A 288,358-nucleotide genomic window follows, 5' to 3' on the forward strand; every position below is an offset into this window, starting at 1 on the left:
ATGACCAAAAGTTGATCTGCATAGGGAACCTGCATATGTCATCTGCATAGGGAACCTGTGTGATATCTTTGGTGATCTCAATTCACTTCCTAATGGATGAGTGTCTACACATCACACATAACCAAGCATTGAATGAGCCATAAACACACCTCTCTCCTTACGCTTTCCTTTGTCACACAACACAATTGCCACAAAGAGAACTCACCCCTCCTTCCGTCAATGCCAATGACATCAGTTCTTGACAGACTTTGGGGGACCACTCTTCATGGAGATATATCCAGGTGGAAGGGGAGTGGGTCAAGATGGAATGGCAGCCCAAATTCAGGAGTCCAAATATTTGCTTAGAGTTTAAAGAAATGTTTTCCTACGGATATGTAATACTGTCCAGAGTTGGATGAAAGACTCAGAGTTCTCTGCCCTGGGTTCCTGAATGAGGAACTCCTTATTGGAGCAGCACAAGAATGAACTCAGGCCTCCATGTTTTCAGGGCACGATGCAAAAACTCACTCTTCATAAAGAGTCTTCTTTCAATAATGAAGTCTCAAAACAAATTTTGAAAAAAGTAAACAAAGACAAGTAAAAGTGGCTGAACCCAGAAGAGCAGGATCGTTTATGATCATACATCATGTACATACTCATACATGATTGTTCCCATTTGTTAAATATCTAGGATTTAACTACAGTGCCTGGAGAGGTTTGCTGCTTGTCACTAGCAAAGTATTGTGAGAGACAGCCCAGGCTGGAGAGATTAGTGGTCACAGCGGTCCCACAGTCCCAGGCTGCACCCCTAGGGATCCCATCACACAGGGAACTCTCTTTAAAGGGTGTTAAAAGTTAAAAGCAAACACTTTTTAAAAAATAGTCTATTTTTAAAATTTTGCTTATATTTCTTATGTTTTCTTTTTTGTTTGTTGTTTCCTCTATTATTTATCACTAAAATACGTTTCCCATGTAAATACGATTGCTCTCTGTAAAACATCCACTTTTCCTTAAGACAGAATTCTTCTTCCTGGGCCTGATCCAACCCCCAGTGAAGTCAATGGAAATACTTCCATGGACTTCAGTGGGGCTTGGATCAGGTTGCAGTTTTTGTTTTGGAAATGATTACTATATAAACAGAGGATTATGAAGTCAAGTGAAGAATTAGCTGCCAGGGCAGATTAATTAAAGAAGAGATACAATTTTTATACAAACGACCATATCCAGGAAGAACTAATATGACAAGCAGAATTGTTTCTTAGCAAAAGGTTTTCCCCAAGTTTTCTAGGAAGTCTCAGCAGTATCTGAAGTTTCTTGCTGACTCGCTCACACTGTTGGCAAAGAGAATTGCTGCGCCAGAAGTCCCCCAGTGCTCATTTGCAGAGTGCGCTAAGATCTACAGCAGGAGGAGCGTGTTGACAGTTTTTATGAATGTGCACTGGAAATTAACAGCTGACAGCCTCCACTGACATCCCTTTCAGACACAAGGAGACAGTAGGTACAGATGATGCATTTCAAATGTACACTTCTTTTCATGATAAAACACTCCCTGACAACACACATCCTTAGAAGCTATTAAGACATAAATTCTGCTCCCAATTGCCACTAGGTTCTTTTCCTCCAAAGATATTATACACAGGGACCTGCCCTTAGCATGAGGAAGTCTGCTTGCCAGGGGTTAGCTTCCCAACTCCGCTGGTCATAGGCAACACCAGCACTCCCCTCTAGGCCTCACAGGCCCTGCTGTCTCTCTCTAGGTTAGCAATAAGTACACTTCAGCCCTTGAGCCCTCCGAGCCTCTCCCTGGAGCGTGCAGCCCCATATCTGCTGGAACCTTGCAGTGTTCAGATTCGCTGCTTCCAAAGATACAGTGCACCCCAGCTAACCAGTTTTACCTCAGACCACCATTCCGCTTAACTGACGGCTCTTAGATTTGTTTATAGTGAAATCAGGTAGAAGTTTATTTAACATAGCACAGAGATGCAAGTAGTAGTAAGAAATAATATTGGAAGCAAATGGTCATATATGGAATAAAATCATAACACACATTCTAGAGCCTCGCCTTAACTAACAAGATACTCTCCTGTCTTGTAGAATATTGCACACTCAAAATCCTTGCAGCATTTTACAGCCAAGCTGGCTGTGATCCGCCTTTCATGGGATAGACGTTGTCAGTTTGCCTCCTAGCTGAAGGATTCTGTCTGTTTCTTTGCCCTCCACAATACACCAATCCCATCCTTTTTCCTTAGTCATAAACAGGACACCCCTTGGTACTTGGTTCATCCTGTGAATTCCCTCTCTGGTAGATTTTGCAATCTCTCCTTTTGCCTGTGAGTCAGTATGCAAATAGGCCTACACCGTGGGGCAGACAATACACAAAATACAAGTGTCCAGATGGAATGAACTACCTTACCTCCAAGACTTTAGAACATAAATTTTAGCATAGATGCTCCTTTGATATTATCCATACACACTTTTTGCAGTGATTATGACTACCAGTGTGTTACTGGCTCTCAGCAGAGACCTCACATACTACGCTGTGGTGAACTATTATGCATATATCTGACCTGGAGATCCCTGTAAAATTCTATCCCCTCCCCCATGTCCTTGCCCTGTTGGCACCAAGAGGTCCCTGGGGCCCAGTGGTTTTTCCATGACAGGTAGGCCTGCAGACCATTGGAACAACTAGCCATCTTATTAGCAATATCATATAATTGTCCACAGCTGTTAGATGCATCCAAACCTAGGTTATTTATCATAGCCAGCACAGCCTCAGCCAGGTTTGCACCTGTGTGGTTCTCATGTGACTGAAACTCAATGAATCACTCCATTATTTGCCCATCTGAGTGGAGAAATCAGAAGAAGAATGTGAGCTGGTCTGTGTGTGCTACAGCAATGCTGAAGAAACAATGACAGAGAAATACTTGGCTTGCTGCAAATCTCTCACTATGGTATTTTAAATTTTCTTTCCCATCAATTCAATGACTTTGTCACCTAGAGTTGAGGACAGGTAGCAGAGCTTAGAAAGGTGGTCAGCCAGACATGGATCAAACTGTAATGGCTCTAAAATCCCTGTGGCAGGGCACTGTCTGTAGTACCCTGGTCACTGAAGTGGCTGCACTACTATGAGGACTACAAACTTGTCAGGTTAATTAGCCGGTTACTGTGGGGGAATTACAGACAGCTGGGTGGTGATTGCTGAGCTAATGAGACAATTGGCTCAGGACCTGGAGGAATATATAACTGGGAGGACAAGGCAGTGAAGGTAGAGCTCACAGAGTAAGCTAGGTGGAGGAAAGCAGCTGTGTTAAAAGCCCCTTCTGCTATATACCTGTAGCATGCCCTGCCCTTGGTGGAAACAGAAGATTAAAGGTCTTTATGATGGAAAAGAAACTCACCTTGTGTGTTTGTGACTAGGAGTCTAGGAAAACAGGCTAGGCAGTGTTGCTCGCTGGATACCTATTGAAGCACTTTGTGACAATCCCCAAATGTTTTCCATTGTTTTTGGATGCTTACACCTCACTCTCACCATCGAAGCCTAGCCCCTGAGCACTTTAAATCTTTATAACTGCCACCACACCCTGAAGAATGTTTCTCTAGTACTGCTGTTCTGAATTAAAGTACCATACCAGAGCAGAGTCAGCCTTACCAAATGAGGGTTTTGTACGTTTAATCCAAGAAGCTAGCCCACAGTTTCAGTGTGTTCTATACCTCCCTTATGCTTCGAAAGTCACTTGGGATGTTTGCAATTGCTGAATCCTTCGGTAAGAGCATGTGATCCACTGGAGAAAAGCTTCTATGCAAAGCAGGAAACATAGCCAGTAGCTGGAGAGTAACTAAGCCAATATCACGCAACCTTCATTGTTGTGCAGACAAAATGAAGAAAGTTCTTTTGGAAATGTTCTTCTCTTCACTGCCATTACCTTCACAGAAGTCAGGAGTTTTCTACATTCATCTTTCTACACACACAGCCAAATCTTTAGCATCCGCAAACCAAACTGGCTGTTGTTGCTTCAGTTTTTCTGCATAGTGCAGGATCTGCAGAAACTTGGTCAGTAGTAGATACACTTACCATTTTTTCTTGCACGGCTACTGTATTTCTATGGTCTTTCCTTCTGCTTGCAAATTTTCAAGGTTGCCGGCTCCATGTTGGTCCCCATCACTTTTTTCAGCCAATTCAGCTTTCTTGCAGGGGTTTCTCTGGATTTTTGAAAAACCCACTAAGCTTAAGTTTCCCAGTTTTTTCTAATAACAGTACTGCTTTCAATTTTTTTGTTTGTTTCTGTTTAGCATCCCCACTTGAGTAGCCTGGTTGGTCTACAAATCCAAGATTTGCAACTCAGGAGCAGTTCGACAATGTCCTTAATGCCAACATGAGCAAACGCAGAGCGGTATGCCCATTAATTTAAATGCTCATTCTGCAGTTCAAGCACATGGGTGTTTGTCTAAAAACAATCAGGCCACTTGTCAAAAACAGACAAGCCATTTTCAAGGGGTGCGTATATCAACTGTGATTAAATAAAAATGGCGAACACTATTTTCTGCTCTTACATTGATGTACACAGGATATAGATATGGTTTTAGTGCCCCATAAATAAAAGAAAATAAAAGAAGATGAAATATGTAAGATCATAATTAAGGGGGTTGTAGTCTTCTGGGGGCTCTAGGCCTGGGTACCGTAAGGCGGTCCATTAATGCAGCCCTGTATATGACATTATAATCCTTGAGCATGGCATCTTGATAGTAATGACTAGGAAATACCTGGGGAAAAATGACCACCACTGGGGATTAGTGTAAGGCCTTTGCGATGTGATTTTAATTAATCTAGGGATATTTTTAGAACATAAGAATGGCCATCCTGGGCCAGACCAAAGGTCCACCCAGCCCAGTATCCTGTCTACTGACAGTGGCCAATGCCAGGTGCCCCAAAGGGAGTGAACCTAACAGGTAATGATCAAGTGATCTCTCTCCTGCCATCCATCTCCACCCTTTGACAAACAGAGGCTAGGGACACCATTCCTTACCCATCCTGGCTAATAGATATTAATGGACTTAACCTCCATGAATTTATCCAGTTATAGTCCTAGCCTTCACAACCTCCTCAGGCAAGGAGTTCCACAGGTTGACTGTGCACTGAGTGAAGAAGAACTTCCTTTTATTTGTGTTAAACCTGCTATTCATTTATTTCATTTGGTGGCCCCTAGTTCTTATATTATGGGAACAAGTAAATAACTTTTCCTTATTCACTTTCTCCACACCACTCATGATTTTATATACCTCAATCATATCCCCCCTTAGTCTCCTCTTTTCCAAGCTGAAAAGTCCTAGCCTCTTTAATCTCTCCTCATATATGGGACCCATTCCAAACCCCTAATCATTTTAGTTGCTCTTTTCTGAACCTTTTCCAATGCCAGTATATCTTTTTTGAGATGAGGGGATCAGATCTGTACGCAGTAGTCAAGATGTGGGTGTACCATGGATTTATATAAGGGCAATACGATATTCTCCGTCTTACTCTCTATCCCTTTTTTAATGATTCCTAACATCCCTTTTGCTTTTTTGACTGCCGCGGCACACTGCGTGGACGTCTTCAGAGAACTATCCACGATGACTCCAAGATCTTTCTCCTGATTAGTTGTAGCTAAATTAGCCCCCATCATATTGTATGTATAGGTGGGGTTATTTTTTCCAATGTGCATTACTTTACATTTATCCACATTAAATTTCATTTGCCATTTTGTTGCCCAGTCACTTGGTTTTGTGAGATCTTTTTGGAGTTCTTCACAGTCTGCTTTGATCTTAACTATCTTGAGCAGTTTAGTACCATCTGCAAACTTTGCCACCTCCCTGTTTACCCCTTTCTCCAGATCATTGATGAATAAGTTGAATGGGATCGGTCCTAGGACTGACCCTTGGGGAACACCACTAGTTACCTTGTCAAAGGCTTTCTGGAAATCTAAGTACACTATGTCCACTGTGATCCAGTGTACTTAGATTTCCAGAATCTAACAGTCTTCTATTAGCAAAATTACATTGGCCAGCTGCTTTGGAGGAGGGTGGAAATGAATTCCTCCTGACATACACACCGTTAATTGCCCCTCCCTGTATAAATAAGTGTTTCATGAGCAGCTTGGACTTTCTTGGTGAAGTCTTTGCCCTGGCCTCAGTACAGCTAACACAAAAGGAGGGCTCTTCAGATTTTGCATCATTCTAAAGGGCTGATCCTTCCTGGTTCTGAGTCAGCTCACACTAAAATCAACAAGAGTGGAAGATGCTCAGTACCTCACAGGATTGGGCCTGGAAGGTGCATTACAGCAATAATTTTACATGCAGCGCACTCTCATAACCCATTGACAGAAAACATCATTTAGCTTTGTTTTCATAAAGCTGGTGGGGATTAAAATTACACTGAGATGGAACTGGTTTGTTTGTCCTGTGATCTTTCCAACGCCATTTCGAGGAGTGTTGGGCTTTAGCCAACGAGCTACTTGTAATGTGCAAAACCAACGATAAGCTAAAAGTATTAAAAATACAGTACAATGGATCTCAAGAAAGATCAATTCTCATACACTGAATAAATAATGGGTCTGACTCTCCCCTGCCTTGTACCTTGTGCAGTCATGTAAAGTAGAGCAAAATACTGCTATGCTGATGTCACCCACTATGCAGAAGTGTAAATGACTGCATACAGGCTCAATATCAGCTTGGTTCCTGCAGAGTAATAATTGTGCATTAGACACCCACATTCCTAACTGGGTATGAAACCTCTACACTGACTACCTGTGGACTGCTCCTTGCATCTATGCATATACTTGCATGCACAGAGTTTGTGGGGCTTGTTTCGTTACAGTTTACTAGGGTGTGTTTTCCCATGTTTTGACTCAGACATAAGATTCTATTTTTTCTTATTGCATGATTACTGACGGACGTTCAGTCCTAATACCAAATGTCAGGGCACAGATGTCTTCATGAAGGACATTTTGCAGAGGTGGCCTCTGATGTTGGGAGCCCAACTACAGAGGGGGAAGTGCTGAGCAACAGGAGTTGTGCACTGGTGAAAATCAAGTTCACGTTATTTCAGATAACTGGACACCCATAAAATAAACCACTGAGAATCAGAGGCTACATGAGACACTTTTGGCCTGGAGAGGTGTGAATTTGGGAGTGGAAGGAAGGAATTTAGAATGAGCAGCGGAGTCAGTTCCAGCAGAAAAGTTTAAACTTGCGAAAAGCTGCATCAGGAAGCAGAAATAGAAAACAGAAGAAGACTGAAAGTATCTCTGAGGAAGTCATCTGCAGGTGCCGATGCACCTGGCCTTGTTCTTACTTTTTGTATTGTGTCAGTTATTGACTGGTGGGAGAGTTTTGAACGTTCACACTTTCCAAATAGCGCTTCATGGCACTCAAAAATCTGTTTCACATCACACCTTGCAACATAATTTAACACAGCACATGTTTCCATGCATAAAATGCTATTTCCCCTAAGCACTTAGTAGAAGCACAACAATAAAATAAAACAATAAAAGCACTTTGCTTAGTTCCTGCAAACACTTCACCATATCCTTAGAGTCAAGTAGTCAAGTGCATGTATAGTACTTTTCATCTCAACAGCTCAGACGTTAATCTTCACATTACCTGATCCCCATCCAATAAGGTAGGCAAGTACAAAATAATTTGACAGTCATTAGAATAAGGGATCTCTGTGGTAAATAAAGGGGCAAATTGTGGAAATATCAAATACCATTGCTGATAACTGTTAGTAAATGTTCACATTTTAACAGCAAATCCTTTAAATTAAAATTTCCATTTAAGCAAAATAAATTTAGAAACCAACTTAATTTGGTGCTGTTGATTTTTTTTTAACCTTGATTTCCTACTTACTGTAATCTGTGGAGTTATGGACAGTGGTTGCCATTAAAGAGTCAACATTTACCAAAAGTGAACGCTGAAAAATCTCCCAGGCTTTTCCTGTTCTAAGTAGAAGAAAATATTGTGGCATTGCACTTACCAGTTCAGTAGTAAACGCCGGGAAATGACACTGCAATTGCGACTACTGTATTTCCATGGAAGAAAGCATGCTCTTAGGTATGGGCATAAGAGAGTGGGAAAGCATAAGCTATTCTCACTTGCAAAGTGATAAGCATCTGAAGAACCTTATAGGTGAAACATCTCTATAGTTACTCATGTGATGGCCTACACAAGCCCACTCTAATTTATAAAGCTGCTCATGTCAATACTGGGTATGAGAATTTTCTCTCCCTCCATTTAGCTATATCTATATGGCCTGCATCACCATGGTACCTGAGCCCCTCCCATGAGTTAAAATATAACAATGCTCTCTTTCTCCTTCCTTCCCTGCCACCAAAAAAGCAGTTACAGATTTAAATGTGTTTTGCTTTTAACGGCTTTGTAAGAACGAGGGGGCTATTGTGGAAATCTAGGGTGAAGAACTGGCATTTTTGGATGTAGCTCTGAAACCAGTGAGGTTTGTGGGTGTTATTTCTGCTAACAGAGGGTTACATACACTTTGTGTGGTTCCTCTGAAGATTATGTCTCCTGTAGTCATGACCCTACCCCTAACCCTATTGGTTGACAGTAGCATTGCTCCCGTGGAACAGCTGCCATGGGAGGCCATTTTGAAGAAAAGCAGAATGCCTGGTGCTCTCATGTAGGTGGCAACACCCAGCATATTCTTGCATTTCACAAATATTTCATAAAACTGGTGGGGTCCAAGCTCTGGTGAGAACAAATGGGAAGATTTATGTGCACAATATACCCCAGCTTTGGCCCCTTCACACCAGGTAAAAGGGCCAGGGCAGCGTAGTGATGCCCTAAAAGCTGTGCCTCCCCTCTAGTGTTTACCTCAATCTGCTAACTTGTGTTAAAATTACCATTGCGTGGTCCATAGTAGCATGCTTTCATGTGCTAGCTAATACCAGTAAGAGCCCACCTTTTTTCCTAGTGCGGATGCACCCTGAGAGGCATAGCACATGCCATGCCTCTCTCACCCCAGGGTCTTTTCTCTAGAAAAAGCATGGAATGAATCAAGAAAGTCTCTGTTATTCTCAGTACATTGACCTTCATGAACTATTCCAGCAATGGGTTTCTGATTGAAAATTCACAATTCTTTTCTTTTTAAAAAGTCGCTGACCTTGCTGCTAGCTCACACCCTTTAGGCACAGGAACATTCAGTTTAACAGGGGGAAGGAGAAGGTGTTGGGTGCAGTGTGAGAACCTAAACAGGATAGAATCCTGTAAGCTGAACTTTATGGTGGTCTTGGTAGGTTACCAAGAAATAGAATCATATCCCCACTGAACTTGAGTTCAAATGGGTTAACTTTCATTAGGCTCAGAAATTTAGCGCAAAACCTTGGTAACTTTAGGGTATATTCTTCCCTTGATATATGCAGTCAAATCACATTAGCATTAATGATTTTCATAATACACTCAGGGGAGAACCCTTTAGCCTTTAATTAGTGTCTTAATTTAAATTAAGAATCAGTGTAAGCATTTTGTCTTGTTTCCAGTGTTTTTATTTCAGTCATCTATACATGGATTTGAAGATTAATTCCCTTTCAGCTATTGTAATAACTCTCTAGTTGCAGAACATAAACTAAATAAAAGTTAACCATATCTACAAAAGCTAATGGTATAAAAAGACAGAAATCTCACAAACCCCCGGTCCATTCAGAAAAACTTAGTTCATGTGGAGATAAAAGTGCTAGCGATAATTAGGGCTGCTAGAAAATTTTCTGTTGAAAAAAAACTGGTTTTCTGACTGTTACAGGGCTGTTACCTCCAGAGTGCTCCTTCATGGGCTGGGGAGGCTCTGCAGCAGATCTGCCTCAGTTTCCCCTTCTCAGCCTGCTTGGGCAGCTGCAGTGACTTGCTGTTGTAACTCAGTGCAGTAATTTGACTCTCTGGCCAAGTCATTAAATAAAAGTCCACCCCCTTCTGGAGCATCCAAGGCCAAAAATAAATTCAAAATAAAGGCTGTCTTACCCAGTTCCTCTCAAGCCCAAATGACTCTAGCGAGCATAAGCATGAGAATGACTGTGTAGCCTGTAGGCCCATGTAGCCTTTGGAGGGAAAGACCCAGGATCCAGTCCCCCTGCAAAGTGAGTATGCTCCAGGCTACACTGATCAAGTTGGTAAGACCAAATGGGACAAATGCCCACTTTTGCCAAAAAAGTTGGGATAGCAAGCACAGGGCTTAAAAAAGGGACTGTCCAGGCCAAAACAGGATGTATGGTTCCCCTACTTAGAGCATGCTCAGGAGAGGTGGCAGAGCCCTGTTGAAATCCCTTCCCCCACCAGGTAGAGGGGGAACTCGAATTGGGGATCCCACACAACCCAGTGCCCTAAGCACTGGGCTAAAAGTTGTGAGGGAGGTCCTCCCCCCGCCCCACTGTTTTGTGTGAGCTTGACTGAGGGGGCCCGATCTGATAGGTGGGCTCTGAGCACACCTACCAGATTGGCCCCCTCAAGTGAGTTAGATGGCTGAACACCTAACTTCCCCAGGTTTGTGAATCACTCTGGGGCTGCGATGGGAGCGAGGTGCCCCGTTTCCCACAGGGAGGCAGCAGTGTGCATGCCCAAGGCACAACTTCTGCCAAGTGAGCTCACAGGAGTTCTGGGCATCTCAATGGGACTTAGGTGCCTAAACAAGGGACTTGGGCACCCCACTCCTTTTTGGACATTCAGGCCTTAGTGCCTTTTGTCTGTACGGTGCCAGCTCTTTAGTTGTTGTTTTAATTATCGTACACACTCTAAGGGATTGTTTTGATTCTGACATTTTATAAACTGTAATAAAGACATGACTGATGTGGGACTGCAGTCTGAAGTCTTTGCTCAGTTCAGGCAAAACTCCTATCAGGCCAAGTTCTTAGGTATTCACTCAGTTTTATTGCAAGCAAACCCAATGTGTCACAGTTACTGGGCTAGCTGCGTAGCTGTCCCTTCTCGGGGTCTCACCGAGCACACCCACAGGTGCACCCCTTCAGGCCTTTACGTCTTCTGGGTCAATCTAGGCCCACTCTTGACCACGACCTAGGTTACAGCCTCCTGGGTACGGACTATGACTGCTTCAGCGGGTACAACAGCATCTGCAGCTGCGAGCCATTTGTTCTGCAGGAACCTGTGACAGCAGGTAGTTGCAGTGAGACAGAAACAAACATCTTTAAAACCAAGCGGGATTTATTCATGTCTCAAAAGTCCCAAGCAGAGAGAGCAAAGGGTAAAACAATAAACGCCTCCTCACATTGGTAAGCTCCCCTCAGCCCCTGGAACTCCACCGCGGGAAGGGAGAAACAGCTTGCAGTGCAGCAGCATGCCCCAGGGCTCTGTCTCAGTCAGACTGTGAGCCTTTTTACTGACATAGCCTGGCCAGCCTCTCTGGGTATGTCTACACTGTGATTAAAAACCCACACCTGGCCCGTGCCAGCTGACTCAGGCTTGCGGGACTCGGGCTGCGGGGCTGTTTAACTGGTGTGTAGATGTCCGGGCTCAGGCTGGAGCCCAGGCTCTAGGACACTGCAATGTGGGAGGGTCCCAGAGCCCAGGCTCCAGCCCACGCTGGAATGTCTACACTGCAATGAAACAGCCCCACAGCCTGAGCCCGATGCACTCCAGTCAGCTGGCATGGGCCAGAGGCAGGTGTCTAATTGCAGTGTAGACATGACATACCCTCTCAGCTCACCCAAACAATTTCCCTTTTGTAGGTCCTTGATCTTTTGGATCTCCTTTGATTCCAGGCTTTAGCCTTGGGAAGAGTAATCTAGTCTCACCTGCATGGATCCCTGCCATTTCTCCTCAAGGAGCCTTATCTTTGCTATAGTTTTGTTTCCTGTGGGTTTCTCCCTCAGCAGCGTCTTTTGATGTAACTCCTGGCAGTCAGATTACTATCAAACAGATAATCTGAGGGTACTTGACATTTATACACATCCCAATTTGTCACCTTAAAATTTGGCCTCATAAGAATTCTCACAGTGGCAAAATAAACTTCAAGAATTTGCCGCCTTTACCTTCCCTGGGTACAATATGCTAAACCTTCTCATGGATGGAGATATGTGGTGGTGCACCTTAAATGTCAAAGGGAAATTACTGGACAGAGCAAACACCCCTAAAACCACTTGGAAGGCACTGTTCATGTTGGAGATAAGGCCAAAAGATCAACATATGCCCCAGAATTTAGTCTCTTAATAGGTTCTGCTTTCAATGTAACTTATGACCCTTGGAACCTGGCCCACATTTTCAAAAGTGGCCACTAATTTTGGGTTGCTCGGTTCTTGTGTTGCCAGTTTCAGACCCCTGGGGCTTGATTTTCAGATGTGCTGAGCAGGGCTGGCTCCGGGCCCCAACGTTCCAAGCAGGTGCTTGGGGCGGCAGTCAGAAAGTGGCGGCAGAGTTTCCGTGGTGGCAGCAATTCGGAGGCAGCTCCTCTGTTCCGCCGGCTGCGGCAGCAATTCAGCAGCAGCTGCTCTCCCTTGTGCCGGCCGCAGCAGCAATTCGGCGGCAACAGGTTTTTTCACTGCTTGGGACGGCAAAAACGGTAGAGCCGGCCCTGGTGCTGAGGCCTGGAACTCCATCTGAAATTAATTCCGCTTCAACTAAATTTCAACGGGGCCTTAGGTGCTCAGCACACCTGAAAAACAGGCCCCCACGCATCTAAGCTGGGCATCCAAAATTAGAGGACACTTGAAAAGTTGGCCCTGCATGTACCTCTTATGTTACCAAAAAGGCTATTTTGCTGTAATTCCAATTTTATTTTTTAATTGAAGACACACAGGCTGGAACTGTTAAATGGCTTATTCATTAAGAAATCTTAATTAGCTTCACACATAAGCACTATCAGTTGTTGGAATTCTTTTCACTAATTAAGTATCCAAAATCCCCTCTGCAGCAATTTCTTAGCGTGGCATGACTAAGGCAGCCAATAGCCAGCACAGCACAACATTTACAGTAGTGTCTTAAACTGCAGACAGTGCAGCCACCTACATAGATGTTTAGTATAAAGGATTGTTAGTGGAAAGTATGGGAGTAAAATTAGACCCTTCCATGATGTTTGAGGAGCCAGATTGTTTAGTGATTAGTAATGGAAGAGAGGGTATGTCTACACAGCATTTTGGAGCAGATGGAAGTGAACCTCCCAATCCGGTCTGACAGACTTGAACTAGAGCTCAGGCTCTGAAGCTTGGGGGGGGTGGATGTGAGTATTTGCTACTATTCCACTACCGTACATATTTATCCTGACTGTCTGGCCTACTACGCCACCAATGTTTCCCAGAACTCCTACATGTGTCAGGATACAAAGTACTCTTCCAAATTTAATTGGAGGCAGAATAATGCCTCAGGGGCTGTACAATTTGAACTGAGAAATAGCTGTGGCAAAAGATGTTTTATTTGGTTTGGGTTTTTTAATGTGGATTCCAGGATTAGGGCAGAAAATGCAATTCCCAGATGACTAAACCACTAAATGAAGTGACATCCAAGTTTGATGGAATTTATTTTAACCATACTTTAACATATCCACGTATTGCAATATAAACAATATACCAGTAAGTACAAAATATTTTGATATAGCACCTTTTATCAATAAAGATCTCAAAACGTTTCACACAGACTATCTGTCCGTTGATAGGGATCACTTAACCCACAACCAAAATTCAGACAGTGAGAGAATGGAGTGAGCTTAGTGAAGCACGACACAGCTGCTTCGGACAGGAAGTGACAAAGTGGCACAACATCATAACCGAGTGAGTGGAGTCTGGGACATCAGTTGTGGAAAGAATGCCATCTTGAGTGGTCATGTAAAACCCAATCCTGTAAGATGTTGAGCATTCTCACCATCCAACTCATAATGTTCTATTAGGTGGATGGGAAAGTTGCCCCTTGAAGCCTCAGGAGCTGCGTAACTAGGGAGGCCTGAGGAGCTTTCATTCCCTAGCAGCCATCAGGAATCAGCTGTTTTCCTGAACAAAGCCCTTAAATCGATGTGGAATGTAATCCGAATTGGGCCAGGGTCGCAGATCAACCATATCACCTCTGAACTTGTGAAAAGGACCAGAGGTCCATCAATAGTCACCAGTGGCCAGGGTCTTGGTTTTACATCTGCATCAAAAATAGAGGCATTATGATCTTGGCACATAAATATAAGTTAAATACAGCTGAACGAAGTAAATAATACTGGTGTACAATTTTGCTTCCATTTCAAGATTTTGTATGCCAGGTTTTGCCTCATAGTAAATATTTGCCAGAAATATAACATCTGAAATTGAGGCACTAAGATGTTAGAGTTTTTTGTTAATATTACTGTACTTATATCTAGCTATTTAAAATCAATGTACAGGTCACTAGTATCTGTTTCTACAGTGCCTAGCACAATAGGGCTCCAGTTTCGGTTGGTGCCTCTAAATGCTATTACAATGCAGTAACAACGATAGGGAGAGAAGTGGAAGGGCCACAGGATCTGCATTTCCATGGATCCAGTGGCCCCAACACCCTGCATACCTGCCTTGGGGCATCTGGAGCTGTGCTGCAATAGCAGCCACAAGGGTCATACATAGCAGCCTCCTGCTCTGGTCACAGATATTGTTGGGCCAGGGAGTGGATGTGATGGGCCCCAGCTTTTCCGAACTCCACCCACTTGGTGTCTGGCTTTATGTAGGTGGAGTGGATTTCACCCTGACATCCTGTTTTACAATCGAGGAAATGTTTCTACCAGATGGAAATATTTTCACACTGTTATTGCTTTAAAAAGTTGAGCCATTATTTCCTTTGCCATTAAAAAAGAGATTGTAGCTCCACCTAGGAGAGTTCTTTGGGCTGGCACATGCTGCATAGTCTATGTTAAATGTCTGCAAGGTCAAGTGGACAAATGAATCCTCTCAACAGGATTCTATGGGATGCATTTCGTGATCTGAGCATGTGTAGAAATCTACTGCCTGACTCCTAAGGTAACCATACAGAATGTAGAAGCATTAGAACACTTTCAGCCACCAACAGTCTATTAAAAAGAAGAGAGATTTCCTCTGTTTTAGACCTAACACATTCTTTTTCGAGGTGAGGAAAAAATGATAAAGCCCTGCTTGAGTCATAAGTCCTTCCCCAAGTCAACCTCATGTTTAATGAAAAGCTAGAATATGTGAGACCTGTGGATACATTTAGCACATTCAATATTTACTTCATAATGAAGATAGAAATACTCTCATTCCAAAATGTAGTTTGGCTGTATAATTGTGTGTCACATTTTATCGGGGCAACACAAATGAAGGCTGACAGTAACCCTTTATTTATATTGCTTTTACTTCTTCCCTTTGTTCAAGTTTCACATTCTGATATGACCAATTCTGTCTGTGTTCGTGGGAAGAGGCCAACATGGAAACCCTTTTAAAAATACCCAGAGAGACTTAGAAACCAGTGTATGGCAAATATTGGGGCTTAAGATTGAGGGACTCCATGGGAGCCAATATGCCTGGGGATTTCCTGTCAACAGACAGAGAATGAGGTGTGCAAGTTCTGAGCTTACACAACCAATAGTAAACAAAAATGGGATGTTTTGAAAACTCAGGCTGCAAAGACAATAAGTGACAACTATATCCTGTGTTAGTTTGTGTGTGGAAATGGCACACGCTATGTGATTATGTACGCAAACCCAAAACAGCCTCCCGAGGTAAAGATGGTCACTAATGACTTGGGCTTCAAGTCACTGAACTAGAAGTGAAAGAGGTTGTAATCTATAACAAAGGTCTCTCCATGTATTCTTTAGCAAACTGGACCTACATTCTTCAACAAGTCCTGTAGCATTTCAATGCTGAGTGTGCTCTCAGTTCCCACTGACTTATACCATACTGCACATACAGCATACAGTCACTTCCCCCCATAACACCTCTTTACAAAGCAAAGCAGTTTTTCTTTTAAAAAGGAATGGACTGATTTGCCAAATGCAGACTATTTTTACTGACTGCAAGTGACGGACTGAACTCTTATTAATATCAGGCTGGGCAACCACTTTGTATTATGGATGGTCATTTATTTATTGTTTTATCATGAGAAATAAAATGCTATTGAGGCGATACCAAAATATGGTGACATTTATAAGATGTATTTATACAGTAGCGAGATACTGTTAATATTTACAAAGAGGTAGGATATTTTCAGAGACCTGCCCAGCAGTTTTCCCCTTAAAAACTTGATTGTCAGACCTCACAGAGATTTTTTTATTTTAAATCAGATGACAAATTATCCAAACTGCTGGGATATAATGCTACCATCATGTTTTCCCCCTCCATGATTGCTAACCCAACTATAATCATGTCTATAATTTCTCCTGAAATCCAGACCATTTGGACAAGGTAGGTAGGTCCATTGCTTGCAATACTTGCCAGAATGAAAGAGAAGCAACTGAAAAAGAAACAACCCTGCATTTTCTTATAAAATGAGATGAAAAAATAAAGAGAGAGAACTGGAAAATTCAAGTGTATTTTCTTCTTTATATTTAAAGCTCTTATTTCAATATATAGCACTTAAACATTTTTTAAATAATTTTTTTGATTTCCTGTTTCATCTCTGGAAACAATTAGAGTAATTTCACTATACATCTGTGCAAATAGAAAATATATAAATGTACTCAAGGCCCATGTCATAAGAAGGTGGTTTCAAGAGTTTCACTTTTACAGCAATTAGTTGGGGTCCCTTTAATTTGTTCCTGGAAGTCGTTTGAGTACTTCCCTGTTAAGCCTTTGAAGTCCTGATGCAAAGAAGATATGGAGCCAAGCACAGACACGTTGTCCTGTACTTCATTTCGTAAACGACGTGGTGACTGTTGTAAAACTCTCCCAAACTGACTGAACAGGGGAGTTGATGTGATCCAGTTCAATAAACTGAAGCCTGACTGGTCAATTGTTGTGTTCCATGGGAACATTTCTTCTACAGACATTGACTCCATCTCTGAAGTGTTGTAATTAATTTCGTGAAATCCCAGGGATTGTTCTTGACTGTTTGCCACTGAGGAGTGTTTATTTCTCCCACATAATAGAGCTCCAGGAGGAGAAGCAGTAACACTCAATCCTGCTGTGTGTTCTGCCCTTGTATTTGATGGGAAAGCTGGGTCATTTCCATGCTGAGATGGTTGTGAAGGCGGGGTTTGGTTGCAGGCCTTAAAACAATCACTAGCATTTGACTGAGGATTCTGTGGGGAATGTTCTGCGCATGGTGGTTTCTGGAGTATGGATTCCTTTTTGATATTCAACCTGTTCAGAATCTGGTTGCGAGTCTCTGGAGGTAATCTATTCAACTGGCGTCCAAGCTGAAGTTGAGTTGGGAAGACTGTCCCCTGAAAGGTTCGGTACAGAAATCTGAAGGAGGAAAAACGTACATATGAAAAGAAATCAAAGAAAGAGGAACTGCTTGAGATTTTATCAAGAGAAAAATGTCCACAGAACAGAATATAACAATTACTTTAACAGAATGAGAGTTTACACAGGCAAGTACCACAGTTAAGTCATTTTCTTTAGATTTGACATTTAAAATAAAAAGATTACCCAAAGATCTCTGAGTACCCTGACAATATGTGATCTACAATAACTACTCACCAGAGATAATAGTAATACACAAGTAATTTGACTCTGCTAACCAGCAGACTTAAAGAATCAAATGAAGATAATAATATACTTCAGCTGGCTGACAATAAAAAAGAAAAATTAGAAAAAAATTAGAAAAGCCCCTTACCCCCAAATCATATTCAGGCACATCCCTTCACCTTTTCTCCCATTCCACCACAAAGTATAAAAGCCACTAACATACACACACACAGGGGGAAGATACTATACCTGGGCAGTAATGCAACTACTGGTGATATAATACAAATCAAGTAAAACACAGGCTCGCCCATCAATTTTTCCATAGTCCAGTAGGGATTGGATGGAGGATAACATATTGGGCAAGAAACATTATAAACGAGAGCGACAATGAAAAATAAAAGGATACTGAAGATACAAGATGACCAGTGGAGCAAAGTCTAGAAGAAACAGCAACAAAAACTGACTTTTAATTTTCTGGTACAAAATCCATGCACAGAATGTATTTACACCAGTCTCATTTCATTAATCCTTATTCACAGATTCATAGATATTAAGGTCAGAAGGGACCATTATGATCATCTAGTCTGACCTCCTGCACAATGCAGGCCACAGAATCTCACCCACCCACTCCTGCGATAAACCTCTCACCTGTGTCTGAGCTATTGAAGTCCTCAAATCATGGTTTAAAGACTTCAAGGTGCAGAGAATCCTCCAGCAAGTGACCCATGCCCCATGCTACAGAGGAAGGCGAAAAACCCTTAGGGCCTCTTCCAATCTGCCCTGGAGGAAAATTCCTTCCCGACCCCAAATATGGTGATCAGCTGAACCCTGAGCATATGGGCAAGATTCACCAGCCAGATACCCAGGAAAGAATTTTCTGTAGTAACTCAGATCCCATCCCATCACAGGCCGTTGGGTCTATTTACCATGAATATTTAAAGATCAATTAATTGCCAAAATCATGTTATCCCAGGATTACAAAGCTGCTCACTGCTCGCTGTTGCAAACCATTTTCATGTTTGGTTGAAATGCTTGATAAAAACAGACAGCGCTGAGGGAATAAAACACGCTTTTCTTGATTTTAAAGAGTGACACACTAAGGAAATAGGTAAAATATCCCAGAAGACTCCTCTATAATTTTCCTGTGGACGACTTACCCAAGTTTTGGTTTCAATAGCCAGATGTAATATGATGGTAAAAAGAGCTATTGTGGTGATGGGGGTTCCCCAGGAGAACAGATCCACCTCTGAGTCATGGTAAGTCTGAAAAGAAGGAAAGGGGCTTTACTCTAATCTGTATTTTCTAATCTGCTCCTCACATTGCATGAAATCGGATGTCTGAATGGATAACTTACGAAAAAAGGGATGAAAAAACAAACTAGACTTTGATAGAGTGCATCAATCATGTTCATCCAAAACATGTGTGGTTGGTACTCCTGTGACATAAAAAACATATAGTAAGAGTCTAACGAAGAAGCCATTTGTTAGTACCAGACAAAACTCTGAATTGAAATGTATTTCTTCCAGTGCTTGTGCAGACAACCTCATCACTCTTCTCCCTTCCCAGGCCAACAAACCCCACCCTCCTGACGGAGTGATTAGTCGGGATTTCCATGACCTGAATTTCTGCCTCTAAAGCATCTTCTTCAGTGAGTTTTTCCACAAGAGGATATAATTTAGAACTAAGCTCCTGATCCAGCACTGACTTGCATATGTGCCTAATTTTATCCATTATAATTAGTCCCATTGACTTCAGTGGAGTTACATACTTGTGTTATTCAAACTTCAACAGATGCTTACATCTTTGCAGGACTGGGGTTTAAGGGCCAGATTTTAAAATGTATTTTGGTGCCTGATTTCAGTGAGGAGTTAGGCACCTACACACATTTAAAAATCTGGCCCTAAGTGTTCTACATATAAAATGAAAGACTATGTATTCAAGAAAGACTATGTATTCAAGAAATATGAAAGTATGCAGCTTACATTGAAAGAAAAATCCACAACAATATTCAATGCATATTTACACAGCAATATAATCACTTCTTAAGAAACAGTACTGAATTTTACTAACACATTAGTATAAACAATTTAACCATTTTTTACATTCACATGAATTATCATACAGAACAACTGGGTATAGAGGAAATCATTTTGTAAATATCAGATCTGCAAAATGCTCATTTATTTTACTAATGTTCTTATTGCGGGTTTACATTTCTTGTGATAATTTTTTTTAATGAATTCATTAAGCTCCTTTTTCCTCTAGCTCATGGTTTCCTAAGCCTAGAAATGAGACTCCCGTAAAACTCTCGTGTTCTTTGGTCTAATTAAACAACATGTAGACAGATTCAATTAAAATCTTTTCCAAAGAGAAGAGTGAGGATATTACTGGCTACCTACAGGCAGGAATAGTTTAGCAAAATGTTATTTGTAAGTCTTTTTAGACAGTTATTCAAGAGCATTCAAAGAACCTCAGAATGGACAATGGTCTCAGCTTTGAGAAAGAATTCTATTGTGAACATGAAATATTTCTCTTGTCAATCTGCTGACTGTTTTGGCAAACTAATCCATCTTTTACACTGGTTTGTCAAATTAAGAAAACCAAATAAAACCTCAAAATCAGCTTAAACTAAATCATAACCTAACTATTTTTGTCCTCTTTTAGTAGGGAAGTAAATAGGGGCATTTATTTTGTGGAACTTTAATTGCAATGTTTTGAGCAGCAGGCCAAAGGATGGAAATATAAAGCCCAGAAACAACAGCCGATAAAAAAAGAGGATCAAGACAAACACACCGAAAATGAGCAGCTCTGAAATTCTCCACCTCTTCTTTCAAGTATAGCATCTAGAAATATTACTAGAAATGTAATGCACCAAGTACTGGGTGCACTGTTGGTTGAGAGAGTCAATGACTCCCTTCAGAGGCCAAGGTGCCAGTTGTCTTTGAGGAACCTGTTGTAAGGCTTCTGATCAAGAAGGCATCTCTTGACAATGATAGTTTTGCTAACCTGAGAAGCCACCCTTCCCCCCTCATGATAAAACTGCAGTTGCAATCAGCAAAAATGGTCTAGCTTGATGGCCTTCTGCCCCTTTCCTTGCAGTTTACACAAAAATGGGCTGCAGACGTGTTTGCCATAAAGGGTTTTTGACTCTGTAACTCACTTCACTACTTGGGCCACCAGATCCCAGATTTGTTAACCTTCTGGGCACACTTCCAGGTTCATCCTTCCCCCCCTTGTGGAAGGGCGGGGATTGAACAAGTTCTTGTTTTTGGTGGGTAAACAGCATGATGTGATGGTAGGAATAGTCCATTTTACTCTATTACACAATATATAAAATGACTTATTTTGTGTTTATATTTGAAATTTGTAACAGCCGCTAATTCCTCAAAGGGTAGGTGCTCAGTATAAATTGGGGAGAAAAGCAAACCCACCAACAAACATAAATCCATATATTTTAAGATACTGTTTACAAAAAGGCTTTTTTCTGGCATATTTAGTTTCTGGCATTTAGATATTTTGGTTAGGATTATTATATGGTATGTCTATGCTGCAATGAAAACACTGAGTCTCAGAGCCCAGGTCAGCTGACTGGGGCTTCTGGGGCTCTGGCTGAAGGCTATAAAATTGCAGTGTAGATGTTTGGGCTTGGACTGGACACCAGGCTTTGAAGCCCTCCCTCCTCGTGGCCAGCTGTGGGTCTTTTATCCCAGTGTAGACGTACACCTAGAAATGCTAACAAGCAAGAAAAACAGTTTCTCAGACTCCCATTCTTTAGCTTTATTTGGTGCAAATGTGTCCTTTGCCACCAAGCTTGGTTTTCATTAAAATTCATGACCATCAGAAAAAATCTTCTGAAAGGCAAAGTTTTTACCTCCATTTTCTGGCCACTTTTGTAGAGGTGAGGTACACCAATTAGCACTTCAGCTGGTATATCCTTATCCAGCACCCCAGTGATCAGTTGTGGAAGAGAAGAGAATAATAAATTAAAGAAGATCAGGTACCACTGATCAATCATTGAAGAGCCAGAGAACCCGCAATAGAACTGGTACCAGAAGAGAAGGGCCACAAACATCTGCAATCAAAACAGCAGGACATGAAGCATAATCAGTCTGGAATTTAAAACAAGCAGGGAAAAAACAGTGTAAATCTCAGTACATCATCTCTCCATGGCTCTGTGAAATCATGTTGACTTTGATTCTGCAAAGACTTGCAAAAGGGCTTAACCTAAAGTAATGAGTAGTCCCTACTGAGGACACCTGACCTTCTATTATTTATTATTCCCATTCCCACTACTCATGCTTAAAGTTAAGCATGTGTATAAGTCTTAACAGGCTTGTGGTCTTAGATATGATTGGGGCTTTGCCTCATATGAAATTAATTTTCAATCCAATTATAACTCTCAAATACAAAATACGGCTAAACATAAATGAATAATGACACCATTTTTGTGTGGAGTTCCACGTATATTTCATGAATGTAGATTTCACTGTGTTGTTTATTACTGTTGTAAAAAGGATCATGTTTCTATTTCAATATCTTGTGTTGGTTTGAGAATTTTCTGGAGACTTAGCTAGCTCACAAAGGCTCTTTTCAAGACTAATGAGAAAACAAACCCACTAACAAACATAAGGAACAAACATAAATCCATATGAAATAAAGCTCCAAGCCTTGGTCCTGCTTACGGTCCTGTTCTCCAGACTTGTTGATTATCCACCAAACAATCACAAAAATTAAAAGCAAATCAACTGAAACTACTTGGCTGGAATTCCTCAAAGGCTTTCCCTGCTTTAACTAGCTAGGAGGGGAGAGGATGTGCCCTCTCCCTTAGCTCCCGTTTGACCCAGCTTTCTCTTCCTTTTATATGCTGCCCCAAACAGCCATATGACCAGCTAGGACCTACCCTGCCGCACCTTGTTAAATCCTGCAGTGTGGTTTTTGCAGCAATCTGGGGCTTAAACTATGAGCTAGATAGGTTCTACTGCTGAATGGAAATTGGCACAGTACAAGCAAATGTAAAAACCTGAGCAGATAGAGATCTAGCAGAATGTATGCAGCACAGTTATCTTGATTCCCTGTGGACAATTCATCAAGAGTGGTCTCCCTGTGAATGAATGCGGTACTTGCATCTTAGAGGAAGTTAGAATTCTCCTTCCCTGAGGGAAGCTACTATATGTCTGACACATTCAGGTCTAGAAATTGGATTTCCCACTGTGGTTTCAGGGTCGGTAGCAACTAGGATTGCTCTTACGGGCTCTGAAGGCAGCAGAAGCAGAGCAACCACAAACACAGATTCTCAAGTTTCATTCAAGCCTGGGGGCAACAGCTTCAGAAAATGTCTGCAGTTGGATGTCTTACTGAATACAGCATGAAAAATAACACTTGTAATTGGGGTGGGGGGTGTAGAGGAATGTAAGATTTTACAAGGATTGAACAAAAATGCAAATGTATAAATTGAATCCTTGCATGCTGATCATTGGAATGTACTTACATATATTTCTTGAGAGTGTTTTGATTTAAAAATAAAATTGCTCTGAGTACACGTCTCTGAAAGTATAATATTCCACTGTCATTGATGAGGTTAAGTATTACCACGGTGATGGGCACAACAGAAATAAATAGATAGGAAGGTGCAGATGTTCAACACATCTCAGGATTAAGCCTAGAAGAGCCTGTGTACACTAGCATTCGGTCAACTTACCAAAAAATGTTGGTAAGTTTCCTGCCATTGCATTACCACAGGTGCCGCTCCACAATGGTAGCAATGGTGGGAGCACTAGCGTAGGCCAACTATTCCAATTTAGCTTGCTTTTTAAGGCTTGGTGAGATCTTTGGAACTTCAGAATTTGGAAGTGTTTACTTTGATTAGTTTTTGAAAGCATGTAAGTATAACCTTCCTGATCAGAACATGCTTAGCATATTTTTATTGTGTCCATGTTAACTCAAAGATCCAGTTCAACCAGTGATTATTTTTATTATTTACCTAGCATGCATGGTGTTCCTATTCTCGTCAGCAATTTGAGCAAAAATACAGTATTGTCCCAAGACAATTAAAAGTTACCCTTGGACTGACACCTGACATGGAATCTTTAGACCAAAAGAAAATTACGAGCAGGGATTATACAGAAGTTGGAAATCAACATTAACTAGACCAGGTGCTACTTGCCCTCTCAATTACACACATGAAGCTATATTCTCACTTTCATTATGTCCTGGAGCATCAGGAGTGCTGTGTCTGGCCTGGCCCTACCCCATCCCACTCTTTCATGATCCCTACTCTCAACAGAGTGAGCAGGCGATGCAAATCCACAATACCTTCATGCCCGTCAATGATTCTTCCGTGCTGAAGGAAGCCTCAGCTGCCTCTTCGAGTATTGTGTGAGTGATGCAAAGGGTCTCAGGCAGGGCTGAGGAGCTGGGTTTCTAATAGCCCAGTATCTAGTAATGGAGTTATTCATTATTGGCACTAGTGTAACTGGGAGGAGATTCAAACCCATACTTCGATATGTATTGCAATGTGCTCCTTTCACGGTGTATTTATTTGGCTGAAGGAAGTAAGGGAAAACCAAAACACTTCTGATATGCTTGGCTGATAGATGGCCCAAATTAGCTCAGATCACTGGGGTCAATTTACAATTTGCACAAACAATTATAAAACAGGATTAGGAAGAGAAAACACACCTACTACTACTTCAGACCAGCACAGGGTGGACTTGGCATTAAAGGCTCCTATATCTAGCCAGCAAAATTTTTGCAAAAGGTACTGCTTGATAAAGAAACTTTTGTTAAGCAGCACGTCTTATTCATGTTACCTAATTTTCACATTCTGCAGCACACTGTCGCTGTCACATAGTGGGGCCTGCTATTCCTGTGAATGGCAGCCAGCTGTCTTTCAACTCTACAAGCTTGTTTGAAGCTTATTTATAAACCATTTGAAGGCTGACCTCATGCTCATTTCACACAAAATAAACCCTGGAAACATGAGGAGCCACAAAACTGTCAAGTCAAACACTTACTGCATTTTTGTAGAAGAAATACAGCACCATATTGGCAATCCGGGAATAACACCAGTGCCCGTGAACAAGCAAGAGCTTTTCCAAATGCCGAAACCTTGGGACTGCAAAGTCACTCGCCATCACCGCCTTCAATGAAAGAAGAGTTGAAATCACCATTGTAAAGTGTCACCTAAGACACACAGACAGTGCGCTGGAGTATCCTGCCAACATCCACAAACAAAGCCAGAGTAACTCCATTAAAGTCCAATGGAGTTGGACTAGTTCCACCCTGGTGTAAGTGAAAGAAGAGACTGGCCCATTGTGTCCTCAATGCTTTCACAAATAGTTATAATTTTACAGTGCCCAAAAGCAAACCAGATGCTTCAGAGAACACACAAAATGACAGTGTGCTTGCTCCTAGAAGATTACTATCTACACTACTACAGATGGTGACATGAGTGACAAACTGTAGGAAGGAAGTGGGGTGAGGAAGGACCAAGGGTTATAGTCGTGTGATTGTACAGATGCTCATAGATCATGGCTGTGAGCTTTTCTCTTTTTAAGAACTACAAAGAAGACAGCATTATTTTGTGCAGAAGAAGGGAGTTTTCAGGAGGGATTTAAATGAGTGAGATAATAATAGGCTACATCACAATTAGTGGAGTTAAAAAAGCAAAACACCCAAATAATTTGTTTTAATTAATTATCATGATCTTGACTTGCAAATGTTTGCCCACCCACGTTCCCCTGAGATCTCAGTATTTGGAGGAAATTTGTTTTAACCATATGCAAGTTCCCTAAATTGTGAGAGATCATTACAGAAGAGGTTCCCCTGAAATTTTAGAACCTGCCAAATCACATCTATGGTATGAATCACCACCATTTCTTTCTATAGCATAGCTACTTTTGACTGGCTAAATTTCAAGTTAAAGTATGCTCAAGATTTAAGATCTCATCATGAATGGAGCAGTATATCAGTTGCGTTATATCCTGCCAGGTCATTGAGCTGGCCACAGATTCCACCAACAGTTGTATTGCTTTTTAAATTTACATTTTGTTTATTGTCTTCTGTTTCCTTCTCCCCTACCCATTTTCTAATTCTATTATGGAATCATGAGGTGAAATTGTTTACTTTTCTTCATTTTATATTTCCACCAAATTATTCCAAAACACATTCTAAAAGTTTTTAAAGGTCTATTTTTGATATGCAGGGAGGAATGGAAAGATAATTTTATCCAATTACACTTGCATGTTTATTTTATCCCAAAATATCAGCTTGGATTTGACGTTTTCATTCTCCTACATCCCCGCCCCCCCACCCAGGTTTTGCATAGGAAAGCATGGTTCGTGCTCCATGCTGCTCCTTCCATAGGATGTGAAAGAAAAATAAATCAGTCAGTTTGCTGTATGAGCGATCCAGATGCTTGACTCCTTTGAAGTATCTGCATGTATACAATTTTGACAGCTGCTTATTGTACAAAGCCATGCATGATTTCCTATGGAACCCTGGGATCAAAGGCAGGGGATCCATAAGCCTTCCCACCATGTGCGAACATTCAGTACAAAATAAACACAAAAAGAGAAATAATCTAGGTGGTTTAATGGAATAACAAGCGAAATGACAAACTTTCAGAGCAGAATGCACTGAAATGGCTAGTGACACTGAAAAACCAGCTGTCTCAGAATTACAAGATCAACTGAAAAGAGGAATTGGAAGGAGGAAAAAGGAGAGACAAAGATAGCGAGAGATGTGGAGTATTATATCTGGGAACTAAAATGATGTTCATGAGAAATCAGGGGTTTGAGTTCACACAGAGATGCTAGGAGCCGATTCAAAGTGCAATGAAGTCAGTGGAAAGACTCCCACTGACTTCAGCAGGCCTTGGAATGGGCCATCCTACAACAGCCTGCTCAGGATTCCATGCTTGTTAGGCTCTATTCAACCCAAATGTCCTCCCATGCTTGTAAAGCCTGCAGAGGCTGTGTGAGGCGCCCAGGCTCAGCATCTTCTGAGTTTACTCCTTACTCTGATCCGGATTACAGAAGAAAGCCCTGTTAAAAAAAAACCTATTTCAGTCTTAGCCCAAGCTTTCATCTTTTACTGCCCTGCCATATATAGCAATCAGGCTGTCGGGAATGATGGACAGAGACACGCGCATGCTGAGTGAATTCCCAAACAATCTCAGCAGGGGCAGCTTCTTCCCAGTTGATTGACAGACAAACAGCGAAAAGGTTTTACATGGACTGCATGACAATCAGGGGTGGGTAAGCCTCCCCTCCCCTCCCAAACGAGCACTCCCTTAACTGTCACTGCAGCTACTCACATTCCAAGGGCTGTAGAGTAAAACTCATATCCGACCTGCATGTCCCAGCAGGGAGAGGAGAGCAGGCCTTGTGCACTACTCAGGCGTATTGTCTGAATAGGTTGGCTTGGAGCACAAGTGGCATATGCAGCCTTCTGAGGCTTATACACTTCAGTGCCACCTATCTTAGCTGCATTAGGTAAATAGATTTGTCCAGCCACACCACAGGATAATTTTATAGGACCAGTGCAGGACATATGAAGAATAAAAGCCAGAGGAAGAAAATGCAAGGAGGGGAAGCCAATTTAATCTTTATTTATTATAGAAATAGGACATAGCTGAGGGTTTTTTTAAATTAATACCTGATTTCGTTAAAAAGTAAATGTGCCAAAAGACCTCTTGTAATTTGAGTTTTATGAGGTGAATGTAAAATGTTTAAGCTCACCACAGATTGGATAAGAAACATATGCTCAAACTCATGCATAAGTGATTTTTACAAATCCCAACTGGTACACCTCAGGGCAGCTTGCAACTTGCTCATTTATTTTTGCTGCCTGTCAAGAGGTAACTTGCTCTCATTGACTGGGAGGCAAGATGCAAGCAGACATACGGAAAACATTCAGTCCAACTTTTTCCTGGGGAAACTTTTCAATAAACAACCCGCATTACCTGCATGCCCTCTGGACCAGAGATCCCCACACCTACGTCTGCCACCTGGATCATACTGACATCATTAGCTCCATCACCTAGTAACAATAGGATGCAACATGGTTTGATATTAATAAAACAGAGATGATTAATGGCAGAAAAACAAAGGAAAAAATAGGTGACTGTAGAGCATCAGTGAGCAAGGATGGCATAGGGATCTGGTTTGAAACACCTGTACTTCATGGAACTACAGTTTCAAAGCCTTAGAAGGGACCACCAAGCCCTTGACGTCTGTCTATCTAGGTTTTTGCTATACGATGCCAAGGAAACATAAACTGAGTACTTCTGTATGAGTGGGTCTCTTTAATGGGACCTGGAATACAGAGGTCATGTCTTTGTTGCATGGATACTCAGAAGTCCATGTGCAGCAGGGAAACAAACTCCTGAAAACATTCCTGCCGCAAACTAACTGACTGGAAGTATTAAGGGACCCTAAAATTGGGCATGAGGCTAGACATAATGAGATAAACTCTGTGACATTAGACTCAGAGTGGGGAAAGGAGGGTTGTGTGAGGAATAAGCAGAGCTTTCTCAATTTAAAGTGCGGGAACCTTGTGGGTGCTGCAGGGTTTTGAACTGGATGACTGACAAAGAGTCCCCACTATCAACCGTACAATGGAAAATGGTTGTGAAGAACTATGTTAGCGTATATGACGTTAATCCCAACTTTGCAACCACTGTAGTGCTGGACAACTGGTGTTCAGCACTGTCACCTACTCATGATCAAAAATTGAGGGCCTTGGGTTTAATCACGATTAGCTGAAATGACACTGAACACAGATTTGTCCTGATCTATACTGCAAAGTGATGGTCAGTGGTGTCAGCTCACTCAATTCTTTACAAAACGTTGCTCTATTCAAGCAACATTGTGGAGTAGACCATCTCCATTTGACCAATTTCTGCAGGAAGTAATCCCAGATGCCACCTTAGAAACTCTATTTTTGTTTGGAATAAATGCTCTTAAGATCTCAGAAGCATTTTCAAACTAAAATTGAAGCTTTTAGGCTTCTAAAGTGTCCAGAAGAAAAGCGAAATTCCAAAGGGGTGTACGCATGTAAATACAGGCTCATTTAAATGGAGACACTTGCCTATTGCCAAGGTCATTGCTTTGAGTTTATCTCTGACTAGTTTTACTACCATGCTTTTTTGCAGTGGGGTAGAGCGACAACACAGAACTGAGCGACATCTCCTGGCTAGTGAAAGAAATTTGTCTCCTAGTGTTTTATCCAGTGCATAAGCCAGAGTCTTTCCATCAATCACTAGGCCCAAGCTGGAATGCACTGAAGATGAAGGTGGAGAGAGAGGGCCAAACCCAACTGTCATGTTTCCAGCAGTCTTGTCTATTGTGTTGTTTGAAAACTTAGACTCTATATATTGCAGACAGTGGTCCAGCAAAGCAGCACTTGTCTCCTGAAATACAATACAAAAATAAATATGTTTAAGTGAAAGTTGCTGCTGTGGGATCATGTAATCAACTTACTGTGCTTGTTATAAATTTAGAAATGGAGAACATTAGAGTCTTCAATATTGATTCCACTTTGACAATTTTTATTTCTATTATTCTTTCCTCCTTCTTTATTCCATCTAAAAACACTTAATTCTTGTTGCAAAAGATACTGCTAGCAATTGATAAAGGGCTTAAAAGCATTTCTGTTTACTTTTCAACCTGCAGTGCTGTCTTACACTAATTTCTTTTAGCTTGTCCTCAGAATAGCAGAATTGACATGTGATATGAGAATCCGTGCTGAGCTAACTATGGTGATGAGCACCACAGAATGCCTATTAATCAAATCATTAATCAGATATTTGTAAATGCCAATTAAGGGTTATTTAACTTATTTTAAAATCTATATCCTAACCAAACTTAATTAATAGAATGTATTACTAACATCTGAACATTTAAGATAAAATGCTACCAGTCTTGTAGCAAAATATTTTTCAAGTGATCAGAAATAAAGAAGTGAGATCACAGGAAATCAATTTACCAGCTAACTCGTTACACTCAAGAATGGAACATAGTTATCTTTTCTTTCCTTTAGAAAGGAATTGTAGTTGGATAGTGTTAGTCTACCTCCAGTTCTGGATCTGAAAGCTGATTTGATCACCACATTAAATTACTTTGGTGCTATCAACCTGGTTCCTTTTATGTTTGACCATATCAGCAAACCCCTTGCTATTGTGTATTTAAGACAAGCTGAGCAATGCCTGACTGTAGCTCGGGTTATCAGTCCATCATGACTATGAGCACTGAAATTCAAACATTTTCCTTATCATCAAATGAAAAAGTCTATGTAGCAGAGTATGAATTACCTAGTATTACAGTCCATTGGCTTGAAAATAATTATTCTCAACAGGCAGTTCATTGTTTTCTCCTTCAAAAACATATGATAGATTGCTTTTGTATTTGCAGTGGGTGCCAATAAGAAACAAGTGAATACTATGTCCTGGCATGTACCTTACGATGGTGTGTCCCAGTGGCTCTCAACCAGGGGTCCAGGGCCCCTTGCGGGGCCACGAGTAGTTTCAGGGGATCCGCCAAGCTGGGTCAGCATTAGACTTGCTGGGGCCCAGGACAGAAAGCTGAATCCCCACCACATGGGGCTGAATCCTGGGGCCCCAAGCCCCGCCACCCGGGGCTGAAGCCAAAGCCTTAGCAACTTAGCTTTGTGGGCCCCCGGTGGCATGGGGCCCCACGGAACTTCCCTGCTTGCTACCCTCTACTGCTGGCCCCGGCTTTTATATGCAGCAAAACAATTGTTGTGGTAAAGGTGGACTGTGAAGCTTTTATAGCATGTTGGGGGAGGCGGTGGGTGGCGGGGGAGAGTACCTCAGAAAGAAAAAGGTTGAGAACCCCTGGTATGTCCTACATTAAAATGTATACCAAAGAAAGGCATTCATTCATATTATGTTGTGATATACATTGATGTGCAGTGGTGCCCTCTGCATATAGTTTCAAGTTGTATCATGATATAAGGCACTAAAATCTGGGAGTATAAATAATTAATAAATATCCACCTACAAATCCTATCCCCAAAATATACATTGAACAGGAAGAAGAAAGATAAAAGAAGAAGAAGAAAGCAATCAACCTTTTAACTGCAGCTGCCAAAATCGTAGCAAAACTAGTTCACATTTGGATTTCAACCTAACATTTAACCATCAGACAAGGATCTGTTTACCAGTGAGTCAGCATTCAAGGTGATGATTTCCTCATCATGATCTAGTAGCTTGCATGCGTAAGCTATATTAATGGCAGTTTCTTGCTTGTCTCCAGTGAGAACCCAAATCTGCAGCCCAGCTTTGCGTAAGTTTGCAATGGTTTCTGGGACACCATCTTGTAAACGGTCTTCAATACCAGTTGCACCTGGACACATGAACGAAGCAAATAAATCAATGTCAAATAAATACTTGGCTACTCAATCTGATACATCATGAGTTTGTCTTAAAATCTGGTTTTGGAAACACCACCAGCCCCCTTCATTGGCAGATAACTCCTCTAACCTAACACATGTAAATGAAATTCTGACCATCATGATCAATAATGACTTCAGCTTTTTTTCAGGCAGCAGAGGGACTGTGAGGAGAGGGGAAGGATGAGGTTGGGGTAAATAACCAACCAGTCAACAGACATCATCATCCAGATTTCAAATCCTAAAATTTTATACCAATATGATTCTGTTGAGTTCATCAGAGTTTAACTGATTTACACCAGTGTAAGCTCGAGGAAAATCAGGCTGATTGTGCCTCAGTTAGGCACAATGTCTCTGGGAGATGAGGGGGAGTTTTACTTCTGCAGCACCTGTTCATAGGGTACAGCACATCTGCTGGTTCGCTGGCTGGTGCTGAGGTCCTGTTGCCTCTCTGAGTACTCTGGGGAGACTAGTTCCAACAGAGGTGCTGGCCTGGAGCCGTCCATGAGGTTACAAGGAATGCTATTGCCTATGCACAGCCACAAGGGGAGAGATGTATCTCGCCCAGCCTCACTTGTGCAATCCTGCAGTGCTTGCCATCGTGCACCGGTATGTAATTAGACTCAAAGTCTCATCTTCCGCCGTTTGAGGTTGTCAGAGGATAACTGGAAGAACAGATTGTTTATTTCTGGCTGGAGTCTGTTTGTACTTCTCCAGCTGTGGTTAACTATGTTTTAATTTAGTATTAAGATGTGTATGTACACCAGCATCAATAGAAGCAGCCGAGTCACATTTGCTTGAAATGATTAAAAACATTAGCACTATTCCAGTTATCTTTGCCAGAGAAAGAAACTAATTGCCTGAAGAAATAATGGATATTTATAATTTGTTGAGCTTTTGATATTTTAGTTAAGTAAATAAATAAAAATACTTAGCCCTTGTACAGTCCTTTACATTTACAAATTTTAACGACATCACAAAATCCCTAGGAAGTGAGTGTTACTGTCCCTTTCTTCAGTTCACGCAGGCCCTAATCGTCCAAACATGCAAGTGCTTAACTTTATGAGGATGGTGTCAGGAATCAGGGCCTGCAGCAAAGCTAATCTCCAGGCAGCCTCATCAGTTTAGCTGGCTTGCAGCAGGCTGCCTGATTGGCCACACCACCTGATTGACTGGAGGGGCCAATGGGCCGCTCTTAAGTCAGCAGCAACAGCAGCTAGCTGGAGGCTCAATCCTCATGCCCACCACTGTGCCTGTTCCAGTGTTAACTTGTTCCTGCTGCTCCTGTCCTGCCCCCAAGCTTTGCCTCTGTCCTGCTCCTGCCTGATCCCCTCCTTGCCTGCTACCCTGCTTGCTCTAGTTCCAGACCACGGGCTTGACCTATGCTCTAGTTTCTGACTACTGGTTCAGGCTCTGACCCTAGACTTGGTTCCTGATGCCCAAGGCTTAAATTCAGCCAGAGCTGTCCAGAGCAGAGCTCTGGTAAATATTTGCAAACCCATGGGGCAGAAGCCCCAAGCCCCTGGCGGCCCCGCAGGGTGGAAGCTCTGAGTCCGAGGGCTCTGGGAAATACTCTTTGAGAATTTAAGCCCTGCTCTAATCACCGTTGCCTGATGCCCACTCTGATCACTAGGCTAGACAATCCTCGCCCCAGTTGCCTGACACATGGGCCGTCTCAATGAAACCACTTGTGTAAAGCATATGCATAAATCTTTGCAGGATGAGCACCACAGAGAGGTTACAACGTAGACCTTTCAAAGTACTCCGTACAGGACCCTGACTCTGCTCTCATTGAAATCAAGGGAAATTTTACTACTGACTTCAATGGGAACAGTTAGGCTGACACACAGTACTTTTTGATAATCCTACCCTAAGTGACTTGCCTGCGGCAACACAACAAGTCAAGCAGAGAGCCCAGGATTAAATGAGTTCCTACTTCCCGGAGTTGTGCTCACCTCAGTCCACTAAACCATAAATACAGTGTTTATGCACATCATTTTGTCGAAATGTTTGGTGCCCCAGAGGGATGAAATATCTCAAGTATTTTCAAGATTCACCATCACTGTAATGAAAATCTGCAGACAGATTGGGCCAAATCCTGCTTTTCTTACTCAGGTCAGCCAAGTTCATTGAAGATAATGGGTCAGGTTCATCCCCAGTTTTACACCATTGGTTTAATTCAAGGGTTCCCAAACTTGGTTCACGGCTTGTTCAGGGTAAGCCCCACAGCTCCCATTGGCAGGGAACGGTGAACTGCAGCCACTGGGAGCTGCGAGCGGCCGTACCCGCGGACTCTCAGGTAAACAAAGTGTCTTGCAGCCCGCCAGGGGCTTACCCTGAACAAGCCACGAACCAAATTTGGGAACCCCTGGTTTAATTGGTATTACATCAGGGATAAAATTGTTACCTAAGCAAGGCAAACAGGATGGGTCTTGTGTTAATTATTATCCCATTCTTTTGCAATGATGCAAGAGACACTCGTGAGAAAATCCAGTAATAACCAATTTCTGTATGCACAGAAATCATTGAAAAGATAGAGCAGAGTTTTAAAATCGAACTTTGAAAATGTTTAACACATTTTAATTTCATGTCCAGCTCTCATGTAGTTACCAAGTAGATGCAGATTTGTCTCTATACGAAGTGCAGATTGAAACAGCAGCTCTTCGCGGTTTTCAATAGACGATTCCGCTTCTAAATGACTTTTTAACCAGTTAGCATATTCTTCTTTGCTTAGAACCTATTTAAAAGGAGAAGGTAAGCGTACATCCAAAAAGATGCAAAAGCATTCATGCATTACTGAGTAAAATGAAAAAAAAAACCCTAATAAATGTTCTTGCTAATGGACTGCAACAAAAAGATTTGTCATTACTCTCCTTAAAAGCAAACTAAGAGCTTCATATACTTACTCTCTTGGCAATACACAAGGTCCGCAGCCCATCTACAGCATACAGATTAAGGTAATTCTGAGTTTTGCTTTGGATTTTTTTTTGATGTTTGCCTCTAGGGTCATCTAGTTAAAAATAAAGGAGAAATTTATGAAAAATAATAGCAATTAAATGGCCTTAGAGAATATAATTGTTTCTTCAGCACTTACTGTACAAAAGCTTAAGAGGCGATACTTTTAAAGAGCTCCTGACGTCTCAGGGGAAACTTTGAAAAGCTTTCTATTTAGAAACAATTCTCTTCACATACTATCTATTTTCTAAATTCCCTCTTTAAAAGTCACGAAGAACAACTATATAACAATAAGATCTTTCCTTATTAAGCATTCATCTGCTCCTCAAGTATTTTGTGACATCATGATAATCTCCATAGCAACCAAGTATGTCATGAACAGAGGTATGATTTCAAATTGGCAATAAACAGAAGCAGATGTGCTATATATCAAAAATCTTATGATTAACCAAATGTTTCCAAATAAATGTGGGTAGAAAAGATATTTAATTATATTTAGAAATAATACTACGTTCTCAAAATGCAGTTGTCAAGAGTTGGAAAGGGATGATATTTTCATCCTCCAGGATCAAGACAGACTCAAGTACAATGTACAATCACAGCAATAACCAATAATAAAAATTAATTGTAATAACAGTGATAAAGCAAGGATCGGCAACCTTTGGCACGTGGCACGCCAGGGCTGGGCCGCTTTGTTTACCTGCTGCGTCCCCAGGTTCGGCCGACCGCAGCTCCCACTGGCTGCAGTTCGCTGCTCCAGGCCAATGGGGGCTGCGGGAAGCGGCGCGGGCCGAGGGATGTGCTGGCTGCCACTTCCTGCAGTCCCCATTGGCCTGGAATGGGAAACCGCGGCCAGTGGAAGCTGCGATCGGCCGAACCTGCAGACGCGGCAGGTAAACAAACTGGCCCGGCTTACCCTGGTGGGCCACGTGCCAAAGGTTGCCGATCCCTGGTGATAAAGTGAACAGAGAAGCAGACAAGAGAAAGCATTTTAGGTTGAAACAATAGAGTGAGGATACTTGAGAAACCTTGATATCTTGAGGCAGCAATTTTTCTATAAACCAAAATAATTTCCGAAAGTCTACAAGTTTTCTAGGTTTATAAGACATATGACTTCAGAGGGACAGGCCTATGCGGTGTTCCTCAAGCAATATTGGTGTTATTGGTACTTCTTGCTTTACATGGTTCACAGTTGTGATTGAAACTGGAGATAAGGGATTGGGAAGGCATGATAGAGTGTAAGCACTTCTTGATAAGTTTGCTCTCACCCAGCAAGGATATTAGCAGGGGGCCTGGAGAATAGGTAACTTTCTAATATCAGATCATATGAGGATAGTGATGATTGTCATATTTATCCAGGGTATGTTATGTCTGTCTTATCTATCTTGGACTTTTATACTGGCACTCAACACCATAGTATCTGAGCACCTTCCAGAAAAAATCAACAGCAAAGTCCCTAGTGAACTTTATGGAGTTTCTGGCCCTTTTTCCTTTTTGTAGTACAGTGGAGTCACATCTTACATGGGGGTTAGGTTCTAAAGTCAGCACGTAAGGCGAAAATCGCGTATTGTCAAAATTACCCTTGAAAATTCCTTACATCACCCATAAAGTACAGTATACTGCACATGATTTTGTGTATACAACCCTGTACAGTAATATGTATAAATGTATAATGTATACAGTAATGTACAGTATATAATAAAGAGTACATATGCAAAATATAATTTTACAGTACTGTATTTTTAATTACAGGGGGTAATTACAGGAGGGGATAATTACAGGGGGTCATCAGGGCTGGATGTCGACCCAGGAGATGGAGGAGACGGAGAGCCTGGGTGACGGAGAGTGAGTCTTAGACGAAGTGGTTGGCTCTGGTTCAGCTCGAGAAGTTGATTGCGTAGGCTCATCTGCTGCTGGTTGTTTTTCCTTGAAAAACATGGTGATTGGCAACTGTCGCTGTTGTTTCTTGAGCTGCTCAAACATTTCTTGATACGGTCTCAAATTGTCCATAATACTACATGTGATTTTGAGGCTTCGTTCCATAGAGGGATCGTATTCAGAAATTAAATCATTCAAGTGTTTCACTGCTTGGAACAATTCAGCAAATTTATGAAGATTCCAACTTGCTGGTTCTTCCTGTTCGTCGTCGTCATCTTTGTCTTCTGTAGATGATTTTATCAGTTCCTCTAACTCTTCGTTAGTCAATGTTTCTCTATGACTCTCAATTAATTCTTCAATTTCTTCCTCAAGGATGTCGACAAAGCCATCACCACCCACTGGCCTGGCCACCTGAATAATGCGTCTCACTTCTTTGTCAATGGTCGGGAAACCCTTAAAATCATTCACACATTCTTTCCATAGGTTTCGCCAACATGCATTGACTGTTTCAGGCTTGATTGCATCCATTGCCTGTTTAATATAAGTGATGCAATCAGCAATGTTGAAGGACTTCCAACACTCCATCACATTAAGATTGGGATCAGCATCCATAGCGCTACATATCCGTGAGAACGTAAGCCTCATGTATGTGGCCTCGAAACAGCGAATCATGCCTTGGTTGAGAGATTGGAGGATGAAGGTGGCATTGGGGGGGAGAAAGACGATTTCAACGTTGTTATGCGCAAACTGGAGTGCCGCAGGGTGGCCAGGAGCATTGTCTACCATCAGCAGCACTTTAAAGTCAAGTCCTTTCTCTTCAAGGTACCGCTTGACCTCCGGAATGAAACTCTTGTGGAACCAATCCAGAAATAATGCTACCGTCACCCAAGCCTTTTCCTTTGATTGCCAGAACACAGGCAGGAGATTTTTGTTCTTGCCTGTTAGGGCATGGGGATTTGCAGCCCTGGAGAGCAAGCCCGGCTTTATTAAATGCCCAGCCGCATTGCCACAAAACAACAGTCACACGGTCTTTAGCTGCTTTGAAGCCAGGGGCTTGTCTTTCTGATTTCGAAGTGTAAGTGCGGTTGGGCATTTCTTTCCAGAAGAGCCCAGTTTCGTCAGCATTAAAAACTTGTTCCGGAAGATAGCCCTTTTCTTTTATGATTTTCTTTAATTGTTTGGGGTAGGCTTTTGCTGCCTCTTCATTGGCAGAAGCAGCTTCACCAGTAGTCTGCACGTTTTTGAGGTTGAAGTGGTTCCTAAAACTGTTAAGCCAACCTTGGCTGGCTTTGAATTCCTTCTCATCAGAAGGCTGTCCCTCTTCGGTGGGAGGCTTGAACAGCGCATAGAGGCTAAGAGCCTTTTCTCGCAATATGTTGCCATCGATAGGCACACGTTTACGGTTCATGTCTTCCAGCCATAAGTTTAATGCCTTTTCAGTCTTCACTAAAGTCTTATCATGCACCTGGCTCGTCACCTTAGCAGTCATTGGAGTACCTGATGCCACGGCTTGATGAATTTCTCTCTCTCAAATCTTGATGGCATGGATGCTAGATTCGTTGCGGTCATATTTATGTGCCATGTTGGAGACCGACATACCGTTTCTCAGTAAGTCCAACACAGCCAGTTTTTCCTCCAGTGTTGGAACAGATCAATGTTTCTTCGGTTGAGCACCAGATGAAGAAGTTGGCTTGCATTTAGGGGCCATGTTGTACGAAAAACACGTACATTATCTTTAAACACTAGAATCACAGTCAATGCAGCGAGATGCTCACACTATGCGAGGCACGCAGGAACTGAGACCGACTGAGGGAACAGCAGATTCACGTCTCCCATCTCATGCTCACTCTGGGGCACACGCTTATTGAGTGGAATGGTGGGCGGAATCACCAGCACTATTTACAGGTATCTTGTTATTTTTCTTTTTTTTTGGCAAGCGCGTATAGTTGAATTTGCATAAGTTAAATGCGCGTATGATGCGACTCACCTATAAATAACTCTGCTTTTCTTTTTGATCTTTTTAATTTCCTTTTTTATTTTTAGGTAGTTGATTTTTTGGGGGTAGACAAAGGTATTATTTTCTTTCAGCATTTCTTTGTTTCAGGGCAGCAGGTCCCTGTCCTAAGCTTCCTAAGCAGTGGCAGTGCACATTATTAACAATGGCTTAGCAGACTTATAGTAGAAATGTTTTTTGTGATTGTTTGCCCAACCTTGCTTAAATCTGGTTTGGCTTCACAACTTCAAGTTTCATGTTTCTTTTAGGAAACAGTTTTGAGGGAATACATATGCATACCAACAACGGAGAAAGTAACTTATCAAAAGATATGTGCTGATACTCAAGTAACTTAAGACAGGTTTCTTTGCCAGCATTCTTGGATTTGGTGTGTATGCAACTCTTTTACAACAATTGGAAAGAGAATTCTTTCAAGGATGTCCAGCCTTTAAATCTGGGGTCACTCTTCTGGTAGTGTTCCAGTTCTCTTATCTGAAAAATCTGTTATAATAATCTTCAACAATTATGTAATCTAAGTTGTTGCACACAAACTGATGGTCTTGTTGGTATTTCAGTAGTATGTTCATGTTAGCTGTTTTATATATAACTATTTTCTCACCTTTAAAGATTGTGCCATCCAAGAGCACAACTCTGTAGTTCCATTAATCTATAATGTTCGGAGTACAACTTTTCTAATGTCTGGACATTCATTCAGTATTACTGGATTCAAAACCTTTATTTGTTCATTTTCAGTTCCAACTTCAATTTCTGTCATTTTCTGGAGTACCATATGTAGCTGCATGCCCACTCATCCACTAGTGTTATGTGAATATTTTCTTGACAGAGTACCTGCAATAGATTTTATCTTTTCCTGGAAGATGGGCAATATCAATATTGTATTTATGCAATCGGAAAGCCATTCCTAGGTGGTTTTGCCAGAGATAGAGATTGCTTCAGGAATTATTCAAAAAGTTCACAAGCTGATTCAGCTGTAACTCAGGGCTGGAGCACACATTTACTGAACTTGCAGCCAAATACAATTACATGTAGTTTCTTTTATACACGTACATAATTATTCTCTGTGGTGTATGAGACTTGCAAAGACATGGCCTTTTGGGAGCAGTCCTGAAACAAGTCCATTTTTAGATGCATCTAGTTTTAGAGAGTCAGCATTTTTTAAAGGAACAAAACATGGAAGCACTGAACCTATTTCATTGTGATAAGGTCTTTTGTATTCTAGAAAGCAACGTTGTTTGCTTGCTTATTCCAGATGAAGTATCTCACTGTAGAAGCCATCACAGTGATGCAGTGATTTTCGATAAGTTTGGTGCAATCTTGGACAGGTGGTTAAAACACACCAAGAACTGTTTCTGTCACTATAAGCTTATGTGGCATTAACTGGATCTGGTTTGATACCACCAGCATGAAGAACAGGTTCAAAATATCTTACTCTTTGGAACACAGAAAATTATTTTCTATGGATGAAGATACATACCTTTTTTATGTGATCTCTCATGTACAGCATGAAGGATTGCATCACATTCCTTATTTTATTGAACAAATAATAGGGAATCAACTATGATAGCTGCAATTCCTTTTAATCCTTCATATGCCTCTCATCAGTCTTGCACTGAAATTCACCTTCTTGTCAGATATAAGTAAGTAAATAAGTAAATGAAAAGGCAGAGAAAAGGAATCTGCTAAAGTTATCAAAAGATATGTGCTGATAAGCAAGTACCCTAAAACAGGTTTCTTTTGCCAGCATTCTTGGATTTGGTCTGTATGCAACTGTTTTACAACAATTGGCAATTATAATTCTTTCAAGGATGTCCAGCACATGTAGCCAAAGGAATCAGCCAAAATCTATGTTGAAAGTTGATAGCTATGATGTCTGTGCAGTTGTCCAATACCTTGACCTCGCATCCACCCACTCAAACAGTACACACTCGTAAATTTATATGTGATGTCTTCAACAATTGGCAAAGGATGACATGTTTGTTTAATTACTCAGAACCAAAGAGAGAGTCAGGTTTGCTTGTTTGAACTTTTTCCATGACCACATATGAGTTAATCAAACCTGTCATTGCTTTATTAATGAGACCTATATGTAATCTAATTCCTGCTCAAGTTGATTACTCAGTTTAAATCAGGGGTTTCAAACTCAATTTACCTTAGGGCCAGTGCCAGTCCTCAAATCATCCCAGTGGGCCAATAATGTCACTGAAGAGGGTGATCAGAAAAGAAAACGTTTATATTGTATTTTTTATTTTGAATTTCTTCAAAAATAATAAAACTGGCGTACAACTTTATACAATGCTTTGCCTGCCAGAGAGTTTTTAGTGTTTTCCAGACACCTGGCAACACTTCAGTTCTGTCAGTTTGTTGATGTTTGGCCTCAGTGACTGAGCAGTTGAAACCTTCAGGATTGCATCAGATAGTTGTGTTCAGCATCTTGACTTGTTTATATTCATTGTGAAAAAAAGTGATGATGACTCTATGGCTGACTCTGCCCGGCGACTAGTGATGGTATCTCTGTCCCTCTCCCCCAGCCAATGGGAGCTGCACCAGACATTGCTGGCAGCATGTCTGCCTGCATCTCTCCTCCGCGGGCTGCAGTGAGGGGGGTTCTCGGGTCGCAGATGGCCCACGGGGAGTCTCAGGCTCAGGCACACGGGGAGTCTCAGGCTTGGAGGGAGGCCATGCTGTCTTGCTGCATCAGGCACTAAACAACAGTCAAGTCGCCATTAATGGCTCTGGCCCTCTGGGCGGGACAGAGCAATAAGCAGTCTCTAGTCCCAGCTTCCTGGCTAGGGCAGACAACAATCACAGTCTAAGGCTCTCACTCTCTGTAAGGGCCAGAGCAATGAGCATGGTCACAGACCTTTGGGCCTAAGGGAGTATTGAAGATAAGGTCCCTGCAGGATGGATCCCCGAGTAAAATTCCATGAATGAAGCTGAACAACCAAGTTAGCATCTGTACCCATGGGCAGATTAATTGATACTTAAGGTCACTCAGAGCAGTTTACTAAAGACAACCTACTTATGGCAGCTGAGCAGAGTGCTGGGAAGGAAGGTAGGGGCAATTACTACACTTTGTTATATTTATGAATCCAAAAGTTACAAAACCTCATGACTCAATTCTGGATATGAGTCTTTATAAAAAAAATATCAAAAATTCTAAAAACAGGGTCAGTTCTGACATCTCCAAGTGCTGTGGTTCAGAGTTGTTCTATTTCTGTGTGCCAATCGGTAGATTTCATCCCTTCCAAACAGCAATTCTCAAAGCTCTCCCTTTATCCCTTTCTGACCAATACCAGAATATTTGTTTTACATTAATAGCAGATTTTTTTTGCAACTGCCTATGTGTGAAAGCAGACTCTTCTTCTCCTAACTTTAATGTCATGGTGAGTTCTATTAAACTTTCCCAGCACTACAAATTCTTTAGTAACATTTTTGGAGGGAAACAAGTAACCTCAGATGCCTTATGTGTATTCCTTGATATCAGTAACTTTATCAGACACTATTCAAGAATACTTTATAATGAGCTAAGGCCAAGTTCTTGAATTTCTGGCTTTGCTGTGACCTATATAGCTGTAAAGCGACAACGAATTGTGACAGATTGAAATCCTGTAATATCCTGGACAAACTTTATTCAATTAAGGTAAACCTTATTGAATTAGGGATAATACCTCTGTGGTCCATTGTATTAAAAATGCAGTTGTGTATTGTTATTGTGGAATTGTATGTAATTCCCCTCAGAGAACGGGGATGCTGATTAATTCCTCTGGTTATCAGCCCTTTGAAGTCACTCCCTGGAGAGGTTCACATATACCAGTTCAAACTGGATTTTTGAGGGTCCAACAAAGAAAGGATTTTTGGATAAATAGCCTAGTTTTAAACAGGCGCAGGGCCTTCTTCCTGCTCCTGTAAATAGACAGGATCCCAGGTCCATGGACGGCCCAATCCTTACAGAAGGGTTGGAAGGACTTGGCCTACTGAGGCCCGATAAAACTGGTTGCTTGTTAGGAGCTGATGCTGTGATGAACTTGAAACCAAACCAAAACCCCTTAGGAGGAGTGTGGAAGGATTGCTCCTGCCAGAGTCCATGTAAGGGGTGGGGTGATCTCTGGTAAGCTTATTAGCAGATAGATAGGTCCTTTATTGCTTTTAATATGTTTTCTCTCTAATCCTTTTTACCTTAAGAACAAAGTAGGCTTTCTTAGAAAGCGCTGTGTAGTAACTTATAACTGTGGGCAGTCACACTGCTAACTCTCTCTGAAGAGGATGCAAGCACATGTGTTTGGCCAGTCTGTCCACGCACGTGACAGTTACTCTGAACTGTGACACTAAATTAACATTTCCTGTAGCTCTTTAATGCAAATTACACGGTATGATCCTTTCACTGGTATTTACTTCAGCAGCCGTCTGTAATGTGAAAGTAACCATAAAGTCAACACTAGTGACATACAGGAAATCTCTGTAATACGTTAGATTTCTGTCCATTCACACTGGGTTAACATTTGAATGTTGTACATAATTAAATGTTGAACACAGTAAATCAGACATCACACATATTGAAAAATCTAGGTCTCAAATAAGTGTATAAGAGACCACCAGATTGTCTTTAAATCCAATTGATTATAATAAAGAGGCATTAAAATTGCGTCTGGTTCAAGCATGTTCACATATTTGAGACTCTGTAACTGAAAAAACACCTTCCAAAAGATAAGCTTCCTGTTCACAGTTAGAAGTCTATTCATCACTAATCATCTGCATCTTTAAAACTAAGACCACTATTAGTAATTACCCAAACAACATTTCTCTTAATACAAAAACATCTGAGTAAGCAAGCAATGTTGGGAAAATGTACTCAATGAAAGGTAAATTGATTTGGCAAGGTCTTGAAAAACATTCACTTAAAATAAGGTTTGCCACTGGGAAAAGCTCATACTGAAATCAATATTACTCACATTTCTTTAGGCAAAGTACCAACAATCCATTATAAAAAGTTACTGGTTATTGAGTTTATAAAAGAAGCAGAGAGGTCCTGCTATAATACGTTTCCGCATACCCGTAAATGATACAGACATGGCTCTGTGCTAGAGAACTGCAATTGGACTTGATGAGATTGAAGTTCTCTAGCACGGTCTAAGAGTTAATTGGAGAAAAAGTAAGTGAGAACTATACCTGAAGAACAGGGCAGAAGAAGATCCATAATAACTGAATCCGCTCCTTTAGTGTAAACATTTATTTCATCTGTAAGGGGATGCCTAACCACCACTGACATTCTTTTTCTGATGGAATCGAAGCCCAGTGTGTGCAAGAGTTCAAAGGTTAACCTTCCCAGATGAGGTAGCTCTACTGATACCTGGTCAGACAGCCTTCCAACCAGAGCACAGTTATATGCCCGAGCTGCGTAGACAAGCGCAGCTTCATCTGGACTCTCTGCCTCATAACGGAGTTCTCCTTCTTCAGGTCCACTCCCGATAGCCGTTCTGCCCTTCTGTGAGCTATATCCATTGTTATTCATCTGCGGAGAGTGTGCCAACTGCTCTTCCAGTTTTAATAAAGTGCTCTCAGTGGATGTAGATGAAAGGATACTAGAACTAAGTCTGGGCATTGATTTACTGGTAGTCAGGCTTGATGAACTGCTGCTGTTAGATCCAGAGGTCAGACGGCTGGGAGTGAATCTTCGAATGAAGTCTTCTATGGTCTTTACGGGTGACTTCAGTTCAAATCTAACTCTAACCTTGAGAAGTAAAAACCAACAACCAAAAAAAGGATATATAAGAAATCTGACATTGTCATTTGATAACTCAAAGCAAGAAGCAAATCTCAGTCAATGGCAAAAAGCTACGACGATCAGAGATGAACAAGTAAGTGAACAAGAATCCCTAGGCTGACACTGTACCAGAAATATTATTGGAACCAGTTTGTATATGCTTCAGAATTTACACTATTGTTGACCCTTCCTTGTGGAACCAATGTTAGAATCGCACCCTAAAAATAATGTTAATATAACTAAAACCTTTGCATTCTATGGGTATGTCTAAGTGTGTAAATTCAGCTTCAGGAGACATATCCCTGCTAGCTCTGATCAAGCTAGCACATTCAAAATAGAAGTTACTCTTGGGGGAATTCTGTGCCGCTGCGTGTGTGCATATTTTTAATTTTTCGCTCAGAAAAAAGCTTCTGCTGGAAAGTTGCTGCAGTTCTGCCTTTTGCCCATCAGAGGGAACTGTGGCGATAGAATAGAGCAGCAGCTCCTGGCCAGCTATGAAGAGAAAGAGGCTGCAGTGCCTTCTCCACAGCACCTGTCAGATCAGGTCAGGAGATGGGGACTATGGGGGGAGATGGGCAGCGTGGGGCTGCTGGGGCATCAGACAGGGGGTCATAAGGGCTAGTGGGGAAGGACAAACTGAGGTAGGGGCTGAATGGGAGTGGAGGCACAGGGCCATGGGGGGGAGGAAGGTGCAAGGCCACATAGGGATGGAGAGAGGGTGCAGAGCTATAGGAGGGAGGAGGATTGCTGAGTGGGGGCACAGACACATGTGGACAGTGGGAGGAGTGCAGTGCCACGTAGGGACGGGGGATGGCTGAGTGGGGGCACAGAGACACATGAGGGCAGCGGGAGGGGTGCAGGGCCACATGGGGATGGTGGGAGTGGGTGTCTGAGTGGGGATGGAGGGACACTTGGGGACAGGGGAAGATGTGCCTGAGTGAATGGGAGAGGCTAGCGGTCAGCCAGGGTCTTCATGGGGGAAACTCCCTAACAATCCACCCCACACCCCAAAAGCTGTTCCATTCTTTTCCACCCATATCCAACAATGTTCCAAGTTCACACCCAGGCTCCTTCCCAGCAATTTCTTCCCTCTCTGTCAGTTCCTCCATTACTCCTGACTGCCCCCAAGCCTTTGCATTGCTCCTGAAGGGTGCAGGAAGTATGGTTCTGTATTGTAGTTTAAATGAATTAATATGTCTAGTAAGGAATCTATTTGTCAGAAAATACATCCTGAATCTTTTGTTGTCTGTATTGTTACAGACATACTTACTGACAGGTATTTTGAAATAAATGACCAAAAATAATTGAAACTAGTGTGTTTTTGACAAATAAAATATGCAAAATTTGAAAATATTGTGTGCAGTATTTTAAATATTTTGTTGCAGAATTTTTAATTTTTTGGCGCAGAATTCCCCCAGGAGTAAGAACTGTGGCCATGTTGGTGTGAGCAGCAGAAGGGGCTACCCACGCCGAGTATGAGCCCATCTGAGACTATAGGTATGTAGTTGGGGCAGCTAGCTCCTCCTGCCACTTGTGATGCTGTGGCTACATCACTATTTTTAGTGCACTAGCTTGATCAGAGCTAACCAGGCATGTCTCCTCCTACTGGGATTTACACATTCCAGCTCTAGTGTTGACGTACCACTTGTGAGTATTCAGTAAAGTTGGTCAAAAAATGTTTCTGGAACACTTCTGTGGGAAAATGCAGCTTTGATGAAGCCTAAATGTTTCATGGGAATGTGTCCATTTCAACATAATTTTTGACCAGGCAAAGTTGAAAGAAATCATTCCAACTTTCTCTTTTATTCTGATAATGTTGAAACATTTTGTTTTGATAAGGTAAAATGTTATATTCCTATATCATTTTAATTCATTTTGTTCAGACTTGTATATTATACTAAAATATTAATTTACAATTATATTATATTCATTATATTTAATGTTATAATGTTTTAACATCAAAACAAAATGTTTCAATGGTTCCTAATTGAAATTCTTTGGAATTTTCATTTTGTGGGAAATTTTGACATTTCTGCTAAGAGAGAAAACAGATTTAGAAATGATAGTATTTCCTGAAGAATGGAAACTCCAGCTTCTGACAAGCTCTAATATTAAGTCTAATTATATTTGTGTGATATGCATTAGATGGTGAGTATTTTGTTCCACTTCTCATTAATAAATGATACAATTTTGTAAGTGCATACGTCTGCCAAATCATCAGCTGTCATAATCTTGCCCAATTTACATTAATTTTCTTTTACATAATTTGCAACATTTAAGAGGAGATTTTGTCAGCACACCCTCTTTATAATATTTTTTAAAAAATAATATAGCCTTCCACAAATGTAGTTGATATAAGCAAATTATTTATAAAGAACTGCCTATGTGCCCCTTATTCCAGGGGACTCTGACAAATTAATCTAAACCATGCCCAGAGATGCAAATTATGTTTATTTAAGAAGTTTCAGTATGTGAACTCAGGAAGGAAAACAGTTTTAGAACGGCTTCAAAATTTGCAGTACATACAAATAATCTGTTGGGGTTAAGAGAAACAGTTGAAATAGACCTTTTAACTAATGCTTGATGTCACCACTAATTTTAAACTTGTATATGTTGTTTTCCTCACTGATTTATGAACTGGTGCCAAGAATTGTATCATAAACATCTCAGTTTCCTTCTAGGAAAGAACTGTTTTATGTCTCCTATTTACACATCTCTGAGATAATCCAGTACAACATAATGGAGACTCACGCTCCATTTTGCCGTCTCTCTAACCTACCTTTTGCCGTGGCTGATCTGGAGAGGTAACAACAACTGTATTGCAAATAGTCAATGCTATGAAAAAGTCAAAGATGTCAGAAAGTTCAGGGGTGAGCTGGGATAATGGTTGTTCGTGGCTTCTCATAACCTCAAGACTTCTTGCACATTCGTTTACTTTTTCTAACAAATTAGGATCCGGAGTGATGTCTTTTTCCTAGAAATACAACAGGAACAGTATTACTATTTTGCAGCTTTGTATATTTTAAAGTCTCAGACTGAACTGATTTTGCCTGATGCATCAGCACCTCTCTGGTGGCCCCATATATTTCTGGAGAATTTCAATTTTTCATTAAATGACACTTCCCCTGTTCTCTTTCCTGCAACCAGACATGCAGAAATTTGTACACTTTTAGGCCTTATGATTGCAACATTAATTTTATGAATGTAAATAGATACAGGGGTGTCTTCCTCTCCCTGATAGACCACCTAAAATTGCTCTAAAAATGATGTGGACTGCCTCCATTAATTTCAATTGATAGTTAATACTGAAGCCTAATAATGACAATTACATTGTAAATAAACTATTGTTAATCCTTTAATTGCTGATCATTGTAACAGAAACATTCAGCTATTTTGGGATTGTGGATGGAAATCGAGTAATGTCCTGACATTCCTTCCTCTTTTCAATCTAACCTGAGAGAATTATTGTAGGCTGCCACTATATATAGACCTATATTACGAAAAACAAGACAACAACAAAACTAAGAGCTAGTTCTGACATCAAAACAGTAAGCTTACCCATTTTGCACCACTAAGAAATTGTTTAGCTCCACTATATTTTAACCACTTTGAACTTGAGAGAAGCCACTGAAATCAAAATGTGGCATGTTTTCCACTGTGATTAAACAGCTATTACATTCCTTTCAGGACAAAGATATGAATTTCCTAGGAAGGCATAATGCTGATTACAGAAAAGATACAAAGTGTGCTTCATAAAGATATGAGCCCTAAAGTGTTGTCTTTATTGGGAATTTACTCGTTTCATCAGTTGTTTCACAACTTGTGAGGTAGCTGCACGACTACAAACCCCACGTGTAGACACTGCAAGCTGTGCGAATGGAGGTTACCACTGCCTAAACCTGGGGTTAGCTCCAGCAGTGCAAATTGCAGCTTTCCTTTTCTACACTTGTGGTTTGCACTAACGCAGCTTCATTGTTGACTGGACATCAACAGCTGGAACCAGGGCAGACTCTCAAATTATACAGGACCTAATTCTTCACTCCATTAAAGCAATTTAACTTTGTCAAAATTCCATTGTCTTCCATGTAAAAACACTGTAACAGAGTAAAGCAGTATGTTCATGCAATATTAATGAGATAGCAATTTGCAGGAGGAAACACATGCACATGACTCGTAAAAACACATGTAGAGATTAGTTATGGAAAAATTATGAGAACATTGTTCCACTTAAATTTTCTGCATATGCAGGAAGCTTTTGTTTGTTTGCTTTTTAATGTACCTTGCTCCATTTAATGATAATCTTGAACCACTTATACTTGAAACTATGGAATGACTTACATTTGCAATTACAGGGTGAATTTGAATATATTAATATCACAGTTTCCAATCCAGTGCTTACTATTCATGCATTTATAAATCACTGCTTCCCAAAAACTTAAGATAAAAAGAAGCGTACATAGACTAATTAGCACTCTTGATTTTAATCCTTAATCTAACATCAATTACTGTAAACAAAGGGATGAAACACATTTTTGTTCTTGAAAATCAAGGAATACCCAAAACAAAGGTTTGAATTTATCTTTCTGAACTTGGAGCCTAGACGGATGACTCTTTATATAAGATCTCTGCATACTTTGTTGTTTTTTTAGCAAAAAAAAAAAAAAAAAAGAAAAGAAAAGAAAAATGTGATGAAAAGGAAAAAGCTAAGATGATGAAAGCCAAGAAAGATGAAAAATACACAATGTGGTACAGATTTCTTCATTTTTTCCCTTTAAAGCACTTGTGACTCTGAAAGATACAAAGCAAAGCACATTTGCTGCTCACAACGAACCATGGGGCTACTGAATGCAGTGTGCTTGGAGAGAATGCTTGCTCTTTTTGCTTCAGCCCTGCTGCCGGTGCGTCGGTGGGATTTCATACTCAGGCTTCTGTGGACAGCCTTAATGCTCTGATGACTGCTGACACTGTTCCGCTGGGATAATGTTCCTCCTTTAGCTGCTGTTTCTTCCTCCTCAGAATCAGCTTCCTGGTACATGGCTAAACGTCTGGCTATTGACAAAAATACACAAAGTGTAAGATTACATGTTTTGTAGGGAAGAAGAGAGAAAGAGAAGTGGTGGCTAAAACTTTCTCTATGTGGTCTAGTTTTAGTATTATATTGCATTTTACTGTAAGAATGAATGATGCTATTATTACAATATAACAAGCTAGTCCTAATTGAACAGCAATATCTTTTGAGTAATGCAGATAAAATAATTAGCAGTTTAATTCAGTACACTGCCTGCCTCATCTTCAGCTCAGTGTGACAAGGCTATTAGGTTCTTCAGTTGCTCACAAATCAATTGATGCCCATTACAAAATCTCCCTCCATAACATTTTTCTTGCCAAAACTATCCAAAAAATTTGCTTTTCAGTTATGGTCTCTGAAGGAAAAAACCTAAACTTTACTGTCCTCCAGCAAAGATAGGGAAATTTTGTCCCATGTATTTCTGCCCACAAAATTTCATAATGAATCAATCTATCTATCTATCTATGGTACTTATAAGGCTCTTAATATCTGAGCACTTCACAATCTTTCCATTTTACAAAGGGGAACTGAGGCACAAAAAGTCTAAGTAACTTGCTCGAGTTCACATAGAAAGTCTGTGGCAGAGCAGGGCCAGGAAGCTAGGTTCCCAAGTTCTAGGCTAATCATTGGACCATCCTCTCTGAATGAAATCCTAAGCAAAACAAGCATGACAGTGCTAGGTAAAAGTACAGTAAATAATCAACTGCAACAGGCCATCAACAATGATTTTTAAAACCTCACTCTATGTGGAGAGTCATAATGTAGCTTATGAACGCTGTAGGATTGAAAACTGCTATGAATCGGGTTATTGCAATGGCTTGATTCTATTAGTTATGTACTGCAGAGCACAAATATTAATTGTACACAGAATTAAGTTTGCTTCAGAGTTTTCCCAGCAAGTTTTCCCATTTTTAAAATCAAATCTTTAATCAACTGTGTAACTACAAAAGTTAATGATGACGATCTACAGGGGCAATTTAATCAGCATAAGGAAGATATCACTGAACAAAAAAATGTGCAAAGCACTCTTGATGTAGCGCACATCTATTTCTAGCAGATTTCATTATTTCTAGGGCTGTCAAAAGATTAAAAATTAATTGTGATAAATCCTCAGATAAAAAAAATAATCACAATTAATCACAGTTATAATCACACTGTTAAACAATAACAGAATACCATTTATACAAATATTTTTGGATGTTTTCTACATTTTCAAATATATTGATTTCAATTACAATAGAATACAAAGTGTACAGTGCTCACTTTATATTATTTTGATAAAAATATTTGCACTGTAATAAAGATAAACAAAACAAACAGTATTTTTTTCAATTCACCTCATACAAGTACTGTTGTGTAATCTCTTTATTATGAAAGTGCAACTTACAAATGTAGTGGGTTTTTTTATATAACTGCATTCAAAAATAAAACAATGTAAAACTTTAGAGGCTACATGTCCATTCAGTCCTACTTCTTGTTCAGCCAATCGCTCAGACAAATAAGTTTGTTTACATTTATGGGAGATAATGCTGCCCGCTTGTTATTTAGTGTCATCTGAAAGTGAGAACAGGCATTTGCATGACATTGTTGGAGCCAGCGTCACAAGATATTTATGTGCCAGATGTGCTAAAGATTCATATGTCCCTTCATGCTTCAACCACCATTCCAGAGGACATGCGGCCATGCTGATGATGGGTTCTGCTTGATAACAATTCAAGGCAGCGCAGACTGACTCATGTTCATTTTCATCATCTGAGACAGATGCCACCAACAGAAGGTTGATTTTATTTTTTGGTGGTTCGGGTTCTGTAGTTTTTGCATCAGAGTGTTGCTCTTTTAAGACTTCTGACAGCATGCGCCACACCTCATCCTTCTCAGATTTTGGAAGGCACCTCAGATTCTTAAACCTTGGGTCAAGTGCTATAGATATCTTTAGAAATCTCATATTGGTACCTTCCTTGTGTTTTGTCAAATCTGCAGTGAAACTGTTCTTAAATTGAACAACATGTGCTGGGTCATAAAATAAGACGGCATAACATGAAATATATGGCAGAATGTGGGTAAAACCCCAGAGCAGGAGACATGCAATTTTCCCCTAAGGAGTTCAGTCACAAATTAAATTAACGCATTATTTTTTTAACAAGTGTCATCAGCATGGAAGCATGTCCTCTGGAATGGTGGCCGAAACAGGAAGGGGCATACAAATGTTTAGCATATCTGGCACGTAAATACCTTGCAGTGCCGGCTACAACAGTGCCATGCAAATGCCTGTTCTCACTTTCAAGTGACACTAAATAATAAGCGGGCAGCATTATCTCCCGTATATGTAAACAAATTTGTTTGTCTGAGCGATTGGCTGAACAAGAAGTAGGACAGAGTGGACTTGTAACCTCTAAAGTTTTACATTGTTTTATTTTTGAATGCAATTATGTAAAAAAAAAATAATCTACATTTGTAAGTTACACTTTCATGATAAAGAGATTGCACTACAGTACTTGTGTGAGGTGAATTTAAAAGTATTATTTCTTTTGTTTATCTTAACAGTACAAATATTTATAATAAAAATAATAATACAAAGTGAGCATTGTATACTTTGTATTCTGTGTTGTAATTGAAATCAATATATTTTAAAAAGGTAGAAAAACATTCAAAATATTTATAATAAATTTAAATTGGTATTCTATTATTAACAGTAATATGAAAACTGCGATTAATTGCAATTAATTTTTTTAATGAAGTTAATTTTTTTTAGTTAATCGCTTCAGTTAAGTGCCATTTATTGACAGCCCTATTTATAACTGATGCAGATCACATTTATACAGTCAACAAGAATCATGGACATTTAGTAGCTGGGCTTTTCTTTCAGTAGATAGGCATTTAGCACTAACATTTATCCATTTTTCAGGTATTCACTGAAAAGACTTCCATTATACTCAGAAACCAAAGTATAATAATGCACAGTATACTGGATGCAGATGCACAGTATCAGTTATGTAACAAAGTCTTCACTTTCTATCAATTCTCTGTTGTAACCAATCAGCCTTTCCAAATGTCATGTACTAAATCACTAATGTACAAGTTCATTATTTTGTGACTTGACATGCAAACAACGTAACATTAAATATTTCCATTAAAACATTAATTGGAAAAAAACCCCTTGCATTACAGTTAACTGATTTCATTGTGGGATTTCTTTTAATACAGCTAAGATTTAAAAAAAAACCAAAACAATCTATAACCCAATGTAATCTTCATAACAATCTTAATCTCTCAGAAAGTAGCCACAGGAGTTAAAATCAGATAGCGCACAATATCTAGATACTACTACTAGCACTATTGGCATTGTATGTCAGTAAAGTTGGGCAAGATTTTTCAGAAGAGTAGTTTATTTGACCAAATATGCAGTTTCAGGAGACCTAAAACTACTCGCTAAAGTTGACAAGAATAGTTTGAGTCATTCACAAAATGGCCAAAAGAGACTTTTTCGATTAATCATAAATTCTAAAACATTTCAGATTCAGTTCAACACAAACTGAATTTTTTTAAAAATTTTTCGGAACTGTCATTAAACCAACCCTCCCCCAGATCAGTTATTTGCCCAGCTCTATAGGTGGTACAGTCCTCTGAAAACCTAAATATACAAAAAGAGACAGATCCTGAGTTACAGCTAAATAGCACTCCGGAAGGTAGAATGCAAGAGTGCCCTTTGTATTTCCCCAATTCAGTACCAGTCAATGTCCCTGGTACAGATTAGAGTATCCTGAAGACTGTGCTAAGGTGCATGGGCAGCCAATGGACCTCGGGGGTCATTCTGCCAGTAATGGATCACTGGAACACAAGGATGCCCAGGTCACGTTGCCTGCACCAGCAGACTCAAGTGGCTTGCTAAAATGGCTTTAGCGCAGTACCGTTTCAGTGCACATTATAATGCTAGATGGAAATGTACTTGTTGCTCTTCACCAACATTTTATTAAAAGTATGAGTATTTTTCAGGGCAAATGCTTACGAGGGACAGTTATGCCAGTTTCAGCTCCAGCGCTCCTCCCAAAGGTAATGCCCCAGTGTGCTCCCCCAAAGCTGAAACCGGGAATGGAGCTGTGGGGAGCCCAAGCCCCGGTGCTCCCTGCGGTACAGAAGCCAGGAATGGAGCCGCGGGGCTGAAGCTCTGAGCTGCAGCGCCCCCTCCTAGATATAAAGCCCTGAGCCCTGGTACTCCCGAGGGTCAGAAGCACTGACCCCGCCCCCCTGCTTGGAGCCCTGACATCCCTCCCTCCCATGGCTGCAGCTTCAATCCCCCTCAGTGGCTGAAGTCTGTAACATCTTGTTCAGAGTTAAGGACATTTCAGAGTTACGGACAATCTCCATTCCCGAGGTGTCCGAAACTCTGAGGTTCTGCTGTACACACCAACGTACTCTGGGAAACATATGCTCATTTTCATTAGCATGTTTTCATCTCAAAGCAGTATTACCAATTCACTTTGCTAACCATCAAAGATACACTTTTACGGCAAGCTTCGGAGCAGCACCCTCAACTCCCAACAGAGTCAATGGGAGTTGTGGGCACTCAGCGTCTCACAGGAACAGGCCCCAGTGGCCTAAGATCTCAGACTCAAATTTGCCACAAGCAATAATCTGTCTTACAGTTGATAATGTGCACTTGAATGGCATGCCCAGGGAATGTCATACTGCTCTGTATTATGCACCTTTGCCCGGGAAAAGGACCAGACAAAATGACTACTTTTATCATTATAAAAAGTTCCGCACAGCTGGTCAAGCTCTTCTCCAACTATACTGGTTAATAACAGGCCACGGCAGTTTTGGTTGAATGCCTGACTTGCAGAGTCTTTCCAAATAAATATGAGATCTTATAATCACATTCAGGAAAAGTTTCTGTTTTGAAAACATCTTACAAAATGCAGGACTCCATGCACAAACCCTGAGCTAATTATTATTTTATTCCAGGCACACAAATCAGAAGCTAAGTGAAAATGCATTACATGGAAAATGTACCAAAGTTGCCTTTGTATTCCTTATCTGTATAATTATTCATTGCTTCTATTTAAAAAAAATCTTTTGTTTATTGAAGAAGCATACAATAAGTGTTTTCCTCAAATGACGTTCAACAAGCTTATCAATATCATATGTATACTGTAGTCATCTCTAGTCTGCACATAAGCAAATGAAAATATTCTATTCCCCAGAGAGATTTTCTTTAGAACGCAATCCTTTAGTCAGTCTTGCAATTTTAAACCTAAGCTTCACCCCTAAACTGAAGTAGATATAAGATCCCAGTCTGAAGCACAGACACCCGATTCTCATCTCACAAGAATTTGTGATCAGCAAATTTCAGCTAATCTTTGTTGGTCCTCCAGATCTACACCAGTGTACACGAGATGAGGCTCAGGTCCACAGAGTGGAATAGGATTTTGGCTGTTTCGTAAACAGTCTTATATTTTGTATGGTAAGTATTAAGAGGTGTTACAAACTAGGATATGTGGTTTAATCTATGCACTATGTTTCATAACTCTCCAAATGTGCAAAACATGTTTCTTTAGAAACACTATGTTCTCTCCCCCCATCCATCCCTCTACCCTCAAGTTCAGAACCTTTCCTATGAACTTTACATCATGAAAGACATTATTGTGGGATGGTTTCCAGTGTCAACAGCTTTTACTCACTGAATACAGATGTCCTGGGACTTTCCGCATGTAGAGGGTTCTTTATTTGGAGTAAATATGTACAGACCTTTCAGAACCACAATAATGTGATTGGGAATATCAAAGTACACAATCACATAGTTCATGTTATATAATCTTTCATATTAAGCAGACTAACAAACACCAAAAAATCAATGCTTTTTCCATAAAGTAAGAATCTCACTTCCGTTATGTTTGTCCTATTCAAATGCAACAATAAAGTGTTTAATATAACTACACTACACTAATAATCAACTAGGGTATTTGGTGAGATTTTTTTTAAAGATTTATTTTTACTTAGCCCTTTGCTTGACCTACTAATATGAAATGACTCTCCATATCATCCTGCGACCTCTACTGGAGTAACACTGTAGCTTCCCTATTAGGATAAAGGAGTCACCCTGGTACGTTGGTAGCTAGACACTGGCAAGAGGTATTCATGAAACACTGGGGGAAGCTCTAGGAGTGATATCTTCCAGGTAAACTGCAATCAGTATTCCCCCTCCTATCAAAGAGATTTTTCAGTGGCTCTGTTTTGTGTCAGGAATACAGCATTAAGAACATTGCCCTGCCACCACTAGCTGAAACAAGGGAAAGATCAAAATTAAACTTATTTAAATTAGTAAAAATGGAGTGGTGACAGTGAATCCTAATGTTAACATGCATATAAATGTGCAACTGTTCATAGTTTTAAGGACATAATAATCAATAAAGACAGTTTCAAGCAGTTACAGCTAGGGATAACAAGATGGTGGTTTTGGAATAATTTGGCCTATAGGAAACAGGCAGGCTAAGATGAAATAAAGGTCACTCCAAAACCCGAAGGGAGAGTTCAATCGAGAATGGCACAGGTTTTCAATCAGGCCCGGCTCTGATTGAGAGATGAGTTCAGTGACTGTGATTGGTTCATAAGAACAGACCAATCAGGGAAGGCGTAAAGATGATTGGTGGATGGTATGCTAATAAGGACTGAGGAAATAACCAATCAGAATAGGCCAAAACCTATATATAAGGCAGAGAGCTGACAGACTTGAGTCAGTTCAGATAAGAGCGGGTGGAGAAGCAGGAAAGGAAGAAGGAAGATCAGAAGAGAGTTGAAATCACAGAAGAAAGGAGGAGGCATGGCAGCAATAGCTAAGAAGTATCCGTGACAGAACCAAAGAACCTTTTGACAGAGCAGAGGGGAAGAAGATGGCAGAGAAACAAGCATGAGGACCATAGTATAAGGAATCAATAGGACATATGAGTGTGTCTGCTTGAGATAATAAAGTTGGATGTCCGTGTATGTGTGTATTTATTACTAAGTACACAGTTTTAATGTTTAAGTAATAACTTGTTGTCAGCATTCTAATTGTGACTGATCACCACATGTAGAATGAAATCACTTTAAAGCTATTTCCAACTGCATAGCATTGCAGCATTGGGTACTTTGATATGCATACCTGTGCTAATGGGATTAGTGTTTTGTTTCTTAATATATGCTTTTCAGGTTGACTGTGTCAGGGAATATTTGCATATTGAATAAAGATTATTTTGTTCTTCGAAGAATTACTGCCTGAGGGTCAATCCTTCGATTGGAAGCCTGTATCCCTGTCCTCCTAAGGGTCAACAGAGTTAGTCTATCCTGGGGAAGTTTTCCAAGGGTCAGAGGGAAACCCTTAGTAAAACCCTGACAATTCCTCTCAGGTGGGCCACCCCCTTTTACCTGCCGAAACAGACAAATTGACTAGTGGGTTACTGATATAGGCAGACCATTGTGAGGGTGCCCGGAGTCTGATTTTGGGGGTAGCATCTGAGACTCCCTACTCCCCACACAGATCAGTGCACGACACTCAGAATAGCCCCCTCCCACCCTGTTGCCACTTCTGAGGTAGGAAAGTGCCAATGTTCCCCCCTTCCTTCCCCTCCAGTTCCTTAAGGCAGACTCACCAAACCTTTTCTTCCCTTAGTGCCTGAGAACTATTTTAATTCTTATGAGAATTTCCCAGGGCATAAGCTAAGAGAAAACTTCCTCTGTGTATTGAAGGCCTCACATTACATCCATGCTGAATGCCATTGTGCTTGTGTATTAGACGGGTTAAAAACACACAGTAAAAATACACCATTAAAACACACAGTTCTAGCTTTGCTGACCCCACTCCCTTCCTCAGGGACAAATTAAACTATTATTTTTTTCACAAAGCAAAAGAAAATGAAATGGGAAAAAACAAATCAGCTACATCAGTGTGTTCAAAACACCCCACCCTGTTAGCAGGTGTTGATCCTGTAGGGAAAGGGTTAAGTGGGCCCTGACACTGATGACTTGTTACCCTGTGTAAACATAAGGGAGGTGAGCAACAACCAACCCTGGGGAAAAGAACCGAGTTGATCTTTATCATCTTTTTAAAATTTTTCTATTAATAAAGTCAAATCCCCAGGATGGATGCAAGGTGAGTTTGGACTGGGCAAATTATGTCTGTAGGTCAGGTAGGGAAAGACATCTGTGTTGGGATATGTAAGGATTAAGTAAAGACCTGGGTAACCGCTAGCATGGTATTAGGGAGGAAGGCACGGGCAGGCACTGTCTCTTTTCTTGATAGATAAAGTGCTATCCCTGTCCTTTCCCTCCTGCTTGTAAAGAATTGATAAGCATTGTAGCTGCATAAGGAATGCGGGTGTCTAAAGAATACCCTTTGTGTAAAGAAGTGTCATCTCCCCCTCCCTTCCTTTCCCAGCTACATAAATGAGCCGGGGTCACGGCCCCTTCCTCCCTTACCTGTGAACTGCTGATTAAGGGAATCTGTGGCTGCAATTACTGCAAAGAAATGTATCTTCAAGGTAAAGATGTCTGTAAAATATGCTTAATGCTGTAAACAGTTAATAGGGGTGGGGATAATTATATTCAGTATATGGGCATTCATATTATTTATATTTATAATTATAAATAAGGATTTGTTGTAGTAAATGTGGGTATTTCCATACTAATTTAGATAAAAGAGCATGATGTAACTAATTCATGCTAACTGCTTGCTTACTTGACAATTGGGTCGAGGGGAACAAATACTGCAATAAAGAAGCCCATTTACTCAATCTGCCTCTGGGTCAGCCTGCTTTTCTTTTCATTCTCTAACACTCTCCTTACAAGAAAAGAACAGTTATGCTGCAAAACTGACATAAAACTGAGACAGTGATCTTGCTGCATGACGTACACCACCCCAGCTGAATCTTCACCAAGAACAGACAGACAACATGCCAAGAGGGATCTCATTTTCCCAAGACAGTGACTAAGAAATCTGGCAAATCCAAATGGAAAATGCTAGGGATTTCACCATTCCCTTCCCTCTGAGCTTCCCTTTCACTCTTCCACTCTCTGGATTCCCTCAACCCCTCCAAGAAATTGGAGGGAGGGAAAAATGCAAAGAATGAAAAATTATGGGTTTTCTGCTTTGTGTGACTGAGCTCTTGGGAATCAAACTTGGGTTTGGACAGTCAATCATTCCATACACAGTGAAAAACTAAAATTAAAAGGATTGGTGACCACATCCCTGGACAAGTCTGCTATAAAATTAAACTTTGGAAAAACATCTGTGGCAGATGACAGGCTGATCATCATTTGGCTGTAGCTAAATCATAACATGTGTGTCACAGACCTAATCAGGTCACTAACTGCTGCAGGGATCTGCAGGTAACCTTTGCACAAGGGCCAGTTTTGAGATGTTAGGTGCCAACTATTTGTGTCATTAATTCCATGGATGTTGGAAGAAGAGCATTCTGGAATCATGTTTTTTATTATAAGATGGGAATTATCTTTTCTTTGGTTGTCTATACAGCTACTTTTAGGCCGCTAGTGTGAACCCCACTAGCCTGAGTCTGTCGACCTGGGCTGGAAGGTTCACTCCAAAATGCGGTGTAGAGATACCCACTGAGACTCTGGCTGGATGACACTGTGAGCCCTATGCTGGCCTCTCTCATGCGCTTGCCCCCCCACACTCAGCCCATCACAGACCCAGACAGCACAAGATGGAAAGTGGCACTACATTTATCTATTCTTCACACTTCAAATCTAAAAGAGGTGCCTCAGATAACACATCTTCATTCAAATTCATTCATCTGACAATAGAGACCAGAGCCAAAGTTCACTGACACCTTGTGCAGACCATCACCTCATTAAGGAGCTCTCCCAGCTCCCAGGCACCAAGAAAGACCTCTAATCCCGATTCAACCACAAAGATCCATGGACTCCACCTAATTCCCAAGCAAGTTAAAGGACAGAGGCACTCCCTTCTACATCACTGAAAATATCACACATGTTTGGGATGGCTTTCAGACAGCCTGGATCTGTTCCCCCTTTGGTGATTTAACCAACAAAGAAGTTAACCAACAAAGAAGTTGCCTGCATTCCCAGAGATCAGTATATTTACTCCTCAAGAAGTACTGGAAACCCGGAAGAAGTCTTGACCCAAGGCCCGTGAATCCAACCAATGCCCTCACAGTTCAGGCAACTGCATCTGTGTGGTCAGCCCTTAATGGTTCAGCCGGGGTACCCACTCTCAAGCTTCCAGCTTCCCAGCTATTGCCTTTCTTGGGTGTCTTCCTCTCTCCTGACCAGGGTATTTCCAGGCTGCATAGTTCCCTGCCTTCACTATGTTATTCCCAGCAGACACAGGATGCGTAAGCTCACCTGTGTGCTTTCTCTTCAGGGAGGGTTAACAGTGTGAATGCCCACAGTCATAAGTTGCCACACAGCTCCTGCTATGCAAGCCTAATTTATTCCTAAGGTAAAAAAGCATTACTGAGAAAACATATTAAAAACAATAAAAGAACCTACCCTAACATGGGCTCTGGCAGGAAAAGCCAGTCCTTCAGTACTCCAGCCAAAGGCTTTCCTTGTGGTTTCAAGTTCATCACAATTTCAGCTCAGAACAAGATCCTGGCCTTATAGGGCCTCACCTTTCCCTAAGGATTGGGGCCCTCCATTGACCAAGGGTCCTGTCCATTTGCTGGATCAGGAAGAAGGGCCTGAGCCTGTTTAAAACCAGGTGCTTTAACCAAAAATCCTTTCTTTGTCCGGAGAATTCCATTAGAATTAGTATATGCATACCTCCCCAGAGGATGGCTTCAGATAATTGGAGAAATTTTACATTAGCATCCCCCTCGTCCAAGAGGAGTTATGTACTATTCCACAATAACAAATACACAATTGCCTATTTAATAAAATGGATTCCAAATGGTATCAAACCTAACTCAGTAAGGTTTAACTTAATTCAATAATCTTAATTCCACAAGGTTGGATCAGAATGTTGCAGGATATTGTCAGTCTGTCACACCTTTCATGGCTCGTGAAAGGGCATCATGAGCAACTGCTGCCACTGCTGACTGAAATAGCCAATGCCTTATTCAGGGAAGAAATCTTTCCCTCCTCCTTTAAACACACAATAGCTTGACCAACACTAAAGAAACCCACTTCGGATATCAGTACTAGCTAACTACTGGCCAGAATCCAATCTCCTGTTCCTGACCAAGTACACAGAGAAGCTAGCTAAAGGCCAACTATATAAGCTCTTCTAATTGAAGCTAGTATCCTAAATCCAGCACAATCTGGATTCAGCCCAGGATGTGGGATGGAAACAGCTTTAGTGACACTGATGCATTATCTCCTGCTGTCAATGGATAGAGAGTAGATTTCCATTCTCATCTTCCTGAACCTCTCTGGAGCTTCTGATATTGTCAACTATTAGATACTGCTGTCCTGCCTTAGAGAAGTCGAAGGGGACCAGGGAAATGTGCTATAATGGTTTAAGTCCTTCCTCGTAGAAAGTTCCCAAAGAGCAGTGATGGAAAATTACACCTCACCACTAGACCTCTCATTTGTGGAGTTCCACAAGAATCAATTCTCTCTCCTGTCCTATTCAACATGCAGCACCAGTGAACTGATCAAATGACAGGGACTTAAGTACTAGCAACATGCAGGTGACACACAATTCTGCCTGTGTCCTTTGCCATCTACAACCACATCATGACCATCAAGATACTTGGACAAAATCAGCTCATGGACGAAGCACAACTGGTTGAAGCTGAATCCAAGCAAGCCAGAGTCTGTAGTTTAGAAGTGTTCCTGGAATTCCCACTAACCCTCAGCTCTCACATAGCAGCATTCCTGAATAATGCTTTCTACCAGCTGATGATGACCTGGGCTTGGTTATACACAACTTTGTCACCTCCCATCTGGACTACAGCAATGAAATATATCTGGACACATCAGCCCTTAGGACACTCCAACTCAGACAGAATGCTGGAGCAGTTCTCAGCAACACAGGCTACTTGAGAACATCACACCTATCCTCTGCTCCCTCTACTGACTTGATATTCTGTGGGAAGCCAAGTTCAAGATTTTAGTCCTTATCTTCAAGGTTCTCCATAGTCTATGCCCAGGATATCTAAAAAGATCTCCTAAAGCTTTGGGATGAAGGTTGTGATTGACAGTTCTGCTTCTCAGGCACAATAGAACTTTCTACCATAAGGGTTAAACTCATCTGTTCTGGAGACAGGATTTTCTCAGGGGCTGGTCGAAACTGTGGAATGAACTCCAAACGGGAAATAAGGATCATCACAAACCTCATCATCTTCCAATTCAAATACAAGGTACATTTCAACCTTGCCTTTCCTAACATAAACACAGGGTAGTGTATACATTAAACCAAAACCCTACCACAACAAAATTCTGCACTGTATATGCCATTTTCACAGTGGGAAGAGGATGAGTGAAAATACACCAAGCACATGTGACAATTGTTACTTATGCTGCTTAATGCACTGCTGGAAGGTGCTCAGATACTGTGGTGATGAGGGCAATATAAGAACCTAAACAGAACAGAAAAAACCCCCAGAACCTTTGGATGAATTTTCAGGGTGTGAACAAAGTTTGTAACAGATCACAGGTCATGGAACAAAGCTGGGAATACCATGCCCAATCTGCCAGATGAGTTACCAGGTAACACCATATTACATTCCTATATAACAAGCTCAAACCAAAACGCTCAGAATAGAACTTCTACTCCAAGTACATTCGCTCCCACAAGGCACCACAACAGAACATGAATTGTGGATTTCAGCATCCAAATCATGACATTGATGTAACAGTTTTAAATCAGATCTTGTAATGAGTCTTACATTTATTTCATCACCTCATGGCCTATTCACAGTTTGGTTTCTAGTGTCAAATTACTATGACTGAAAGAAGTACTATGATTAACAGAAAAAGGCATGGATCTTTAAAAATAATAGATAAGATTATGCAAGGAGGCCAATGGGTTTTGTTTGGTTTTCTGGGTCCTTAGTACTCAATCAGATTTAAACTTGCATATGTGGCCAGACTGGATCTTTTTATAAGTGGCAGATCTGAGAGTTCTCTAAACCTCATTTTAAACCACAACCAGAACTGACAGCTGGACAGCATCAGTTATTAAATACATCCCAAACACAATCTGGTGGGATTTCTGACTTCTGGTATGTATAATGGAAGGGCTTCCTCAAATCCTTTGTATTTAAACCCAGGAGCATAAAGTGTTATAGGCATTCTTAACGACAGGAAAAAAATTGAAGGCAGGATCTTATGTGATCTAAATTAGTGGGTAGTCAGCAGGTGGGAAGACAAGCTATCAGTGGAGTCATTTCACAGAAAGAATGGGGCTGGGAATCAGCCTCGAGAATAGGCACTAAAAAACTTGAGTGAGAACACTTATTTATTGTGTCATTGATCCTGAAAGTGGGGAATAAAAACAATGACAATTATGACCCTTTATACACAGAAAGGCAAAGAATTAGTGCAGGATCACTTTATATAGAGAAGAGAAAATGAAAGATTCAAATACTATGATTAAAGGAATTGTAAACTTAAAAATCACATTTCAATCTGGAAATTTTGCTCCAACTAGAATTACAAGTGAGCATATAGATGCCTATAAATGAGAGAGGGTAAAGAAAGAAACACTACTGTATTTTGTTTGCTTTATGTTTTGATAATTTTGCATATTGTCAGTTTCACTGTTTTGTTTTTATTATTTTCTAACATTTATATTGTAATCCCAAATCACTTACAAAAAGTATGGGTAGACTTGAAAATGATAATTCATTGTAAGATAAAACATTTGACACTTAATTTCTTCTTTACTTACCCACCAAGACCCAAGTATAGGCTTTTGTATTTGTGCTGCATCACCTGATGCAATCTAACCCATAAAATGCTGCTCTTCCTGCACTGTTTTAGTTAACTGTAATGTCATTAACTCTTGGAAGGAACACAATATGCCCTGAAATCAGAGGGTGGCAGATAAACAAGAAGAATGAATAGAAGCAGTACGGTCTAATATTTAGTGCACAGAACTGGGAGTCAGGAAATGTGCTGTAGATTCTAATTCTACCTCTGTCTCTGACTCACTTTGAATGCTTGGGGAAGTTTCAACTGCTCTTTTTCTCTTTTTCTGTAACATAGGGTTAATAATCATATCCTACTATCTCTGTTAGGTGCACTGATTTCTTCCTAGGAAAAGTGGTGCAAGTGCGATATATGATTACTATTTTAAAATATTTTATTTTAAAAGTAAATTCACTCTGTAATTTAAGCCTCCACAATATTCTGTTACTAACTTGGGATCTCATACAATTTTCAATGTCTTTTTTAAGTTTACAGTTAACTTTTAATAAGTCTCTCTTATTCCATTTCTGATGTGTTAGCTGAACTCTCCAAATGGACTTCAAGGAAAGAATAATGTACTGCAGGTTAAAAAACTTAATTACTGCATTTAGAAAGCCAGTACAATATCTATCAAGCATGCAAAGAAATCTGAGAATGTAACATCTTTCAAGTCCCAAAGGATACCGCTTAAATGTTAGGGGGAAAATAGCTTAATACAAATTACACTAAATCGGAAGTCACTTAATAATTTTAAGAGGTTGACGAGATGACACATGGGTGACAACTAAAGGTAACCTCATTCCCTTGTGGTAATGAATTACATTTTAAGACTTCAAAAGTCAGCTACTTCAGAATGTTCTGTTCAGTTACAATATTTGTTTGGCAGCAAAAGAATGTTAACTCAGAGATACCCATCACACTGGGGCACTGAAGTGAACAAGATAAAGCTAAAACAGATGAAATATTATTACAACAGACTGTGCTATTTTGTTAACATGAAAGCCACACTAGGAACCTTGTTCACCTTTCGTTCTTGACACTAATTGAGTATCTTGGAGTGAAGTTAAACATTAAGGGACAAATCCACCAGTGTGGTCCCATTGATATCAATGGTACTATTCATGTGTTTAAAGTTAAGCATGTTCCTAAATGCTTTGCAGGATCAGAGCGTAAACCTACTGTGACAAAGCTCTGTCCTTGTCTCAGTGGGTCCCACGCTTTCTGGCGGATTTCGCTAGCCTCAGAGGCTCACTGTGACCCTCCACATAGCCCTTCTCTCTCTAGAGGCAAAGGTCACATCCTACTGAGCCATTTTCATCATAAACCAGCAAGGGAGGTGAGGAGAAGCAACCCTCCCTCACACAGTCTCTGTTGTCTCCCAGTCTCAGTGATTAATCAGGGAGTGAGAGGGGGAGCCCAGGCCCTCCCTCTACTCCAGGCTCCAGCCCAGGGACCCTAATAGTAGCAGCTATGGTAGCTAACTTTTTTGGAAATAGGACGTGTACAATTCCCTGGGTCACTTCCCCACAGCAGCCCCCACTTCCTCAATATCTACTTCACTGTTACCTCAGGGCCTCCTTCTTTGTGCCTGAAATGGTTTGTACTGCTCAGTTCCTCCAACAGCGTGGCTTCCTCCTACAGCTCCTAACACGTGCGCCCAACTGACTAACTGGGAGGCTTTTAACTAGTTTCAGTTAAAAACTAGTTAAATTTAAATTTAAACTAGTTAAACAGCCCCTAATTGGCTTCAGGTGTCCCAATCAACTTAGCTATCTTCCCTGCCTTCTGGAAAGATCTTAATTGGCCCCCAGGTGTCTTAATTGACTTGGAGCAGCTGCCATTTACTTTCCCTGGTAACAGGGAATTGTTTAGCTTGGGGCTAATATATGTATCTCCCACTACTTTTCTATAGCCATCTGGCCTTGCCCTGTCACACTGCAGAGAATAGCAACCTTGACAACACACTCAAGATCCCAGAGAATTCCTGATAAGATTACAATTCCGAAATGAACAGACAACAAGTTATAGCTAATTTTACAACCATCATTGTGGTGTCTGATGCACATATAATAAATCCTACACAATTAGTTGTTTGTTTTAAGATCATAGTAACTTTTTTGTGTGATTGAAATCAAACTGAAGTAAACCACTGGACAGCAAACAAGGCTCACCATTAGCATCGTGGGAATACTCTATTCCAGAAACAGTGCATCTTCGGAAAACCATCTTATTTTCAGTAAGAGTACCAGTCTTGTCTGAGAATATATACTGCATCTGCCCTAAGTCTTCTGTGATGTTTAAAGCTCGACACTGTAGCTGAGTGTCGGTCTCTTCATCATATAAATCCTTGTCTTGATGAATGAAGAATACTTGGCATACTTTAACTATTTCAATGGATACATACAAAGAAATCGGAATCAGAACCTAAAATACATAAAAACACACTAATTAGGAGAAAATAGGGGCATAAATATTATATTGAATTGATATAATCTAATCAACTTTATGGCAGACTAAAATCACAAAGAGTGTATGTACTATACTGTACCTTAAAGAGTTTAATAGGCTTAGATTCAATATTGTAAAGTAATTAAAATGTTTGCAAAGAGTTTACTTGGACAGATTAGAAAAGCCTATGGTGCAACTGTAGAGCTGAAATCCATAATTATGTCTGGAAATGTGATTATCAAGGCTTGGAGAGAAGCAAACGTTTTCAGGGTAATAAGATGAGCTTGAAAGAAGCTAGGAAAGGAAAAGAAGGGAGGGAGGAGAGGAACATACAGTACAATCAGAATCCTGCAAATACAAAAGAATATCTTGCATCAAAAAATGGATGAATAGCTCCCAAATTTTATCTGTGTAAATAACAGGCTCTCACTAAATCAGCTTTCCAGGAACAGGAGAGGTAAAATGAATGATTGGTGGAAGGTTCTGCAGAGAAAGCAACGTTGTCAGTTGCAGTTTTTGAGCAGCAGTTCAGCTGAATGAAGAACATACTTTGTAATTGCTGAACAAAGTGTTAAGCTAAGAGAGTTTTCCTGAAAAAATTTTTCAGCAGTTTCTTGGGGATTTTCAAAAATCCACAAAAGACATCATTTCTAGTTGAATGTGCCTTGCAGATGTTTTTCAGTGCTGAAATTTCTGGTTATATACAAAATTAGGCTTGGTCAATTAGACTAGTGGGGTGAATCGCAGTCCATATGTAAGTACCAGGTGTGGTTATTTAAACAAAACCTATAGTAAAGGCTGCATACTTAAGTAAATCTGTTCTGAGTTTTCTTTAATAGAAAAAAACCTCTTAATACATTAAAATCACAATGGCAAAGGCCATTATTTAATCCATGCCTCTTCAGTGCAAGATCGTTCCCTTCACTAGTATGCCATTTTCTAGTGCTCTGTCAGTTCTAGTTTTACATGTCCCAAAGACATAGACATCCACACTTCTCTTGACACACCACAGTATTCAACAATATAGCAGATCTCATCATCAGAAGACTTTCTCCCCCCTGCATCCCCCCAGTATTCACCTCCTATGCATAGGCACTGAATGATGACAACTCTAGTCATTTACCTCCTGTATAAATTCTAAATAGTTTGGGGCCATTAAAGGGTTAAATTCCAGCATGAACCTTGTCCTGGTAAGGTACCTGCATTCCAACACCACCAAGGTTTTAAGTAGTCCTCCAAGGTAGGCGGGTGGCTGAGCTTTTGCAGCATGGCATCCCACAGAGTGTGAAGTTTGCTGCTCCCTGACAGGCACCCTCCTCATCTTAACCCATCTTGCTTGTTAAAAAAACAACACACCTGGAATGTTTGGGACGGAACCTCAGCAGGTGTGAATTGTCACAGCTCCACTAAAGGCAATGGAGGGAAGACAATTTGGAGCATCAGTCCACTGATTTTTTTCAGAGCTCTTTTCATTTTGGTCACCATTAGCACATTGATGAGGCTCGTTTATTTTTCTGGCTACATAATATTTTATTCTTCATTTTTCATGCTTTAATTGTATGGTATCTAATTGTATTGTATTTTAAACACTTAATTAGCTCCTCAAGTTCCTTGGTGGGAGAAGTTGTGCTCTCTTTTCTCTATATATAATTATTAAAATCAGTAAACTGTGAACACAGGAACCAGTGTGGACAACATTGTTACCTGAAAAACTATTATCATTGTCAAAAATAAATACACTGCAGCTAGAACTGGGGATAAATAGTTGCCATCAAGCCCGGGAACATCGAAAACTGGTTTCTTCTCACCATATTGCCACACCCATAGGCCATGACCTGCAGAAAAGTTTAAATAGACGAAAACTTAAATGAACATCAAGAAATTAAAAAACCCACAGCATTGGTTTATTTTGTATGCATTTGTCCTTAAAAGTGATCTGCAAAGGAAAAAAAGGGGAGGGGGACTTGTGCCTTTTCCTACTTTGTTATGATTTATGAAAAAGACCTGAAATGTTTGTTTTAATATGCATTTTCTACATTGGAAACTTAAGTCCTGTCTGCCCTGGAAAACACCATGACGACTGGAGAACTAGTGAAAAGGTGGCCATCACAAAAGTCAAAGGAATAGAAGCTGAGCAACTAAGAGGGGAAGAGATTTTAGTCAGACTATTTCAATCTCTTTGTTTATTGTCTTTCTTTGTTAGTTCCTATTTAATGCAAGGAAAGTATTAACCTTTTGGAGCAGTGATGTCTTTACCAAAGATATGGCAGTCCCACCCTTTTAATTAGGGTGTGAGAAAAATTAAACATATCCTCTGAGACATATAACAGGTCCTGCCATCCCAGCCAGGAAAGACCTGAGTTGATATTTCTGATATTCATTTTAAAAATAAGCTGAAAAAACCCAAAACCTTAATACCTACCTCCTCCCCAAAACCTAACAATCTTTCAGGCCCTATTCTTTATATGTCATAAAGCAACAAAAAAGAAGTAAAGCCCATTAAAAAAATCCTTTGTAAGGCACCTCTATCAAGTTTCTAAACTGTCCCTTGTCCCACACTGAAATAACGATAAATAAAAATGACATTGTCTCACTAAATATTTTGCAGCAGTGCAAAGCTTTATATTATTTATGCTCTGATGTGTCTATAGCTATTTTTAATAATCTAGAGTAAAAATGCTAAAAATTCTGCAATTGCAATGGACTATATCAACTTTCTTTTTACTAAATGTTCTGATTTTCAAAAGACCTAGTGATTTTAGATATCACAAATTCCCAACTTATGGAGATATCTTAAAAGGGCTTGGTTTTCAGAAGGTGGGTACTCAGCACTCTGAAAAACCCCGGCCCTTCTCAAGGTGATTCAAGCTGGGCAGCCCAAAACTGAGGACTCCCAGATCTCTAATCACTTTTTCAAATCTTGGCCTCTCATTTTAGTTAATATTTTATAGACAATATTGATAAGAAAGTTATGGGGATACACAACTCATTTTAACAATTGGCAAAAAAGAAACAACAAGAAAAAAACCCACTTCTGTTACTAAGATTCTACTCTAAAACAAATTGGAAATCATTAGGATGAAATGCTGGTTTTGGATATGCGAGGTGCCCATTGAACTCAGTGGGAACAAAGAGCATAATAATAGTTTGGCCCTCAACTTTCATCTTTAAAGAGGGTGTCAACAGCTGCAAAAAGACACAGTTAAGGGTATTAAAATAACACAGAAGTTTTGGTAAAATACATTTAAGGTTGCCAAGACAAATTCCAGAACTTATGTATTACACACAACCAAAACAAAACCCAGACATTACAAAATATGGAATTCAAAAGCAATAGCTAAAGAAATGTTTTGCATACAAACCTTTACACCAAATTCTCAGTCAGAGACCAATACACACACACACTCTAACCAGAACCCAAACAAACTTACCCCTGCCCCTCTATTTTTGTTAGAAATTTTGATGCCAGTAACAATTCCATTGAAGTCAATGGTAGTCTTTTCTTTGACTTGCCCTTTGAATTTGGACTTTATATAATTTTTAATATTATAAGTTTGGATACTTAAGTATGGTGGGTTAATATTGTATATTATGAGTCCCTGTTTTCATCTAATAGAGCTAGGTGAATGGTATTGTACTAGTTATGTTTAATCCGTGTTCATATATTACCTTGGCAACTAAGTATGTGCCAAATTCTGCCACCCTTAGTCATGATGAGTTGATTTCAAAGATACTACTTTTGAAGTAGGGCACGACTCATTGCTACTGAAGGTGGCAGAGCCTGACACAATAGTTGTCTGATTTGGTCTTGTAATGGTATATAGTTGATTGTTATTAAAAGATTACTATTTGGATGTGCTTATGTACTAAGCTGATGTTTCCTACCAAAAACAACAACAACACATTTTACATAGAAAAGAAGTAGCTACATAAATCAAGAGACAGAAGATATACATTTTTGAATTTTTAAAGCAAAGCATGTGACTCTTAGGATAGAGTTTGGTCCTTAACTTTTATTTTTAAAGAGGACTTACCGATGGCTGAAAATAGACACATGACTATAAGTATGAGGACACACCAAAGGACATCAATATTCATCTGTCTTTCAAGCTTACTGCGCTTGTAACGTGGTCCACTGTTATTTAACAAAGCTTTGGTCTCGTGCCCTGCAGAAGCAATTACATTAAACAATATAGATATTTGTTGACAGTCTAAGGGAACTATCAAGTGAACATGTAAAGTCAAAGAGAAAAGCTGTCTTTTACCTGCATAGATTACTATCCCTGTAACCTCTTCTGTGTTCCTAACAGTACATCCACGCAACAAAAGGTTTTCTTTATATAGTGCATCCTTTTTCCCACTTGTATGTACACTGCAAAAGATTTAATAACAGAACTCGACACAGATTATCCCCAAAGCTTAAATAGTCAGATCCCCATACACTGGCCTGACGACAAAGGATTCTGGGATTCACAAGCAGTCTTGACATCACAGGTATTCCACGGAGGATATATTTGGGTCCAATGAAAGGGAAGCGAAGGGGAAGGATGTACGTGCACAAGTGAGAGCAAGATGACTGCACTACGTATTTCTTACTGACTGCTCTATAAAGAAGAAATGGCATGTACTTTATAATTATATACGTTCTAATTGTGGCTGTACTCCTGAGTTGAGTTTTGCACTTAGAGTAGTATAAAGATTATTTTTGAAGAATTCTACAAAATATTTGTATAAGTATCCTCTAGCTCTCTGTTTTTTTTTTTTTCTATTTTCTAACCAGTGAATTTTTCTTTTCCCCTTTCCAATTCTCAATCTCTTGAATTCCCTGGGTCCTTTTGGCCCAGTTCTGTCTCTGGGAACTCTGTGATCCCTTTTTCCTTGCTCTTCTCCATTCCCTCCACAGCCTACTCACCCTTACTCTCTTTGGCCCCCTCACTCTGATCTCCTTACTGCCTGCTAAACAGGATCAAATTAAGAATTCTTGGGGTTCTAGGCACAGAATATCCTGAAGCTCCACCCTGTTATAAAATACTTAAACTTTCCTGAGATGATTAAAAACATGTCATTTAAAGAATTAACAGCATACGGGAACAACACAAGCATCTTCGCCAGACATAAACAATTATATGTTTAGCTAAAAATTAAAAATTCACAGCTAACAGGTTCCCAGAAAACACGGCTGGCTTGATATTGTACGTGAATTTAGACATCAAATGCCCTAGCTATTCCATGCAAGCACTGACAGAGAAAAAAGATAATGAATTCACTACAGGGGAGCAGAGGTGGGTGAGGTAATTGGTTATTGGAGCAACTTCTGCTGGTCAAAGAGACAAGCTTTTAAACAACTTAGAGCTCTTCTTCAGTTGAACAGCTGAGAATCAATAATCTCTGGCTCGTGTCAGCATTTGTGGAAAATAGTTTTCTATCAATATGTGCATCTGAGCAATTGTTAACACTGCTGACTCCAATTACATTTAGGGAATGTGCAGCGCATGGCACATAGTCCTTTGGTGGGTTCTCCGTGACAGATGGGCTTGCGGACTATTGTAACAATCAGTTGTATCACTAGCATTATCATACAATTGCCCACAGCTGTTAAGACACATCCAAACCTAGGTTATTTATTATAGCCAGCACAGCGTTAGCCAGGTTTGCTCCTGTGTGGTTCTCAAGTGGCTGAAACCCAATTATTTGGCGCTCTGAATGAGAAATCAGAAAATGAATGTGAACTGGTCTACAAGCACCACATCAGGTGGTGAATCAACAATTACAGAGAAATACTTGGCTTGCTGCAATTCTCTTACTATGGTGGTTTTAATTTTCTGTCTCATCAATTCAATGAATTTGTCACCTACAGTTGAGGGCAGGTAGGATGGCTTTCCTCTTCTCTCCAAATTTAGCAAGGTGGTCAGCCAGACATGGATCAAATGGTAATATTAGCTCAAAAATCCCCAAATCTCTTCCATAGCTTTTGGATCCTAATACTTCGTCCTGACCACGGAAGCCAAGCCCAAAAGTACTTAAACTTTGTAACTGCCACCACACACTGAAGAATGTCTCTTCAGTACTGCTGTTCTGAACTGAATTGGCATGCCATAGCAGAGTCAACCCTACCATATTGTGTTTTTTTAAAGTTTTAACCAAGCTAGCACACAGGTTCAGTGTTCTGTACCCCTCTTATGTTTGAAAGTTGCTTCGGATGTTTCCCATCCCCAAATCCTTTTGTAAAAGCATACAATGCACTCGAGAAAAGCTTAATTGAAAGCAGTAAACATTTCCAGGAGACGGAGAGTAAATAATCCAATATCATGCAAAAACTTCACCACCGAAGAGACAAAATGAAAAAAGTTCTTCAGTGAACACTCTTTTCTTCTCTGCAATGACCTGCACAGAAATCAGGAAGTTTTCTACATCTGCATTTCTGTGCACAGCTGTACCTCTAGCAATCCCAAACAGTCTCATTGAGTTTCATTGAGTTTTCTCCACAGCGTGGGATATGTGGAAATCTGGATGTTCTTTGTATCCAGGTAAATATAATAAGTCTAAGATATTTCAAATTAACCACTACGTGGTAATAATAGCAGCTTCTAAAAACAACTGCCTGACCACTGAAGCCAAACAGACAAAAAAGTGGGGCATCAGGATATATGAGAAACTCTTAGTAAACAAAACAACGTCTATCCTAGCTGAGTACTTACTGTTTGTTATTTATGTATTGACAAAACCTGCAATTACATCAGAGAAACGGGGAAAATGCTTGGGAGAATGGATTGCCACAAGGGAAATACTAAGAATAAAAAAATAACTTCTTATATCAGTAGCACTGTAACATTGCTAAGGGGGTGGAGGGGGGGAAGAAAAGTCAAATAACTTTTATAGACCTGCTGAGTATGAATGAAATTCCACATAACAGACTCCAGTATCTTAACGCTGCAGAGCAGATGGTGAAGGAAAATTGGAAATATTTTAACTACTGTGCATTCATATAAAGAGCACTGAAAGTAGAATTCTTAATTTTTCAAAACAAATTGGAATGCAGAGCTAATAAAGAGAAATGTTGAGAAACTGAATGCACTAGAATAAAACTAAGATATCTAACTACTGTTGCTGCAGCCTCAAACTTTATTTTTATATTTATTTTTCTATATGTTATTTTATGTAGTACATTTTGCTACCCTTAAGTATGGTACAGTTTAACACCATGTATTGCCAATCCTGAGCATTTAAAAAAAAACCATGAACGAGGGCCCCCCAAATCATGAAATTGGCTAAAACATCGTGATTTTTTTCATTTAAAAATTGGATTCTTTTTATTTGTCTTTGGTTTATGAGCCTTTAAGATGCACTTGGGTCATGTGTTCATGCTTTTCTTCACAACCTTGAGTGCTAGAAACTTATGCTTTTTAAAAACAAATGCTGAGATTCTAACCTTATCACATGCCTTTAGGAGCTGTGGCTTTAAGAACCACACCAAATATCATGAGACTAGCAGTAAAATCACCAGAATTGGCAACACTTAATCTGTGGAAACACTGAGACGACTCTCAGAGTAAGGGGCTACTCAGAGCATTACACAGAAAAAAAGAAAACACACTCCCTCCCTCAAAGAGTTTGCGATCTGATTTAGATGACCAGGTGAGAGAAAGAACCATGGTATTGCCAAGTGTTTAGCAGTGGGAAGGTTTGGATTTTAGATATGTTATAGATACAGCAGTAACAATATCTGGCAAGAGACCAGAACTGAGGAAAGAAGGAAAAGAAACTGGTAAGATTACCTCGAGTTTGCAACTTTGAAGCACAAATGGTTTCTGACACTTTAGTAGAGAATTCCCCTCAGCAGTTCTAAGATAGCAGAACGTTTTCATTTTATTGATTTCTGAGTTACAAAAATTCTGCTTTTGTCCTCTCTCATCACTGTCCCATCCCTTGATCATGGACTTCCTAAGTTTGTGCTCAGCACAATAAGCAGCAATCATTCACTGCCAGCTTAGAAGTCTGAGTATTTGGGATGTATAAAAGATTTATACACTCAAGGGAGAATAATTTGTTAAATTATCCACAATGGACTGCAGTAATCCTACTATTCTGAGTACTATGCCTTCTCTGCTTTTTAAGACCAAATCCTCCTGCACCTTGACTCTGAATTACCAGGATATTGGCTTAAGTTTCCAGTAAAGTGTTCAAATTGTAGTTAACTTCCCTGTTAATACGTGGACTTGTTTTTCACAAATCTACTGGAGAAGTAATAGCTCTGGTTTGTGATTTTATATCCCACACAAGTTCTTTATAGATGTTAATGACAGCGGACTGCAATATATGTACACTGTTCACTACAAACTTGTGTATATGGTTATAACTAGGGCCCTACCAAATTCGCCGTCCATTTTGGTCAACTTCATGATCATAGGATTTTAAAAATTGTAAATTTCATGATTTCAGCTATTTAAATTTGAAATTTCAGGTGTCGTAATTGTAGGAGTTGGCGGGGGGGGGGGTAATCGCAAGGTAATGGTGGGGGGGTGGGGTTGCGGTACTGCTACTCTTACTTCTGTGCTGCTGCTGGCGGTGGAGCTGCCTTCAGAGCTGGGCGGCTGGAGAGCGGCGGCTGCTGACCGGGAGCCCAGCTCTGAAGTCAGCACAGAAGTAAGGGTGGCAATACCGCAACTCTGCTAAAATAATCTTGTGATCCCCCTGCAACTCCCTTTTGGGTCAGGACCCCCAATTTGAGAAATGCTGGTTTCCCCTATGAAATCTGTATAGAATAGGGCAGTGGTGGGCATCATGGTAATCCGCGGGCCGCAAGACCGTTTGTTTACATTGACCATCCGCAGGCACGGCCGCCCACAGCACCCAGTGGCCGCGGTTCGCTGTTCCCATTGGCTGGGAACAGTGAACCGCAGCCATTGGGAGCTATGGGCAGCCGTACCTGAGGATGGTCAATGTAAATAAACGGTCTCATGGCCTGTCAGTGGATTACCCTGATGGGCCGCATGTGGCCCGTGAGCCGCAGATTGCCCACCACTGGTATAGGGTAAAAGCACACAAAAGACCAGGTTTCATGGTGGGAAACCAGATTTCATGGTCTGTGGTACATTTGCGGACACCTAACAGAAATTCCAGATCATAGGCCCTGGTTCTCATACGGCAATTCAATCACCTTGACATCTGTTAGGAGAGCAATACAGCGGTGCACAGACAATCCAGAAAGTTTTTGGAGAGTGTTAGGGGGACAACTTTAGGGTGCAAGTGCTGGAGGAACCAACTAGGGGCAGAGCTCTTCTTGACATGCTGCTCACAAACTGGGAAGAATTAGTAAGGGAAGCAAAAGTGGATGGGAACCTGGGAGGCAGTGACCATGAAAGGCAGTGACCATGAGATGGTTGAGTTCAGGATCCTCACACAGGGAAGAAAGGAGAGCAGCAGAATACAGACCCTGGACTTCAGAAAAGCAGACTTTGACTCCTTCAGGGAACTGATGGGCAGGATCTTCTGGGAGAACAACATGAGGGGGAAAGGAGTCCAGGAGAGCTGGCTGTATTTTAAAGAAGTCTTATTGAGGGCACAGGAACAAACCATCCCGATGTGCAGAAGGAATAGCATATATGGCAGGCGACCAGCTTGGCTTAACAGAGAAATCTTCAGTGAGCTTAAACACAAAAAGGAAGCTTACAAGAAGTGGAAACTTGGACAAATGACGAGGGAGGAGTAAAAAAATATTGCTTGAGTGTGCAGGGGTGTAATCAGGAATGCCAAAGCACAATTGGAATTGCAGCTAGCAAGGGATGTGAAGGGTAACAAGAAGGGTTTCTGTAGATATGTTAGCAACAAGTAGAAGGTCAGGGAAAGTGTGGGACCCATACCGAATGGGGGAGGCAACCTAGTGACAGATGATGTGGAAAAAGCTGAAATACTCAATGCTGTTTTTGCCTCTGTCTTCACAGACACGGTCAGCTCCCAGATTGCTGCACTGGGCAGCACAGTATGGGGAGAAAGGGAGCAGCCCTCGGTGGTGAAAGAACAGGTTAAGGACTATTTAGAAAAGCTGGACATGCACAAGTCCATGGGTCCGGACCTGATGCATCTGATAGTGCTGAGAGAGTTGGCTGATGCGATTGCAGAGCCATTGGCCATTATCTTTGAAAACTCGTGGCGATTGGGGGAGGTGCCGGATGATTGGAAAAAGGTAAATATAGTGCCCATCTTTAAAAAAGGGAAGAAGGAGAATCCAGGGAACTACAGACCGGTCAGTCTCACCTCAGTCCCTGGAAAAATCATGGAGCAGGTCCTCAAGGAATCAATTCTGAAGCACTTAGAGGAGAGGAAAGTGATGAGGAACAGTCAGCATGGATTCACCAAGGGCAAGTCATGCCTGACTAATCTAATTGCCTTCTATGATGAGATAACTGGCTCTGTGTATATGGGGAAAGTGGTGGACGAGATATACCTTGACTTTAGCAAAGTTTTGACACGGTCTCTCACAGTATTCTTGCCAGCAAGTTAAAGAAGTGTGGATTGCATGAATGGATTACAAGGTGGATAGAAATCTGGCTAGATCATCGGACTCAACGGGTAGTGATCAATGGCTCAATGTTTAGTTGGCAGCCAGTATCAAGTGGAGTGCCCCAGGGGTCGGTCCTGGGGCCAGTTTTGTTCAACATCTTCATTCTGGATGATGAGATGGATTGCACCCTCATCAAGTTTGTGGATGATACTAAACTGGGGGGAGAGGTAGACAAGCTGGAGGGTAGGGATAGGGTTCAGAGTGACCTAGACAAATTGGAGGATTGGGCCAAAAGAAATCTGATGAGGTTTAACAAGGACAAGTGCAGAGTCCTGTACTTAGGACAGAAGAATCCCATGCACTGCTACAGACTGGGGACCCATTCGCTAAGCAGCAGTTTTGCAGAAAAGGACCTGGGGATTACAGTGGATGAGAAGCTGGATACGAGTCAACAGTGTGCCCTTGTTGCCAAGAAGGCTAATGGCATATTGGGCTGCATTAGTAGGAGCATTGCCAACAGATCAAAGGAAGTGATTATTCCCCTCTATTCAGCACTGGTGAGGCCACATCTGGAGTATTGAATTATATGGCAACTTTTCCCCATCTTAGTCGTCGCTAAACAAATAGCATTTGCTACTAATTTGCATTTGTACATAACAAAGTAAATCACAGTCATCCACTGGTGTTCTACATACTCTTAGAAAATGACATGGAGGAAACTAAGCCATGGGAGAGAGGAGCTGGGGAAAATACAACACATTTATTTTCCTCCACTTTTCCCTGCCCCATCCTACAAATGATCCACTAACTAGGTACATAGAAAAATGATGAGCTATTTGGACACGGAAATTTAAGGAAAGAAAATTACAAACTAGGGGATGTGCATGGAAAAAATTCAAAACCAGCGCTCTGTAAATTAGATAGGTCTGAGAACTAGCCTTCCCAGGTGAAACACAAATGCTGTGGGTCCACTGGGGAGACGGCTGAGCTCCCATTTCTGTCTCTGCAGGGTTGAACCTTTAACCTGGCACTGGTTCAGCACTGAATTTTCCCCTTCCTGGGACTCACTCCACTATGATTTTCAAGGGAAAGAAGGAAATCTTTCTCTGCGAGTATTTTTTTTTAAATGGTGATTCTTTGAAGCTGCTCAGAAATTTGGAATGTTAGAACTAGACTGCAGGAAAATGGACTAGAGAGCAGAGTGTAGGTGAGATGGTCAAAAGTGCTTGATAAATACAGTATGTTTCATGGCTCTGCAATTTCTCACATGGACATCATCCCAAAATATGTGGCATATAAACACCTAGTGAACATGCACATACCTAGTATGAGAAATGGCTACAGTAGCTGCATTTAATTATTGTTTCAGTACATAATTGAGAAGGTATTTGCATGGAAACAGTCTTGTTTAACAGAGCCTGTCTCCAACTAACTTCTGCCTTTTCCTGTTTGTTTGCCTTGTATCCCATTTGCTAGAGTGGGATCAATAGTGTGATGTATCAATACTGTATCAACACACACAAAAAAAGATAGAAAATGCCTCCTCTCACCTCCAACCCCATGTTTTTCAGATATCCTGAAAAATAAGTTGTGGGGTTGTCATTGTTTTCTCAATAGTTGAAGGGCTATAAACAAATATCCAGCAATCCTGTAAAATGTCGGCATGCCTGTGATTCCTGCTTGCTTTTTGTTGTTGTTTTTGTTTTTTACAAAACTGTTCGTATTGATAAAGATTTCTAAACTGGGCAGAGAAGGGTTTGCATTATCTGGGTCTGAATACTTTGAGCAGCTTTTAATAGTGTATTTCTAATTTTGAACTTGAATTGACTACATGGTAGAAGTCAAACGGATGAAGTCACTTTGTACATTTTCCGGATCTTTGACTGGCTGAGCCTAACCCTTGTGGTCAGGAGGATTAGCACAAGTCAGTTTGACTTATTTACCAGCGAGAGTGTCCGGATAGTGTGTGCGCGCCTTCTAATTCAGCCAAAAGAAAAAAATATCGGAAAATCATGGCATCTCTTACTTTTCCATTGGCTGGAACCTTGAGCTTTCCCTAGCAACTACTCACCAGGGCATATGGGGGTCTGCTTGCCTCAAAGGCCTTTTAATCAGATTCCCAGATGTCGTATGCGGGGGAGCACTACCACCAGAGACCATGCTGACTTTGGGAGGGGAGGCAGTGGCCTTCTTTTTGAAAACAACAGAGAGGAGAGGGGGCCTCTGGAGGGGAGTAGCAGACCACCAGTTTATTCCACGCAAGGTGATAACAACAGATAAAGGGGATGGGGATTTGCTCGCAGGAAGATGTGTGGCAGGTTCTGCTGGGGAAGGCTGATTGCAGCAGGCCACAGAGAAAGAGGCATCAAAACTTTATTCTGAAATGCACTTCTAACTTTTGGATGTCCCCCATCACTAGCTTTACATTGATTTATTTTTTATGATGGCAAAGCTGATTTGCACCGTGGCTTTAGATACATTTGTATGTTGCGAGTTTACAACACTCTCTTATACATACATGAGATTACCAACTCTCATCAGGTGCTTGGGGTGGCATTCAGAATGGGGCGGCAGCCCATGTCCCGTGGTGGCAATTCAGTGGCAGCTCCGCTGCTCTTCCCGCTGCAGCGGCTTTTCGGCGGCAGCTCCACCGCTCTTCTGGGTGCGGCAGCAATTGGGCAGTTTGGGGCGGCAAAATTGGTAGAGCTGCCCCTGACTCTCACTATAGTTGGTGTTTCTTAAAGCCCCAGGCTTCTGGAGTCATGTGATCATGTGAGGTTTTCTGCTTTTATTTAAAATTTAAAAATAATTCTAGCCCCTATAGCTCCAGAGCAAAGCTGTAAAACCAGAAAGCACATACTGCCCCCATGTATTTTTAAAACAAAATCTCAGTATTTTTAGGCAAATTTCATGATTTCTGGGGCCCGAGTCATGATTTTTGGGATCCATAGATGAGCAGAAATTGTGGCCATGATTAAATCAAGTTGTTGAGTGGAGTCGACTGGGTATGTTCAGTGCAGTTTATGACTGCGAGTAAAAAGGTCAGCTTCAGTAATGCTGCACATCCGCAACACTGAGAAAGTTGGGGGGCAGGCCAGCCGCAGTGTATTTTATTGTACTTTTTAATGGCTCATTGTGCCAACTAGTATGCTGATTTGCATACAGTGTACTGACCACCAGTATTGGTAATAAATTGGCATTCGGCTAGGGAACAGGCCAGCTTACTTGTTGCTGAATGTGCTGCTGCATGCAGAATTGTTAGTGTTTCAAAATATGAGAGAAGACTTTCCGGCATGCAGCTTACTAGATGTCTTTCATCACTGAAGTCTTGGTATCTAGAAGCCTCAGCAGTGCCTGTACTGGGATGTGAGGTCTCCTTGCTCCTTGGTCTTGGTGGTGATTTTTCACTTCTCTTGGACGGTCTCTCAGAGCATGGGGTCTTTAAGTTAAGTCGGAGTGCCCGAAGTTGCTCCATGGTCCTGGCTTACCAAAGCTGGAGATGAGGGAGTCACTGGAGTGCTCTGAGTGGCTGAGCCTGAGGTACAGGGGCTGAATCGGACCCCACGGGTCCCAGTGAGCACTCCATGAGGAGCAGTTTCAGTCTGTCTTCTTTCAGCTTCTTTCAGCTTCCTTCTTTCCTTCCTGCTCTTGAAGCTGGAGCAAACCTTATATTGCCGTAAGATGTGGGGTTCTCCAAGGCAGTGGAGGCAGCTAGAATGCCTGTCACTGAGGGGGAAAGACCTGTGGCAGGTCTGGCAGGGCTTTAATCCTGGGGTTTTTGGCACAACCTGCTAGGAAAGGCTGCAAGGAAACAGGGGCCCAAAGGCAAGGAGGCCCTCACCTCAAAGGAAAACTAGAGGGGAACCCACCCCCCAAAACTGTACTATAAAAAAATACTCAAACTAAAAAAACAAACAAGTAAGTAAGTAATACCAGCTCTCATCTTAACATGAACTGTATGTCTTGTGCTACTAGTACAGGGCCACAGTCTCAGCTGGGCTAAACCGACGTAGCTGCAAAGGAGCTATGCTGATTTGCACAAGCTGAAAATCTGTTCCATGGCATTTATAATGCTTCAGATAATGTACAAAGGAGTGTCCATCCTGAACTCATACTCTTTGAAGCTAGGGTGGATAAACAGATTATGAAATCGGGTGAGGGGGGGTGGGGAATCTTATCTATTACTTCCCTGCTTCAGGCATTTATAGCCATGGTGTTAGCTGACCAATACATTCATCTTCAGGAATGGAAGTGAGAGACTTCTAACTCCATCTGAATGGAGAGGCAGGAGTTTTGAATGACTGCCCCAAGACACGGAGCATTCCACAAATAGATGCACCTTACAAAAGAGAACAATTTTAGCAGTTATTCTTGATAAGCAAGAGAAAGCATTCCAAAGTTAAGAAATGCCAGAATTAAAGTTGCTTGTGCAACTCTCATTCATCTCTCTTGTGTGTACACATTGTGATACAGTCTTGGATTACATGATCACATACTATTTTTTCTGTAGAACTGATACCTCTGTAAGTGTACAAGGTGGTCCTGCTCTGGGGATGAATCAGGGTTGTGTAGTGAAGGAGGCTGTTGTCTGTAGGATTCCTGACTCATTTGGTTCAGACGTTGGAAGCTGTGTAGGGAATGAGGTAGGGGACTAGAAGAAGAGAGCCTGGAAGTCAAACGTGTCTTATAGAGAAGGGACTGAAGACTGAAGGTAATTATATGAAATACTCACATGTAACCTCGAAACCTACTTAAGTCATTGTTTGGCTTCTCACATTCAATGACACTGGTGAACTTCAGGGGGTCAAATTCAGAGTCCTGGAATCATAAAAGTGTTAAATATTTAATCTTTTCATTAAGACTTTAATTTAGAAGCATACTTTATTTTATTTTATTTATTTATTTTTTTGCACAATATCCATAATATATTTTGGGTGGGCTTTTTAAAAGCACCTCAATAAAAATGACTTAGCAGCCCAAGTGTCACTGAAAGTCAACGAGACTTGTGCTTCAAAATTCCTTGGGTGCTTTAGAAAGTCTCCCGTTAAAAGGATGATTTCCCACCCCCCCAAGTAAAAGAACACAAGTCTCAAAGGCATGAAATAAACAAAAAGTCAGACGGAGAAGCACATGTATTTTGGGTTGGAGAGGAAAGATCAAATTGGTCTGAGCAGGCTGAAAATATTCAAAGTATCATTACTAGGTTTCAAATACTTCAAATTTAAACAAAGCAACTACAAGTCTGGAACACTATAAGACGATATATTGTGAACTAGGAAAAAGTTAATATGAACTTTCTGAAATGTAAGCAATATTTCTTAATTGCTTTATACCAGCTGAGATATATTAATCCAATAGAGTAATTAGACACCTACAGTAGGATCCTTTTTTCTCCTAGTTAGCACTCAAAACTCTATTTGATACTCTGGCTAATGAGGCTGAAGTTGGCATGTGGTCATTGGACATTTACCAACAGCTACCCGACTATGGTGTTGGAGACAGAATGTTCTATCATAGAGCAATTATGTCATTTAATTAATGAAATGAGATGTTTCCTGTGGATGAGGTATTAAACACATGGTGGATTGAGTTATATCAAAGTGATTTAAATACCCTATCTCAATAATTTAAATCAGCAAGCAGCTTGATTTAAATAATTGATTTTAATCTTGTTTTGCATTTGTAGTTTTTATTTATTTTCCTAAAGAAAAGTTCATTCTCATTGGTTGCCAACCATTATAACATGTTGATTTACAACCAAATACAGCTTTTACATGGGCTTGGAAAGATAATATTTTTATTGGTATATATCAGTAAATGTCAATTTCACCGTACCAATGAAAATCTATTTCTACCGATAACAATCACAATTTACAGATAGGCAAAATAAGAAAAATGCTGCTTGAGAACTTCTTAGAATTTGATTTAGGGATATTTACTTTGTGATATATTCACATATGATAGTGACAATTTGTGTTTTAATGATTATAAAGCTTTAACTTTTTAACATCTGTCATTAAATTATTGTCCAACTCCCCTACCCATAATTTATTAGTTAAGTAAAACTATCTTAAATGTGTCAGATACAAGGGAAAAAAAGTTTAACAAAACATGTTTTGCATTTAAAACTAACTGATTTCTTAAACAAAGGAAATTATTTATTAGGGCTATAGTTGACTATAAATAGTGAATGAATGGACTGTTTCTGGTCAACAAGGGCTAGATTTTTCAAAAATATGTAGGTGTCTAAAGATGCAGATTAAGTGCCTCATGAGATTTTCAAAAGTGCTAAAGTATGACATCATGTGAAGACTGTTACATTTGTGAGAAGCAAGAGAAGAAGCAGGGCTGAGAAGATGGGGTCGAGGACTACAGTGGCATCTCAGGCCACAGAATCAGGTGACAGAGTCACATTTGTATACAGAATTCAACTTGCAATCAAGAAAAACAAATAAGTAACATGAACAATGTGTAACTGTGAGCTGCCAGGAAGCTGCTGGTTCACATATTCCTATAAAGCGAGCATCAAAGAACCTAAGACACAATAGGTGATTTGGGCACATATTGGGAGCCAGGTAGCCAAAATATACAGGCTGAGGAGAATTGTTAGTATTATCTCAAACAGATTGGGCTTTTGAATTTTTTAAGTGTAGTTCATTATGAAAAGTGACTGTAAAATAGCATTATTGGGTTCCGTAGTTATTGTGAATCAATGACTTGTACATCAAATTGGTCAGTTTATGAGTAAAAGTGCCAGACTCTTACATTCACCTGGAATCTAACAGTTAAATCTGGGTTTTTGCCTTCTCTGTCATATCAGTAGAATAATAGTAATATTTGTCTAGAAGAAAGTAATGCTATGTGATATTGTGGAAAAATGTCTTAACCCCACGTTGTAAAATACCCCCTGAATGTTGCGAAATCACAGTTGAAGAGTTTGTCCCCTTGGATAAATGTAGGTTTCAATCCAGCTATGTACTAGAGCATCTACTTAATTTTACATCACTTCAGTGGAGCTACTCAGGCGCTTAATTACTTAAAATCACTATGTAATACATTTAAATATTTTTTTTAAACATTGTTTTCTGAAGTCAATGGAAGTATTCAGGTCTCAAGGTTCCAGGCCAATATAAGATGAGAATACTGCATAAATTACTCATTCAACCCTTTGGCCATGTGTTCCTCTACTACTCCCTTTAACCACCTTCAGAGTGGTGTACACAACTTTTCAGACAGAACTGAGGGTTCACCAGGGAGAATACTCTTAAAAGTCTTCAAACCTGGAAGTCTGAGGTCTGCTTCCGAACACCTCAGTTGTCCCCTATCTCAGGGTGATCTCATTCCTACTTCCAGTGTTCAAGGGTTCACACGATAAACACTACCTTGGCAACTAGCACTATCTGGGAACTCCCCATTATATGCCTTAGCCTCCGATCAGCAGAGAGCATGAGTGGGGACTGGGTGACGTCCCTCCAAGTCAGACTAAGACACATTGGGGAGCAGGCTGGAAATCTTGCACTGCCCATATAATACCTGGTCTGTGGATAAATAGAAAAACCAGTCCACCAGACTGTCAATCCAGCATCATTCACCATAAAAAAAAAAACGTATAACAGAAAACTGAGTTAATCTCTGTCACACACACCAACCCAGCAACATATGAAAATCACTGAAGATATTTCAGTAAAACACATTGTTGTCCTAGCTGCAATTTATATAAAGGGTTAGTGCCAGACCATTTTAAAGTCTAGGGGGTACATCTATACAGCAATAAAAGACCCATGGCACAGCTACAACTGCTCTGAGTCAGCTGACTTGGGCTTGTGGGGCTTGGGTGGTGGGGCTATAAAATTGCAGTGTAGATGTTCAGATTCAGGGGGGGTGGGTCTCAGAGGTTGGGCTCCAGCCTGAGCCCAAACATCTACACTGCAATTTTATACCCCCACAACCCAAGCCCTGCGCCCGAGTCAGCTGACCTGGGCTCTGGGATTAAGCGCCACAGGTTCGTTATCATAGTGTAGACAGACCTTCTGTGTAAACGGAAGGACAAACAATATTTAAGCTGGGTAGGGACTTCACCAACTCATAGGGGTTTCATTATAGCGCACAATAATGTCACTTTTGAGCAGGCTTTAGTTTATTGAGCATACATTTTCATACAGTGCTCTTAAAAAAAAGTCTTAATTCCTTTGATAAATGTCTCTCAGGAAATCCTAGAGACACTTAACACCAAAGGCCAAACTAATCAAATGAAAGCTCTCTGTGGCTGCTGAACTCAGCAAACAGAGTATGGCTCCAAAGCTGTGTAGCTACATTAACTTTTACAGAAATTGCAAGTTTATGGACTGTGTTTCCTTCCTCCCAGGAACACCTGCCAACAAAGCCAACAGCTTTAAAAAAATCCATTTTACATCAAGAACAAAGATCCTGTCAAGATCTGAAAGAAGTAATACGAGCAGACTTCCACATCAGCACCACAAAGCATATTTGTTTTGTCCTGTCTGGTATATAATTTTACTATATGACTCCTTTTTGGAGCTAAAATTATACCTTTCACTGCTGCTTGTATATTTGAGTTCTCTTACAATTCCTTAAAAATATGCCACTATAACCTTTAACCAGCTAGTATCCGGGATAGGGGAAAATCCAATTACAGTAATAGTCTGAGGTAAGCAATTTTGATTTACTGCTAAAGCTCTTTAGCTCATAAATAAATCAAATGGCTTCTTTCTTTGCTTGTGAAATGAAAGTGTAGATACACTGTATTGTATTACAGACGCTGACAGTTTTGACATGAAATTGCCTTTTTGTAAATGAATGAGCAAATACATTAAATACTGCCTGCATGAGGTTGCTTTGGATGCATATAAAGAAGCTACTAAGTTAACACAAGGTTTCATGCTGATCAAAGTTTTGCTCCTTTTTATGTTGGTCCTAATACATCAGCAAGTGAGAGGCAACTGCGTCTATGTTCTTGTATAAGAACAGCAATCTGCAGGTGTTGCTAGGAAAATGAGGCCAAATGAAGACTGCCATCCTCTACCAAAGAGTGTAATTCTTATGCTGTACAAATAAGTATTTTGACTGTATGAGGTTAAATTTATATATTCACATGCAAAAAATCCCCACCAGCCACCCCCTAGTGTTTTCCCTCTCCCAATGGATTTTATTTTCCACCCTTAAAAAACTATTTCATCACAAAAAGGGAGAAGTTGTTTAGCAAGGAATTCTATAAATTCAGATTCATTTAAGCCTGAATACATCGCAAGTCTAGGGTCCCTAAAGCAGCGTATATCAGTCTTCATGGTAGTACTCAGCAGTGGTGTTACGTTAGCACCTACATGCCCTCAACTGAGACCAGAGTCCCATTGTGTTCAGTGCTGTAATCCACTCCTGCTCTGAAGAGCTTACAACCTAAAAAGACTTGGTGAAAGGAAATATTATCCCCATTTTACAGATGGAGAACTAAGACACAGAAGGATCAATGACTTAGCTAGGATCCTGCAGAAAGTCTGAGGCAAAGCCAGAAACTGAACTCAGTTCTCCTAAGACCCAGTTCAGTGTCTTAACCACAGGACAATCCTACAGTCCAGTGTCAACCCTCCGGAGGCTATGTCTGTACTTTGACTGAGGCATGTGATTCTAAGCTTGTTTTAGAAGCTTGGGGTAGCTCAGGAATATAGAATCATAGAATAACAGAGTTGGAAGGGACCTCTGGAGGCCATCTAGTCCAACCTCCTGCCCAGAGCAGGACCAATCCCAACTAAATCATCCCAGCCAGGGTTTTGTCAAGCCTGACCTTAAAAACTTCTAAAGAAGGGGATTCCACCACCTCCGTAGGTAATGCATTCCAATGTTTCACCACCCTCCTAGTGAAAAAGTTTTTCCTAATATCCAATCTAAATCTCCCCCACTGCAACTTGAGACCATTACTCCTTGTCCTGTCATCTCCTATCACTGAGAATAGTCTAGATCCATCCTCTTTGGATCCACCTTTTAGGTAGTTAAAAGCGGCTATCAAATCCCCCCTCATTCTTCTCTTCCGTAGACTAAACAATCCCAGTTCCCTCAGCCTCTCCTCATAAGTCATGTGTTCCAGTCCCCTAATCATTTTTGTTGCTCTTCGCTGGACTCTCTCCAATTTCTCCACATCCTTCTTGTAGTGTGGGGCCCAAAACTGGACACAGTACTCCAGATGAGGCCTCACTAGTGTCGAATAGAGGGGAACGATCACGTCCCTCGATCTGCTGGCAATGCCCCTACTTATACACCCCAAAATGCCATTGGCCTTCTTGGCAACAAGGGCACACTGTTGACTCATATCCAGCTTCTCGTCCACTGTCACCCCTAGGTCCTTCTCTGCAGAGCTGCTGCCTAGCCATTCGGTCGCTAGTCTGTAGCAGTGCATTGGATTCTTCCGTCCTAAGTGCAGGACTCTGCACTTGTCCTTGTTGAACCTCATCAGATTTCTTTTGGCCCAATCCTCCAATTTGTCTAGGTCCCTCTGTATCCTATCCCTTCCCTTCAGCGTATCTACCACTCCTCCCAGTTTAGTGTCATCCGCAAACTTGCTGAGGGTGCAATCCACACCATCCTCCAGATCATTAATGAAGATATTGAACAAAACCGGCCCCAAGACCGACCCTTGGGGCACTCCGCTAGATATCGGCTGCCAACTAGACATGGAGCCATTGATCACTACCCGTTGAGCCTGACAATCTAGCCAACTTTCTACCCACCTTGTAGTGCATCCATCCAGCCCATACTTCTTTAACTTGCTGACAAGAATACTGTGGGAGACCGTGTCAAAAGCTTTGCTAAAGTCAAGGAACAACACATGCACTGCTTTGCCTTCATCCACAGAACCAGTTATCTCATCATAGAAGGCAATTAGATTAGTCAGGCATGACTTTCCCTTAGTGAATCCATGTTGACTGTTCCTGATCACTTTCCTCTCATCTAAGTGCTTCAGAATTGATTCCTTGAGGACATGCTCCATGATTTTTCCGGGGACTGAGGTGAGGCTGACTGGCCTGTAGTTCCCAGGATCCTCCTTCTTCCCTTTTTTAAAGATTGGCACTACATTAGCCTTTTTCCAGTCTTCCAGGACTTCCCCCGATCGCCATGAGTTTTCAAAGATAATGGCCAATGGCTCTGCAATCACATCCGCCAATTCCTTTAGCACTCTCGGATGCAACGCATTCGGCCCCATGGACTTGTGCATGTCCAGCTTTTCTAAATAGTCCCGAACCACTTCTTCCTTCACAGAGGGCTGGCCACCTCCTCCCCATGCTGTGCTGCCCAGTGCAGTAGTCTGGGAGCTGACCTTGTTCATGAAGACAGAGGCAAAAAAAGCATTGAGTACGTTAGCTTTTTCCACATCCTCTGTCACTAGGTTGCCTCCCTCATTCAGTAAGGGGCCCACACGTTCCTTGGCTTTCTTCTTATTGCCAACATACCTGAAGAAACCCTTCTTGTTACTCTTAACATCCCTCGCTAGCTGCAACTCCAAGTGTGATTTAGCCTTCCTGATTTCACTCCTGCAAGCCCGAGCAATATTTATATACTCATCCCTGTTCATTTGTCCAATCTTCCACTTCTTGTAAGCCTCTTTTTTGTGTTTAAGATCAGCAAGGATTTCTCTGTTAAGCCAAGCTGGTCGCCTGCCATATTTACTATTCTTTCTACACATCGGGATGGTTTGTCCCTGTAACCTCAATAAGGATTCTTTAAAATACAGCCAGCTCTTCTGGACTCCTTTCCCCCTCATGTTATTCTCCCAGGGATCTTGCCCATCAGTTCCCTGAGGGAGTCAAAGTCTGCTTTTCTGAAGTCGAGGGTCCATATTCTGCTGCTTTCCTTTCTTCCTTGTGTCAGGATCCTGAACTCGACCATCTCATGGTCACTGCCTCCCAGGTTCCTATCCACTTTTGCTTCCCCTACTAATTCTTCCCGGTTTGTGAGCAGCAGGTCAAGAAGAGCTCCGCCCCTAGTTGGTTCCTCCAGCACTTGCACCAGGAAATTGTCCCCTACACTTTCCAAAAACTTCCTGGATTGTCTGTGCACCACTGTATTGCTCTCCCAGCAGATATCAGGATGATTGAAGTCGCCCATGAGAACCAGGGCGTGCGATCTAGTAGCTTCTGTGAGTTGCCGGAAGAAAGCCTCATCCCCCTGGTCCAGTGGTCTATAGCAGACTCCCACCACAACATCACCCTTGTTGCTCACGCTTCTAAACTTAATCCAGAGACTCTCAGGTTTTTCTGCAGTTTCACACTTGAGCTCTGAGCAGTCATACTGCTCCCTTACATACAGTGCAACTCCCCCACCTTTTCTGGCCTCCCTGTTCTTCCTGAACATTTTATACCCATCCATGACAGTACTCCAGTCATGCGAGTTATCCCACCAAGTCTCTGTTATTCCAATCACATCATAACTCCCTGACTTTGCCAGGACCTCCAGTTCTCCCTGCTTGTTTCCCAGGCTTTGTGCATTTGTATATAGGCACTTGAGATAACCCGCTGATCGCCCCTTGTTCCCAGTATGAGGCAGGAGCCCTCCCCCTCACACGCTCCTGCTTGTGCTTCCTCCTGGTATCCCGCTTCCCCACTTACCTCAGGGCTTTGGTCTCCTTCCCCCGGTGAACCTAGTTTAAAGCCCTCCTCACTAGGTTAGCCAGCCTTGCTCGCGAAGATGCTCTTCCCTCTCTTTGTTAAGTGGAGCCCTTCTCTGCCTAGCACTCCTCCTTCTTGGAGCACCATCCCATGGTCGAAGAATCCAAAGCCTTCTCTCCAACACCACCTGTGTAGCCATTCATTGACTTCCACAATTTGACGATCCCTACCCCGGCCTTTTCCTTCCACGGGGAGGATGGACGAGAACACCACTTGCGCCTAATAAACAGCAGCATAGCCGTGGCAGCATGGGCATGGGCAACATTGACCGAGAGCAAGTATGTGTATACAAGCTGGGAATCACACCCCTCACTCAAAGTGTAGACATAGCATGATTCTGCTGGCAAACCTCTAAATTGTCATCGCTTACGAAGCAAAGCCCATTGCCTGGCCAAGTGAGACAGTTTTATATGTTAAATAATGATGTATATTTGTTATAAAAATGTTCTTGTTCAGTGGTCTGCTCTACTTTACCACATAAGAAATTTGAGTTTGATTTCTGGTTCTGGTCTAGACTCTCCCCAGAATGGCATGAGCTGGCAGGATCCTGGAGGAATGTACTCAACTCCTTGTACGTGGAGATGGGGGGAAAAGAACCTCACATTACACAACTGTGACTTTTCTGGCCACTAGCCAGAGCATCTGGTGTTAATTGGTTAAAAAGGGCATCCCATTCAGTCCTCTCCTTGAAGGATAATAGCTGTGATGGAGGCTTTAAGATTTTTTTTGGGGGGGGGGGGGAGGGAAGATATGCAAGTAGTCAAAACTCTAATTAAAAAGTTTACAAAAATAACAAAAACATACTCAGTGTTGATATATTTGCCCATGTTATTATTGCCTTATACAGTAAGCTACTTCATTTACTGTATAAAATTAATCTAGCATCTTATTAATGTGCAGTCTGAATTACATAACAATGTTAGAGACTAACCAATTTATTTGAGCATAAGCATGATGCATGATGCATCCGATGAAGTGAGCTGTAGCTCACGAAAGCTTATGCTCAAATAAATTGGTTAGTCTCTAAGGTGTCACAAGTACTCCTTTTCTTTTTGCGAATACAGACTAACACAGCTGCTACTCTGAAACATAACAACGTTATTTATCCAAAATATGAAGAATGCACTCTTAGCAGTTGTTTATACATTAAAGTAGTGATCATTTTAAAATGTCTAAACAGCATTAGCATCCACAACAGAATTTATCTACGCTGCTACTTCACAAGGGGGAAAAAAAAAGCCATTTGATCTGTGGTATTTAGGGTAGGGAAAAAGACCAAACAGTAAATCAGAATTTAACAGCTTTGTTTTCCTCATTGACTACTACTATAACTAGTTTTGTTTTCCTCTGGGCAATGTTTAAAGAGAACAAGGATGTATAGTTGCACAAGCCAAACACACTTGGGGACAGATCATGTTCTTACTGAAGTGATCTAATGGAAAATATTATGAGTGATCTGTGCAATATTCAATATTCAGGAAAACAACTTTGATGTTCCTGAGAAGTACTCCACCATTCTTAAGTAGCAATTTGGTCAAAAGATTTTAGCCAGTCATGGGACAATCCACTAACCAAGACAGTTTACACACGTAGAACTTTTATGAGCATTTTTTTTTTCATATACCCCTATGAGTTGGTGAAGTCTTGAGCAGAACATTAAATATTACACAGCTGCCAGAGAGATGTGAACAAGACAGATGGCTGAGTACAAACTTATTGTTTGTATGGCAAGCGAGAGGATTAGCAATGTTCAAATAACCAAGTCCAGAGCAGTGAGCTAGTGAAGAGCTTCTGAAGTGCTTTGATGTAGTGAGTACTCTATTTATTTAGCATGTGCGTAGTTGTCAGGCCAAGTGAAGGCATCTTCAGTGGCGTCATGCAGTTCTTCTAGGCCACCACTGAACCCAGTCAGCAGGCATTCATCGACAACGTGCGTCATCATCTGTGTTGTGTCACAACTGCACAAAGGGCTGTCATGAAGGCCCCAGCGATACAGGCTGAATGCAGAGACCTTGCCCGGTCCGGAACCTGTTCAACAGAGACCATTGGCGATGGGGCAGGTCAAAACCAGATGGACAAACTGTTGGGTTGGCGATGAAGGACTGGTTGGGGATTGTAACAGATATCCATTCCTCTCGCCAGAGTGTTTCCTCCCTAACATCCTGGCATGGCGGATGAGACCATAACGGGCGACGTGACGGCAAATGTGCAGCTGGTGGTTTAAAAAGGTCATTGTGTAGTGGCAGGCTTGAGTTGGCACGTACTTTCTCCAGTAACAACCTCTCGTCTGATATGAGGAGGAGCAATATTTCTCAGAACTGGGAGCCATGGGAGTGGAGTAGGACACAGGGTGCCGGAGATGATCCACATGGATGCATGTAACTGCGTATCCACCAGTTTGGTGTGTGACGATCGGCTCCATACTGGTGTGCAGTACTCCGCCATCAAATACGAGGTGGCAAGAGCTGATGTCCGCAGAGTTGGAGCACGAGCATGACCATGACAAACCTGCCAGTTTGTTAAGAAGATTGTTGTGTGTCTTAACTTTAGCTGCTGTCATCTTCAGGTGGGCATGGTAACTCAGTGTGCGGTCTAAGGTCACACCTAGATAGACCAGTTCTACTTCATGCTTCACCTTCTGACCATTCAGATAAACTTTCAGTTCTTGGAGTAACAGCCGTGTTAGTCTGTATTCGCAAAAAGAAAAGGAGTACTTGTGGCACCTTAGAGACTAACCAATTTATTTGAGCATGAGCTTTCGTGAGCTACAGCTCACTTCATCGGATGCATACTGTGGAAATTGCAGAATACATTATTATATACACACAGAGACCATGAGACAATGGGACACTGAGTTACCATGCCCAATTGTCTCATGGTCTCTGTGTGTATATAATAATGTATTCTGCAATTTCCACAGTATGCATCCGATGAAGTGAGCTGTAGCTCACGAAAGCTCATGCTGAAATAAATTGGTTAGTCTCTAAGGTGCCACAAGTACTCCTTTTCTTTTTTCAGTTCTTGGGTTGTGCTGGCGTGATGAAGATGGAACAAACTGGAGACTGTTTTTATGACACTTGGCTGGAGGCGCCAACTCTACAGTAGTCAGCTAACTTTGTCATGTCCAAGTTTAAGGTGGCATGAAGCTCGTGGAACATCCGGGCCTGGTACTGCAACAGATGTAGTCTGTGTAAATGAACTTTCGTGACTCCGTTGTTGGCAGGTCATTGATGTAAAGGTTGAACAGAGTTGGTGAAGGCACAGAGCCCTGGGTAACCCATTGCTCTGTTGTCTCCAAGCACTCATCTTCTCCCCCACATGGACTCTGAATGGCCTATTGCAGAGGAACAGTTCAACGATGCCTGTGACCCAAGGTAGCAGGACCTGTGATACCTTCACAAGCAGCTCAGTGCGCCATACCGTATCGATGAAAACAGTGCCTGTTTTCAAGTTTCTTTGGAAGCCATTTTCAACAAATGTGGTCAGCATGAGTACTTGGTTGTATGTGCTACCGCCTCAGCGAAAGCCGTCTTGGTCAGGGCTCAAAATTCTCTCCACGTCGGGTAATATGCGCTGTAGGACCAAGCGCTCCAGTGCCTTGAAGCACACTGACAATAATGATATGGGATGATAGTTTGACGCCTGACTTGGATCCTTTCCAGACTTTAGGAGGCCAATGACTTTTGTGGTGCGCCATATCTTTGGTAGCCTTCTTTCACTGATGACTCTGGTGAAGAATTCCACAAGCCAAAGCTAAGCACGGGGGCCAAGGTTTTTCAGGAATTCTGGAGATATGTTGTCATAGCCCGCAGCTGTTCCACACTTGATGCTACCCATTGTCCGTTCCAGCTCTGTTACAGTGAATGGTTCTGGGCAGCTTCTGATCTGGTGTACACATTTAAACTTATGCCATTCGTTCCTCACTTGTCTTCGCACCTGAAGGAGACTAACACTATAAGGCGATAGTTGCGAGGAAAAAGAGCATTTCATGGTTGAAGTAGCTTCCCAAATATGGATCCAGAATTTGACTGAAGGTTAAGAATGTGGAGATCCATAGTTAGCAAAGGCCAGACAGTGGAATGGATTAACTTAACAAGAACCAACCCAAACATTAGCCCAACCTTTGAATAAAAACAGAGACCAAACCTTTAGTGTTTGAAAAAGTTCTGTGTGCAACATAGGCTGTTACCTTATGAACTCTGACTAATTTCATTCTCACAACCCCTCCAAGAGGATATAGTGATATTCTTCCACACCTTGTCCATGTCCTCATAACTCCCCAGTAGTCCATGCTCTCCTCACCTTTGTTTGATACTGTTGCTCAACACCTCTACCAGCCTTTCTGCTGGCTGTCAAATTGCTAAATTAAAATCTCACACGCCGTGTGTTATGCACTATAGAGTGCACAGAATTTTAATTTGACAGCACTAAGGCCCAAGAAAGCTTCCAAAAATAAAGGGGCCTCCTGCTGTTACCACCACAGCCTCCTAGGGTGTGTCTACACTGCCGGTGGCGGCAAGCCTCCCAGCCTGGGTCGAGAGACTTGGGCTTGTGGGGCTCACACTAGTGGCTCTAAACGTAACTGAAGACTGCGCTTGGAATTTGCATCTTGGGCTAGAGCTCAGGCTCTGAAGCCTCGGGAGATGGGTGGGCTTCAGGACTCAAGCTCCACCCCGAGCCATAGCTTCAAAGCAATGTCTACACAGCTGTTTTTAGAGTGCTAACCTGAGTATTCTGACTGGGGCAGAAAAGCTCCTGCGAGCTGTGTAGACATATCCCTAATAGTCAGGGGTGAGGGCTGCTCAGATGACTCATGAGTAGAACTGTTGTTGGGAAACGGAAATACAAGCAGGAAGCAAGGAAAGTGAGTTGTTTAGCCGCCTCCTCACCTCTTAAAAGAAGCTGCTGACAAGAGGGGAGTCCTTGGGCATATGCTCTCCTCCCACAGAGATCTGCCAAAAGGAAAGGGAAGGAGAGAGGAAAGAGAGGGAGAAGGGTCGCTGCCCTCCCATGAAGAGGAGGAGTCAGAGGGTAGGGGTGCAACTAACTCTTCCATGTATTTATGTTTCTCTGATCTTACAGTTCTCCTCTTGGAAACTGTAAGATAGAGAGCTGTGTGCCAGCACCAATGGAAGAGACTTTCTCTCTCTTTCCTGCACAATTTTAAAATGGAACTCTAGAGCCCCAACACCACAAAGCAGTGACTGGTGATGGAAATGTCCTTTATAAATAGTAAATACTAAGATTAATAGGATACCAGAGGTGAATGGTGGAGCCTGATGTACCTATTGCATTTCCATTTCAGAAATGCAATTTAGATAAAAGAGTTTATCTCACGACATTACACAGAAGTGTTTATATAGGCTGATTCTAATCTTATTTTGCAAATGGGTGAAATCTGTAACCTACAGGGAACCTCTGCTTCTGTGAGATTCCAGTCCTCACTGTTGGAGAAAACAGAACTGTCCTAATATGGACAATGAAAATGGAGCATTAGATTGAACTATTACAAGGTACCATTAGTGATGACACCACTGTTACATTTATGTCAGTCTTTCCATTATAGTCTCTAATTTCTAAGTGATATAACTAAGTGGTAACATGCTCTCCAAACCGGAAATTGGCATAAAGTCTTAGCCTGGAATTGTATTTTTTTATCATCATCCTTTATCAGAGACTTGCTGCACTGGTGCTCCTGATGATATCATAGGATTAAGAAAACCTCATCCTCACATAATACCAGAGCCAACTACCTCTATGATAGCTCTTCTGAGGGAGGAGCAGGGGAGATGGGAGGATTAACAATAAATCTATGATTTATAACACTGTAGTTGACATACACCATATAGGAGAGAGTTGGGGAACTTGAGAACCGCTCTGGGTAAATTAACATTTCTGTGATGCTGTTGTCTGGACCCAGCTAAGTGTCTGTTTTACTAATTAACATGGGCTCCTTGTTGCGTAAATGTTGAAGAGCCCACGAGCCATGCTTTAGAAACATAACCTCTCTGCTGCCGCCCCTGTCTTTTTGGAGGAGAAATGGAGCCTGTGAAGCCCTGTTGTGGTTCCATGAAATAGAGGTGGTCCCATGCTGCTGACCTTACCTCTGTGGAATGGGAGGAGCCCCTGCCATTGCCTCTCCGTGTGAGGGTGTGCCTATGGAATGGGGGTGGGGCACTAGGGGCAGTGCCATGGGGAGCTGTGAGTCATGCTACTCCTAGGGCTCCAGAGTGCCTTAGGCCATGTTTACACTAGTTAACTTATAGCGACACAGCCATATCAATGCAGCTGTGCCACTATAAGATTGCTCACGTAGGACTTTAAGGCGACGGGAGAGAGCGCTGTTGTCGACATAATTAAACCACCTCCAACGAGCAGCAGTAGATATCTCGGTGGGAGACAGTGTCCCGCCAACATAGTGCTGGGCACACCAATGCTTCTGTCAGTGTAACTTATGACACTTAGGAGGGTGTTCTTTGTATACCCCTGAGCGACATAAATTATACCAATAAAAGTGCTAGTGTAGACATAGCCTTACTCTGGCTCTGAATTCAAAAATGCTCAGTGTTTGATAAGAAAATATCATATTTGGTAACAGATATTATAAAATGATTTCCCCTTCCCAACAGGCACAGCAGTTAGTATCTAGGATTAAGGAATAACCAACCACGACACTCGGTTTTGTTAAAGAAAGCCATATTTAAATGATGCAACAACCAGGAAAATTTAAAGGAAAGGCCGAAAAACCTGCTCTTAACTTGCTTTAAATTTAAAAAATTTACCCCTTTTGTAGCAGAAAATTAGTTTAACGTTTTTTTTCTCCAGCTTCAAAATGCTTAATTTTTCCATATGAAAAATTGTAATGTAGAGGTGCCAAACTGACCTCCTGGAGAATGAAGTCTCCTGTTTCTCCACAGAGCAGATACATACATGCACAGTAGCATTACACATCCCCCCCTGCCCAGCTTTACCCCTGCACCTTGACCCTGGGCTGAAAGGACCACCTCCAGGAACACGAGGGTATTTCAGTCTCCATGAGTAGGATTTTCAACCCTGGATACTTTAAGTTAGGCCCCATAACCCACATTTAGGCACAAAAATAAAGGTGGCCTATGTCAACTGAAGCTGCCAAGTGCTCAGTACCTTTGAAAAAAAAATCACATCATTTATTTAGGTGCCTCAGGTTAGATGCCCAGGTTTGAAAATTTTGACCTATGCCTACTCAAATCCTTAGCCTCTGTAATGAGACTGCCAATAAATCTTGACAGTAGGAAAAGCGATGTGGACACCTACACACTGGAAACTAGAAGAAGATAATCAACTCATTTCACATCGACCACACAGGAACTGAACTATTCTTCAATCATTTGCATAACTTCCCCTGCCACTATAAAAGTAATCACAAGACAACACCACAAAGGTAGTGAAGGAGTGAAAAAGTGATAAACTATTATATTCACTAAAAATTCTAAAAGTAAACAGATTTATAATCCTTCCACTTGCTAAGGACGCATTTTAAATTTTATACTCAATAAGTTGCTGTTTTACTTTGTCTTGCTAGTTGCTATATCATCTTTTTAGAAATATATTTTTATAATTAGACAAATCCACAATTTTCTCAGAAGTGGTCTCTGAAAGCATTACCTGAAAGGATATGGTACAGCAATAACAAATGGTGTGCTTTTCACCCTGTTTCAACTTTTAAAAAATATATTTGTGTTGCCTTGGAAGGTTTTACTTCTACTGACATGGTGAAAATTAAAAGCCTGCTTTTGAACTGTGATTTTGAATGGGCTTGACATGTTAGCATTTTGCATTGCATAACAAAAAGCCTATATAATAAAGTGTGACATGTCAAGTTTGGGAATTCTGAAAAAGACTTGTTTCACTGAAAGCTAAAAAAAGTCAGTTTTTAGTTTAACTACATTGCAGTACAGAAGATACAAAACAAGGAAGTTGATTTCTCTTTTTTGCATGTTGTGGTTTTTTTTTTTTTAAAAAAACTTTTCCCTATGGTGAATCTAATTTTGGCAATGTGCGTGGGATAGAGCATTAATCTGCTATTTTAACATTCACATATCTGGAATTTTAAAGTAACTTTACTTAGCTCTATGAATTTTTTCAAAAAAGAAAAAAAAAAAAAAGGAGTGCACGGGGAATTACACCAGAAAGTTGCTAGAAATGTTTTCACCATTTGTGCAGCCTGCTCATGTCAATCCAAAGTATTTACATCTCTAAGTAAGACCAGGCATTATGATTAGTCACTCTCCGTCTAATTATTCATTATAATTTAGTATTTTTACTAGTCCTTTCAGATAGGTACACACAGAGCTAGATTGAGGCTGGCCCTCTGTGGATGGATGGAGCGGGTAGGAAAAGGAAAGAGAAGCAAGGATCCTTCTTTTACCCACTTTGTCCCTTCATGGGGTTCAGTCACAATCTCTCAGGGCTATAAAGGCTATCCTCCTTGTGCAAACAGCTTATACCAGCAAAAGTTCTTTTGCCAGTACAGTTAAACTTTCTCCCCAAATAACAAGCTATACTGGCAAAAGCACTCCTTGTGCTGGTGTAAGCTGTGGCTACATCGGGAGTTTAGTTGGCATAGTTATGTTGGTTAGGGGTGTGTTTTTTCCCCCCACATCCTGACACAGCTACTCTGGCAAAACTTTGTAGTGTAGACCTGGCCTCAAACATACAGCTAGTGGCACCAGCAATGCTAGGGTCAGTCTATGTGAGCAGTTGCACTGGTTTAACTTTAGGAGTTACTTTAAACTGGTTTAGTTAAACCAATGCAGACGGCTGTGTGTGGATGCTCTTATTTAGGTTTAAGCCACGTTTATTTCCAGTTTAGCTTAAATTGATTAGGACTTGTAAATTGATTTTTTTACTGACTTAAGTTAAATTGAAACAGGAAAGTTTGAATCCGAAGTGTCCAAGATAAACCAAAATAAATCTGCGTCCACACAGGAATTTTCACTGGTTTAGCAGAACCACTTCATCTAAATCTATTTAATCAAACCAGTACACAACTGTGTGTAGACAAGGTCCAGGTCTTCAGAAAGAAAGAGCAGGGGTTAAGACATGATCCTCTATTGTCCAGGTATGAAGAGGAACACAAGCCAGCTCTTCAAAGGGTGGTGCTGCTGCTCCAATATGCACTCCCCCCAGAGCCTTGTCCTGCGGCTCCTGCTGAATTGAAGCTCTCCACGTACGTCCCACAACATGGCCAGTGGTTTTATGAATCATAATCTGGTGCACAACTTCTAAAAGAGCCTTTGTGGATTTTGTTAGGAACACACTAAATAAAAATATTTAGGTTGTTTCATACTGCAGAATGTAAGTGTTTTTCCATGAGTCTAGATTAATGCTAGCAAAATATTCAAAATCATCCTTATGAAACCTGAAAGGAAGGATTGATCCCTGTAATGAAGGCTGCATCTGCTTAGCCACTCTCAGAAGAGTGGCTGGACAAAATATTTTAAACATATGTACAGCATTGCATAAGCAATTATAGAGGGTGTGGTGGTAAAACAGCCTGCACAGTAATACAGAAAACACATGGATTTTTCTTGCAAAATGTGTCTCCTATTAGGTATGGCACACTCAAATGTTTGCTGTGACATAAAGAACAAATAGGGTGGGTTAGAGCTTAGAAGGAACTTGGAAAAACTTTTCGTGTATCTTGGTGATATACCAAAAAGAGTGCTGGTTGTTCGCTGCTAGAACATTAGGTCACTCAAAACTTGGGTATAGCAAAGTATTCTCATCTTAACTTTTCAATGTGTCTCAATACACACACATTAATCTGATCCATGCCCCCGTATGAAAGAAATCCCCTATTTTTTTTGAGCGAAAGGCAAATTATATGAAAGGAAATTTCCGATTATTTTAAGGTTTTTGAATATACTGATCTCCATAGTATTCAGGTCCTGAGACTACAGTACCTAAATATTAAGGGGGAGAATTTCAAAGGCACAAATGCCTTTGAAAAATCTCTCCCTATATTTTACTTCCCAGAAGAAAAATTAAAAAACGCAACTCGGCACTGAGTATCATGACAAGTTAAAAGAAAAATAAAAAATTCTGAAATATTTCATTTCATGAGCTGCTTTATTCATTTTAACTAGAATTGTTCTCCAAAGATTTGTTTACATAAGATCAGACGTACAGGGACACTGAAATAAAAACTACTGGTTAAGTGCAAATCAGTAAATTTTTTTTAAAAAAAAAAGAAATTGCCTCATAAATTTATGGCAAAATGGGGAAAAAAGATCAGTAAACTCAATTACTGTGCAGTAGCACTTTAAATATTGACTGGTTTCAGGAGAATCATATCTTTAAACTGCAGTTACACAAATGAATTTCTCACCTACTTGCTGGAGTGATTGTTTATTTGCTAGCCTACCTGATATAAATGTATATACCAAAGAGTCACACATTCAAATTTGATTCTTCAAAAGCCAGAGAAATGGCTATACAGCCCATGAAATTAAAACTGTGTACAGCATCAAGGATTGCTTTCACAGTTTGAGTACCAATGGGACGTATGATCATATACAGAAAATATAGGTTTTTAATCACATTTGTTAACATACAATACTAACAATAATGTTCCCAACATACTAGATATCATTCAGATAAATCAAGGCAGAACTGGAATAATTTATATTTCTAGTTATTCCATCATAAAAAATAGGTTCTTGGGATTCACCAGCTGAGAAGACCAATAGACCACCACAAATGCTGCAGAAACAATTCTAGGATCTTCATGAGCCTTCTGCACACGTGTATAGAGTGTGACAAGGCCTGCAAAGTGCGGCATCCTCAGTCTCAGGACCGCCGCTCTAATTGCTTGCTGTGATTCGAAGTACTGCTGACAAGGGACCCATCCAATCTCTACTCTAAGTTGTTCCGGTAAGAGAATGGTGTTTTTCCCGAGCACAGGACTGGCAGCCAGGAATTCTGACCATCTCTAGTTCTGGGAAAGTCACTTACTCTCTGGGCCCTGTATACTCCGTATGGAATGTGTACAGGCCATAAACGGGGTATAGACTGCCCTGGAAGATCACATCTCTTTGCAGGGGAGTTCTCAGACCAATATAGAGCTGGCATAACAGCTCTGCACAGGCTTCTCAGTCTGACCCTGACAAATGAGAGTGTGTTGGGGTCTAGAAGAGGCACAAGCGTAAAGCACTGCAGTCTGGCTAGTCTGTATCGGTGCCATGACTCTTTATGGCACACAACTTAGAGTAGACCTGGCATGCTGTAAATTGCATGGGTCGGGACAAGGTAGGGACTCTTAACTGGGACAGAATTAGGGAGTCATAAAAGTGGCTTTCCCTGCCCATGCCACCTCCTTTCTCCCTCATGCCCAGACAGGAAAGGGTACTAAAGAATTTGGCCTTCTCTCTCAGCTTCCCTTTCTGTAAAATGGAAGTCATAGTACTTCTTGACCTACTTCACACATATTATACAAAATGATATTTTTCTTAAAACATAAATGCTAAGTATTGATATTAAATTTTTCTCAATGCTTGCTACAGGAATGTTAGATCAAATCCTGTGATGTGCTGCTGATATTTTAACAATGGGTTCCCACATCTTGCCCTTGGCTTGTGACGTGTGTGTGCTATAAAGAGGAGGGAGAAAGGACTGCACAATCTATTCATTTGTTTCCCATTTAAACAAGAGTGCTGTGGAATGAGCCAGGGCCACATGGCAAAAGACATATTAGACTAATTTTACTGTACATACGGATAACGTAGCAACATTCAGCTCCAATGAATTAATGGTGTGGGGTGGAGTTCTTATAGGGAATTTGGGGACAGGCTCCCATGGGATTTTTTTTTAAAAAAATGATACTTAACATTTGGTGGAAAAAAACGTGCTCTTCAGAAACGTATTTCTGAGCCCCAAGAATAAACCACCTCTGGCAGGGATGATTCAGCCGGGTCCAGAGAAGGGGTGAACTTCATTTTAGGAACAGAGAACCCACTAGGGTGACCAGACAGCAAATGTGAAAAATCGGGACAGGGGGTGGGGGTGGGGGTAATAGGAGCCTATATCAGAAAATGTCCCAAAAATTGGGACTGTCCCTATAAAATTGTGACATCTGGTCACCCTAGAACCCACCCCAATCTTCCCTGTCGTTTGGTTGTCTAAAAAGTGACTCAGAGGAACTGCCTCTGACATATCACTGTTCGACACTCACCAGGGCAAGTTTTTCAAAGGTTTTAAAGACTCTTCTCATATTAGTGAGACACATATAGTGACGTCACATGCCAGTGGTTTTGGCCAGTACTTTAATAAGGACTGCTAGCATATTGCTGAGGGAATTACAGGATGCTGCAGTTGCCCTAGACTTTGAAATTTCAGGTATGCATGCTGCTGACAACTTAATTGACATGGAAACCAGGACTTGCGTATTTAGCGCTTTCTGAGTTATTCTAGGAGGAGGTGATCATGTGCTGTTTTCTTTGGAGCGCTCTTTCAATATTTGACTTTTGCGGTGGGGCTTTCATTGAATTAAATGGCAGTTTTGTCATTGACTTCAGTCTATATTTGGCACTTACATGGGCCCCATTACTGCAGTATTGGAGCATCTCACAATCACAGCACCCCGTGAGAAATAGAAGTGCTGTTATCACTGTGTTACATATGATTAATAGAGTTGCTAGATTACGGTTGCTAGATTAAGTAAATCTCAAGCTAGTTTTCCAGACATTTCATACAAAGCATCTCCTATTTCTGACCTCCTGGGTTTGTTTATTTGCATGCACAATGTTGTCATGGAGAGATGAATGATAACAAGGGAGCAGTGAGGCAACTTTTGTAGCTCGTGCTCTTGCCGGCTGAAAATACACCATTAAAAACACAAGCATGCTGTACCTTTAAAGCTCGAGGGACATACTGGGACATGGATTTTTAGGTAGAATTTCCAACTGAAAGTGATTTGGCCCACAGACATGAAAAATAGCTGTTCTTTTCTATGTTGAAAACTATCTACAGAAAGAACAGTTAAAAATGTGATAAAAAACCAAAATACAATAGAAGTCATAAAAAAAAGTAACATTTGCCTGCCCCACACAATTACCAAACATCTCCTTTTTCAAATACAGAGAAAGAATGTGCCAATAACTGCATAATGGTATCTGAGGTAACCGTTGGCATATACTAGCAGTTTAACTGTAATTGCAGTGGAGCACCAGTCCTGCTAGAAGAAGAAAGGTTAATTGATTGGTGTGGTTCTGGATTGGTGAAACACTTACTGAGTTTAAACAAACCATTATCTTAAATAAAAATGAAAGATGTTGACTTACCAACTCTAAGAATCTCCTCACTACCTGTCTTTGTTTTAAATTGGTCTCCCCATCCAGGTTAGCAGTTTCTATATGACACAGCCCATCGGGGTCACTTGAAGAGAGCAGCAATATGTCAGCAGGTATGATTTCATTACAACGAAGCTGAACAAAGTCGCCAACTTCTACTTCTTTCCAATATCTGTTCATATATTTCTTTTCATTCCTGACAAAGAGACATGTACAGGAAACACATCAAAACACTGACCAGGTAGGGATATCTCAGTCTAGTCTGTATGGATTTTAGGCTGGACCACAGAGTATTCACGAGAAATCACCAAGGTATTCTCAAATTCTCCCTCTTTAGAAAAATTAGATGGCCACAAAAATGGTGATGAATAGGTCATGTGACTGGATAACAATTATTAAGAACTAGATCACAGGCTAGGCTGTGTGGTTTGGTGGTGGCATAAAAGAGAACAAGTCACCTTCCGTTCAGTCTCTAAATGGCCTACCTACCTCCTGGGCATGAGTACATTGGGGTACACGGGTTCTGTACACCCATTACTCCTACCCTTGACAGATGGGTTGGCCGTGGCTCCTCCTCCATCACAGTGCACCAATCAGTTCAGCTTAACCAGTGCAGGGGTGGGGGTTAGTTACCTGCTATTGATGAAGGCCAGTAATAGATTTGTACCCCACTTCCAGGGGTGAGGGTAGGACAGGAAAGGAATTGGACAGGCCTCTCTGAGGCACAACTCCTTCCTTGCACTGTTCCTGAGGCACCACAGCTATGTGCCACCCTGTATCAGCCCAGTCTAGCCTTCAAAAGAAGTAATGAGAATATTTGCACACATTGTAATGCAAACCTATAAAAAGTCACTAACATCTTTGGGAAATACTGTTAAAGAAATCCAGCATACAAGTGTTTTTCCTCTCCCCACTCACTACTAACAACTGCTATGACTTATAAGGATGAACTTTGTGTAGTGCTGCATGTGAAACTTAGACCCAAGAGCCAAAAATTCACAGCCCAAATGAATTCCAATAAAAAAACCCCCACTAAGCTAGAGTCACCACGGTATCTCTGCTGAAGAATGCAGCCACAAATATAGTGTGGGGAGAGGACATTCTTGTTTCCTTAAAGTGCCCTTTTATAGTGGCACATTAACTATAGTGGCATCTGTTGTACAGTTAATAGTCTCTCTGCCCAGCCATTGTAAACCTTCTATTTTGCAGCCAAATTTCTTTGTCACTTCAAAGATTTATCTAGTTGAAACATTAACATATATGTTATTAATCTAGATCTGCTCATTCAAGCTCTCTATTTTTTTTAAAATGAGTTAATTGGTAACTTTTTTTTGTGAAGAGCAGGGGGAAAAAGGAACAAGTGCCTGCTTAACTAGCTCTAGTTAAAATAAAATGCTTTTAAAAAAAGCATTCGTGTAAATTCTTCCCTTTGGTATTTTAAAAGAAATTTTTAAAAACAGCCAAAATATTAAATTTGCAAAACACCTCTGCAAATGGGAAATAGCTACTTTTGACACTTTCCTAAACTACCAGAACATAACAATTAATGAAATAACACTGCACAGTATCCTAGCTAGTTGCCATTGTTGTTACATTGCAATTGACACTGCCATTATTCTTCCTTGACACCATCTATGCCAACCGAACAGGATTATGAAAGGGAAAAAAAACGTTGCCATTTTATGTACTTTAAATGTATTCCTTAAAAATATGTTTTGCATATGAAGATCCTGAATAGACTTTTAACTAGATCAAAACACAGAAGACCTGCTAACTTTCAGAATTACTGTTAAGGATTATGACCCAGATTTTTTAAAGGTATCGCTGCACTCAGGATTGCAACATCTAACTGGTCCAGGAGCCTAAAATTCATTATCAAAAGGGATTTAAGCATTAGGTGCCATCCCTTTTTAAAATGAAATTTAGGCTTCTCAATCCTAAGCACAGTGACACCTAAATACTTTTAAAAATCTGGACCTATTACCTAATTCATCCTTGTTTTGACTCCATTGGTGTCAGAGTTATACAGCATCTATGTACTTATTTAGTATACACATTGAACAATAAAATGTCAGGTAATGGGGCAGGGATGTATCTTTCTTAGCTGTCCCTTCCCTATGACCAGTTTATAAAAGGAATAATGAAAATTATGGTTGTACCCCCTTTTTAACTAAAGATCACTACAGAATAATAAGAGCTTTAAGTGTAAAACATGATAGCTTAACAAGGGCAGATAATTTTCACATTGGCTGTAGACATATTCAGCATTCCCTCCACGATCAGTCTGAAACTAGCATTTAACTTTTCCTACTAATGAGTATGAATTGCTTTGAAACCAAGAGTGCAGGGATGTAGTACAAATCACTGGATCACAGATCTGAAAGGTTTGTTAGCTATGCAAGCAGTAACTCAAAACACTTTCACATGTGACTGCTACTCTTAATCTTTTTAAATTTAACTGTAGAAGTGAATGAAGTTCAAATGCATTTGTAATGAGTGGTGCTATATAAGTGTTACCAGACTAAAAATCAGACAACAGTCCTGCAGTCTATAGTGCCTAACAACTTTTAATTAATTTTTATTGTTTAAAAAGCATTGCACTTCTAGCATTTCTTAATCTCCCACACACTTTGGCAACTATCACACCTGTATACTATCTGCCACAGGAAGGGTGGAGATCTTGGACTAGAATGCCAAATGTCTCATTAAGGATGGATGTACTGTAAGAGTGTTTGCAACAGAGTAGCTCCCCCTTAATTAGGAACAGAGGAACTGCCATATCAGGTTCATGAAATCTAGTTCCTACCTCTGACACCTTGTATTTAGCTGTGATACTCTGAGTACCTTTCCCAGACCTGAAGAGCTCGGTGTAGCTCAAAAACTTGTCTTTTTCACCAACAGAAGTTGGTTCAATAACAGATATCACCTCACCCACCTTGTCTCTCTAACATATATGGTCTACTCATAGCTCCAGTCATTCTGAGAGCCCCAGTTCAATCCCTCTTTTATATGAAAATCTTCCTATGCCTCTGAGAACACAGTATTCCAGGTGAGGGTGTACCATAGATTTCTACAAAGTGGCATTATAATATGTTGGCATTGTCTTCCATTCATTTTTATACATTCCACCTTTAAAATAAAAAAAAAAAATTACTGCTTCACGTTGAACGTCTATTTTGACTGAACTGTTCACAATGATGCCCAAACCTTTTTCCTGAGCAGTTACCGTTAATTTAGAACACAGTAAGGCGGAAGTATAGTTATTATTCCTTCTTATGTGTATTTGCCAACCATGATTTTTTTGCCATTGTACTGCCCATTTGTGAAATGGATAGGTGCCTCTGAAGTGCCCCCACATCTTCTCTAGTGAATAGTCTAAATTGTGCATCATCTGCAAATTTTGCCACCTTGTTTTTCACTATTTCCCAGCTCAATGAATACATTAAATTAACTGTGCTAAAATAGATCTTGGGCCACCCTTCTGTGACCTCCCATGTAACCTTCTGCCACATTGAAATCTGTCTGCACATTCCTGATGTGTTCTTATCTCATAGCCAAAGTTTCTAATCCATGACAATACTTATGCCTGTCACCCCTGACTTTAACAGCCTCTTGTGAGGAACTTTGTTTAAGCTTTCACAAAGCCCTTGACAAATGTCAGATTGCTCTTGTTTAGCCACTATTTTTGACATGCTCCAATAATTCTAGGGAGGTATCATTTTCCTTTAGCCTATAAACCTGGAGGTGTAGATAAATGCCTCAGAATCTAGGCATTATGATGTACTACTGCCAGGCTATGGTACAGAACAAATGCTGTTACTTGATAGTTAAACGGATGCATTATGGGTGAACTAGTTTCCAATATTTGTACCCAAATATTTTAAAGTGTAGTGGAGGGTCTTCCCCCTCAACAAATGCATAGATAAAAAGCCATTCTCCCTCCCCCTCCACCCGCAATTCTAATTTCCACTGACAAATTTACTCTGAGCAGACTGAAGCTGCTGGCTAGGGATACAAACAGCAGTGACGGAAATCTTTTCACTCCAGCTTTCTTCTGAAGCATAAACGGATACAAAGCAAGCCAGCAATTCCACATTTTTGGGCAGGCCTTTAACTGCAAACATTTGTTTAAGCCTTGTGACATAGGGCCAAAGTCTGCTAGCCCAATTTTATTGGTTTCAACAGGGTTACACCAGCAGAAAATTTAGCCCTGAAAGCTATGGGCATAACTTAAAAGAACAATATTTATCTGCAACAATTAAGTGCAATTATTCCGAAGTATCTCCTGAAAGCTTTTAAACAGCCATGGGAGGCCTGCAACATACTTTCAAACTTGTGTACAACAGAAGTTATCGTAACTGATATCTAAATACTTGTATTACACTGATTGCTCCGGGGTTTGTGCCAGATCTTGGGAACGGCTGTATCAAAAAGTCTTAGGCAAAAGGTAAAAGGTACAGATGACTGTTAAAGTTTTTGTCCCTAGATTTAAACTTAGGTAAATCACAATATTTGATTGGTTTTTGTAAAGGTGTGTTTTAGTTTGTTTTTCAAATTATACCATTCCACTGTTAAAGGTTTAAGAACAGAAGTACCAATGTCTTTCTAGCCCTTACCAAAAATAATTTTGTTTCTCCCTTTTGAGAAATCTCAGATGTTTAGGCAAGACAAGGTAGTTCTTTAGAAGACAGACACTATAATTGCAGACCTATTCAAAATTTAGGAAGAATTCTCCATGTTTTTTCACATCCTTAGGAACTGTTACAAGCAATGTTAGGTAGGAATTTTTAAGTTAAAAATTTGCCTCAACAACTAATTCTCCCAGGCTAAAATCCATTCCATTTGCACAAACCTGAATATGCCAGCTCTAAGGTAGTGGAATGAAGTCTTTGCCAGGGCCAAGGCATGGGACTTTTGTAGAGTCCCTTCCCATTTGCGTTCCCCATTGGCAACTATTCCAGACAATGAGCTGGACCAGTGTGCACAAAACCACCTCATCAGTTGTTCTGAGGGGTCCTGAGCAATGTTCACTCGAATTTTTTTCTATCCATACGCAGAATGGTTTTTCTTATGTGCAACAATGTCGAGGTAATGTGAGGATGTGTCCCACCGGTAGAAACCAAGGTGGATAAAAAAAATCAATGACTAGAATAGAGCTGGACAAGGAGAAGAAGTCTGGAGATAAATGTGAGAAGCGAGGGACATATGCTTGTTTTGTTAAAATATTATATGTTTGCTGCTAAAGGAAAAAAATCCAGAATACATAACATTGTTGTTTTAGTTAAATAAAAAATTTTAAATATCTGTCTGGTGATGTTCTCCTCCTAATACAGCATAGCAAGAAAATCCTCCAAATATTAATGATTAACCTGTTGAATTGGAGATATTTATGAAGTCATTGGGAGGTGAACTATCTGCTTCAGTTACCTTTGGTAAATCAAATCAAACAATCATTCATTTTCTGATATAGCTGTAAAACTAATCTGAAAAGTTTTCAAAATAAATCACTGTTTAAAACTGTATAGTGTGTACCTTCTAAAAATGAAACCTACATCTATCTCTGAGTTGTGAAGAATATGTATTAAGGTTATAACCACCAAGGAGAATGCACTTTTATGCAGAAATCCATGACTAAATCAAGTCTTCCTGACTAGTGATTTAAATCAAATCCACCCTGGTAGAAACAAAAAACCTAGATATAAATCACCCTCACATATTATATAGTGTAGTTTAACCCACCTGTTTTTTTTCATTAATGGTAAGGCAGCATTTTAAACAAGGGCCAAAGTCTGTGCTCCTCACTTGAGCAGAAAGGCCAGCGGGAGTTTTGCTTAACTAACAATGGCAGAATTTGGACCTAGAGGTGAATAAATCAAAAATCTACAATAAGCAGCATATTTAAACCTGGATTGTCACTTTCAAGTTCAACAAATAAAATTCAGTCCACTGCTGTCGGGCAACATCAAATGTTAAATCTGTCATTTGGAAAACAAATCTGGAGTATAATTGTGCAGTGAAGTATTTGTATACAGTATTCGATTAACGTGAAATCTGCAAACAAAATCCAAATCTTTATGTACAAGTTTCATAGCATGCTTTTCTAACAGGTCTCAGCTATCTGAAAATTAGAATCCCTATTAGTCTTCTTTAAAGTGAGTTACACACACACGGAGCATATATTTGAAAGGAAATTACTCCAGTACTAACAGCAGTACATACTCCGTTAAAGTGTTCTCCTCATATTAAAAAATACATAGTACATTTATATTCAAAAGGAGAAAGTTACCTGATTCTAAGACAGTGGATTGTGAAACTACATGGAGCTTATAGAAAGGCAGTATTGACTGTTACATTATTTCAGTCAGTTGCTATTTCTACATATTGAACTGATGGTCAACATTTGCCAACTTATTCAGTACATCAAAGTTCATGGGAGTTTTTGCAACAGGAGCAGGAGTTAGCATATAATGAAGGACCCAAATAGATTAATACCAAACCCCTTTATTTAGGAAGTGTTTTGAGCAAAGTTTAAAGATTCAAAATCAAACAACATAAGTACCCACAAAGATCAGGCTTTCCCTGCAAAAACTTGTAAGAAACCACTTTCTTTGGATGTGCAAGTTGTTTATCTAGATTCTTGAAGATTATCTACAGGTAGCCCTTAATTAGTTTCCAAGTGGAAATGTGTAACTACACAGCAAAGGGCATCTTTTTTTATATTTAAAAAAACCTAATTACATGAGTTTTAAAAAGCACAGACTTGTGCCACTAAAACCTACACAGAAAATAACTGCTGTTTTTTTGGAGAAGCAACAGTTGATTAATCATTTCTTTTTTAGACTATATTGCAGCCGAATTCCTGATAGAGTGAATTGATTGATTTAGAGCAGGGGTCGGCAACCTTTCAGAAGCGGTGTGCCTCGTCTTCATTTATTCACTCTAATTTAAGGTTTCGCGTGCCAGTAATACATTTTAATGTTTTTAGAAGGTCTCTTTCTATAAGTCTTTAATATATAACTAAACTATTGTTGTATGTAAAGTAAATAAGGTTTTTAAAATGTTTAAGAAGATTCATTTAAAAATTAAATTAAAATGCAGAGCCCCCTGGACCGGTGGCCAGGACCCAGGCAGTGTGAGTGCCACTGAAAATCAGCTCGCATGCTGCCTTTAGCACACGTGCCATAGGTTGCCTACCCCTGATTTATAGCAACATTTTAAAAAAAGTACTTGATAACAACTAGGATGTCTCTCCAAGGAATTGTATGAGCAAGCAAGAAAGAAAGAAAAGAGGGAAAAATGCAATGTCCAGAGATGAAGTGCAATTAAAATCAGAATCAAACATGCCTTTGTGTCCAGAGAAGTCGCCCACTGTCTCCCCAGCCACAATACCCCTGAGCCCAGGTTTCCCAGTTCAGGTTCCCTCATGTATCATCTGCCTGGTGTGTTGAAGCAGACCCCGAAGTTGCTGGTGCTATTCACTTGGGGTTGCAGCTGTGCTAATCATGGCCCGGGCAGCTCAGCCGCTTGTCTCCTGGTCCCTTTGTTACTGCCCTGAACTCCTGGCCACTTTGCAGCCATGCACAAGCCTCTGCTCTCCTGGTTCCTGGGGGAGCGGGAGCGAAGATCATCCCCGTCCTGGCAACACAGCACCATGGCCCGAGGGAGGAGGATGGGGAGGGTGTTATGCAAAAAAAATCGGAGGGCAGGGTGCTGTGCAGTGGCCCAGCAAGTCCCGGGGTGGGGAGGAGATGGGGGCCAACCTGGCGTTGAGCCTTCCTGCTGTGGGAAGAGGTGCCCCACCGTTGCCCCCTCCCCAAGAGTCAGTGTAGCTGGCCCTCCCCACTGCGTGGTTCCCCTCCAGTTGCCTGGCCCTGGTTGCCCCCCCCACCCCGCCCCGCCACTCCACAGCCCCTCCCTCCCTGCTCCAAGCACTGCCCTCCAGCAGTCACTGAGGATGTGCGTGCCTGCGTGGCACTTGATGGAGCCCTCATCCTTAACCCACTTCCAATGGGGAGTCCATGTTGACCTGGGTAGGCCTGTGAAAAGATATCTTCAGCAAAGTGCAGGCACCTCTGTGTCTCCAGATAGGAAGCCCTCGGCATGGCCACACAGGGTATGGTTCATTGCAAGGAAAAAGGTGTGTTCTTAACTCGGGTTAGCTAATGTGAGTTAGCTAGCTCAGGTTAGAATGGCAGTAAAGAGAAGGCAACTCAAGTTCTAATCTGGGGTGGCAACTCTAGTTCAACTCCAGGCTCCCCTATAGGCTTGAACTGCCAACCTGGGTTTCCATGTCTTCTCTGTTATTTTAAAGTGAGTTAGCTAACCTGAATTGAGAACATTTTTCCCCCTCAGTGTAGCTACTCTCAGTCAAATGCTGTAACAGGGTGCCACCCACTTTTTGCAAGTGCCTCCTGGTCAGTTAGTCTGTGGTGATCCCTGTAGGTGGTTTCTCAGGTGGGTTTTCAACAACTCAGCCCTCTGGCCGGGTCACACACACAGACTGTATGTGAAACAAAACAGGTCCCCCCGTGGACTGTTTAGGTGGAAGGGGTCTATGTCAGTACCCTTCCATTGGTAACTATGAAGCTCTCCCTGGGCTTACTCATAAAATAGTGCTGGCCCTGGTATGGGGCCATAGGGCTTCCTCCCTGGAGACACTGTCTTCCTGAAACTCTCCCCAACCCCCCAGGCTATCTCCTTATTCAGTCCCACAGCCCCTTCTGGGTTAGCCTTCAAATAGTCCCTCACCCTGACTCAGGGCCATGCTCCCAGGGCTTCGTCCCTGGAGACTCTTCACCCTTCCTGAGCCTTTCTGGCCCCAGCTAGACCATTAAACAGTTCAGTTCCTCTTCCAGGTGTGTGTCCCAGTTCAATAGTCTGGCAACTTCACTAGAGGCTGGTGGGAGGGACCCAGGACCACCCACTACTCCAAGTCCCAGACCAGGGACCCTACAAATAGTAGCTGCTCACTGCATCCCTGTAACTAAACTGCACTTTTATCCATTTGGCCACTTCCCCATGGCCCCAGCACCTTCTCAAATGCTTTATCCTTACTGTAGGACTGAAGTCTTGTACTCAGTCCCAGCAGTCAGTCAGGAGCTCTCTCTTGCTCCCCTGGGCCCCACCAGCAACTGATCTGTCCATGGTCCTGCTGCTCCTTCCACCAGCTAGGAACACAGTCCTCAGTCTCCAGCTCCAGACAGCAACTGACTGACTCTAGCACTGCAGCTTCTTTTATATGGCCCTGCTGGGCCCTGATTGGCTGCTCCCTGCAGCCTCTCTGATTGGCTACTTCCTCCCACAGCCACTCTAGGCAGCCGGGATGACTTCTCTACTGCTCCTTTCTGGGATAGGGTATAGTAGGACCCTGAGGTCTCCAGCTGGGGCCTCTGGGCCTAGCCCACCCCGTCACAGACACAAGCACTAAGCATCCCCCTATGCAGACTTTATGTGGTCTGCAAAGTCTTGTGCGGGCCCTTAACACTCAAATTAATTCCACACCACCCCCATTCCAAGATCACCTGCTGGCTAGTTTTTGAAGCAACAATTGCCTTCACTTTAAAGGAGGTCAGATGTTTTAGGAGGTAGAAAACCAATCCCTAAAGGACAGGATAAAGGGGGGAAACAAAACAAACAAACAAAAACCCACCAAGACACCACTTGGATCAGTTCTGGATACCAACCAGTTCCTTCACCCATTCCCTCTCAGGATGACATCAAATGATGTGGGTCAGGACTAAAAATATTAGGTCCAACTCTGCCATAAAAATCCTTAAAATCCATTTAAATTAATTTGGGTACAAATGCAAAACTGGTGAGAACATTCAAGATATTCTTTTTATTTTTTTAAAAAATTGTTGCGGTAGAAGCTATATTGTTACCTAACAAGTAAAAGAGAAGGTGCCAGATATATAAGGTAAGACAATACCGCAGAAGACAAGCAATATCAGTCATCATTAGAAAATGGTAGGAATATGACAGGTTTAAAACAGTTAAAGAAGTCAAAGCTATCCCTTACCCTAATGTGTTTATTACTTAAGAACAAGCTAAATAGCTACAGACACATGCTGAAAACCATTTAGGTAAGATTACGGTGCTGTGGCAGAATTAATGAAAAACATGTAGTAGAAACTAGAACCAAAGCTGGTTACAGGATGTCCAGAATATGTCTCTGTTCCATAACATCTGTTTCTAGGGTAAGATTCACAAACAGAATCTGAATCTGATACTAATTAGATAGAACAGATGAAGAAAATATACTTCTCTTGAGAAACTTAAGGGCATAAAAAGGGCAGAATCCCTCCATGATAGAAGTTTCTAAATGGATTCCTTACCTTTAATATTATACGGCGAGTCCTTAACATTTTTTCCCTTGTTCATCATCCTCCAAGAATTTACTATCAAGTAGCAATTGGGTAGGTACATAAAAGATGTTAAACTTCTCAAAAGGACAAGGAGTGTGTAAGAATAATAAGGCATAAATGTGCCTTGTAATGAATTTCAAAGCTTCTGTCTTTCTTGTTACAAATCAATCTGAGTTCACTTGCTCTGAAAAACCCTAACCCCCCTGGAACGTCAGCAGCTCAGGTTTTAGAATCTGAGGCAAATGCTGACTTTTTTTGTTTTTGGCAGAGTGCTATCTTCTGTGCTGAAAGCAATCTTACAATTGTTCACTGTAATGAAACATTTGAAATCCGGAATAAATGATTTTTCAGCCAAGAAACTTAGTGTTGAGAAAACAAGATTAAACGTAAAAGCAGAACACTTAATGAGATCTGACATAAACAGAATAAAAAAACCCCACTAGCTTCCAACTACTGACTTTCCACTCAGAGTATTTTTTTAAGTTACAGGAAACATTATAGTTGGATAATAAAATCACCTCAACGTATGTTAGGGTTTATTGTTTTAAGCAATAGAATGTTTTACACTTCTCAATTTATTGCTGCAAATAGAAATAAATGAACATCCTTCTCCCAACAATAAGACAGATTGTGAAGAAAAAATATCTACTGTATGCTTTCATTGTGGCTAGGTGTCACGTTGGTGCTCAAAGGCGTGCCCAATAGATACCATATAGTAAGGTGGGGCAAGTGTAAAAATTGATTGAGGAAATTCAACTGGCTAGGATTTAGTGTCGTGCCCTGTTGGGTGTTGGCCTTGGTGGGTGTTGGCCATGCATTAGTCAACTTCAGGATCAACTACTGCAATGTACAGTATCCTGGTGCTGAAAGTGAATGCCACAAAAAGTTTCAGATGGCATGATACACTGTAGCCCCTCTCCTAAGTAAGGCAGGACAATGAAAACATTTCATACCATTGCTCTACACATGTAGTTCAGGCTCTCTGTCCCCTACCTTTTCTGGTGGAAGGCCTTGAACCTGTTCTTCAGGACTCTGAATAGTCTTTGTCCAGAATGTCTTTGTCCAGAATGTCTTTCGTCTACATGGAGTAGCAATGCATACCAGAGGGGTGTGGTTTCTAAAGCACACCACTGTGTTGTGCACTAACTGGTCTGTGTAGATCCTGCTGGCATGAACTAAAAATTCCATAGTGAACTTCAAGGTAGCTCTGTTTCAAACGATGCTAGATTAACATGCACTAGGGAACTTTTAGTTGTGCCAGCAGGATCTACACAGGCCATTTAGCATGCAACCCACTGGTGCACTTTAGAAAGTCAGGAGAATTGCCTAACATTTTCTATTTAGATCCAGTAACATCAGCGGAGGGCAACAAAAATGATTAGGGGGCTAGAGCACATGACTTATGAGGAGAGGCTGAGGGAACTGGGATTATTTAGTCTACAGAAGAGAAGAATGAGGGGGATTTGATAGCTGCTTTCAGCTACCTGAGAGGTGGTTCCAAAGAGGATGGATCTAGACTGTTCTCAGTGGTAGCAGATGACAGAACAAGGAGTAATGGTCTCAAGTTGCAGTGGGGGAGGTCTAGGTTGGATATTAAGAAAAACTTTTTCACTAGGAGGGTGGTGAAGCACTGGAATGGGTTACCTTAGAGATTTTTAAGGTCAGACTTGACAAAGCCCTGGCTGGGATGATTTAGTTGGGGATTAATCCTGCTTTGAGCAGGGGGTTGGACTAGATGACCTCCTGAGGTCCCTTCCAACCCTTATATTCTATGATTCTATGAACATTTCCATGAGAAGACTGCAAGTTTAAATCCCTGGGGAGACTCTGATTTGAAACATGCACTTCTATTTCCAGCATTTTCACAGCCACAAGACTAGAAGGGGCAGTAAATAGCAGGGCTTTGGAGCTGTGCTCCGGCTTCGCTCCAGCTCCAGGCAAAAACCTGCAGCTCCACTGCTCCGGAGCTGCTCCACGCTCCAGCTCTGGGCTCCGCTCCAAAGCCCTGGTAAATAGCACTGGAACTTGCAAAAATCCTATTCTTCATTGTAGTTGGCAGCAGACTAGGCCTTAACCTTTACTCCAGTGTGATGGAAATCTTTTAAGTTCATTTGAAGACTTGCATTTGTTCAAAGAGGTTGTATATTCTTAAAAATAGAGCTGGCCAAATAACAGTCATGATTGATGTATTTTTTCAATATTTTCCCTCCCATGAATTGAATAATATTTGTGAATACTTTCCCCCCATTATTCAGCCAGGTCTATGCACGGTCTGGTCAAATAATTAGTTAGGTAAATTATTTACAAATTTTCCTCTCACACATCTCAGAAACATTCATGAATTAGTTCTGTTTTTTATTCACTAAGCTCCATTAATAGATCTGAAAACCAAGTGATTCAGCAAGTTGACTAAGTATGCACCCAACTTCAAGCCAGTGAATAGTCACATTGGATAGGCAAATGAACTTAAAAGATTATAGAGGATGTTGTAGAATGACCTATGTGATCCAGATTCAGGAAGTCATAAGAATAAGATTCTTGTATATATGGCAACCAGGATGCTTTTGCAAAGGTGCAGGTCATGACTGTCTGACTGATAAGAAAGATTATGGATTATTATGAGATATGGAAAGCTATCTTTTGGTCTAAAACAACATACTGCCTAGTTAACTGATAGTAAGAGAGTACAAATATGTATATTGACCCCTTACAATGCATATAAATGCTGCTGCTGAAATCATTTTCATTTCTCTTCAATGTTGAATGTCATCCCCACCCCCTGCAGCTGAAGCCAGTGGTTCCCTTTCTGCTACACCAAATTAGTTCTTAAACTGCATTTAAGAAAAAGCAAGGCTGTTACTGAGTTGTGACCACTGCCTATCACTTATCCAATTGTTATCTTGTGTTCTGTTTGTGTGTTGTTGTATCTACCAGTTGTCTCTCATCATACTCTTAGACTGTAAGATCTTTGGGCAAGGGCCACCTTTTTTCCTCTGTATTAGTACAGCACCTACCATAACTGGGTCCTGATCCTTGACTGGAGTTCTGGTAGAAAACCTGACACCTGACAACCCTAAATACAATTAAATGAATGAAAAAACAAATACTTTACTAATGTTACTTTTCCATGTGAACATTTGCTGTAGTCTCCTTGAGGACTTTATTCCATCAGTAGCAGAGGAGGTGGACTGTGTAAATAAAAAGCACAGGGGAGAAGAGAAGCACTTCACTAGACTGTCTAATAAGATGCAATCTACACCATGAAAACCTTTGAGAATCTCCGACCTCCTGTGCTAATCCAGCTACTATGCATGAGCCCCGGGTCAGCATGCTAAAATTCCATATACATACTGCATGACTTCAAACAAAATATTTCAATATTTTTCTAAACAATAAAAAATTAATAACACAAAGAAATGTGCCAGCCCACATTTTGGATTTGGATTTGAATTTTTTTTTGTATAAAAGACAAGACTGTTTGTGTTTTACAGAAAGCCGTCTTAAATCATTTTTTGTTTTAAGATTGTAAAAAAAGCTGCTACTTGGCCAAGACCTTGTTTGAGAACTTTCTGTCCAAAGCCATTTTTAATTTTGAACAGCAGAGTAAGGAGAAAGTTAACAGTGGAAACAATGACACAACCTTAGTCACAGAGGTGGGACTGGTGCTGCCATGGACATCTCAAAATACATTGCCTGACCACAAAGCACTTACCATTTTTGTTAATTGACAACTCCTCCAAAATAAACAGAAAACTGCTTTCTGGATCCTCCACATAAGCAAGCTAATGATCCACGCTCATTTCTAATTTTAATACAATTGGACTTGGCTGTGGCTTTGCCACAATTCCTAGGGACGCAGTCCCTAGCCTCAGTTGCTGTGCTCCCTCAAGAGCAGACTGGGAACCAGACTGAGTGTTGCAGTTTGGTCACTGCTTCCCTCTAGCTTCAGGGCTGAATGAAAGTGCAGAGGCAGTAATCTGTGTCAGCCATATACATGGTGCAGATGACATCCTCTGGCGTGCTTGGTCAGTGCAGCTGAACCAAGTCTCCACCCACAATGCATGGGAGGGGATATAGTGCCCATACAAAGGATGCTCTTCTCCCTCTGGTTCACAGTTGATCCCACTGTGTTATTAAAATGAAAGACCCAGTTTCTTAAATGCAGCATTTATATATACAACACTTGCCTATTGTGACGGTTCAGGAGTGAGCTATATCTGAGCTCTCTCCTACAATTACGCAGTAGGGCTCAAAAACAGAGCTGCAAAACAGAGACCACGGAATGAAATTCCTTAATGTTGTATTGACGCTTAGAAGTCCCCAGAAACCCCAGCATAGGCTGAGCTACAGCAGCAGCGACCCTTTGCAGCTAACTGGCTTGCCTATTCTAAATCCCTGCTCACATCAGAGGCTGAATTTCTCCGAATCAGAACTTTTGGTCTCCTGTTGAAGTTAATGGATGACTTCATAGAATCCTAGAAGATTAGGGTTGGAAGAGACCTCAGGAGGTCATCTAGTCCAACCCCCTGCTCAAAGCAGGACCAACACCAACTAAATCATCCCAGCCAAGGGCTTTAAAAACCTCTAAGGATGGAGATTCCACCACCTCCCTAGGTAATCCATTCCAGTGCTTCACCACCCTCCTAGTGAAATAGTGTTTCCTAATATCAAACCTAGACCTCCCACACTGCAACTTGACACCATTGCTCCTAGTTCTGTCATCTGCCACCGCGGAGAACAGCCTAGCTCCACCCTCTTTGAAACCCCCCATCAGGTAGTTGAATGCTGCTATCAAATCCCCCCTCACTCTTCTCTTCTGCAGACTAAATAAGCCCAGTTCCCTCAGCCTCTCCTCATAAGTCATGTGCCCCAGCCCCCTCATCATTTTCATTGCCCTCCGCTGAACTCTCTCCAATTTGTCCACATCCTTTCTGTGGTGCAATACTCCAGATGTGGCCTCACCAGTGCCAAACAGAGGGGAATAATCACTTCCCTCGATCTGCTGGCAATGCTCCTACTAATGCAGCCCAATATGCTGTTAGCTTTCTTGGCAACAAGGGCACATTGTTGATGCATATCCAGCTTCTCATCCACTTTAATCCCCAGGTCCTTTTCTGCAGAACTGCTGCTTAGCCAGTCAGTCCCCAGCCTGTAGCAGTGCATGGAATTCTTCCGTCCTAAGTGCATGACTCTGCACTTGTCCTTGTTGAACCTCCTCAGATTTCTTTTGGTCCAATCCTCCAATTTGTCTAGATGACGCTGGACCCTATCCCTACCTGCATGTTTATCTACCTCTCCCCCCAGGTTAGTGTCATCTACAGTCTTGCTGAGGGTGCAATCCATCTCATCATCCAGAATGAAGATGTTGAACAAAACCAGCCACAGGACTGACCCCTGGGGCACTCCACTTGATACCAGCTGCCAACTAGACATTGAGCCGTTGATCACTACCTGTTGAGACCGATGATCTAGCCAGATTTCTATCCACCTTATAGTCCATTCATGCAATCCATACTTCTTTAACTTGTTGGCAAGAATACTGTGAGAGCTTGTATTAAAAGCTTTGCTAAAGTCAAGGTATATCACGTCCACCACTTTCCGCATATCCACAGAGCCAGTTATCTCATCATAGAAGGCAATCAGGTTGGTCAGGCATGACTTGCCCTTGGTGAATCCATGTTGACTGTTCCTGATCACCTTCCTCTCCTCCAAATGCTTCAGATTCTTTGAGGACCTGCTCCATGATTTTTCCAGGGACTGAGGTGAGGCTGAGCGATCTGTAATTCCCTGGATTCTCCTTCTTTCCTTTTTTAAAGAGGGGCACTATCTTTGCCTTTGACTTCCTTGACACTTGTTGCTCTCTGTGGACTCTTGGCCATTAATCAACTCTGTGTTCTTACTACTCTTGTCCACCTCATACTCCTCCTCCTTTCCTCTTCCTTGTACTTGTACCCCATGTAACTCTCCTCACTGCTCTGTCCCTCCTAACTCGTTTGCCCCATAATGGAGCTCTGGGATGCTTTAAACAGTTTTATTGTTCTTTTTGTGCATCCTTTGCTTAGATATTTCTAACTATATGAATGTTATCTTGTGACCTGCAAGAGGAATATATGGTTGTAAGAGAAGGAATAAACAAAGGCCTTTTAATGTCTCCTTTCATTCCAGACCTGTCCTCCCTCACATTTCATCTAGATTTGTATTTAACATTTTGAATAAGCCTGTATTAAACTAAAACACTAACAAAGCTTGAAATAAGAGGTAACATGCCAAAAGCTCTCAAAATATATTTAGTATCAAATGTTTCAATTAATCTCCTAATAAGCAACACAGAACTCTACATAGGATGCTACAATGAGTTTTTTTTGTGTCCATTCAGGCAGCTTCTCCTTTCTATAGAGTCAAGGTCCCAGCAAAGTGGGAGCATTAACCTGAGAGTCTCTAAAATCAACATCTCCAAACATGTTTTGGAAATGTTTATTTCTAGCTTTGAGCAAACTAAATGTTTTTTTCAGAACAATTAATGCATCCCTTAGCAATAGGCAAAGGAATAAATTAACTTCCTAATTCATAAAATGAAAAAAGTAAACAACCAATATTTTAGCCATCCACGGAACAGAAAAACTCTAAGGCCAAATCACATTTTATGACCTTTCTGTTAATTTTTAAAGTGATCAAACAAAGGTTTATTTAGTAATAAAGTAGATTTTTGCGTAGTTGAATAAGTTCATATACAGATGAAAAGATCTTTATGTTGACAAAACTTAGAAATTTTCGTGTACAGAACTATAGTAAATCTAGAAGTGTTGTAAAAAGCAAAAGTGTGGCAATTCCAAAGTTATATTAGAAGTCATTATTAGTAAGAACACTTGTTGTGTTGCTGGTGTTCTGATGTATCTAGGACAATGCTTAAAAAAGCTGGACTATTCTAACCATTTGGAGTTAGAATATTGATTATATAATGAACCTGGAAGTTGTTTAAAATTAGAATCAAATTGGGGATAATTTCTTCCTGCATTTGGAAGCAGGATGGAATAAAATTCTCCTCAAATTAAAGTTAAAAGTAAGAAGAAAGTTTCCATAATTACCAAGTTACAAGAATATGAGAAATTTGTAGTCTGTTGCTCAGTGGTCCAAGAACTGAAAAGAGAAAATGAGCCAAAAGACACTTCAAACAATTCTGTCAGTGCATATTTTAATTAATTATGCTAAAGAAGAAAAAATGGATACCTACCTTTTATAACTGTTGTTCTTCGAAATGTGTTGCTCATGTCCATTCCATTCTAGGTGTGCACGTACCCCGTGTGTGACCGCTGGAGATTTTTGCCTTAGCAGTATACGCAGGGTCGGCTGTGGTGCCCTTTTGAGTGCTGTGCTCACGCGTCGGTATATTAGGCACCGCCAGCTCTACGCCCTCTCAGTTCCTTTTTGCTGGCAACTCTGACAGAGGGTCAGGAGGGTGGGTAATGGAATGGACATGAGCAACACATCTCGAAGAACAAGTTACAAAAGGTAGGTAACCCATTTTTCTTCTTCGAGTGCTTGCTCATGTTGATTCCATTCTAGGTGACTCACAAGCAGTATCCCCGGAGGTGAGCTCGGAGTTCATGGTCATGCGGTTTGCAACACTGCTATCCTGAAGCCAGCATTGTCTTGGGCTTGCATGATGAGTTGTAAACATGTGGACAGATGACCAGGTAGTAGCCCTGCAGATATCCTGAATCAGCACCTGGGCCAGGCAGGCCACCGCCGAAGCCTGCGCCCTAGTTGAGTGGGCAGTCATGGTCGTCAGTGGAGGCACTTTTACCAGCTCATAGCAGTAACGGATGCAGGCCGTGATCCAGGATGAAATCCTCTGAGCTGACACTGGGCGACCTTTCATCCTGTCTGCCACTGCAACGAACAACTGCGTTGACTTGCAAAACAGCTTAGTTCTGTCGATGCAGAAGGCAAGTGCCCTCCTGATGTCCAGAGCGTGCAACTTGCGCTCCTTTTCCATTTTATGAGGTTTTGGAAAAAAGACAGGTAAGTATATGTCCTGGCCATTATGAAACTGTGAAACTACCTTGGGCAGGAATGCTAGATGCAGCCACAGCTGGACTTTGTCCTTACAGAACACTGTATAGGGCAGCTCCGAAGTAAGTGGCCAGATCTCAGAGACCCTGCGAGCTGCCTTTATTGCAACCAGGAATGAAATGTTCCAGGAGAGACGAAGGAGAGAGCAGGAAACCAGAGGCTTGAAGCGGGGACCCATGAGCTGTGACAGCATGAGATTCAGGTCGCAGGGAGGGACGGGATCCTGGACGTGCAGGTAGAGATGCTCCAGACCTTTCAAAAACTGGACTGTCATGTTGTGAGCAAAGACCAACCTGCCCTGGATCAGAGGGTGGAAGACCAAAAGAGCAGCCAAGTGGACTTTGACTGAAGACAGGGACAACCCCTAGAGCTTGAGGTGCAGAAGGTAGTCCAGGATCTCCTGCAATGAGGCCAGTTCAGCCCAGTACCTCAATCTGAGGTCCAGCACATGAACCTTTTCCACTTGGCCAGGTAGGTCGCTCTGGTGGAAGGATTTCTGCTACCCAACAAGACCTGTTGGACACGGGCCAAGCATTCCTATTCCTCTGCATTTAACCATGCAGAAGCCATGCAGTCAGGTACAGCGCCACCAGGCTCAGGTGCAGAAGACTGCCCTTGTTCTGGGACAGCAGGTCTTGCCAGAGAGACAGCTGCAGTGGGGAAGCCACTGAAAGGTCCAGCAGCGTGCTGAATCAGTGCTGTCGAGGCCATGCAGGTGCTATTAGGATCACCTTCACCCTGTCCTGTTTGATCTTCATGAGGACTCTGTGGATCAACAGCACTGGTGGGAAGGCATAAATCAGAGCTCCCAACTATGGGAGCAAAAAGGCATCCAAGAGGGAGCTCCTGTCCATTCCCTGGATCAAGCAGAACGTGTGGCATTTCCTGTTCTGACGGGATACAAACAAGTCCACCTGGGGAGTCCCCCATCTCTGGAAGATCACCTTGACCGCCTCCAGGTGGAACAACCACTCATGGCGAGAAGAGAAGATCCTGCTGAGGTGATCTGCTAACACATTCCTGCCCCAGGCAGATGCGCAGCTACCAGATGGATGGCATGCTGCAACAGAAGTCCCAAAGGCGGAGAGCTTCTTGGCAAAGGGCCCATGACCTGGCTCTGCCCAGCCTGTTGATGTAATACATCTCAGCAGTATTGTCCATCAGAACCTGCACCACCATGCCCTTCAGGTGGGATAGGAATGAGTTGAGTTTCCTGACATTTATGTGGAGGGATAGATCGTTCCATGACCAGCGACCTTCATGCTGAGTTTGCCCAGGTGGGCTCTCCAGCCCAGGTCTGAGGCATCGGAAACCAGGGTCAGAGATGGAGATAGGGCTGCGAAGGGAACTCCCTCCAACACCAGCTCAGGGCTCAACTACCAATCCAGGGAAGACAGGATGTGGACCAGCACCCTGACTACCCGGTCTAGATCATGACTGTTGGGGATGTAAACTGACGCCAGCCACGCTTGCAGTGGTTGGAGATGGAGCCAGGCATGCCAGACCATGTACGTACAGGCAGCCATGTGGCCTAACAATCACAGGCAGATGCAAGAAGTGGTGAGCGGGTAATTTTTCCCATAGGATATCAGGCCTGACATGGCCTGAAAAAGCACCCCCGGAAGGAAGGCTCTGGCTCTTGTGGAGTCGAGAACTGCCCCAATGAACTTTATTTGTTGCACTGGTCTTAAGGTCGATTTTTTTTTGTTTACCAACAGGCCCAGGCCGCAGCAGGTGGGAGTAGCAAATTGAGGCTCCACTGTACCTGTTCCCAAGATCTGCCCTTGATGAGCCAATTGTCAAGGTACAGGTAGACCTGAACCCCTCAACACCTCAGTGGCCACTGGCACCATACATTTTGTGAACACACTCGGGGCAGATGAGAGATCAAAGGATAGCACCATGAACTGGAAAAGGTGTCTGCCAGTATAAAACGGAGGAATTGTCTGTGATCTTGGAAGATGGAGATATGGAAATAAGCGTCCTTTAGATTGAGGGCAGTGTACTAGTCTCCCAGATCTAGGGAGGGAATGATGGAAGCCAAGAAGGCCATGTGAAACAAACTTCTTAAGAGACTTGTTGAGGTGCCGCAGGTCCAGAATGAGTCTTAGGCCCCCTTTTGCTTTCGGGATCAGGAAATAATGGGAGTAGAACCCTTTTCCCCTCATGTCCCAAGGGATCTCCTCCACTGCCCCCAGCTGCAAGAGGTTTATGACCTCTTGAATGAGGAGTTGCTTGTGAGAAGAGTCCCTGAAAGGGACGGGGAAGGGAAGCAGGGCAGCCGAGAATTGTAGGGTGTAGCCCTGAGACACAATCTCTAGCACCCAATCGTCTGAGGTGACCCATGACCAGGCTGAATGGTAGGGATGAAGATGGTTGAAGAAAGGACGAGGCAGATCCAGGGAGTTGACTGGGGCGTCACTCTTGAGCACACCCTCAAAATGAGCGCTTCTGGTCCCCATGATGCTTTGCTGGGCCAGGATGCGCAGGCGAGCAGGAGGAAGAAGGACGGTGATGACTAAAACTCATGTATCTATCCCTTCTTCTTGCAGCCCTTGATGATACAGTGACCTATGCCTCCCTCTAGGAGACCTACGTCAAGAGGGCAGAGACCGTGATCGCAGTGCCGGTGACCTAAGATGTTCCACAGAAGACGGAGACCTGGGGTGTGGAGACAGAGAACGTTGTCTCATCTCCTGAGGCGGGCATTGTTCGCCTGCCCTCTGGGAGGCCTTTACAGCTGGCTTTCCCTCACAGGGAGCCCTTGCTGTATCCTGTGACACACGTGGTGCCAGCAGCACTGGTAGAGACCTTTGCTCTCTGGGCACCGGGAGAGCCTGGGAAGACGTTTTACGGTCCTTACCCATAAGGTGACTACACCTAAACTGATTTTGGCCTCCAGGACTGCTCAGCCACTTGCACAGGCCAACTGCAGCCACATCTTCATGTCTGGCACCTCTAAAAGGATGCTGGAATGGTATGACAATACAATGGTCAGTGTGCATGCTGCGATAGATAGACCCTTTGCTACCTTCTAGGTTTAAGGAGATTGTGGGTTGTTTTAATACATTCAATAGGTCAGTTATTAAAGATAATTATTTTGGGGACTTAGGCTAGAATCTGTAGAAAATAAAATCATGCATCAAACAGACATTTGGTGATTGGATTATCAGAGTGTCATCTGACTTAGGGCTTGTCTTCACTACTGGGGAGATCGATGCTGCTGCAGTTGATGCAGCAGGTGAAAACCTGCTAAATTGATGGCAGAGTGCTCTCCGGTCGACTCCGGTACTCCAGCTCCCTGAGAAGAGTAAGGTAAGTCAACCAGAGCGTATCTCCCGTTGACGCAGCACAGTGAAGACACCAGGGTAAGTCGACCTAAGCTAAGTCGACTCCAGCTATGCGTAACTTAGGTTGACTTACCCCAGTAGTAAAGACAAGCACTTAGAGAAGTAGATCCCACAGATAGTGAGGGTGAGGGTTAAAAAGGATCCATATTTTGCTCTGTTAATAGAATTGCACCCATTTAACAGAGAGCAGAATCTGACACAGGTTATGTACAAAACACATACTGGATTTCAGTGAAGAAGCTACTGTGTGAAAATGATCAGAAACAAAATATTAAACCTATATTTTTAATGTGACATAACAGAGACAGAGGAATGTAAACAGTGAGAGAGTTACTTGACCTTAATCATCATGGCAGCAGGGTTTCCCTGTTCCTCAATTCCTCCCCAACAACCCAACCAACAGTGAGGTAAGTTTTTCCATTGAAGACTTTTTTCCAGTAGATAGGACCATAAGCTTCTGTCCTCCACCTGGCCAATATTAGACATGCCACAACATGTCATCATATTTTTTTAGGAAATAGTATCATCAGAAAAACACCTGAATAAAATCCGGCAACCCGGCATGCAGAAAAAGCACGGAATAAGATTTAGGTGCAGAAGATTAGGACTTAATATTTGACCTGAATATAAATCAACCCTTCAAAATGTTTCTTTTTAATATATGGTTAAATATTAACATTTTAGATTCTTCAGTAGAAACTGAGGATTAAAGTCATATTAGAATCAATGGGAATTTTATTATTGATTTCACTGGGGCCAGGATTTCACCCCTGGAATGTAGGCCTTATAATTAGCTGCTGTTATTTTATTTTTTATTTAGGAACAGCCATTTGGTTTAAGACATTGCCACTTTTGCATATCCCTATGACACTCAGAGTAATAATAAACAAATAATAAATAATAATGATATGTAGCACTCATACAGTGCTTTCCATCTGTAGATCTGAAAACACTTTAAAAAAGGAGATAATTATCAATAACCCCATTTTACAAACGGTGAAGCTGAGTCAGAGAGAGATGAAGTGACTTGTGTGAGGTCACCACCTGGCCAGTGACAGAGTTCGAAACAAAACCCAGATCTCCTGAGTTGTAGTTCAGTGTCCTACCCACTAGGCCACACTATAAACAAAATACTTGCAATTTGAGAGTCTCTTGAGCCTGTTCTCTGCCAAATTATTTTGACTTTAGTGCAACAGGTATATTTATTCCTCAGCATTAACTCCCTCTTGTCTGTTGACTTTTAGCTCCATTGTGTATTTCTTTGAAAATGGTATATGATCAGCTTCAGCCAAAATGGGTGACAAGGCATAGAGATTACAACATGCCTACTCACTAGTCATGTGCTACCATGAATTCCTGATTTCAGTCATAGTATACGGAATACGATTAAATATATACTCGCTGATAAACACAAAGCCTTCTGGGTGAATGTGGCTATCTGTGTTGTTGCCTCCAGCACTTTAAGTGAGATGTAGCTTTTAAAGCACTGAAACATTATTTAGTTTGATTACTTTAATGGAAGAGAAGAGGCTGTGATCAATTGAGGAATGCATTTATTTTAGCCCTCGATCCCTTATTCATAAATAGGCAGCTTTCCAGACTTCAATTTTTCACTGTCAGTCTGGAACAAAGTAGTTTTACCAGAGCATGAAAAATGCATGCACTCAGGGTGAGAAGTTTTTCCCAGTCAAGTGAGCTGAGTGGGGCTGGGTTGTTGCTGTCTCCGTCTTTTACGGGACACCGGAAGGAAAGGAAGAGATTAGCCCAAGTGCTGCTGCTCTTGTAACAGGACGAGATAAGGAAGGCAGGGAGCTCAGCTGCCCCGTAATTCTTATTTCTTTTTGAGGATGGGAAAAGGGAGGGAGGGAACAAAGCGACTTGAACCTCTATATTTCATAGGCAGGGAAAGATTATTGTAATATGAATTTATGTATTTAGAGCCAAATTTACACCCACACATACCCATTCCCAAATACTCCCTGCACTGCAACATACAGAACTCACCTAACCCTAGGAGTTGTTTTCAATATTAAAGATAATGGGCTAATTTTAGCAATGATGCACAGGGACACAACTCTACTGACTTTGCTGCTGTGTTATACTAGGGAGGAATTTGACCCAAGAATTGTAACACTGACATTTTGTATACACGGTTTGAGCAGTAATGCAATATAAGTGTATAAAATTCTACTATACACGTGCTTATCCTTTACATTTAAAAATAAAAAGTTTTAAAATGTTCCTTTCCCTCCCTCACACCCGTATACTAAAAGTCATACTTTTAAAGAGTCACTCTTAAAAGGCACAGCACAGAAAACAGCCCAGGAGGATGGTGGGCCCACAAGGGTTCCTTTATGCCTCCTTCCTATCTCTTTGATTCTGGGCTTCTGCAGGGGCTGAAACAGCTGTTGGCATAAGCATCTCTAGAGGCTGCTATGACTGCCTCCTACCCAAGGCTGCCCATGAGCTGCATAGTCTCTGCAGAGCTGAGTAATACAGGCTACTTATGGTAACTCCCAGCCCTGCCCCTTTCACTGAAGTTTACAAAGGAAGGCCGTGTAGATCCACTTTCTCCCCCAGTCTCTTGCTCCTTAATTATGATCCCTTAAACACTATTGGACCTCGGGATACATTTGGCCTCTTTAACTGCACTCCATTTATATTATTCTAATAACATTCATTTAAAAAAAAGAGATTGGACTTTATGAGCCACTAGGTGTGAGGCTTCCTGGATGTTCCCAGGATTCTGTGGCACCTCGCTACCACCTGCCCTGAGCACAAGGAAGTCTTGTGTGTGTCTGCTGGTGGTCAGCTCCCCAACTCTACCAGCTGCAGGCAGCACCAGCACTCCCCCCTAGGCCTGTGCAGGCCCAGCTGTGTCTCTATTGGTTAGCAATAGGAACACTCCAACACCGTCCCCCGACCATCTCTGGAATGTCAGCCCCTGTTCCATTGGGCACTCACAGTATTTAGATTCACTGATGTGCTTCCCTAGAAATATGAGTCCCAGTATATTACAGCAATTTAGGTGAATGTAACATTCAGATTACAAGTTTATATATTCAAAAGAAGTGAGAATGTTACAAGACAGGCCACACACAAGAATATTAACTTGGCTATATTGCACATCCTGTATGTTTTATTGCATGTATTCAATAACAAATGTAATGTTATAGTCAGCTATGATTTTAAAAGGAAAGGCATGGAAGGAAGTTGTCACAACCTGGCCTAGTATCCTTCTGTATTGACATCAGTCTGTTGAGAGGGGACTCAGCAATTGGGTCTCACATGCCTCTCAGCCCCCTGAGGTCTGGGCTGAGTCTAGGGTTGCCAATTTTCTAATCCCTGAACACCCTGCCCCACCCCTTCCCCTGAGGCCCTGCCCCGCCCCGCCTCTTCCTCTGAGGCCCTGGCCCCTACCCCACCTGTCCCCCTTCATCGCTTGCTCTCCACCCCCCACCCCATCTCTCGCTCCCCCATCCCCCAGGACTCACCTGCCGCCTGCAGAGCCGGGCTGGGAGGAGCCAATGCAGAGCTTACCCACCTGGTGAAGCAGGGCATGGCAGGGGTCAGCCCCCAGAGTGAGGGGCTGAGGTGGGGAAATCGGGGCACAGAGGGGTGGGAAGTTGGTCCCTGGAGTGATGGGCTGGGGAGGAGAAATCATGGCATAGCAGGGTGGGGGGGTTGGTCCCTGGAGTGAGAAGGAGCCAGGGTGGTGAAATTGGGGAAACAGCATGGTGTGGGGGGGTCTGTTCCTGGAGTGAGGGGTTAGGGAGAGGAAATTGGGGCACAGTGTGGGGGTTGGTCTCTGGAGCGAGGAGCTGGGCTGTGGAAATCAGGGCACAGCAGGGTGTGTGTGTGTGTGTGTGTGGCGGGGTCTGTTCCTGGAGCGAGGGGCTGGGGAAATCAGGACATTGTGTGGCGTGGCATAGCAGGGATCAGTCCCCGGAGTGAGGGGCTGGGGTGGGGAAATGGGGGCACAGTGGGGTGGGGAAATCAGGACACAGAGGGGTGGGGGGTCGGTCCCTGGAGCGAGGGGCCAGGGTGTGGAAATCGGGGCACAGTGGGGTGTTGGGGGGGTTCATCCCTGGAGCAAGGAGCCGGGGAGGGGAAATCTGGGCACAGTGGGATGAGGGGGTCGGTCTCTGGAGCAAGGGGCCAGGCTAGGGAAATCAGGGCACAGTGGGTTGGGTGCGGGGACAGACAGGTTACCCCACCCCCACTGGATTGTGCTGGTACCTACTTTGGAGCCCGGTCCAGGAGCCAGTCAGTTCTCTGCATCAGGCTGGAGGGGTGGGAAGAGCAGTAGCTGCTAAGCAGAGCCGCTCCTCCAGGCTCCAGCAGCAGCTGCTGCTCTTCCCACCCCCACATGGCGGAGGCCGGCTACTGAAGGTAACCGGACTTTTTGCGCTGGTCAGCACAGCTGCCAGTTTCCCTTTTTGACTGGACATTCTGGTTGAAAACTGGACATTTGGCAATCCTAGCTGAGTCTGGTAATTGTTTCTAGCTCAGGGTGTCTAGGGAACACTTTCAGGTTTAGACCTCTTACCTGAGCCTTTCCATGAGACATGGGACTCCAGCTATCCTAGACTCCAAAACAAATGTCTCAGAACTTCTGAGCCACCAGCCACTTCTACACAGAGCTCCACCTAGACTGCGGGCTCCCGCTCTGAGCTTCAAGTTTAGCTGCTTGAGGGACAACACTGTTTGGAAGCAAGGAACATAGGAATTTCTTGACCATAGTCACTGTACTCTGAAAAAGCTCGAGAGAGGTGCAGATCTGTGCAAAATAACAAAACTTCTGAGACACGCTCTCTCTTTGTCTGATCTCTTTCTGCCTGTGAGTCCGACATTTCTGGCTAGGCAGAATTTGTCCTGTCTCTCCAGCCAGGCCTTTTTACATGAAGTGATGGTCTGCCCTGCCTAGCACAGTCACACAAAGTTTGTGACAAAGCTGGAAATGGAACCTAGATCACCAGACTCCTAGTCCCATGTTTTAACCCCATGCTGACTCCAAATCTGATACTGTGAATGGCAGAGTAGCATATATACAGTATTTTTTTAATTTGAAAATTATATAACAGTTTTAAAGTAGGACAAATTCTGGGCATCTTTTAGTTCTCGATCCTGCAAGCTGCTGAGTATGTTGGCCTGATGTAGCAAAGCTCTTAAAGCATGTGAATTGAACTGATTGAACTCAATAGGGCAACCAGTGCTTAAGGTTAAGCATGTGCTTATATGTGATATTGGATAGGGCCAGAGTGCTCAGTACATCTCCAATCAAAGCCCTTAGGAAAACTGTAACATTTTATCCTGTTAATAAGCCCTGTTTCTATTTATACTTTTACCATCAAGGTTGATTAACAAGATATATGTGTAAATAAAAAAATGCTCTCCTTTCTTAGACATATTTGGGAGCCTCCTTATTAGTTCTCTTCCACCAATCTCCACTTTGCCCTGTTGCAGGTGGGAACAACTGAAGAACACTATTTGGATTAATTTATAGGTAAAGGGTTAGAATGAAAAAAAAAATAGAGAGTCCTTTAGTTTTTGCCTTAAAAACTGACCAGTATTCAAGGCAAGCTTTGTTCAGTATGGTGTCAATACCATTATCACTCAAAATACAATAGAAATCATCTGTGGAAGAGAATTCTTCATTGTCTAAAAGAGCAACACTAGAAACTAGCATCCAAGGATGCATTTGCCAGATCATAAAACATAGAAATACAAGATTTCAGAGTAACAGCCGTGTTAGTCTGTATTCGCAAAAAGAAAAGGAGTACTTGTGGCACCTTAGAGACTAACCAATTTATTTGAGCATAAGCTTTCGTGAGCTACAGCTCACTTCATCGGATGCAGCTGATGAAGTGAGCTGTAGCTCACAAAAGCTTACGCTCAAATGAATTGGTTAGTCTCTAAGATGCCACAAGTACTCCTTTTCTTTTCATAGAAATACAAGTTATCTTTTTTTAAAAAAAAACTAATCCTTAATTTTTCCGAGTAAAGAAGGGTAAAATGCACCAATGTGAGCAAAATAAGATTTATAAGTTGGGATAAATACCTAAAAAAAACTGGATGGAACAAGGGGCAAATCCACACCAGTTATTAAAAAATATTTTGTTTGGGACTGACCCCAATACTAGGAAACATCCTCCACAGTTATGTGAATGATCCTCTCTGTACATATAGTACTAGCTCCAGCAGCCTGAAGGGCTTGCATTATTAATATTGTTTAACTTACAGAGTGTGATATATGACTGAAGAACAATTTTGAGTCAGGTTTCTTCTGATGTCAGTGATCTTGAACAAGAACACATGAACTTCTAAATCTCATTACAGTAGGCATCAGATAAATTAAGCTGAAAATCCCTCTCCCAGGGTGCAATGTACTTAATTCTTTGCCAGGTCCTGACAGTAACAATTAATTTTTAAGTTTTAAACATAAATCTTTTCAGGGACTGGTAATAAAAATAGCCTCAAACTCTTTGGGTGCTGTGATGATCTGTTGTATGTCTAGATTTGATGGAACAGTAACACTTATGATGTAGGTATTGGGATAGAGAATATGCTTCCTCCATGACCTTTTGAATTCTCCTGAAGGATTTGAATTTTCCTGTTTCAAAAAATGGAGACATTTTAATAACATGACTGTCATTGGTTTTCTACATAAATTGGGCACACAGATTTACAGAGAGAAGAACTTACTGATTGAATTGAAATTTAATGATATTTCAATACTTCCTCACATTGACAGCAATCCCCACATTGGGATGGAATTTGAAAGCAATTGTTCCTGATCCAGTTATGTTAGTAAGAATCTATTTTATATATTTCAGAAATTAAAAAAAAAGTGTTGCTACATAGTTAACCAGTGCATTTGTGTTGGCCTATGAAACTAGCAGTATTCCAGCAATAATGCCTACAATTTGGGAAGGCTACTTGTCTTCTCTCCTTAGAACGATGCTATTCAGACCTCAGTGGTTCAGGAGCCAAATTAGCAATCAACATTACCCAAAAGAGCCACAGTAGTGTGAATTCATTGTTTCATTGACTCTAGTACTATATATTCATATTTGAATCATATCATGGGGAAATATTTAGTTTTTATTATATATATAAATATAATTCTCACATCAAAATGACTGACCAAGTATTATTTTATCAACTACAATTGGTTAATAATGTAGTAAAAACATCCTGATTGATTAATAACATAGATTGGTTAATAATTAAATCACACAGTGTTTAAATATCAAGTACTGCAGGAAACACATTAAAGAGCCACTTGAGGCTCATAAGCCGCAGTCTGAGTATCACTGCCTTAGAATCTAACTCGATGGCTCTTTTTTTTATATGCAGCCATTCATTTCCTTCCCCTGTCCAAAATCGTCCACATGCTTTTTCAATATTTAATAAGAACTGGCTTGGTGGCAAACTGGGAATTAATTAAAAGCCTGGGGAGCATGACTATTTTAAATATGTTAATGTCCTTCATTCAACTTTATGCATAAAGTACAGTATTTAACAAGATCACTGCATATTTGTTTTAGTATGGAGACACAGTGGCCTTTAAAAAAAACTGCTGATTTTATTTTTATTGGGAATGTTTTGTCATCAGTTTTAAGGCAAAATACCCTCGTTGAAGTTAATGGAGAAGACTGCCTAACAATTTATGGAAAAGTGTGCCCCAATATTATGATTTATTATTTGCACTGCAGAAGTGACCAGGGGCTCTAGTCAGGACTGGGGCACAGTATAAACACAAACTCAGGGTCTTAATGATTATCCAGCAAATATAAAGAGAATGGAACATATTTTTATTTTTGACCGACAGGGTATATAAATCATATCATCAGCATGTAATGAGACAACATGAGTTTCATTATCTATCACAATTCCTTGAATTTTAGGATAATGGCATAATATGTGAGCCAAGAGTTTAAGTGCCAAGATGAATAACAATGCTGAAAAGAGGCAGACTTTTCTGGTGCCCCATTTTAAATTAAAACTGTCAGAGTTCCCACTGATCAAAATTGAGGATTTTTGTCTCGCATGCCTGGCAGTAATACAGTGATAAAAATTGCCTCGCAGGTCTATTTTTGACAAGATTTTAAACTTGATTACATTTTTTGAAAAGTTAGTAGATGAAAGAAACAGAGGATATAATATTTTTGGACTTCAGTAAAGCTATCAATACAGGGCTTCATGAAAGTTTACTTGAAATGTTAATTTAAATTGACTTGGGTATAAAGAGCACTTTTACATGAATTATAAAACTAGTTGGAGGACTGTCAACATAGCTTAATAATCAATGTCAATCTATCAAGTTGGAGGAGGTGCACAGTGGAGTGCTGTATTAAATACAGTCTTATTCAACATCCTGGCTAATGATCTGGAACACAGGGGTATGTAGCATGCTGATTAAAAACTGGATGAATAAAATTGGGCGGCATTGTAAACACGGCTGAGGAAGAATTGGGTAATTGAGAAGTGTCCTCTGGAATTGTTACTGTAAGTCGAAGTCCAACTGCAGTGTCTCCTGCTCCAGCTATCGTCTCTAAGAACTGTGATCTCTTGGCAATTGAGCTTTCTCCCTAATATGTTACAATACCTTCCGAATGATCTGTGAGGAGGGTAAGTGAGTTTAACGAGTAATTCCATTTTGGGAGACTACAGCAGCCAGTGTATTCCGGGATGTGTGGTTCATTTCTGAAGATGGGGCTCTGCAGGAGTTCAAGAATCAGAGATTTGTTGATGGATTGGAGCCTAATCCTCATTTAGATGCCAACATAAATAGCCTGATTTTCTCACTTCTGAAAATCATGCCACTTATTCAGACACCTAATAAAAATTTAGGATCTTAACTTTAGGCACTTATTTCTGAAACTCTCGGCCATTATATGTACACATGAAGGGTTAAGGACAACCAAGAGATGGAAAGTTAAGGCTGCCACTTCACATTAAATGTTCACAGCTCTCACATTGGTTTTGGAGAAGGGAAAGAGCAAAAGGCCTGGTACTGATCAGCCTTAAAACCAACAAAAAACAGGAAACAGAAACTTAAGTCAGGTTAGGTTAACAACATTTAAAAGAAGAGTTTTGTATTTAGTATAATTTACTCTGGACTAAGTACAAAGCTATATTTGTGTATTCTTTCTGCTGTAGTGTATACGCTGAACTGATTCTGAACAATCAGCTCGAGGAAACATGACTACAAAAATAAATGTTTTTTTTTTTAATTCTAAAGGGGGAAAAAACAAACAAGGAATTTAAGGATACACCCAAAAGCTTTTTCCAAGAACATTTGTTATTAGATCAGTAACTATGCTTCGCTGACCACATCAAAGCACCTTCATTTATCTATGAACAATCTGTAATAATACTGTCAGAAAATATCACTTTTTTCCCTTTAACTTAAAAGAGCAAACAGGAAAAAATTATCCAGACTTCAAGCTAGTGCCCTATATCAAGTTACAAATCTTTCTAATCTTGATTAGTCCCATAAGAGTGGATTTTAAAAACAATGAAGTACATTTTCTGATTCAGAACCACTTGTAATTACAAGTGTTTGCACTTTCCCTTCTGGAATGATCTAGTGCTTCATCCAAAGCCCATTGAAATCAATGGCAGGTTTTGCACTGACTTCTGTGAGATTTTGGAACAGGCTCCTAGTAAAACTGAGATTTCTGGCACATAAAAGGTCTTAAATAACCTCCAGATTTATATATAAAATGCGAGTGAGGAAGGAGAGAAGGACTGATTCTCACATAATGCTTTGTACCATCAACCACACCATGAACTCCCCCTGAAGTTAACTGGAGTTTTGCAGAAAAATCAATGGCAAAATCTGGCCCTTTGTCAGTACTGACAAACCAGCCTAGAAAAATAATGTGTTTACGCAGTGAAGTTAAACAAAGAGTAGAATTCATCTGGATCTAAAATAAGCTGAACATATGAACTCTAGCCGATACCCGGCCTAGTCTAAATCACTCACTTCTGATTTTATTTTTTGTACAGTGTGAAACTATGGGACTGATCTTGTGCCCATTAAATTTAATGCCATTGATTTCAAATGGGAGCAAGCCCTGTATTTGTTATAATATTTATAACTCAGTTGTCAAAAACAAATTAATATTTAAATAAATATCTGTGCCTATTCAGCTAACAGATAATATAAAAATGCATAGGAGGGAAATCTAAGCAGAGATTAAACTGGCAATACCAATGTATAACAAGGCGAGAAACTTCAGAACTGGAATTAATTTGCAAACTGGACACCATCAAATTAGGCCTGAATAAAGACTGGGAGTGGATGGGTCACTACAAAAACTAATTTCTCCCTCCTGATACTCACACCTTCTTGTTAACTGGTTGAAATGGACCACCTTGATTACATTGGCCTCATCAGCACTACAAAAGTGATTTCCACCCCTTCTTGTCAACTGTTGAGAATAGCCCACTTCCACCTTAATTGAACTGGCTCGTTAGCACTGACCCCCCACTTGGTAAGGCAACTCCCATCTTTTCGTATGCTGTATATTTATACCTGTCTACCGTATTTTTCACTCCATGCACCTGATGAAGTGGGTTTTAGCCCACGAAAGCTTATAACCAAATAAATTTGTTAGTCTCTAAGGTGCCACAAGTACTCCTTGCTGTTTTTAAGGATAATACTAGGTTTCTATGTCTTGTGCCAATCTATTTAGTTTAAGAAAGAAAAAGTTGATAGGTGACTTTATCACAGTCTAAAAGTATGTACACTGTGGAGAAGATACTTGACAGTAGTGTGCTCTTTAATCTAACAGACAAAGGCATAACTATAACAAGATCCAGTGGCTAGAAGCTGAAGCTTGACAAATTCAGACTAGAAGGCACAAAATGTTAACAGTGAGGGTAATTAGCCATTGGAACAACTTATCAGTGGGCGCAGGGGATTCTCCATCCCTTCAATCTTTAAATCAAGACTGCACATCTTTCTAAATGAGATGCTCTAGCTGAACCAGAAGCAATAGACTTGATGCAGGAACCACTTCATGAAGTTCTATGGTCTGTGTTATGCAGAACTTCAGACTAGATTTTCATAATGGTCCCTTCTCGCTTAAAAATCCATGTATTTATTCTAGTTTTAGTAATGCGGTTATTCTAAAATTGTAAGTCCTACTTTTATAGTGTCACAGAGTTTAAGGCCAGAAGGGACCACCAGGTAATCTAGTTTGATCTCCTGTTTATCACAGATTACCACCACCTGCACACTAAACACAACAACCAAAATTAGATCAAAGTATTGCAGCTCACAGGAGACTAGATTATTATGTGCCACATGCAGAAAATAGGAGGGGACCAAGGTGCACCAGTGCTCAATGTCCCCTCAATGACAGGGAAATGATTAAGTGAGATATTCCCAGATAATCCTGGCAAGTGACCGACACCCACATGCTGCACAGGAAGGTGAAAACCCCCCAAGGTCACTGCAAATCTGACCTGGAAGAATTTCATAGTTTCAACAGAATTTCCTCTCCAATCCCACGTATAGTATCAGTTAGACCCTGACCATTTTTAAAGTTCACTACCCAGCAACACATTCCCTAGAGTAGACTACAGTAATTGTAATTATTTAAACCACTATTAATAGTAGGCTAAAAGTACGAACCACGGGGTGCAAGCTTATCTCCTCCAGTATAGCCCACCAGGGTATAATTTAATACTATAAGACTGCTCGCTTTTTCCTTTTGTAATTTTAACTTTGCTTTTATTACATTATAAAAAAAATTGTAAAAAATATAAAAATCTTTCCATTTATCGCCATGGAAATTTAGGTGTGAAACAGAATACAGGGCAATTAAAATAACATTCCCTGAGGTCCATACCAGACACGGTCCTCTTCAGCCACCATAACATAACATACCTAACATTTCCTTATTTACCCACACCAGCCATGATTTTATAGACCTCTATCATATCCCCCCTTAGCCGTCTCTTTTCCAAGCTGAAAAATCCCAGTCTTTTTAATCTCTCCTCACATGGAAGCTGTTCCATACCCCTATTCATTTCATTGCCCTTTTCTGTACCTTTTTCAATTCAAAATATTTCTTCTTTGAGATGGGGCGACCAGATCTGCATACAGTATTCAAGATGTGGGCATATCATGGATTTACAATGGCATTATATTTCTGTCTTATTATTTATCCCTTCTCTAATGGTTCCTAACATTCTGTTTGCTTTTTTGACTGCTGTCACACATTGAGTGGGTGTTTTCAGAGAACTATCCACAATGACTCCAAGATCTATTTCTTGAGTGACAAAGCTAATTCAGATGCCATCATTTTGTATGTATAGTTGGGATTATGTTTTCCAGTGTGCATTACTTTGCATTAATCAACACTAAATTTCCTCTGCAATTTTTTTGCTAGCTACCCATTTTTGTGAGGTCCCTTTGTAACTCTTCCCAGTTTACTTTGGACTCAACTATCTTGAGTAATTTTGTATCATCTGCAAATTTTGCAACCTCTCTGTTTACTTCTTTTTCCAGATCATTTATGAATATGTTGAACAGTACTGGTCCCAGTACAGACCCCTGGCGGACACCACTATTTACCTGTCTCCATTCTGAAAACTGACCATTTATTCTGACCTTTTTGTTTCCTGTCTTTTAACCAGTTACGGATCCATGAGAGGACCCTCAGTCAGCAGCCATCACTCTCCGGCTCTCCAGCTCTAAGGCAGCAATGCAGATGTAAGGGTGGCATGGTATGGTATTGCCATCCTTACTTCTGTGCTACTGCTGGTGGGGCACTGCTTTCAGAGCTGGGCACCTGACCAACAGCCACCGCTCTCTAGCCGCCCAGCTCTGAAGGCAGTGCAGAAGTAAGGGTGGCAATACTGCAACCCCCCCGCAACTCCCTTTTGGGTCAGGATCCCCAATTTGAGAAACGCTGGTGTCCCCTGTGAAATCTGTACAGCACAGGGTAAAAGCGCACAAAAGGCTAGATTTCACAGGGGGAGACCAGATTTCATGATTCATGATGCTTTCTTCATGGCTGCGAATTTGGTAGGGCCCTACTCATTTTGCATAAATTACACATCTTCTTAGGGGATCTGGCAATGCTGCCTTAAAATCCTTTCAATCTAAGTATTCTCACTTAATCAGAAGAGAAGAAGAGAGAATCTAATCATTCCCACGGACAGTAGGCGCAGTATTGGGAGTAACCCTATTAATGTCACTCTTCTTACAGAAGGCAGATATTTTTTTAAACCAGTGGAACTGTGGTTTTCCTATAATTTATCTTTATACACTGTTTACATTCATTTTGCAATTAGATCACTAATGTCTTTATGAATTAAGTTTATGTTTGCAACGTGCTACTCCAGAATATAATGGGCTGTTTTCCTAAAATATGCTGTCTATTTTCTTGGATCTCCTGGACTGAAAGAACACAAGGTATAGGTTATCAGGGGGAATCTATTCAAAATCTAGAAATGTCCATTTTGATTGGCTGATTAGCTAACGAATGAGATTCCTGCTGCTTTTGGATAAATATTTACAGAGATTCCTCCCCAACAAAGAGCTCAGTTCATTTCTACACTCGTCAACTCTCCTCACCGGGGTCTCCGAATGATTCATCCTGTAATTGTTTCTAAAACTTGCATTACTGTACAAGTTTTGGGCCATGTTGAAAGGAATGGAAAAGTCTGAATTTAACTACAATCTGGTCCAGTGTAAGAGCTATATAAGACATCCAGCTGTATATTTGCTTCTAATTGTGAGTTTAATTAGTCACTGTCACTATGACAACAGATCTACATAACAGAAAATACTTGACTTTGGAGGATGGTATGAACTGTTGTATGCATGGCCTGGGAGTTTATTAGTACTTGCTATAAGTGGAGTATATATTGCAATACAATTAAAAGACTTAGCAGGTTTTATTTGACTGAACCCAGGATTTTGAGACACAAAACTACCAGGTGCCTTATTATTTCATCTGTTGATGTACATTCTCCTTGAAGTCAGTGGGAATGGTGTGTGAGCAACTGGCTGGATACCAGAGCCCCTGAGTTCTAACTCCTGACCTGCCATTCATTCACTGAGGGGCCTTGGGAAAGTCACTTAGCCTCACTCAGTTTTAGTTTCTCCATCTATAAGAGGGGGGATAAATATTTACCTATTCCACAGAGATGTTACAAGTAACATTTGAAAATGTAAACTCCTTACGATTCACTGTATTAGCAAATTCCATATAAAGATCTCAAAGTTTGACACAAATTTTCCAGAAATGATTAATGATTTTAGTTGCCTCTATTTCTGATTGCCCAGCAATTGAGATACATTAAAACAGCTTAGTTTTAAAGCGGCAATGAGAACCCAGCCTCTGAAAATCAAACCCATGTAAATAATTAAGGCTGGAGTTTTCAAAGGAGCCTAAGGAATTTAGAAACCCAACTGCCACTGAGTTTCAATGAGAATTAGGCACCTAACTCCTTTAAGGTCCTTTTAAAATTCCAGGTCAAGCTTCAAACACCATTTAGCCCCATTTTACAGATCATGACACTGAAGCACAGAAAGGTTAAGCAACTTGTAAAAGATCACATAGTAAGCCAGTGCTACAGACATGCTGGCTCCCCATCATGTGTTTAAACTACAAAGCCAGAGTTCCTCTCAAGGGGTCTGAAGCCTCTTAGGGTACGTCTACAGTATGAAATTATTTCAAAATTATTCTATTCGAATTTTTGGAAGCTATTTTATACATTCGGTCTTCTGTGTCCCCACTAAAGTGCGTGAATTTGGCATATTGAGTCCACAGTACCAAGGCTAGCATCGAATGTTGGAGCGGTGCACTGTGGGTAGCTATCCCACAGTTCCCGCAGTCCCCGCCACCCATTGAAATTCTGGGTTAAGCTCCCAGTGCATGATGGGGCAAAAACATTCTCGCAGGTGTTTCTGGGTGTGTGTTGTCAGAGAGCTAGGGCAGACAATCGTTTTGCACCTTTTTGGTGTGCAGATGCCATACTGCTTTCAGCAGACGGTGCACCGCTGCTCTCCTGCTACTATGAATCCACCTCTCCAACTCAACTGTGCTCGGCCATCTTGAACCGAGCAGCACAGCTTCCGCCGCCAACTCTGCTCTCCTACTATTGCCATGCTTCCGAGCTTCTCCATGTTGTCTGTCCTGGGCTCCCACCTCTGTGAAAGCCACAGAAGACAACCATTTTCAGCCGTTGTTCGGCTACCGTGAACCAAACAGCACAGCTTCCGCTGCCACTCTGCTTTCCTACATTTCGCACCCTTTTTCCAGGATTACCTGTGCAGGCGCCATAGCCATGGAGTCCGCTCAGATCTCTGCTGCAGTTTTGACCATTGTAAATACCTCACGCATTATCCAGCAGTATGTGCAGTACCTGCAAAACCGGGCGAGGAAGCGACAACAGCGCGATTACTATACTGATGAGGACATGGACACAGATGTTCCTAGAAACACGGCATGTGGCGATTGGGAGATCATAGTGCTGTTGGGCCAGATTCATGCTGTGGAACGCCAGTTCTGGGCCCAGGAAACAAGCACAGACTGGTGGGACCGCATAGTGTTGCGGGTATGGGATCATTCCCAGTGGCTGAGAAACTTTTGTATGCGTAGGGCACAGACAACATGGAACTTTGTGACTTGCTGTCCCCTGCCCTGAAGTGCAAAGACACCAAAATGAGAGCAGCCCTCACAGTTGAGAAGCGAGTGGCCATAGCCCTGTGGAAGCTTGCAACGCCTGACAGCTACCGGTCAGTCGGGAATCAGTTTGGAGTGGGGAAATCTACTGTGGGGGATGCTGTGCTGCAAGTAGCCAATGCAATCATTGACCAGCTGCTATCAAGGGTAGTGACTTTGGGAAATGTGCAGACCATTGTGGATGGCTTTAATACGCTGGGGTTCCCTAACTGCAGTGGGGTGATAGACGGAACGCATTTCCCTTTCTTGGCCCCGGAACACCGGGGCGGCCAGTACATAAACCACAAGGGGTACTTTTCCATGGTGCTGCAAGCACTGGTGGATCACAAGGGATGTTTCACTGACATCAGCGTGGGATGGCCGGGAAAGGTGCATGACGCTTGGATCTTCAGGAACTCTGGTCTGTTTGAACAGCTGCAGGAAGGAACTTACTTCCCAGACCAGAAAATTACTGTTGGGGATGTTGAAATGCCTATAATTATCCTCGGGGACCCAGCCTACCCCTTAATGCCATGGCTCATGAAGCCGTACACAGGCACCCTGGACAGTAGTAAGGAGCAGTTCAACTATAGGCTGGGCAAGTGCAGAATGGTGGTAGTCTGTGTGTTTGGATGTTTGAAAGCGCGCTGGTGCAGTTTACTGACTCGGTTAGATCTCAGCACAACCAATATTCCAATTGTAATTGCTGCTTGTTGTGTGCTCCACAATATCTGTGAGAGTAAGGGGGAGACGTTTATGGTGGGGTGGGAGGTTGAGGCAACTCGCCTGGCGGCCAGTTTCACACAGCCAGACAACAGGGTGATTAGAAGAGTGCAGCAGGGTGCGCTGCACATCAGAGAAGCTTTGAAAGCCAGTTTCATGACTGGCCAGGGTACGGTGTGAGAGTTGTGTTTGTTTCTCTTAAAGTTACCTGCCCCCTATATATATATTAAAGGAAATAAAATCACAATTGTTTAAAAAACCATTATTTATTATTTGTTGCACAAAACATTGAGAGAAATCAGAAGCTAGACAGGGGAGGGGGGGTATTGGGTTAGGGGGATGGAGCAGAAGGGAAGGACAAGTCCAGAAATCAAATCAAAATTTTTGATATGCCAGCTTTCTGCTGCTTGTGCAATCCTCTGGGGTTGACTGTGTGGGTCCCCGTAGCCTCCCCCGCCGTGTTCTTGGGCGTCTGGGTGAGGCGGATATGGAACTTGGAGAGGAGGGAGGGCGGTTATACAGGGGCTGCAGTGGCAGTCCGGGGTCTTGCTGCCTTTCCTGCATTAGATCCACCACACAGCGGAGCATGTCAGTTTGCTCCCCCATGAACTTGACCATAGCATCCTACCTGCTCTCATCACATGCGTCCCTCCTCTCTTCGTATTCATGTAACGCTTTACGCGACTCCGTAATTGTTTGCCTCCATGCATTCAACTGGGCCCTATCAGTGCGGGAGGACTGCATGAGCTCGGCAAACATGTCGTTCCTGGCTAGGGGGGAAAACAGATTCCCCACTTGCCGCCTGTGCACTCTCCTCCTCCTCCTCCTCCTCCTCCTCCTCCTCATCCTCCTCACTCCGTGCTACTCCCCCCGTGCAGGTGTCCACGGACAGTGGTGGAGTAGTGGTGTCGTCACCCCCCATAATTGCATGCAGCTCAGGGTAGAAGCAGCATGTATGGGGCTGTGACCCAGAGCACCCATTTGCCTCCCTGGCTTTTTGGTACGCTTGCCTGAGCTCCTTGATTTTTGTACGACACTGTTCTGTGTCCCTGGAGTAGCCTTTTTCCGTCATGGCCCTGGAGACTTCAGCATACATATTTGCATTCCTTTTTTTGGAACGTAGTTCTGCCATAACAGATTCATCTCCCCAACATGCAGTGAGATCCAGTACCTCCTGTTCGGACCATGCTGGAGCTCATCTGTGAATCCGGGACTGCGTGGTCTCTTGAGATGGTGGACTCTGCATGGTCGCCTGTGGTGGTGGACTGTGCTGATGGTCACCTGTGCTGATGGTGACCAAACAGGAAATTCAAAAGTTCCCGGGGCTTTTACTGACTATTGGCTAGTGCAACGGAGTTCAGAGTGTTGTCCAAAGCGGTCACAAGGGAGCATTCTGGGGTAGCTCCCGGAGGCCAATATAATCAAATTGCGTCCACAGTACCTGTAACCCGGAACTACAATCTTGATTTTAGCGCTACCCCATTTGCCGAGGTGGAGTACAGGAACTGGAGTAAAGAGCCCTTTAAATCGAAAAAACTGGTTTGGTCATGTGGACGGAACCAGTTTTATTTCGAGGTAACTCGGCTAATTCCGAAATAACCATGCACTGTAGACCAGGCCTTAGTAACTTAACAAAATGCTAGCTTAAAAAAAAAATCAAAATAAAAATAAGAAAAATCACAGAATTGGCAACTAACAGCTTCAGATGGCCTGGTAGGATATTATGATTCTCCCTTTTCTTCCATTGGCACATGGGTCCATAAGAAATCTTCTCCTAGGATCATCTTCAAGAGTCACCTTGGTATAGAGATGAAGAGTTTGAGAAAGAGATCAGAACTCTACAAGTCAGACTGACTGAGGTAGAGAGTTTTTCCAAATCCCTGTGTTATGGCTATGGATGTGGATTCCTGGCCTAGCATCCCAGAAGTCTTGAACTCTTCCTAATGATTAATACTATGGAGAATTCAAGATCCTTCTGTTTTGAAAAAAAAGTTGATTTTTCTCTATGCGAGGCATTTTGCATTTACAGCACAGGTAGGATTAACTGATTCAAATGAGAGTGGCTGTTTTCATGGTGATAGTTTCAGGTCCAAAGGGAACAAATACATTATGTATGTTTCAGCTGGTTTCACTGACTTGGGTTCTAGAGGAACCTGCGTATGAAATCAGTGTTCCTCATGCTTAGTAAAATCAAATGGGGTGAATACTGGGTCAATTACTGGTCAAAGTAATTCCTCCCTTCAGAAAGGCAGGGTACCAGCCTTCTGTCCATGCTCAAAACATCTCTTGGCATCAATGATTCATACCATTTAAACTGTCTTTAATTTTCTCTTTAGGGAAAATATTACTGAGACGGTTGTGGCAAAGCAACTTTGGTGTCATCTGGAACACTCGGATTTCTTTGGTCCCTTTCAGTCCTGTTTTCAGCTAGATGTGATAAGCAGATGACACTATTCTGTCTGTCTTATTAATAACCTTGATGGGCAAGAGGCCTAGAATGGATAACTGCGCTTCACTTCACATGGGACTACCCCTTGAAAGCCACATGAAAGCTTCAGAAAGTGCAGAATATGGCTGAAGATTGACAATGAAACTGTCAGGGTTCCCTCTCCCCACTCTGAACTCTGGGGTACAGATGTGGGGATCCACATGAAAGACCCTCTAAGTTATATTCTACTTAGGTTAAAACTTCCCCAAGGCACAAATTCCTTTCCTTGTCCTTGGATGGTATTGCTGCATAAAGTCCCTCCTTGGCAGCTGTACTGGATTGCCTTACTTGTAAAGGGTTAAACAGTTCAGATAACCTAGTTGGTGCCTGACCAGAAGGACCAATGAGGAAAGAAGATACTTTCAAATCTGGGTGGGAAGGATTTTGGTGGGTTGTTTTTTTTTGTTCTGTGTGTTGTTCCCTCTCCGGACGGAGGGAGAAGCCAAGCAGGTACAATATTTCCTGAAAATATATAAAATTCAGGGAAGGGTCACTTGCAATCCCTATCCCCCCAAAATATCCCCCCAAACCTCTTCACCCCCTTTACTGGGGAGGCTTGAGAATAATATACCAGCCAATTGCCTTAGCAATGTGAGCACAGACCAGACCCTTTGTCTTCAGGACACTGAAATCAATCAGGTTCTTAAAAGAAGAACTTTATTTATAAAGAAAAAAGTCAAAGAATCACACCTGAAAAATCAGGATGGAAGGGTAATAAAAAGATTTAAAACACAGATGATTCCCCTCTGGGCTCAGCTTCACAGTTACAAAAACAGGAATAAAACTACCTCTGTAGCATAGGAAAATTCATAAGCCAAAACAAAAGATAACCTAACGCATTTCCTTGCCCTACTCACAGTTTCTGTGGTTTTAGATGTTTATTCCAGTTATATTTTCAGGAGATATTGCACCTGCTTGGCTTCTCCCTCCGTCAGGAGAGGGAACAACACACAGAACAAAAAAAAAACAACCCACCAAAATCCTTCCCACCCAGATTTGAAAGTATCTTCTTTCCTCATTGGTCCTTCTGGTCAGGTGCCAACTAGGTTATTTGAACTGTTTAACCCTTTACAAGTAATGCAATCCAGTACAGCTGCCAAGGAGGGACTTTATTCTACTGCATACATAAAGGTTGCTACCCTTCCCCCTATATCCATGACAGAAACAAGCCACATCTTATATCAGAAAATGACTTCTTTTCCATGTGAGCGTAGGCTACTTTAAAAAGGAACAGTAGGAGTTTCTGCCCTGAAATGTTTTCTGCCTTAAAATGGTCCTTTGAGAAGTCCTTCAAGTTATCAATTTTTTTAAGTCCCTCTCCCATTACTTACACATAAAGTAATAACAAAAAAGCATCAAGCTTGAAACAACAATATCTTGTCCTCACTAGCTGCTAAGAACCACCATTCTTGAAAATGTGCTGGGGAAAAAATAATGCTTGTGGAAATATAAATTTGTTTTGCCAAGAGAAGGTGCTTATAAGTCTGTGTGTATGTGTGCATTTGTAAGGTGTTGGCAATGTAGCTTATTTTAACTCCATCCAAATTGCTGCAGAAAAAAACCCTAAAAAACAATAATACAAATGCTTACCAAATGTAAAGGACAACATTGCTAGGAGAAAAATATTGACTTGCAGGCGTCTAAGATTATTACAGACAATGGAAAGCATTTAAGAAAACCCTATTTAAAATTACTCAAGTGTTCCTTTAATATCCATAAATGAAAGAAAACAGAGTCAAGTCTATAAATCCATAAAGGTTGCCACTGTTCTTTTTGCAGTTTAAACTAAGTTAGTGTTACCTCAGAGTGCAACCTTATTGCTTCATCACCTTGGCTTTGTGCCTGTAGAGAGTGCACACATCCCTAAAAATATTAAGTATTTGAATTACCCTAAAACACATAGTTATGCCAGAGGTTGAGATGGACACAGACTACGTGAAATTAGACTCCATCCCAAAGGATAGGTTCAGCTTTCTGTGTTACACAGCATATGTCCTGAGAGGTCGGTGTTCAGTCTGGAGCAACACTGTGATTGTACTATGCATCATTTTCTTCATGATCTCTCTGAGTTCTGTGAAGAAAGTACCTACCCCTGCATTTGTACTGATTCATTCTCCATACCCGGTACAAAGTTGTCTACTGGGATGCTTTTTGGAATACAGACCCTTTATTGCATGCCAAACATCTTGAACATTTACAGCTTGAGTAAATTCCCCTCACCCCGTCTACAACCACCACGCTCAGTGTACAATGTGCCACCTGCTTCACCATAGCTAGCCTTCAATTCACCTGCCTTTGACAAGACAGATACACCATCACCTTGCCACCAGGGAGAAGAAAATGGTCTTATGGCTAAACCCTGGATTCTGTTCCTGACTTTTTCCCACAGATTTCCTGAGTAACTTTAGCCCCTTGATCCTTCTGTGCCTTAATTTCCTCATCCACATATTTTTCTAAACACGGTAGTGTGTTTCAAGACTAAATTAGTGATGTTTGCAAAAAGTGTAATGTGCTCTTTGGATAGAAGGCAGAAATCCATAATGGTATTATTAAGTTTCATATGCCTTTTAAAGCCCTAACCAGCTCCCATTTCACCCTCCTCCAGACTTCCCTCATTCCAGATGTTGAAAATATTAGTCATATTACCCTTTACTACTGACAATGTTTGGAAGCCTACAATGGCAGACATCTTAAAAATTCTATTCCTTTGTGGTTAGGAATATACTTTGCTGTGTAAATCACTATGGGCAGGGTTTAAGATAACTGCAGACATAGATGAAATGTCAAAATGAGTGGGGATTGAGATGATGATGAGGTCTGAGATTAGCTTTCTGTGGGCACCTCATAGAATAAAATAAGGTTCACAATCATTTGGGTTTCTGGGGACTAACCTGTTGAGTAGTTTTCATACTTGATAAACATGTACCTACCTTTCATGAAGGGTAAGGAGGGCAATAATGATTAGATTAATGTTGGTTGGGAGCACTTTAATGTTGCATTTTCCTCATATTTACTATAATTTTGAACATTCTGCCTTTCAGCTACTTATGGTTCTTGAAATCATATTGTTCTAGTAAGAGTTTTTCCCTTTGAACTTACAATTGTAACTACATTTCCCCCGCTCCCCGGAACACTTATCCAACATTCATATTTACAAATGTTACATAGTTGGCTATAAGTAGGACATAAACATTTGTTTTAATTAATATATTGGATAATGAATGTACCATAGTGTACAGCTATAGGTATCATGTCTAAAGAAGTGTTTTACTAGCAAAGAGTATATTATTTTAAAAATCCAGAAATTAAATCTTGCCTGATTGAAGTCAATGGGAGTTTTGCCATGGACTTCCATGGGACCAGGATTTCACTCCAGAACTTTATACTGTACACATCAAGCTGCTAAGCTATCAAGCTTTGTACCTAATGATTACTCTTCTGTATGATTCTGAAAGCTGGTGTGAGCAGCTTCATTGCTATACAGTAGTTTAGTAGGTGCTTTCTCTTCAGTTTATTTAAATTCTTCATAGAAGTAGATTTAGAGGACAGACATGCATAACAATTTATGCAACATTCACCTTCACTTCTTTACACTGGCATCTTTTGAACTTTTAAAACTTAAAATAGCACTTTTTGCTGCTTTATGACAAATGTGAATAAAGTGGTACTTTTACGAGTACTGATATGGTAAGTTGCATCAGTTTCTTATAAATGTCACATTTTAAATAAATAAACATTTGCACAAATGTTCTATTTATTCTGATTATTTTTTTGTCATCCAAAATTGCTAAGAAAACATTGTGCCAGCACAGTTGACCACATTTTAACATTAGTTTCATCAGGGTAAAACTGGAATAACCCCTAAGAAGTCAGTCAGATTTAGCTCTATTATTCCTATCGACATTAGGGGATTTCTATGACTACCTCTTTACAAATTGAGGATGTTCTAGAGCCATTACTGAAGTTCTAAAAATTGATACTCAATTCATTGGGAAGTTGCAATTTTAAAATATGTATTTCTTTAAGATTTTCCCTATCATTTGACCAACTTTGGGGCTACATAGTATGAATAAGAGTATAATATTTATATAGGCCTTTTGGGACTTGGACCATATCGGCCTTTGTGTTGCATAGCACAGAGCTCTCACTAAATAAATAAAATATGGTAGAAATATACAATATAATGTATACTATAGGGAAGGTATATTATAAGGAAAAGTTTTTTATCCTATCCCATATGCATTTAAACTGAATTAAAAGTTTATGTTGTATATTATTCTGTGGAACTAATTGCTGCAGGATATTATTGGAGTAAATTGCTTAACTAAGATTAGACCACAAAGGAATTAGATATTTATATGAGAAGACATTGTCTACAGATGTTAAACAACATCTATGTTTAAGGCAAGTAAATGGGAATTACAGGAAGTACAAGGTCCTCATATAACAGGCATAGAGGGTTCAGCAGTAGGATCAGAAAAAGTTTTGACACAATTAAGCTTGTTCCCCTATGGTAAAAGGCTAATAAGACAGCACAGTTTTCCTCAGTCAGAACTCTTTTTGTAAGGGTGTGGCACTATCTTCAAAGGCATTTTTTTAAGTTGAATTTGGAGACCAGTAAAGATGTTCTAGAAGCTGACAGACAAGACAGCCCAAGGAGCAGTTGTTATAACTAAAAGACTGGGCTTGCTACAAGAAACAGTAACAGCCAGTGATAAAACACAAAGTTCAAACAACTTGAGCCCAAGACTGCCAGATAGAGAAGGGAAAGTTTCCAAGTTAGGAGAAATGGAGCAGAGACATAGTTTAGTTATCTCAGAACTGAGTAAGGATGTAAAAATCCTTAAAGACAAACTAAACACTACTGAAAATAAACTTACGGACAAAAACATTAGAAATTGGGCTTTGAGTTCTAAACATTCTTTCAAGATTAAGAATACTTTGAAAATCTCTGGCAAGCACTGGAACACAAAGGTTGAGGGTCCCTGTGTTCCTTTGTACTGAGAGACAAATACTGCAGTCCCCGTTTTGCCAGAACTCCCATTGACTTCAAGAGCATTTTTATCTGAGGAAGTTCTGACTGGTGCCCTTATAAGAACTGAAATGATCAAAACGATTATTGCAGTTTTGAAGTCTTCCTTTTTGATTTATGAATGCAGCAAGGGCTTGAAGCTTAATCACCCTCCCCTCCAAAATACCCACAACAAACAACCATAACCACCACCCCTGAACATACACACACAGTTATATATATAAACCCTACCTACATTGGTGGTTTTCTTTCTAATACAGGTATTCGGTGGCATTAAATATGGTGTATGGTGGATAGGGCAGGGAACTATGTTTTAATATTTCTTATTAGGTTGCAGGATGCTTGAGGTGGACAAATGTACATCTTCCCTACTCCAACTGGCTCCACCCCCCAAAAGCCAAGCCACTTCACTGATATGTTATTATAATGGCTTATGATTACATTTTATGTAATACATGGGTATTAGAGCTTTAAAGATGAAATCTACTCTTCAGTAACTGCAGTATTATTCCAATTGCTTGTACTGTATGCATTGTTCATTCCATGTTAATAGCTGTTATGGACCATTAGCTGGGCCACTAGTCCCAGTGCTTAGGAGAAAAATGAGAAGTCATCCCTACTGTATCCCTGGGAGTGATAGCTAGCTCAGCTCTTGCACAGACTTTGCGTTAAAACTGCAGTGTGAAAAGCACACCTGAAGATCAGACAGAAATAAATTCTCCCACTTACAATGATTATTTATCATAGAAGCAACATAGAAAGTAAGAACGGGAAAATGAGTGGAGGAAGAGATATCCAAGACAAAAAAAAAAATCAGAATTTAAGAAGGGAAAGAAGGAAGAACAAAAGGTAAAGGGAGACAGAGACAGTAAATAAAATCTGAAATATCACGAGGGGCTGAATGTCAACAGTGCACTACCATTAATATAAATTTAGAAAGTTTCATATGAAAGATATACATTGCCATAAATGGACATGGTGCTATAGACTAGCTACATAAGAACGCCCACACTGGGTCAGACCAATGGGCCATCTAGCCCAGTATCCTGTCTTCTGACAGTGGCCAATGCCAGGTGCCTCAGAGAGAATGAACAGAAGAGGTAATCAATCAAGTGATCATCCTCTGTTGCCCATTCTCAGCATCTGGCAAATAGAGGCTAGGGACACTTCAGAGCATGGTTTTGCATCCTTGCCCATTCTGGTTAATAGCCATTGATGGACTAACCTCAGTGAAGCTCTCTAATTTTTTTCGAATCCTGTTATAGTATTGGCCTTTACAACATTCTCTGGCAAAGAGTTCCAAAGGTTCACTGTGTGTTGTGTGAAGAAATACTTCCTTTTGCTTGTTTTAAACCTGCGGCCTATTAATTTCATTTGGTGACCCCCCTAGTTCTTGTGTTATGAAAAAGAGTACATAACATTTCCTTATTTACTTTCTCCACACCAGTCATGATTTTATAGACCTCTACCATATCCCCCCTTAGGCATCTCTTTTCCAAGCTGAAAAGTCCCAGTCTTTTTAATCTCTCCTCGTATGGAAGCTGTTCTGTACCCTTAATCATTTTTGTTGCCCTTTTCTGTACCTTTTCCAATTCCAATATTTCTTTTTTGAGATGGGGCGACCAGATCTGCATATGGTATTCAAGGTGTGGGCATACCATGGATTTATATAGAGGCAATATCATATTTTCTGTCTTATTATCTATCCCTTTCCTTATGGTTCCCATCATTCTGTTCGCTTTTTTGACTGCTGCTGTACATTGAGGGGATGTTTTCAGAGAACTACCCACAATGACTCCAAGATCTCTTTCTTGAGTGGTAACAGTTAATTTAGACCCATCATATTATTACTTTGCATTTATCAACATTCAATTTCATCTGCCATTTTGTTGCCCAGTCACCAAGCTTTGTGAGGAACCTTTGCAACTCTTCCCAGTGTGCTTTGGACTTAACTATCTTGGTTAGTTTTGTATCATCTGCAAATTTTGCCACCTCACTGTTTAACCCATTTTTCCAGATCATTTATGAATATGTTCAATTGGTCCCAGTACAGACCCCTGGGGAACACCACTATTTAACTCTCTCCATTCTGAAAATTGATCATTTATTCCTACCCTTTGTTTCCTATCTTTTAACCAGTTACTGATTCAGGAGAGGACCTTGCCTCTTATCCCATGACAACTTACTTTGCTTAAGAGCCTTTGGTGAGGTCTCTTGTCAAAGGCCTTCTGAAAATTTAAGTACACTATAGTCACAGGATCATGCTTGTTGACCCTGTGAAAAAAGAAATCTAGTAGATTGGTGAGGCATGATTTCCCTTTACAAAAACCATGTTGACTCTTCCTCAAGAAATCATGCTCATCTAGCTGTCTGATAATTCTGTTCTTTACTATAGGTTCAACAAATTTGCCCAGTACTAAAGTTAGGCTTACTGGCCTGTAATTTCTGGGATCACCTCTGGAGCATTTTTTAAAAATTGGAGACACATCCTCCAGTCATCTGCAACAGAAGCTGATTTAAATGATAGTGAATACCATCTGCTCCTGGTGACTTATTACTGTTTAGTTTATCAATTTGTCCCAAAACCTCCTCTAATGACACCACAGTCTGGGACAGTTCGTCAGATTTGTCCCCTAAAAAGAATGGCTCAGGTTTGGGAGCCTCCCTCACCTCCTCAGCAAAGAATTCATTTAGTTTCTCCGCAATGGCCTTATCGTCCTTGAGTGCTCCGTTAGCATCTCGATCATCCAGTGGCCCCACTGTTTGTTTAGCAGTCTTCCTGCTTCTGATGCACCTTAAAATTTTTTTTTCTTTTACTTTTTAAGTCTTTGGCTAGCTGTTCTTCAAATTCTTTTTTGGCCTTCCTAGTTATATTTTTACACTTCACTTGCCAGAGTTTATGCTCCTTTCTATTTTCCTCAGTAGGATTTAACTTCAACTTTTTAAAGGATGCCCTTTTGCCCATAACTACTTCTTTTACTTTGTAGTTTAGCCATGGTGGCACTTTTTTGGATCCTCTTACCATGTATGTTTTTTAATTTGGGTTATACATTTAAATTGGGCGTCTTTTGTGGTGTCTTTAAAAAATGTCCATGCAGGTTGCAGGGATTTCACTTTGGCACTGTACTTTTTAATTTCCGTTGAACTAACTTCCTCATTTTTCTGTAGTCCCCCTTTCTGAAATTAAACGCTACTGTGGTGGGCTGCTTTGGTGTCCGCCCTCTCCCCTTCACACATACATAGAGATGTACAGTTTTATTATGTTATGGTCACTCTTACAAAGTGGTTCAGACCTTGGACCAGATCCTGTGCTCAATTTAGGACTAAATCAAGAATTGTCTCTTTTCTTGTGCGTTCCAGGACTAGCTGCTCCATGAAGCAGTCATTTAAGGTGTCAAGAAACTTTATCTCTGCATCCCGTCCTGAGGTGACATGTACCCAGTCAATACGGGGATAGTTGAAATCCCCCATTATTATTCAGTTTTTTATTTTTAAAGCCTCTCTAATCTCCCTAAGCATTTCACAGTGACTATCCCCATGCTGGTCAGGTGGTTGGTAGTATATCCCCACTGCAATATTCATATTATTCAAGCATGGAATTACTATCCATAGAGCTTCTATGGTACAGTTTGATTCATTTAAGATTTTTACTTCATTTGACTCTAAGCTTTCTTTCAATGCCACTCCCCCACCAGCATGATTTATTCTGTCTTTCCAATATATTCTGTACCTTGGTATTACTATGTCCCATTGATTTTCCTCATTCTAACAAGTTTATGTGATGCCTACTATATCAATATCCTCATTTAATACGGCTCAAGTTCACCCATCTTATTATTTACTTATTATTTCTATATAAGCACTTAAAAATTGTCAATTTTTAGCTGTCTGCCACAATGTGATGTAATTGAATGAGACTCTTTCATTTGATTGTTTCTCATCAGATCCTACCTGTATTTTATTATCTTCCATCCACTCCTCCTTACTAGGATATAGAGATTCTCCATTAACAGATCCTCCCCTAAGGGATGTCTCTGTCCAGACCACGTGTTCCTCCACACCTGTCAGCTTTCCCCCAGCTCTTAGTTTAAAAACTGTTCTACAACCTTTTTACTTTTACATGCCAGTAATCCGGTTCCATTCTGGTGTAGGTGTAGCCCATCCTTCCTACATAATACAGAATGCAAAGAGAAGACAGCAATTCAAACATAGAAGTTAAGAGATTTAGGGTGAAATCCTGGTTCCATTGAAGTCAATGGGAGTTTGACCACTGATTTCAGTGGGGCCAGGATTTCATCCTACATCATGTAATCCAAACCCTGTTCATGTAGCATCATTATTTGCTGTATATAACATGTATACCTAGAGAGTGAGAAAACTTTACATGTCTGTATGTGAAACTTTAAAGCTACTTTGAAATGTAAGCTTATTTTCTGTTTTGTAAAACAGCAGTAAGCATGCTGAACACACACAGACTTCTGTATTTTTTAGTAAATTACATACATTAAACCCTTTTAGTTGACCTAGTACCTAACCACATAAAGACGAAGTGATTAACACAGAATCAAACACACGCTACGGTAACTCATGTTTTAAAAACAAAAAAACAAACAAAAAATAGAACAAGCAAACCTATAGCTATGACCTGAAGGTAAAAACAAACAGCAAAAGGAGAAAGAATGCCCACTTTATAGACTGACAATTCCACAAAAACGTCATCAATTATTCAAGGAAAAAAATTATTTATTAACAACAACTAGTCTCTTACACTGTTTCTTAGCTTTGATATAAATTATGTAAATGGAATGTGCAAGTGTGAATAATATGTTAATGGATAACACTGAAAGCAGAATGCAATTTGAGATAAGGCATTTGAGACTAAATTAACCACTTCATCTAACAGAACACATTTAATCTACGCTTTTTAAAATCCAGTTGTTAAACAGCCATTTAGAAAAACAGCAGGACAGACAATGCACCCAGTATCCAGAAGTCTTATTGGATATTGATTGAAATGATGTATATATTGGAATTATTAAAATCCAGTTCCTGTCTGTCTCAGAGAGAGAAAGAAACCAAACTAATTACTTCAGGCAACTGTCTGTCAGGTCAATGAAAACCTAATTAGAATTCAAGAGGATTTCCATCCTCCATCTACACATTAATGGATCAACCTTTGTGTATGTGGAAAACACGTAACTGTATATGCAAAAGAGACCAAACAACCCGTTGACTCAGGGAAGAGTTATTTTATACAATATTGAATAAAACGTGAACACAGAGTAGGTATTGGGGTTCAGAGAAGAGAGGCCACAATGCTCTCAGGTGTGCAAATATCATTCAGATGCTAAAAATAAAGGATCAAAGGATCCCTTCTCTCCTGGTATGATGTATACGCTCAAGCTTTTATTTCACAGATTTGCAGGACTATAACAAAGAAGAAGGCAGAAGGAAAAAGCTGACAAAGTGGGCAGCCACGACACTGGAATCGTGAAAGGGAGAGGCGAGATCCTGATGAAACACAGCAAACATCTGATCCCTAACAATAAGGAGTAAATTTGTGACAGTGAGGGTAATTAACCATTGGTAGAGCCCTGCGCAGATACAAAATTTGTATCCACATCAATTCGCAATCCACAAACATGATCCATGGATATAAAGTGGATACCCACAGATTTGCAGGGCTCAAGATATAAAATTTGGATCTGCATCCATCCACGATCCACAAACATGCTCCGTGGATATATCCACGGATATAAAGCAGATATCTGCAGATTTGCAGGTCTCTAACCATTGGAACAATTTACCAAGGCTAATGGTGAATTCTCCATCACAGACAATTTTTAAATCAAGATTGGGTATTTTGCTAAAAGATCTGCTGAAGGAACTATTCGGGGGAAGTTCTCTGGCCTGTGTTAATCATGAAGTCAGACTAGATGATCACAATGGTGTCTAGCTCAGTGGTTTTCAAACTTTTTTCCTGGGGACAGAGTTGAAGAAAATTGTTAATGCCCATGACCCAACGGAGCTGGGTGTGAGGGGTTTGGGGTGTGTGTGTGGGGGGTCAGGGCTGGGGCAGAGAATTGGGGTGTGAGGTGGGGCCGAGAATTAGGGGTTCAGGGTGTAGGAGGGGGTTCTGGGCTGGGGTTTGGGGGTTGCGGTGCGGGAGGGGGTCAGGGCTCTGGGCTGGGGGTGAGGGCTGTGGGGTGGGGCCGAGAATTAGGGGTTCAGGGTGTAGGAGGGGGTTCTGGGCTGGGGGGTTGCGGGTTGGGGTGCGGGAGGGGGTCAGGGCTCTGGGGTGGGGCTGGAGATGAGGGGTTTGGGTGCAGGAAGGGATTCCAGGTTTGGGGGGGCTCAGGGCTGGGGTAGGGGATTGGGGCACAGGGTTGGGACGTGGATTTACCTCCGGTGGCTCCGGGTCAGCGGCGCAGCCAGGGTGCAGAGGCAGGCTTCCCACCTGTCCTGACACCGCAGACCACACTGCACCTCAGAAGTGGCCAGGAACAGGTCCAGCTTCTAGGCGGAGGCACGCGCAAGTGGCTTCGCACAACTCTCACATGCAGGCCCCCCCACCCCCGCAGCTCCCTTTGGCCGGTTTCCAGCCAATGGGAGTGCGGAGATCTCTGGCCCCTCTGCCTAGAAGCCGGACCCGCTGCTGGCTGCTTCCAGGGCACAGTGTGGTGTCCGAAAAGGTAGGAACTAGCTTGCCTTAGCTGGGCAGCACCGCCGACAGGACTTTTAACATCCCGGTCGGTGGTGCTGACCAGAGCATGGCGACCCAGTGCCTGACATGCCGTGACCCAGTACAGGGTCTCGACCCACAGTTTGAAAAACACTGGTCTAGATGATCACAACAGAATCTATGAAAACATGTAAGTGAAGACCTGCTGTAATCACTGTGCTATACGTGCAAGATTATCTGTTAGCTGACTTGATTTCATATAATTTACTTTTGATCTGAATTGATTTCTCTTACTTTTTCTAATCATCTTCTGGTTAAACTCCTTTTGCATTAAGGAGATTGCAGCTAAGCACCAACCTCTATCTTTAGGAGCCTAAATAGGTGGCCTGATTTTCAGTGATGCTGAGCACACTTAAATCCCATTGACTTCAATTTAGGAACCTAACTTTAGTCATCCTACTTAGAAAATGTTGGCTTCAGTGTTTTGGGGAAATTCAAGACAGCCCATCCTGAGGAGAGGCAACCAAACACACACAGTGAATATAGGCATGCCTAAGCTGCTCAGGTTCTCAGCCAGAGAACAGAAAAAGGGGGCCAGCAGCACAGATATGGTCATCCTACAGAATGACTAAAGCCTAAGACATCAGACAAAAGACAAGCTCAAGGGACCAAGGTGGCAGTTTTACAATAGTTAGAAAAAAGGGGTGGGGGATAAAAGCACCAATTATTTTGCAATGTTGTTCACATGCTCAGTGTTAAAATAGCAGCATGGACACATCACAGCCAAAAAGCACAACTGTCTAGACTTCAAGCATTTAAACTCTTCCTGAAAGTGGGCCATTACTTCTAGGCAACCAGAACATAAAACAAAACAAATGACCTCTGTACTTAGAGCAACTCTCCAACAGAGTCTGAGTTTATGCAATGACTCTTCATGATGCAAAAGCTGGCTGTTGTTCCTGAGAGACCTGCCCATTTGTAGCACCACATTACAGGAAGAAAAATGACAAGGCAGTGATAGAATTTTAATAAAATACTCAAGAGCAACATAACTCTTTCCCATCTCTGGATACTACTATGTAATCCCCTGCCATGCAGGATTGTTCTTTATGATCATTCTTAAGGGTGGGGGGTGCACTAGGTAAAGATCTGCATCTGCTTTCCTTTAGGTACAGAGGGGGAAAAACAACAACCAGTGAGAGCAGAGGGCATATGGTAGTCTGGCAAGGTCAAGTGGATTAAACAGACATCTAGCAATGATCCACACGACAGGGTTTATTTTTAGTTGGTTGGCTGGTTGGTTTCTGTGGGCACCATGATGTATTTCTGTGATCCCTGAAACAGTACGATGAACGTTTTTGCAAACTTATGTCTTCTGTGCATTTTAGAGCTCTTGGTTTGAAAAACAGAATCATGTTATTTATTGAAAGACACAGTTGGAATAATTCTGTCCCCGCCCCCAACTCTGGCCACTGTGACAACACTACCATCCCTCCCCCACAAACCCAGGGAGGAGAATGGTGGGGACATAATTTATAGTAAACAGGGTGATTCTGAGCTGCTTCACACCGGTCGGTAGCCCTGAGGAGACTGCTGTAAATTGAAGGAGTCTAATTTATGCTGGAGACTAATTCCCAGAGCAGCCCAGATTCAGGAGAGCGCAAAGGTGGCTGACAGGCACCTGGTTCCTATCTCCACTCCCCAGGGGTTGTGCCTCTTGGAAACGCAAAGGAACTCTGCCAATGTGTTTTAAAATGTCCATGTCACCTTCCTCAAATTGGATTTTGGGTTTGTTTTATTCCATTTCCTTTCTGACACATATGCAAAGATTTCATTAAAAAATGCTTCTACATTATACTTTTTCTAATTCCCCGTTATGAACATTGATTACATCTGTCCATGCTCCACATTCAAAAACAGCCCTAACTATAAAAGGACTTGAGATAATAGTACTCTTAGGAATGGGATTCATAACTCTAGTGCCAATTTCAGTGTGAAAAATTGGCTTCATAAGCAATTAAGACAGGTTTTTGGAATTTTTTTTGTGGGGGGGGGGCGGGGTTTAAGCCACCTTAACTTGTCTGTGTGAAAGCTGGAAAAGTTTCCCAATCCTCAAGGATGATAGGTAATGAAAAGAAAGATCCTTTGAAGGACAATAAAGATATCACAGTCAACTTCTATTGCTGGAGATAGGTGGTAAATGAGGGAGGCTTTCTTCACTATTTGGTGTGTGTTTGTGCTCACAAAAAAACTGAGATTAGAGTCTTAACTATGCCAGTAATGATGTATCAATGAGAAGCTTCCTGAACAGTGGTCTACAGAGCTCTTTCTGGTAGTTTGCAAAGAGCATGGTCACACGGCGTTGTGTCTCCTTGCTAGACCACAAGGAGGGGGTCTTTCCAAATATTACTTTTTGAAATAAACAACTGCTGTGGAATGTTATTTGATCAACATTGGGAGGGAATGTGGTATATACAATTATGGATGGGCACACAACAATGTCTCTGAAGATGTGCTATACTATGAATCTGAGACTCCCCCCTCCCCATCTTAGTGCTGGAGTATGGTGCAAATCTGGACCATAGTTCTGAGACATTTTAGTTCTCATGGTTCTGCCTTCCAGGGGAGGACTGATACATGGCTCCTCTTTGTTGGGATGTTAGAGCTATCCATGTGCCGGAGGGTGATCTGTGAAGCAAAACCAGGTTTTTGGAGACAGTAAGTCCACCAGTGCATAGTGCCCAAGGAGTGGGACAACAGGGTTAACGATGCAGTCTTCATGAAGGGAGTTGCCAGCAGAAGCCTTTGAAATCAGGGCTAAGTGTACAGTTCCCTTTGAAAACTCAAGAACTCTTAAGCATGGTTGCCACCAAGGAAATAAGTGTCCTACTGCAATTCTTATAAAAGAACCCAGGTAGACATGCCAGCTTGGATTTCTGATCTTACATTTCAGGCATGGTCTAGCCTTAGGCCTACTTTCCTGAGTCTCTGTGCATTAATGATGATGTGCTGTCCACAGATCAACACAGGAACAGTAGTTTGTTGCCAGGCCTATTCTGCCTCTGAGTGTTTATTGTACTCACCACTTTTTAACTACACCACCACTTTAAAAACCTTGGATAGGTCAATTAAAAGTAGACTTCACCTGGAGCTTGTTTTTAAAAATGAATGTTTGATGGCCCAACTCTCGCTTCCACATCCTGGCTGGGGAGACAGGCTGAAGGCATTACTCTAACATCATCAGCAGACCTTGTTGACACTGGGGATTTGCCCCAGTTACGATCATCAGTGGCTCGCCACCAGCATAGCTGTGCCATTGCAAAATTTCGAAAGGCAAAATAGTTATAAGCCATGATGTGCACTGCAGAAGGTAACTCCTCCAGCCTGCTGCAATGGTGAATTACAGGAGTGCATAGCGTGGCTTATAGCGGCTTTGCCTGTTTACAATAGGATTTACAATGAGGAGCAATATGAGATAGCTGAAATCCACTGTTTGGCCAGGCCTCTGCCTGTCAGTTCCCTTGGGTTTCTGAATCCCTGCCTATGGACCAGAAATATGACCTGATACCTTATGAAGTATGCCTAGATCATTTCTATAGGGCTCTCATATGCATCATAAGGGGCTAGATATTCATTTTTTTAAATGGGGAAGCTGAGGTAGTTGAGGAAATTTACCCAAAGTGACACAGCAAGTCAGTGGCAGATCTGGGAACAGAACCCAGCTCTCCTGATTCTTGGCTTGGTTTCCACCAGACCACATGATTGCCACAAAACACATGTGTGGCAGTGGACATAACAAGTAACTGACGCCATCATGCTTCCCAATTAGTTATTCACAGTCAGCCTGGACAGAACATAGAAAACAGACAAAAAGAGAGTAACATTAAGAGGAATGTTCCCCTAGCCAGCTGAAAAAGGATATTGACCCCAGGCACACAATCCTACTCCCTTATTCTCTGCAGTCAATTTCTAGTGTAAAGAGCTCCTTGCAGAGGAAACAGACTAATCCTATGCAGTTTCCTTTTGAATCAGATGCAGGAATGCTTTATTTCTGGAAAGGCTGCAGAGAAGCGATTCCAGCCACCACATGGATGTCTTAGGATCCCAAAAGATGTAACTTGCTTTGCCCCTGTTCCTCAGTTTGTGTGTGGAGGTTACCCTCTGTAGGGCTGAAAACATGTTAATTAAGCGAACATATTTTGGAAATTCCATGAAGCAAGTTCCTCACGCTCTCTTTTCTCTTTCTCTTGGGTTTTACTGAAGGAGGATAATCTTGATTTTTCTAAGGCAATAAGCACCTGCAGCTCCCATTACAATCAGTAGGAGCTGAACAGCAGGAGCTCAGCACCACTGGAAAAAACAAACAATCAGGTCAGAAGTTTTGATTTGATAAATCTAAGTTTCCATGTCCACAAAAGAACCAGTATAACCTTCTGATCTGTAAACGGAGAAGCTTACACACTGCAGCAATACTTTTTCTGGACCTGAAAGACGTTCGAGTAGGCACTGAAACTGAAGCCTTTCATTTTGAACGTAATACACCCTGAAAGATGTTAACGGACATGTTTCAGCCACATTGCATGAAGTCACTTCCAAAATATAATTCCACACAGGATGAGTGCCAATGTTATTCATATTAATTTTCTATTTGTACAGCATGTGAATGCATATTGTGCTTTGCAAGAATATACTGCAAACAAGACCTCTGCCTAGAAGAGCTTTTAAGACATGCACTCCCAGCCCACACTTGGTGTTGCCAAATATTTAAAACCAGCAGCAATGTGTGTATCTTGGAATCATTCTGAGAAAACGTTTCCATGTGCAATCTGCATTTTTTTTCTATTGCTACAGGATATTGCCAAGCGTGATTCGACTGATGTCTGAATTCACACTGCAATAATGACTTTATAAGAAGGGATCATCAGAGTTCGCATTGTTGGGGGGAGGTAGGAGGAGAAAGGCTTAGCCCCTACCACAACTGTCTCGCATCCTGCTTGTTGGCGTATTATCAACCCTTCCTATCCTACTCTGTGATTTGCAGATACAGGAAAGGTCTATTTGTATATTTACTACTGAAAGCCTCTTACTGAGGTTACTACTTCTGTCAATATCCTGTTGGGGCCTTATCCTGATTAGCTGACACTGACAGCAGCAGGCTCTGCCTATCATTAAATTTAAGTTTTGCAATTTATGATCAAATAAGGAATTGATACTGTAGCCATTAGTAGAGCAACACAGTGACATAGACGAACGAGCCTAGGTAATGTAAGAACTGACTTCCATCTTCATCTGAAAAGAAATGTTAAACAATTAGAAAGCAAGGGCCAGTCTGTTTTGCATGGACATTAAGGGGTCTATGGTACTTACCAAAAAAGAAATGGTTTTCCCTACAACTCCTGGGAAAAAATCCCTGCCTCTGGCTCTTGAATATTTTGGGAGCTAGTTGTCTCCTGCTGTCTCCCTCAGAGATGGCTCCATTTCGACAGTATGGTACATAGATGCAGTAATCTGTGAAGCCCTTTAGGATCTTTTTGGGAGGACAGATATTACCATACATTTAAATTACTTAGGCCCAATGCATATACTAAAATAGGGAGGGTGCAGAGAGCAGCATTAAATTCCACACAACTATCCACCCAGTTAGGAGTAGATCATGCAGCTGAAAACTGCCCCTTCCCAGCATGGCCACTTTCCTTCTCCAGAAGTGTGAAGTCCTGGACTTCTAGGGAAAGAGCCCACTTGGGCTTTGCTCCTGGGTGCAATTCTAACTAAGCAGCATTCAACTTCCATCCCGATTCAGAAATTTTTATTTGAGTAGCTGGACCTACAGTTCTATGCTTTCCAGTTTACTACACCACTGGGAATAGATTGATTCAAAATCAGACGGGTACCCAAGCTATTCCCCACTAAATCAATAAAACTGTAACTCTAAATAATATAGTCCACAAAATACTAGGACTCTAATTTTGAGTTTAAACACAACATAAATGCTAAGCATAAACTAGAACAAAGTACAACACATTAAACGCTTAGCTACGAATCTCAACGAGCTTCAATATCAATTTGAAAGTGACAGTGAAAGTACACATTTTCTAATGGTCACTTTTAACCATTTGGTTGCAGTTCAAAAAGAAAAGTTCTGGTGGGGAAAGCCAGCCCAGAATTACTATTAAGGCTTTTGAATGGCTTCTACAACATGTAGTTTTTAAATTTTTAACTTTGGGGTCTAGTCTATCTGTTTCTACTCTTTCTATTTACTAACTAGAGGATAGATTTTGCCACCCTCACTCACACTGAGTCTTCCCTTCCTCCAGAAGTGGCCTTACTGAAGAAAGTGGAACTGCTCAGAATAAGGTACAGGAAAGTAACTGAAATACTTTCCTTATGGATTGTATTTTCTAAATGGACAACCTACCTAATTCTCAATTAGTGAGGGACAATCTCCACTCATTGTTATATTTTGCTTTCCACAACCAAATCTCTGTACAACTTTTCATGAGTGATGTACCCGAGTATTCGGATTCTAATATCTAAACTGTATTGTTAAATCTATTCACCTAAATTTGTGTTATTGCTGATTATGTACTCTATGTGTCATATGACTTTAAAAACAAACTTTGTATTTGTGGATAATCTAAGCACTGTACCCAGATGTACAGACACTCTTTTCCCAACCTATGTATTATATATATTTTTTAACATTAACTTTAATAAAAATTTTAAATCTGTTCCACAAGAGTTGGGGTGTCAGAATTTCGTCCTAAATAAGTGTTACTTGTTTGCATGTGCTCTGCATTGGTTTAGTTAGTACAGTTTTAGCCAACTGAAATAAAACCCTTTTACTATCTTTCCCACACAAACATAACTACAGGAGGGGAAAAAAACAGGTTGAGATTTCTTGATGTGATATGAGACTGGGAAATGAAAGAGAGAATTTGATGAAGACTAAAAATAAAGCCTACTGCAAGTATTTCTGACTTGCTCTGTTCTGACTTGTAATGAGAGAGTTGCTGCTGTCTGCTGGAATGCCTATCTCAGTCAGGACCCTTCACCCCCAGGAAGAGACAACAAACTTCTTAACATGTGTTTCACATTCCTGCCTGACTTTACTGCCTGTACTGTAATAGCAGCAGAAGGATCAGCAAAACCAGCTCTCTTGGAAACTGGTGCATAAGACCACCCTCCCGCCCCCCTAGCCCCCGGCTTCCCAAAAAATCTCAGCCTCAGCTACGATTGGGTAAATAACCAATGATGCCTTTTAAAAGGAACTGCTATAGATCTCTAAGGGCTAGATCCTCAGTTGGTGTAAATCAGTGTAGCTCTGATCATATGTAAAAATTCATTTCAAAGAGAGAAGAAACAAATGGACAAAAACTCCTCTTTCAGCACCAGGAGGTAGCAAATTCACAGGGCACGATGACGCTGGAGAAAATAAATGACTGGCTTTTGAAAAGCAAATATTGAATGATGCCCCCACCTCACATTCTTCAGAAAAGCAAACACAGCAGAACCCCACTATTTCACACTTCACTAACCCACACCCCCCATAATTCAAACAGAGAAACCTGAGGCCTCTACCCTCTGCTCAGCAAAAATTGAATAGCACATTGCTTGAGTGTGGTTTCATGTGACTAAAACTAAATCCCTGTTAGCAAGTATACTGCCGTAGAATTGGCCGCTTACACGATGAAGTATTCTCACAAATGCTTACAAATCAAATAATACTCGTCTAGTAAGTGAATGAAGTTCATTTTGTGATGCTGCACAAGCCTTTTTTTTTTTTTAAACTTTGCTTACTCACTGACTCTCACAAGTCTGTAATTCACAGTGGGATTACAGCTTATCTCAAATGCTTTGGGAACCTCAAAACTTCTGGCTAAGAGGACAGCAAACTGGGTTCATGGGATAAATGCCTAAAATGTGGATAACAGAGTGTTTTCATTAAGCTGAGTTTAGTGATGTAAATGGAAACACTTCAGAGCAGGTCACCTGCTCACTCCCCAACTCGCATTATATTACCATAGCACCTAGGAGCCTAATTATGGGCTGGGAGGGATGCCATTGTGCTAGGCTCTGTACAAATACGGTCAAAATTACAGTCCCTCTAGACCCTCTCCCACATTTCATAGTAGCAAGCAAATGGGGTCAGAGACAAACCCCTGTTTGGTTATATCAACCCCTCAACTTGCCCCCGCCCTTCTTATGCACCCCCATCCCAGTCTTTCCATTGAAACCAGCTGCCATTATGCTCCCTGCCATGTCTCTGCCAGTCTTCCACCCTCCTCCCCATGCACACAGCATGCTCCCTCACCTGCAGTAGACCAGACACTCCATGTGGTTAATCTCATTGTCAGAGCGGTAGCGGCTGTAATCCTCCCACAGGTCCTTGATGGCAGTGACAGCCAGGATGAAGAGCACAGGGGCCAAGGCCAGCTCGGGCTGGAAAGCGTTCACCGACGGCACGAAGTTGAGCAGTGCGATGAAGACAAAGTAGACATTGGCCAGGCGGTGAAACTGCTCAAAGAGGTTCTTGGGCAGGAAGGACAGAGCTGTGTACTTGGTGGTCTTGAGGCGATTGTTGGCCAGGGGGATCCTTTGGGGCTTCTCTGTCTCAGGCCCAGGTAGCAGCAGGTTAGAGCGCACAGTCCGTGTCTTGCTCTCCTTCTTCTTCCTCTTTCTTCGCTTCCTCTTCTTCCTCTCCTTCTCCTCTTTCTTCGGCACCTGGGGCGCAACCCCGCCGCCTTCAGCGTCCTGTGCCATCTCTCCTGTTCTCCTTCCCAAACACAGCAAACACACAGGACAGACCTGAGCACTTCTGCAATGGGGGCACTTGGCAGAGCCTGGGAGAGAAAGGACTGGCTGCCCCTCCCTGCTCTGCACTAAGTTATCATCCTCAGAGCCTACTCACTCTTCACTTTCCTTTTCCCAAAAGGGGAGGAGGTTTCCTTCAACTCTCTCACTGTTTTGTTTGGCCTCTGGCTATCTTCCTCCTCCTCCTTCTTCTGCGTTCGGGAGGAGAGAGCTCTTTTTTTCTCCAATTCTCTCACCCTCCCTGGCTCAGTCTCCTCTCCTCCTTGCTAAGGCTAAGCTCACTTGTGCTCCAGAGGCAAGGGAGGGTGGATTGAATGACTGTCCCGTTGTCTGTCTCTCCAGGAGAGGAGACATACAAAGTAACCCTTGTCCTGTACATCATTTCAACCACACCACTCATTTCTGCTACAAAAGGCGGGCTCGCAGAGACGGCAGCAGTTAGTAGTGGAAACATGAGAGAATCACATACACACACAAGACCGGGGTTGGGGGAAGAGACTGAAGCATTTTTTAAGATCGAGAGAAGCGGGAGGGAGGGAGACAGAAAAGCAGCCACACTGGGAACTTTAAAAAGAGGAGAAATTTTGACTCCACGAAGTTAGTAAGTTAAGTATGAGCCAGTGCCTGGAGTGTGTTAAACGCCTGGTCTTTGGCATTGCTGGAAGCTGCTTTTTCATTCCATCCTCTCAGTCTTTATTTACACAATCAACCAAGGGCAGGCACCTCTTCCCCTCCCCCCCCACACACTGGATGGAAACCACAGGTTACACTTTATGTTCTGCCTTTGACTTTCCATTACATATAAGGAGTGGGAGGGTTTGGTTTTGTTTGGTTTGGTTCTCTCCCTCTCCCCCCCACCCCATTTGATAGTTGCAGTTCTGTACTGCTTTCCATCCAAGGGGATCTCAAGAGTGCTATACAAATCTGCACTTAACCTTGTCAACTTAGTCTTTATAAATTGATTCATTTGAAAATATTCCTGTTCGGTAGAGCACTCTTTAAATAGTATGCCATTATTTATTTTTACACACACATTTACATTTAACACAGGCAAAACATATTTTCCCCTAACTTTGTTCTCAAAAACAGCTGAATCATTTTTGCTCCAAAAATAATTGAGCCTAAGGCAGAGACACCTGACATGGAAAAATTCAGTTTCAATGGTTAAAGTTCAGTAACTGAAAATAGGGTCTTGTAGTGGACCGGGTTGGCAACCTCAACTAGAATGACTACCAGCAGCACCTAGAATACATTCTTTAATTTCACAAGGATTTTTCAATGCCTCCCCTGGGAAGGGAGAGTTGGTAGGGCACTCTACACTGATCTGGTCTGAGGTTACGAAATATACCAGCTAAACAGTGCCTTTCCTGTGTTGCCAACTCTTGTTGTTTTACCATGAGTCTAGCAGTATTTGGTGTTTTCCAGAAAGCCCCAGATCCTGGAATCCTGTGATGGGGGGGGACCTCAGCTTTCATTTTTGTGTTAACATTACATTTCTAGCCTCTGCATGGTTGCAGAGAAAAGCTTGAAAATGTGACCCCCTACAAGTTCAAAACCCAGAAGACATGTAGAAAAACTCCAAAAGTTATTATTTTTAAAGATCTCATGATTTTTAAGCCAGTCTCATAATTTTTGGACACTTGGGATTAGCAATATACTTGTATTTGGCATGAATTTGAGAGTCTCAGTATTGGATATGAAAAAAATCGTGTGCTTCTTTTGAGTGCAACACAGGTGCTGAACTGGGGGAGGAGGGGGGAACAGTGGTACTTTTCCAAACTCCAGCCACATGAGATATCAAAATGAGAATCAGCTTCCAAGAGGTTGGGCAGATGTTCATAGTACTTCCTGGACTTGGCTCACCACCCATAGGGTTCAAAGAGCTGATGGGCTCTCCTTGGCTCCTCAAGCCTGTCTCCCCCTTGTTGAGGCTCAGATACCATCCTGGTTTTCAGCTCTCCCTGGGCAGGACTTCGGTGCTCCTTTGGCTTGTTGAGTCCAAGGGTTAGATTAAGGGGGAAAGCATAAGTGGCTGCAGTTACTGAAGCATCACTCACTTGTGGTGCCGAAGCACGATGTCAAAGTAAACTGTGCAGATATGACCTGATATGACCACCCTTCTCCTTTCTTCTATGCTTTGATCAGTGAAATAGTTAACCATGTTGACATGAAATCATCATCCTTACGCTTCTGAGTTAACACTTCACTGAGAAGAATGAGCTTTTGTTTCAGACTCTGCGGACATCACCACTTCATTGATACTATTTATACATTTTTCTTCACAACCATAAAGGCCAGAGAGTTAGGGCCAGATTTTCAAAAGGACTCAGCCCTCACAACTGGGGCCAGATTTTCAAAAGAGCTCAGCACATTAGCTACAGAGTTCCTCAGAAAAATCTAGTCAGTGTCACAATGGGAGCTGCTGGGTGCAAAGCATTTCTGAAAAACCTGGGATGAATGAAATCCTGGACCCATAGAAGTCAATAGCAAAACTCATATTAACTTCAAAAGGGTCAGGATTTCACTCTGGTGCCTAAATGAGAGTGGAGCTTTTCTGAAAATCTGGATCCAATTGTGGGTGCTGAGAATTGACAAATCCACCCTTGAGCTCTTTAGAAAAACTGGGCCTCACCTTTTTATTTTTGTTTAATGTGAGCTGACATCCTGAAGCACATAGAAACCGCAAAAATAAGATGTACTGACTTGCTGAGCTGCTGCTAGCCAGGTCAGTCTGAGCCTTGGTGCCATACATCAATCTTTCCTCCAGGCTTTGCATTGTGTGTGTTTGGTGAAGAGTGACAAAAAGTAAGTTCTGTACTAGGTATGGAATGGAACCAAGAACTGCCTTTCCATCACAAAGTTGAACACAAGCTGAGAAAAATCAAAGGCTGACACCATCCGTAACGCACGCCTCTAGGGAAAACTAGGGTATGGCAGTTAAGGATGGAGAGCCTGATTGTGAGAGGAGTTGAGAACCTTCATCACCCAAAGACATTGGATACACTTTTCAGGAGCAGCATTGCTAAACTCAAGCATTCAAAAATTATGAGCCATGCCCCGCAAATCATGAGACTGCCTAAAACATCATGAGGGTTTTTTTTTTTTAAATTGGTGTCTTTTTAGTGGCTTTCTGGTTTCGAGCCTTTAGGGTTCTTGTTATGAGCTTTTCTCCACAAACACGAGGGTTAGAAACTTACTTCTATTTAAAAGAAATAAAGAAATCAAAAAGAAAAAAGAAAGCTGAAAGTCTCATGTAATCACATGGCTCCAAGAACTGGAGTTTGATAAAAAAAAACACACACCAAAATCATGAGACTCAATCTGAGCACTGTAAAATGGTTACAGATTTTGAATGACTTAATTTAAGACTGTTTTAGTGTCTTTTGTCAAGCACCCACAAAATCAGTGGCCAGTTTTGAACAGCTCGTCCTTAAATAAATGAAGAGGGTGATCAGCATCCCAGAGGATTGGATTTTTAAATCTCTCATTGAGAGCTCACTGATTTTACCCCTCTGTATTGCTGCTGTGTTGCCACTCTTCCTCCTGCTCTCACACAGACGAGAGTTTAACTTGGCTGTTTCCTTTGAAGATTTTTCAACTGTTAACAATACATCCTCTCACTCAGTCATATGAGATATCCCCAAGTGTCAAAAATCATGGATATTTATTTAAATAACCATGCTGATATAAACAAGAGCTCAGCCTTATTTTAAGGTGACATTGTTGGTGACACAACAGCTAAGCTTGCATTGCAATATTGCCAGCCACAAGAGTTAAAAAACCATGAATCAGCCCCCTCCCCCAAACCATGTGATTGGCCTAAAAATCATGCAAAGGTTTAAAAAGAATAAATACTGGGGCCATGTGTCTATGCTATGGGCACTACAGCGAGTCAGCGACAACGCTGCAGCTGTAGCGCGAAGTGCAAACCTTTGCTACTGCAATAGAAAGGGGTTTTCCTGTCACTGTTAGTAATCCACTCTCAGAGCAGCAGTAGCTAAGTTGATGGAAGAATTCTTCCATTGGCCTAGCTGCGTCTATACCAGGGGGGTTGTGTTGGCATAGCTTTCACATGCTTGGGTGCCATAGCTACGGTGACTTAACTTTTAAGTGTAGACGAGGGGTTTTGTTCTATCATCTGTTTTTTTAACCACCTGCCCACCTTGTGCATGTGTGTGTGTGTGATATGACAACTACAGGTTGAAAATATATATAAAGTACGCACACAAAAATGCAGGCCCCCGGCTCCCCTGTGTACTGCTCCCTCACTCCCCTCCCTGCTATTGTCCAGAGGGCTTTGCATTTCCCTCTGCTCCTTTTCCCTGACTGCCATGACTCTCCTCTCTCACACTGGACAGGGTCCTCCTTGAACTCCCCCCCCACCCCGCACCACACACACACACACACTGCCCCAACCCTCCCTTGTTGTGGGAGCAGGTTTATATTCTGATTTCTCAAGAGCTAGCACACCGTTACAAAGAAGGGATTTATAAACATAAGTTACCCACTTATGCAGAGTGAATGAATGACTTGGATGGTCAGTTTCATGGAGTCATCACATCACAAGGTGGTTCTTAAGGAGGGACATGACATTGTTCAATTTTGTCATTGATCTTAAATAAAATTTCAGCTGAAGCAATTTCTAGGTCAACATACTAGTTTTTTGGAAGTGGGACACAAGATCTTTCTCAGTGCTGCCAGCTGGTTAGGGACGTGGGAACCCAGATTCAAGTCCCTACTCCAAACCAGAGAACCCAGGTCTCCCACACCCCAGCTGCCTGTCCTACCCAAAGAGCTAATGAGTATTCAGGGCTGGGTCGCCCTCTGTTGCTGAGCATTTCAAAGGTCTTGTTTTTGTTTTGATGTGGAATGTAAACAAATGTCAAAACCTCAATATTTTTTCACAAAATGGAATTATGGTTTTCTAGCTAGCTCGACGGGGGAAAGGGCCAACACAGCCTCATTCCCTCTCCACTCTGCAGAACTAATGTTCTGAGATGAAGGGCTGAGGGGAGAGGGAAGAAAGAAGTGAAAGCCGTGTTCTCTGTTCATCTTTCGCCTCCTCCAGAGCAGTGGGAATTTTTTCCATTCCTTAGTTTCAAACTCTCACTGAAGGGAAATTCTGACCTGGCCCCGAGCTGGATGCCATGTTTAAAGAGAAAAAGAGAGGCCAGTTAAGTTCTCTATTAAATAAGAGAGAGAAATGTCTTGTTGGATGGAGGGGTTATATTAGAACAGGGGTTCTCAAACAGGGGGTCGTGAGGTTATTATGTGGGGGCCGCGAGCTGTCAGCCTCCACCCCAAACCCCGCTTCGCCTCCAGCATTTATAATAGTGTTTAATATAAAAAATTGTGTTTTTAACTTATAAGGGGGTTACACGGTCGCAGGCAACTTTGCAACGAAAGATAAGTACTATACTTATTTGACAAATGTACCAAAATTAACTGAGTTTCCTAAAGACACATAGTGAGCTGGTGACTGAGTCAGGAATAGAGGCCTTCTAACATCTAGTCCTCTGCTCTAATCATTAGATAATGATGACTCAGAACTATGGCATGCTTTCAAAGCATCTCAGAGAGCTTTACCAGGGAACTAACTTACCCATTACTTTAGTCCAGCAGCTGTTTAACAGCTCACAGGGACACTACAAAACAATTTAGAACAAGAAACGAAGGCTAAGGTCACATGTAATTAAACTGCAAGAAGAGTCTAAGGAGGCAGAATCTAGATATTCAAATTGGAATTTTGTAGACATCCCTATTTCAACATTGCCAACTATCACGCTTTTATGATGAGTCTCATAATACTTGGTGTTTTTCTTAAAGCCTCTGCTTCTGGAGTCCTATGATCACTTGAAAAAACGACGAGGAGAATTTCGCCCTCATGGTTGCAAAGAAAAGCTTCAAAACTCAAACCCTAAAGGCTCAGACAGCAGAAAGCAAATAAAAAGATGCAAAAGCTATTATTTTTTTTTAAAATTGTGATTTTTAAGCCAATTGTGTGATTTTGGGAGGTCTGACTCAATTTTCAAACAGGTTGGGCTGGAAATACTGCTACTCTTACAAAGCATGCATCAGTGCCTCAGAAATTGGAGCAACCGTTCTCAAGATCCCTTTTTGCTGTACATGTCTCATTCCCAACAAAGAACTGACTTTTGCTGATTAAAATGTCCTTTGCAAATAATTTATCTGAGGAGTGTAGCCCTTTCTTTGTCTGAGAGTTAGGGAAGAACTGTTTGTTTCTTTTAACTGTTTGCTCATTATCCAAAAATTGTGTGACAAAAAATTTGTGCAAACAAATTTTAGTCTGTGCATTGTTTGCTAACTAGTCACTGTGATCTAGATTCTGACTTGGGTTGCGTGACCACATAGGAGCACAGAAGGAAGTAAGACCAACACCCCTTGTATCGCAGTGGAGGCTACTGAGTTCCTGGGTCTGGTTAGGCAATAGTAAGCAGCTGCTGTATGTTTAATGCTTCTTACCCTCCTGGAGCAGCTAGTGCAACACAACTTGCACAGGGGGTGTCTCAAGTTGTAGCTGGTATAGGCCAGCAGCAACGAGTTCACACAAATGCGGAGTAGTAAATTAAGAGTAACAGAAGAAAAAAGTTATCTTGGATACTAGAAAAAAAAAATTAAAATAATACAGGAAAAAATGTGATAGCAAGAACAGTCAGGAGGGGCTTCCTGACTGCGGAGAAGTGGCCTGTAATGGTTGTACCCTGACCATTTAAAACATCAGTGGATTCACCCATGGATCCAATCCAATTGCCGGTCAGTTGCTAGTCCTTTTTAAAACAGCTGAGTATAGCTAGTCACAAGACCACATACACAGAATATAGTGTTGCTATATTGTAAGAGCACCTCTTACCTTGATAGTAACACTGTGTTTGCATAAAATAGAAAACTTTCATATAGTTAGCAAAGCAAAAGCCCTAGACCTGTAGGCCCTGAGTATTCCACAAGCAGAAGATGCTGCAATTATAAGAATTATTACAATATAGAATAATTCTATGTGTAATTCTCACATAATAAACATGTGCTATTCTCCAGTCGTACCTGACTTTATGAACCACTACAGAAGAAAAAAAATGTAACCAAGTGGAGAGGCCTGCAACATAATAAGGAGGAAAGAGTGAGTTCATACTTTTTTAAAAAGTGTGTGGTCTGAGTATAAGTCCAGTCATAAGCACTGGGGACTTCTGTTTATTTTTAGCACTCTTATTTTCTTTGGAATAGACAGCCATATCACTGTAAACTGTGATTTTATTAGATTTTAAGCAGAGATTGCCTGCATTAACATATCAACCTCCCACTCCCTGCTAATCTGGCACTCTCTGCTGCTTTACCCTGATGCCTTCTCCCACTGATCTTCCCCTGATTTTGTCTTCACTGTGGAGTTCAATGGGAATGTAATGTTTCCCACCCTAACCCTCAACTACCCAGGCCCTACCCATCTTTCCTCTCTATGCTTGATTCCAACTGCCTTACCTCATCTGTCTTTCCCGTGCCTTTTAAGCCCCCTTTTTATCTTTCCTATTCTATTCCTGATTAGGATAGCTCAGTGGTTTGAGCATTGGCCTGCTAAACCCAAGGTTGTGAGTTCAGCCCTTGAGGGGGCCATTTAGGGATCTGGGGCAAAAAAAATTGGGGATTGGTCCTGCTTTGAGCAGGGGGTTGGACTAAATGATCTCCTGCGGTCCTTTCCAACCCTGATATTCTATGATTCTCCTTGGTTATGTTTGGACACATTTGCCAAAGCCTCATGCTGTCCCACCAAAAATTGCTTTCTGATTGCAGCACCATGATAATACATCCTAATGCAGTGTTACCAACAGCAAGCATTTAAAAATAATGAATCAGCCCCCCAAATCATGAGATTTTACAAATAATAAACTTTAGGATCATTTTCTGTGCCTTCTGGTGCTGGAAACTTTAGAGTTCACATGTTCTAGCTTTTCTCTGGCACCATCAGGGCTAGAAACTTACTTTTTATCCTAGAGGAAAAGCTGGGATTCTCAGGTAATAACAACAAGATTCCAATAGCTGGAGCTTTAAGAAAAAACACAAAAATATCATGACACTGACAATAAAGAAAAAATCATATGTTGGCAACACTTTGATGTGCTCTCTTAATCTCGCTTTTGCTGAACCATGCTCTCCTCTCTTCTGTTAATACCTTCAGTGCTGCCAGTCCTCTGTCTTTAACCAGTTAATCCCATTTAGCACTCACTGTTTCTCAAGGTTCAGATTACGGAGGCTGGAGAGTGAAGGAAGTACACAAACTCCACCCACTGATATAGTTAATAATGTTGGCATTGTAAATAGTCTTCATTAAGCTTCAGTGTTCACTCCATTAAAATCAATGGAGAGAATTCACAAATCTCTTGAAGAAAGGCTCCTTCAGGCTCTAGAGGGGATATAGAAAACCCCAAATGCGGCAAAACCACTGTGGTTTTGCTATGTACACAGACTGGGCAGTGAAGAGTCTGGACAGGAGTTTGCATTCTCCTGTGCATTGTAGCACCAACCACTACGCTGCTCACTCCCCATGAAAATGTTGAGGGCATAAGGATTAAGCCAAGAAATATTTGAGGCCTATCCCAGTGCATCTGAGAACTGTACAGTTCCAGCAGCCACAGACTGAGATTCACATTTTCAGACTCACAGGAAATCAAACCGTGGCCTGGAGCAGTGGTTACAGACCTGAAGCCAGGTTGTGGGTGTTTCTCTGACAACCAAAAGAGCTAAAATATATATTTAAATAACAAAAGGTTAAATTTGACTAACAAAACTGAAGGGGTCACCACAGAAATGGAATCTAACTCAGTCAAGCCCCTGCTGTTATCCACTCCTCTGGTTTTCTTTTGCATAAATGCCCTCAAGGCTCTGAGGCTAGCACCTTGATCTTGAGTCTAGTTTCCAAAGATGCTGGTAATCCTTGCCTTCGACTCCATACCTTTATATTATCTTCTCAACCTCACTAGCTTACTCTTCCCCCAACATGAAGCAAGGAATTTGTTTCCTCTTTCTTTCAACCTAAGATCACCTCATTTCAGAACAGCAAAACAACAGAGCAAAACATGGTAGTGCACTAAGCAGCAGACAGACAGACATAAATCAAAGGATTAAGGAAATACACCTTTTTATGTTTTATAAGACCCCGCAGTTACTGGATCCCTTCACAGATGGAATTTTTCCTGTACCTCATTTATCACCACAAGAAAAAGCTGCTGTTTTGCTTCATTTCCAAATCATCAACAAACTGATGGCACACCAGGGAATTGTCATAATCCAGCTATTCCAGATGCTCCCCTCCTCTTTCCACCATATCGCCTCCATTCCTGGTCTTATACATTTTCTGTAATGAGTACATTGGGCAATGTTTGAGAAATTTCTCCCCCCGAATTAAACATTAAGGAGGAGTAAAAATGCTTCTGGTTGGGATTTTAAATGGATGTTTATCACAAAAGACCTGCCAGAACAGACAGATTTAACAGCCTACCTAACAAGGAATGCAAAAGTTGGTCCGATGCACCTCCTTCACTCCCACTCAGTTTCATGCTGGGGAGTTGCCTGGATTTGGTTAGCAGGAAAAGGAGGTGTGAGGGAGGGAGTTCTGCACTGACTGTTGCATGAAAAATGTGGAGGAAAGTAGTCTCTTCAACTCTTAGGGTATGTCTATCCTACCCGCTGGATCGGTGGGCAGCGATCGATCCAGTGCGGGGGTGTGTGTGTCGATTTATCGCGTGTAGTCTAGACGCAATAAAATCAACCCCCTAGGGCTCTCCTGTCGACTCCTGTACTCCACCGCTGTGAGAGGCGCAGGCAGAGTTGACGGGGGAGTGGCAGCAGTTGATTCACCGCAGCGAAGACACCGCAGTGAGTAGGTCTCAGTACGTCGACTTCAGCTACGTTATTCGCGTAGCTGAACTTGCGTAACTTAGATCGATCCCCCCCGCTCTAGGGAAGATCAGGCCTTAGTCAACAAAAAACAGCTCTATGTTTAAATAGAATTTTTAAGCACACACAGTAAACGCCCGAATTCATTCTTTTTCTGATTTGAACAGCGAGCAGCATCAAAAGCATTTATAAAGACACATTGTTTTGGTGTTCCTCAAGGGCTATTTTTTGGGTTGTAAGCACAGCATGGCTCTCATGTGAGGGCCCAGTAGACTGGCTGTTCTTGTTCAGAGCAATATGCAGAGTCAGAGAGTGAGAGGGAAAAACAACTGAAGGAAGAGATTAGAAGGATAAAAGTCAGATCAGAGAAGGGGGTGGGGGCATAGATTAAAGAAAGATTTTGAGAGAATTACACACATGCAAAGGAAGCAGTGTTAATCTGAGGGGAACACAGACCTGACAAAGGGTGAGAGAATGATGCATTATAGTAGAGACAAAAATGTAGGAAGAAAAATAATGTGAGATTGTAGTAAATGACTGGTTTTTTTCAGTTATATCGAAAGTTTACTTTATTCAGTGTTTTGAATTCCAGATTTAATGGTGCCTGGGTTACTTCCGGTGCCCAAACAATTAAAAACCTCTGCAAATTTCCCCATTTTTTGCCTGCAGGGGGTGTAATGGCCTGGGCTGGTGGACTGTACGCTCTATGCTGTATGGATTGTAGTGAGTCTGAGAGGTGGTGGGTATAGAGAGAGCTACAGCCAGGAGAAACAGCCCCTTCCAGAGAAGAGGAAAGCGCAGGGCAGGGAACAAGGAGAGTGCAGTCCAGCTAGGAGGCAGCAGTGTTGCTACATGGTGAGGTCAGGGGAAGAGCCATTGCTGTGATCACGGTTGGAGGAAAGGCCTGAGGAATTGCCTGGCTCCATGGGCCAGCAGGGGCCGAAGGAGGTTTGTGGGAGGAGTTTCACACAGAGATTTGGGGGAGTTGTGTAGTCTGTTGTTCACAGTAGCCGAAGCTGGATGGAGCTGGGCAGAAAATGGACCCCACCCTAAATGAACAAATGATTTGTTATTTTTTTCTTTCTAGAATAAAAAGCACTGTCTCCCCCCACACCCAGACTCTGTTGAAAACATCTAGATTCACATCTAACAGCCACATCCTTATCCTAATCCCAACCCCACATCTCTCTTAGCAACAGCCATTCTACCTCATTACCCACCAACGACAAGCAACGGGGAAAACGCGATGTAGGTGGCAGGGTAAGTAACCTACTAACTGTACTAGAGATACTGCTTGGTCCCGACACACTGACTAAACCAGAAGATAGAAACAGCCTGTAATAACCAATCCCGCCATCTAGTGGTGAAATGGGAGCCTAACATGACACTCGCTTATCAAACACTGGACCACTCCAGTCATTTAAAAAAAATCTTATTGACATATAACGTACAGAATAAATACTGTTTATAATCCTCCTCCACTGAACTGCTGTATTGCACTGAAGTCTTTTGCAAGGGAGATCTATCCGCCTAGTAATAACCAGGTGCCCCTGAAGCAGTAACAGAGACATCCCGTGCATTCCGTTTTCTGAAAGCCTTTACTTCCCTGTACATTTATTCTAAGGGAAGCCAAGTCCATTGCAATTAACATGTGTTTTTTACTATATTTCCAAATAGTTAATTTGGTGGCCCATTTTGGACCCTTCCCTGAACTCTTGGTGGAAACTCTGAGTATCTGAAGAAATAGGGTTCTGCCTCGTCAGCCCTGGGCTAAAACATCAGAGTGTGAAGGGGCTGCAGTCACAAGGGGAGAGGCTGTGTAAAGCTGTCTTTTCCTCCCTCCTCATTCTCCTAGAGTCTTAAGAAACTGAGCTGGAGGCCTACACACAGGTCCCTAACACCAAGCTTTAAATTCTAAACTGCTCAGCTGCTTTTTCTTCTCAACACCTGGGCTTGGAGAGGGAAGTGGGGGCTCCTGTTACAGGGCCTGCTATTCATGCCCTCATTCTTTAGAAACATGCCGATTTCTGCCTTCTTCCCAAACTCAGCCTCTGTAAATGCACCCTTGTCAGTCCCAATCCCAGCAGCAAGAATTTCTTTCTCATGAACCCCTAGTCTTGCATCTCTCCAACCAGCGGCAGGGAACTCAGTTCATCTCTCCCTCCACTCCTCCCTATGGTGCAGGAACACCCTGAAGCCCTCAAACTTCTCCCAACCTCCCACCCACAAATATCCCTCCCCTCTCTCTCTCTATTGCCCCCTTCCCTTTACCTGCCCCCACCCTAAAAGCAGTTTCTCTCTCCATCCAAATTAGTTAAGCCAATTAATGAGGCCCCGCACAACCTTCCTAAAAGCAACTGCAGAGAGGGCACCCCATGGCTAAAATCAGTGGCTGCCATCTCTTTACCTCTTTTTGCTGCTGCTGCTCCTGCTCCTCTTCCTAGTGCTCTCCCTTCTGAGTTCCCCGCCTCACCCTTAACAAGCTGCTTTGCTCCCCCTGTGAAGAGGACAAGCTCCAGCCCTCTGCTCTTTCTCTGTCACCTGTCCCCTGCTGTTAAAGCAACAGCAGCAGCAGCTCCTCAGAGGCTACTTTGCTCCTCCCTTCCTGAAGAGAAAGCTACCAGGAACTCATTTTCAATCTGTAAACAAACATTACAAACATTTTCTTCTTAACATAATTGCCTCAATTAACACCCCTTTTCTAATAGGTGTGGGGCCAAAAGGGGTAAGCAGTTGCAAATACCTGCAAAGTTATTAGAATTATAGCAGTCAAAATCGGCCTATGTAATTTACTTTCTGCTCTGAGCAATTGGATGTATGTACTGGATGCACACACAATGGTTGTATAGATTGTGACAGGATCAAAATGTGTCTAAATGTGTTTTTTCAAAGGCTATGTAATTAAAATGCTTACATTTGTATCACGCCCAGCATGCATATATGGACAACTCAGTTAGCATATCTACCACAGATTCTTTACTGTCACCTTGCAGACACTGTAGCATTGTTTATTTTAGCACACGAGAGACTGGCCACGTACCTGTGTTAAATTACATTCACATTCTCTGGAGTCACTTGCAAGAAATAAATCACCGTAAATTAATTTTTCTGATTTTTCATACCCACAGATCTAAGGAGCAGTAATTAACCACAAATATTTTAAGTTCTGCTCTAGTTTGCGGTCTAAGGAGTATTATTGAGTACTTGCAGTGTTTGGGGATGATTTAGAAACTTATGTTAAGCAGAGGAGTGACAGAACAGCTTCCATCTACTCTTTTACTATCTTATTTGGGAGATCCTCATCTCAGGATGAGATACCAGTTTTCTGAGGTTTCCTTTCCAGATGAATTGTCAAGTCGCATGTGCAGAGACAGAATTTGGCATTCTCTTCTTTTAATGTAGAGTCTTTCCTTTCCTGCAAGTCCCTTCATTTGACAGATAATTTAAAAAAATGTCTTTAAGTTAGTGCTCATGTAGAATTATAGATTCACAGTCCAGGTCCAGAATAGTTGGGATCCAATAGTTTTGGTTTGCTGGTTGCAGCTTTGGTTTCCTACAAAGGGTAATCACAGGGTACACTACACAGCAAGAACTTAGTTGCACTGCCATCAAAAGAGTGGTGCCAATACAAGCAATGTCCATTGTGTGACCAAGATGAAACTTCCAACCATTTTCGAAGGAAGAAATAGAAAAGTGACTGAAATCAATGAAAACAGGGAAAGTCGGCAGTTCTGACAATGTATCACCAAAACTACTACAACATCTTAGGAAGAAAAGCCATCACTGGTTGTCCATCTCATGTCTCGTGTTGAACAGGAGAACATGATACCCAAGATATGGTGAAAATATAAGGTGATCATTTTTACCAAAGCCAGGTAAAGACCACTCTTCTGCAGCAAGATCATTCCTCATTTGTAGCCACAAATTCCTGGTGTGGATAGTCCTTGGGATAATTATGCCCATGGCAGAACAGCTTTTGAGTGATGACCAGCCAGGTTTCTGACCAAATCAAAGCATCTGTGGCCAAGTACTCATTATGTACAAAAACGGATTTTTGACCTTGCAACAGTTTCCGATACCATTTGGCCCAATGGTTTGTTCTACAAGATATCTAGAGTTCTTCCTAGATGGGTAGTCATGGTAACTGAGCTTATGCTCCAAGATAAAGGTTTTAAGGTGGTTCTGGGCTACAAAACTGGCACCTGGAGATTCCAGAAGAATGGATTCCAACAAGGCCCAGTACTGGCACTAACTTTATTTAATGTATTCACCAGTGACCTACCTACTAAACACCATCTCCAGGCAGATCATTTAAGATGACAATATCTGCTTGGCCTCAAGGAATCATGACTTCCAAAAAATTGAAGAGAACCTGAATAGCAATATGGCTAACATAAAAACATAAGAGCTGCCATATGGGGTAAGACGATGGCCCATTTTCCCCAGCAGTCTGTCTCCAAAAGTGTCCCAAACCAGAGTTTTAGGGGGAGTGTACAGTACAAGGCAGTTATGGAATGATCCATCCCTGTCTTCCACTCCCGGCTTCTGATAGTCAGAGATTTATGCTCACACCGAGCACGGGGTTGTGTCCCTGATCATCTTGGCTAACAGCCATTGATAGACCTGTCCTCCATGAACTTATCCAGTTCTTTTTTGAGCCAAGTTATAATTTTGGCCTTCACAACATCCCATGTCAATGAGTTCCCCGGGTTTTGCATTGTGTGAAAAAGTACTTCCTGTTGTTTGTATTAAATCTTCTGTCTATTAATTTAATCAGGTAACTCCTGGTTTTTGTATTGTGTGAAAGGCTAAATAACACTTCCCTATTCCCTTTTCCCACACCATTCATGTTTTTATAGACTTCTATCATATCCCGCCTCCCTTAGTCATCTCTTTTCTAATATCAACAGTCCTAATCCTTCTAGTCTCTTTTCATACAGCATCCATTCTATATCCTTGATCATCTTTGATGCCTTTCTCTGACCCTTTTCCAGTTCTACTGGGATGGGACAACCAGAATTGAACACAGTATTCCAGGTGCGCACACACCATTAATTTATATAGTGGCATTATTAAATGTTCTGCCTTTTTTTAATCTCAATCCTAATAGTTCCTTTGACCACTGCTGTGCATTGAGCAGAAGTTTTCAGAGAACTATCCATGGTAACTCCAACATCTCTTTCTTAAGTGTCAACAGCTAATTTAGAACGAATTGTATACATATAGTTGGGATTATTTTTTCCAACTTGCATTACTTTGCACTTATCAACAGTGAATTTCATGACTGTTGCCCATATCGTTGCCCAGTCACCCACTTTTGTGAGCTTCCCCTGTAACTCCTAGCAGTCTGCTTTGAACTTATCTATCTTGAATAGTTTTGTATCATCTGCAAACTTTGCCACTTTAGCATTTGCGCCCTATTCCAGATCATTTATGAATATATTAAACAGGTCCAATACAGATCCTTGGGGGACCCTGCTGTTCACATCTCTTCATAGTGAAAACTGATAATTGTTCCTGCTCTCTGTTTCCTGTCTTTTAACCAATTACTGATCCATGAGAGAACCTTCCCTCTTATCCCATGGCTACTTAGTGGCCCCACTGCCTGTTTGGCAGACTTCCTGTTTCTGATGTAACTTTAAAAAAATTATTGTTAGTTTTAGCATCTTTAGCAAGTTGTTTCTCCAATTCTTTTTTGGCCTGCCTTATATTTACTCCTTCCTATTTTTCTCATTAGGATTTAACTTCCAAATTTTAAAGGATTCCTTTTGTGCCTCTAATGGTCTCCATTACTAGCTGAAAAGATCAAGAGCAGAAACACTTCTGAACAAATTGGTAGGGAGCCAATGCGCAAACACTGCACAGTTCAGGGCTTGTGCTCTGCTACTCAGTTGGAGAATACTGTGCCCCACTTTGGTTAAACTCCGCACCACTAGGCTAGTAGACACACAGCCTAATCATACCATGAGAATTATCTCAGGCACACCAGAGCCAACAAAACTTGCCTGGTCACCAGTCCTGGCCAATAGTCCTCTATCTAACATCTGGCATCAGAATGCAGCCAACAAACTGATCAGCCAGCTACAGCAAATGCTACACAATGTTCAGCAATCCTATCTGGACAGTGCTGTACACCCTATAACTAATAACATCATCAGCTCACTGTGGTGGGCAGACTGGGAGAGAGCCTCTGCCACTACCAGGAACTCCCACACTATCACCAGGCCAGATGAACGGTGACCTCGCTCTGGGCTCAACTTAATAGGTTCAAAGGCAGCATGGTTCACTGTGGCAAGACCTACCTTACCTGGGGCAGCCAGGGCAGCCCACTATGCATCTGTGGTGCTGTGGAGGATGCGGCACATATACTGGATGGTTGCTCGTCTCATGTTAGGCTCCCATGAGGTCTTCCCAAGCTGAACACTTGACTCAGAGGCCACTGACTGGCTCAAGACTATTTAGCTGTTTTGTTTTATGTTTTTAAACCTTGCCCACACACAATCACTATGTACTGCAAGCTTCCCTGCCCTTGTGTTTACCTGTGATCTGGAAGGATCAGTTCTAAGGGTGAGGAATATAAAGAGGTAACAAAATACAATGGTTTCCTTGCAATAAAAAGCATTATGGCCATGAATTTTTTGCTAACTCATTTGATAAAACACTAAATATTGCTTAACAACAAAAAGAGATGATTTGCTTTTTTTATATAGACATTTCTCTATTAACTATTGAGGAAAAATGTTATTTAATTTAAGTACTATAATTCCAAATCTTGCATACATTTATGGAAAACCTGTTCTTGCTATAACTGCAGTATATCCATCTAGAATACAAAATCCCAATTAACAACACTTATAAGTTCTGTTTGTGTCATGCTGGAGATAAGATTTTTCTGAGGCAGTGTAGCATGGATAGCTTCATTCTGGACAGATTCTCATTTCAGATTCAGTTTGAAAACTTACTATAAAAATATACTGTTGACCTCAAATAATATTAGATGGTTTCCAGGAGCATAAAATAATACATGCTGTTGTTAAAGACACTACCCCATTGTCTCCTGATTTCAAAAGCCATTTAAACTAAGGCAGACTAAACGTATCCCTGCAATAGTCTAGATAATTATGAGGAGAACTACATACATTCTGTGCAGCTTCCCCCCCCATATATCTGAAATAAATATTATTTCCATGAAGTTCGGGGGTCTGATTCTGATCTCACAGCAATCTGAACCTTTGTAACTCCATTAGCGTCACATAGGTTTTGCAAAATCCTGAACCATTTCATTCCAGATGATGGTGTAGGGAGGAGAGGTTTAGATTTATTAGGAACTGGGGAAACATTTGGGAAAGGGGGAGCCTATACAGGAAGGAAAATGGAACCAGATTGCTGGCACTTAACATTAAAAAGGTCATAGAGCGGTTTTTAAACTAAGGGCTGGGGGAAAGCCGACAGGTGCGGAGGAGCACATGGTTCGGACATCCCTTAGGGGAGGATCTATTAATAGAGAATCTCTACATCCTAGTGAGGACGAGAGGATGGAAAATGATAAAATACAGGCAGGGTCTGATCAGAAACAGTCAAATAAAAGTGTCCCATTCAATTACATCGTGTAATGCCAGACAGCTAAAAGGAGACAAGTTTTTAAAGTGCTTATATACCAATGCTAGAAGTCTTAATAATAAAATGGGTGAACTAGAGTGCCTCATATTAAATGAGGATATTGATATAATAGGCATCACAGAAACTTGGTTGAATGAGGATAATCAATGGGATACAGTAATACCAGGGTACAAAATATATCGGAAGGACAGAACAGGTCGTGCTGGTCGGGAGTGGCATTATATGTGAAAGGAAGCATAGAATCAAATGAAGTAAAAATCATAAATGAATCAAACTGTACCATAGAATCTCTATGGATAGAAATTCCATGCTCTAATAATAAGAATATAGCGGTAGGGATATATTACCGAGCACCTGACCAGGATGGTGATAGTGACTGTGAAATGCTCAGGGAGATTAGAGAGGCTATTAAAATAAAAAACTCAAGAAAAATAATGGGGGATTTCAGTTATTCCCATATTGACTGGGTACATGTCACCTCAGGACGGGATGCAGAGATAAAGTTTCTTGACACCTTAAATGACTGCTTCTTGGAGCAGCTGGTCCTGGAAACCACCAGAGAAGAGGAAATATTTGATTTAGTCCTAAGTGGAGCACAGGATCTGGTCCAAGAGGTGAATATAGCTGGACCGCTTGGTAATAGTGACCATAATATAATTAAATTTAATATCCCTGTGGCAGGAAAAACACCACAGCGGTCCAAACACTGTGGCATTTAATTTCAGAAAGGAGAACTACACAAAAATGAGGAGGTTTGTTAAACAGAAATTAAAGGATACAGTGCCAAAAGTGAAATCTCTGCAAGCTGCGTGGAAAATTTTTAAAGACACCATAATAGAGGCTCAACTTAAATGTATACCCCAAATTAAAAAAACATAGTAAGAGAACGAAAAAAGAGCCACTGTGGCTAAACAACAAAGTAAAAGAAGCAGTGAAAGGCAAAAAGGCATCCTTTAAAAAGTGGAAGTTAAATCCTAGTGAGGAAAACAGAAAGGAGCATAAACACTGGCAAATGAAATGTAAAATTACAATTAGGAAGCCCAAAAAAGAATTTGAGGAACAGTTAGCCAAAGACCCAAAAAGTAATAGAATTTTTTTTTTTAAATACATCAGAAGCAGGAAGCCTGCTAAACAACCAGCGGGGCCACTGGACGATTGAGGTGCTAAAGGAGCAGTCAAGGACGATAAGGCCATTGTGGAGAAACTATGAATTCTTTGCATCGGTCTTCACGGCTGAGGATGTGAGGGAGATTCCAAAACCTGAGCCATTCTTTTTAGATGACAGATCTGAGGAACTGTCCCAAACTGAGGTATCATTAGAGGAGGTTTTGGAACAAATTTATAAATTAAGAGCAATAAATCACCAGGACCAGATGGTATTCACCCAAGAGTTCTGAAGAAACTCAAATGTGAAATTGCAGAACAACTAACTGTAGTCTATAACCTATCATTTAAATCAGCTTCTGTACCAAATGACTGGAGGATAGCTAATGTGAAGTCAAATTTTAAAAAGGGCTCCAGAGGTGAACCCAGCAATTACAGGCCTGTAAGCCTGACTTCAGTACTGGGCAAACTGGTTGAAACTATAATCAAGAAAAATTATTGTCAGACATACAGATGAACATAATTTGTTGAGGAAGAGTCAACATGGTTTTAGTAAAGGGAAATCATGCCTCACTAATCTACTAGAATTCTTTGAGGGGGTCAACAAACATGTGGACCAAGGGGCTCCAGTGGATATAGTGTACTTAGATTTTCAGAAAGCCTTTGATAAGGTCCCTCACCAAAAGGCTCTTACGCAAAATAAGCTGCCATGGGATAAGAGGGAAGGTGCTCTCAGGGATTGGTAACTGGTTAAAAGATAGGAAACAAAGGGTAGGTATAAATGGTCAGTTTTCAGAATGGAGAGAGGTAAATAGTGGTGTCCCCCAGGGATCTGCCTGGGACCAGTCCTATTCAATATATTCATAAATGATCTGGAAAAAGGGGTAAACAGTGAGGTGGTGAAATTTGCAGATGATACAACATTACTAAAGATAGTTAAGACCCAGGCAGACTGCAAAGAGCTACAATAGGATCTCTCAAAACTGGGTGACTGGGCAACAAAATGGCAGATGAAATTTAATGTTGATAAATGCAAAGTAATGCACATCGGAAAGCATAATCCCAACTATACATATAAAATGATGGGGTCTAAATTAGCTGTTACCACTCAAGAAAGATCTTGGAGTCATTGTAGATAGTTCTCTGAAAACATCCAAGCAATGTGCAGCGGCAGTCAAAAAAGCAAACAGAATGCTGGGCATAATTAAGCAGGAATAGATAATAGGACAGAAAATATCATGTTGCCTCTATATAAATCCATGGTATGCCAACATCTTGAATACTGTGTGCAGATGTGGTTGCCCCATCTCAAAAAAGATATATTGGAATTGGAAAAGGTTCAGAAAAGGGCAACTAAAATTATTAGGGGTATGGACCGGCTTCCGTATGAGGAGAGACTAATAAGACTGGGACTTTTCAGCTGGACAAGAGACGGCTAAGGGGAGATATGATTGAGGTCTATAAAATCATGACTGGTGTAGAGAAAGTAGATAAGAAAGTGTTGTTTACTACTTCTCATAACACAAGAACTAGGGGTCACCAAATGAAATTAAAAGGCAGCAGGTTTAAAACAAATAAAAGGAAGTATTTCTTCTCACAATGCACAGTCAACCTATGGGACTCCTTGCCAGAGGATGTTGTGAAGGCCAAGACCATAACAGGGTTCAAAAAAGAACCAGATATATTCATGGAGGATAGGTCCATCAATAGCTATTAGTTAGGATGAGCAGGAATGGTGTCCCTAGCCTCCGTTTCCCAGAAGCTGGGAATGGGCGACAGGGGATGGATCACTTGATGATTACCTGTTCTCTTCATTCCCTCTGGAGCACCTGGCACTGGCCACTGTTGGAAGACAGGATACTGGACTAGATGGACCTTTGGTCTGATTCAGTAGAGCCATTCCTATGTTCCAACCAGTAGGATTGCAGTTTGTGCACAAACTGAGGAGAAGGAGGACAAGCAGGGAAAGGGAGAAGAAAGTCACAATTAAAGATGGTCAACGACTAAGCTTTTTTGTTTTATAAAATTCAAGCCAGGTTTGGTTGAGACTCAGGACCCGTTTGACTAGAAACCATAAAGCTCAAGGAGATGCAGTAGGGTTTGGATAAATGATTCACTTTTAGTTCATTCCTTGTTAAAATCCTACTACACAGATGTACTATTCACTGGGTAGTGGCAGCAGATAAAGAGGGATAAAAGAACAGAGAAAAAGAAGGGTTGAGGTCACCTTTGTTATTAATTCCCTCAAAAGCAGAATAGTTCAGTGGTTCAGGCACTGGATGGGGAGTCAGGAGACCTGCTTTCTATTCCTGGCTCTGTCACAGACCTGCTGTGATACTTCAGGTAAGACATTTCCCCTCTCAGTGACTATTTCCCCATTTGTAAAATGTAGACACCAGATCCACCTTGAAAAAGAACTTTCTGATCTATGGAATAGAAGCACTGGGTAAAAGCTAAGTATTATTTAAAAGTGCGGATTGATTTGAGTTCTAGAAACTGATGGGGGAAGGAGTGTCATGGCTCTCCTCTCCTCCCCCGAATTGGAGGGGGGCGGGAAATCAAGTTTTGTAGCAACAAGTCTCTAATATAAATATTTGCTCTTAAAAAGCCCTAGTTCTGGTATTCATGTGGGACATGTAGTGCATGGGGATTATTTTCTCTTTTGTCCCAATGTTTTCAACACATGGGAGGTGCAATAGCTTCACCAAAACACACTCTTGTTTTTGTCAGACCTCTCTACCAAAGTCAATGGATGCCAACCCAAACTAGTTTGGTATTTAAAATTCATACAGCTTTGCCAGCTTGGCAATGGGCTGTGATTTAGCATGTTAAGTAGGCTGGAGCTCACTGATATTTAACAGCCTCAGCAGTAGTAGCTATTTCCCTTTAATTACAGAATCACCATAGCTACATTAAACACCAGATGCTTCTTGTTATGTTTCAGTTCCAGTTCACTTTAGTTAACGCTCTGACTAGCGCATTTGGACTGTAACTCTTTTTTCCTTGTAACTTTTTTTCAGCACAGTACCAAGGCCCAGATCTTCAAAGGTATTTAGGCTCTTAACTTCCACTGAGATCAATGGACATTAGCACCCTATGTACTTTTGAGGATCTGGGCCCAACTCCTTATCCAGCTAAATGGAAAGCAAAAAGCCCAACCAGACAGGGAAGTCTATCTGACTACCATTGACTTTAATAGAAACACCCAGAATGTTCTAAGTCCTTTCCAAACTGAAAAGAAGGCCCAGTTTCTGCCCCAAGGAGATCATGGTCTGTGTAGAGCTGGGGAAGCAGTTGCTTACTTTACCATGCTCAGACTCATATCACATTTAGTGATACTTATTTAACCTCTACAACAAGTAATCACAGTTTGCTAACGAGCTACAGGAATGCAGGAATGAAGGGGAAGGTTTTCAGGTCTGCTGTGGTTACTTAGTGCGGTTGGTCAATGCAAATGCTCTGTAAGGCTCATTTAAATGGCTATATGGGATTTTTTTCAGCAAAAGGGGCCCCTGAATGGCACAGAGCTGGGAGTACAACTCTGTGGCACCCTTTGCATTGCTTCTGGGCTAGGCAGCGTGGCTGGGAAGAAAGGGAGTATGGTCAGAGTGTTTCTAGGCTCTGACTATTCCTGATGACTGCAATGGGCCCTGGGATCCATAGACAGCCTGGCATAAATTAGAGCTCTCTTAAGGCTGCTGTAACTTGCACCAGGAAACAAACTCACTTCTGCCTAGCCTCAAGATTTGGTAGCCAGTAAAGTTGCCTTTAAAACTACCTTTGTCCCCTTCTTCCCAGGTCCTGTGTTGTCTGGCTGGATCTGAATTGGGGGATGCCATTTGTTTTAATTGTGATTTATTTACAAGTCATTCATCTCAAAAAGATGCATCGATTGTTGTGGAGCTTACATAAAATATTTCATACCTATTAATAAAATGTCTTTCAGGGCAAGTTTGTGAGATGTAGTTTCTCTGGAACTATTTAATTTCTGTTAATATACACTGTGAGCTTGCATCTAATTCTATTTATAAAAACATCAAGTGCTGTTTAAGAGGAACTCATGGATTGTTAGATGGATGCATAACCCAGATGCCTGTATGATTCCCTTCAATGTCATTAATTGGACAGACTGAATTATTATTTACAGATTGTAGCTCTAACATGAGGCTTCTGAATAATCTTCCGAGATGGCAGTATAATGAGTACTTGTAGGGTTTTTGTTGTTGTTTTCGGCGCAGTAGCATATAGGAATCTCTTCATACATTGTCTTCAGCCCTGGACCTTCATTAATTTTAAATATCACAGTATTTAAAAGAGAGAAAGAGGGGAATGATGACTTTTTTACTCCCTTAGGTATCAATACAGTTCAATGAGTGTCAGAGTGAACAATGCTGAAACCAGGATAATTTAGCTTCCACTACATCACAAGTGTAACATCAAACAGCAGCAGCAGTATTGGAGTTTGGCTCACTCACAGTCTGTTTTTAATTAAATCTGTGTAACCTACCCCCTCAGTAATCATCCCAATTGCATGAAAAAAATAAGTGAACCAAAACCAACCAAACAACAAGCCTTTAGTGCGCAGTTTGATTTATAGGTCAAGGTAAAATTTTTACATTCCCCTACAGTAGACCTGCAAATTTTTTTATTGGGGTATGCTAATCTCAGTTCTGAAATCTTTGCTATGCTTCTGTTTTTCATTCCTCCAGGAGCAAAGCCACTTCTGCACTCCTAGCTTGAATGGATCAAATTCAATTGGGCTAATGTCAGGTCTATCTGTTATTAATGAACACGAACTGGGAAAGTTATTTAGCTGAAAAATGGGCTCAAGTTTCAATAAAGTCAGTCCCCTGGACAATAAACGAGTCTGATAAATGGAAACAAAATGTATAGGCTGCATTTATGTTAGCTCTAAAATATTTATTTATTAATAAAGGCACACCAATACTCTTCACACATTAGATTATGGAATAGGTTCTCTTTTCATTTACAGTGCTTGAACACAGGTCCCCAGATATTGTAGTGAGGAGCATAATATAAAAATAAAGATTATTATTGGTATTACAGTAGCACATATAGGGCCCCATGAGCTAGATGCTGATTACAGACTTAGTAAAAGACAGTCCGGCCTCAAAGAGTTTACAGTTGTATGCTGTGATCCTGCACTGAGCTCCCTACAGGCACAGTTGTCTGCCAGCTGTCTCCAGGCCCACCGACAGGGAGAGACAAAGGGGTCAACTGCCCACGGGCCTGAGCGATTTAAAAGGGCCTGGGGACCCCTGGCTGCCACTGCAGCCAGCCGCGCAGCGGAGCCAAGGCAGGTTTCCTGCCCACCCTCGCTCTGCACCGCTCCTGGAAGTGGCTGGAACGGCCCTACGGCCCCCAGGGGGGGAGAAAGAGATGGTCTCCACATGCTGCCATTGCCCCCAGGGCTGACTCTGCAGTTCCCCTTGGCCAGGAACTGTGGCCAATGGGAGCTGCAGGGGTGGTACCTGCGGGCAGCGGCATGTGGAGACCCCTGGACCACCTGCTTAGGAGCTGCTGCCAGAGGGGTGTATTGGTCACTTCTGGGAGCCACCCGAGGTAAGCACCGACCCCCGACCCCCTCCTGCACCCCAAACCCCTGCCCCAACCTAGAGCCTGCACCCAAACTCCATCCCAGAGCCCCCTCCAGCACCCAAAGTCCCTCCCAGAGCCTGCACCCTACACCCACTCCTGCACCACAACCCCCTGCCCCACCCTGGTGAAAGTGAATGAGGGTGGGGGAGAGGAGCGACAGGGGGAAGGGGGGTGGAGTGAGTAGGGGGCAGGGCCTTGGAGAAGGGGCGGGACAGGGTGTGGCCTCAGGGAAGGGACGGTGCAGGGATGGGGCAAGGGTCTTTGGGTTTGCGCATGTGGAAGCCCTGGCCACGCCAGAAGAGAGCATCCAGCAGCACAGCCAGCAGCTCGCTGGGCACCAGCCACTGCAGCTGGCAGCACCGCCCAAATGTCAGGAGGACCATGTCCGCGTGGGCGCAGCTTGTGTGTGCGTGGGGGCCCACTGACTGTTCTGCCCTCAGACACATGAGAGGTGTTTTCTGGTTAGCTCTTGGCCCGTCTACCTCTGATTCCTGACTCTGACCATGACTCTACTCAGTGATTCTGTTCTTGGCCCCTGAGCATGCCTCTGGTTCTGCCTTCTGCTCTGATTGCTGCCTACACCTTGATGTGTGATAGTCATCCCATGGAGGATGTATCAGACGGTTTACCTCATGGTAAAATTAAAGTACCTATGCTTCGCTTTGGGAAGGTGGATAAAGGAGCAATTAATATTATACTTAAGTAGAAGGGGATTACTGAACCATACTAACTGGTATGTGGGAAAAGGGCTGGAATCATTAAAATCCTGATCTGCAGGTTTTAGTTAAATACCGTTCAAGTTCTATTCATTGTCTCTTTTTAAAAAAGACAATCTCTCTAAGTTAATGTGTAATTAGTTTCTTTTGTTTGGGCTAGATTTGGGGTGGAAGGATTGTGGCTGGGTAGATAAAAAAAGTAGTTTCTGTAGTTCTTCCAGACAAAGATAAATGTCTCTAATTAGTTTCGTTTTCAACAGTCTGGAAAAATGTCCACATGCTGGGCAGGTGTGTGTACATGAATTTGCCATAAATTTACATACTTTGTGCTGGTATTTCTCCTTTACATTCTGATTTTAAAATCAAAGAACATAGTTACTTTTAAACTATGAACACCACTCAAGTTTCCAGTCTCGCGGTTCCCAACCGCAGCTATTAAGTCTTGACTTGTGAAAGTTAGCATCACCTGATCTCTGCAGTCTCTGTGTAATTCACTTCTATAGCTAAGCCCATTTAGAGCTCACTTTTTTTATGGTATCCGTGTTTTTAGATTAGGTTTACATAAGGCACTGTCATGTTAAACCCTTTTTGTAGGGGTTGATACATTATTACAGAGGCTTTAAATTACATTGGGGTGAAATATAACAAACAAGTTTGGATGCAATATATTTTTCAACACAATTATTTGACTATGCTATCATCTGTTATAGTTACAAAGCAGCAACACAACTCGCTTTAAGTCTGGCTGGTGAAATTTCCAGTGCATTTTTTTGTTAGAGAGAGAATTTTTCAAAGAAGATTTGGGGATTTAGTGACAACCACCATTGAAATGAATGAGCATTTTGTGGCCAAACACCTTTGTCTGCTTTGAAAATCTTAACCAGAGATTGCTGGATATCTGTATGGTCTGGAGATGGCTCTGAGAACAGACCAAAGCCAGTGTAAGGCAACTCCTCTCAAGTCCGTAAGTAAGACAGCAGCACTTCTTGATCAATGATAGCAATGGCAGCTGTGGTAGCTGAGATTCATACACAGCCAGGAGCAGGTCATAATTCAGTGCCATCTGTAACTCGGAGACATGACCAGCTCTGAAGCCAGCACGACAAGTTTATTTTAGACATGTAGATGCCCTCAGTTGTCTCAGCATAATCTTAACCAATCATGGAAAAGGGCCATAAAGACTGTAATTGACCAGATTGCTCAGGCAACCATCACTTGATATTGGCAAAGGTTGTATACACACTTTAAGGTATCTTAAATAGCCTGCCCCACAAAGGACCCATTATTCTCCACTGGCCTTCACCAGCCAGGAAGGCTATGGATCCAAAACACAAGTTATGGAATTAAGTTCTCCCAGCACGTCCAAAACCTCAGTGAGCACTGCCAGCCTGAATTCAACATTTTCTGTTCTGCTATCACAGATGTGTACTGCTTGGTCCAAAACTGAGCGTGCGTGCTCTCTCTCTCCCTCCAAACCAATAAGAAATTCCCTTTTAAGATGGTTTACGTGAATGAGGTCTCCCACCCTAAAGCTATAGTGTGTTCCTTTGGTATGGCAGTTCTGGGATAAGTGACACTGGGCTGTTGTACAGCGTGTACTGCAAACTCCTTGTATTCTTCTTTTTTCAGAGTTCTGCCCATTGTGTGTGGAAATACCAGGAAACAGGGTGCAGTATTGCCCTGCTACAACAATGACAAGCACTAGTTATATCTGCTTTGAAGTACGTTCCGCTTTGAATGGTAACTGGTGGCTACTGAATGAATTTATAAAACATTAACACAGCCACATAAAGTGGGGACCTAGCTGAATGACTGATATACAATGTGTTGCTTAGTATAAAGGATCTTTGCTAGGCTGTCCCAAAATTCACACAGCCTCTCAGGACTTTTCTCCACTGCAAAATTAACTTTGATTCTTATTCGGGTGTTGTCCCTAACCTGGCTTCCATCCACACACAAAACACCTCTCCTCCAGGTGGGGTGATGCTTTTCACCAGGGCTAGCCAGCCCATCCTGGGGTATAAGCTAAAGCCCAAGTGCTGCTTACGCTCAGGCTGGGAGCCTGTCTGTTTTACAGTGGGTGTGAAGGGTAAACTACTTGAGTGGTGATAATCCTCCGATGTCTTACCACACTTCCCCACTGTGTCCAGAAGATCAGACAAGTTCTCCCACAGTTCTCTGGGAAAGAATCCTAAAATGATTCAGCTTACTGACGCCCTAAAAACCATAGGCTGTGGTCCGAGCAGTCCCAGTGCCCCGCACAGTTTAGTGCAGCACCCATATAGATGCCATAACTTGAGTGTGGCTTTGCAATGTGGATGCTCACAACCGAGTAGGCCAACCTAGTTGCTCAGGTTCTGGAGTCACTCATCCAAGTTAACTATGCGGTGAAGATGTGGTCTCACTTCAGAATGAACTGAAGATAAAGTTCTCCACTGAATCCCCAGTGTTCTAAAGTGTACTGACTTTTTATAACAATCAAAAATCTATAATCAGATCTCTTGAAATCTTTATGAACTGCAGACATATACATAAAGACTTCGGGTGCAGAAAAGTTTTTTAAAGGAATATGACGTCAGGCATATTGAGTGAGAAATGTGCAGTATAGTGAGCATGCAAAGTTCTCAGTCAGAGAGTAGAAAATTGCAGTACTAAAACCTGGTCTACACTACACAATTAGGTCAATACAAGGCAGCTTACATTGACCTAGATGTGAATGTGTCAACACTCAAATTGGTCTCCCACCACTTTAAGTGCTCCATTATGCTGACATAGTAACGCCACTTCCCTGAGCGGCGTAGAACCACAGTCGATGTACTTAGGTCATAAGAATGTCCATACTGGGTCTGACCACTGGTCCATCAAGCCCAGTATCCTGTCTTCTGACAGTGGCCAATGCCGGGTGTGTCAGAGGGAATGAACAGAACAGGGCAATTATTGAGTGATCTATCCTCTGTCATCCATGTCCAACCTCTGACAGTCAGAGGCTAGGGACATCTAGTGCATGGGGTTGCATCCCTGACTCTCTTGGTTAATAGCCATTGATGGACCTGTCCTCCAGGAACTTATCTAATTGTTTTTTGAACCCCGTTATAGTTTTGGCCTTCACAATATCCCCTGGCAATGAGTTCCACAGGTTGAATGTGCGTTGTGTGAAGAAGTACTTCCTTTTGTTTGTTTTAAATCTGCTGCCTAGTAATTTCACTGGGTGACCCCTGGTTCTTGTGTTATGTGAAGGAGTAAATAACACTTTCTTATTTACTTTCTCCACACTATTCATGATTTTATAGAGTTCTATTATATCCCTTTTCAGTCATCTCTTTTCCAAGCTGTAAAGTCCTAGTGTTTTTAATCTGCCTTGTATGAAAGCTGTTCCATATTCTTAATAATTTTGTTGCCCTTTTCTGTACCTTTTCCAATTCCAAAATTTCTTTTTTGAATTGGGGCTATCAGAACTGCACACAATATTCAAGGTGTGGGCATATCATGGATTTGTATAGTGGCATTATGATACATTCCGTCTTACTAGCTATCCCTTTTCTAATGGTTCCTAACCTTCTGTTAGCTTTTTTGACTGGTGCTGCACACTGAGAGGATGTTTTCAGAGAACTATCCACAATGACTCTCAGCTCTCTTAGATTTACACCATTTTTGTCTTGTTTTTCTTCCAACAGTTTTAGTTATTGTAAGGTAGAAGAGTTGTCTTTATTTGTGACCTTCCTACTAGCTTTGTGGTTCTAGTTGTTGGTGTACTGTTTGTTCTTCGTAATAATGTATGTTACTATAACGAAGTAGTTTTCTTTTTTAACTGCCAAGTTCTTGCTATTATTGTTATTTATTCCCCTTTTCAATAATGTTTATAATACATAGAAATGATGACCTAAAGGTTGGATACTGGAGCACTCTGGTGCCCCCAAGAAAGTTTTTCATATCTTTATACCATATTCCATATGTAAAATGATGTTATGGATACAGCCTCCAGACTAAACTTTCACCCAGAGATGTTGTGGAAAGAGAGGGAGAAAAGAGAACTTAAAATGGGCATCACAATATAAAAGATAAAATACAAGAAGAAAACCTTTCCCTTCATGACTACAGGTGTCATCAGCTGCAGAATGTGTGCGGCTAGAGGCACATTGCAAAGCATGATAAAATAAAGGAGGAGATAAACACATGCTTATCTGCTTGTGATGTTTTTTCCTAAAACGGTGGGCTCTGATCCTGCACACACTTGTGCATGTGAGTGACTTAAGCATTTGCATCTACCCATTGAAACTGCTTGCTGATGTAAAGTTCTCTAATGTGTAAGTAGAGGCAGGATCAGGGCCTTATTTATATATGCCTGCCTGTCTCTTCCATATATGTAGTAGATTGAGAAATCTTTAGGCATTGCAGCTTCCCTATTCTCCCCACTAATGCTGCAAGACAGAAGATCCAGTCTCCCTCTGCTGGCTATTTGGCAGCTCTCCCAAGAAAACCCACTCCCCACAATGGAGGTTCTCTTCCTCCATCTCTTTTCTCTTCCAGTGTACTACGGTGGGGCAGCGAGAGGGGCCATGGGTTAAAATTCCATGTTGACAAATTCCAGCTCATAAGGAATTAATTTGCAGGAGCTTATCTGGCACAGGCACAACTGCTCTATGGCAGGAGAGGAAATAATGAAAACACAGTTCTCCCCTTCCCTGAAATATGTCCTTTTCCTGCTGTTAATCTCCATGTAATGCCCCCTGAATCAAACCTCTCTCTGTCTCCCCCCACCCTAGGTCCTGCCGGTGTCAGCTGGCTTCTGTTGCTGCAGCTGTTTATTTAGATTGTAAGCTCCTTGCGGCAGGGACAGCTTGCTCCTCTGTGTTTTGTACAGCACCTACCACAATAAGGCCCTGTTCTTGGCTGGCCCTTAGGCGCTACCGTAAAACATGATTATTATTATTATTATTAATAATAGCTGATCCTGTAGGTGGGGGAGGTGGTTGGGGGAGAACAGATGCTACCGTTCATCCTCTTCCCGGTGGGTCAGGGAGAGAGTGTGCAAGCAAGAGCACAAGAAACCCAGAGCATGGGGGCAAGAGGAAAGAGACAGCAGCTGGGGGTGGATATAATTCAATTCAATGAGACTTTATCGGCATGACAAATTACATAAGCATAGCCAATGTGTGAAAAAGAGACTGACCTCTTGGCTGTCTGTCAGAGGCAGGTCTGACATGCCCAGAAGTGGAATGCATCCTGTGTTTGGGCTTTGTTCCCCTCTGGTCTTTTGCCATTACTGTCAACTCCTGATCTGGTGGCAGGTAGCTACATAGCACGATGCTTTCTCTGCCGTCTCTCCTTTCGCCCCGGGCTAGATGCAGCTGTTTCCTGATCATTTGAAGTCTTTCACACTCCTTTGTATTTCTGACGTTGAAGTGGAAAGTGACTCTTTCTCACCTCTAGTTTGTGACGGCTGATGCTGTATTTGGGTGAGAGTCTGCCTTAGTTTTGCCCATTTCCTTACTGTGAGGTAGCCTGTTGGCATGATAGTTCTGTGCAAGGATCTAGAGTAGTCAGCATAGTTTGTTGCTGGTTTTGATTTGCTCTTCCCAGTGACTCAGATCATGGTGTTTTAGGTGCTGATCTAGCATTCTGAGATTTTGGGTGGGGTTATTTGCTCCACTGGTTGGGAGACTGGAGTTGCTGAGAGTGGTGGGGCAGGAACGATGATATAGAGAAAGGAATCACGTTTTCATGTAGATTTTTTTGTCCCCTTAAATTCTGCATCATGAAAGGAGCTGCTTTGGTTGAGATAGCACTGAAGTCTATTGTTCTTTCCTGTAGATTAGCAGAGGAAGATTGGCCCAGTTCTACTCTGCAGCCATTTTTGCTGGAGTTCCCATGCAAGTAGAATATTTGTTTACAGAACTGCAGATAAAGGGTTTCTATTGGGGTTTTATCCTAATCAGCTCAGTTGTTAAAGTTGAGCCCTAGACATAGCTCCACTATTGTAGAATGGATTGGATTATACTGTCAAATAGTTTTATTGGGGTGTTGTAGCTATCTAATGGTTTCCTTATGGTACAGAAGGTCTGCAGAGATTTACCTTGTAATATTTTTATAGCCAGTATGTGGCTCCATGATGCATTTATTATGAGGCCCTGGTATGTAAATAGGGTGCATTCAATTTCCATGTCTCCGTAGTGGAATTTTCCTCTGCTCTGGTTGGTCTGAAGAACAGCTCTGTGTAGCTTGAAAGCTTGTCTCTCTCACCAACAGAAGTCGGTCCACTAAAAGATATCACCTCACTTACCTTGTCTCGCTAATATCCTGGGACTGACTTGGGTACGACAACACTGCATACATGATTGGTTTGGGACTTTTTCTGAACTACCGTGACTTTAGGGTTTTCTTCCAGATTGACCTGTAGTGTCTATGTACTGCAGAAAGCTTCTCAAAGGCATACGTTTCTTTGGAGACCATTCTGTGTAGGTGATAATATGACACTGAGCATTTGGTGAGTGACAGGCAGGAACAGAATCCTGGGGTAGGGTGGACACAGACCACTATACGTATATACACAGAGGTATGGTCATGCACATATAAAGACATTCATACTTCTATGCTATAAATGGAAAACACTGTGCTACTGGGGTACTGTTGAAGGAGGAGCTTCTTGTCCTCCTCTTTCCCCTTTCTTTCCCCTTCCCCCAACTTCTTTGTTGAGTGACTGCTCTTATGCTAGCTGGTTGTTTTGATGATCAGTCAGTAATAGTCTATGCACTGTAAACGTGTATTGTTTCAAAAGTCTCAATGTAGCCAGACATTTAAAAGGGAATTATTTTTTTAAGCTATACACTAGCCAAAAAGGTCTGTAAACTTTGACATTAGTTACTAAGGTATAATTTGGGCTTAGTGGAGCCCAGATCAGCCATCCATCTCTGACGAGATTACCTAAAACACATAGGGCTCCTAGGGAAAAGCGAAACCTCCAAACCAAGTGAATTCTTTTGATAACCCTATAAAAAAATCTCTTAAATCTGGGTGCTCGAATAGCCATAGTAAAGCATTCATCTGCACTTCCATAGGTTGGTTTATGGGTCAGTCCATTTAGTTTGTCCATTTAGTTCAATCATTTTCAATTTGTTTGCTCCACTCCTGCTTCTCGGCTGCTACTCCTCCCTAATTACATACAATTCAGTAAATCTGATTCCCTTCTGAAACCATTTGCTTCACAGCATAGCACAGGAACCTATTCACTTAAAGGGCTATAGGATTCTACCAATAGGTGGGGTTATTTCTTACAAACTGGTACCATACTCACTACACGTAAGCCTCACTAGACGTTTCATGGCTCCTCAGACTGTAAGCCATTAAATATTGACATTTGCACCTCATTATTTGATAATATTTCACCCCAAGCTGATTCCTTTGAACAGCACTTTCCCTAAACCAAAATGTCATCAGTTCGATCTACATATTGGAGAGGTTTCAGAGTAGCAGCCGTGTTAGTCTGTATCCACAAAAAGAACAGGAGGACTTGTGGCACCTTAGAGACTAACACATTTATTAGAGCATAAGCTTTCGTGGGCTACAGCCCACTTCATCGGATGCATAGATGAAGTGGGCTGTAGCCCACGAAAGCTTATGCTCTAATAAATGTGTTAGTCTCTAAGGTGTCACAAGTCTTCCTGTTCTTTTTATATTGGAGATGTATGCTGTATGTGGAGGAGGGGATAGAGGGAGAGCTCTTACAGTGAAACGCATAGTCTCTGCTATTCCACGTTTACTTACCTGCCCATTGAGAAATGTTGTCAAAGAACTGAAATAATTTGAGAAGCACAAGCTTTTATAAAGATGAGCCATAAGCAGCCATATTAAATGATTCCATGGTTTTATAATGTTATCTGTTCTCCATATTTTCAATATTATTCATAAAAAAAAACCCTGACCCCTGTCCAGAGATCCATTTATTTTTGTGCCTTATTGGAATGTGACGGTTGAATATTTAAATACCATTATCTGGCAAATGGAAAAAACAAAGCTAATTTGGGGTGAGAAAGCTAATTTTTAAAATCTATTTGATGTGCCCTTTCCTACTTTGTAGAATAAAGCCACTTAAGTCACCTTCCCTATTCTGTCCTTGTTCAAACAAAGACTTCAAGGGGAGTCTTGCTGGAGGAAGGGCTTCTGAGTTTTAACAGATCATAAAAAAGCTATTCCTTGTATCAGATCGAAAAACATGCAGTTATGCATGCAGCAATTAAATATCTATTTCATTGTGTGGGAAACACTCCAACATTTTAGATCTAGTTTTCTCTTTATCCCTCTCCTATTATAGTAATTTAACCTTGTCACCACCTTAGGATCTGTGACGTACTGTCTACAAATGAAAGAAATATGCATGTGCTCATTGAATATGTCTTTTATAGTACCCTGTCATAGAATAAGTGTGGAATGCCTTTATCCAACGTGTGGTCCTTGCTTTGCCAGCAAAGGCAGTGTATGTATAGTGACAGGGTCGGGCCAGATGGCTACAGGAGAGAGATAGAAGGCAGATATATTAGCCCCAGGTTAAGTAGGTCCCTTTTCCCCTGGGTAAGGTAACAGGGAAGGTTCCAGAACAATCAGGAACCTCTGGAAACAATTAAGGCTGGCTAATCAAGGCACCTGGGTTTAAAAAGTAGCTCACTTCAGTTTGTGGTGTGCGTTTGAGGAGCTGAGAGTGAGAACACGGACTGTTGGAGGACTGAGGAGTACAAGCATTATCAGGCACCAGGAGAAAGGTCCTATGGTGAGGATAAAGAAGGTGTTGGGAGGAGGCCATGGGGAAGTAGCCCAGGGAGTTGTAGCTATAGCACAGCTGTTCTAGGAGGCACTCGAGACAGCTGCATTCCACAGGGCCCTGCACTAGAACCTGGAGTAGAGGGCGGGCCCGGGTTCCCCCCAAACCTCCCAACTCCTGGTCAGACACAGGAGAAGTTTACCTGGACTGTGGGTTCATGAAAACGGCCAAACTGAGGGCTGCCGTGAATCTCCGAGGCGAGCAAATCCGCCAATAAGCGCAAGACCCACCAAGGTAGAGGAGGAACTTTGTCACAGTATGTGTATCTATGAAATCTGATTTTACAGCTGTCAGAGTACATTCAAATTTTTTGTGCTATTCTGCTTATTTTTCTTGAATAAAATGGTTACATAGCCTGGGGAAGCATTCTTGAGGTACAGAAAGAGAACCGATATTTGCATTCATGTCATCATTACACCCAAATTGCATGTCATATAAAAGAGCAAAGATACAATATATAAAGGAGGAGGGCTAAACAGTGAGCCTACGAAGTATAGAGTCCAAATATTATCAGTTTAGACTTCTACATTGTGTCTGCCAACAGCTATCTAGACTGATTCAAAATTAAAAAATCTCAAAAGAAATATATAATTCAATTAGGAAACAATGTCACATGACTTAAACAGCATGATTGTCTTTCAAACATGCCTTCCATTTTAAAAGTATTATTGGTTCCACTGGCATTCTCCCTTTTGGGCTACGACTTGGGGGTTACCCTTAACCCCCTTCTGTCCATGTACAAAAACCTCTCACTTGAATTTTGTGGTGCTTCAGTCAGAGCTAACTGGCCTGGCTCGGGGTATAGGTTAGAGCCTGGGTCCTACTTTCACTTGGGCTGATCACTACCAAGAGGTAAGGTTAAGACACAGGCTAAACCACTCGAGTGCTGATAGTCCTCCAGTCCAGTGCCTTCCCACAATACACCCCTGTGTGTACCAGAAAGACAGAAGTTCTTCCACAATTCACAGGGAAACAAGCACAGAGCACCTCAGCTTACTGTAGCACAAGAACCATGGGATATATCCACAGAATGCTAATGATACTCCCCGCCGGTGAATGCTGCACCAGTAAGCACATCGTAACTCAAGTGTGATTTTGTAATGTGGCTCCTCACACTTAAACTAATCCAGGTGCTGAGCTCTTGAGTTAACTCTGCAGTGAAAAAAATTCCCTAAGAGAAACAGACACTAACCTCTTCCCTCCTGTCCCCCCCCCCTTGAATTCCTGTTTGGCCCCAACTCCTCCCTACTAGCTTTCATCAGCAAGGAGGCAATGCATCTGACTGACAGATTGTACAACATCCATTACTCAGCAAGTGTCATAGCCTAAGGCAGCAGCAGAAAAGACTTTGGTTTTGTTCCAACAAGAAACTCTGCTACCATGAAGACAGAGATTTCCATGTAGATCAAATCAGTCTTACCTGAAAAATAATCTGGAAAACTGTCAAAATGAGAAATGCTTGCAGAGTTGGCTAGCTTTTACTAATCTGATTTTTCAATTTTTGTAGTTCAAGGATGGCATCAAGCTATGGAAAGTTCCTTTGACTTCTCACACAGGTGATTTGCTTCACTGGTAGCACATTCCACACTCCAGATATAGTAACCAATTGAAGAGTGTGCATCTGGTATCTTCTAACCAAGTCCTTCATATTTGCCAATATGTTATTAGACTATATCCTTTAATCTAAGTATTGTTTTCACTGTCTTGATATAGTGAAAAATAAAAAACAAAAAGAAAGCGGAGCTCAAGGGTTCTTTTTTCAAGACATTTAGTTTTTTGCATTTTCCTGTTACAGAGCATGTTACCATCTACTGTGTAGCATTGTTCTGCATTGTTAGACAGTCGCGATGTTTCACCGCAGCGGCAGCTGGATGTGAGGTGTCCATACAGGGAGAGCCTAATCCTCTAACACTTATGCAGTTGTGAATTCAATGGGATTACTCACAGGAGTATGAGTTGTAGGGTTGGATCCATAGTTTATTATTATTTATAGGCTTGAATGTCTGACTAATGGCATGAAAGTCTACATTATTGTTAATTACCATTAATGGATGGAGGATTTTCCTCAGTCAGATCCCTTCTAGCATTTATTATCTCTAACATTAAATACTCATTCTATTTATTGGTTTGAAGTCTATGGATGTAATAGTTTATCATTAATATCACTTAACACATAGACTATGCCTTCCTGTGTGTTTTATATAGCACCTAACTCAATGGGGCACAAACCTGATTAGGGCCTATGGGTACTAGTATACTACAAATAATAATAGATGGGAAAACTACTTTGGCATGATTTCTCTCCATATTCTCTTCCCATGTTTCTTGCCAACTGATTTCGCTACACTTTTTAAAAAATTATCTCATAAATGTACAGCAACTTCATCTCAGCTCCCTTGCCCGTAGTAGGCTACATAATGTTTTGAGAGAAGGTCTTTGGAGTTATGTAAGGGATGTTTCATTTGTTCCACACTATCCAACACTCTACTGACTGGGGTATAAAGGTTTAGAACTTCCTTATAAGTGTAGAAGTTGCAAATACTGTAATAAAAGAAGAAAGAGCTTCTAGGATAAATGATGATCAATTTATAGTACTTTCTCAATTAACATTGTACTCCATCCTCCCCAAATGATGAATGAATCCTTCTCTTCCCACTCCTGAAAATGCAAAGATCTTAAAAAACACAGTTTCCTCATCTCAGAGTCAAAGGAGAAAGCAGAGATTCACAGATTATAAGGCCAGAAAGGTCCACAGTGATCATCTAGACCAGTGGTTCTCAAACTAGGGCCACTGCTTGTTCAGGGAAAGCCCCTGGCGGGCCGGGCCAGTTTGTTTGCCTGCCGCGTCCGCAGGTTCGGCCGATCGCCGCTCCCACTGGCCACGGTTCGCCGCTCCAGGCCAATGGGGGCTGCAGGAAGAGCAGCCAGCACGTCCCTTGGCCCGTGCCGCTTCCCACAGCCCCCATTGGCCTGGAGTGGCGAACCACGGCCAGTAGGAGCCGCGATCGGCCGAAACTGCGGACGCGGCAGGTAAACAAACCAGCCCGGCCCGCCAGGGGCTTTCCCTGAACTAGCGGCGGCCCTAGTTTGAGAACCACTGATCTAGATTGACCTCCTCCATAACAAAGGCCATAGGACATCCCTGAATTAATTCCTGCTTGAACTAGAGCATAGATTTCAGAAAAACATCCAATCTTGATTTTAAAATTGCTAGTGGTGGAGATATTGTAAGGCATTGTTCTGTGAGTCTACTGGAGGTGTAAGCAAATTGGAGTTTTATTATTCCTTTGTTGTGGCATGTTCCACTTCTTGAGGTTTGCTATCTCTACAAACTCTCTCTGAGAAAAGATTGTGGCTGTTTTCTGTCATGTGTAGGGGGACTGTCTCTGTGAACTGTAAATCTAAGCCTTAATTTAGCCTTAATTTTCAATATAATCGATTTTTGGGGAGGCCTTTTATTTGAATCCATTGTTGTTCCACGCTTTGCTGTGTCTATTCTATAACCAGTTGCCCAGTAATAGAACTTAGCATTGCCAGTCTCCCATGTTGACAGGCTCCCATTAATATCTCCCTTTCTAGATAAACCTGACTTGTTTTGCTAGAATTTTGTTAGGACTAGAGGCCAGGACTGCTTGGAATAAATAACTGGGAGAGGCACTGGCCTTTCCACCTGTTCAATATACTATTAATTTGCTCTGAAAATTGCGGGAGATTTACTCTATAATATCTCTGAGACTATAGGGATACCTTGATATTGATCATGCCTAAAAGTGTAACTGAATTCAACATGTGGTTTTAACTATTCCCTCTCATCTGTAGGCTAAAGCTTCAGACTTCCTATGAGACTATAGGTATAACACCCAGTTAAATTCTGAGATCCTTAGCATAAGAAAAGTATAGACACATTGCAGAGGGATCAGAGAAGAGTAACAAACATGTTTAGTAAGTAAGTGTATCCTGGAAGGACTTTGATGCCAGTCCTCAGCACTAGCACCATGGTGCTACTGTGCTTGCCTGTTTCTGACAGAGCAAGCTATCAGAAAGGAGATGAGTTATAGTGGTAGTTTCCAAGGCCATTACAGACCATCAGATTATCTAGTCCGATCACACGTATAACACAGGCCCTACATTCCACCCAGTTACCCCTGTACCAATAGCAATCATAGTCATCTTGAGAGTTTTATCCTCACGGCCAAAAACTTGGAGGGGCCTAAAGGAAGAGGAGATGAGTGTGGATTTCCCTTGTGACAGACAGAGCTGGGTTTTGGGTACGAAGGTGTTGTTGTTGATGGAACATGGGAAAGAGCTGGCTGGGAGTTTCCCCCACAACCACAGCCAAGTTTGGAACTGGGGTATGTGTTCTGAAGTATATGGCTTCTTTCCACACCTGTGAACACAGCTTGTTTGAGTTTGATGATGAAGGAATCATAGTTGAGGGCAGAGGATCCTGCTCCTCATGTGTAGAGTTGGAAATGGAAGTGGAGGATGTGAGTATCTTTCTCTGCCAAAGAAGTGGCTGTATCTCTCCTCCTCAGTAGCTCTCTGTCTTAAGCAAGCACAGCATTAATATAACATTATGAAGAAAGGGTATTTGAATACACATCCACCAACCCTCTATTTTCTGATCTCAGAGGCCATTCATTATATTAAGGAGTCTTGTGGTGAGTGCACAGTTAAGGTTGTGACTCACAACTGCTGAAAATATTCTAGTTTTGACACTCTTTGTAGCTTCCTCAAAGATCTTCCTTTTCACCTCAAAATTTCTCATGTCTGCTTTCCTGCCAGATAACTATTTTTGCTAAATTTGAGTTCAGTTACCCAAGGCTTTTTTTTCTTTTTTTCAAAAGATATGAGAAAATTTGAAAAAGAAAGTTGGCCTTAAAAAATATCTTACAACTTTAATTTGTCTGTCTCAATCGAACTAGTGCCTTTGATGCCTGAGTGGTTAATATGGCCATTATTTGTAACAAATATTTGTATCTTTGAGAACTTTACCTGATGGTCTACTGGAACGTAGATAATCTGCTGCTACATGGGTGCGCTGCTAGAGTTTCTGAAGCTCTAACAGACAAACTGCTCAGGTTCAAAGAGGTTACACACTACTGGCATAGCTGGCAGAGTCTGTCAGTGTCACTGGCCATTGTCATCCATCTTGGATTCAAGGAGGTTTATAGAGACTTTGGCTTGAAGGATCTGTCCTATAGAATTTAATGGGGATGAAAGCAGCATAGAAAGTACTCCAAAACTTACTGAATGCGATAGGGAAGTATATCCTTTCTACAGAATTTAAGCCAATTTATAGAATTTAATAGAGAATTATATCCAACTATAGAATCCCACAGGTTGACTTAAAAATGTTATAGAAAGTCATCCATCTCTCTCTTGAATTCTATAGGCCTTTTCCATGAGGGTTTTGAGGGCACTGCCAGAGCCTGTAGACTTTGTAAGCACTTCAGATGAATCATTCAGGTTTAAGGAGGTTAAGACTCCTCCCGCGCAGTGATATGAGAAATATAATGATAATGATAAATATAATCTGTCAACAGAACCATTCAAATGCAGGAAGGATGCAAATTCTGCTGCTGAAATGTTTGCCTGGGACATTATTCTCTTCTGTTTCACTGAACTCCACTTAGTGTATTAATATAGCAAAATATAATCTATGAGAAGAAAATGATGTACAGCTAGAGCTCACATATCTGTGGCAAGAGTGTTCTCCCCCCTAACTCCCACACCATTTCTTCTCGAAGAGGGAATAATCCACACACAAATCTCCTGAGATACAGAAAGATGAGTGGGGAGTCACCTGCACAGCTCTGTCACAGGACCCACCGACAGCCCTCCAGTGGGCCAGAGATCTGAACACAGGGCAGGGACTAGGGATAGTGGAGGAGGGAAGAGCTGGAGATGTAGTTGGATGGAATGGTTCTGATAAAACACCCACAATACAAGAAATGAAATTGGTGCTTATCAAATAAACACTGGAATAGTTACTTATATCTAAGGGCTTGTCTACACAGAGGAGTAATGTGGACTTCACGGGTGTGATTTTCAAAGCATTCTTTGGTCTATGTAGAACAGGAATTGGCAACCTTTAGCATGTGGCCCATCAGGGAAAGCTGCTGGCAGGCCGGGACAGTTTGTTTACCTGCAACATCTGCAGGTTCGGCCGATCGCAGCTCCCACTGGCCGTGGTTCACCATTCCAGGCCAATGGGGGCTGCAGGAAGCGGCACGGCCTGAGGGTTGTGCTGGCCGCCACTTCCCACAGCCCCCATTGGCCTGGAATGGTGAACTGCGGCCAGTGGGAGCCGCAGGTTTGCCAAACAAACCCTCCTGGCCTGCTAGCAGATTTCCCTGTTGGGCCGTCTGCCAAAGGTTGCTGATCCCTGATGTAGAACTTGCTGGTGAGCTCTAAATGTTCCCTAGTACACTTTAATGTGCTGATGTTCGAATGAGTACTCATTAAAGAGCAGTATGAAACATTACAAAGAGATTACTCATTATGGTATGTAGCTAATGTATATTATATACCTTATTCATAATAATTTATACAAAGAGAGAGCCTTGAAAATCCCAGATTTTTGGACATTGACATAAAACTCAATAATTGCTAAAAATAACCCTCCCAAAATGAAATTAATAAATCCCAAAAGACAGAAGCCCTATCTATAAATCCATTCCTCTCCCCACATATACGGGGGCATCCACACTAACCCCAAACCTGTCACTGAACAAGAAATGCCAACATCTTTACTCCTGTCCTTCCATAGACAGTCCAGAAACCATACTGCCATATTTCTAACATCCTGATGTAACTGAGATACTGCATCATGAAATAGGTGGATAGAGGTGGGGATACAGGATTAAGAATTCAGGGTTAAGAGTTTAATTGGATATGTCCAAGACCTTAACCAAAAGATAATCCCTTTCTCTACCCATGGTGGCTCCCTTTTCCCCACATTATATATACCATTCAGCTGCACGTTAGTATCCAACTCATATCGAATACACACAGATGAACAACAATCTTGGGACATTGTCATTTTGTGTAAAAATATCAGCTTTGTGAATCATATAAAATACATGCAGCTGGTGTTAATCACATTGCTTTACGCACTACTTGAAGGCATTAAGATACTATGGTGTGCAGGGCAGTATAAGAACAGAATACACCAGTTGTAACAGACAAAGTAGTATTATTCTTCTGGGAGATTGCTTGGTTTTTCTTCTATAGCATTGATCACATCACCATTGCTTCTTCCTTTATACGGAAATACACAGTAGAACCTCAGACTTATGAACACCAGCATTAGAAATTGATTGGTCAACCACACACCTCATTTGGAACCAGAAGTATGCAATCAGGCAGCAGAGACCAAAAAAAAAAAAAAAAAGAAGAAGAAGAAGAAGAAGAAGAAAATACAGAACTAAAGGAAAGTTTAAAAAAAGATTTGACATGGTAAGGAAACTGTTTCTGTGCTTGTTTCATTTAAATTAAGATGGTTAAAAGCAGCGTTTTTCTTCTGCACAGTAAAGTTTTGAAGCTGTATTAAGTCAATGTTCAGTTGTAAGCTTTTGAAAGAACAACCATAATGTTTTGTTCAGAGTTACGAACATTCCAGACTTACAAACAACCTCCATTCCCAAGGTGTTCATAACTCTTACATTCTACCCCTTTTACGCTACAGACTATGGAGGATAGATGCTTATATTTTATTCCTGTTCCCGTCCTATCCCTATTCCTATGCTACTACTTTCCTCCATTTTCCTCTCATCCTTCAAGCAGTCAAGCCCATGTACAGCATTAGCCACAGACAGTACTTTTTTGATTTATGTAGAGCCACTCACAAGTTTCAAAGTCCTTTCCAGAATGTCACACACATGGAGGGAGCACTTCATTTACAAGTAAAATACAGGGGTTGGAACATGGCAGCCATGTAATGATTCTAGTAACACTACTTGACAGCTTTAGGAGAGGGACTGAAGAAGAATACCTTATATATTTGAAGCAACAGGGATTTTAAACTACTGTAGGCAATTACCTTCTTCACCCCAACACCAGGGTTAACATTCTGACTCTTAAAAAAAGCACTCTACATGACTATGGTTAATTATACTTACCCCAGGTAACATTGCTTACACCAGCTTTAACGATCACACTATTAACCCTTTAGTATTTATCCATCTATCGTATTGCTTTCCTATTTTACATTATACAACGAAATAATTCACTGAACTTTCAAATAATAAAGCTGTATTCCAGATACCATTGTTATTAACACAAGCTGGCGGCGTTGTGCTCAGATGCCTATATACATCTATGTATCCTGCGACACGCTCATATGTACGGGTGTAACGTTTCATGACATTTTAATGGGTAGTTGCTTTCATCCCAGCAGTGCCCATATCCTCTCCACAATCTCTGTGAGGTAGGGAAGTGCTATTATTCCCATTTTACAAATGAGGAACTGAGGCACAGAGGACGAGGACAAACAGAAATCCATGCCAGAGCAGGGAAACTTGGGTTTCCCACATCCCAGGCTTGTGCCCTCTAAGCCATCTGTCCTCTTTGCTCATACAGCAGAAAAAAAATAAAGTATTTGATTTCAGTTTCAGATTATTTTTGGTTGTTGTTAAATCCTAGACAACATCTGTCCCACACTCTGATTGAAAAACCAAATTTAAAAAAATTCTAAGCAGTTAGGCAGGTATTGTCATGAGGAATTATCCCTAAACTGTTGGATAGATGTAGAGAAGGGAAGTAGGAAGAAATCCTCCCACCACTGGGATGCAGAGTGACTGAAATATCCTTTCACTCTCTTTATATGCCCCTATTCTCCAGAGTGCCATTGTGGAGAAAAGCAACCCACTACACATTCATTCAAAATGTGTCCATTCCTTCATGCTCCTTCCCGGCTACATGGAGCACAATGGGTCTGCGAGGGGTCAAGGATTTGCCCCTTATTCCTTAAAATTGGACAGGAATTTTGGGAATATTTAAAACCTACAGGATAAAATTCATTCTTGGTGTACTTCCATTAACAATAGTGTTAAACGAGGGACAAATTTGACCTAAAGAATTAAAGTCTCAAAAGAGCTACTGAATGCAAGTAATAGCTGCTTTTTGTAAGTTCTGCTATGTCCCAATTAATTCTGATTTGACTTTGTACTTCTCTGTGACTCTATTTTCCTATCTGTAAAATGGAGATACTGATACTCATCTACTTTGTGTAATTAGAGCTACTTGGAGGCTGGAAATTCTGTTTCACAAAGATTTGGGGATTTTGAAATCTGGCTTCATTTTGAATAGGAATGAAAATTGAATTTCAAAATTCTCTATGAAGGAAAATTAAGAGAGAAAACAATAGTTTAGGGTCTATTGAAACATTTCATTTTGACAAAATTGCACATTTTGTTTCACTTCTGACTTTTTAAATTTTGTGTTGTAATATATTAGAATTTTTTTAAAAAAGAAAAGCCAATTCAAAACAAATAATTGAAAAGTTTAGCTCCAAAAATGTGATATTTCCCCGTTTTCTTCTGGAAAGAAATCCTGGTGAAAATGACCTGATTTTGTGAAGTATTTCTGTTTTATTGGAACTACACAATCTGACAGAATATGGTTCACTAAAGTTTCTCCAACTAGCTCTGCTGCTATTGGTACATGAGCCAAAAAAACCCCAAAACCCTCAGTCCAAAACACACAACTAGACTTTCAGAACTCCAAGCTGAGTTTGCAGGGCTGGCAGGCAATAAATGTAATTTGTGAACTTAGCACATTTGACTTGGAAGATACTGAGACACAACAAACATGAAATCCCTTACAGAATTGATCTTACAGAATCAATTTCCAGAGTATAACCATACTTCAACTCTATCAAAGATGGCAGAACACTGAGAAACACTACACAGTAATGATGGAGTATTACCACTAGGGGTTTACTCTTTGTGTGCCTGGGTAGAGTGTACACTCACTGACTACAGTGATTACTGCGGTGCCTACTGCATAATGACAAACTTCTGTGGAATGCAACAACATGAAATGTGCATTTTATAGACCATGTAGCTGACATCTTGAAATCTACATAGCACATCACATCTCAAAAAGGATTAAGTTTATAGTGGTGTGAAAGTATTTCTCTACCCATTTGGACTATCACATAGTTAAGATACTCTTGGAAGAAGTGTGATGATTTGGTGTTATGATCCATGAGCACCATGCCAAGTTACAATATGGACTACCTGAAAGAACTGTGGTGGCTAACTCACAATGCCCTTGCTCTTTGGAGCTTGTCTCATCTCTTATATATTAGTCATTGCATACTGCTTTTCACTTAGATTTGTCTGGTATTAGGAATTTATGCTGAAAATGTCTGTGTAAACATATAACACAGAGTAGAATCATGGCACAATGAAGTCTCTAAAACATGGATTGTGGATATAATAGGTACAAAAACACACTGCATATAAGGTTAATGCTAAGAGGTTAATTTATATTATTCTGGGTAGATTTTGCTATATTTAAAGTAGTATACAGTATCAGAAACAGTTCACTCTGTATTAAGACAAACCCCATAAACTCACTGCAGAAAGGAAAAAGAAGAAAAAAAATAGCATACACAAGTATAATACTTAGGGATGGGGGTGGATATCAACTATTCCTCTTAATTAACAATTGAGTAGTTAATGATAAAAAAATCATACGCGCTAAGGCTAATTCTGGATACTTCAGTGTAACATCAGGTGCAGAAATAAGGCCAGGAGAACACCAGATTCATTAGTGCCTCTAAAATTCAACATCTGTGGTAGACCTCCTTAGCTCTATATGAATCATTAACCTGAAACTTCCACTGATAAAAAATTAAAATGTATAGCACAATCCCATTTTTTAAAAGCTATTTACAGCACAAGCCTCTCTTGTCTTCAGGGTTTTATTCATTTTTATCAAGTGTTGGAAGGTACATGCACACCCAATCAGATTACACAGCAAGGAGGCAACATTCCAGCACCTTTTTGCTAAATGAGATAGTGCCTCAAGCTAAGGAGTCCCCGTAAGTGAATTAGCATAATACTGTAGTTCAGAACCCCCACATGTTGGATTTCTTTCAAAACATAAAATTGCTGTGCTTGGAAGTTTTTGCAGGCTGGATATTCACATGAACAAAAATCAGAACTCAAAGAAACAGCAATTAAAAATCAGATCTTCCACATCAAGATTTCTCAAAAAGAAAAGGAGTACTTGTGGCACCTTAGAGACTAACAAATTTATTTGAGCATCAGCTCAATTTTTGTGAATACAGACCAACATGGCTGCTACTCTGAAACCTATCAAGATTTCCGTTTCTCAAACAATACAATCACACTTACATACCAACCGTTGCTTTCAAACAGTGGGGCCAGATTTTGCAACCCTCACCCTAAATTGGAATCTGAGACCAATCCTACTGAAATCAACAAGTCTTCCCCAAAAGTAGGATACTGCTCAGTGTGAGTAAGGGTAGCAGAATCTGTATAATCAGTATAATTAACATTTCCCTTGAGATTGCATTTAAATTTGGGGAACATCATAATTTAATAAAATCTGTGCAAAATAAGTTAAAACACAAATTAATAAAACAGCCACTTGAACCTCTTAGGTAGGCAAGAGGTGATTCTGATATGGGGAATGTGATCCAAAACAACATAAAAAGCCAAGGCCCAGTTTATGAACTCATTATTAACACTGGTGAGCAGTAATTTACCTGAATAATTCTGTTCATTTCAGTAGGACTCTTTGTTTAAGTAACTATTCACTGATGGGACCAGGTAGTTCACAATCTGGCCCCAAGTTAGAAGGAGAATAGGTTAGACTTTGTCTACATACAGAAGTTGTACTATTTTAACTATACCAATAGTCCCTTATTGTGGACACAGTTATACTGGTATAGCTATTTCTCTATAGGGAAGAATAAGCTATACTGCCATGAGCACTTATATACTAGTATAGGAATTACTAGTATTGCTAGTATTAATAGGAATATAACTGCATCCACCCTAGAAGTTGCACTGTTCTAACTATTTTGATGAAAAAAAAATCACACCCCTAAATGAACTAGTTATATTAGTACAAATTCTGTGTTGACTAGGCTATATGAAGATATCCATCGAACTGCGAAAGTTGAAGAAGATACAGGCTAACTTGACCTCCATCCTGAGCCTACATATTAGGAGCTTGTTACTGGGATGAGGAGAACCTTCAGACATAAAGCACTTATAGAGTCTTCAAACTCTGGTAAACTAGTATATCCTACAGCACTTCTACTTCTGATACCAGCTGTAAAAATGGAAGCATTCTCTCATCCAACATGATTCAGGAGAAAAGATTTTATAGCGCCCCTATGATCTCAGAGCAAGAGCTGCCATTTGCTTTATCCCTGGCCATCAAGCTGCAAAATAAATTATGAATGTCTGCTCCAATCACATTCAACAGTACTTTTCCTGTCAGGGAAGTTTAGCCTGAAGTTCATTTCTGGTGTAGAGATTATCTGGTCATATATTAAGGTGTTAGCTGGTTTATTCTAAAGTACCTATCTCCCCAATATTATGCTCTCTCATATTTCTTAAAGACACTGTCTTGACTGCCAAACAGGTTTCAGAGTGGTAGCTGTGTTAGTCTGTATCAGCAAAAACAACAAGGAATCCTTACGGCACCTTAGATACTAGCAAATGTATTTGGGCATAAGTTTCGTGGGCTAAAACCCACTTCATGGAGTGAAAAATACAGTAAGCAGAATACATATTATAGCACATGAAAAGACGGGAGTTGCAACTCCCATCTTTTCATGTGCTGTAATATATATTCTGGTTACTGTATTGTTCACTCCATGCATCTGATGAAGTGGGTTTTAGCCCACAAAAGCTTATTCCCAAATAAATGTGTTAGTCTCTAAGGTGCCACAAGGACTCCTCGTTGTTTTCACTGCCAAAGAAAGTCTATTTTTACATGGTGAGAACTATCTCTCTGTAAAAATCCTAGTAGAGACCAGGCACTGTAGTGTTTACCTTGATGTAGCTAGTTGAGGTCTCCCCTGTGGAGGTGGGCTGTATAGAATTGACCTTGAGAAGCTACATCTAGGTAAAAGCCACCTGTACCTTGTCTCCATCAGGATTTTACAGAGAAATAGCCAATTCAGGTTAGGTATCTTACTGTAGAAATGCACCTTTTTGGGCAGTGAAGACATAGCCATAGTTCCAGGTCTTTAATCCCCTGAGCACGCAATAGCCACAGTTGTTGTTAGGCACTCATCTATAAAGTCTCTGGGTGTTTATTTCTATCTACTTTTTCCTTTGTGGAAGAATGATCCACCTACCCTTCCTACTGTTTGTCACCACCCACTTACTGAGTCACATCTGAATGTAGATTTTAAGCCCTTTTGGGTATGGGTCTTCTCCATGCTTTCTGTGAATCACTCAGCACACTTTTGGGTAGTAAACAAATGTTTTCAGCTATTATTAATTCATAAATTCATTCTGCTCCATTGTAACAGTGGTGGGCAAGTATTGTTATAGAAGAGATGTTAATGGCCATTTGAGGTTCTGGAAGCAAAGGTCACTGAGTTTATTAAAGTAAATGGACTTCATTAAGCATGCAGCTGAAGCTCCTTTGTGTATAAAAAAATAGTTGCAAAGGAGAGGGCTGGCACCTGGTGCAACTTGGCAAGATCATGTATCCCGGGGGGAATGTGGTGCTAATGAGGTTTTCTACATTTCACACTGAGGGGCAAGGGACTGGGAAAACTTGTGGGCAGTCAGCCGGAAAGTCCACATTTTGCCTTGGGTTAGGTGTGGGTCCCTGGAGAGAAACAGAGGCAGAAGATTGTATTTTGGGATAGGGCAGAGGTGGCTGGGCTGAGGCTTTTGCAGAAAGAGAGCTGCCTGCATGCAGTTTTGTTCCCACCGCTGGTGTCATAAATATAAAGGGAAGGGTAAACCCCTTTAAAATCCCTCCTGGCCAGAGGAAAAATCCTCTCACCTGTTAAGAAGCTAGGATAACCTCGCTGGCACCTGACCACAATGACCAATGAGGAGACAAGATACTTTCAAAAGCTGGGGGGAGGGAAAAACAAAGAGTCTGTCTGTGTGATGCTTTTGCTGGGAACAGAACAGGAATGGAGTCTTAGAACTTAGTAAGTAATCTAGCTAGATATGTGTTAGATTATGATTTCTTTAAATGGCTGAGAAATTAAGCTGTGCTGAATAGAATGAATATTCCTGGCTGTATGTCTTTCTGTAACTTAAGGTTTTGTCTAGAGGGATTCTCTATGTTTTGAATCTAATTACCCTGCCAGGTAGTTACCATCCTGATTTTACAGAGGTGATTCTTTTTAACTTTTTACTTCTATTAAAATCCTTCTTTTCAAGAACTGAATGCTTTTTTTATTTTTTATTGCTCTTAAGATCCAAGAGTTTGGGTCTGTGGTCACCTATGCAAATTGGTGAGGATTTTTATCAAACCTTCCCCAGAAAGTGGTGTGCAAGGGTTGGGAGGATTTTTTTGGGGAAAGACATTTCCAAAGAACGCTTTCCTAATAAAATAAACCCAGATAAACGTTTGGTGGTGGCAGTGGAAGTCCAAGGGTAAAATAGTTTGTACCTTGGGGAAGTTTTAACCTAAGCTGGTAAAAGTAAGCTTAGGAGGTTTTCATGCAGGTCCCCACATCTGTACGCTAGAGTTCAGAGTGGGGCAGGAACCTTGACAACTGGTCAGGGAAACAGGATGTGTGAAAACAAATCAATTACATAAAGAAAATCACCTGACTGTCACAGATTTCTCATCTGAACAGAAGTCACCCTGCAAGGCTCTGAATTTCAGCTATTGCTCAGCCAAAGGAGCAACGGTATAAATATAATAATACCTTTCCTCAATACATCTCAAAGAACTTCACCATCATTTATCCTCATAACACCTTTGGTAGGCAAGTGCTGTTATCCCCATTTTACAGATCGGGAACGGAGACACAGAGGCTAAATGACCTGTCCAAGATCATACAGGAAATCTGTGGCAGAGCAGGGAATTGAATTCATGTCTCCCAAGTCCTAATTTAGTATCCTAACCCGTAGATAATGCTCTCACATAGGATTTTTATAGTTAGACTAAAGCATGCCAATTAATTCAGGATATATTTTACATCATGGTATGCAAACTTTGCTACAATAATGCCACCCTACGATCCTTTGGATAGGAAACTCCATAGCTCTAAGGTGACTAATTAGCATGGATTCTGCTTTCTTGGGACCAGTTAAAGTTTGCAAGTGCAATAACTTCACCATCCCCAAACTGGCAAGTACATGTAAAGTTAGGTCAAGAATTTCTTCCAGGTTTATTGGAGGATTGTTTAATGAAGGAAGTGCACCTATAAGGATTAGTTGGTCCAGCCACAAGATTTTATATTTAGCTAATTAGTCTGGATTTCAAATATCCACATCCAACTTTTTCTCACAGAACTAGGAGGATACTTTACCTGCTTGTGCTGCAAGGATGCCTACAGCTCCTGTTTCACAGAGTCATAGATTTGAAGGCCAGAAGGGACAATTATCTACTCTGAACTTCTGCATAACACTGGCTGCAGAACCTTACCCTGTGATTTTTGCATCAAACCCATAACTTCTGGTTGAGCTCTAACATATCTTTTTAAAAAGATTTTCAATTTTGATTTAAAGATTTCAACTGCTGGAGAATCCACCACAACCCTTGGTAAGGTATTCCAATAATCTCACTGTGTAAAATGTGCCTTATTTCCCATCTGAATTAGCCTAGCTTCAGATTTAACCATTGTGTCTTTTCCTGTTAAAGAGCTGTCTGCTATAAGAAATCTCTTTCCCATGTAGGTACTTGTACACTGTGGTCAAGTCACCTCTTAACCTTCTCTATAGATGGAGCTGCTTAAGTCTCTTACTATAAGGTGTGTTTTTTCCAGACCTTGGATCGCTTTTGGAGCTCTTTCTGAGCCCATTTCAGTATTCCATGATCATCTTTCCAATGTGGACATCAGTACTGGGTACAGTATTTGCCTGTATTAAAATGCATGTTGTTTAAAGTATTCGTCTGTATAACTGACGTGTCTCCATAATTATTTACCAGTCCACCAATTTTGTCATCTGTACATTTTGCTAGCAATGCTTTTTATTTTTCCCAGATCATTAATAAAGATATGAATAGCATTAGGCTAAGAACAGATCACGGAGTGACCTCACTAGATATACCCTCATATGATGATGAATCCCTTTTTATAATTATTTTGAGATCTCTCGGTATACCAGTTTTAATGCATTTATTAACATCTACATTAATTTTGTGTGTGCTAATTTTTAATCAGAATGTTCTGCAAATGCCTTATAAAACCGAGTATATTAGGTCACTATATTAATCTAACAAAATTGTAATCTCATAAAACAAACCAGCTTTGTTTGACAAGATATACTATTTTGCATATCACCATGTTGACCGGTTTTAATTATGCTCCCATCCTTCAATTTTGTACTGATTGTTTCCCATCTCAGCCTTTCCATGATTTTCCCTGGGATCAATGGCCTATGGCTCAATGGCCTATGGTAAATTAAATGACCCAGGTAACTCTATTAACACACTAGGTATTTTTCAGTCCCCTGGGCCTTCCCCAGCATTCTGAGCTTATTTAAAAATAAATGTTAATGGTTTTGATAACTTGCACTCAAGAGTATTAAAACAATTGCCTGGGGAGTTCTGATCCTGCCTCGTTCAAAATGTTTCACTGTAATAGTTGCTGTTTGCCTTCCTCTTGGACTAGAAACTATTTTCTTATCACTGTAAGAGATGAATACATCACCTTGGTAATTTCCAAATATCAAACATAAATATTGATTGAATACTTCTGTCTTTACTACATCATGACTGACAGTTTTACCATCCTTATATAGTATCGTATATACCTGATCGATATACCCTATCGTATTGTTTGTTTCCTGATATACTTAAATAATTCCTTCTCATTGCCCTTAACCATATTGGCCATAGGTTTTTCCCCCCCACTGATACTTGTAGCTTCACTTATCAATTGTATGCATTTCTTAACTAGCTATTTGTACTCATTGCTATCAACTTCCCCATTTTCACATATGTTATACATTGGACTTTTTTTTTTTTTTTTTTTTAAATTCTCACTCCATCCTCACCAGAATAATTTTTTTTTAACAGAAGAAGTCGTCTTACATGGTTTCAGTATTGTTTGGGTACATTTAATACATCTTAGGTCCCAATTATCATTTTTTCCCTGGGAGAGCTTATAATTATTAATATATAGCTACAAGCAATACAGGCTCTGGAACAGCTCAGGGTTTAAATTTCTGGCACACTAATCTTTTCTAAGGCCTGATCTACACACAATTATGTCAGTGTAACTGTGTCACTCAGGGGTGTGAAAAATCCATTGACCTAGGTACCACCTCTCGGGGAGGTGGATTACCTACCCTGATGGGAGAACTCCACTTAGCGTTGATGCTGTTTAAACTGAAGCGCTACAGCGGTGCAGCTGCAGCATTGCAGCTGTGCCACGGTAGTGTTTCAAGCGTAGACGGGCTCTAAACATCTGTCTGGAGTGAAGCTTCGCTGCTCTCTGTAAGTGCCTGGACTTAACACAGATAGCATGAAGCACCTCTGGTCTAAATCTGTTGTTCGGCTATGGAGACTGGCCATTTCCCTGTTCAATAATTCCTTTGGGATAAGGGGAACATATATGAATTATGCAGTGGTTAGAAAAGTCATAGAAGGAAGTATTCTCTGAGCTTGAACCCCAAGAGTACCTAAGACTACAACCCAAGTTGCTCTTGTTGCTTCTATAATTTAAGAGTATGCTAGTTGTCACTTTAATCAGTGCGATTACTGAGCGCATGGTCACTGGCCCCAATTGTCAGTTGGGGTAGGGCTCTCCTTATTGTTGAATGTATTATAACCTACTAATTGTGCTGCTGTTCTACGAAAGAAATTCACTTTATGGACATTGATGTTGGTCCAAAATTGTTTGCTGTTTTCCTCTTTCCATCTGTCTTGAGTAGCGCACTTAAGAAATCCAAGTTATGTTGCCAATTGTCTTTTTTTTTTTTTCTTTTTTACTTCATCCATTTCTAACAATGACACTTGATTTTTTTTCTTTTTAAAAGTCACGTTCGGAGAGAGTTGAAAGAATCTAGAGGTGAACTGGGGGAAAACCTCTGCTTTATTAAAGAAGTTTAATTGAACTACACGAACAGAAGAGAGGGAATGTTTTCTAAAGTGGAAATAACTGTTTGGCTCAGTGTTTACAGAATTCCACCAACTCAGCTTGATGCTGTAACACCAAATATAATAAATGCAACACAGAAGAATTACATTATCAAAACAATCTCATGAGTTGGTCAGTGACTTGGCCACTTACTCTCTACTGTACCAATTTCCACAAGTTGATTAACTTGTCATGTACACCCCTATATCAATGAAATTGCTCTGATTCCTTATAAAAAGGAGGGGCGAACCCCTGAATAAAGAACGAGGAAATGAAGTTGTTAGTGATGTTTTTTTGTTGCGCTATATAAATATGGGAACCGGCTGCTTATTCTCAGCTTTTTAACTCAATTTTGCTTACATTCTAAATAATTGATTGGGGAACAGCTTGCATTTGAGAAGCAGAAGGAAAAGTTGATAGTTGGAAAAAGCCAGGTTCACGGAATGTGGAGTGGAGCAGTTTTAAAAAAAAAAAAAAAAAAGTCTACATTCAGCATAACTTCTTGTTCTGAAGTAACACGACACCCCTGGGATGGGTTGTTGGCAGTGGGGACTGGATCTTGGCCTCTGGATCTAAAAGCAGGAACTTCTATTGACTCTCCTAAAGAACTAGTCTCCATCAAAATCTGCAGTTTACTCAGATGTGTATATGTAGACTGTCCACAGAGGGACACAATACCTCCCTGTGTAAGCATGTCTCCCTGGCTGCAGGAGCTCAACCTGCGTTTCAGAGGATCATCTAGCTCAAATGCCAGTATAGGCCATCATTTTAATATGGTGGTTTTGGCGAGGCTGTTGGCTGCAGGATTTGAACCCAGGAGCTCTGGATCTAGGAAAGGTACTCAGAACATCCCAGCTAAATACAAAATGGAACATATTGTGTAGTATAAGTAGTTAACATGAGCCTCTACTGCCTGAGTTAAAAAGCTTGGAATTCACCACTGGGAGGGCGGGCTGTCTACACTGGGAGGGCAGAATTAAACCCTATTAGGAACTGCCACAGAAGCCAACTGGCAAAAGCAGCAGAAGAAATGGGCTGAACCCACCCAGCGCCACCATTTTGGGGGAAGCTTTCCCCAGGGCCAAGAGCCTCTCCTGAATGTCTATTGATGGTAATGAGTGTACCCCGCAGGAGCAAATTGAGCTCCCAGAACGTGAACTAAAAGCCCTGCCTCAGGGCAGATATAACTTCTGCCATCGTAAACAGGCTGTGTTAGGCTCTGCCAGTCACTGAAGAGTTACCATCTCCATCTGAAGGAAGACTTTCTCCTGGTATTTGCAAGATTTTACATGTAGGCTGTGTTTTCAGCGTTCATGGAACAGGAAGTGCTTATATTTAAGACTCACAGGGTGGTTTACCAGATTAAGCCAGTGCACATTTCACATGCACAGTATTGTCTTGTTTTCTAGCTGGGGGGTTGGGTCAAAGAAGCATTGCTTTGTGTGACTATTGATGGCTGTCAAATTTGTTTCCATCAGCAGTTAGTTAAGAGACTTAGCAATAGGCATACATGTTTCTATTAATACTAGACTGTGGAATGAGTCAGGAACACTGGGATCAAGACTATAATGCAGCACCTCAGTCCAACTCTAGTGTTGAATAAATTAGTCCACTCTTAAATCCTATTTCATTCCAAGAGCAAAATACACATGACTGTGTGAGTGAGTCTTTTACCCTCACATTAACATTATGCTAGTCTGACAGACAGTTGAGCTGGATCTCACTAAAATACAAACCATATATACTTCTTTGCCTACTGTTTTTTCATGAGTCTGGACAAGAAGGAAACTAACAGTGTATATAGAAATCGGTTCACAGACACCAGAATTCACTTCCTTTGAACAGACAAGGTGTGTGTGGGATAATATCTTTTACTGGACCAGCTTCTGCTAGTGAGAGAGACAAGCTTTTGAGCTACACAGAGCTCTTCCTCAGGTCTGGGAAAGGTACTCCGAGCGTCACAGCTAAATACAAGGTAGAACAGATAGTTTAGCATAAGTAGTTAGCACATATTCTAAGAAACCATTCAAGGTGAAGTGGCCCCTTAACCCATTTCCAGTCATAGGACAAAAAGGGTGGGGGGGAGGTTAGTGGTTACAGACCATTGTAATAAGCCATAAATCCAGTATCTATACTAAGACCATGATTTTTAGTGTCTAGCAAAGTTATGAATTTAAGCTTCCAGACTCATCCTGTGAAGGTGTTGTGCAGGCTTCCTTGGAGGATGAGGACTGATAGGTCAGAAGTGGAGAGATCATTTCTGTAAAAAGTGTTTGACCAGGGGTGTTACGGTGTTTTTGTCTTTTATGACTTTTCTGCGTGAGTTCATTTGAGATATTAGCGATTGTCCCGTTTCACCGACCTAGATGTTAAGTGATGGGGGTAGGGATTCCATTGCTCGTTCTGTAGAGCAGTGCCACATGCATGCCTGCGGCTGTGCTCAATGCCACATAAGCAGAGCCGTGAAGCCTGGTATGTGGATTGCTATCTGCAGCCCTCTGCACATGCGCTCTTCCTATGGCTAGCTACGTTAGACTGCCAATGGAATGAACAGGGAGGAAAGCAGGAGACGGTTCAAGAAATCACCTGCAACTGTCCGGGGCATGCCTGCAATGGTGGGTGGGAATAGAACTGGTGTTATAAGGCCACATTTTAAAAGATTTCTAGATGCCTAAAGATGCAGTGAGGCACCTAGTGAGATTTTCAATAGGAATCAGTGGGAGTTAGATACCCATATGGATCTTTAGGTGTCTAAATACCTTTAAAAATCTGGCCTATACAGCTTTTATTTAACCCAGAGCTGTGCCCTTGGCCACCCTGCCCTTATCAATATCTCCCTAATGAAAGTGGAACCCACACACCTTCTGGCACCAAGACCACTTAGAGAGAGAGATCAATGAGTCTGCTCTACAGCCTTAGCTAACAGCCAGTTGGCTTTTAGCTCATGCTGTAGAGGCTCATGCACTAAGCGCCAGAGGTTCCCCTTTCGATCCCTCCTGCCGACGACTGGGGTCTGTTAGCATTACAAAAGTCTACCCACCAGTTAGTGGAAACCAGTTAGGACTCACTGTGCATATCTATTAACACACACTACTGCAACTAAGCCTCCTGCCAGGGATGCATGCCTCCCCTAGCTGAGCCACTGGCAGTCTTGCTAACACTATTCTGAGGAAAAGATGATGCTGGCAAACTTTCCGCTTTTTTTTTTTTTTGTCCCTTTCAGGGAGATGTAAGAGGAAATTATGTTGTCACATTGAAAGATTAACCATCAATTGTGCTGTCCACTGAACAATTAAGAAATGGAGCCAAGAATTCTGAAGGTACTTTCTTTTACCCTCACACTGCCAGGAATACAGCCACCGGTTGCTGAAACTCTGCACTGCCCACTAATTGTCTTCCCTGTTAAAAACAAATTGAGCAGGAGTGGCTTGTATTTTTAAGGGGTGGAGTTAACTTGACAATTAAACAGCACCATCTCCTGGCTAAAGAACTCACTTAAGAGTTCCCCGTCTCCATCAGCTGAGTTATGAAACAAAGCCATCCTGCAACAAATGCCATGGCCACTGCAGTCCCTTTGTCTCATAGAAATCCAAAGAGTAGGTTTGTGTGACTCTCCTCTGGTAGTGCAGGTAGGCTTAGCTCCTAGAGCAGGAATTAAGCTCCTCCTTTAGTCTGTGACGATGGTTTCTCTCTGGGACCCATTTCTTCCCTTGCCAGAAATAACTTCTCTCCTTCACTTCTGGTGTGCTCCAGACTGGTCATTCCTGCAGTCTTAACAATTAAGACTTTCCCTCTAAATCAGAAACTTTTTACTTTAAAACCTTCTTCTGCTAGCACATTAAAACGTTTGCTAAATCCTTAATTACTCTTAAATCACCAGCACTGGTTGTGAACACTTTCTGCTGAGACTTCTTATTTTACTAATATCTCTGCTGTCTTACATGGATCCTGCTAAAGAGCCCTGACTGATATATATATATATAGTTTTTTAATGCTTATAGTCTGCTTCTCTCTCTAACCAAACAGTTTCCTGAACTTCACCTGGGGACCTTCATCCCCAAACCAATCATGCTGTCATATCATTTAGGCAGATGGAGGGCAAGTTTAACACACTGCCCAGCTGCAGTGTAACCACTTGGTTAGAATAAACAATACACACTTAAAAATACTCCAGAAACAGCTTTAATGAATGCAACTTTGTAAAGAAAAAAGAGGAACAACTAATGTGAGGGGGGGTCAAAGGATAAGGCAGCTTCTTTGCTCAGCTCTGCCACTGACTACTGTGTGACCTTGGGCAAATCACCTCTAATTTCCCTTCCATCTGTCTTGTCTATTTAGATTGTAAGTCCTTCAGGGCAAGAACTGACTCCTGCTACGTATGTGGACAGTGCTTAATACAGGCCCCCATCGCATTTGGGACTTGTAGACTCTTCTGTATTACAGATACTGTGATTAATAATAATGGTGATTTCACCATTAAAACTTGCAGGCAGACTCTTTCAGACTCTTTCATAGTTTTTAAACTAAGAGATGGGGGAAAGCCGATTGCTACAGAGGCACACATGGATTGGACAGAGACTTCTCTTAGAGGAGAATCTATTGACAGAGATTCTCTGGGTTTTATTCAGGAGGAGGGGATGGAAGAGGATAAAGTATGGGCCAGATCAGACGAGAAACATTCACATAAAGAATCTGACACATCAGAAAAGACAAATAAACAGTGACAAGTTTTTAAAGTGCTTCTACACAAATGCTAGAAGTCTAAATCATAAAATGAGTGAACTAGAGTGCCTCATGTTAAAGGAGGATATTGATATAATAGGCATCACAGAAACCTGGTGGAGAGAGGACAATCAATGGGACACAATCGTTCTGGGGTACAGAATATATCGGAAGGACAGAACAGGTCGTGGGGGGGGAGGAGGTGGCGCTATATGTGAAAGAAAATGTAGAATCAAATGAAACAAAAATCTTAAATGAATCCACATGTTCTATAGATTTTCTATGAATAGTAATTCCATGCTCTAATAAGAATATAACAGCAGGGATCTATTATCGAGCACCTGACCAGGACAGTGATAGTGATGAAGAAATGCTAAGGGAGATTAGAGAGGCTATCAAAATAAAATACTCAATAATAGTGGGGGATTTCAATTATCCCCATATTGACTGGGTACATATCACCTCAGGATGAAATGCAGTGATTAAATTTCTCGATACTTTAAATGACTGCTTCTTGGAGCAGCTGGTACAGGAACCCACAAGGGGAGAAGCAACTCTTGATCTAGTCCTGAGTGGAACGCAGGATCTGGTCCAAGAAGTAACTATAACAGGACTGCTTGGAAATAGTGACCATAACAACATTTAACATTCCTGTGGTGGGAAGAACCTCAACAGCCCAACACTGTGGCATTTAATTTCAGAAAGGGGAACTAAGCAAAAATGAGGAGGTTAGTTAACAGAAATTAAAAAGTACAGTGACTAGAGTGAAATCCCTGCAAGCTGCATGGACACTTTTCAAAGACACCATAATAGAGGCTCAACTTAAATGTATACCCCAAATTAAAAAACACAGTAAATGAGCTAAAAAAGAGCCACTGTAGCTTAACAACCATGTAAAAGAAGCAGTGAGAGATAAAGGCATCTTTTAAAAAGTGGAAGTCAAATCCTAGTGAGGTAAATAGAAAGGAGCAAAAAACTGCCAAATTAAATGTAAAAATGTAATAAGAAAAGCCAAAAAGGAGCTTGAAGAACAGCGAGCCAAAAACTCAAAAGGTAATAACAAAATGTTTTTAAGTACATCAGAAGCAGGAAACCTGCTAAAAAAACAGTGGGGCCCCTGGACACTCAAGATACAAAAGGAGGACTTAAAGACAATAAAGTCATCGTGGAGAAACTAAATGAATTCTTTGCTTCAGTCTTCATGGCTGAGGATGTTAGGGAGATTCCCAAACCTGAGTTGTCTTTTGTAGGTGACAAATCTGAGGAATTGTCACATATTGAAGTGTCACTAGAGGAGGTTTTGGAATTGATTGAGAAACTTAACAGTAACAAGTCACCGGGACCAGATGGCATTCACCCAAGAGTTCTGAAGGAACTCAAACGTGAAATTGTGTAACTATTAACTATAGTTTGTAACCTGTCCTTTAAATCAGATACTGTACCCAATGACTGGAAGATAGCTAATGTAATGCCAATATTTAAGAAGGGCTCTAGAGGTGATCCTGCAATTACAGACTGGTAAGTCTAATGTCAGTACCAGGCAAATTAGTTGAAACAATAGTAAAGAATAAAATTGTCAGACACATAGAAGAACATGAATTGTTGCTCAAAAGTCAACATGGTTTCTGTAAAGGGAGATTATGTCTTACTAATCTATTAGAGTTCTTTGAGGGGGTCAACAAACATGTGGACAAGGGGGATCCAGTGGACATAGTGTACTTAGATTTCCAGAAAGCTTTTGACAAGGTCCCTCACCAAAGGCTCTTACGTAATTTAAGTTGTCATGGGATAAGAGGGAAGATTCTTTCATGGATTGAGAACTGGTTAAAAGACAGGGAACAAAGGGTAGGAATAAATGGTAAATTTTCAGAATGGAGAGGGGTAACTAGTGGTGTTCCCCAAGGGTCAGTCCTAGGACCAATCCTATTCAACCTATTCATCAATGATCTGGAGAAAGGGGTAAACAGTGAGGTGGCAAAGTTTGCAGATGATACTAAACTGCTCAAGATAGTTAAGACCAAAGCAGACTGTGAAGAACTTCAAAAAGATCTCACAAAACTAAGTGATTCGGCAACAAAATGGCAAATGAAATTTAATGTGGATAAATGTAAAGTAATGCACATTGGAAAAAATAACCCCAACTATCCATACAATACGATGGGGGCTAATTTAGGTACAACTAATCAGGAGAAAGATCTTGGGAGTCATTGTGGATAGTTCTCTGAAAAAGTTCTCTGAAAAAGTCCATGCAGTGTGCAGCGGCAGTCAAAAAAGCAAACGGGATGTTAGGAATCATTTAAAAAGGGATAGAGAATAAGATGGAGAATATCTCATTGCCCTTATATAAATCCATGGTATGCCCACATCTTGACTACTGCGTACAGATGTGGTCCCCTCATCTCAAAAAAGATATACTGGCATCAGAAAAGGTTCAGAAAAGGGCAACTAAAATTATAAGGGGTTTGTAACGGGTCCCATATGAGAAGAGATTAAAGAGGCTAGGACTTTTCAGCTTGGAAAAGAGGAGACTAAGGGGGGATATGATAGAGGTATATAAAATCATGAGTGCTGTGGAGAAGGTGAATATGGAAAAGTTATTTACTTATTCCCATAATATGAGAACTAGGGGCCACCAAATGAAATTAATGGGCAGCAGGTTTAAAACAAATAAAAGGAAGTTCTTCTTCACTCAGCACACAGTCAACCTGGGAAACTCCTTGCCTGAGGAGGTTGTGAAGACTAGAACTATAACAGGGTTTAAAAGAGAACTGGATAAATTCATGGAGGTTAAGTCCATTAATGGCTATTAGCCAGGATGGGTAAGGAATGGTGTCCCTAGCCTCTGTTTGTCAGAGGGTGGAGATGGATGGCAGGAGAGAGATCACTAGATCATTACCTGTTAGGTTCACTCCCTCTGGGGCATCTGGCATTGGCCACTGTCAGTAGACAGGATACTGGGCTGGATGGACCTTTGGTCTGACCCAGTATGGCCATTCTTATGTTCTTAAATGGCAGGAAAGCCTGCTTAAGGTGAAAGCTGTCTGACGTATACAGTTTAGTAATACTAACAATATACAGGTTTCAGAGTAGCAGCCGTGTAAGTCTGTATTTGCAAAAAGAAAAGGAGTACTTGTGGCACCTTAGAGACTAACAAATTTGTTTGAGCATAAGTTTTCGTGAGCTACAGATCACTTCATCTGATGCATCATGAAAATGTATGCTCAAATAAATTTGTTAGTCTCTAAGGTGCCACAAGTACTCCTTTTCTTTTAACAATATACAGTATCTCTCAAAACCTTCATGTGCAGCAGAATGTGGCTAGCTCAAGTGTAAACATCTTGCCAAAAGCATCATAGACCTTCATAGCTCTCGTTTGCTTCCCAGTCTAAGGCTAGAGAAGAAGGGTGGTCTAGTGGTTAGGGGGTTTGCCTAGGAGTAGAAGACTCTGATCAAATTCCTGGCTCTGCTACAGACTTCCTGTATAACTCTGGGCTAATCACTTAGCCTCCCTATGCCACAGCACCCCATCTGTGAAATGGGGGAATAGCACTCTCAGGTATCATGATGATAACAACCTAACTGATTGTGAGGTCCTCAGATACTATGGTAATGCGGGGCAATGTAAATACCTAAAATAGATAGACAGGCTTCTCCTAACACTTTCATCCAAAATTCATGGAAACGATCTAGATTTCTTCAGCTGTGTTTCAGTCTGAAGGGAGTGGCTCGCCTCTTTAAACCTTTGTTCAGTTTCTTAATATACATCCTGTCATGACTTATTCACTATTAGTGGTGCTATCATAGTCACACCTGTAGGTCCCTACGCACTGGTCATATATATAGTAACAGATAGTCTGGACTCTTCACAGATGAGGCTAAATCTAGCCTAAAAAGACAAGGCAGACAAAAGGGGAAGAAATGAAGTATAGAATGATAGGAGATTAGGGTTGGCAGAGACCTCAGGAGGTCATCTAGTCCAACCCCCTGCTCAAAGCAGGACCAACCCCAACTAAATCATCCCAGCCACGGCTTTGTCAAGCCGAGCCTTAAAAACTTCTAAGGATGGAGATTCCACCACCTCCCCAGATAACCCATTCCAGTGCTTCACCACCCTCCTAGCGAAATAGTGTTTCCTACTATCCAACCTAGACCTCCCCCACTGCAACTTGAGACCATTGCTTCTTGTTCTGTCATTATCATTATCTCCATTTTATAAATGGGGAGCAAAGACATGGAAAGATTAAAAGACTGCCCCAAACTCACACAGGAAGCCTGCACAGAGTTTGGAACTGAATCAGGATTATTCTTGTCTATAGTACAAATTTCCCAGACCAGCCCCTGCTTTTTATCTCCAATATAAACAAAATCAAAATGAAGGCTTCCCATCAAATGCTGAGTAATGGGCTGCATTTGAATACTGACAGTCCAGTTCCAGCATTGGCCAACATGTCATGAGATGACTGTGACAAATGGTAGGTGTCTAACCAAAGATCAGATTAAATGTCACTGGAGAACAATCACACCACGAGTTGTTACTCATTCTTATTTGGGTTTTGGAATGGGTCGCATATGAGAAGAGGATTAAAGGGGAAAACTACTTTATAGCTTGAAAAATGACTCTATTTGTAAAAAGAAAAGGAGTACTTGTGGCACCCTGGAGACTAACAAATTTATTTGAGCATTATGATGTCTGTCTGTAACTGCATGAGTTTTTTCATGAAGTTGATAGATTTCTACTCCACACGGCTAAATGCACAAGTACTCCTTTTCTTTTTGCGAATACGGACTAACACGGCTGCTACTCTGAAACCTGGCTCTATTTGTGTACATATATATGCACGGAATGTTTGTCACATTCCTAAAAATCAGTCGCACTCCAACCAGGAGTATTTCCATTGAAAATACAAGAAAGCTGTGACAGTAGCCTTTGCACCAATATAGTTTGTACATCTGTCACTACACCTCAACTTGTATGAATGTTGGTAATGAGCAGGAGTGAAAATGAAGGGTCAGTAAGGGTTTTTGTTTGGTTTGGTTTTTTAGCTACCAATATTTTCCTATTGACAATAATTCCAGCAAAGACTCCATGGTTATGGAAACATTCCCACCAGCTCTAATGGGGAATGCTTGCTTTATATCTTTTACTTAACAGCTATCGTCTAGCCACCAGCTTTACTCATAATGAGGTATGTTCACGCCTGCGTAGGCCCTAGCAATAGGGCAGGGGCAGAAGAGAGGTGGTTGTGCCTCTCTATTTCCATTTCTGCTGAGAGTCTAAGTGAAGGCTAGGGCAGCCCTCATGATTGCCCTAGCTTGAGCATCTTGCTGCTATTGGCTCTGTGGAGCTTGCAGCAGTGGGGAATTGGAAAGAGACAGCTCTATCCCAACCATGCTTCCTCCCACCAGAAATAAATCCACTTGCTGTCTCTGCCCCTCCCGAAGAATCCTCCCGACATCAGTGGCTGCTATGCAGGTGGTGCAGACTTGGCAGAGACAGCTCTGCACTTGGCAAGTGACCTTGCTGTTTTAGGATTTTATACTGTAGCTGTAGTGTCTGAGTGCCTACTCCTCCAGAGCTATTCACCAGGTAGGAGTACAGCCCCTTTATCTGACTGTAGCTCACGCAAAGTGGCCACAGCAGAGGGTTGAATTCTCCCCAGTATCCTTGCTCTTACCTAGTTGAGTTGGAAACTTCCAACACACATCTAGGGGCAGTGTAATTCAGTGGACATAGTACTGTGCTGGGTGTCAAGAGACATGGGTGCTATCCCTGCTTCTACCACACTTTGTGCTCTCAGGTAAATCACTCAGTATTCCCATCTGCACGCTGGAGATAAATTACCAAGTGCTTTGCAAATTATGGATAAAGTGTGCTGTATGTGCTGCATAGTGTTTGAGTTCTACAGTCGAGTCTCTCAGACTGTAATAGACTCTTTCCTTTCACTCCTAAAAAAATACTTGCTATAAAAAGGTCTCACTCTGAGAACAATTGTATTGGGTGAATTTCATTAACATTTCTAATGCGAGTCAACAGAGTATGCTTTTTAAAAAATTCAAACAGCGTTAGGCTGTCTTCCTTTCCAGTCAGTATTCTTCACAACGTGTCTTAAATAGCTGGGAATTGGAAGGGAAGTTTCATTTTCCTCCTGGATAAAGTGTATTTTGTCTTTTGCAGCCCCTTTAAATGTTTCTGCAGATGAATACTGCCCATTTTGAAGTACGAAACCCCATCAACAGAGTGTCTGTGTTAGAAGTGGAAATAGCACCAAGTTACAGGAGCGTTAAATCAAGATTAGAGGATTTTCTAATATGCTGTTGCAGAAATTGTTGTTGCAGAAAGAATGTAAAGAAAGCAAATTTGCATCAGCCCTGGCATGCGAGATGATTATAAGACATGAAATAAAGCAGAGATCCTCTAAAATGGACACACATTTATGCCGAGTAGTAAGAAGTCAGAATGATGAAATTCATGCACCTCCTAAATGTATAGTACCTCTGATAATGCTCAATAAAAAATATTTTCCTTTTTGTAGTTTATGGGCTGGGATGGTGCTTATAGACATTGCCAAATATAATGTTACAGGAGTGTAGAATTACATGTTCTATGACTTGAAAGGCCAAGAAGGCTGAAAATATTAGCATTTATTTCCTGCAGCACCTGAAGTAGGACAAGCCACTGCATTCATGTGGCTGGAACAGGAAGTGGGAATTTTACCAACCTCTAAGCCAAGTATAGACTTTGGAAAAAACAAAGAAGACAAACCATTCCTGTGCTCTTCCTGGTTTGCTGCCTTTCAATATTTTCTTATGCACTGTATGCCATCTTGAGCTGTGAAAGGCCAGCAGGAGTAAATGAATTGTACTTCAAAAGAAATATGGCAGAGTTAGGTACCGGTACAGGCATCTGCACAAGACTGAGTGGGAATAAAAGAAATCATTCCTGCTCTTCACCATGTTTATCTGGTATATTTGGATGTTGTTAGAACCTCACTTTGTCTCTTTTCTTCCAGAGGAGAGAGAGCTGAATTGCTATGGGGATTTAGTGCAAGGAGAATCTAAGATAGACACAGATGTTAGTCATGTGGCTTAATGCACTACTGGAAGGGACTCAGATACTATGGTGATGCGGGTGGTGTCAGAACCCATGTAGAATAAAATGGAAGCAGCTATAGGTGAGAAAACAGATGTTAGCAGAAGGAGACAGATAGGGCAAATCACAGCAGCAAATATTCAGAGAATTACAAAAGGGATATTGGTAATGTGAAAGATGAATAATTAGAGAGTGACTGTTTTCCCTAATATAGCACCTGACAGATTCAAAGAGATGAAAAAGGAGGGTAGTTGCCAAGCCAAGCTAAGTTACCCGACCTTAATGTACAAAGACAGTACAGTGAATGTTCATATTGCAGGCTGAAGACAAAAAGTAAGTTCGGCACATTATATCCAAGCCAGGAGCCCTGTTGAAGGGGAAATCATATGAAGTTGAGTGCCTGCTGAGAACTCTTATACAAAGCTGGCATTCAGCAATACTCCTCTGTGGTGCAAATTTTCAAAGGGGCTACAAGAAGACCCTTTGTTCATGTGCAGCTTTGTGTATGCAGTTCACTTGCACTCATAGTTTTTGTATGCTGTCAGTTTTCCCTGTGTGCACAAATAAAAGAATTTACAACTGCGAGGATGTTTATGCTGTGTGCATGCTTACAAATGGGTTTTGCGTGAATAGTGTTATTATTTGTATGTGCAGACAATAGTGCACAAAAATGCATGTGCACATGTGCGCGCACACACAATTGTACATGCAAAATTCTATAACCACATAAAAGCCCAGACTTTAAAACGTTGCTTGAAATAGCATTGAAGCATATGAAAAAAGCACACACTCACTGCACAGATACAGCATTGCTGGAGATGGCAGTAGAAAGTGACCAAAGGTGGCAAAGCAGGGTCTGGGATTCTGGATTACTCCAGTGAAGAGAGGCCTTGTTGGCAGTCTCAGTAAAGAGGCCAAAGACCAAAATAGGATGATGGATGAATTACCTTCTAACCCCTAGACGTATCCTCCCAGGTCAGGGTTGTGGCACACAGGACGATGCTGGGAGCTTGAATTGCTGCTGTCTGTTTTGTGGATAGAAGATTTCAGTAGAGCTGCTGAAAATTTGCATTTTACAAGCATTACATTCTCTTCTACATACACTGGTTTAAGAAGTGGAAGGCTGCTGTCCATAAAGCAGAATTAAAGAGGTCTTATGGAAAGAGCAGAGCAGAAACCCAAATCACAGATGTTCATACCAGACAAAACATCTAAGCCAGAGCTCCTCTTTCCACAAGTTCCCCAAAGTGAAGTGCCATCTGTACTGTTGTTGTTATTGCCTTAGTGGGCCAGATTACAAGACATGCCCTTATTCAGTAAATGTGATATGGACTTGGAGTGTAGACAGCCTAACCATGTTACAACCCATTTTCCAAACTGTGCTACAGTCCTGATAAATTTCAGAGTAACAGCCGTGTTAGTCTGTATTCACAAAAAGAAAAGGAGTACTTGTGGCACCTTAGAGACTAACCAATTTATTTGAGCATGAGCTTTCGTGAGCTACACTCACTTCATCGGATGCATACTGTGGAAACTGCAGAAGACATTATATACACAGAGACCATGAAACAATTCCTCCTCCCACCCCACTCTCCTGCTGGTAATAGCTTATCTAAAGTGATCATCAAGTTGGGCCATTTCCAGCACAAATCCAGGTTTTCTCACCCTCCGCCCCCCCCCCCACACAAACTCACTCTCCTGCTGGTAATAGCCCATCCAAAGTGACCACTCTCTTCACAATGTGTATGATAATCAAGGTGGGCCATTTCCTGCACAAATCCAGGTTCTCTCACCCCCTCACCCCCCTCCAAAAACCACACACACAAACTCACTCTCCTGCTGGTAATAGCCTATCCATAGTGACCACTCTCCTTACAACGTGCATGAAAATCAAGGTGGGCCATTTCCAGCACAAATACAGGTTTTCTCACATACCCCCCCCTTCCCAAAAAACACACACACACAAACTCACTCTCCTGCTGGTAATAGCTTATCCAAAGTGACCACTCTCCCCACAATGTGCATGACAATCAAGGTGGGCCATTTCCAGCAAAAATCCAAGTTTAACCAGAACGTCGGGGGGGGGGGGGGGTAAGGAAAAAACAAGGGGAAATAGGCTACCTTGCATAATGACTTAGCCACTCCCAGTCTCTATTTAAGCCTAAATTAATAGTATCCAATTTGCAAATGAATTCCAATTCAGCAGTTTCTCGCTGGAGTCTGGATTTGAAGTTTTTTTGTTGTAAGATAGCAACCTTCATGTCTGTGATTGCGTGACCAGAGAGATTGAAGTGTTCTCCGACTGGTTTATGAATGTTATAATTCTTGACATCTGATTTGTGTCCATTTATTCTTTTACGTAGAGACTGTCCAGTCTGACCAATGTACATGGCAGAGGGGCATTGCTGGCACATGATGGCATATATCACATTGGTGGATGTGCAGGTGAACGAGCCTCTGATAGTGTGGCTGATATTATTAGGCCCTGTGATGGTGTCCCCTGAATAGATATGTGGGCACAGTTGGCAATGGGCTTTGTTGCAAGGATAGGTTCCTGGGTTAGTGGTTCTGTTGTGTGGTATGTGGTTGCTGGTGAGTATTTGCTTCAGGTTGGGGGGCTGTCTGTAGGCAAGGACTGGCCTGTCTCCCAAGATTTGTGAGAGTGTTGGGTCATCCTTCAGGATAGGTTGTAGATCCTTAATAATGTGTTGGAGGGGTTTTAGTTGAGGGCTGAAGGTGACGGCTAGTGGCGTTCTGTTATTTTCTTTGTTAGACCTGTCCTGTAGTAGGTGACTTCTGGGAACTCTTCTGGCTCTATCAATCTGTTTCTTCACTTCCTATAAGGTGGGTAGAAAGCTGGCTAGATTGTCGGGCTCAACGGGTAGTGATCAATGGCTCCATGTCTAGTTGGCAGCCGGTGTCAAGTGGAGTGCCCCAGGGGTCAGTCCTGGGGCCGGTTTTGTTCAATATCTTCATAAATGATCTGGAGGATGGTGTGGATTGCACTCTCAGCAAATTTGCGGATGATACTAAACTGGGAGGAGTGGTAGATACGCTGGAGGGGAGGGATAGGATACAGAAGGACCTAGACAAATTGGAGGTTTGGGCCAAAAGAAATCTGATGAGGTTCAATAAGGATAAGTGCAGGGTCCTACACTTAGGATGGAAGAATCCAATGCACCGCTACAGACTAGGGACTGAATGGCTAGGTAGCAGTTCTGCGGAAAAGGACCTAGGGGTGACAGTGGACGAGAAGCTGGATATGAGTCAGCAGTGTGCCCTTGTTGCCAAGAAGGCCAATGGCATTTTGGGATGTATAAGTAGGGGCATAGCGAGCAGATCGAGGGACGTGATCGTTCCCCTCTATTCGACACTGGTGAGGCCTCATCTGGAGTACTGTGTCCAGTTTTGGGCCCCACACTACAAGAAGGATGTGGATAAATTGGAGAGAGTCCAGCGAAGGGCAACAAAAATGATTAGGGGTCTAGAGCACATGACTTATGAGGAGAGGCTGAGGGAGCTGGGATTGTTTAGTCTGCAGAAGAGAAGAATGAGGGGGGATTTGATAGCTGCTTTCAACTACCTGAAAGGGGGTTCCAAAGAGGATGGCTCTAGACTGTTCTCAATGGTAGCAGATGACAGAACGAGGAGTAATGGTCTCAAGTTGCAATGGGGGAGGTTTAGATTGGATATTAGGAAAAACTTTTTCACTAAGAGGGTGGTGAAACACTGGAATGCGTTACCTAGGGAGGTGGTAGAATCTCCTTCCTTAGAGGTTTTTAAGGTCAGGCTTGACAAAGCCCTGGCTGGGATGATTTAACTGGGAATTGGTCCTGCTTCGAGCAGGGGGTTGGACTAGATGACCTTCTGGGGTCCCTTCCAACCCTGATATTCTATGATTCTATGATTCTATGATTCCTGATAAAGTCGAAAGCAGCAAAATGAATTGAGAACATAGTTAGAACATTGGTCCTATCGACCTAATACAACTGAGCTGTGTTTCACTGTGATGGGGGCCTACCATATTTAACCATGCCCCTCAAATCAGTAGTTATAGTGCAGACCTTTACCTGAAGCGGACGTGAAATTCTGCACACAACCACATTGGGGCAGAGAATGAGTATTTTCTACAAAACAGAATTACCATTCTCTACTCTGGGCTCCTGGGAGCCCTAGCTCTTAGAGAGTGCACCCTAGAGAGAGCCAGGCACCCTAGAATACCAGGCTGCTGGGGAACCCTAAGCCTGGGAACTTGGGTCCTGGAACTCCTAGGGCTTCCAAACTCCTTGCTCCCTTTGAGCCCATTAGGCAGTGTGACAAAGTTCCTGCTCTACCTTGGTGGGTCTTGCGCTTATTGGCGGATTTGCTCGCCTTGGAGCTTCACAGCAGCCCTCAGCTTGGCCGTTTTTCTGAACCCACAGTCCAGGTCAACTCCTTTTGTGTCTGACCAGGAGTTGGGAGGATTTGGGGGGAACCCGGGCCCGCCCTCTACTCCGGGTTCCAGCCCAGGGCCCTGTGGAATGCAACTGTCTAGAGTGCCTCCTGGAACAGCTGTGCGACAGCTACAACTCCCTGGGCTACTTCCCCATGGCCTCCTCCCAACACCTTGTTTATCCTCACCATAGGACCTTCCTCCTGGTGTCTGATAATGTTTCTACACCTCAGTCCTCCAACAGTCTGCGTTCTCACTCTCAGCTCCTAGTGCCTCTTGCTCCGAGCTCCTCACATGCACACCACAAACTGAAGTGAGCTCCTTTTTAAAACCCAGGTGCCCTGATTAGCCTGCCTTAATTGATTCTAGTAGCTTCTCGATTGGCTTCAGGTGTTCCAATCAGCCTGTTTAATTGTCTCCAGAAGGTTCCTGATTGTTCTGAAACCTTCCCTGTTACGGGAAACGGGACCTCCCTTGCTTGCTCCTCAGCTATCTGCTTTCTATTCTTTCCTAAAGCCCCCTGGCCTGGATTTTTCTTACTTTTGGACCCTGCCTTAGTCCCCCCCCCCCCCGTCCCCGTCCCCCCCCGACCGGACCAGACGCTTTGTTGTTTTGGTTTGATTTTTTGTTGTTTTTTTCTTCTTGCCGTTTACGTGCTGGTCGGCCTCCAGCTTGCAGCCAGCACCCGCCCTCCCCCCCTCCCCCACGCCTGCTTTCGGGTGCAGCTATTTGCCTCAGCTGAAACCCCCGGAGGAGGGGGGGGAAAGATTGCCGATTTTGCTATCCGGAGGGGGGAGTGGAAGCCCCCAGACCCAGCCGTTTTGCTGTTTGTTTGGAATTCCTTTCTTATCTCGGCCTGCTGGAAGCCTTGGTACACAGCCAACAAGCTGGAGAAGAAATCACCCAGGGAAACTACAAATCATCGTGAAGGGGGCCGTAAGACTGAGTAATTTTTTTGAATTATACTCGTGGGGGGGAGTTTGACTGTGGTTTAATTGCGTTTGTGGCGGCACAGGGGGTGTGGCACGGAGCTGCCTCCTGATCCATCGGTGCCCCCCCCCCACCATTACTACAACTGTCACGGCCCCCCCCGCTGTCCATCCCTGCTGGCAACCTGCCATCTACCTTCGGATCCAGCTGTTTGCTTTGAACTTTGCCTTTCGGACCGGACATAACAGCCGACCAAACGAGACTCTTTGGACAAACGTGCGCGGGTCTACACCCCGCCCACCTGGACTGCTTATCCCACAGCTTGCCCCTATCACCGGACCCCAATTTTTGTTATTCCCCCCCTCCCAGTCCAACCCATTTGGCATTCCCCCCCCCCACCGCCTGCAGCCCAGCAGGGAGGAGCGGTTAATCTGCTTTCCCCTCCCCGCTCCTCCTTCCGGTGTCTCCCGTCTCTCCCTGCTCACAATGGCAGGGAATGAGAGGGGCGAGGCCCCTCTAACAATATCGGCTGTTCCTCTCCCACCTCCCCCCCTGCCCAACCCCCAAGGCCTCCCCCCCCACTATTGTTAAAATACTTGCCACCGCCCCCGCTGGGGCACCGGCAGCAGGAGGCACCGGGGCGATTACTGCCGCTGCTGCGCCCACCGCCCCCCCAGATTCTAGGAACCCTCCCCAACTGGCCGGAAAGGCCAGGGTGGGAAGAAAGGAAAGGGCCCCGCTAAAACATCAAGGCCCTCCATGGCAGGGGCTGCCCCCACAGCTGTGGCCTCGTCATCAACCGTGGCGCCCCTCCCTGCGTTTCCCTCCACCAGCTCTGCGAATGTCCCTCCCCTGGCCCCCAGGACGTATGCCCGGGCGGTGGCAGGCTCCCCCCTGCCTGCCGCCTCGTCATCTCGCCCACCCACTGCCTCCGCTACCATCATCAGCGGCCGGGGCCCCTTCCCCACCTTGACCAGGAGGCACGGTGTCCGTTGCCTCCTGGTGCCCGCCTCGCCCCATGTGGAGACATACGTGCAGGCGTTGGCGAAGGTGGTAGGACCCACGGCTATTGTGGCGGCCTCCAAGATGTATGGGAAGGTCGTTTTTTTCTTGGCTTCGGAGGCTGCCGCCCAGGAGGCGGTGGAGAGGGGCCTGGCGGTGAGGGGGGTGTTCGTCCCCCTAGAGCCGCTAGAAAACCTGGGCGTTCGCCTCGTCCTCACCTCCGTTCCTCCCTTTTTACCCAATGCTGCCCTGTTACCCGCTCTCTCCACCCTGGGGAAACTTGTCTCTGTCATCAGCCCTCTCCCGTTGGGCTGCAAGGACCCCACCCTCCGTCACGTCCTTTCGTTCCGCCGGCAAGTGCAGCTTCTACCGTTGAGGCGGGCCCTAGAGGAGAGGCCCCCGGGGTAGCAGGAGTTGGCCTCTCCTCCGTGTATGCGGAGATTGAGGCCCTAGATTTGACCCCGGTCACCCAGGGAGAGGATGATCTACTGCCGGCTGGCCTTGAGCTGGGCAACCTCACTCCAGCCCCCCTTTCCCCATGCTCCCTCCCCCTAATTGCCTTCCCGGGCGAGCACCCTGCAGAAGGTGGTCCACCACCTGATGCCATGGCTGCCAAGACCACCACGGAGCCAGCGCCTAGCATTACTGGGAGCCCCCTCCCTTACCCCTTAAACCTTGACTCTGCTCAGGAGGCACCTTCCTTTAGCTGCTTGCCTCCTGAACCCCAGAGCCTTACCTCTGCCCCTGCCCCCACCCCTGTTCCTGCCCAGTTTACCTCCTCCTGCAATGCTATTGCCGCCCCTGGGGTTATTTTTTTCCCGCCTTTTGCAGATTCCCCCCAGGGAGCAGTCTTTGCACTTTCTAGTCGTGACCCATTAGGAGTTGCAGTTTTTCCCCCGCCATCCCCTTCCACCCCAAGGCGTGAAATGGATTTAATAACCCCAGCCTGTCAGACGCCCCGTCGGTGGTCCGCACCCTGCCTACCCGCCTTAGCGGACCACGAGGCTGTATTAAGAGCCCCACCAGGGAATACCCCGGAAATCGTAACCCCACGGCCCCATGAGCTGCGGCATGCACTACGGAAGTTCTTAGAACAGACCCGTGGCGCCCGCAATAGGGTACAGCTGGCTCTCCAGCTATGGGGGGACTTTGATCAAATTCTTCAGGCCACAAGGGCCCTTATAAAGGAGGGCAGAGGGCAAGGAAAGCACGGTGCTGTGGCCTACGAGCGGGCCCGCGGCTTCCGGAAAGATCTACTCATCCACGGATGGGTCACGGGTTGCTGTGCAACCCGCCGGGGGCCACGAACACCTCCCACCAATGAGAAACCCCCACTCCCCCAGCCCTCCACATGACGCCTCTTATTATTGCAACCTTGAACACCAGGGGCTGTAGGATGGCTCTCCACAGGTCGCAGGTACTCTCTTACCTTTGGGAAGGGGGGTACTCTGTAGTTTTCTTGCAGGAGACCCATACGGACCCGACCATCGAGGACAGGTGGCGGCTGGAGTGGGGGGACGGGGTATACTTTAGCCACTTCATGACTTGGCAAGCTGGAGTGGCGACCCTGTTCTCCCCCACCCTACGGCCCGAGGTGCTAGGGGTCACTGAGGTCGTGCCGGGCCACCTGCTGCACCTTCGAATCCGTATGGAGGGGCTCGTGGTCAATCTTGTTAACATCTATGCCCTGCAAACGAGCCCAAAGCGGCCACAATTCTACCAGTGGGTGTCCGACTTTCTCGGCACCCTAGATTCGCACGAGTGCCTGGTCCTGGGAGGGGACTTTAACACCACCCTCGAGGAACAGGACCGCTCAGGGGCTGAGCCAAGCCCAGCCGCCGCGAACATTCTCCGAGGAATAGTCGAACATCACTCCCTAGTGGACGTCTGGCGTGACCATCACCCAGATGACACTTCCACGTTCACTTTTGTCCGGGTGGAGGCCTATCGGTCACACCACTCTCGGTTGGACCGTATTTACTTATCCCGTTTCCATCTTTCACATGCCCACTCCTTCACCATTCGGCCGGCCCCTTTCTCCGACCATCATTTAGTCACCATCACGGTCTCCCTCCGTGCAGAGAGACCGGGGCCGGCCTATTGGCACTTTAACAACAGCCTGTTGGAGGACGAGAGCTTCGTGACGTCCTTCCGGGAGTTTTGGCTGGCCTGGCGAGAGCAGTGGCGTGCCTTTCCCTCGGTGCGGCGATGGTGGGATCTAGGGAAGGTACGCGCCAAGCTCTTCTGCCATGACTACACTCGGGGCACCAGCCGACGGAGAAATGCGGCGATAGAGCAGTTGGAACGGGAGGTCTTAGAGATGGAGAGGCGCCTGGCTGCCAACCCCAAGGACCCGTCCCTCTGCGGAGCGTGCCGGGATAAGCGGGAGGAGCTTCGGGCCCTCGAGGACCACCGGGCCAGAGGTGCCTTCGTCTGGTCCCGCATCCACCTCCTTCGGGAGATGGATCGCGGCTCCCGCTTCTTCTATGCCCTGGAGAAAATGAGGGGGGCCAAGAAACACGTCACCTGCCTTCTAGCGGAAGACGGCACCCCCCTCACGGATCCAGAGGAGATGTTTGGGAGGGCCCGTGACTTCTACACAAGCCTTTTCTCCCTGGATCCGACCGATCCTGGCGCTTGCGGGTTGCTCTGGGAGGAACTCCCCACAGTCAGCGTGGGCGACCGAGACCGGCTAGAGCTGCCTCTCACCCTGGCCGAGTTCTCGGAAGCCCTCCGTCGCATGCCCACCAATAAATCTCCGGGCATGGATGGGCTGACCGTGGAGTTTTACCGTGCGTTCTGGGACATCCTCGGCCCAGACCTAGTCACTGTCTGGGCTGAGTCCTTGCAGGGCGGGGTCCTCCCTCTGTCGTGCAGGCGAGCGGTGCTCGCCTTGTTGCCGAAGAAGGGGGACCTCCGCGATTTACGAAACTGGCGTCCCGTCTCACTCCTTAGCACGGACTACAAAATCGTAGTGAAAGCAATCTCGCTGTGGCTAGGGTCCGTGATGGTGGACGTGATCCATCCAGACCAGACCTATACTGTCCCAGGTCGCAGCATTTTTGACAACCTATTTCTAGTCCGAGACCTTTTGGAACTCGAGTGGAGAGATGGTCTGTCGTTCGCCCTCCTGTGTCTTGATCAGGAGAAGGCGTTCGATAGAGTAGACCATGGGTACCTCCTGAGCACTCTGCGGGCGTTTGGATTCGGACCTCAGTTTGTGAATTTTCTCCGGGTGCTGTATGCCTCTGCGGAGTGTTTGGTTAGGCTCAACTGGACCCTGACCGAACAGGTCAGCTTCAGGCGGGGAGTGCGGCAGGGGTGCCCCCTCTCGGGCCAGCTGTACGCTCTGGCGATCGAGCCTTTCCTCTGTCTCCTCCGCAGGAGGTTGACAGGGTTGGTGCTGCGGGAGCCGGAGCTGCGGCTGGTCCTGTCGGCGTACGCCAATGACGTACTCCTCGTGGTCCAGGACCCGGGCGACTTGGCGCGAGTGGAGGCATGCCAGGCCATCTATTTGGCAGCCTCCTCCGCCTGAGTCAACTGGGTCAAGAGCTCTGGCTTGGCGGTGGGGGACTGGCGGCAGGTAAGCTCCCTCCCACCCGCGCTTCAGACCATCCGGTGGAGCGCGGGTCCACTGCTCTATCTCGGCGTTTACCTTTCCGCCACGCACCCTTCCCCGCCGGAGAACTGGCAAAATTTAGAGGGCGGGGTGATAGAGCGGATCCGGAAATGGACGAGGCTACTCCGATGTCTCTCCCTCCGAGGGAGAGCACTGGTGCTTAACCAACTAGTCCTGTCCACACTCTGGTACCGGCTCAACACCCTGGCCCCGGCCCCGGGTTTCCTGACCCACCTCCGGAGATTGATTCTAGAGTTCTTTTGGTCAGGAATGCACTGGGCCCCTGTTGGAGTTCTTCATTTACCCCTGAAGGAAGGAGGGCAGGGCCTGAAGTGTCTGTACACTCAGGTCCGCGTTTTCCGCCTCCAGGCCCTGCAGAGGCTCCTTTACAGTGCAGGTAGTTCGACGTGGAGCATATTGGCGCACGCCTTCCTGCGCTGCTTCCAAGGGCTCCGATACAACCGGCAGCTCTTTTATCTTTGTCCGAGAGGTTTTCCGCGAGACCTCTCCGGGCTGCCGGTCTTCTACCAGGACCTCCTCCGGACCTGGAAACTGTTTCTAACCACCAGGTCCGTGGCGGCCACCATGGGAGCAGATCTCCTCACGGAGCCCCTGCTACACAATCCCCAACTCCGTGTGCAGGTGGCGGAGTCCCGCTCGGTGTGCCAGAGGTTGGTCCTGGCGGAAGTCACAAGGGTTGGAGACCTCCTGGACTACGACCGGAGAGACTGGCTGGATCCCCTGACGCTCGCGCGGCGCATGGGGCTCTCCAGCCCTCGTACCCCCCGGCGCATACTTCAGGAGGTGAAGGCCGCCTTGACCCCCGCTGCTCGGGCTTATGTCAACCGAGCCTTGCGCGAGGGCGCACCCCGCCCATCCTCTACCCCAGGCCCGCCGGACCTTTCCATTGGGCCCCTACCCTGCCGATCCCAACAAACCCCTCACCCTTTCACTGCAAGCCGGCTGCATGAATTGCAGCCGGTCAGTTTTCAAATTGCACCACGGAAATATTTATATACACTCACGCTTCACACCCTTCACGCCCACACCCTGGTGTCCCGCCCCGATACAAAGTGGCGAGACCTCCTGCCACCTTTGGAGGGTGAGCAACCTCGGTGGATGGGCCAGCCTGTACTCCACCTTGGTCCCGAGGCCCGTCGGGGACATCAGTTGGCGGCTCCTTCACAGAACTGTGAGCACGGGTGTGTTTTTGACACGGTTTACCCCCATCCCGGATACTTGCCCTTTTTGTAATGTGAGGGAAACCCTGGCGCATGTATATTTAGAGTGTGCCAGATTGCAGCCCCTTTTCCGGCTCCTCACAAATATTCTATTGCGCTTTTGGCTTCATTTCTCCCCTCACCTCTTTATACACTCCCCATCCGTGGCCCCACAAAATCGCGGGATCTCCTGGTTAACTTCCTCCTAGCCTTGGCTAAAACAGCCATTTTTAAAACCAGAGAGAGGAGGTTGGCCCATGAAATGTCCTGCGATTGTAGGGCCTTTTTCCGATCCTCAGTACATTCATGTATCCGGGCGGAGTTCCTCTGGGCGGCATCCACCGACTCTCTTGACGCCTTCGGAGCGGTGGGCGCTGTCCGGGGTTCTCTGCTCGGTGACCCCGTCCGGTTCCCTCCATCTGACCCTTTGATTGAGGGGAAGAGCGAGAGACGCCAGCCCCAGCCGTTGCCGCTGTGGATACCATCATTACTGTCATCTAGGAGGGGTCCTATAATACATGGGTGTCTACCCTCCCCACCCCCAAACCGCCCACCCCGCAGCCGTGCCCATCTTGCTGGGCACTCTCAGGAGAGGGATAATCGGTGACACTGGGCGTGGCACTAGGTAACTCGAGGGGGTGGAAGACCGCGAGTGTCGAGGAAGCCCCCCCGCTCTAGGCCACCAGGTAACTCAGGAGGGTGGAAGACCACGAGTGTCAAGGAAGCCCCCCCGCTCTGGGCCCAGGCTAGCCTGAACACTTCTCCCTCCTGAAAGCTGCTGTATTATACCTTCTGTTTGCGTTGTTTTGTTGCATAGTTTGTTTTGTTTTTTTGGTAACTCTTTGCAAGTGTTACACAATAAAATTCTTTTCTGTTTCAAAAAAAAACCAAAACAACCCTTCCCTGTTACCTTACCCAGGGAAAAGGGACCTATCTAGCCTGCTCTCCTGCTGCTGCCCTCTGGCCTGGGCTTTCCTTGCTTTTTGCCTCTGCTTTCAGCTTCCCCCCCCGCCGGGCCAGATGCTCTCCACCTCCTGATGCTGTGGCTGCTAAATCCACCACAGAGCACGCGCCCAGTGTCACTGAGAGCTCCCTCCCCACCCCCTTAACCCTTGAGCCTGATTGGGAGGCGCCACCATCCAACTGCTTGCCTCCTGAAACCCAGAACCTCGCCTCTGCCCCTGCCCTTACCCCTATCCAATTTACCTCCTGCAATGTCATTGCCGCCCCCAGGGCTGTCTCCTTCCCTTTCCCAACTGATGACCCCCAAGGAGCGGCCTTTGTGTTCTCCTGCCCTGACCCATTAGGAGCTGCTATTTTCCCTCCACCGCCCCCTATCGCCCCAGAGCTTGAGGCAGGCCTAGAAGCTCCAGCCCATCAGGCATCCCGTCGGGGGTCCGCACCCTGCTTGTCTGTTTTAGTGGTCCACAGGGCTGCACCAAGGGCCCCGCCAGGGAACAACCGGGAAACCATAACCCCACCCCCCCATGAGCTATGAGGAGAGCTGCGGAAGTTTTTAGAGGATGTCCGTGGCTCCCACAACAAGGTACAACTTGCTCTCCAGCGATGGGGGGACTTTTCTCAAATCCTCCGGGCCACAAGGGCCCTCATGGGGGAAGGTAAAGGGATGGGGAAGCAGGATGCCGCGGCCTACTGGCGGGTCCGCGTCTTCCGTGAACAGTTACTCACCTACGGGATGGGTCACGGACTGCTGCGCGGCCCGCTGGGGGATGCGAGCATCCCTGCCAGTGAGGACCCCCCCGACCCTCCCCATGACACCTCTCACCATCGCAACGTTGAACACCCGGGGTTGTAGGATGGCTCTCTGCAGGTCCCAGGTGCTCTCCTTCCTTCGGGAGGGAGGGAACTCTATGGTTTTCCTGCAGGAGACCCATACGGACCTGACCGCCGAAGACAGTTAATGGCTGGAGTGGGGGGAGAGGGTCTACTTTAGCCATTCCACGGTTCGACAGGCTGGAGTGGCGACCCTGTTCTCCCCCGACCTACGGCCCGAGGTGCTAGGGGTCGCCGAGGCCGTGCCGGGTCGCCTGCTGCATCTCCGGGTCTGTATGGAGGGGCTCATGGTTAACCTCTTTAACATCTATGCCCCGACATCGGGCCCGGAGCGGTTGCAATTCTACCAGCAGGCGTCCACCTTCCTTGGCCTGGTCCTGGGAGGGGACTTTAATACCACCCTCGAGGAACAGAACCACTTGGGGACCGAGCGGAGCCCGGCCCCCGTGGACACCCTCCGGGAGATAGTCAAACATCACTCCCTAGTGGACATCTGGCACGACCACCACCCGGATGACACTTCCACGTTCACCTTTGTCCGGGTGGAAGCCCATCGGTCGAGCCACTCCCGGTTGGACCACATTTATTTATCACGCTTCCATCTCTCACGAGCCCACTCCTCCAGCATTCGGCTGGCCCCATTTTCTGACCATCATCTAGCCACCGTGACAGCCTCCCTCTGTGCGGAGAGGCCGGGGCCGGCCTACTGGCATTTTAACAACAGCCTGTTGGAGGATGAGGACTTTGTGACATCCTTCCGGGAATTCTGGCTGGCTTGGCGAGGGTAGCGGCGTGCCTTTCCCTCGGCGCGGCGATGGTGGGACCTGGGGAAGGTGCGTGCCAGGCTTTTCTGCCGCGACTACACCCGGGGCACCAGCCGACGGAGAAATGCGGTGATGGAGCAGTTGGAACAGGAGGTCTTAGAGCTGGAGAGGTGTCTGGCCGCCAGCCCCGAGGACCCGCTCCTCTGCGGAGCGTGCTGGGAGAAGTGGGAGGAGCTCCGGGCCCTTGAGGACCATCGGGCCCGGGGCGCCTTTGTTCAATCCCGCATCCGCCTCCTTCGGGAGACGGATCGCGGCTCCCGCTTCTTCTATGCCCTGGAGAAAATGAGGGGGGCCAAGAAACATGTCACCTGCCTCCTGGCAGAAGACGGCACCCCCCTCACAGAACCAGTGGAGATGTGCGGGAGGGCCCGAGCCTTCTACGCAAGTCTTTTCTCCCCGGATCCGACTGACCCTGGCACTTGCAGAGTGCTCTGGGAGGACCTCCCTACAGTCAGCACGAGCGACTGAGACCGGCTAGAGTTGCCTCTCACTCTGACCGAGTTCTCGGAAGCCCTCCGTCGTATGCCCACTAATAAGTCTCCAGGCATGGACGGGCTGACTGTGGAGTTCGACCGTGTGTTTTGGGACATCCTTGGCCCAGACCTAGTCACCGTCTGGGCTGAGTCTCTGCAGAGCGGGGTCCTCCCTCTTTCGTGCAGGTGAGCTATGCTCGCCTCACTGCCGAAGCAGTGGGACCTCCGCGATTTACGAAATTGGCGTCCCATCTCGCTCCTCAGCACGGACTACAAAATCGTAGCAAAAGGAATCTAGCTGCGGCTAGGGTCTGTGCTGGCGGACGTAATCCACCCAGACCAGACCTACACCGTCCCAGACTGCAGTATCTTTGATAACCTATTTCTGGTTCGGGACCTTTTGGAACTTGGGCATAGAGATTGTCTGTTGTTCGCCCTCCTGTCCCTAGATCAGGAGAAGACGTTCGATAGGGTGGACCACGGGTACCTCCTGAACACTCTGCAAGCGTTTGGCTCCGGCCCCAGTTTGTGGGTTTTCTCCGGGTGCTGTACACCTCCGCAGAGTGTCTGGTTAAGCTCAACTGGACCCTGACCGAACAGGTCAGCTTCGGGCGAGGAGTACGGCAGGGGTGTCCCCTCTCGGGCCAGCTGTATGCTCTGGCGATCGAGCCCTTCCTCTGCCTCCTCCGCAAGAGGTTGACAGGGTTGGTGCTGTGGGAGCCGGAGCTGAGGCTGGTCCTGTCGGCATACGCTGATGACATGCTCCTCGTGGTCCAGGACTCGGGCGACTTGGCACGGGTGGAGGCTTGCCAGGCCATCTATTTGGCAGCCTCCTCTGCCCGGGTCAACTGGGTCAAGAGCTCTGGCTTGGCAGTAGGAGACTGGCGGCAGGCGAGCTCCCTCCCACCCACGATTCAGCCCATCTGGTGGAGCGCGGGTCCGCTGCTTTATCTCGGCGTTTACCTTTCTGCCACGCATCCCTCTCCGCTGGAGAACTGGGAAAATTTAGAGGGTGGGGTGATAGAGCGGCTCCGGAAATGGACGGGACTACTCCAATGTCTCTCCCTTCGTGGGAGAGCGCTGGTGCTTAATCAACTAGTCCTGTCCAAGCTCTGGTACTGGCTCAACACCCTGGTCCCGGCCCCGGGTTTCCTGACCAACCTCTGGACATCGATTCTGGGGTTCGTTTGGTCAGGAATGCACTGGGCCCCTGTAGGGGTTCTTCATCTACCCCTGAAGGAAGGAGGACAGGGCCTGAAGTGTCTGCAACATGAATTTTCTTTTTTTTTCTTTTTTTTTGCATTAAAATTAAATTAGTTTGAGAATTCAAATAAATTACTAGAGGAAAGAAAAATGTATAAGGATGTCAACCTAAAGAATCAATTCCTGGGCACACAGCAGAGACAGACACATTAATAGCTGGGCCCTATAAAACTTTTATGGAGGTGCCATTTCAAACAATGAAATACAACATTGTAAAACATTGTCGTGGGAATGGCCCTAAACTAACCAAAGGTCCTCTAGATTTCAAAGAAACACAAAGAAGACCTAATACACTAGAAGATTGTGCTCTAAAATAAGCCAAACAAAAGAAAGATACCCGTTGTAGACTGATTGCTAGCTTTTGTCTCAGGTAGCCCCTATGACATGCCAGGTGCTGTACAAACACATCAAAACATAGAGTGGCTAACAAAGAGTTTATAATCTTACAACAGGATAAAAGAGGCCACTGTAAACAGAGGATCAAATCAAGTTCCTAATAAATTCTACTTTAGTGATTAAAATGTTAGCTTTGTATCTCACTGTACATAAAGCATCTAGTGAGTTGGATTATGGGTTCATCCATTACCGGTGACCAAATGATTTGTTGTTTTTAATTAAATCCTCTAACAGCTATTACCACTTTGTTTTAATCTGGTAGATTATAGTACTTCAAGAATGATGAATCTGACTTCATAAGGCAACATGAATTTTCTTTTTTTTTTTTGCATTAAAATTAAATTAGTTTGAGAATTCAAATAAATTACTAGAGGAAAGAAAAATGTATAAGGATGTCAACCTAAAGAATCAATTCCTGGGCACATGGCAGAGACAGACACATTAATAGCTGGGCCCTATAAAACTTTTATGGAGGTGCCATTTCAAACAACGAAATATAACATTGTAAAACATTGTCGTGGGAAATGGAATTGAATATATTTTCCATTATTCAAATCTCTCTGCTATGAATGGCTAATGAACCAATCAGCACACAGGGATCTGCGTATAGCACAGCAATTGAGGAACAACCATTAAATATCTATTCAAATCCGACAACTCTAGTCAGCCAGCATGTAGGGAACTGCAGAAGCGAGACATAAGCGCACAGCTCTGGCGAACAGGCAGGCATGTTGGGCGGGCAGAGGGAATGCTCTGTCCGCTCTCTCCCTAATAGCGTGGGAGGCAAGAAAAAGTCACAGCTACTTTTTTCACACTCCCACACCCACGCCGATTCTAGTGATACAGGTAGCCCACACGGGAGGGTAAAGAGGCTCCCTGTCCATGCAGCAGGGATTATGAGTGCATCTCAGTCATTGGTCTTTTTTCCTAATTGTTCTGGCCAAGCAAAGAGAAGCCCTGTGCTCAGCTTGATGGCTTTGTCTGTTGCAATGTGATAATTTAGGAGGCCAATTCCAAAAAGTTCTGGGAATGTTCCAGGCATCAGTGGGCAAAGCCCTTGTCATAAACATACAGCTAAGGGTAGCATAAAATCCCTTCTTTACCTGTAAGGGGTTAAGAAACTCAAATAACCTGGTTGGCACCTGACCAAAAGGACCAATAAGGAAAGAAGAAATCCTTTCAAATCTGTGAGGGGAGGTTTTTGTTTGTGCTCTCTTTGTGTTCTCTCCGGGACAGAGAGGGACCAGGGCAGGAAAAAAAAAAAACATCTCCTAAAACCCTACTTGAAATAAGCATCTAAGTTTACAAAAATTGTATGTAAAGCAAGGAAATGCGTTAGATTATCTTTTGTTTTAGCTTGTGAATTTTCCCTATGCTAAGAGGGAGGTTTATTCCTGTTTTTTGTAAACTTTGAAGTTTTGCCTAGAGAGGAATCCTCTTTGTTTTAAATCTCATCACCCTGTAAAATTACCTTCCATACTGATTTTATAGAAGTGATTCTTTTACTTTTTTCTTTATAATAAAGTTCTGCTTTTAAGAACCTGATGGGTTTTTAGTGTCCTAAAAACCCAAGGGTCTGGTCTGTGCTCACCTTGTTTACCTATTTGGTTGGTATATTATTCTCAAGCCTCCTCAGTAAAGGGGGTGAAGAGGCCTGGGGGGATATTATGGGGAAACAGGAACTCCAAAGTGGTCCTTTTCCTGAATCTTTGTCTAACTCACTTGGTGGTGGCAGCAATACCGTCCAAGAAGAAGGAAGGATTTGTGCCTTGGGGAAGTTTTTAACCTAAGCTGGTAGAAATAAGCTTAGGGGATCTTTCATGCAGGTCCCCACATCTGTACCCCATAGTTCAGAGTGGGGAGGGAACCCTGACAGTCCTATTGATTTGGAGGGAAAACTGGAAAGGAGAAAGGGGGGACATACAAAGCCCCTTGCATCTGCTTACCACAAACACCGGCTCTAACCATCTCTGGTAATTGTCTATAGATCAAAGAACAGGTTGATGGCAGCCATTAACACCTCTCCAGCATAACAACATCACCTCCCATCTCAGCTCTTCCCTTTGTCTCAGGAGAGTTTAACAGGCTGACCCCCTGCATGACTCCTCCTCCCAGACAAAAAGAAAAGAGATACTAGCTGGGAGAGCAGAAAGCTTCAGTTTAACTTGCTGCATGGGGAAGCTTGTGTAGCCAGGAGTCTAACAACAGACATAAGAGGGCCTTAGAGGTAGGGTTTTTAGAGAGGGTAAGACTGAAGGTGGGAGAAGCAGCAGTGACTGGACATATGGGGCAGGGGTGGAGGGAGCAGGGACCCTAAGTGTGGGAGGGCATAGGCGCCAACTCTGTATCTATCCCAGAAAAAAAATAGTGGGTGCTCAGCACCCACCACTCACAGCTGCCCAGGGGCCGCCACCATGGAGCTGATTGGTGGCTTGGGAAGGGGTTTGGGGGAGGGCATAGAGCAGCAAGTGGCAGGCAAGCAGGGGCCTCGGGGAAGTTGTGGAGGGGTGGTGGGAAGAGGCGGAGTGAGGGTGGGGTCTTGGGGGAAGGGACGGAGTGGGGAGGAGTCTCAGGGTGAAGCACCCTGGGAATACTAAAAGTCGGTGCCTGTGCGGGGTGGTGGTGGTGGGGAGACTGTGGATGGGGAGCAGGGACTGTTTATAATGAACCCTGGAAGGGGAAAGGCGAGTGTGGGTGTCAGGAAGAACGATTCCCAGACAGGAGCGGGGGGTTAGTTTCTGATGAGGGAGGGGTGTGAACTTCTGGGGCCCAGTGGGAAGGGGACGGGGCAGGTTAGTGAGGAACTGAAGGGTAAAAGACAAAGCATATAGCTGCAAGTAGAGGAATCTCCGGTGACAACCCCTGCTGCTTCCTGCACATACTATAGGCAGTGGCTTACTAGGCTGCTCTCTCTTATTGGTCCTACAGCTCAGCCTGCAGCAGCAACACAGTGTGTGACCTTCTAGTTTACTGAATTCAACATCTGAGCTGTCCTCTGTGGCTATATTTGTTCATCACATTTATTTTTCACTATAATCCTGCAAAGTTGAAAAGATAACAAAAATGCTTTTACCCCACAATGTAGGATTTTTGGTCCATCCGTGAGATAAAATGCACTAGCAGCTCTTTTAAGAAGGAAAGAAACCATGTATGAAAGCGGTGTACGTGATATATCTTGACTTTAGCAAAGCTTTTGATACGGTCTCCCATAGTATTCTTGCCAGCAAGTTAAAATTGTATGGATTGGATGAATGGACTATAAGGTGGACAGAAAGCTGACTAGATTGTCGGGCTCAATTGACAGTGATCAACGGCTCAATGTCTAGTTGGCAGCCGGTATCAAGCGGAGTGCCCCAGGGGGCTGGTTTTGTTCAACATCTTTATTGATGATTTGTATGATGGGATGGATTGCACCCTCAGCAAGTTTGCGGATGACACTAAGTTGGGGGGAGAGGTAGATACGCTGGAGGGTAGGGATAGGGTCCAGAGTGACCTAGACAAATTGGAGGATAAAAGAAATCTGATGAGGTTCAGCAAGGACAAGTGCAGAGTCCTGCACTTAGGACGGAAGAATCCCATGCACCGCTAGAGGCTGGGGACTGATTGGCTAAGAAGCAGTTCTGCTGAAAAGGACCTGGGGAATTACAGTGGATGAGAAGCTGGATATGAATCAGCAATGTGCCCTTGTTGCAAAGAAGGCTAACGGCATAATGCTCCTACTAATGCAGCCCAATGCCAGCAGATCGAGGGAAGTGATTATTCCCCTCTATTTGGCACTGGTGAGGCCACATCTGGAGTATTGTGTTCAGTTTTAGGCCCCCCACTGCAGAACGGATGTGGACAAATTGGAGCGAGCCCAGTGGAGGGCAACAAAAATGATAAGGCGATTGGGGCACATGACTTATGGGGAGAGGCTGAAGGAACTGGGCTTATTTAAGTCTGCAGAAGAGAAGATTGAGGAGGGATTTGATAGCAGCCTTCACCTACCTGAAGGGGGGTTCCAAAGAGAATGGAGCTTGGTTGTTCTCAGTGGTGGCAGATGACAGAACAGGGAGCAGTGTTCTCAAGTTGCAGTGTGGGAGGTCTAGGTTGGATATTAGGAAACACTATTTCACTAGGAGGGTGGTGAAGCACTGGAATGGGTTACCTAAGGAGGTGGTGGAATCTCCATCCTTAGAGGTTTTTAAGGCCCAGATTGACAAAGCCCTGGCTGGGATGATTTAGTTGGTGTTGATCCTGCTTTGAGCAGGGGTTGGACTAGATGACCTCCTGAGGTCTCTTCCAATCCTAGTCTTCTATGAATGCCTCTAGTTGTTACTACGGGTATTGCAGCATTGCTTTGCCCTGTTAATACTCTATATTCCATCTGCAGATGGGTGAAAAAGCTCTGTCTATAGGCCTCACCTATTTAACGGGTGAGCTGCGATGCCTAGTTAATGTTTATTAATCACACTGAGATCCACTCAAGAAAGGTGAAATGTGTATGCAGAAAGGTCCACTGATGACTAATATGAAACTCCTAATAAGCTTTTCTTCTCTTTTGTCCCAAGGGCATAATTTCAACCCAGGTCTACAAAGATGAACAGCAGATTTCCCAGTTTCAAATTGGCTTTATCTCACAGAACTGCTAATTGCAACAGCATTTTTAAAAACTAGTGATAACAGAAAACACTGTGAGTTGCTGAGCATGATCTCTTTCTGAAGACAGTGCAGTCCCTAAACCTCAGTCCCCATGCTAAATGCAGAAGATTGTTAGACATACTCAAACCTTTTAAAAGGTTAGTATTTTGCTATACACATATCCCTAATCTTCACTTTCTGAAAAGGTTAATGGGATCTCTGCAAGATCAAATGTTTATATGACAGTGGATTAACCTTTACAGTTAAATCAGTTTCTTGCAAATGTAAGCACAGATACCTTATTATCCAATATGGTCAGCAGTTCAGGTCTTCATTAACTAAGTGCTAAATTACAGTAATAATCATATAATTTTATACCATACAGGAGCTCTTTTACTGCTTACCACAGCAAGCAATCATTTTTAATGACATATTAATGTTTCAAAAAGCAACTTAGAAACAATAAACAGTATATAAACCCACTATACAAAGTTTTGTCTTGATATCATCTTACTCTGCTTTTGAAAGACGTACAAGACCCTAGCTAGACAGAGCTTGTGAGTTTCTTTAAAGACTTTGGTTGTGGAGTCTCTTGCTCCAAAGTTGGACTAGTGGGTGCTTTAAAGTAACATTATGATATCAGCTGCCACCGTGCTGCCCACTAAATACTTTTCTACAGTGCTCTTGATAATATGAGACCTGGTTCTTGTGTGCAGTACAGTTGTTTTATACTGCACTTAGGGTTGCCGGGCATCCGTTTTTTGACCGGAGCGCCCAGTTGAAAAGGGACCCTGGCAGCTCTGGTCAGCACCACTGACCGGTCCATTAAAAGAACGGCTGGCGGTGCAGCGGGGCTAAGGCAGGCTTCCTGCCTGCCCCAGCTCCGCGTGGCTCCCGGAAGCAGCCAGGGAGGCTCCATGCACTGCCCCTTCCCCAAGCACCAGTTCGCAGCTCCCATTGGCTGGGAACCATGGCCAATGGGGTCTACGGGGATGGCACCTGCGGGTTCGGGCAGCATGCACCACACAGAGCCACCTGGCTGCACCTCCACCTAGGGGCCGGCCATGCCAGCTACTTTTGGGAGCAGCATGGTGTCAGGGCAGGCAGGAAGCCTGCCTTAGCCTCACTGCACCACTGACTGGAAACTGCCTGAGGCAAGCACTGCCTGGCCGGAGCCTGCCCCCACAACCGCACCCAAACCCAACTGCCTACTCCAGGTCTGAACCCACTCCCGCACACAAATTTCCTCCCAGAACCCAAACCCCAACTTCCTGCAACAGCCTTGAGCCCCCCTTGCACCCCAAACCGCTCATCCCCAGCCCCACCCCAGAGTCCACCCTCCAAGATGGAGCCCTCACCCCCTCCCCCAGTCCCAGCGCAGAGCCCCTCCCACATCCTGAACGCCTCATTTCTGGTCCCATCCCAGAGCCTGCACCCCCTGCTGGAGCCATCACCCCCTCCCATACCCCAACCCCTTGCCCCAGCCCCATGAAGGTGAGTGAGAGCAAGCATGGAGGGATTGGTGCTGGAGTGAGTGAGGGAGGGGCCTCAGATAAGGAGTGTGTCAGGGGTAGGGCAGGATCTTTCAGTTTTGTGCAAGTAGAAAGTTGGCAACCCTAGCTGCACTGCTGCCAAAATATGGCCCTAAATCTTGTTCAGCCAGCCACAGGACCATCACCCAATAGAGGTGGGTGGTGGCAAAAAGACAGCAGATCTGCTCTTCCATTGCCTTCTGCTGCTGACATATCAGACAGCCAGAACAGATAGTGTGGACAACCCTCCCCTAGACCTCACTGAACTCCAGTTGGTATATTGGCCCCTTGTAGCTGTTGACGTCGAACAACCTGCAGAGCCTACTGTGTGCTGAACAAGGCTGAAGGCTGCTCTTAATTGTGCCAGGATCACGGACTGCAAAGATCACCCTCTCGGGGGCTGTTCCTTGTGCACTTCAACTGTAAGAGTCTATCTAGCCCGCTGTGTATAATTAGAGCCTTTAGCCAACTCCATTCTTCCTAAGCATCAAAAGTCCCTGTATCATTTTTCACTGAGGGCAGAGTTGTTTTTTGACTGAGTTAACCCAATTATTTTCCCTCTATATTAGAAAAATGACATTTCTCTATGTGCCAGTGGGGAAGAGGAATACCAGGCAGTTCAGATAAGTATGAATAAAGGGACAGGATGTCGAAGGTCTTCATTGTACTTGACAACTTTACTGCTGACAGTTGTGTTGAGAAGCCTCTCTCAATTGCTAGCTGTGTTAGAGACAGTTGTATTATTTCTGGAGAACAGATATTGCAGAAGATGTGGATGGAACCAGAAACAAGGAATTTATTTCTCCGGCTTAATTTTGATTATGCTAAATTAAAATTCACTGCTAATGGAAATGGATTCCACCCAACTTAGAAGCTAAAGGCCAAATAATATCCTTCAGAGTAAAATCAAAACAACCCCCATCCCCAAAACAAGATAGACAAAACTAGCCACTATCTGTTGAAAGATATGCCAAAAATTAGCATTGTTAGCTAAGACATCTCACACCATTATATACACCAGAAAATCATTTGGTTTTTCAGACTTCAATAAATTTCTTTCCCAGTTCAATGGATGGATGAAGTTTTTCTGATGGTGCCCAAACTGTTTTACCTAACTAAATTTGCTCATTCCTAAATGTTAGGCCATATCCTCAGTGGATGCAAATTGGCACAGCTCCTTTGACTTCAATGGGGTGTCAGAGAATTTCACCCCCAGTTAATCGAGTAGCTTGTGAGAGCGGGACTAAATACCCCACCGCAGAACACTAAAAGCTGTTTAGGTTATGCATTTTGGGCACCCAGTAGACAATTGGGAACAAGGAAAACGATTGTTAAAGGGCTGATTACCTATGCAGATTTGTGGCAGTGCAATGTGTATCTGCTTTTCTCTTTTTGCTTTTTAAATAACGTGTATCAGTGTGACACAGAGGCCCATTAGTGGTTCACCGCTCTGTGGCAGCTGCTTTTGTCAGGCCTGACATACTACACTTAACACAGTTGCCATAATCGGTATCTAAAAAGGTGTGATGTAAAGTATCATATACAAACTGGTCACACACTGGTCCTGAATATCACTGCTGGGTGGATATGCAGCGAGGATTGCCAACCCTCCTGGTTTCGCCAGGAGTCTCCCAGAATGAGGCTCTATCTCCCAGAGGCTACAGAAGCCAAACCGGGAGATTTTAGGCCGCTAAAACTCCAGCAGTGCAAAGGGGCTAAGGCAAGCTCCCTGCCTGCCCTGGCCCTGCACCACTCCTGGAAGCGGCTGGTACCACATCCCTGCAGCCCCTGGCTGGGGGGGGGGGGGGGGGGAAGAAGAGGTGGTCTTCGTGTGCACTGCCCTTGCCCTGAGCGCAGACTCTGCAGCTCCCATTGGCTGGGAACTGCGGCCAATGGGAGCCATGGGGACAGTGCCTGCAGACAGGGGCAGCGCACGGAGACCCCCTGTCCTCCAGGGGCTGCAGGGACATGCCAACTGCTTCTGGGAGAGGTGTGGGGCCGGGGAAGGCAGGGAGACTGCCTTAACCCCACTGCACTGTCAACCTGGAGGTAAGTGCCACCTGACTGGAGTCCACACCCCACACTCCCTCCTGCTTCAACCCTCCTCCTGGAGCCAGCACCCCAAACCCCCTCCAGCACCCCATCCTCCTGCCCCAGCCTGGAGCCCCTCCTGCACCCAAATGCCCTCCCAGAGCCCAATCCCCAGCCCTGAGCCCCCTCCCAGATCTTGTACCCCGCACTCTCTCCTGCACCCCAACCCTCGGTCCCAGCCCAGAGCTTGCACCCCAACCCTCTGCCCCATCTTGGTGAAAGTGATTGAGGGTGGGGGAGAGGGAGCGACAGAGGGACAGGGGATGGAGTGAGCAGGGTGAGGCCTTGGGGAACTGGTGGGTCAGGGGCGGGGCAAAGACGTTTGAGTTTGTATGATTAAACAGTTGGCAACCCTACATGCAGAGTGTGTACAAAGAGTTATAAATATGTGCTAGAATTATGTTCTTAAAATGTGTTTGGCAAGCAGTACCTAAGTCTGCCCTAGACAAAAGAACGTGTGTTTGCTTGTCTGGCCATCAGGGAGAGACAATGGAAATAAATTTACATACAAGGTAAACAAAGCTATCAAGCAGGGAAGAAGACAGCACTGTACCCCAGAAAAAGAGAAACTTACTTTTCTAGGAATACTTTTCTGGGCTTATTTTTCAAATAATATATTTCAAAGGTGTAATGGACCATAAACAGAAGGGGAGGAAACCCCATACTTATCCTTCACCTGAGAAGTCAAAGCAGCCCAGTGCTTTTAGCTCTGTGTCTTGGATAAAGAACCCAGTACACAGAGGACCCTATTGACCCATGCTGGAAGAAATACTATGGTGAGAATACTTCTTTGAAAAAAAGACATTAGTTTATTGAGTTTTAGTCTTAGAAGTGTATTTTTACTTTTGTTTGTAACCATTCCTGTCCTTATTCCTTATACTTGGTAACACTTAAACCTTAATAAACTTGTTTTACTTTTACCATAAAACCAACTCAGTGCTTTGATTGAAGTAGAGTTTGTCAACCCCAGTTAATTTAATAAGCTGCTTTGTACTGTCTCTTTAAGGGAGCAGCAAAGTTTATAAGGTTTTGTGGGTGCTACAGTAACAGACGGCACATTGCAGAGAAAGAGGTCTCTGACAAACTCAGGAATTGGGGTTCACTCATTGTTACCAGCTAGGCACAGTTTGGAAAGGCAGAATCCCGAAAAGTTTGCTGGCAAGAAAGACAAGCTGGTGTGCCGGGGAGCTGACGCACATCTTAGCAGCAGCAAAATTCTCCCTTGCTGTGGCCGAGAGGGGTAATGAAGTGGCTCAGAGTTCTGGGAACCCCAGCAGAACGTCACAGTCAGCTCTCAGAGTAATTTATTTCCTACAGATCTCAGAGTCATTCTCTATATATGAAGATTTTATATACATGAAGGGAGTTTGTCTTAATAATCAACAACTTTCTATTTCTTTTAATCTTCCCTCAATCTAATCCAGCAGTTCACCCCTTTTCAAACAACATCAGCATAAAGACAACCAAGAGTATACAATAGCAGGAGGGCAAGAAGGAAAAAGCAGCATATGTATTTAAAGTAGTAAGTCATCTTCAGTTCTGCATCTTAAATAACTACTTGAAGCTTCACCTTGGCATCATACTAATTGACCATATATATCTGGGACGCCTCATGGAGGAAGGTACTTCTCAATAGGGGTGAGGGTGGCAGAATCAGGTCCTAAGTGAACTAGAGTTTGTTTTACCATTGTGTTTGGTTAGATTTATTCAGGATTCCCCGTTTACAACAGTACTGTGGCTTATAATCGCCGTAGGCTGCAAGCATTAGCTACCAGTAATATTATTGCACACTTCAGTAAGCATGACATTCAACTACAGATGGCAGTGGTATGCTGTAAGCAGTCCATATCAAGGTGAAAGTTCATATCCCACACTCTTTCCTGACAACATAGGGCCTGGCCATGACTTCTAATTATCACCCAAGAAGGGCATTGCCAATCCCTCCAGGAGACCTGGGTTCAAACACTATGAACCCCTCAAGAATCACTTGGATTTCAGAGGATATGTCAGAAGCACAGACCCTCTGTATTAGCTCCTGCCCACCTGCAGCCCTGTCCCATCTCTCAGGCAAGGAATTTTCAACCAGCCATTGAACCAGGACCACCACCAGACTTTTAATGGGGATGTTGCCCAGAACACAAGAAGCTCCATAACACAGCTTCTTGAGCATCTTTCATGGACTTGGTGAGAGGATGATTCATATTTGCCCTAGGCCCTGACCCCTACCCTGCATCTCCCACCCTCTGTCCTTTGTGTTACCTGTTCTTCCTGCTCACACTAGTGGAATCCAGAGCAAGACTGGGGGAAGATTGCCAGACAGCATCTGATCTTCTCAACTGTCTAGAAGGGGTGAGATCTGATTGCCTCCCTCCTATTTGAGTCTTTTCGTGGAAAAGATGCCACTATCCTGCTAGAAGTAAGGGAGGATTCATATTTAAACAGACTATCAGTGAGATGTCCTTCAGGTTTTCTACTTTTTTTCATTGCTGAGATCATAATCTTAGCTTTTGGAGGGATTTAACTAAAAAACAAACAAACAAACAACTCTTTAATATTGACTTTGAAAGGGCTCCTCTTTCAGGATTATATTAAAAGTTCAGGATTTCCATAATGTTAACTCTAACCAGTTAGCTTGTCAGTGGTCTCTTATTCACTTGGGAAAAGCACCTTTTATTTTTAGGATCTATGTTGGGTTTTGGAGTTAGGGTTTTTAACATCTGCTTTGAGATCACTTTCTGAAACTTTTGAATACTTTATTGCTTATTCTTAAATGATGTTTTCTCCTTTTTAATGGAGTCAGGGCTGTTATTAAGATTTCACTTCCTTCTTGGATTGGTATTTGCTTTTATTACTACTTTAAAGAAGGTTCCTTGGGAGAAAGGAAAATTATTATCCAGCACAACAGAGTGTAATTTTTAGATTTTAAAATGATTTTAAAGGAAATATCAGTTCATGTCCTGGTCTGCATTACTTCCTACTCCTGCTCCCCCCAGAGAAATGTCTCCTAAGAGAGATGTGCTAAAAAACAAAAACGGGAAGATAAATATTTCTTATGTATGTTCATCGTATGGAATTACAAGACAAGATTCTTTCATTTTCCCTGCCCTTTGCTGTGTCCTGTTGCAACTGCACCATTGGATAGTGTTTAAACTGCTGAAAAGTGAACACCTTCATATCCAGCTTCCTTAAAAACTTCTTGTAAAGATACATAAGAAACTGTTTTCACTGCCATACCGGGCCTGCAGTCAAAAGGTCAGATTCTGTTGCACATAAATTAAATTAATACTTTATTTGTCACATTCTCATTATTGGAAAAAAAATAAAGCCTGTCAATGAGTGTACATAGAAAAAAATAAAGTGTACAATTTTTTAATTACAGTGACAAAGATAATTCAAATACTTCAGTAGAACTGGTCGAAACACTCGTAACTAAATGAAATTTAACTGGAATATGAAGTTTTCATCAGGGGGTGGAGGGAAAGAGAGCCTTGCCTTTTTCTGATTCTATATTCTGGTGGTTAGGGCTCTAGGCTGGGAGGTGGGAGACGCAGATTCAAATCCCTGGTCTGAATCAGAAAAATGAGCCAGAACTCAAACCTAGGTCTCCCACATCTCATCCCCCAATGCACCTGAGAATTTCTGGCTTTTATCTGTAAATGAACCTTTCCACACAATTATGTTTTCATAAAAAGGTATGCCAGGGTTTCTTTTGTTCCAGTTTTCAACGAAAAACACATTTTAAAAACTTGTCACAAAACAGAATTGTTGTCCTCTGCTCAGCATAATACTTTAACCACTGTTCTGTTCTCATTAAAAATGAAGATAAATTCAGAGTCAGGTATAAGTTAGACCCAGTAGGCTAAATTCTGGGGCTCAGCCAACTGTTATTGTCAGACTCCCTTAAAGCTACTTACAGCCACAGTACTGAGACCCTAAGGTGGGATTTTAAAAATTCAGAGGGAATTAGGCACCCAGCCCCATTAATGGGGTTTGAGTACCTAACTCCCTGAGGCTGCTTTGACAATCTCAGCCTAAATTTGTACAGTTTCCATATTGAGGTGTTAGAAAAAGGCTTATGCTAAGGAAAGATGGGAGCTACAGAAACAAAATGAACAAGATTTTTGATTCATATAAGCAGATGTACTTTGCTGGCTACTAATGCATCAGTACTTTTTCCTGCTGAATAATGTATAACTAACTATTGAAATAAAAATACACACATCTTTTTGGAATAGACTGATGCCATAACTTTAACTCAACAGCTTAAAAAATAGAAGGGTAACATGACCGATGACAAAGTCATAGCTGATTAATTGCTTTCTGGATAGAAACAGGTTTCTCTCCTGTTGGCTGCATTTGTACTTGTTCATATAGTTGATATTATGTGCTAAGATAGCAACATTTCTGACATTATTATTAATACATCATTCTAAGTGTCTATTATTATTAAATAATCCAAGTCTGGATGGATGCTAGCTGATTGACTTGGGGATCTTATGTATGTAGAATGAACAGTACAAGGGACGTGGCTAGGGGAGCAAAGAGGCACAATGTTATTTGGCTGTAGCTAAGCATGATAAGGAATGACAGCAGACAGGTCAGTTTCGACAGAGCTGGAATGTCCTTTGTCATGATGGACAACATGTTGACATCGTTATATTACCAAGGAGAACAACTGCCTCCCTGGTTATAGATAACAAGTAGCTGGTCTCCCAGTTGATTTGGGGTATGTCAATACTGCAATCATAGGGTGCGATTGCAGCTTGAGAAGAAGTACCTGAGATAGCTTTAATCTAGCTAGCTTGATTCCAGGAACAGTAAAACCATGGCAGTGTGCACTTCCGTGGAGGCTGCAGAAGCCTGGCTGGAACTCTGGGTAATTATTTGTGGTGCTGTGGCTTCACTACTCCAGGACCCGAGCTAGCTGCATCTACTAGAGCTGCTAGCTCACTCCCTGATTGCAGTATAGACATACTCTTGGATAGAGGAGAACCTGTCATTCTTACATGCATGGCGCATAAAGGGTAAATCAGTACCAACGACTTCAGTGGGATTATATCTACAGGATCAGGTCTAGAGCATGTCTCTGGGTTTAGAGGACTTTTGATTCACAAATTCATTCTAATTTCTTTCCTTTAAATATTCATTTGTTGATGTAATATCTAGATATTCATATTGCTCATAAAATATTAATAAAATTAGTTATAAACAGGCTCATCTCAAAACATTTCTTCTCTCATTACAGTTTCTTTTGCAAGCTCTCAGGAAACATGTTTTTCTCCCATTATACGTAAGAGATGCTAGTGATGAACAGCCCTCATTATTACTGGTGTATGTTGATAGCACAGCACTTTGAAGATGAAAGATCTTGGCTTTTTATCAAAATAATTAACTGTAATCTGTCTACTTCAAAGTCCTTTATAAAAAGACCATTTTTAGTAATAAAGGAATTAAACTGTCTGCAAACAATACTGGATCATATCTTCATTGCTGCACACAGCAATGCATAAATTTTCAATTTTTTTGCTTTTCAGGCTGTTTTTGTGAATTTTTACCCAGATCTCTACATATTTCACTTTTATTAGTAGTTAATTCACCTCACTTATTGCATCTTCACAAACTCCCAGCCAGTGTTCCAAGTGCTTAATATTCTGGGTCATCTTTTGTAAAACCCTTTTTGACTTTGACTTTGATGATTTCTTGATTTATTACAGTACAATCTGCTGACTGAGCAAGAGTCCAGTGTAGGTAGAAGTGAATTTATGCAGGAAATCTTTTTTGCATTAGTAAAGAAAGTGATGGCTCCTCGGGTTTTTTGCCAGAAAACTGCCTTTAGTTGGAGATGTTTTTAGTTTCCTAGAATGAGGTTCAGGTTCAGAATGAGTTTCATTTTGGTTTGAGTCTGGAAAGGACCCATTTCTACCACCACCACCCCACCATTAGTGAAGGACGAAGAAGTTGAACTTTAAGAGAAAGCATTAATAATGAGAAAATTGACCTTCAACCATTCTCTTTGCATGCAACAGTGAATATTGGCAGCCCAACACAGAGGCCAACTAGAAATGGATATCTAAATAATCCACCTGCAGTTTTTGAGTGTTGCTTTTTCTGCCTTTCTCCCATGCTACCACTCTCTGTACTCTGTTCCCCATCTGGTCCCTGTTGCCGAGAAATACTGTGGTGCTTGACCAGGCCCTGAAGCACATGCATTTCTCATAGCCCCAGCTGGGGGTAATCTTTGGGCTGGTGAGTCCACAGAGCAAAATAGGAGAAAGATTAGGGGGGAAGAAGGGAAAGACCTTGGAAAGGTATTTAAAAGCCATGGGGGGGGGGGGGGGGCGGGTTGAAGAAAGACCTGAAAGCAGAGAGAACTACCAGGAAAAGAAAAAGATGCATTTGGGCATGACAATGGAAGGAGTGATGGGATTTTTTTTTTTTTTTATTCGTGATAAGGTTTGTAAAAGTAGTGCTGTAGTCAAGTTGACTGCTCTGATGGCCATTGAATACATTTTAGGTGAAGAGTGCACAGAATGGCAGTATTAGTTAATAATCTGAATTTGAATAGAAATCTAAGGTTCGGGGGACTTTCCCTTTCTAAATAGGTAGTGTAAAGTGCATTTCAGATAATCACAAAGCTATGCTACCAGGGCTGTAATAAATTGTAGGGTGACCAGATCTCCCGATTTTAAAGAGGCAGTCCCAATATTTGGGTTTCCATGGCAGGCTGGAATCCTGTTTCCATTAATGTAATCACAATGCCCAATTACTTCCTCAGTTACAGGATAAAGGGATGTCTTTTTGCCTCTTATTTTCCCTGAAGTTCATGGTCTACCCCAGAGACAGGGTTACCCCCTGTGAGTCATTCTCCAATGTGCTCCTTTCCTGTTGTCTCAGTATGTAAATGGGGTTCCCATTCTGTTGGCTTACAATGCTTAATTTACATTTTGACAGACACCACCCCTTACCTCCTGCCTGGAAGAAACCTGTTTTTCCTCTTTGGTTGGTGACAGACTTCAAAATACATTTTGAGTGCATATACACAGCTCCTAAAATATCATCCCTACATACATCTTGCAGCGATTAGGAGGATCTGTAGGGCATAAGCTTTTGTTAGAGAACTCACAATATAATTTATGGCTAAAATACTATGAAGGTGATGTGCTGGGTGTAGTGAGTTTGTCAGGCTTGTTAGCAGTTATTGTTACACAGCAGTGAAACTTCTGATGATTGGCATTGAGGAGTTCTTAAGATCACACCTGGGGCCAGAGCTGGTCACTTCTTCAGTACTTGGCATGTGTCTGGGGGTGATGTCCAGGGCATATCTTGGGCCCTTGCTTGGCTCTATCATGGATAATGGTACTGGGAGAAGTGCTGGCTCTCTCATCTGCTCAGTTGCTTAAGGGTTTTGTCCTTGGAGGCATGATATTTAGCATCCTCCCTCTGGGATGTCCCTTCAATCCTATAGCTCTGTTTTAAGCTTGGTCCAGTTACACAAGTCAGTATCCTCCTTTATGTATGGGCATAGGTGCTGGCTTTACTGCATGGGGTGCCAGCTTCAAGGCAGCTGGTGCAGCCTGGTTGTGGGGCTGTTGGTGCCAAGGGCTTCACCAATATTAAGGGGTCAACCGGGCCAATTCTGCCACTGTCCTCTTCACCTTCTTTCCACTGCCTGATCCAGGGTGTGATGTGTTCAAGGGAGTACTGGCTGAATCTGGTTTATCCGGCCTCCCTCTTGTCATAACCTTTGAACCTGAAGTAGCCTGCATGGACTACATTAGCAGATGTAGCTTGAGCCATGAATCCTGGACTTGTGTGTCCTAGAGGAAAAGGACTTGAACACAGACCAGCTGTCTGGGATGTGGCCCTCCTGTAGGCAGACAAGACATCAGCTGTGTCCATCCTTGATGGCGATCAGTTCATTGCAGGATGACAGTTTGAACCTTGAGGGTTTGGATTCCACCATGAGGCATAGTGGTTGACTGATTTGTTTTTCCTTTTCCTTTTTTAAAATTTAAAGTATATCCTCATGTGAGAGTGGGAAGATGAGATTTCTTCACCAAGTTGGTTGGAAGAGAGCCAGTTTAGGGTCTCTGAAGAGACTAGCATATCAAACTCTCGCTGGGTTCTGTCTCACTTACATGGGCAGTATGAAGTAACTAAGGGAGGGTTGCTGCTGTTCCACCCTTTATGCCCTCACATGGGAGCATGAGGAGGCATGAGGCACAGAGCACAGGTGTGGCCCAGACAGACACAGATATTTGAAAAACTCCAGTCTCATACACACGAGGCCCAAGCGCACCTACAGTAGAATCTGCACTGATGCCTCCAAAGAACAACCAGAACATAAATGCATAATGGAAGGCATGAGGCAAGTGATCAAACAGTTTCTTGCTCAGGTCTTATTCACGGAGACATAACTATATATGCTAATAATATATCAGCCAGTCCCTAAGTCTTAAGTAAATATTGCCCGTGGCAGACAGAATGGCTGACCTTTCATAACTGGGCCTTTCATGATAGGTTGCCATGGTGACTGCTGTACAAGACAACACAAACCGTCTTCCACTATGAACTTGTGAAAAACAAAGGCTTCAAAATTATGATTAGAAGAAGTTTAAAATACTGTACATATAATCAAGGCCCTTAAATTCTATGGTGTTAATAGGTGAAAAAATTAACTCTATATGGACTTTCACAACAGGCATTTCTTCTATTGAAGGATTTTGTGCTCAGACTTAAAAGCACAGACATTAAAATTTCATCATGTGCTTCCAAGAAAAATGTCCTCTGCTTAGTAAAATAATTAAAAGCCTGCATGGTCACTGCAGTAAATGGCTGTGGAGCGATGAATGAGAGTGCGGTAGGAGAAAATGTGCTTGATTTAATCAGCATTACATCAACCGGGAGGGATTCTTGCAAGAGAATTGCTAAAAATCTACCATGCTCTAGAGCCTCAGAACTTCCAGATCCATGGGGAAAGCTCAGCCCTGCTTTACATTTCATACACACTGTGACTGGGTCAGAGCAGAGTAAATCTAAAACATGTCCCTCCCCAGAGTGCTCAGATCGTTCTAAATAAATAAAAACATCCTGCAATTACAGTGTAATATATCAATAAACCCTCTGTCAAGGTATTTCTGCCAGCTATAGGGCTATTTTAAGCTCCATCTCATACATGAGGCTCAGCTTGGTTCTGAATTCCAATTATATGAATGCAGCTTATCCCCAATTCATTTGCAAGTTCCAGAAAAAAGGGATGATGTGGGGAATTTCCCCTAGGTCCTTATGAGAAGGCAGAGAAAGTGGTTGCCCATCCTACTGGCCACACTGTCCTGAAAATATACTGTACAACACACACACACAAAGTTCTGATGCAGAAGATCTGCAAACTCTTTCAAAAGTGGTTGTGATTAAAGGAATTGTAGGAGGAGCCAAGTTTAAAGCACAAGAGATGCTACCTTGGAAACAGTGGTTTTAGAAAACGGATCCAAATTACTACTGCTATGAGAAGCATTAACTTGCTATTAGCAAACATCTGCATCTTTTTTGCAAAATGCAAGTGTTTAATTGGTTGTCCAAGCATACAAAGGCTACCTGTAAATGGGACTCTACCCTTCAAGGTGCTGAGCACTCTGGCCCAGATTCAGCAATTCACTTAAGCATGTGCTTAATGGTAAGCCTCTGAGCAGTCCCATTAAAGTCAGTGGCAGTAGTACTCATGTCCACAAAGTTAAACACCTGTTTAGTACATTCTTGGATTGGGGTCAAAATGCTCAGCACCCTGCAGGATTGAGTCTGTCGTAGGGAGTGCATGCTTCATATCGTATTACATGGGGCCTAGAAAAGCTTTTGGTGTATATTTTTACATGTGGTGGCATCTCACCATTGATTCTTTCATGTGCTGAGTGGTGCTAAATGCTGCATTTTCTTCAATACAGTTTACAGATTTTAACTTTCCCAAGGGGATGTTGCTAGCCATACTCACCTGTCCCTGCAAACACTTTTTGTTCAGGTTTCAAGGGCATGATCCGTAATTTACTACAGAAATCAGATGCCTAAGTTGAGGATCTTAGCTTCTTCTGTACCTTTTTACTACCAAGGGCAGTGTATGACCCTATGTTAATAACTTCTGCCTTCTTTGCCTAAATAAATCATCTTATAACATTAATGACATAGGGCTGTATTAGGCAACTGATTAGTAACCAGAATTCCCTATTAAATTCAACGATGAAATCTGTTTAAGTGAATGCTTAAACTATGGCCTGCAGAAAGTAGCAGCATTCGCTTACAACTACCAAAATTCCAGGCTTAAAAAGATGTTTGAATCAGAATTCTTTGAGGATGTCAACAAGCATGTGGACAAGGCTAACCAGTGGATATAATGTACTTGGACTTCCAGAAAGCCTTTGACAAGGTCCCTCAAAGACTCTTAAGCAAAGTAAGCTGTCAGGAAGAAAGAGGGAACAGCCTCCCATGCATCAGTAAAAGATAGGAAACAAAGGCAAGGAATAAATGGTTGGTTTTCACAGAGGAGAGAGGTAAATAGCTGAGTGCCCCAAGGATATATACTGGGACCAGTTATGTTCAACAAATTCAGAAATGATCTGGAAGAAGGGGTAAACAGTGAGGTGGTAATGTTTCTAGATGATCCAAAATTACTCAGGATAGTTAAGTCCAAAGCAGACTGAAAAGAGTTACAAAGGGATCTCACTAAACTGGATGACTGAGCAACAAAATGGCAGATGAAATTCAATGTTGATAAATGCAAAGTAATGCACTTTGGAAAACATAATCCAACTCTACATAGAAAATGATGGGGTCTAAATTAGCTGTTATCATTCAAGAAAGAGATCTTGGAGTCATTGTAGATAGTTCTCTGAAAATATCTGCTTAGTGTGCAGCAACAGTCAAAAAAGCTAGAAGAATGGAGGGAATCATTAAGGAAGGGATAGATAATAAGACAGAAAATATCATTATCGCCTCTATATAAATCCATGGTATGCCCACATTTTGAATACTGCATGAAGATCTGGTCACCCCATCTCAAAAAAAAAAAAAAAAGAGATATTGGAATTGGGAAAGGTTCAGAAAAGGGAAACAAAATGATTAGGGATATGGAACAGCTTCCATATGAGGAGAGACTGAAACAGGGGGACTGCTCAGTATGGAAAAGAAATAACTAAGAGGGCATATGATAGAGGTTTATAAAATCATGACTGGTGTGGAGAAAGTGAATAAAGAAATATTATTTACTCCTTCACATAACACACAAACCGGGTCATCCAATGAAATTAAGAGATGGCAGGTTTAAAACAAACAAGAGGAAGTACTTCTTCAATACAATGCACAGTCAAACTGTGGAACTCCTTGCAGGGGATGTTTGAAGGACACAAGTATTACTGGGTTTTAAAAGGATAAGATAATTTCAGGTTCGTCAAGGGCATTTATCCAAGATGGTCAGAGATGCAACCTGATGCTCTGACTGCCAGAAGCTGGGAATGGATCACTTGATTGCCTATTCTGTTCATTCCCTCTGACTCACCTGACACTGGCCACTGTCGGAAGATGGGCTAGACCATTGGTCTGAGTCAGTATGGCCATTCTTATGTTTTTAAACAGTTGGATGAATCTTTTCATTTGAAGTATGTAACTAAAGGAAATTTGCTCAGAAATATTGTTCTAGTTGATGGGTATGTTATTTATTATTTGCTTTAGGGATTCTTAAATAATGCAGCTATTTTCCCCATTGTAGCAGGTTCTGCTTCCATTATCAGTATAAGATACAACAACTGTAGAGCAATGACACTGCTGTTACATTTCAAGTACATAGAACAAAGAAGAATATATGCAGAGAAGAATTTTAATGAATTCTTGATGGGAGTCTTTCCCTGTACTTTTTCTAAGTAGTGCAACTTTTAATGGCTCCTGCAATTCTTTAAATAACTGAACTTTTAGGGCTTATTTCTAATCTCAGAAACTCAGATTTTTTCCCCTAAAACTTAAAAGTTACTAAAGTACACGGGAATTTTCAGATACTTGTCTCAGATACCTTGACTCCATGCGTTATGGTTACATGGCTAGCTGCACCTCTGTCTCCTTTCTGGTCTCTCTGTGTGCACTCCTAGGGCCTCATGTCTTTACCTATCCCACAGTGGAATTCCACAATTCTCCCACTCGTAGACCAGACCCTGGGCTACAGTACCTGCATATCAACTATTCTCACCCAGCAGGTCTGACTGAGTTCTGTCACCTGTGGCTCTTCCCTTTGGAGGTCGGTGACAGCAATAAGACAGCCTTCCTAGAACAAATTATTTTACATTAGGATCAAAAGATTGAGAGAGCAGACTTCTAAAAAAAGCCTATTTTACCCAAAGGCTTACTATTCCATGATGACCACCTTGGCATACTTAACTTCTTCAGATACCCACAGCGAGTGTGTTTCTCAGTCAGTTTCCCCTGAACAACTCCCCTCTCTTGAAACCCTTTTTAAAGAGTACTATAGCTCTTCTTCACCTCCCCCAGTTTCTTTGTGTTCCTGAGCTTTGGCCTTTCTGGACAAAACCATCTTTTCAGATTGGCTGTGGAGGAGGTAAAATCTTCAAAGCTAACAGGTTGGGCATTGTCCCTTAACAGTCCTCAAATGTTTGCTGAGGGGTGGTTTATCCTGAACCGTTTTTTCCTTTTGCTTGTTTCTCTTTACAGCCCTCTCTTAAGCTAAACCAATATATCTATACAGTAAACATCTCAATAACCAGGCCAACCTACACTACTCAGAAATTGTATAGAGCAGCTCCAATTCCATCACACCATGAGTTCACTGTGCTTGCTCCATGATGCTGGCTAAAGCTCTCAGAGAAATAGAAGACTGTATCCTTCATGTCAGGATCTTGGGTTATACTTCAATCAGCTATATCTAACTAGAAGACATTACTCTGCATCTGCATTAAGGAAAAGGTCAAGTTTAAGTAAGGTTTACCTAGCATGTGTTACCTAAGCCCAATCTAAACTCATCCACTATTCCTAGTCAAGACAAAGCCTGAAAGACCCTAACCAGTTAGAACTGATCAAATACAGCAAAATCAAATGCCAAAATCAATATTCAAATATTTGTTTGAATTCCCCAGATTCCACTATGTTTAATATTTATTTGCAAAAACATTTGCCGAATGGCTGTCCTTAATCTGAATACCTCCTGTTAACAAGAGTGTTGGTGCATGAACCAATATGTTCAGTATTCATTATTTGTGATTTGGCTGACACTATTGATCACTTATTATTTTTTGTTCTCCTTTATAAGAAGTTTCAGCTATCCAACTGTGGGAGTGTAAGCAAGCATGGCCATCCCTCCGAGTCTGCCTGTGACAACTTCTCACGGTCTGGTCTGCCAGAGTACTTCTCAAAAATCAAGAAAGGGGGAATTAGCGGTACTCAAGGGGCCTTCCTTGGGCATTCAAGCAGGGTGGTTGCTGCAAACAGTCAGGGCTCCTCTGGCCCGCAGTCAGGCAGAGCTCTAGCCGTTTATTCACATGGCATGGAAGCAGGGCATGGCAGCAAACAGTCAAGGCTCTGGCCTTTAGTCACGCAGAGCTGTAGCACCATCCCAGTCTCAGAGCTCATGCAGGAGGTGAGCACCAAGCACAGTCTATGGGGCTGAGGCAGGGTTATCCAAGAAATGCAGGCCTCCTGGCCTAAGGAGGGGCAGTACTGCCACCCCAGGGTGAGGTGGCAGGGGGGTCATGGGCCTGCCCAACTCCACCACATCCCAGCCCAGGGTGTGGTCCACCACGGATCAGTGGGGATCCGCCTGCAACACGCTGACCTTGTATCAGGCCAGCTCTCAAACAGACTGTTGTCTGGTTTCCCTGGGCTGCTTCCTACTCCCTCCTTTGGGTGTACCTGTGTCCAGGGGTTGTCCTCAGTCTCTCTGGGATATACCGCCAAGGGCAGTGGTAGCAGCTCCTCAGTGTTGGGAGTGGCAGGGCTCTCTGGAAGTTTGTGCAGGCCCTTGGGGCAACCATGGTTCTCCTTGGCATCCCACTCCAGCAACAGGGAAAATGCATCTGTCTCCCTCAGCAACTTCCTCTTAACTGATCTGCTGGGCTGGCCTTTTATACTTCCTCTTCCTGTCCTGCCCCTCTGCTTCTGGCATGCAGGACATGGTCCTCCTGGCTCCGCCCACCAGGCAGCTTGTGGCATTCCTTCCGCATCTGCTTCTGAGGGAGCCCATGCCTTCTCGCTACAGGAAGGAAAACATTTCAGTGTCATTTAAGTCAGTTTTCACTATTTGCAGTGTGTGATATGTGAATAGTTGGAGTGAAGAGTTTGCAAACACACGAGAAGCTGATTTGAATAAGTCATTTAATGAATACTGTGAATTATTAATTAATTAATTAGCTCCCAATCAGCATTGATTTGCCATAGATTCATGAATGCAAAAAAGGGCTAAGTTTAGTGGACAATTTATTCACATGTAATTTACCACCAAAATTCCCTTTCTCACATTCTTACTTATAACAGCTTTACATTTTGTAGGGGAAAACTGCTGATATATTAAAGAAACAGACAAGATTTAGATCCATCCCATGTATAATACTTTTCTTATATTTATTACCCTCTCCACACCACTCCCCCAATAAAATTACTTATCACTTTTGTAGTGCTTTTTATCTGCAAAATGCTTTATAATCAAGAATGAATCCTAAAAACTAGAGCTGCCCAGAGAATGACAATTAATTTCATAAAACTTTCAAGGCTTCTAAATTTGCTTTCATTCACTGGAATAAAGAAAAGGAGTACTTGTGGCACCTTAGAGACTAACCAATTTATTTGAGCATGAGCTTTCGTGAGCTACAGCTCACTTCATCGGATGCATACTGTGGAAATTGCAGAATATCATTATTATATACACAGACACCAGGAAACAATACCTCCTCCCACCCCACTCTCCTGCTGGTAATAGCTTATCTAAAGTGATCATCAAGATGGGCCATTTCCAGCACAAATCCAGGTTTTCTCACCCTCCGCCCCCCCACAGACAAACTCACTCTCTTGCTGGTAATAGCCCATCCAAAGTGACCACTCTTTTCACAATGTGTATGATAATCAAGGTGGGCCATTTCCTGCAGAAATCCAGGTTCTCTCACCCCCTCACCCCCCTCCAAAAACCACACACACAAACTCACTCTCCTGCTGGTAATAGCCTATCCAAAGTGACCACTCTCCTTACAACATGCATGAAAATCAAGGTGGGCCATTTCCAGCACAAATCCAGGTTTTCTCACCCCGCCCCCCCCACAAACTCCAAGAGAGTGAGTTTGTCTGTGGGGGGGCGGAGGGTGAGAAAACCTGGATTTGTGCTGGAAATGGCCCATCTTGATGATCACTTTAGATAAGCTATTACCAGCAGGAGAGTGGGGTGGGAGGAGGTATTGTTTCATGGTGTCTGTGTATATAATAATGATATTCTGCAATTTCCACAGTATGCATCCGATGAAGTGAGCTGTAGCTCACGAAAGCTCATGCTCAAATAAATTGGTTAGTCTCTAAGGTGCCACAAGTACTCCTTTTCTTTTTGCGAATACAGATTAACACGGCTGTTACTCTGAAACCATTCACTGGAATGAAAACAAAACCTTTTAAAATGTTTGCAAAATGGAATTGTGTCAAAACATCCATTTTCAGATTGAAAAGTCCATACTGGACTTCAGAAATCATCCTGTTGAAAATTTCAAAATTGATACATTTCTGCAAAATGTTTCAGTTTTAATTTAAAAAACAGTCACCAGAAATGTTTAATTGAAAATGTTCCAACTAGCTCTACTAAACACATCTGTCTGAGAAAGGACAATATCCTCACTTTACAAATGGGGAAAGCGAGATAGAGAAGTTTACTTATCCAAGGCTAAAGAGTGAATCCATGGTAGGGACAGGATTACAATTGATGAGTTCCTGGCTCCAGTTATATATTTTAATGTAGTAAACACATAAACAGCATTTTGGTTAATACAATGAATTTCTTCAAAGAAAACATTACAGGCAGCTGAGAGAGTATCTATTTTGCCCTTACCTGTATTTCCATCATCTCATTGTCTATTGTTACTATGCTTAATAATTTACAGAAAAGCCTACTAGAACTTAAGGAGGAGGAGGAGAACAGTTTGCGGGGAGGAACTACTTGGACCACTGAAACTTACATTATATGAAGAAGTTTGGGGATGATTTTTATTTATACATTGCTCTAGATTAAAACAGAAGTTTAGCAATTCTGCCCCTTCTTCACTCAGAATAGAGATTGTGCTAAATTAAGCCATACTAAAAAAAAAAAATTACCCCCAAATAAAACTGGTACATGGCGAGAGAAGAATCAGGATCACTGGGCTTAACATTAAAAAAAAACCCAAACTACACACATATAAACTCTGTACTGTTTAGTTTATGTAATTCAAACAAATCTATGGATTTTCAAATATTGTGTACTTCATAGTTTCAATTGATCTGCACTAATGGCACTATTACATTAGTACATCGTCATTAATCAAGTGATAAGGAATTGTCAATCTGGATAACTACTGCCCTTCATTATTCATTCTTAGAACATATCATTTCAATGTTGCAATTAATGAAAATCTCGGCTCCAGGAAAGAAGATCATAGTTCTTATAAGTATATGGTTTTAACTTCTGTCATTTTCAATTTTATTTTGCTTCAGACCATTTTTTAAATGTAATTTTGTCCTGAGTGCAATGAAGTAGGTGATTATATGGCTACGCTATAACTAACAGAGCAAAAGAGAAACATCATTAAAAAAGAAACACTTTCTCTTTGATCAGCAGCCCCAGAGAAACCTGCTGATTTCTTTCAGACATTATAGCACTTTTTAATTAACTTACTACTGGCTTTGCTATTATACAGAATTAAACTACTAGAAGTATGTTAAAGTGATATTAAACATCTCATTTAAACCCACAAAAGACAGAAAAAAAATCACCTGAAGCAAGATCTTTGTCCTTAGCTCACCCTATTGTGCCAAAGGTATTGTAACCCAATGAGGAATAAACGCTGTTTGCCTGGCTCACAGAAGTAGTCCCATTGGTTGGGATGTGCCTACTTGTGTGAGTAAGGTGAGCAGTATTAGTAATTTGATAAGCTAAGCAATTTATAAAGGTTAAGAACAGAGTTTACACTGATTTTGTATCCCCTTCTTTAGTAAATTCAAGGCACAATGTTAGAATGTAGTTAACAGTTTTTGTAGGTTAATTGCCCAAACTTACATCCAGATCTAAATGCACCAATAGTTTTTAACCTATGAATCTTTAGAAACAGAAAAACCTGGGGCTTGACTGAATCCTCTATTATTAAGGAGGTGGTAATAGCTCTACATACGGTTTTGGGGAGACAGATTTTTGAACAATTCTAGTGTCTACACTTTTTAAGAGGAGGTTGAAAACTTGGAAAGAGTTCAGAAGAGACCTACCAGAATGATTTGAGGTCTGGAAAACATGGTTTACAGTGAGAGACATAAGAAACTCAATCTAGTTAGTTTTTACAAGAGAAGAATAAGAATTGACTTGATTGTAGTCTATAAGAACCTACATGGGGAAGAGATTTCTGACAGAGGATGATTTAATCAATAAGACAAAGGCATAATGGGCTGGAAGCTAGACATATTCAGACTGAAAATAAGGTACAATGTGTTAAGAATGTTGGTAATTAACCACTAGGACAGCTTACCTAGGGCTGTGGTGGACCTGAAATCTTTAAATCTAGATTCGATGTATTTCTAAGAGAGATGCTCTAACTCAACCAGAATTTAAGAGTTTAATGCAGGAACTACTAGGTAAAAGTCTATTGCCTTTGTTATGCAGGAGAACAAAATGGTATAAAAAAAATCTCTGAAACCCCGTTTGTGATATTACACCCCATATTCTTCATAGTAATGATCATGATTATGGCATAACTATAATGTATTTTATGCAAGATATGTCATGTAAGGTATCATTGACAAGGTTATGGTTCACAGAATATGATTATCCTATTTGTATGCCTGTATCATTTTGGTATCTGAAGTTAGGAATATTGTCTGTGCAGCTATTACAAATGTGTTTATACCTGGGGAATGCTCACTAAGCAGAATGCAATCAGTGTAGATGGCTGACTGAGAAGGGCCATTAGGGAGAAAAATAGGTCTTAGAAGATGTACTCTCCCACCGGGGCGCCTTCCTGAGGATGCTATAAACAGTCTCTGAGTCATGGCTGCAGTGTCCCTACAGGAGCATGTGACCAAGTCACCTGGTTCTGGACTCCATCTTGGAATACCAGTGTTTTTCCACTGAAAGGCATGGAAACTAAGCCTGGAGACAAAGGGTTCCTGTCATATGCAAAAGCTATTTAAGGGAGGTGAGTGACATCATCGAGGTTCTTCACTGACTCCCCGCTCAAGAAGTTTGCTGGAAACTCTGGAGGAACAAGGACTGGACTGGGAGGGAAGTGCTGGACCCAGGATAAAGGGATTTCTAGCCTGTGAAAGGAATGCCAGGGGTTTTAAGCTGCAAACAAGTGCAGCTTGCCCTCAAGAATCTCTGCAAAGTGCCTAAATCAACAATTAGGGTGAGAATTTGCTACTCATATTCAATCTCTAGGTATATTAAGTTTAGATTGCGGTTTTGTTTATTTTCTAGGTAATCTGTTTTGATCTGTTTGCTGCCCCTTATAATCACTTAAAATCTATCTTTTTGTAGTTAATAAAGTTGTTTTGATTTGTCTAAAACCAGTGTATGGAAATCATAGCTTGGGTCAGAAAGCTGTGTATATTCTTCTCTATACTGAGGGAGTGGGTGAATTTCATGAGCTTATGCTGTACAGTTCTCTGTGCAGCATAAGATGGTATAATTTTGGGTATACACTTCAGAGGGGGATGCGTGCCTTTGGAGCTGGGAGGTGCCTTAGCTGAGCCTTCCCATGCAGAGCTGATCTCAGCATCTGTGTGTAGCTGCAGCTGGGTGTGTCCCTACCTGTATGTGTGCTGGAAGGGACTTGAGGGCCTGCCACAGCAGTACAATGTAAAGGGAGCCCAGGCTGTTGAGTCAGGTGGGCTCAGTGGTAGCCCAGTTCCAGGTGGTACCTCCTAACCACAGTCTGGCACTTGGGCATTTAGGCATATGAAGTTCTGACTACACCTTCTGCAAGTAGGACAGTTCCTTCAATTACTTTTTTGACTATAGTATGACAACATTAAATTTAAACTCTGCACTCAGTTAACAAGTGTTATAGCGGCCTGAACTTTTACAAAAAATGCTTTGAGCAATGCTTGTATGGCTCAGAAAGAAAAAAAACCCCTTCAAACATTTTAAAAATTTCCTGTTTAAGGCTCACTGAAAGATTCAAAACTCCCATAATTTCTGCAAGCCCTCCTTCTGATTATGAGTTATGCTAATCCAATCAGGGAACAGAAACAATGCCATGTGATTTGTGACCAATCTCAGCTAACCAAGATAGCAGAATACTCACAGTGAGTTGCTTAGCATCGATCCAAAGAGCTTTAAAAGACGTGCAACACAATGCGTCATGTAAATTTGAACAATGAATAAATTACAGCTGCTCCTAGACTTCTGTGAGCAGGAAAAAGAGATAAATTAAGCCAGTACATTATTCACTGCAAATTATTTTTTCAGCTCTATCACAAACCATTGCACAAAGAAGAACTGTCTACTTTGCAACCTTTCCTTTTAGTTCTGAATGTAAATGGTCTTTAAGGAATGGAAACTGTTGTTCTTTCTTCTTTCCTAGACCCACAGGTAGCCTAGTTATGGAAGTTGAAGGCTTTCCTACATGGTGCGCTAGCAATCTTAATTGATGAAATGTAAGGACATCACATTAAGTGGCATTAAAATAATTCTTCCTCTATGAAACCTTACTGTAGTTCTTGATCTCTGACTCCTTGCTGAGGCAGCTATTGAGCTGAGATATCCCAAACATCCAGATCCCTGCCAGAGTGCTCCGAAAACATGCATTTCACATTTGTTCTATTGACATTTGCTGTTGCTTCAGAAAAAGTACAAAAATTATTATAGGTTCTTGTCTGCACGATTTGTTTTCCTGTTCAAAATTTAACAGGAAAATTGCTGTTTTCAAACTAAGATGGAGGGCACTGTGATTATTTCATTCCACTGGTTTCACTCCATTGAAACAATGATGAAACTGTCAAAGCATTGCCTTGGAGTCTCTCTTGCTCACATACATTCTCTGATATATGATATTCTCCCTTTGGCAGTACAACAGAGTTCAGTGCATTAAAGAACAAGGCAATGTGATGAACTGCACTTCTTTGCATATCAATAACCATTTCCAATCATACCCTTAGCAATACAGCTAACAAAACCCGCAGTGTAGACAGGATTATGCTTCTGTCGGCACTGCTAACATCATTCGGGGATGTGGTATGCCCACCCCAGGAGAAAAGCTCCTTGTATTGGTATTTGCTGCATCTATGCTAAGGGGTATGCTACACCTCTATAGCTGTGCCAGCATAGCCTGTGTCTACACTGCAGAGCCTCTCTCTGCAACATGTGTCGGCAGCTCCTTAAGGTGGGGAGGAGGGTTATCACAGGGTTGGGAGGTTGCATCCAAGCCCTGTAGCACCACCTAGTGGCAATACTCCAGACTATGTCACCCAATGGCTAGAGTCTGTGGCCACCTTGCCTAGCAGCTAGAGTCAGTGCCTGAGGGTAGGGGAATCCAGGCCCACTCTGCTCCACTGGGTTCCAACCCAGGGAACTTCAAAATAATTGGCCAGCTAGATGGCCTAGGGGCGGACTCCTTTACACCTGTTCCCTGGGCCAGTTCCTGACCCAGCTCCTTTTCCTCTGTATGCTCCACAAGTCAGTCTTGAGGTTCCTCTTGACATTTCCTGAGGTCACTCTCTGGAGTGACTGCAATGACTCATCATCCTTAGCCCCTGCAGTTGAAGGGCCTGTGGCAGCTTGATTGTGAGGCCTGGTCCTGGCTGCTTGGAGCCCTGGAGGCTTCTCCTCTGCAGGAGGTTGCCGCACCCAGCTGCTCTCTTGCTCCATTAACCCATACCAAGTTGAGTCTCTTCCTTTTGAACTCTCCCTCCACTTGGAGCCTGTCCAGAAGGGGAGAGGGGGCTTGGCTTCCTGTGTCCGGAGCATTTCCTTAACTCTCATCTCACCAGTGTGGGGTTTGTACACCCCATGATGAGGCCCCAGAGCCTCAAAGATATTTAGGCACCTAACTCTTATTGAAGTGAATGGGAGTAAGATGACTAAATAACTTTCAGTAACTGGGCTAAAGAGAGCCAGATGTGTGGGCAGTGGTTCCATGCATTGTATGGGTTGAAGCCAGTGTGGAGAGGATGGAAGAGCAGTAGGCTTCATCTACCCCATCATCTGTATTATCAGCTATGACACAGCTGCACAGGCAGGGGAGACAGCTGGGTTTGTGGGTTCAGCCCCCTAGTCCCCTGCTATTATTCTGCAAAGCAAAGTGTCAAGGTTCCTCCCCAACTCTGAACTCTAGGGTACAGATGCGGGGACCTGCATGAAAACCTCCTAAGCTTACTTTTACCAGCTTAAGTTAAAACTTCCAAGGTACAAATTAATTTTATCCTTTGTCCTTGGAATATCCACTGCCACCACCAAACTCTAACTGGGTTTACTGGGAAACATAGTTTGGACACGTCTTTCCCCCCAGAATCCTCCCAACCCTTGCACCCCACTTCCTGGGAAAGGTTTGGTAAAAATCCTCACCAATTTGCATAGGTGACCACAGACCCAAACCCTTGTGTCATAAATATAAAGGGAAGGGTAAACCCCTTTAAAATCCCTCCTGGCCAGAGGAAATCTCCTCTCACCTGTAAAGGGTTAAGAAGCTAAAGGTAACCTCGCTGGCACCTGACCAAAATGACCAATGAGGAGACAAGATACTTTCAAAAGCTGGGAGGAGGGAGAGAAACAAAGGGTCTGTGTGTCTGTCTATATTCTGTCTTTGCCGGGGATAGACCAGGAATGGAGTCTTAGAACTTTTAGTAAGTAATCTAGCTAGGTACGTGTTAGATTATGATTTCTTTAAATGGCTGAGAAAAGAATTGTGCTGAATAGAATAACTATTTCTGTCTGTGTATCTTTTTTGTAACTTAAGGTTTTGCCTAGAGGGGTTCTCTATGTTTTGAATCTAATTACCCTGTAAGGTATCTACCATCCTGATTTTACAGGGGGGATTTCTTTACTTCTATTTACTTCTATTTCTATTAAAAGTCTTTTTGTAAGAACACTGAATGCTTTTTCATTGTTCTCAGATCCAAGGGTTTGGGTCTGTGGTCACCTGTGCAAATTGGTGAGGCTTTTTATCCAACATTTCCCTGGAAAGGGGGGGTGCAAGTGTTGGGAGGATTGTTCATTGTTCTTAAGATCCAAGGGTCTGGGTCTGTAGTCACCTAGGCAAATTGGTGAGGCTTTTTTACCAAACCTTGTCCAGGAAGTGGGGTGCAAGGTTTTGGGAAGTATTTTGGGGGGAAAGACGTGTCCAAACAGCTCTTCCCCAGTAACCAGTATTTGTTGTGTGGTGGTAGCGGCCAGTCCAAGGACAAAGGGTGGAATATTTTGTACCTTGGGGAAGTTTTGACCTAAGCTGGTAAAGATAAGCTTAGGAGGTTTTGCATGCAGGTCCCCACATCTGTACCCTAGAGTTCAGAGTGGGGGAGGAACCTTGACACCTTGGATCTGAGAACAATGAAAAAGCATTCTGTTTTCTTACAAGAAGACTTTTAATAGAAATAGAAGTAGATAGAAGTAAAGGAATCACCTCTGTAAAATCAGGATGGTAGATACCTTACAGGGTAATTAGATTCAAAACATAGAGAATCCCTCTAGGCAAAACCTTAAGTTACAAAAAAGACACACAGACAGAAACAGTCATTCTATTCAGCACAGTTCTTTTCTCAGCCATTTAAAGAAATCTAGCTAGATTACTTACTAAAAGTTCTAAGACTCCATTCCTGTTCTATCCCCGGCAAAAGCAGCATACCGACAGACACAGAGCCTTTGTTTCTCTCCCTCCTCCCAGCTTTTGAAAGTATCTTGTCTCCTCATTGGTCATTTTGGTCAGGTGCCAGCGAGGTTACCTTTAGCTTCTTAACCCTTTACAGGTGAGAGGATTTTTCCTCTGGCCAGGAGGGATTTTAAAGGGGTTTACCCTTCCCTTTATATTTATGACACAAAGCTCGCTCTGTTCCTCAGGATTCAGCCCAAGTGCACAAATGCATACCCTTTCTACTTGTTTTAATGTTTTTGTTATTGGATATCAACGTCTCTCTTGTAAGTTATGGAAAAGCAGTTTCCAAGGGTCATGCTCATGATGAGGTTTCCACCCACTCTCCTTACTGCAATTCTAGAGAAAAGACTAATTGAGAGGGAGTACATGTCAAAGCATTGTTCCTGTTTAGGGATTCTGAGGGCTATGGAAAAATACACAGATTGTTACGGCCAAGTAAAAAAAGGGGGAGGGAATTCCTAATTGATTCAATGCAGCCTAAAACAAAGAGCTAGTTCTCTCTTCTTTTCACTTCATTATTTTAAGCCCCCTGTCCAACTGCTTCTGGGTGACTACAAAGTGCATAATAAAATTAAACAGCTCATTGCCACCAGCTGCTCACAAGCAACAAATGCAACTGTAGATCCACGTAGTCATCTTTCTTCCTGTCCAGTTATACTCCATCCCAAGCAAGAGGTACATGAAAAATGAAGCTACAAAATGGGATGCTGATAAATCAACCTGTTCTCTTGAACCTGCTTGCCACCGTAACCAGTAGTTGTAGAAGAACACTGATTATTTAGGACCAACACGTTCATTAGGAAAATCCAGCCTTGGTGTTATGCAACTAGGGGTATTTCCTCTCCTGGGCACCCAGCCTGAAGAATTCAGCTGGATGCATGAGGAAGAGTCTTTATTCCCTCCAGCTTATGGCGCAAAAGCAGAGCTGCTCTATAGCAGGGCCTAGACTCCAGAGCCCGGGACCCCAGCTCTGAAAGGGAGTAGACCAGGAGAACTCACAGAGTCTTGGATCCACTGGCCCCAGTCACACCTTACTGCCAGTCATCCCAGCACACAGATAACACCACAGCTCCCCTGTTATGCACCCTTCCCAAATCCTCCCCCCTTCTCTTTACAGCAGAGATTTAACAATTCCAGCATACATGGGATCCTCCCACACAGGAATCCCCCTTAAATTGTTTCTCTAAACATTGTGTTTCCTCACTAGGACTTCATGTTGTTTTTCCTCATTTGCAATACTGTAGATTCTCGTAGTTAGTGCTTGCCTAAGCACACAAAAAAAGTATAATCTGCATTTTCTTTGTAATTCCTGGTAATGAGGTTATTCCAAGTACAAAAGAAGGAGGTGGGAACCTCACAAACTATCTGCATGTATCATCATTGTTCACTGTCCTCTTGGTAACTCTGCTGCACTGCCTAAATAGCAATTACTCAATGTGTATGCTCATTGTTTCTGCTATGTTCCAAATCCTGCTCGCTTTACATCCCACCCACTGAAGTCAATGGGTCTCCTCATGTAAGCAAGGAGTGGAACCGACAGATATTTTGACTAATCGCATGGCTGAACGGTCTCCCTTCCTCTACACACAGTTTATTGACTTCTCCTGAAAGGAAAAGGATTTGAAATATGCAGGCAAGATACTTGTGTCCACTTGTGAACCCTGTAAGGATTATGCAGTCCAACTCTTGCATATGTATACTTGTGTATGGGCTTTTGTTGTAGTAATGGTGCTTTTCACTTATTCAAAAGTTACTTCCAATTAGTTTTCTAACTGCCAAACTTTGCCCTCAGTTTCACAAGTCAATGAGAATTGCATGCATGTAACCAAGGGATAACTGGAGACTGTATAGATAAGTGAACGGGGCACAAGATTCCGAGTCAGGAGACTTTGGTTTTGCTTCTGTCTGAGCCACTGGCCTGCTGTATTACCTAGAGCAGCAGTTCTCAAATTTTAGCAACCCGAGAGCCCCCATTTCGATTTAAAATTTTTTGGAGACCCCTGCCCCAAGCCCTGCCCCACCTCTTCCCACACCCCACTCACTCCATCCCCCCTCCCTTGCTCTCCCCCACCCTCTCCCACTTTCACCAGGCTGGGGCAGGGGGTTGGGGTGCAGGAGGGAGTGTAAGTCACTTTGCTTCTATGTACCTCTTTTTTCCCTCTTTGTCCATCTTAGACTGTAAACTCTTCAGAACAGGAACTTACTAGGTGTTTGCCCACTGCTGGTACGCTAGGGCCCCAATCTCATTTGGAGCCTGTAGCACTACTTTAGTAGAAAGAAAAAGAAAGAAGAAGAAACTAGAGCTGGTCACAAATTTTCTGACCTTGTTTTTCCATCAGAAAATGGCAATTTGTCCAAAGCAAATCGTTCCACAGAAATGTCAGTTTGGATGAAACCTCAATGGAAACCAGGTAGGTTTTCTGCCCACCCACCTGCTGGGAAGCTTACCCTACTAGCTGTGGAGGACCAAGGGTTTCCTCAGCTCTCAGGCACCTTGGCAACCTGTCTCACAGGGAGCTGGAGAAATGGGGTTCCCTGGCCCCAGGCTCCTCAGTAGCTCACTGGGGAACATATTTCATTTTGGATAAACAGACATTCCAGCTGCAAAAACATTGTGGTGTTTTCTAAACATAATGAAATGGACACCCAACTATAGGAAAAACTTCAAGTTTTTGGACTTTTGTTTCCCTACACAGCACATGAAATAATAGTGTGAAATAGTACATAAGGAAGTAATTTGGCAGATTAGGAGTCTCTCTGAGTGAAGTCCTTTGCTTTAAATGACTACTTAAGGCTTCTTTTAAATGAAGGAAGTCAGGCAAACTGTTACTGGAAAAAGAGATAGTGCTAGTTCCATATAGTACCGTTAATATTCAGTTTTAGATCCTCAGCCCTGAAATAGGGCTACCCTCTGAAAGACCAACAGCCATGCAAATTTCATGAGCTGGAAGACAACAGACTTATGCACTTCACAGTGATACCAGCTTTACTGTTTACTTTGAGGTGGGAAACGTCTGGGACAGACAGATAGAAAACCCAGATGCTTCATAATGAAGAAATGGGATTTCTAGCTATAAGCAAAATGGGCTTTTTCTGATTGTTGTGAGGCAGAAATAAAATCTTATCAGGGCAGAACACCATGGGCAGGCAATAGCATCCCCGCCAATTATACAAAACTCTTTTACCATATGGAGTGTACTTTCAGCACTACAATTAGGAGTTCTCAAGGGAGTAACCCCTCCTGCATACTTTTTGAAGACAATCCAATGCAGTAGCATGTCTGATTCTATCCAATTGTTCTTGTGACTATAGTGAGAAAATAGAAATGCAGGTGTATTGGTAAATGGGCAGTATGGTGCACTGTTGACCATATTACACTTAGCCAAAATGGTGGAAACAAAACAGTCCGTAGGAAAAGCGGATCTACAGAAGAGAAAGGACAGCATATCTAGGAGTTTATGCTGGCCTTATACAGTAGTATGTAGACAACTTCTAAAAAAAAAAAAAAGGTACCGAGACAATTATTTTCGTAAGGATAGCATTTTGTCCTAAATTCTGATTACAATTTAAATTATAGGATAACATACTAGTATTTTTATCTAGGTGCTTATATGGCCCCCATTACTGTAGGTAAAAATACCCTCACAAAGTAGGGAAGTATTATAAATGCTAGCGTACAGATGGTGAACAGAGAGAGAGAGAGCGCGTGTGCAAGAGATTAGACATCTTGCCCATCGTCACATATCAGCTCTATGGCAGTGAAGAACCAAACCCAGGTTTTGAGCATCCTAATCTATCACTAGATCCATCCTGCACTGATACCAAATCACTGTTCTAAACGCAATCCAGGGCAGTATGCATTTAAACATATATTATCAGTAGCAACACTACTGCACATCCCAGTAGCTAACAGAGGAAGTGAAACACCTGGCCAAAATCCCTTCCCCTCCTCCCCCCAACATTAATTTGTTTCTTAGATGAGAATTTGTTTTTTAAGTTTCTTGAGCTACTTTCATTTACTTCTGCTCTTTCTGCACCAGATTGCTTCCATTTCACTAGTCCCCAGTACGTGTTTCCATCGATGGGTATTTGAGCAAAATAGAGTAAAAATATCAATCTGTCCTTTGTCATTGCTTGAGAAAGCGCTAGAGCAGTGAACCTCCAGGACTCAAGTGGGTTACTAAGAAACACCACCAGGGCTCCAAGTTTGATAGAAACATTTAATAGCATTTATGGCTAAACAGAGCCTATTGAGAAATATTCTCTGGGTTTAGACTGTAAATCTAATGTAAATTCAGAATAAAGCATTTGATCAGTTTCCATTCTTGCACGCAGGTTACAGAACCCACTGTAAAGAGCCAGAGGCCTCAGTCTAGGACTTGTCTTTGTGCTCTTGTTTTTGTCTTCCTGCTAGGTTAACATCATCTTAAATATTTTTTCCTGCATATTTAAATTATAATTCAGTATTTTTAGCTATCCAATTCCTGCTGAGATCTATAGGGGGTACAGGTGAAGCTTGATGCAGAATATGCATTTGTGAATTGTGTCAGTACTTTTCCATTGTTCAGCCTCACCCAATTAAGTATGGAGGGAAATGATGCGTATCTCAAAATGTATGAAAATAGTGGTGTGAAGGTTACACCTGTCATGGTGTTCACAGTAAGCAGTGGGTGGAGACTACAGAAATGGATCATCCCCATTGAAGGAAGTCACGTTGTTACAATGCAAGAACAGGCACATGGATGGCTTGTTCTACTTTTGCCATAGTAGGACCCAAAATAGGAATCAGAAGAGGTAACTACATCTGACAATCTGTCATTCTGAAGAAACGAGGAAGAAGCCACTTAGGGGCTTAGCATGGAGCTCAGCTGAACTTGTATGAGCACTAACATGGTGCCAACAGTAACATGTGACTAGAAGGACACATAGCACATACATTCACCCATCATATTGGGTGTGGGGTCCTGTGGAGTTTGCAGGGCAATGTTTTCCCAATCCAGTGGATCCAGGAGATCTGAAGGGAAGAGCAAGCCCAGACCCCTGTAGGCAGAAGCTGTCCATATAGACAAGCTGCATTACTGCCCACCTCCCTCCCGACAGGATTTGTGCTACCCTATCATTTGATAATTCCCCCTGCAGTAACATCTAGGAGCAGTCCCTGCTATTAGTCTCTACTGCTTTAGCCAGCATTAATTCCTGTTAGGATAATGGCCAGTCCTCTGTCCCTTCTCCTGATACTGCGCCAAAACTCAGAACATCTTCTGGTTGGAGCCCCAGTGGATGGTCTTCCACAGGGTTTACAGGAGAGACTATCCACAGGGGTGTTCCTTCCACACGAGCAGAGGAAAAAAAAAAAAAAAAAAAAAATATCTACCTGAGATGAGCCCCTTCACAACACATAAATCAAGTGGTTGCTTCAGTTTAATGTTTTCAAGCAAACACACACAAAAAACCACAACTTACAAAATGTTCAATTTTCTCAGTTAATTTTGATAGATCAACATTGCTAAATTTTTTTTTGGAGCAATTAATTTATAGCTCACAATATCAAATGTCAAGGAAGCACTAGAGCTCAATCCAGACCATGTCAAAACTAGATGCTCCAGCAATGACTGACAGCTATCAGAGGTGAAAGTAAGCCGGTACAGTCTGATATGCTGTGCAGGACTGGACCAACTTCCCCAGGCTGGTGATTTAAAGGGCCTGGGGCTCCCTGCAGTGGCGGTAGCCCTGGGCCCTTTAAATCACCTCCCGAGCCCTGCTGCCGGAGCCCGGGGTAGTGGCAGCTGCAGCCCTGGGCCCTTTAAATCGCCCAAGCCCTGGGGCTCCAGGCCGCCTCTGCACCTGGTAGCTGTGAGGTGATTTAAAGGTCCTAGAGCTCTCAGCTGAATCTGGAGCCCCGGGGCCTTTAAATCTTGATTTAAAGGGTATTTAAAGGCCATGCCTCTTCCGGTTGAGCCCATGCCTCCTGCTCAGGACTCCAGTATACCAGTAAGTCATTTAAGTTACTTTCACCCCTGGCTATCACAGAAGTATTGAAAAAAGTTACTTAACGTGACCCTGAGGGAAGTGTGACAATTAAATTCTTGCATTTTTCTGGGATGCATTGTGCAGTCAAATAAATAAAGTACAAAGAAACAAGTTTGATCAGATTTGTATCTCTTCAATACACCACTCAAACAACTGCACATGCATACACGGGGATGCACAGAAACACACACACACACAGACTTTTGCATTCTGCTTTGAAGTAAATAATTGCAAATTATCTTTGTTGCAACAACATTTAAAAATAACCAGAGATCTTAGTTGTTTGGTAGATAGACATTTTAAAAAGCTTTTTTTCTGAAACTTGTTTTAATTGGTACACATTTAACAGGATTTTTCGTCTGCCAGGTTTCTATTACCATTTTACTCTTTGTCCAACCTGAAGTTTGCTAATTCTTCTAAATTCTTTTTTGTTTCTCTTTTTTCCAGGCATCCATTTGCAGAAGATTTCTTTATGCAGTATCTCTGCTGATGCTTTGCTTTTTGTGCATGGCAAGTGTATTTTGAAACTTAAAATGGTCTGTTTCTTTTCAAGTGATTTCTTTACGTGGGCTCCACTGTAATGAGGCTGAGCAAATGGGTGAATTCATTACAAAGCAACCTGTGCTGTTTTTCAATCTGCAAAAGGAATCATGATAAAATGCTTCGAGTTCTCAAAGAAACCTTCCAGCAGGGGGATGTAGAATTCCAGTTTCAGATGCGTTGCAGAATAGGTGGGACAATTATTTTTCTGTGTCATGAATGCTAAAATGGATCTATTTAAAAAAGACAGAGAGAGAATGTGTGAGAAAAAGAATCTGAGGAGTTGCAGAACCTGCATAATTACTAACTTGTTTCCCTGTTGTAATCCAAATAAATTATGATGCCGATCTGTTGAATTACATGCCAGATGACTGTCCAGCATATGCTAAGGGCAAATATTGTCTGAATAAGTTCAGACTGAACAATGAAGTGAGGAAATGGAACTACATATATATACACACACAATTTGGAAACTATAGGGCAATAACATGTATCTTGAAACACTTCCAACTGGAACTGTAGAGTTCCACATTGCTATGGCATGTAGTTTTCACTACTGTATTGTACAACTCTAACGATATTTTAAGATAAGGTAGATGAACATAATCACTCTTTTCTGTGTATCGCATCTAGAAAAGTCATAGGAACAACACTGTATCCACAAAGCCCGAGTTAGGTGCCTAGGCTCCCTATACAACAAATGGGGAGAGGTTGGCATTGTACAACATAATCCAGAGAGCCAGCAAACTAGGCAGAGAGCTGCCTAAGCTAGCCAATGGAGGACAGTGACCAGAGGCATGTTTGCTAACCCTGCCCCTCTCATAGAGTTCAGCACCTAAGTCCATTCTGCAGGAAGGTGCCTATTTCTGCTAGTGATTCATGAAATGGGAGAAGATGGGTATTCATCTGCCTATGTTGTGTGGGTGGCCTGCAACAAAATGGGATGGGGAGAAGGAGGACAATGCCCTCCCTTATAACCTTTAGCCCATCCAAGGTGGGAGACACCCCTGCACCTGAAGAGGGATCCACCACCTCTCAGGTGAGTGCCCTGGCTCTATAGGCCAGTAGTTATTCTAAGGTTTCAGAGTTATTCTAACTCTTTCACTGGCCCAATTAATATTTGATTGCAGTATACTCCCATTTATCTGAACCCCGGTGATCAAATCTCCATATTATCTGAATTCTTTCCTTGACCCCCCACTTCTCTCATGCTGGGGACAAGGAAGGGATTCAGATAATATGGAGATTCAGATAGTAGAGTAGAGACCTCCCCACCCAGAAGTGCAGGAGGAGGACAAGCCCCTGGCCACAGGGGAGGCTGCTGCTGAATGCCTCCTGCCCTCTCGATTATCTGAACTCTCAATTATCTGAATAAAATCCCTGCCCTCCCCCAGGCTGTCATGATAATCGGGAATAAACTGTATTCAATTAAAGTACTCAACAGAAAAGATTGAGGGACACCCACATCAGAATATTGCATAGCCTAGTGGTTCTCACCCCTGCCTTCCCAGCTGTAAACACACCTGAAGGGCCGGATCCAGTTGGCAGTCCCTGAGCATACCTATTGGTCTGAGCCCTGCACACGACCTAAACAGAGCAATGTCTCTCCCCCCTGATCTGTGAGTTGCTGTGGGACACAGCAAGGAGACAAGCATATGGATGCCTAGAGGAGGAAGCAGCGCACATGCTCAGAGGCTGAAACATAGGCACTTGGGGAACTGCAAAAACTTAGGTACTGAGTGAGTTTAGGCACCTATAGGGTTAGGAGGCAGCAGAGCAGGAGTTTCAGGGATCAGAGTGGTGATTAAAAACAGGATTTAGATGCCTAAAATGGGACTTAGGCATCTAAATACCATGGTGAATAACCCCGTGGTACTATAAACCCTCCAGACCAACTGCTACTGCTTGCCTATTAAACAAGAAGCATTTGAGCCCTGCTCACAAGGGGAACTTAAGATAACAATTCCAAGAAAAACTGAAAATCAGAGCCTGCTGTGAGCTTTAATTAGGCTGTTCGGGGTACCGTTCCAGTTGAGCCAGTTTGGCACCTCGCTCTTCGAGAGAGCCATTACCTTTCTGTGGCGACACAATGGCTCACTGGCATGGCACCTCCTGCTGGTCATCTCAGGAATTAGCTCCTTCCAGCCTTCAGAGCACCCCATGCAGGCTGGTGTCTTGCCTGCTGCTGGCATACATATCCCTTCCAGACCCCTTTATTCTGGGGTTCTGTCCCAGCAGTACCCCCACACTCTGGGTCTCCCCTCCCAGGGGAACCCCCAACCCTCTAAACCCACCTTACCTCAGTGGCTACTGCCAGTCATCATCTAGCCTCTACTCACTGGGGCAGACTGCAGTCTGTAATGGTCACTCATCACAGGCAAGGGGGTAGGACCAGCTGCCTCTTCCCAGGGTGCCCCTCTGCAGCCCCAGTACCTTTCTGGGTCTTTACCAAGGCTGCAGCTTGGGGGCCGGGGCCCCTTACTCCCAGGTAGCTAGCCCTTCCCACTCCAGGGCTAGAGTGAGACTCCTGTAGCTTCTGGCCCACAGCCCTCTTATAAGGGCCAGCTGGGCCCTAATTAAGCCAGCCACACCTGTGGTCAGCTACATTATCAGCTTCCCCTAGCTGTTCTCACTCCTCTTCCCCCAGCCACAGCCCTCTCCAGGGCTGCTTTTACTATTGGCTCCCCAGGGCAGGCCTCTCACAAGGCTATTTTAACCCCTTCAGGGCCAGAGTGGGGTGACTACCCCACTACACTTTCCCACAACTCAGGAAATTGCAGCATTATTTTAAGGACACACACTTCTCCCCCCACCCCCGCCCATATGCTCATCTGCATTGATGTGAGCCATACTGATGTATCTCAGCGGCACTTTATTTGCAGGTCTGGTTGTTCTTGTTTGTTTTTGGCAAAGGATTGTATTGACTAATTTGATATTGAACAGATTAATTTAATACAGTGAAATGAACTTGGCAGTCACTGTTGCCAGAAGTGATGTGCAACTCTCAAAAGTTTCTGAACCTCTTTCCATAGATGGGATTGTGCCATAAAGTTAAGATCCAGATCCAAACTTTCCCTAACTTAGGAGCTGTTCATTCTGTGGGTCATAAATAGGCCCAGTGGCTTCCCCAAACCTTGAGAGGAAGGGTGGTCTTGTGGTTAAGTCATTGGTCTTGGACTGAGGGGTCTAATTCTGATCGCACACTCGTGTCAGTCAGGAGTGACTCTATTGACGTTAATAGTGATGCAATGGTATAACATCAATGCAAGTGAGATCAGAACTAGGTTCTTGGGTTCCAGTCCCAAGCTCTGCCACAGACTTCCTTTGTGAACTTTGTCAAGACATGTATGAACTTCAGTGCCTCAGTTTCCCCACATGCCTCACAGTTGTATTGTAAAGATAATTAATTAATGCTTTAGAATGGTAAATATTGTATGAGAGTACTAGGGAAAAGTCTATAAATGAATAAATTGTTGTGGGAAAGCCTGACTTTGTTTAGAAAATTAACATTTTGAAAATACGAACCCAGGGTATCACAGGTGCTGATCTGCACCTTGTGCCCTCCCGCCCCCATGTTCTTAGTGCTACAATAAATTCAAATTCCTGGGAATATGTGAAGAAAATATATACAGACCAGACCCTCAGCTGGTGTAAATTGTCATAATTCCATTGAAGTCAATGGAGTCACCCAGTTTACACCTACAGAGCATCTGGCCCATACAGATCTGTAAGGACAATGGGGGGATTCTGGCAAAGGGACCAGAGTTCCTTTAACTATTTTCCTAGCCTCAAAGGCCACAATCCCTGGAACCGAAATGCACTGGGTTCAGTCTTCTTGAGCCGCCTTTCCCCTTGCTGAGTTCCCTTCCACCAATAAAATTTTCCTCAAACCAGTCGCTCACACCTTACCTTCCCCTATTCACCCTGAGAGTTCTTATCCCAAAATAGCGATTCCTTTAGAGCACATAAGTTGGAATTTGGACTGGAGCATTTGAGTTGTTCAAAAGCGGCATTACTAGCCGTGGCATATGTCAACTGAGGAAAGAAATGTTTCTAGCCTAATTGTAGAAAATTGCATTCAGGGCACTATAACAGAATAATCACTGAAACAAAATGCCAGCAAAGCCAATTAAGCGGTTCTAAATTAAAGAAAGCAAGCTGTTGTTCGTGTACCAATGCCAGTGCTCACCAGTGCTTTCTGTTATCCAATAACTAGGCTAATTCATGGGGCTCACTCTTACCCCCATTGGAATAAGTGGCAAAACTCCTAATGATTGCAGTGGGAGCAGAATCCAGTTAACAATCTGCCAACTGCCAGTTCAATAGGACTCATAATTGTGCAGTTGGCCATGTAAAAATGTTCAGTTGAAAGTCATATTTTGTAAAAACAAATCTAGAGCAGACATTCTAGTGTAATGGACAATTATTGATGGCTTACATTTTATAGTCTTCTCTATGTATAAGTCATTGGATATTATCAAAGCTGAATGTCAGAGAATATAATACAAATTGATATAGATGGCCATGAAGAACAAGTTAGTGCATAAATGAAGGTACAATATTACACTAAGATGGAATCTTACGGGTTTAATTTCCAGAGGCATTTTATATATATATGAGTGAGACCCTAATGATTTTAATAGGATTGTATAGAGGGTAAATCAGTGGAGAATTGACCCATTTGAAATTTGAGTTCCTTGGGTACCAAAGCTAGATTCACTCTCATTGACACATGAAGGTGCATGAAAAACCTCAGGGGGAAAAGAGAGCTCATTTGCTCCCCAGGACAGATTCATAGAGTTTTAGGACCAAAGGAACCATGATATCACTTGGTCCAATCTCTGGTGTAGCACAGGCCATTACATTTCACCAAATTACCCCATAAATGGGCTCAGTAAATTGTGTTTGATTAAAGCACCACTTCCTTTAGTAGTTTGCTCCAATCGTTAACTCATCCTCACTGTTAACTAATTGTGCATAATTCCTCATTTGAATTTGCGTGGCTTCAACTTCCCACTATTTGGTCCTGTTTTGCCTCTTTTCTCTAGACCAAAGAGCTCTTCCACTATTTTGTTCCCATGCAGGTACTTATACACCATAATCCAGTCACCTAATTTTTTTTTAAACTAAACAGATTGAGCTCTTTAAATCTCACACTGTGAGACATTTTCTCCAGCCCCCAAATAATTTTTGTGGCTCTTTTCTGAACCTTCTCCAACATATTTTTCCAACACATCTCCAAGAGACGGCAGGTGGTGTGTCTACCATCCTCTCTCAGGAATTCCAATTTAGTCCTTGTTTTCACAAGGGGCTTCTGAGGAGACTCATGGGTGGACGCTGTGCTGACAACATTTGGTTGCTGTGGTGACAAACTAGCTGAATCAGCGTACTCCACTCATTGCCGGTCATATTCTCTCCCCAGACATCATTCTTCTGGTTGCATTAACCAGTTGAGACTCCCAGGCAGAAGTGAAGTTGCAATGGAGCATTGTGCACCATACAGCCCTGTCCTTCTGCTCTCCCCTCACCAAAAGCAGAATTTCTGCTGTCAGGGGTTGTGACGATATTGACATAATCTGTAACTGTATAGATCACTGTTGCGACCACTGTTATATATTTGCAGCAAATATTGTATAAAGGTTGTTGTGTAAGGGGTCTATGGAGAGGTTATGGTTCGCTGGTTATGTGGCCTAGTGGCGTAGTCGGCGGGATACTGTAATGATGCTGGTTCTGGTGGGTGTGAGTGCCAACTGAGAGTGCCAATTCAGGACAAATTGCTTAAAGCAGGGCAGTTACAGCCCAAGGCTGGGGGTTTTCCACCTCTAAGGCAAACCAAAACAGCCAGACAGATAGGACTTTGGTTTTACCTCACTGGCTAACCACAAGTCACACAAGCAATTCCCTTAGACGCTCCAGTTTCCCAGTACCACCACCAGTGCCACTCGTTATGGGGATGAATGGTTATGAAAACCAATACCCCAGTAAAAGAAAAAAAAGGTCCTCTCAATCCCAAAGGACCAAGCCCCAGACCCAGGTCAATATACAAATCAGATCTTACCCACAAATCATGCTGTTGCCAATCCTTTAGAATCTAAAATCTAAAGGTTTATTCATAAAAGGAAAAAGATATAGATGAGAGCTAGAACTGGTTAAATGGAATCAATTACATACAGTAATGGGAAAGTTCTTGGTTCAGGCTTGTAGGAGTGATGGAATAGACTGCAGGTTCAAATCAAGTCTCTGGAGTACATCCACAGCTGGGATGGGTCTTTCAGTCCTTGGTTCAAAGCTTCAGTGTAGCAAAGTTCCTCTAGAGATATGAAGCAGGATTGAAGACAAGATGGAGATGAGGCATCAGCCTTTTATAATCTTTTCCAGGTGTAAGAACACCTCTTTGTTCTTACTGTGGAAAATTACAGCAAAATGGAGTTTGGAGTCACATGGGCAAGTCCCGGCATACCTTGCTGAGTCACAAGGTATATCTGCCTTCTCTCAATGGGTCAGTTGTATAGCTGATGGTCCTTAATGGGCCACCAAGCAGGCTAGGCAGAGCTGACATCAGCTTGTCTGGGATGTCACCCGGAAGCATAGCATTTTAGTGTATTTCTTAGGGTTGTCACAGGATAGCTGACCCATGGAGGGGATGTCAGTTGGGGAGGGGTTGCAGCAACCACAGCAGGGACCAAATAGGCTCTGCCATTGTAAATATCAAAAGAAAAGGAGTCAAGATGCTCCTGCCAATTGGGGGCAGGTATTATGGACAAGAGGGGCGTGTAAGTTGTGTCTGCCTCCACGGGAGCAGAGATAATTGAGATTACTGATTGGTGTAGGGTTCTGAGGCACCTGGGAAAGTCCAGATCATGAAGAACATTTGGGTCTCAGATATCAGGACCCTGATGGCTGCTAACACTGAGCTGGAGACTGATGACACACAGAGCAGGGTCAAGAAGATTGTAGTCCTAGGGGTAATGTGCTTCAAGGGTGGGGAGCTTGGGCACATAAAAAGATGTTGCCCTGCAGGAAGTTCAGGCTTCAAAAACAGATGGGACATCACTATGGGGTGGCTGTATAACTGGGCAAGCCTAGGGTAGAGATGTCAGGGCAAGAGCATGGCCATATGGTTTACATTCACCCCTCCCCCCCCATTAACAGTGGTGCTTTGACACCGTTAGCCTCAGGGCATGAGAGCTTGGGAAGTTTGAGGGGCATACTACAAGCAACCAAAAAAAATTCCATTGGAAGAGCGGCCCATCACTAGTCTGGAAGGAATGTGGGGTCCCCAGGTTGAGGAAGCTCAGGGGAAGCCCAGGCATGGTCCAGAGGTTCTTGAGGTCCCAGGAACCATATGCGACAAAAGCATTAATGATATTGTTGAGCAATTATTCGGTTTGCGGGCCCAAATGTGGGCTTTCCTACTGAAACTGTCCAAACAAGGGAAGCAAGCTGGAGACTACCTGACAAGCAGGCAGGGCTAATAGCAGAAAGAGAGAGAAGTCACTTTGTCATGCTTGAAAAGGAATGCTGCCTTCTTCAGGAGGAAATCTGTGTTAGTTCTCAAGAAGCCCAGCAATAAGGGTGAAGCTCAAGCACCGGTGTGGGCAGACAAAGTCTAAGATGCTTCAAGTGCTAGAGGAGCTTATACCTGAGGAGCTTGAACAAGGTGCCAGGTGCCAGAGATGGGGTGACTGGGATGGACCAATCATGGTGATGACCCGTGTACTCAAAGTCCTAGAAGAGAAGCAATGCCCAGAAACCCAAATATGTCAACTCAAGTAGGGGCAAAGCAATGGCACAAGCCTCATTAAAAGTCCATTTAGGGAAACCGAGGCAGAGATGCAACCATTGTTCCATACCCTGTCTCCAGGGGATGCTCCAGTGGTCAATGCCTACCCTAAGGGTTTGAAACTTTTACGCAGATCTAAATTACAAATTTTAAATCTGGGCCTGGATTTCAAATTTCCTAGTGTTTAGGGTTATC

General features: G+C 42.5%; 1 protein-coding gene and 1 long non-coding RNA gene across 4 annotated transcripts; one reads left to right on the forward strand and one right to left on the reverse strand.

Annotated features, from left to right (window-relative positions):
• Window positions 1-12,778: 12,778 nt before the first annotated feature.
• Window positions 12,779-163,259, reverse strand: ATP10A (ATPase phospholipid transporting 10A (putative)). Of its 3 annotated transcripts, none has more exons than XM_043537649.1 (21): window positions 162,186-163,259; window positions 101,459-101,552; window positions 80,198-80,283; window positions 69,230-69,336; window positions 68,999-69,130; window positions 66,669-66,799; window positions 64,688-64,940; window positions 48,411-48,628; window positions 46,359-46,553; window positions 42,985-43,546; window positions 33,878-33,981; window positions 33,582-33,708; window positions 30,741-30,925; window positions 28,650-28,971; window positions 27,523-27,599; window positions 24,572-24,697; window positions 21,430-21,630; window positions 18,913-18,993; window positions 18,716-18,820; window positions 17,808-17,995; window positions 12,779-17,333 (listed from the first exon to the last, which is right to left on the reverse strand). In XM_043537649.1, the coding sequence occupies exons 1-21, from the start codon at window positions 162,632-162,634 to the stop codon at window positions 16,619-16,621; spliced, it is 4,458 nt and encodes a 1,485-aa protein (XP_043393584.1). In that variant the 5' UTR covers window positions 162,635-163,259; the 3' UTR covers window positions 12,779-16,618. The 3 variants fall into 3 exon arrangements, with proteins under 3 accessions (XP_043393584.1, XP_007063402.2, XP_043393586.1); XM_007063340.4 differs by having other exon boundaries at window positions 101,459-101,663; window positions 162,186-163,258; XM_043537651.1 differs by lacking the exon at window positions 162,186-163,259 and adding an exon at window positions 111,802-111,916 and having other exon boundaries at window positions 101,459-101,663.
• A 47,311-nt stretch (window positions 163,260-210,570) lies between these two features.
• LOC122462102 lies at window positions 210,571-215,012 on the forward strand. Its single transcript, XR_006284455.1, has 3 exons — window positions 210,571-210,626; window positions 212,418-212,498; window positions 214,636-215,012. It is a non-coding gene; the product is annotated as an uncharacterized LOC122462102 (long non-coding RNA).
• The last annotated feature ends 73,346 nt before the right edge of the window (window positions 215,013-288,358 follow it).

Source organism: Chelonia mydas, chromosome 1, assembly GCF_015237465.2.
Source record: "Chelonia mydas isolate rCheMyd1 chromosome 1, rCheMyd1.pri.v2, whole genome shotgun sequence".
Lineage (NCBI taxonomy): Eukaryota > Metazoa > Chordata > Testudines > Cheloniidae > Chelonia > Chelonia mydas.

What these genes read in the sequence shown, in the direction of transcription:
- ATP10A (XM_007063340.4), bottom strand. Translation starts at nt 162,634, where the DNA reads ATGGCACAGGACGCTGAAGGCGGCGGGGTTGCGCCCCAGGTGCCGAAG. An exon ending in CTGCATTCAGTAGCCCCATG is followed by an intron (nt 46,554 to 48,410) that starts GTTCGTTGTGAG and finishes TTGTATTTCTAG; the next exon opens with GAAAAAGACATCACTCCGGA. An exon ending in GTAGTTGCATTACTGCCCAG is followed by an intron (nt 17,334 to 17,807) that starts GTATAGTATCTT and finishes TTCCTCCTTCAG; the next exon opens with ATTTCTGTACCGAACCTTTC.